The 229,949-nt window shown below is 44.0% G+C and overlaps 2 protein-coding genes across 3 annotated transcripts; one reads left to right on the top strand and one right to left on the bottom strand.

Annotated features, from left to right (window-relative positions):
* Positions 1 to 1,495: 1,495 nt before the first annotated feature.
* Positions 1,496 to 182,456, bottom strand: TSGA10 (testis specific 10). 2 transcript variants are annotated; one of them, XM_077482743.1, is made up of 20 exons: positions 182,250 to 182,456; positions 156,638 to 156,853; positions 153,609 to 153,674; positions 149,838 to 149,988; positions 144,452 to 144,621; positions 143,173 to 143,304; positions 139,230 to 139,403; positions 133,030 to 133,107; positions 129,005 to 129,156; positions 119,365 to 119,480; positions 116,000 to 116,154; positions 111,112 to 111,158; positions 105,706 to 105,874; positions 98,468 to 98,578; positions 94,351 to 94,536; positions 73,744 to 73,953; positions 53,899 to 54,101; positions 26,934 to 27,042; positions 10,043 to 10,164; positions 1,496 to 2,945 (listed from the first exon to the last, which is right to left on the bottom strand). In XM_077482743.1, exons 1-20 carry the CDS (start codon positions 182,301 to 182,303, stop codon positions 2,921 to 2,923), a joined length of 2,646 nt encoding a protein of 881 aa, XP_077338869.1. In that variant the 5' UTR covers positions 182,304 to 182,456; the 3' UTR covers positions 1,496 to 2,920. The 2 variants fall into 2 exon arrangements, with proteins under 2 accessions (XP_077338869.1, XP_077338870.1); XM_077482744.1 differs by lacking the exon at positions 182,250 to 182,456 and adding an exon at positions 181,925 to 182,016.
* A 12,748-nt stretch (positions 182,457 to 195,204) lies between these two features.
* LIPT1 (lipoyltransferase 1) lies at positions 195,205 to 202,852 on the top strand. Its single transcript, XM_077482742.1, has 2 exons — positions 195,205 to 195,277; positions 201,559 to 202,852. The coding sequence occupies exon 2, from the start codon at positions 201,565 to 201,567 to the stop codon at positions 202,684 to 202,686; it is 1,122 nt and encodes a 373-aa protein (XP_077338868.1). The 5' UTR covers positions 195,205 to 195,277; positions 201,559 to 201,564; the 3' UTR covers positions 202,687 to 202,852.
* Positions 202,853 to 229,949: the final 27,097 nt, after the last annotated feature.

Here is a 229,949-nt window from a genome sequence, read left to right as displayed (position 1 = left end):
GATATTTCTTGGACCTACAGGTAAGCCTTAATCTAGGCTTACCTGTAGGTCAAAGTGGTTTGTAAGGGTTTACAACCACTTTAACCTCATATCTACATGTCCTAATGTGTTATTATTTTATTGTAATAATTATCAATGTTCTATTATATGTACAATGATTGTAATCATGGTGTTTTTTTACATTGTATTTATCAGGATGTCTAATAAAATTAGCTCCTAATACTACTACTTATATGTACTAGCATGATTCTACTAACATACATATACTTTGTTTATTAGTGTGTTCCTATATAATACCATCCATTCACTATTTTGTTCGCATCTCATTTAAAGTCCCAACTTTTTCCTTTTCTCTCCTGTGTCACCATCCCACCATGGACCGTGCACTAGAGGCATGAGGACAAATGCATTTAATGCATGTGCTGGAAATGCATGGCTACACATTTTTTGTCCAATCCTAATGTACGCAGCAGTATAATCGGACAATAGATTACTTCATGTGTTCCTCGATGGATGAGAAAATATAACTAAGGCTGGCAGTGGTCATAAATTACTCGATTCCCCCATACCCATACTCGATGTGGATGGGGTAATCCCTTCGGCTGTGCTATTCTGACAGAGGGGAGATTTCCCTGCCATCAGAATACACTAATCATCACTGCTGGCTATAGCCACCAACGCTGATCAAGAGAAAATTTTACAGCAGGCCAGTTGTATACAAGTCAATTGATAGATTAAATTGTGTACAACCAGTCTTTCTATACATGGATTATAATTGGCCAGTCCCTGCTGAACTACCCAAATTTTGATCCATGCAGGGTTGACTTAAAGTGATTGTAAAATAAAAAATTTAACAAACATGTTATACTTACCTTCTCTGCGCAGTGGTTTCGCACAGAGCAGCCCCAATCCTCCTCTTTTCAGCTCCCTCACTGGCGCTCGGGGTCTCTCCTCCTTGTCGAGTGCCCCCCATAGCAAGCATTCGTGCGTGCTCGCTCGCTCCCAAGCCCCCTCTGCATCTGTAAGCCAGAGAATGCAGCTCAGCCCCGTCTCGCTGGCTGTGATTGACAACAGCGGGAGCCAATGGCTCCTGCATATCAGCCGATCAGGAAGGAGAGAGCCTCGGATAGAGATCGGGCTTAGGTAAGTATTAGGGCACTAAGGGGGGTGCTGCACATTGAAGGTTTTTTACCTTCATGCACAGCCTTTACTTAAATTTTTCTGAAAAAAGCTCTGCTGAAGAAGTCTTATTTTACCCTATGGTGGGCAGTCAGAATTTCACAGTCTTTAATCTTTGGTGGCTTAAGCATCCAACACACTTCTGGCCTGGTTCCCTGCACTGTGGTTCCTTCCACTGGCTCCTACTTCACTACAGTAGTATGTGTCCTTTAATAAAATAGGGAGAGACAGTAGCAACCACAGCATGCTGTATGAGAGACAGAAAATATATCCAGAAGAGCCTGAAAATTGCGATTAAAAAAAGGCATGACACAGATTTTATTAAAAACACTTTATTGAATAAAAAAATATATGATCCATACAAAACTTCACCATTTTCAGTAAAATATAACACAAAGCTCAAAGGACTAATATATAAACTGTAGAGGGGTCAAACTGATATTACTCATGAAAAAGAGCGATTTAAAGCAGAACTTTAGCTGCTAGTGGATTGATTTGTTTTGAATAAAGTGAGGAAAAGGTTGAAATCACTTTTGGTTTTCATTGCCTGTTTCCAGTTTCCCTGTTGGGGAGATATCCCTCCTACTTCCCATCCCCATAACAAAAGTTAGAAATAGGTTTTAAATGTAAACCTTTTCTATTCTAGCAATGAAAGTCATTTTACTGTTCTCTGTGCCCCTGTGTTGGAGTGCTGCTCCTCACTTCCTGTCCCAGATAAATTAATGGGAAGTGCTCCTCAGCTGTTCTTTGACTCACCTTTATCTTTGAAATTCCCATAGCCTGTTACCACTCCTTCAAAACCACTCCCTATGCTTTACAGAATGTTTTAACTATAGCATATACTAGAATATGTTATCTAGGTCTGATTCCACAGTTTGTATTTATTTTCGGACAATAAATATTAAGTAAAATACATTGTAGGTAAAACAGTTGTTTTAAAATACATAAAAAAATGTACAAAAATGATTTAATTGGCACATCTAAATAGAATGTCAGTTAAGATTGTATAGATAATAATGTGAAAAAAAATCTAAAACAAAATAAAACACACAACATGTAACACACATTAAAGATATATGCCATAATGGGCAAAATAACCTTGACTAACAAGATACAATTTGTATTTTGAACCCATGGGGACAATTAACATTACAAACCCATGGGCAAACATAAAACCCATAAAAGGTTTCATAGTAGCAGAATTCACCTAAAGTGTATGCAGCGCCCAAGTGGACTTGTGTGTATTATAAGAATGTGTAGAATGAAATAATTTCACTGCAGTCCTATGTGTAAAGATGATGTGCCCTAATGTTAGATCATAGAGCTATATACATACATAGGCACTCTAGAGAAATGCATCTGGTATATGTATGAAAATCCCAACATCGTATTCAGCTTTCACATGGGGGTACCCATAGAGGGGAGACAAGTGAATTAACAAGGACAGTGATTACAGAAATTAAAGTCCAGGTCTATATCAATGGGCTCCAGGTTGAGGCTGATCCTTCACAGAGCAATCATGTATACTGAGAACAGTGTAGTATTCAATAAGCATCATGGATGTAAGCCGTGTGTCCCATCTTGATTCCAGTTTGCACAAAGAGTGTTTGGATGTTTGCACATATGGGAAAGTATTCGTTATGATGCAAACACGTGAAAACATAAAGTGATTGAAAGATAACAGTGTATTTATTATTTAACTGGTGTTTCCATGTTCTTTCCCACGATGACCATGAGTTGCTTAATAATCTCTAAACAAAAGATTCCTGCAAAAAATAATGTAATTAATTAAACAATACAAATACCTAGAGGGAAAAATATGCTGGAAAAACGAAACAGGCCACTTGGGGGGAACCATTTGGAAACTCAATTAAAATTTACAGCCTACATTTTATGTATATTTAATTTTGGCATCTACCAGAAGAGATTTGAAGCAAATGTAATGAAAGACTCTTTTATTCAGAAGAATATCATAAAATGAACACTCTCTCAACCAATCAGATATACAGTATAGTACACATATAAACAGGTGAAACATGGGTTTCCTAATGAGTAGTGAATGAGTGAATGAATGATGTCAGCAGAGAATTCCTGGAGATTTCTCACCCACAATTCCCTGCACAATAAGGACTTGTTTACAGGTGTGTCAATTAGGAATAATGAAGCAATGTTCATTAATGCTTCTATAGCATTTATGACATGTACAGTATTTGTTGAGTTTTTGAAGCATTGAAAGAATGATCAATGCTCATGAAAGTGCTACTTTAGGCTCGGTTCGCATAACATGTGAACCAGACAGACAGGGAGTGGGCCTCTTAAGTATGTACCATATTTTAGATGAATACCTTGCCCGAAGGTACCAACCCTAACCACCAAAGAAGCCTGATCCAGTCAAAACTTGCAGGTGTCAGGGCCCTCTGAATGGTTCAGACTGCAAGAACCTTGAAAACGGATCCTTTTTAGGGGAGATTGTCTGAGGTTTCCAGAATGGGAATGCCAGGCCTAGAATGGACATTTTTTGGACAATGTTTAGCAATGAGTAGCAACATAAAACTCTAGAGGACACTGGGAAGAGAGGTCTTTATTAGGGAAGGTAAGCCTACTGACCTTTAAGGCAAAGGAGTCACTGAACAGAGGGGAAAAGCTGGACGGTACAAAGTACCACAAGTGGTTCAATAGAACCTGAGGAAAAATAACTCTGCTGAGAGGAGGAGTGTAAGTCAATACATGGTACCACTGCCGAAGACAATTATCTACTAGGGTAGGAGCAAAGGCTCCCAGGGTACCAAGAACCCTGACACATCTGGAAAGATACACTGCTAAATATACCTATGCTAGAAAAATGGAGGGCAGTTGAATGAGATGCCAGGTACAAGGGCTTAGCCTGTAAGCTAAAGACCATGACAAGAACACCAAATTCCAGGAAACAAACAACCCCAGGATCCATCCGGATGCACGAAAAGCCCCCACTTGTAGAAGTGGGAGTGCGCCTTCTTACAGAAGGCTTACCAGAGAAGTCAGCTGACCTATGGCTTTGAGCCCTACATATTTAATGGGAGATTTTCCACCCCTCAACAGGCCTCCTGGGTTGCACTCTGTGGTGTTGCTATAGATGATCTCAAGAATAAAGTCTAGTACGCATACGTCTAATGTCGGCGCCATCGGCCGGTTCATTAGAACTCGGCCCACATTTGGGCCGTGTGTACGGCAGCCAGTCTGACAGAAGCCAGTCATTCAGCTGGCTTCTGTCGAAGGGTAATGACCGAAAAAGGTTGGATTGTTAGTACAGCAACTCCGACCTGACCTGTCAGTCTTTTTCCGTTCAACCAAGTGGAAAAAAAGCTAGTAGTAGGTACGAGACTTAAGTCTACAGAGACAACGTCTCTCAAAGGGTAACTAAATCAATCAGAAGCTCCAAGGATGCCATGTCAGCAGAGTGCCCTGTCCTTCTAAAAGTAAGACCCAAATAGCGAATATAGTGGGAAGATCTGTGCAGCTGTAGGAGCTCTAAAAGACCCAAAGTCTGGCACAACAGCAGAAGACTGTGATGACCCAAAAACAATCTGACCACGGATAGACTGTTGGGACACTGAATCTGAATCAAAGCCAGTAACAAAGTCTGCAGGGCCAACATGAGCTAGGGACTCAAAATGCTCAGAGCCAAGCTTTGCAGAAGATGGGGCTGGGGTGGGCTTGGATCGCCTGTGGGCAGAGTGCCCTAGTATCTGAGCACAAGCAAACAGGAAGTCCAAAGTGGCCATGAAGGCACCCAGCAGAGCTGAATTGGACTCCAATGAGGGCGTTACTATGACAAAGGATCTTAGGATTCCCCATTACAGGTGTCGGTTCCTTCTGGGGATAACTATTAGATGTTCCAGAACACCCAGGGGAGTATGGGATGTGTATCTTAGCAAAGGAATGTTGCATCCACACAGCACTCTACTGTAAACATTTTGTTAAAAAAACTCAATTTTGGGGATACTGGCAAACAAAAACAAAAGAAATTCAATAGCAAGCATCTCATTATACAGTATAAGACTAGTTTATAATAAAGTAAATTCAAGTTATTTATCTGCAAATGTATGCAATAAGACATCTTATTGCATTTGTAAACTAATTAGGCAGGCTAAAATGTAAGGCCTCGTTCACACGAGCATCATTAAGTGTAAAGACAGGAAATTTAAAACTAGGTGCTGAGGGGGAGATGTCAGTGGAAACTATAGCCGGCAGTAAGTGAAGGTCAGAGGGAGCTACTAGGAGCTATATTGGTAGTGTAACAGGAGTACCTAAACCCAAGGTGCATAGGTTTTCAGAATTTGTAGAAACTTCCAGAGCTGAAGGGTGGGAGTAAAGGGGGGCTGCCTGGGATATTTATGAGGACCTTGACTAATCCCCATCAAAAAGGAACTGGAAGAGGAAATAGACATGAGCCATCCCAGCAGGGGCAGTCAGGCGGAAGATGGAGATAGAGTGCTGAGGAGGCTGTCGTGGCACTTGAGGGTGCCTCCTAATCTGGGGAGGGGGTGACCTCAGGCCTGGGGCTGGAAAATTCCTAATAAAACACATGGAGGAAACCATTCCTTGAAGCACAATGTTAAGGAGAAAGGACAACAGGAGCAGGTCAGCACGTCAGATCTCCTGAGAGTCAGCTGGGTGGGCTGGTGAGTGTCTGGAGAACAGTGGGGAGAAGTTAGCCTGGAGGGCTAGTGAAAAGGGGCAGCTGCAGCCAGGTGCGTTGCCAGTGCCTGAAGAGTTGGTGCTGGGATCAGTAGCCACAGGAGTGATACAAGCTGGACACTGAAATTCTGCTACACAATTAAGGGGACTTGGGTTCCTGCCTGTAATTGACCAGTGCTTCATCTGAATGAGTGACTGTCTGGTATTCACAGCCAGGTTCTGCAAGCAAGTGTGTGCTAGAGGAAGAAATGGAGCTGTATATAGACACTGTATGTAGAAAGAGCTGTCCGTGAAGTAGTTGTTGAAGTCAAATGGGCATCCCACAACCTCGCAATCATATCCAAGTTATTGCCCTCAATAAAACAAAAACAAAAAAAAAAAAAACACAAAGTCACAGACTGTTCTCTGACTCAAGTGTGCCTGTGATGATTTGGTGTGCCTAGCTGTGCATAGTGGGGGATCCCAGTTTACTTCCGGCTCTTTAAGGGTGCTCTACACGTACATAACTAAAAGGCTTGTTAACAAATGCTAGAAGACTAGCTAATAAAAAGGAAGAACTGGAGATGCTGACACAGGGTTTTCAAATATCAGAAACTTAGTTTGACAGCTCACATGACTGGCCTATGACTGTCCAAGGGTACTCTTTGTATTGAAGGGATAGGGAAGGAAGAAGGGAGGGATGGGTGTGCCTGTATGTCAAGAATGACTTGCTAGTGAACATGAGCAATGACATTGTTTTTTTCTCAATACTTTATTTAACCACTTGCCGTCCAGCTCACGCTGATATACGTAGACAAAGTGGCACAGGTGAGCAAAACAACGTACCCGTACATCACTCCGTCATTGCCAGCTGGCATGTGCCCACCGTGGGAGTGTGCCCGTGTGTCCCCGGTGGCCTGCAATCGTGGAACGGAGAGGCAGAACGGGGAGATTTCTATGTAAATAAGGAATTTCCCTATTTTACCTAGCAACATGACAGGGATCTACTGCTCCCAGTGATCGGGAGCAGTGATCTCTGTCATGTTCTAGTGAGCCCACCCCCCCTACAGTTAGAACACGCTGAGGGAACACACTTAACCCCTTGATTGCCCCTAGTGTTTAACCCCTTCCCTGCTAGTGACATTTACTCAGTAATCAGTGCATTTTTATAGCACTGATCGCTGTATAAATGCAGTGTCCGTTCTGTTCGCCGCAATGTCACAGACACCGCCATTACTGATAAAAATTCCATAAATCTATCCCCTATTTTGTAGACGTGATAACTTTTGTGCAAAACAATCAATATACGGTTATTCCAATTTTTTTTTACCAAAAATATGTAGAAGAATACATATTGGCCTAAACTGAGAAAGAAGTTTATTTTTATTTTTTTGGGGGATATATTTTATAGCAAAAAGTAAAAATTATAGCTTTTTTTTCAATTTGTCGCTCTTTTTTGTTTAAAGCGCAAAAAATAAAAACCGAAGAGGTGATCAAATACCACCAAAAGAAAGCTCTATTTGTGGGGGGAAAAAGGACGTCAATTTTGTTTGGGTACAATGTCGCACAACTGCATAATTGTCAGTTAAAGCAACACAGTGCCGTATCGCAAAACAGGGCTTGGTCAGGAAGGGGGTAAATCTTTCCAGGGCTGAAGTGGTTAAAGAGAGCACATGGTAAATGCAGATACTACATCCATAATATGTAAAACAAGGAACATTTTCATCAGTAATAAGTCTACAGTGCAAAAAAAAAAAAAAAAAAAAAAAGGACATCTCCACATAACAATATGAACTAATAAAATGAGATGAAAACTTTGGGCAACTGGATAAGAAGTCTCTGTACCCCACATGACATTTTTCTCGGTATACACTGGTTAACAAGACCAGAAAAGACCCACCTGGTCTTCCAGCGAGCGAAAAAAAAAGAGAGAAGATGAAAATGAGAAATTGGGGGGAGAAGGGGAAAGGAGAGGGAGAGTAGAAGGGAAAGGAGAAAAAAAAAAGGTTGGGTATGGACAAGGTATCACCATCCAGAAACTCCTTCCAAGCTTGGGGAGCCAGCAGTATAGACCTTCACTGTCGGGAACTTAAGTCACAGGTTCCGCGTATTCCTCAGAGTAGGCAAACTCGTGCAAATAAAACCATTTTTTTTTCATTTCTCACGTGGACCCTTTTCTGTGGCCACCAAGTCCTCCATCGCATTAATTTTGTCAATTTTTTTCAGCCATCCGTCAACTGATGGTGGCTGTGTCTACTTCCAAAACAGCGGGATGCAGATTTTTGCAGCTGTGAGCAAGAGCAGCAGGATTGATTTCCTATATGCCTTGCTCGGAGACTCGTGGTGATGCAGGAGGAACAATGCAGGATCCCTCCGCAACTCTTCTTGGGTGAATTTTTGAACAATGCCGTGAACCTTCGTCCAATAGGACTGCAAAAGGCGGCAGGACCCGAGGACATGAAGAAGAGAGCCAACCTCCTCTCCGCATCTCCAACAAAGATCCGAACATTGGGGGAACACTTTAAACCTAGCCTCCTGATGTCTAGCACAGATAGAGGTTTTGTAAGAGAACCGAAGAATCCTGTCCACTTGTTTCTCTGTAAATTGGATCCCCAACTCCCGTTCCCATCTTGAGATATATGGAAGTTTGTAGTCGTGGACCTAACAACATTTGGTAGGTCTGAGAGACCACATACTGTATTGGAGATTATTTCAGACATAATATTTCAAATGTAGTTAGGCTTCTACGAAAGGGCTCCGAGTGGGAGGATTATGACATTGGTAATGGAGCAAGGGAAGAGGTGAAATTCCTAGGGCTGGAGCTTTTAAGGGGAGAAATAAATGGAAAAATAACCCACTCATCTGTCCAGGGATCCAAATCTGTCATCACCCGAACAGGTTTCTTCACCGGTCTTCGCCAGAATCTTAGCTGTGGGCAGCCGGCTGTGACTCCTTGTGGCTTCACAGATAGCCACTGTGCATGTGTGAGCTGCGCTGCACTTTGTGGATGGTCTTGCAGCCTTTTGGGATCTGAGATGTGTCCCAGAAGTCTGCGGGCAGGGAGGTGGGGAGCGGAACTTCGTCAGATCGCCCAGGCAGTGAGTGGGAGCAGGTAACTGTAAAAACTAGGAACAACTCCCACCCAACCACCACCAAAAAAAAAGTTACAAATGTGGCAGGGGTGGAGGGGAGGTGGAGGAAAAGCAGAATTCCCCCTTTTAGGTGAAGTTGCACTTTAAGTATGGCAGTGTGAACAAAGCCTAAGGCCGCGTACACACGCGGGGACTGTTCGCTCAACTTTGTCCGCTGAACAGTGTTTCAGCGGACAGTCCGCTCGTGTGTGGGCTTCAGCGGACAGTTTCAGCGGACAGTTTGACGAACAAAGTTTTTCGGAAATCCCGAAAAACTGTCCGCTGAAACTTGGTTTGAGCGGACAGTCCCCGCGTGTGTAGGCTTGTTCGTCAAACTAAGTTCCGCGCATGCTCAGAAAGAATTTATACGCCGAAGGTTGCATTGCAGTGTATAGGACGTCGTTTTCTAGTCCCGTCGTACGTGCCGTTCACGTCATCGCGCACGGTTTCAGCGGACTGTTCGTTCGTCGTGTGTGGCCAAGTCCGTCCATGCTAATTTTGAGCGGACTGTCCGCTGAAATTGTTTGACGAACAAAGTTGAGCGAACAGTCCCCGCGTGTGTACGCGGCCTAAGGCATAGTGAAGAGTTCTGCTTTGTTGTGGGGTAAATGGTTTTCAGTTTTTATGCAAGAGAAATACACTTAAATAGCACTAATATTGACCTGCTTTTTATTACCTGAAAAACTGTAGGAATATAAAGCCACAAACTATTTAAGCAGATTAAAACTTATGTTACTTGAGGTTAAAGAAAACCTGTAGTCAGTCCAAGCATAGAAAAATGCCTATTTGATGATATAGCACATTACCTCAGTTATCTTCAAATACAGAAATACAAACTGCATCATAAACATTAGATCCAAACCACTTGCTCACATCTACAGTCACCTGTATATGGGTTTTTTGTCAAATCTCCCCACAGCTTTTGAGGAAATAAATTACAGGTCAACAGTACAATTTATTAATGGTGTATTCTGTATAAACAACTCATTGTAACACAGTGTTTTAGAAAGGGTCAGATACAATCTAAGGCAAGTTAAATCAGCCATTCTCTTTTTTAGCGTAATGAGGCCATTTACCTGTCAAGTGATTTTTCTGGAGACCGGGATCGGCGCTCTGGAGATCGGAATAGCCTGTCAGGTGAAATCCTTGAAGTGTTTGGCGTTTGGAAGTTTTGACGGCGCAGCTCTTTGACAGCAAGCTCCCTATACAAAATAATCATTAACTTTCAATAATTACAAGCATGGCCCTGTCCCAACTTTTATGAGGGCGTGTTGCTGCCATCAGCTTTTAAAATGACCATATTGTTTTCTTAAATAATGAATATAGTAAATAAAAGATGGGTTTATGAGATTTGCAGATCATCCCGTTCTGTTTTTATGTCAATTTTACACAGTGCCCTAATTTTTTTTGAATTGGGGTTGTAATTTTGCAGTCTTTCCAAAGATTTATAGTAAAAAAAGCAAAAAATTTGATTTTTTGACTAAACATTAAATCCTTTTCTTTTGAAAGGGCACAGGAGATATAATTCAGGCACATTGGGTTATGCTGCTGTCTTCAGGAGATTGGACAATGGCAAACAAAGCTGTAACGACAATCCAGCATAGCCCCTCCCACTCCCAGCATACCTTGGTTTCATAGTAAAGCAATAGTAGGAGTGCATCATAAGAAAAGAGGCAAGGGGTCTTTGTCCTTAACCACTTGCTTACTGGGCACTTAAACCCCCCTCAGTCCCAGACCAATTTTCAGCTTTCAGTGCTCTCACATTTTGAATGACAATTACTCAGTCATGCAACACTGTAACCAAATGATTTTTTTGTCCTTTTCTTCATACCAATAGAGCTTTCTTTTGGTGGTATTTGATCACCTCTCGTTTTTTTATTTTCTGCGCTATAGATGAAAAAAGACCGAAAATTTTGAAAAAAAATGAATTTTTCTTCGTTTCTGTGACAAAATTTAGCAAATTAGCAATTTTTCTTCATAAATTTTGGCCACAATTTATACTACTACACATCTTTGGTAAAAATAACCCACATTTTTGCATATTATATGATCTGTGTGAAATTTATAGAGTCTACAAGCTATGGTGCAAATCATAAAGATTTGCAAAAAAAGATCACATCTGATGTACTAAGGCCTATCTCCATTCTTGAGACCCTAACAAGCCAGGAAAGTACAAATGCCCCCCAAATGACCCCTTTTTGGAAAGTAGACATTCCAATGTATTTAGTAAGAGGCATGGTTAGTTATTTTAAGTTGTCATTTTTTCCCACAATTCTTTGCAAAATTACGATTTTTTTTTTTTCCACAAAATGTTCATTGTAATAGCTTATTTCTCCCACACGGAATGTGCATACTACAAATAACACCCCAAAATACATTCTCCTACTCCTCCTGAGTATAACGATACCACATGTGTGAGACTTTCGCACAGCCTGACCACATACAGAGGCCTAATTTTGAAGTAGCACCTTCAGGCATTCTAGGAGCATAAATTACACATTTCATTTCTCAACCACCTATTACAGTTTTGAAGGCCCTGGAACACCAGGGCAATGGAAACGTCCAGAAAATGACCCCATTTTGGAAAGCTAACACCCCAACGTATAATCTATGAGGCATAATGAGTCTTTTCAATGGTTCATTTTTTTCCAGAAGTTTTCGGAAAATGTGGAAAAAAATGAAAACGCATTTTTTTTTACACAAAGTTGTCAGTTTATAAGATATTTCCAACGCATAGCATTTACATAGCAAAAATAACACCCCAAAATACGTTCTACTACTCCTCCTGAGTATAACGATACCACATGTGTGAGACTTTTACACAGCCTGACCACATACAGAGGCCTAATTTTGAAGTAGCACCTTCAGGCATTCTAGGAGCATAAATTACACATTTCATTTCTCAACCACCTATTACAGTTTTGAAGGCCCTGGAACACCAGAGCACTAGAAACGTCCAGAAAATGACCCCATTTTGGAAAGCTAACACCCCAACGTATAATCTATGAGGCATAATGAGTCTTTTCAATGGTTCATTTTTTTCCAGAAGTTTTTGGAAAATGTGGAAAAAAATGAAAACGCATTTTTTTTTTACACAAAGTTGTCCGTTTATAAGATATTTCCAACACATAGCATTTACATAGCAAAAATAACACCCCAAAATACATTCTACTACTCCTCCTGAGTATAACGATACCACATGTGTGAAACGTTTACACAGCCTGGCCACATACAGAGGCGCAACATGCAAGAAACACCGTCGGCGTTCCAGGGACACATAGCCTGCACATACCAAGAATTACGCCCCCAAATACATTATGCTGAGCAAAGGGTAAAGAAAAGATTACCTGTGGTTTTAGAAGCGCAGTTGTCCACAGGAGGATATCACTGGTCCAGGCAGCAGGCAGGGACTTGGTCAGCAACAGCGAACACAGTTTTTTAGGCAGCAGGCAGGGATACTGTCCATATTACAGTCCAGTGTTAGTGCAGAGATGTCAGCAGTGCCAAAAATATTGGTCCTGGTAGTAGGCAGGTCCTTGTGGTGTGGTCAGTGCGGCATGATGGCAGTAAGTCCTACAGGCAGCAGACAGAAGTAGAGCCTCGTTCAGGACAGAATAGGGATAGGGGTAGAGGCTTCTCCCTCCCAAATCTCTTTGAAGCCTCCGAGTCTCCAGACCCTAATCTAGGAATAAGAAAACAAAGAAAATTGTTTTCTTCTTCCAGAAAAACTATACTGGAGCCCCTCACATATGTGAGACCCCGTGTTGAATCCCACTAGTCCAGTTGCAGAATACAAGATCAGTCCAAGAGGCAGGCAAATATCGTGGTCAAACAGTCCAAGGTCAGTTCCAGATCAGGCAGAGATATGTACAGAATCGTTAGACAGAAGCATGGTCGAATAACAGTCCAGGGTCAGTTCCAGATCAGGCAGAGGTATGTACAGAATCGTTAGGCAGAAGCATGGTCGAATAACAGTCCAGGGTCAGTTCCAGATCAGGCAGCGGTATGTACAGAATCGGCAGGCATAAGAGTGGTCAAATAACAAGCCAGGGTCCGTTACAGAGCAGGCAGTGGCATAAGGGGTGTGAAGGTGTATGAAGGCAGGAACTGAGGATTATGTTTACCATACTTCACTAAAAATTTATTGAAGTATGGTAACGCCGAAAACAGTCGCCTATACAGAGGCCTGGTTGGGAAGGACATTGTGCACAATAATAAGATGTGTCTCTTCTGACTCCTGCTTTGGTACACACCTTACATCTTTTTTGGCGTCTTTTGCCTGTTGGTGTGGGGGGGATTTTATCCGGAAAGTGGCGCTCGGAGAGTCGACTAACAACGTCTGATCTGATATTTTCTGGTGGGCCGTTTGGGAAAATAAGGGCTGTGAAAACTTCCTCCTGGTAGCCAAAGAAACGTTTGGGGTTTTGGGTGGCGTTGCGGTAAATTACATATGAATTATAAATGGCCAATTAAAAAAAAAAAAATTGCTACTTTTTTGTACCAATGATATGTCCGTCTTGTGACCAGATATGGTTCCATCATTTGGTCGTTGAAGTCGACTCCTCCCATGAATAAATTATATTCGGAAATGCATTTGGGTTTCTTTACGGGGCCATTCCTTCTGGGGATTTCCACGAAGGTATCATTGTGGATAGAAGATAACATATACACATCCCTTCTGTCCCTCCACTTCACTGCCAGAACCTCCTTGTTTCTTAGACTTGCGGTTTCTCCTTTCCGCAGCTTCTTGTTCACCAGACTTTGAGGAAAGCCCTTCCGATTCTTTTTTACAGTGCCACATGCTGGCGTCTTCTTCCGGTGAAGGTTGTGGAACAGGGGCAGAGATGTGTAGAAGTTATCTACATAGAGGTGGTAGCCTTTATCCAGTAGGGGGTATATGAGGTCCCAAACAATTTTTCCGCTGGATCCCAAGTAGTCCGGACAATTAGGGGGCTGTAGCTGGGTGTCCTTCCCTTCGTACACCTTGAAGGAATATGTGTACCCTGTGGCTCGGTCACATAATTTGTAGACCTTCACCCCATAGCGGGCCCTTTTGCTGGGCATAAATTGCTTCATTCTAAGCCTGCCACTAAATTTAATAAGGGACTCATCCACACATATGTGTTGGTCCGGGGTAAACAATTTGGGGAATATTTCTGAAAAATAATTTAGTATTGGTCGAATTTTGTAAAGGCGGTCAAAATTTGGATTATTTCGTGGAAGGCACTGGGAATTGTCACTGAAACGTAAGAACCTCAGGATCATCTGATATCTGGTTCTGGGCATTACCGCGGAGAAGAGCGGTGAGTGGTGGAGGGGGTGGGTTGACCAGTAGGTACGTAATTGATTTTTTTTGTTGAGTCCCATATTAAATGTGAGGCCTAAAAAAAGCTTGAACTCCTCCACCGTTAGGTCTCTCCATTCGTAGGGACGGGCATAATAGGAGGTCGGATTTTGAAAAATAAATTGTTGTGCATACAGGTTGCACTGGGCCACAATTGACGCCAACATGTCCTCCGTAAAAATTAAATTAAAAAAACCGATAGGGCTAAAATTCTCCGTGTCCACCTGGACTCCTGGCTGGGCGGTGAAAGGGGGAACATTGGCCTCTCCTGAATTAGGAGGAAGCCACAAGGGGTTCTGAAGGGCATAGGGAAGGCCAGCATGGCTCCTAACCCTTTGGGGCTGAGATGACACCCCACTGGTACTTGTCCTTTCTTGCTGGGGCACTGCGGTGCTGGTGGACGGCATTGCGGTGCTGGTGGACGGCACTGCGGTGCTGGTGGACGGCACTGCGGTGCTGGTGGACGGCACTGCCTCACTAGAACGCCTTCGCTTGATGGGCCGGATATCTTCCTCCTCGGATTCATCAGTCAGTGTTTCACTGCTGAGGACTGGCTCATAATTTACGTCGGCTTCAGAATCCGAATCCGAAAAGGAATCTGAAGAGGAGAGCTCCCCGTTGCTCTTGTCGGCCGCGGAAATAATTTGGTACGCCTCCTCAGCGGAAAAGACACGTTTAGCCATGGTAGCACTGATGGGCACTGATGAGGTGGCACAGATGGGCGCTTTTGAGGTGGCACAGATGGGCGCTTTTGAGGTGGCACAAATGGGCACTGATGGGTCGGCACAGATGTGCACTGATTTATTGCACAGATGTGCAGATTTATTGCACGGATGTGCACTGATGAGGCAGCAGATGGTCACTGCTGAGGCGGCAGATGGACACTGCTGAGGCGGCAGATGGGCACTGCTGAGGGGGCACAGATGGGCACTGCTGAGGCGGCACAGATGGGCACTGCTGAGGCGGCAGATGGGCACTGATGGGTCGGCACAGATGTGCACTGATTTATTGCACGGATGTGCACTGATGAGGCGGCAGATGGGCACTGCTGAGGCGGCAGATGGGCACTGCTGAGGCGGCAGATGGGCACTGCTGAGTCGGCACAGATGGGCACTGCTGAGTCGGCACAGATGGGCACTGCTGAGTCGGCAGATGGGCACTGATAGGTCGGCACAGATGTGCACTGATTTATTGCACGGATGTGCACTGATAAGGCAGCAGATGGGCACAGATGGGCACTGCTGAGGCGGCACAGATGGGAACTGCTGAGGCGGCACAGATGGGCACTGCTGAGGTGGCACAGATGGGCACTGCTTAGGCGGCACAGATGGGCACTGCTGAGGCACAGATGGGCACCGATTGGTACAGATGGGCACCGATTGGCACTGGCGGTGCACAGATGGGCACTGGTGGTGCACAGATGGAGCACTGGCGGTGCACAGGTGGGCACAGGTGGCCACAGGTGGGGTAGATCTGGGCACAGGTGGAGTATATCTGGGCACTGGCAGGGTATATCTGGGCACTGGCAGGGTAGATCTGGGCACTGGCAGGGTTTATTAGTATGACTGGCACGTTTTATGTATCACAGAGAACGCTCACTCACTGTTCGCTGTCTCCTCACACGCTATCGCTGTGTGAGGAGACACATTCGGCAATGGGTGATGATCTCATTTGTTTACATTTGAGATCATCACCCATTGGAGGAGGCGATCGCGCTGTAAACGGCCGCTGTGATTGGCCGTTTACAGCGATCTGTGATTGGCTGTGTCCAGCGGACACGGCCAACACAGATTTTCCCCGATGCGCGCTCCCGGGAGCGTGCGGGGAACTCTTAAAGGGGACGACGTCAATAGACGTAGTCCCGGAAATTGAGATCCGCGCTGTAGCCGTCATTTGACTATAGCGCGGATCTCAAGTGGTTAAAGTGATTCTAAAAATTCATTTTTTTTTAATAACAATAATTATGTATGATATATACATAACTTCTCTGTGCAGCGGTTTTGCACAGAGCAGCCCCAATCCTTTTTTTCTCCCCCGCCAGCGCTCCTGGCTCCTCCCCCTTGACCAGTGGCCCCAACAGAAAATTTGCTTCCAAGTCCTGCTCTATGTGTCCATAAGACACTCTTTCCTCATTGGCTCACTGGCTGTGATTGAAAGCAGTGGGAGCCAATGGCTCCCTCTGCTGTGTCTCAGCCAATGAGGAACGAGAGACCAGGGACAGCTGTAGGCCCCCATGCACATCACTGGATCGAGAGGGGGCTCAGGTGAGTATAAGGGAGGGGCTGTGGGAGTAGCTGAACATAGAATGCATGAAGGTAAAAAAACCTTCAGTCTTTACAACCACTTTAATGTACGCCAAGAAAAGGATTTTACAGTAAATCAAAAATCCAATTTATTTAACCATACATTACAAGATACAGGAGAAGTAATTCAGGTTAGGTTCAATGGAACATCCTAAAGCAGTCTAACGCTGATGCTGGGACCAGACCGGATCGGCTGCAGAATAGGTAAGTATAGTGATTTTTTATTTTACAGGGTTAGATAGATTAGGTTTAGAATGTGGCAGAGAGCAGGTTTAGCATTAGTTAGGTGTTGGCTGAACTTCCACTGAAAATGCAGAATTAATCCTCTGCATAGTGCTATACACCTTTATATTTCTATAAAACATGCATAAAATTCTTAGAGAACCCAGGTAGGCTACCTTGGAGAATAGCAGCTGCAGATTGCTTTAGGTCCAGACGTGTAGACTGCTTCAAAAAGGACCAGAGAGGACCCCTTAAGCTTAGGCGTAATAATGGCAGACTGAACCTCCTCATATACCAACTCATCCAGATGGATAAGGTACACTCCTTGTCATCCTCAGCTATATGAGCAGGTGCAACTGTATCTGTGAGAAAATCAGAAACAGACTGTGGAGGAGAGGGTGAAGAAGTGGGATTTCCTACATTCTGAGTCAGATAACGCCAGAGATTTTTTTCCATATTTCTGACATAGTTTCAGAAAATTTCTGGATGGGCCACACCTGAAGAAGCTAACTACTCCACAATTTTGGTGTAGCACGTTGGTGGCCATTGTGTATGAGCAGGCCAGAAGTGGTGTAGATGCCATAGAGGTTTGGGGCACATTAAAATAAAGTGTGAATGACCCACCATTATGCCATGTGACAATTCTTTAAAAGTGACATGGCCATTTCATAAGGACACATGATAGATTAAAAAAGCGATGTGGCTCCCAATAAAGGTGTCTGGCAGCCTATTAATCTGTAAAGTGCTCTAAAGTTGACTCATGCACCAGTGTCTAGGCAAGTGCCTTCAGCAGAGCCCAGTGCTCACAGACATATTACAGGTCACGGGGCAGTGAGGGGGCAGTCTGCACAGACAGGCTCCCTCACTTGCTGATGCTGACTGTCACTGTCAGGTTTTAAATGTAATTGTCGTTTTTTTCTTTTCTATAATGTATCTCTCGGTTCTTAGATCAAAGGAATGAGCTTCTGTCTGTAGATGAGGGCAGTTTAACCACCTAAAGACTAAACCTTTTTCTGACAGTTGTAGGTTACAAGTTAAAATCAGTATTTTTTGCTAGAAAATTATTTAGAACCTTCAAATATTATATATAGTGCTGTAAAAAAGTATTTGCCCCTGTCCTGATTTTAATTTTTTTTTAAATATTTCTCACACTTAAATGGTTCAGAACGTCAAACAAATTTTAATATTACACAGAGATAACCCGAGTAACTCCAAGATGCAGTATTTAAAATTATTATTTCTTTATTAAGAGAAAAAAATCTGTTCAAACCTGCCTGGCACTATGTGAAAAAATGAACTGTGATTAACCACAATATTTTGGAAAGCGGAGTTAAATTTCACTTGCCACACTCAGGCCTGATTACTGCCACACCTGTTGAATCAATAAATCACATACATAGAAGCTGTCTGACAAAGTAAAGCACGCTAACAGATCACAAAAAGCCAAACATCATGCCACAATCTAAAAAAATTCAAGAACAGATTAGAATCAAACATTTATTGGTCTAGGAAGGGTTTCAAAGCCATTTCAAAGGCTTTGGAAGTCCAGTGAACCACAGGGAAAGCCATTATCCACAGATGGAGATAACTTTGAACAGTGGTGAACCGTCCCAGGAGTGGCTGGCCTACAAAAATTACTCCAAAAACATGATGACGACTCAATCAGGAGGTCATAAAAGAACCCAGAACAACATCTAAAGAACTGCAGGCCTCACTTGCCTCAGGTAAGATCAGTGGTTATGATTCAACAATAAGAAAGAGGCTGGGCAAAAATTGCACCCATGGGAGACTTCCAAGGCCAAAACCACTGCTGACCAAAAAAAAAACACAAAGGCTCATCTCACATTTACCAAAAAACATTATTCCCAAGACTTTTAGGCAAATATTCTGTGGACTGATAAGACAAATTAAAATTTTTGGAAGTTGTGTGTCCCATTACATCTAGCATAAAACTAACATAGCATTTCATAACAAGAACATCATACCAACAGTCAGACATGGATGGTCGGGGCTGCTTTGCAGCTTCAGGACCTGGATGACTTAAAATAATGTGGGCCTGAGTGGGCCAAAATTGCTCCACAGCAATGTGAAAGACTCATTGCCAGTTATCGCAAACGCTTGATTGCAGTTGTTGACGCCAAGGGAGCCACAACCAGTTATTAGGTTTAGGGGCAATTATTTTTTCAAACAAAGCCAGGCAGGTTTGGACAGATTTTTGCCTTAATAAATGAAACCATCATTTAAAAACTGAATTTTGTATTTACTCAGGTTATCTTTGTGTAATAATAAAATTTGTTTGGTGATCTGAGTCATTTAAGTATGACAAATATGTAAAAAAAACAAAAAAACAGAAAGGGGGCAAATACTTTTTCACAGCATTGTATATTTTTTTTAGCAGAGACCCTAGAGAATAAAATGGCGGTTGTTGCAATATTTTATGTCACACGGCATTTGCACAGCGGTCTTTCAAACACAATTTTTTGGGAAAAAATACACTTCCATGAATTAAAAAAAACAAAACAATAATGTTAGCTCAATTTTTTGTATATTGTGAAAGAGGATGTTACGCTGCAAGAATCGTGATCTTTATTCTAAACAAAAAAAAAATGTGATTCTCGTTTTATCCAGAATCGTGCAGCTCTAAAAAACAAAAACAAAAATTTGACTCAAGTGGTTAAGTGGATATAAAGAACTGATGTAAAAACTATTTCTTCTTCGAAAAAACATGACTGAACTGATGAAACAGCCTGAAGGCATGTGTGAAAGGGCCTTACACTAGCGGAATCTGGGTACAGTGCTTGTGGGAATTACAAGTGTCAGCAATTCCATAAAAAAAAAAAATCATGATAAAAAGTCCATTCTTCTAGAACACTAGCAAAAACCGAAGCATGTTGGGAGATGGGGTGATTATACTGGGCTGTTTCTTTAGCTTTGGCTGTCAGTGTCCAATTTCCTGAAGGCAGCAGCATAACACAATCTTCCTGAATTAATTCTCCCATGTAAGGTATTCTATGATTTCATCGAAATTAATATTTTGTGACAAGGCTTAGGGATCATTTTAGAGGTCTATGATTTTTTTTTCACTGAAATAATAACTTTATCCTGCAATTGTCAACACTGATTGTAACTGTAAATTCTACATATTTATGACTTTGCTGTCCATGATAAACATATTTCATGCATTTTAAATAATCTTAAGAATTATATAATCAAAATATTTAGCAAAATATCTGCTGTGGCAAAAATTAATGTCATATTCTGTCCAAAGTCAGTGACCACGTGGACCTTCCCCTTCATCATACCAACCTTACTACCCTTAACCAGTTGCCGACCGCCGCACGCCGATGTACGTCGGCAGAATGGCACGGGCAGGCATAAGGGCTTACATGTACGTCCCTTGCCTCCCGCGGGTCGGGGGCCCGATCGGGCCCCCGCCCGGTGCCTGCGGCGGTCGGTTTTCATCCGGGAGCGATCCGGGACGAGGGGGCGGCCATTCATTCATGGCCACCCCCTCGCGATCGCTCCCGACGAATAGAAATCCCCCGTGACATCACTTCCTCTCCTGTAATGTAAACACAGGAGAAGAAGTGATGTATTCTCTCCTCCGTGTCGGTATTTTTCGTTCCGACACGGAGGAGAGCGGATCGGTGAGTTGCACCAACACTCTACACACACAGTAGAACATGCCAGGCACACTCACACCCCCCCTTTACCCCCCGATCACCCCCCCAATTACCCCTGCCCCCCAGTCACAGTGACACCAATGTCATTTTTTTTTTTTTTTTTTTTGCATTGGTGTCATTTGTGACTGTAATAACTGTTAGGGCAGTTAGAGTTAGCCCCCTTTAGTTCTAATGTACCCCCCTAACCCCCCCAATAAAGGTTTAACCCCGTGATCACCCCCCGTCGCCAGTGTCACTAAGGCTGGGTTCACATTGCAGCGGTTTATGAGAACGAATGTGATTCGCACCGCACTGCAGTGCAAATCACATCCGATCTCTGTGCGATTCGAGTTCAGCCATTCGCCGCACCCGCCGCAAATTCGCACGGGACCCTTTTTTTGGCCCGCAGCAGAATCGGATCGCATGGGTGTTCACACCATGCGATCCGAGTTTGCAGATCGCACTGCGATATGCGAACTGATCTGGGGGTGTCAGTAACATTTCACTGACACTCCCAGCAGTTCGCATAGGGCAGTGTGAACTGCCGCCGGGAGGCATGCGATGCGGGAACCCGCCGCGGATTCGCGGCGTTTCCGCATCGCTCCAGTGTGAACCCAGCCTAATAAGCGATAATTTTTCTGATCGCCGTATTAGTGTCACAGGTGACGCTAGTTAGGCAGGTAGGTATTTAGGTTCGCCGCAGCTTTTTATAGCGCCAGGGACCCCCATATACTACCGCATAAAGCCCCCTGATTGCCCCCTAGTTAACCCTTTCACCAGTGATCACCATATAACTGTTACAGGTGACGCTGGTTGGTTAGTTATTTTTTTATAGTTTCAGGGCACCCGCCATTTATTACCTAATAAAGGTTTAACCCCCTGATCACCCGGCGGGTGTCATTTGTGACTAATAACTGTTAGGGCAGTTAGGGTTAGCCCCCTTTAGTTCTAAGGTACCCCCCTAACCCCCCCAATAAAGGTTTAACCCCGTGATCACCCCCGTCGCCAGTGTCACTAAGGCTGGGTTCACATTGCAGCGGTTTATGAGAACGGATGTGATTCGCACCGCACTGCAGTGCAAATCACATCCGATCTCTGTGCGATTCGAGTTCAGCCATTTGCCGCACCCGCCGCAAATTCGCACGGGACCCTTTTTTTGGCCCGCAGCAGAATCGGATCGCATGGGTGTTCACACCATGCGATCCGAGTTTGCAGATCGCACTGCGATATGCGAACTGATCTGGGGGTGTCAGTAACATTTCACTGACACTCCCAGCAGTTCGCATAGGGCAGTGTGAACTGCCGCCGGGAGGCATGCGATGCGGGAACCCGCCGCGCATTCGTGGCGTTCCCGCATCGCTCCAGTGTGAACCCAGCCTAATAAGCGATCGTTTTTCTGATCGCTGTATTAGTGTCACAGGTGACGCTAGTTAGGCAGGTAGGTATTTAGGTTCGCTACAGCTTTTTATAGCGCCAGGGACCCCCATATACTACCGCATAAAGCCCCCTGATTGCCCCCTAGTTAACCCTTTCACCAGTGATCACCATATAACTGTTACAGGTGACGCTGGTTGGTTAGTTATTTTTTTATAGTTTCAGGGCACCCGCCATTTATTACCTAGTCTCACTAGTGTACCCCTAAATTTAGGGGTGTCTACTTTCCAAAATGGGGTCATTTGGGGGGGGGGGGGGTTTGTGCCATCTTGGCATTTTATGGCCTTCAAAACTGTAACGCCCTTAGAAAGCCTGAAGGCGGTGCTTGGTTTTCGGGGCCCCGTACGCGGCTAGGCTCCCAAAAAGTCCCACATATGTGGTATCCCCGTACTCAGGAGAAGCAGCAGAATTTATTTTGGGGTGTCATTTCACATATGCCCATGGCATGCATGAGCAATATATCATTTAGTGACAACTTTGTGAAAAAAAAAAAAAAAAAAAAAGTTTGTAATTTTCCCGCAACTTGTGGCAAAATATAAAATATTCCATGAACTCAACATGCCTCTCAGCAAATAGCTTGGGGTGTCTACTTTCTAAAATGGGGTCATTTGTGGGGGTTTTGTGCCATCTTGGCATTTTATGGCCTTCAAAACTGTAATAGGTAGTGAGAAGTGAACTCAAAAATTTACGCCCTTAGAAAGCCTGAAGGCGGTGCTTGGTTTTCGGGGCCCCGTACGCGGCTAGGCTCCCAAAAAGTCCCACATATGTGGTATCCCCGTACTCAGGAGAAGCAGCAGAATTTATTTTGGGGTGTCATTTCACATATGCCCATAGCATGTGTGAGCAATATATCATTTAGTGACAACTTTGTGTAAAAAAAAAAAAAAATTTTTTTTTTTGTCATTATTCAATCGCTTGAGGCAAAAAAATAAAATATTCAATGGGCTCAACATGCCTCTTATCAATTTCCTTAGGGGGTCTACTTTCCAAAATGGGGTCATTTGGGGGGGTTTTGTACTGCCCTGCCATTTTAGCACCTCAAGAAATGAGATAGGCAGTCGTAAACTAAAAGCTGCGTAAATTCCAGAAAACGTACCTTAATTTGTAGATGTGACAACTTTTGCGCAAACCAATAAATATACAATTATTGACTTTTTTTTTACCAAAGACATGTGGCTGAATACATTTTGGCCTAAATGTATGACTAAAATTGAGTTTATTGGATTTTTCTAATAACAAAAAGTAGAAAATATCATTTTTTTTCAAAATTTGCGGTCTTTTTACGTTTATATCGCAAAAAATAAAAATCGCAGAGGCAATCAAATACCATCAAAAGAAAGCTCTATTTGTGGGAAGAAAAGGACGCAAATTTTGTTTGGGTACAACATTGCATGACCGCGCAATTACCAGTTAAAGCAGCGCAGTGCCAAAGTGTAAAAAGACCTCTGGTCATTTACCAGCAAAATGGTCCGGTCTGAAAGTGGTTAAATGTGTCTAAAAATAAAAGTAAATATTTAAAGAGGAGCTAAACTTGCCTATCCATTAACCCTTTCACTGCCAGGTCATGTGCTCCATTTTGTACCTTCAGGTGGCCAGACAATTTTTGCAATTTTTCCTTTGTTTATTATTTTTCACTTATAGCTTTCAGAATTTGTGACCCCCCCAAACCATATATTTTCTGAAAGCACATAATCAGTAGAATAAAAAGAAGGTGCTACCAATTTTTTTAGACGCTGCGGTATTTGCGCAAATGTTTATCAAACCAATATATTTGCAAAAAATACACTAAAACCATTATTAGCAGATAAAAGAACAGCACATTTTACAAAATTCCTACTAAATATAAAAAGCTTAACCTGTATTAAGTTAATAAATAACAAATATTTGTAACTTTTAAATTGCGCTTTTTGCGAAATGGTGAAAACTGAACAGACGCAAAAGTGTAATTATCCAAATTTCTCAAAAAATCGGAAGGTTTTAATTCTTCCCTTACAGATTTCAGAATTTGCCAAAACCATATATTTTCTGAAAGCATATGACCTCTAGAATAAAAATAAGGTGCTACTTATTTTTTAGACCCCACAGTATTTGCGAAAATGTTTATCAAACCAATATGTTGGCAAAAAATACACTAAAACCATTATTAGCAGATAAAACCACAAATAATTTTACACAATTCCTGCTAAATCCCTACTAAATATAAAAGGAGTTAATAAATAAGAAAAAGTTAAAATTTTTACATTGCGTCTTATTGCAAAATGGTGAAAATTGAACGTACACAAAAATGTAAATATCCAAATCTCTCAAAAAATCTTAAGGTTTTCATTTTTCCCTTACAGCTTTCAGAATTTGTGAAAGACCCCCAAAACCATATATTTTCTGAAAGCATATGACTTCTAGAATAAAAAGAAGGTGCTACAGATTTTTTAGACCCCGTGGTATTTGCGCAGATGTTTATCAAACCAATATTTCTCAAAAAATCTATAGGTTTTCAGTTTTCACGTACAGCTTTCAGAATTTGAAAAGACCCCTCAAACTAGACACTTTCTACAAGCACATGACTTGTAGAATAAACAAAAGTGCTACTGATTTTCTGGGCCCTGCAATAATTGTTCATCATATTGCTATTTTCACAAAAAATACACTAAAATCATTAATATTGCACATAAACACAACGTAACTTACAAAATTCCTGCTAAATTAGTACTAAAGCATTGTTCACATGTGGCATACTAAAGTGTACGCCCATGGGGGGGGGGGGCATGTTTACCCACACAGGAATGCACAGGTGTTCCATGCATCCCTGTAAAGGCAGTCTCATTTATGTCAATTAGGATGCAACGGCTGCACAGGTATAGCTGCTGTTCCCTATCTGACATCCATGTGGGTGTGGGTACATGACTTAGAACACAGACAGTGTGAGCTCAGGGACATGCATGCGGACCTACATGGGTGTAAAATTGTGAGGAGCGGATCTGTTGGTGCAGTTGCTACATCTCAAATTACATCAATGGGACTGCCTGCACAGAGATGAACGGAACACCTGTGCATCCCTGTAAAGGTATGCTGTGTATGCCCCCAGTAAATAAGGCCTTAGGCCCATTTCACACAAGCACACGATTGGGTCTGCCTGTCCGTTTTTCAGGCGGGCCCAACCGGAATAACATTGTTCTCTATGGAGAGACTGATGTAAATGGACATGTGTTATACCCACCTGTATCTGATCCAGCCTGCTAAAAACAGACGGGTGGGGATTCCATTCCCCATCCATCTAGCATATCGGATCGGATGGCGTCCGATGGAAATGGACAGGCGGTCCCTTTTCATCCGACCGTCCCGTAGAGAACAGCGGGCTGTGTCCGCGTCCGGACCTGTCACCCGCCTGCTCAGCAGACAGATCCCCCACTGAGCAGGTGGATCTTCTTGACAGAGTCCGCTCCATGTGAAAGGAGTCTTACCAGGAGTGGCAGGTCCATCAGGGTCGCCGCCCCTCTGCAGGGCACCGGACTCATATGCCTGTATGAGTTTTTTTTTCAAGCCAGATGATTAGACCCTGAGGTGGAGGGGTGAGTGTGGACGGACGCCACCGTGGAGGGGTGAGTGCAGGCGGACCTAGGGGGGTCTTACTATGTTTGTGTTTTTTCTTTACAGTCATTTTATAATATTTTTTTTTACATGAGGGGGGGGGGGGTCTTTGGTGAGATATCAGAGGTCTAAACAGACCCCCATATATCTTTTTTTGAGACAGAGAAAGGGATGAATGCATGGAATCTGTATAGAGATCCCATTCATTCCTAAACTGACAGTCTGATACAGAGTAACACTCGCAGTTACTATTATCAGATGTCAGTGGGCATATAGGAGCAATCATAGTGATCGCTGCATGCGTCCAGAGTGCCACACTTGGGGGGTCGTAAACACAGGTTTACCAAGCCCCCAAGCCCAAACATCACCCGCACCGCTCCCCCTGCCACGATCCCCAGCCTGTCACATTGCCAGAGCAGAAGCTCCAGGAGGAGAAGGAGGGATGCCGCCGGAGCAGGGATGGATCAGGGGTGCGGGGCTGGTATGGTTGGCTATCTGAGTGATGGGAGGGACACATCTGGATCCCCCCAAGCCCCCAGCAGCACCTGAAGCCAGCTAGAGCGGCAGAGGAGGGATGCCTGTATATAATGGTGGCTATGGGGGATCGAATTTGGGGTGGTCAGATCGGGTGGAGGGGGGGGGGTACTCAGTGCTGGGGGGGAGGGTTGAAGGGGATAGGAAAGGAGAGTGGGGGGAGTTGTTTCAGGTGCCATTTAGCTGCGGAGGTAGAGAGGCTGGGGACAGGGAAGCAGCGGCATGGGTGGGGGGAGGTCACATTAGGGGTTAATAACTCAGAGTTAAAGAATTGTTCAGCAGAGTCTGCTGAACAGTTTTCATATAATCTTATGGTCATTGAAGTGACCATAAGCTTATAGGAGAAGGCGAAACGAAGTCCGTACACCGTACTGACTTGGCCACCTGCAGGCACTTCTGTACGTCCATACAGCGTACAGACCTGGCAGTGAAAGGGTTAAAGCCAAAGAAGCTGCCATCTTAGCGTCTGTTTGACTTACAGTTGCCATGGTGCTGTATGCTGTACATGTGATCAGTTATACACCAGCCGTTTCAGTTGAGAACACAAGCAACTGTGACAGCTGTCATTCACGGCATGCCTTACATTTTTATTTTGGGGAAACAGGAAAAGGGGTCCAAATATCAGATTTTGACATTAGCGGAAAGAGAGTATTATTATTTTTATACATAGCGGCAACAGTTTGGGCAGCACTTTACAATGTGATGACAATACAATGTGATGATGTACAATACAATGTGCTATAGCTATATCTTTTTAAACAAGATCTTGAGTGTTTTTTATTCACATGCTCCATTAGAGTTATTATATGTTTGTAGCAGAACTCCCATTTAAGTTAAAGTTATACTAGTTAGAATAAGTGATAAACTGCATGTACACAAACACTTGCCTTTCAAAGCGTTCTGTAGATAGCTGATTTCTGGTTATTTCCAGCTCAGCTTCTTGTTGAGCTATCTTGTTTTTCAGTTGTCCTGCTTCCCGATTATGAGTTCCTCTGAAATTAAATTTCATCATTGTTATTTTAAGGAAAATAGGTACATCTTATGTACATCTTATTTAAGACCATTTCTTAAACAGCAAAAGGCTGCTTTATCTTGCAATTTACAATGTTAGCCCCTGTACACACGGTCGGAGATTTCCACAACTAAATCCGTCGGATTTTGCCCGTCAGATTTTGTCCGTCGGATCTTGTACGAAACTGTTGCATACACACGGTCGGACAAAGTTGGCGAAAAAATCTGATCTTTCAGAACGTGATGGCGTAATTTCGTTACGATGGGACTACATTCAGGCTAATAGCCAATAGCTTTGATGTAGGAATTTGATTTGAGCATGCGTGGCACTTAGTCCGATCAAAATTCTCTACACATGATCGGAGTATGTCCGATCGGCCCAGTTGGTCGGGAAATATTTCCAACATGTTGGAAAATTGGGTCCGACGGATATTCCGACGGAATCAGTCCGATGCATACCACACACAGTGGGATTATCCGACGACACGGTCCGATAGGACACATTCCGACGGATTCTCCGACCGTGTGTACAAGGACTTAGGATAAACATGTTACATCTCATTTTATGGCATCTGGACGTTCTGTCTGACGGTCCATTATGCCAGATGTCACTGCCTCCACTAAATCTAGACGACAAAGGTTTTTACACAGGAAACTGGCTTTATTGTGTGACAGTAAGACATATTGGTGGCATTAGTGCAGTAGTATCCTGACTCTCCTCCCACTCCACTCATTTACATTTATGTGGCATCTTTAACCCCGGGCGGATTACACTGGAAGATGTGCAAATTTATGACAACATATTTGGTAGAAGTGTGTCTTAGAGCCGGTTCACACAGGGGCGACACGACTTCCAATGCGACTTTTGGAGGCAACTTGTCAACACGACTTGGGGCGACTTACAACGTGACTTTAAGTCGCCCCAGGCCAGGCGACTTTTTCCGTGGCCAATCAGAGAATGAGCTCTCACGAGGAACTCCACGCCAAATAAAAAAAAAAAAAAAAATGGCGTGGGTTCCCCCTCCGGGAGCATACCAGGCCCTTAGGTCTGGTATGGATTTTAAGGGGAAGCCCTTACGCTGAAAAAACGGCGTGGGGGTCCCCCCTAGATCCATACCAGACCCTTATCTGAGCACGAAAGAAGAAGGACAGAGGGCGGAGGAGATCGGGCTCCTCTGCTAGTAAAAGAGCTGCAAGAAGACAGCGGATGAGCCCGGGAGAAGAGGCCGGACACTGGGAGAAGAGGCCGAACAGAGCGGAGAAGTCGTCAGAAGACCCCCTGACATCGGAAGAAGACCCCCGGAGCTGCTTAATAAAAGGCGCCCCCTTCCCCTAAAGCACCCACCCCCCCATGTTGAGGGCACGCGGCCTGGTACGGTCCAGGAGGGGGGGGGGGGGGGGCGCTTGCTTGTCCCCATCTCCTTCCTGACCGGCCAGGCTTCGTGCTCGGATAAGGGTCTGGTATGGATCTGGGGGTACCCCCACGCCGTTTTTTCGGCGTAGGGGGTTCACCTTAAAATCCATACCAGAACTAAGGGCCTGGTATGCTCCCGGAGGGGGAACTGATGCAAATTTTTAAAATAAATTTGGCGTGGAGTTCCCTCTCGAGAGCTGATAATTCTGTGAGAGTCGCCTCAGTATAGACGGAGATCCAACTTGGAGGCGACTTCCATTGAAATCAATGGGTACCAGTCACCTACAAGTCGGATACAAGTAGTACAGGAACCTTTTCTGAAGTCGGAGCGACTTCAGTAGTGTGCATTAAGACGGCTCTCATTCACTTACATTGATTTTTACATGTAGCGCGACTTGAGGCAACTAGGGGCGACCTGAAGTCGGATCTGAGTCGCCCCTGTGTGAACCAGCTCTAAAAGTATTGTTTTTTACAGCTGGCAATCTCCTTTCATATAAAGGTGATCAAGCACCTATACAGCTACGTAATCAATATCAGTATTGCCTCAATTTAAGGTGTGTTATAGGGTAGGGGTGGGTACCATCATCCATATATCATAGAAATGGGTGCAGGGGGTCACCTCAGAAGTGCCCCTGCAAAGCGAGAAAAGGATTTGGACTATCTCGGTACCTCAAGGACATAGACAAAAGTATATATAATTTGTATAAAAACAGTTTAATAGTATATAGAATATAAAAACATAGTGGAACAAAACCACATTGACAAAAATACAGTTGATAGTTACAGCCTTACGTGCTGCTTCAAACAATTGTACAAACAATAGGATGACTAGGTGTCCTTTACTAGTTTCGCAAGCTGCTTCTTCAGAAGCAGCCAGTTATAACCATCTAATGAAATAAATTGTAATTACAAATTCAAACCATCCTTAACCTCTTGCCGTCTGGCGCATGTACATATACGTCGACAGAATGACACGGTTGCGCAAATGGGCATACCTGTACGTTCCTTTAAATTTGTTATTGCCACAGTTAGAATCACTCCTTAGGACACACTTAACCCCTACAGCGCTACCTAGTGATTAACCCCTTCACTGCCAGTCACATTTACAAGTAATCAATGGATTTTTAATCGCACTGATCGCTGTATAAATGTGAATGGTCCCAAAATAGCACCAAAAGTGTCCGACCTGTTCGCCATAATGTTGCAGTCACGATAAAAATCGCTAATTGCCGCCATTACTAGTAAAAAAAAAATATTAATAAAAATGCCATAAAACTATCCTCTATTTTGTAGATGCTATAACTTTTGTTTAAGCCAATCAATAAATGCTTATTGCAATTTTTTTTTTTTACCAAAAATGTAGGAGAATGCATATCAGCCTAAACTGAGGAAAAAAAATGTTTCTTTATATATTTTATGGGGATATTTATTATAGCAAAAAGTAAAAAATAATGTCTCTTTTTCAAAATTGTCGCTATTTTTTTGTTTATAGCAATTTTGTTTGGGAGTCACGTTGCACGACCGCGCAATTGTCAATTAGCGACGCAGTGCCGAATCACAAAAAGTGCTCTGGTCTTTTGCCAGACAAATGGTCCAGGGCTTAAGTAGTTAATATTGTTGATACATATTTCAAGACATGAAAGTTATTTTCTTTAACACTTGCTGCCCGCCATATAGCAAAATTATGGCGGCAAAGTGGTTTCAATAACCAGACCGGATATGACGTCGCCAGGATATCAAGCCGCCGCTATGCAAACCCTTTTCTCGCTTTGCAGGGGCACTTCTGAGGTGACCCCATGCACCCATTTCTATACAGCTACTTAATCACATTCACAGGGCTCAGAAGGGCCCCCAGCACTCTCCTGTTCCACCACGGAGCTGAAGGGCTGCTGTAAGTGATCGTGTCAGCTGAACAGCCTATCCCCCATCTCCTTTGTGATGAATGAAGCCAGAATCGACAAGGATTTAGTCACTCCTGGTTTCTGGAATAGGCAGGGAAGCAGCTATCAAACAGATATCTGAATGAAAAAGAAAGAGGATTAAGTGTAAAAAACATTAATTATTAATCAATTAATGTATTTAATTTTAATATTAACCACTTGCCGACCGCCGCACGACGATGTACGTCGACAGAATGGCACGGGCAGGCATATGGGCGTACCTGTACGTCCCTGCCTTCCCGCGGGTGGGGGGCCCGATCGGGCCCCCCCCCCCGGTGCCTGCGGCGGTCTGTATTCGTTCGGGAGCGATCCGGGATGAGGGGGCGGCCATTCATTCATGGCCACCCCCTCGCGATCGCTCCCGACGAATGGAAATCCTTCGTGACATCACTTCCTCTCCTGTAATGTAAACACAGGAGAGGAAGTGATGTAATCTCTCCTCCGTGTCGGTATTTTTCGTTTCCGACACCGAGGAGAGAGGATCGGTGAGTTGCACCAACACGACACTTCACAGTAGAACATGCCAGGCACACTCACACCCCCCCTTTACCCCCCGATCACCCCCCCAATTACCCCTGCCCCCCCAGTCACAGTGACACCAATGCATTTTTTTTTTGTGCATTGGTGTCATTTGTGACTGTAATAACTGTTAGGGCAGTTAGGGTTAGCCCCCTTTAGTTCTAATGTACCCCCCTAACCCCCCCAATAAAGGTTTAACCCCGTGATCACCCCCCATCGCCAGTGTCACTAAGGCTGGGTTCACATTGCAGCGGTTTATGAGAACGGATGTGATTCGCACCGCACTGCAGTGCAAATCACATCCGATCTCTGCGATTCGAGTTCAGCCATTCGCCGCACCCGCCGCAAATTCGCACGGGACCCTTTTTTTGGTCCGCAGCAGAATCGGATAGCATGGGTGTTCACACCATGCGATCCGAGTTTGCAGATCGCACTGCGATATGCGAACTGATCTGGGGGTGTCATTAACATTTCACTGACACTCCCAGCAGTTCGCATAGGGCAGTGTGAACTGCCGCCGGGAGGCATGCGATGCGGGAACCCGCCGCGGATTTGTGGCGTTCCCGCATCGCTCCAGTGTGAACCCAGCCTAATAAGCAATCGTTTTTCTGATCGCTGTATTAGTGTCACAGGTGACGCTAGTTAGGCAGGTAGGTATTTAGGTTCGCCGCAGCTTTTTATAGCGCCAGGGACCCCCATATACTACCGCATAAAGCCCCCTGATTGCCCCCTAGTTAACCCTTTCACCAGTGATCACCATATAACTGTTACAGGTGACGCTGGTTGGTTAGTTATTTTTTATAGTTTCAGGGCACCCGCCATTTATTACCTAATAAAGGTTTAACCCCCTGATCACCCGGCGGGTGTCATTTGTGACTGTAATAACTGTTAGGGCAGTTAGGGTTAGCCCCCTTTAGTTCTAAGGTACCCCCCTAACCCCCCCAATAAAGGTTTAACCCCGTGATCACCCCCCGTCGCCAGTGTCACTAAGGCTGGGTTCACATTGCAGCGGTTTATGAGAACGGATGTGATTCGCACCGCACTGCAGTGCAAATCACATCCGATCTCTGTGCGATTCGAGTTCAGCCATGCAGATAGTATGGCTGAATTCGCGTTGCACCCGCCGCAAACTCGCACGGGACCCTTTTTTTGGTCCGCAGCAGAATCGGATCGCATGGGTGTTCACACCATGCGATCTGAGTTTGCAGATCGCACTATGATATGCGAACTGATCTGGGGGTGTCATTAACATTTCACTGACACTCCCAGCAGTTCGCATAGGGCAGTGTGAACTGCCGCCGGGAGGCATGCGATGCGGGAACCCGCCGCGGATTCGTGGCGTTCCCGCATCGCTCCAGTGTGAACCCAGCCTAATAAGCGATCGTTTTTCTGATCGCTGTATTAGTGTCACAGGTGACGCTAGTTAGGCAGGTAGGTATTTAGGTTTGCTGCAGCTTTTTATAGCGCCAGGGACCCCCATATACTACCGCATAAAGCCCCCTGATTGCCCCCTAGTTAACCCTTTCACCAGTGATCACCATATAACTGTTACAGGTGACGCTGGTTGGTTAGTTATTTTTTTATAGTTTCAGGGCACCCGCCATTTATTACCTAGTCTCACTAGTGTACCCCTAAATTTAGGGGTGTCTACTTTCCAAAATGGGGTCATTTGGGGGGGGGGGGGGTTTGTGCCATCTTGGCATTTTATGGCCTTCAAAACTGTAACGCCCTTAGAAAGCCTGAAGGCGGTGCTTGGTTTTCGGGGCCCCGTACGCGGCTAGGCTCCCAAAAAGTCCCACATATGTGGTATCCCCGTACTCAGGAGAAGCAGCAGAATTTATTTTGAGGTGTCATTTCACATATGCCCATGGCATGCGTGAGCAATATATCATTTAGTGACAACTTTGTGGAAAAAAAAATAAAAAAATAAGTTTGTAATTTTCCCGCAACTTGTGGCAAAATATAAAATATTCCATGGACTCAACATGCCTCTCAGCAAATAGCTTGGGGTGTCTACTTTCTAAAATGGGGTCATTTGTGGGGGTTTTGTGCCATCTTGGCATTTTATGGCCTTCAAAACTGTAATAGGTAGTGAGGAGTGAAGTCAAATATTTACGCCCTTAGAAAACCTGAAGGCGGTTCTTGGCTTTCGGGGCCCCGTACGCGGCTAGGCTCCCAAAAAATCCCACACATGTGGTATCCCCGTACTCAGGAGAAGCAGCAGAATTTATTTTGGGGTGTCATTTCACATATGCCCATGGCATGCGTGAGCAATATATCATTTAGTGACAACTTTGTGAAAAAAAAATTAAAAAAAATTAAAGTTTGTAATTTTCCCGCAACTTGTGGCAAAATATAAAATATTCCATGGACTCAACATGCCTCTCAGCAAATAGCTTGGGGTGTCTACTTTCTAAAATGGGGTCATTTTGTGCCATCTTGGCATTTTATGGCCTTCAAAACTGTAATAGGTAGTGAGAAGTGAAATCAAAAATTTACGCCCTTAGAAAGCCTGAAGGCGGTGCTTGGTTTTCGGGGCCCCGTACGCGGCTAGGCTCCCAAAAAGTCCCACATATGTGGTATCCCCGTACTCAGGAGAAGCAGCAGAATTTATTTTGGGGTGTCATTTCACATATGCCCATAGCATGTGTGAGCAATATATCATTTAGTGACAACTTTGTGTAAAAAAAAAAAAAATAAAAAATTTTTTTGTCATTATTCAATTGCTTGAGGCAAAAAAATGAAATATTCAATGGGTTCAACATGCCACTTATCAATTTCCTTAGGGTGTCTACTTTCCAAAATGGGGTCATTTGGGGGGGTTTTGTACTGCCCTGCCATTTTAGCACCTCAAGAAATGAGATAGGCAGTCGTAAACTAAAAGCTGCGTAAATTCCAGAAAACGTACCTTAGTTTGTAGATGTGACAACTTTTGCGCAAACCAATAAATATACAGTTATTGACTTTTTTTTTTACCAAAGACATGTGGCTGAATACATTTTGGCCTAAATGTATGACTAAAATTGAGTTTATTGGATTTTTCTAATAACAAAAAGTAGAAAATATCATTTTTTTTCAAAATTTGCGGTCTTTTTACGTTTATATCGCAAAAAATAAAAATCGCAGAGTCAGTCAAATACCTTTAAAAGAAAGCTCTATTTGTGGGAAGAAAAGGACGCAAATTTCGTTTGGGTACAACATTGCATGACCGCGCAATTACCAGTTAAAGCAGCGCAGTGCCAAAGTGTAAAAAGACCTCTGGTCATTTACCAGCAAAATGGTCCGGTCTGAAAGTGGTTAAATACAGTTTAAAAAAAGTAAAAGCACCCCCATCACCCTGCGGTGATGCTCAAATGCAAACGTGCACTTAGGTCCAGCACGCATATGTAAACAGTGGTTGCACCACATGTGAGGTATTGGCAAGAATATCAGAGTGAAAGCAATAATTCTAGCTCCAGAGCTCACATTTAACTCTCAAATGATATCCTGTAAAGGCTTTTAAAGCCTATGGATAATTTTAGGTACTGTCATTTGTTGCCATTTCACAGGCATTCGCTATTTTAAACCTTGATGTGTTTAGTACATCTTTTACCAAAGCATTGAGTATTATGTTATGTTTTTGTGCACTAAAAGTGTATTTTTTTCAGAAAATATGCGCTGCCTAAATATTGTGCCACGTAAGAAATTGCAACAATCAACATTTTGTTCTCCAGGGCTTTTGGTTTCAGAAAATATACAGTATAATGTCTAGGGGTTTTAAGTCAAAAAAATTGCAGATTTTAATATGTACCGTATTTATCGGTGTATAACACGCACTTTTTCCCCCTTAAAATCAGGGGGAAAACGTGGGTGCGTGTTATACGCCGACCCCCCGCCGATTGCCAGCTTCTCTGCCATTCTCGGCGGCTTTCAGCTATTTTTGGCTGCACTCGGCGGCTTTCAGAAAGCCGAAAGCCGTCAAGAACGGCTGAAAGCTGCCGAGAACAGCCGAGTGCGGCCGGAAATAGCCGAAAGCCACAGAGAGCTACCGAGCCCCGCCAAGATACACAGGACATGTGCTTTGTATCTCAGAGGCCCCATTTTTAAACGGCAAGCCTGCAAAAGACACTAACAAGGCTGCAAATGACTGACAAGGCTGCAAAGGAAGGCTGCAAATGACTTACAAGGCTGCAAATGACTGACAAGGCTGCAAATGACACTGACAAGATTGCGTTGGGCATTTAAATATAAGTTTTTTTTCCTTAAACTTCCCTCTTAAAAGTTTGTGTTATACGCCGGCACGTGTTATAAGCCGATAAATACGGTATGTTAAAAATTTCAAAACTGCCCTGGACGGCAAGCGGTTAAAGAGAATACTAAACTTAAGCCGCGTACACACGGGCGGACTGTATGGCCTACTTAGTCCGTCATACAATCCATACTTTCGAATGAACGGACTTGACCACACACACCACTTTTTGAGCGGACTAATACAGCGTACTAAGTCCGCCATACTATCCGCCCTACTTTTGAAATGAACGGACTCGCCCACACACACGGAGGAAAGTCTGCTCATTTCGAGCGCGTCTCCAGGTAGGCGGGGCCCGCGAAGGAGACGTCGCTGACCCCGCCGCCTGGTATGGACTTAAAGGGGAACCCCAACGCCAAAAAAAATCGGCGTGGGGGTCCCCCCCAAGTCCACAACAGACCCTTGTCCGAGCACGCTACCCGGCCGGCCAGGAAAGGGGGGGCGAACGAGCGCCCCCCTCCTAAACCGTACCAGGCCGCGTGCCCTCAACATTGGGGGGTGCCTCGGGGAGGGGAGGGGGGCCGCGCGGCCCCCCCACCCCAAAGCACCATTGTCCCCATGTTGATGAGGACAAGGGCCTCTTCCCGACAACCCTGGCCGTTGGTTGTCGGGGTCTGCGGGCGGGGGGCTTATCGGAATCCGGGAGCCCCCTTTAATAAGGGGGCCCCCGGATACCGGCCCCCCGCCCTATGTGAATGAGTATGGGGTACAATGTACCCCTACCTATTCACCTGTAAAATAAAAGTACAAAAAAAACCACAACACACGAGATAAAATACTTTATTGCACAGCTCCGGGGGTCTTCCGTCTTCGGAGGTCTTCTCGCCGGACTCCTCCGCTATCTTCTTGTAGCTCTTTTGCTAGCGGAGGAGTCCGGCTTTCTTCCTCGCCGCCGGCCTCTTCTCCCGACTTCGGGGGTCCTGTCCCCCTCTTCGGTTCTTCTGCCGGGCCACCGCGCCTTCTTATAGCTCTTTTACAGGCTGTGGCCCGGTCTTCTGTCGCGGCCGCCGCCTTCCGTTCTTCTTCTTCTTCTTCTCCAGGAGATGTTGCCTCGACGATCTATCCGGCCGGAATGCCAGTGACGCACTGCGCGGCCACTTATATAGGGACAAGGGGCGGTGTCACATGGCTTTATGTCACATGGGTTGGTCACATGGGTTGATGTCACATGGGGACTATGACATCGTAAGGGGGCGGGGTCACTATGTGACACCAACCCATGTGACATAAAGCCATGTGACACCGCCCCTTGTCCCTATATAAGTGGCCGCGCAGTGCGTCCCTGGAATTCCGGCCGGAGAGATCGTCGAGGCAACATCTCCTGGAGAAGAAGAAGAAGAAGAAGAACGGAAGGCGGCGGCGACAGAAGACCGGGCCACCACCTGTAAAAGAGCTATAAGAAGGAGCGGTGGCCCGGCAGAAGAACCGAAGAGGGGGACAAGACCCCCGAAGTCGGGAGAAGAGGCCGGCGGCGAGGAAGAAAGCCGGACTCCTCCGCTAGCAAAAGAGCTACAAGAAGATAGCGGAGGAGTCCGGCGAGAAGACCCCCGAAGACGGAAGACCCCCGGAGCTGTGCATTAAAGTATTTTATCTCGTGTGTTGTGTTTTTTTTTGTACTTTTATTTTACAGGTGAATGGGTAGGGGTACATTGTACCCCATACTCATTCACATAGGGTGGGGGGCCGGTATCCGGGGGCCCCTTATTAAAGGGGGCTCCCGGATTCCGATAAGCCCCCCGCCCGCAGACCCCGACAACCAACGGCCAGGGTTGTCGGGAAGAGGCCCTTGTCCTCATCAACATGGGGACAAGGTGCTTTGGGGTGGGGGGCCTCGTGGCCCCCCCTTCCCCAAGGCACCCCCCATGTTGAGGGCACGCGGCCTGGTACGGCTCAGGAGGGGGGCGCTCGCTCGCCCCCCTTTCCTGGCCGGCCGGGTAGCGTGCTCGGACAAGGGTCTGTTGTGGACTTGGGGGGGACCCCCACGCCGATTTTTTTCGGCGTTGGGGTTCCCCTTTTAGTCCATACCAGGCGGCGGGGCCAGCGACGTCTCCTTCGCGGGCCCCGCCTACCTGGATACCCGCTCGAAATGAGCGGACTTTTCTCCGGGCGGGAAAAGTCCGCTCATTTCAAAAGTACGGCGGACTGGCATACACACGGGCGGATTGTCCGCCGAAATGCGAGTACGACGGACAGTATTTCGAAAAATCCGAAATACTTAGTACGCCGGACTGCACGCTGAAAAAGTCCGCTGAAGCCCACACACGAGCGGACTGTCCGCTGAAATGTGTTTCGGCGGACTAAGTAGGCCATACAGTCCGCCCGTGTGTACGCGGCTTTAGAGTTATCAGAGAACAGGTAATAGGGAAATCTTGCAACACGGATGCTAGTTCTGGTGACCCTGGTAACAACCAGGTATTCCCAAGCTTTGGAGAAATTTCCTCTCGCTTCCTGTTCTGGCTATGAGCAGGATGTCAAGGGAAATATCCCCAAAGAGACACAGGTGGCAAAAAAAAAAGGGACAGAGGTTATACTCCTTCCTTAGTAAAAAAAAAAAAAAAAAAAAAAGGTTTTGTTTTTAGTTTTACTTTAACTATCTTTGCTATAATTTAAATTAAATTTGCCATAAGCTATGAGAACACCTTCCTAACTAACCTAAGCACCCTATCCCTGTATATAAAGTGGCAAAAGATGTGCTTAAAGCAGATCTTCACAGAGTGAAGTCTGCCTCCGAAGTGATTCCCCCCCCCCCCCCCATTCCTCGGGCGCTACCATTATGGTGCATGCACAGATGTACCCACAGGCTCTGCTTGGCCTTTGAATCCTGGCTATTAGTGGGTACATCTGTGCACATGCGTAGACAGGGATGTTTTCAGACCCCACTGGCTGCAGTATTTGCATGTGCGCAGCAACCCCTGGCATGCACAGATACCAAGACACATGTGGGGGTACCTGAGCTCTATATCACATCTGTGCACACGTAGGGGGCGGGGCAATTCTTGCCTAGGCAAAAATACATTTCATTTGTGGGAGAGGTGGGGGGGAGGAGGCAAGTCAGCCCAACACATTTCATACCCTTCCTGAAGACATGGCTGCTCTGGCTGTGTTCTTCTGACCCTCAGCTGACCCCTACTGCCAAGTCATTAGTCATGTCATGTCAGCAGAAAGGGCTTAGCAGACTGAATGAAGCCAGAAACAGCATATTCCTCAGAAAGTTGATCTCATTTACACATACAGTATGTCTAAAAACATTAAAAAGACTATAGACTTTTTTTTATTACAAATCTAATAGAAACATCAGCAAATAACTGGTTGCTTAAGCTTTATTAACTGATCATAAAGTTTAATCATTGAAAGGTTTTAGAAGCTTCAGCAGTGCTTGAAACTCCTTGAAAGCTTGCTACAGCCCCTGGCAGCTTATGTAATGTGACAGCCAGAGCTCCCATTAAGATATATGTTTAACATCTCCAAATTAAAGCTGAATGTTTTTTTTTTAACCACTTCAGGCCCAGAAGGATTTGCCCCCTTAATGACCAAGCCATTTTTTGCGATACTGTACTGCGTTGCTTTAACTGACAATTGTGCGGTTCTGCGACATTGTACCCAAACAAAATTCAATTCCTTTTTTTCCCCACAAATAGAGCTTTCTTTTAGTGGTATTTGATCACCTCTGCAGTTTTTATTGTTTGCGCTATAGTAAATATCCCCCCCCACGCCCCCCCCCCCCCCAAAAAAAAAGTCTTCATCAGTTTAGGCCAATATGTATTCTTCTACATAATTTTGGTATTAAAAAAAAAATCACAATAATATTTATATTATTATTATTTTTTTTTTTTACAAGTAATGGTGGCCATCTGTGATTTTTATTGGGACTGCGACATTGCGGCGGACAGATTGGACACTTTTGGGACCAGTGACATTTATACAGTGATCACAGCTAAAAAAAAGCCACTGATTACTGTAAAATGTCACTGCCAGGGAAGGGGTTAACACTAGGGGGCGATCGTGTTCCCTCACTGTGTGTTCTAACTGTGGGTGGATAGGACTGACTGGGGGAGGAGACATATGGCTGTTCCTACTTTGTAGGAACACACAATCTGTCTCTACTCCCCTGACAGAACCGAGAATTGTGTGTTTACACACACAGATCCCATACTGGCTCTGTCAGGAGCGATCACAGGTGCCCGGCAGCCATATCGATTTAAAGAGCCGACATACAATGGCGGCGATTCGCCCAGCCGTGCCAACCTGTGGCTGGTCAGCGTGTAGTTAAAGGCAGAGTTTCAAACTTGCGGCCCACAAGCTGCATATGGCCCAATACAAAATCGTAAACCTAAAAAACTTCTTTTTGGGGAGTTTTTTTGTAAAAATGTGTTTACACTTAGTGAACACAGGCGGTCAAAGAACAATTTGACAGTGTCTCTTTACTGGACTATTAGTTTTATCTTCTCAAAGAAAAATATCCCGTTCTTCACACTCAAGCCTTATTCATGGTATCCGTTTTCCTCAGCACTTATATTTGTGAGCGTCAATTTTCAAGGATGAAACACACGAAGGACAAAATATTTGAGGAGCACCTTGAAAATTCATTGAGAATTGCTACTATATCCATCAAACCAGATATGTGTTAGTTTATCAAAAACAGTGTCAAATATCGCACTAGTTTTTGGTTGCCTTCTTTTTTTGTAACAAAAAAATGTAGTTTTATTACTCAGATAGGTACATTACCTATATAAGTGATCATTAACTTGTGACCTGTCTGACTTTTTCTGCTCATGAGCTATCTCTATTGTTAGTGTATTTTGTGTGGCCCAGGACCATTCCTCTTCTTCCAATGTGGCCCAGGAAGGTCAGAAGGTTGGACACCCCTGTTTTTAAGGCTTTGTAAAAGCTTGTTGTACAGACTCTTCTAATACAAGCTAAAGCCTTTGTGTAGAAGGCCTTAAAGCGGTTCTGCACTGACGTTTTTTTTTTTTTTTTGCGGAATGTATAAAAAAGATGTGTTTCAAATAAAAACCTTACTTGTCCTGACTTCGCCCACTATCCATGTCCGTATTTCCGTTAAATAGTTCTTTTTATAAATTAGTTTTGGCCGATGTCATTTTGCTTGTGGGCATTTGAAGCCCACAAGCAATCACTTCCTCCTTCCCTCCCTTCCTTGCTGGTTCCAGCGCACGCTCAGTGGCTACAGCTACGAGCGGCGTAATTAGAAATGTTGCCATGACAACGGGCGGCGTCTTAGTAAGTTACTGCCCCCATTGTGATGTGAAGCTTTGGCTAGGCGCACTGACTCCTGGGATAAATTATACGAAATCCCAGGAGACAGTGCGGAGATCAGCGGAAATGATGCTGATCCTCGCAGAAACCCCGCCCATAGCCGCAGGGAGAGATTAAGAAACAGCAGAGAATGAAAGGTAGGAGGAAAAATAAATAAAAATAAAGGGGCATTGAGCACTAGTTATAGCTCCAAAAAAACAAAGGCACAAAGAAAAAAAATGTGTGCAGAACCGCTTTAAATAAATCTACTTATAGCCAACCTAAAGGTTGAATCTTAACCAGATGCAATGTAACAAAGGCTCATTATTTTCCCTGACACACCAAGTTATTTCAACCTGAATAATTTCTGGCAAGCATAAATAGTATTACCATATTGTTTCCTGAAACTAGCCATGTGATAGTAAAACCTGACTGATAAATCAATTCCATGTAAACCACTGTGTAAATAGTGAAAAGGTTAATTGGCATGAAACGCCTTAATCATCACATTTCCAAATACAGTGTTTTCCACGCCTAGCCATTAAAGAGTTAGTTCACTTTGGCCAAAAAACTTTCTATACAGATAAGGGATGTCTGTACATGAAAATAAACTGGGCAGCTTCAACCAAAATCGAATAATGCCCTTGTTACAGGAGTAGGCCATTTACGCACCTCATGAAGCCTGACTGGAAAACTCCCAGGATGTTGCTAGAACATTGCTAAGCGTGGCCCAGCTATTACTGTTCACCTTCACAATCACAGGAGTGATGACTTTTGGAGGTAGAAGGTGTAACTGATTTAGAAGATACAAAATAACCGAGGTGAAATGTGTCCCAATAATATCTTGCCATGCATCCTGAAGATCACATCAGCTTGCCAAAAATGTTGTGTTAGGGTTAGTCTTTTGGTTTTGGAGTGTATAAGGGTGGTGTAGTAAAGTCCATGGGCTTGAATGAGTTTTCCAATACACCTGGAGATAGTGGAATGAGTTGCAGGTTCCCTCAGAAATGACAAAAAGAGTTGGTTTGTCTAAATTAAGTTGCAGCAGAGAGGTAGACTCGAAAAGTGCACTGGACATCCAGACAGTGAAGGGAGACTTCCTTGGGATGGCAAGGAAAAGGACATAATGAGAACAATGTCCTGGTTGAGGTTATAGGAAGAAACCACATTGGGAAGAAAGGAGACATTTGGCCTTAACACAGTTTTGTTCCTAAGCAGTACAAAAAACCTATACAGGTTAAGGCTCAGGCTGCCAACTCTGATAAAAGGCATGCTGAGGTGATAACTACAAGAAAGACAACCTTGTCAGTTATATTCATAAAGTGAATTTCCCTGACAGGCTCAAAGGGTGGCTTCTAGAGAGTTGAAAGAACCCAGTTAAGATCCGACGACGGTGGCCTGAACATGACTGAATGAGTATGTGCACTTAGACAGCTCCTGGCCTTCTCTCGATTACTCCAGCCTATCTCACTACCATCCCTGTGGCATGCTCTCGAGCAAGAAGAAGGTGAAGGGAAGCACCCAGGCAGCTAGACCCGTGAAAAGTGGTGGGGAAATAGCTCGCTTTTTACCAAACTCGCAAGTGAACTCTCCTGCTCCCAAGATGGCGGAGCCATGCGGCTCATCGCGGGAGGCCTTGGATTTGATTATTCACCCTACCTCTTTGCATTGGACTCGTACTCAGAAACCCCAGCTGCTTTCCAGTCAAGCTCAAGTCCTTCTTCATGACCGCTCACCCTTGGTGTGGACTCTAAACTCCAGGCGCTTCTCCATGCCCTCCCGACCAAGGCATATATTGAATCCCTGATCGGCCAACTAGAGGAACAGCACCGCAAAGACATTCTCAAGATCAGACGAGATGTGCAATCCCTCTCCTCACAGATGACCACTGGGGAATCATCCATAGAGTCCTTACAACAGCGGGTGACCTCCCTGGAATCCATCCAGAAAAATCATATCACTTCAGCGGTGACCCTGCAGATGCATGGAGGATTTGGAGGACAGGAGCAAGCGCAATAATCTGCGGCTCCGGGGTCTGCCAGAGGGGATGGGACCTGAGGATCTAGCAGAGACAACCGCAATCTTCCGCAGGATTTCAGGGAGAACTCCCTCCCAGCAACTCTAGAATTGGACCAGATCCACAGGGCTCTGGGCTCCCCGACCCACCGATCCTAACTGACTGATGGATGTGATCTGCAGGGTCCAGAACTTCACACACAAGGAGACCATCATCCGTAAAGCATGGGAAGCAGGGAATGTTGATTTTGACTGAGCGACGGTGAAGATCCCCCCTGATCTCTCGAGAGCTACCCTCCACAGATGAGCCCTACTCAGACCAATCCTGGATGTGGCTTGCAGGCTCAGTGGGGAAATCCTCTCTCTGTTAACTTCTGGAGAGACCAGCACTCCTTAACCCTCCGCACACCCGGAGACCTGCCGACTTTCTTATGGTTTCTGGACTCGGATACCATGCCTGTCCTGAACAGGTTGGTGTTTCTCCAACAGCCGATGGAATGGGCCGTTTAGGTTCGGCGGCGCCATGGAGGAGCTCTCATCCTCGGCCACAGAGAACCAGACGAAGATCTGGAGTTCAATTCTTGGAGGGCCCACGTGAGTCCTGAGGCAGTGTTGCTGCTCTTTGCAATACATTTCCCTTCCTCTGGTGCTGACTGCCTTCCCCATGCCTAGCGATCCCTTTGTCCCTCCAGAGCTTCCCAGAACTCTGCTATGAACCCTTACTAATATCAGGTAACTGTGCTCGGACAGTACTAGGAGAGCCCTCCCATCAAGGTTTTATAGGGGCTTCCCTCCCCAATGTTTTTTCCTTCCATAGGAAGAACCCATTTAGAATGCCGCATTGGAGATGTCACCTACAAGCCGCTAGCTTGATATGTCTATCCTTGCACTGCCAAACACCCTGGAGGTCTTAGTGCCTTAATGTTTTAGATTGACTCAGTAGATCTACCTCACCACAGCTTATCCCCAGCTATAGTGGTTGTTACAGTTTTTAATCCCTTACTGTTTTGTTATCTCTCCATGCTTTATAGGGGTGATTATTAGTATTGATCTTGTTGATGTGTGCATCCTAACTATGCCTCCCTGTATATATTTAAAGAGGAGCTCCTGATCAGGTAACTCATCCTTCTCCTCGGTTCTTTGGAGGGGAGGGAGGACTACTTCATTATGATTGGAGTGGGGGACAGCCCTGGCCCCTGTGCAGTTAGCGTTTGGGATGGATTCTACCGTCCTCATTCACGACGGCCCTTCTATGTGGCATTCACATGACACACTACCCCTGCTCTCCTATATATAGGGCTGCTTGCTGCCGCAGCTGTTTGAATGGTCACAAGGGGGAATGTCTTATACTGCACTAATGTTCACAGTGATTTTTAAGTAATGCATTACAGTACTACCTGTTTATTCATTATATTTGTTATAACTGCTGTGCCTTTCATCTGCTTGCTTCAATACTTCTTGTCTAATGCTCAATTACACATGGTGGTATATCGGCTGCTTGTTCATATAATATCGGCTTGGAGGGTGTTTAACCTCTTATGAGGACTGCTGTGAACTGGGGATCATATGGTGTCTGTCTCTTGCCCTCAGTGGGCCACCTTCCTCCTTTCCCACTATTGGGGGAGTGGTCTGCTAGGGGAGAGACGAGGACATCAGCGGCCCCTGGTCCATGGTCCTTTACACTATCTAGACAAAAGTGAAGTTGCTGCTCATGCTGTAGGCTTGATTTTCATGCTGTTATTTTGGCTGGGGTGGGTTGGGGATGCTCTTTCGGAGCCTGCTCTGACTACTCCCCAACATAGGCCGACACATGCTTCACCCGACCTAGGTCAGGAGGTGTGTGTTTTTTGTTTGGTTAAGTGGTGCTTGCCAATTTAGTTTTGAGGAGTAGTGAAGGATTATGTCCCCGTCTCTCACTCCCTTCCTTCATCTTCAACCTATTATTCTTTTCTTTCCTTCTCCTTCTGCTCCTCTTTCCCCCACCCCCCTAATTGGCAATGGATAAACTAAAGATTTTCTCTCCAAATGTCTTAACATACCCAAGAAAAGAAGAATGCTATTACAGGATTTGAAATCCTCACACGATGTATCATTCATGCAAGAGACCCACTTCAGGGATGACATTACCTATACTTAAAAACAGATTTTACCTGCTTACCTACCATTCTACTAACAAAACTACTAAGTCCAGGGGAGTTTGTATTCTGTTGTCTAGCAGGCTTGACTTTGGCAACAATTAATGCGCCTAACGATCACCAAGATGTCTTTATCCGTCTCATTTTAATCTAGCTGCTAGATTTTAAAGAAGGTCCATTGATCCTGGGTGGAGACTTCAATATCTCAGACCCCTACGAGAGACACCACTTCGAACTCATCCTCTGTCCCCATTGGCTCTCACAAACGGGTCACATAATCCATTCATAGAGCCCAACTGATTGACGCGTGGCGGCTGCAACATTCGGGGGAACGAGACTACACGTTATATTCTCCCCCCCCCCCCCACAAAGTTTTTTAACAGAAAACTTTTTATTAACAAATCAGCATATTCATTAAACACAGCTCCCGAATTAAAAGGGAAAGAGGGGAACAATAAACTCTGCTACTTACTAAATTCCATATTGCTGAATCCCAGCATAAACATGCCCTTTCTCTGACCCTAGACAACGAACTTATCTCTCTCCGGGGCCAGATTAAAGATTTGCTCTGATATGAAGCCAAGGCAGCACTGTAAAAATGACCCAAAATAAGCTATGAATATGGTGACAAAATGCAGGAAAACTTTAGCTAGGTCAATCAGGGAACATAAACTCTAAACTTATATACTCCATATTACATCATCAGGTGCCCAAAAAAATACCTTGCCCACACAGATTTCACAAGCTTTCGGAGACTTCTACGCTTCCCTCTACAATCTACCCCCTATGTCGAGTTCCCAAACCCTCATAGATGAATATATTCAGGTGTCCCAGATACCCACAGTTTCACCTGAGCTTCATGAAGAGCTAGATGCGCCAATAAGATTGGACGAACTAGAATAAGCTGTCGGCTTGACAAAAAAGGGAAGGCCCAGATGGCTTCACTCTTCAATATTATCGGACCTTACTCCAGATCCTTGGTCCTCACATGGTAGACTTATTCAATGACCTGGGAGCAGACACGGTTTTCCTTAGAAACACTCTGAAGACGCATATTTCTGTCATCCCTAAGGAAGGCAAAGACCCAACCTCGTGTAGCAGTTATAGACCTATTTCCTTATTGAACGTTGACCTCAAACTGTTTACTACGATCCCTGCGACTCGCTTAGCCAAGCAATTACAGGACTTGATCCACTTGGACCAAGTGGGCTTTCCCCACTAGGGAGGCAAGAGATAACCCAACTAAAGTTCTCAATCTGCTCCATGTTGCCAATTCTACCCATACGCCCTGCTTCTTCCTCAGTACAGATGCGGAGAAGGCGTTTGACCGTGTAAATTGGCAATATATGTTCTTGGTCTTTCGTCATCTTGGCCTAGTCATTAATTGGATTGCCAAAATCTACTCAAACCGTACGACTCAGGTTAAAGCCAATGGAGTTCTATCTGACCCTTTCCCCATTACAAATGGAATGAGACAGGGGTATCAACGAACAAGACTGATGGACAACTCAGGCCCCTTTCAACTGTCCTTTTGGTCTGCACTCCAATTACGACACTTCCTCAATACCTTACCTAATCCACAGGGATTTAGCCGCCCACTAATGATATTTGAGGAATACTGTTCCGAAAAGGGCACCCTGACACAGGTTAAGTCTAAAACTTAGTTCCTATTAAATTGTCCAGATGCATAACCACACCTTCCGTTCCTAGACAAATAGGAAAAGGAACTACAACGTACATTTACACCTGCCCAGATACAACATATCATCAGATTTGCATTGAAATCCTCAGTCTTCATGAAAGTCCAAGAGACTAATTCTAAACTTTTAACTAGGTGGTATCTCACCTCTTACACAAATATAACCCAGCCACTATTGACCAGTGCTGGAGATGTCAAGGGGACAGAGAAACGCTGCTCCACATATTTTGGTCGTGTCCTAAATTAACCCACAGTCAGGGACATTACCCAAAAATTCACCAAATGCAAAATTCCTGGTGATAAGGCCTTTTCTTGCTGCATGCCTTCAGCATTTCTGCCAAGCGCAGTAAAAAAATCTATTGTACGACATCTCTTGAACACTGCAAAGTATTGAACCCATTGGAAGAGTCCGCTGCCGCCAACTGTGGCTGACTGGCTTTGTAAGGTGGAAGATATTAATAGAATGGAGGACTTAGTATTTACCGCGCAACAGGAAAAATATTCTAAAACTTGGGGACTCTGGAATCAGTTTGTCCTCTCTGCAGACGGTACTGCCCTTCTCGGAACATGATATTACGCATACACTCAATTAACAGACCACCTTGTTTGTCCCGAGTCAACACGACCCCCCCCCCCCCCCCCCACCCACCTTATTTCCCTTCCCCCTCGTCTCTCCCTCTCTCCCCTCTTGTTTTCTCTCTCTTTTCTCCTCCTAACTTTTGTCTCTTATCTCAATTTCCTCTGTTTGTTGAAAATAGGAAATTTGGTTAGGGGCGACCTCGGGTCTTGCCTCATAGTCCACCTTTTTGTAATTTTTAACAGATGGCTGTTAGCAGAACTGAATAGATTCCTTCTTGACACCTCTATTACGTCCTCCTATGGAAGTTTGTTATGGAATTTATATACTGTTTACACGGATGCCTGTTCTATGTCCGATGTTTTCACTGACTTCATGAAATGGATGTATTGACCTGAAAGCCACCCCATAAAACCCAGCAACCACGAATGAGGATGATAAACCAGCCTTTAGGACAGAAGATTTGGACGATTCAAAAGGGCCCAGAATCTGCCAGAAGCCTGATGAGGTCTGAGTACCACATCCACCTGGGCCAATTTGTTAAAAATAACCCCAATGCCTTCAGTCTCTGTCCAGCAGAGGAGACAAGGAAGGATGAAGGAGGAAATGGATAGATCAAGCTGAACTGATCCCAAAGATTGATTAGGGCCTCCTTTCCAGTTTGTCTTGAAATACCTCTGGGTAAAGAGACCATGTCCTAAAGTTGACAACTGAGGAAGTCCACCTACCATTTTTCCACCACAGTAATATGGACCGCATATAAGGCTGGTACTTGAAGTTTCGCCAAAGTCAGAATCATTCATAAGAAGAAAAAGGGGTTGTTTCTCTCAGTCTGTCTCCTAAGAGACGAACATGTCTGTCTCCTAAGAGACGAACATGTCTGTCTCCTAAGGACACTAGACAAAAAAATAGGATTTTTGTACTCACCGTAAAATCCTTTTCTCTGTAATTCACCGACCGACACAGCTCCTCTTTTAGCCATTGGGTTGTTACGCCCACCTTTAGGAGAATACTAGTCATTACTTGTTATGTAATACACAGAACTTTCCAGTTCCGCCCACAGGGCGGTCCCTTAGGTAACAACCCTCCAGCCTGCCATGCAGTCATCAGTACGCCAACAAGCAGTATAACGTAAAGAGAAAAAAGAGGGGTGGGTGCTGTGTTAGCCAGTGAATTACAGAGAAAAGGATTTTACGGTGAGTACAAAAAATCCTATTTTCTCTTATATTCACCGACCGACACAGCTCCTCTCTTAGCCATTGGGATGTTCCCAAGCAGTGCCAAACAAGGGGTGGGAAAAACAGCATACAAAAACTTCATCCACCATGGCAAGTGGGAACTAGTGAAACTTTACCCACAAAAAACAACAGTGTGTGGAGAATCCACCACTAAACCAGGGTACCCTCAACAGGAGTGACTACCCACAACCGCACTAAAACTGCGGACTGTAATGCAACAGTGCATTAACTTAACGGTACTGTGTTTTTTTAATGAAAAACCAGGAAAAAAAAAAAATATTGCATACTCAATTGCAACTATACAGCCGCCTGCATGACCAGGTCGCCACTTTACACACTTGAGCGACAGATGCCTGGTGTCGGAAGGCCCAAGACGTTCCGAATGCCCCCGTGGAGTGGGCCGTGACCGGAAGGGGGGGCACCTGCTCCTTCAAGGCGCAGTTTTGTACTACAATCTGTCTGATCCACCTGGAAATGGTGGCCGACGAGGCCACCATGACTTTCTTTGGACCAGCCACGGAAACAAACAGCGAATCTGACTTCCGAAAGGGAGCCGTGACAGACAAATACACCTTCAGAGCTGAACCACGTCCAGAGCGTAAAGGGCCACCTCCTTAGGATGTGTCGGCTTAGGACACAGAGATGGTAACACAATGTCCTCATTGATGTGAAACGCTGAAACCACCTTCAGCAGGAATTGCGGATGTAACACCACCTTATCCTTGTGGATAACCAGGTAGGGCGACTTGCAGGACAAGGCCGTCAGTTCCAAAACCCTCCTGGCCGATGTAATGGCCACTAGAAAGACCACTTTCTGGGAAAGAGTCAACAGAGGGATCTCCCTGATATTTTCAAATGGTGGTTTTTGAAGCGCAGATAACACCAGGTTCAGATCCCACGGAGGTAACGGTGGACGCATCGGAGGGACTACGTGTTGCACCCCTTGAACAAAGGTACTCAACAGTGAGCGAGATGCCAGGGGTCGTTGAAAAAAGACAGCCAAGGCTGCTATTTGTCCCTTAACCACTTCCCGACCGGCGTACGCCGATGTACGTCGGCAGAATGACACGGGCAGGCATACTGGCGTACAGGTATGTCCAGTTTTAAACGTCGCCCTGCCTTTGCGAGTGCGCTGATGTCTGGTCGCGGGTCCCGCGGACTCGATCGCCGCGGGCATGCCGCGATCGTCTCATGGGGCGGCTGAACGAGGAGATGCCGTTGTAAACAGCATCTCCCCGTTCTGCCTAGCAACAAGTGATGCAGATCTCTGTTCCATGTGATTGGACCAGAGATCAGTGTTCACTAAAAGAAAGCCCAGCCCCCCACAGTTAGTAACACACCCCTAGGAACACTTAACCCCTACACTGTCACCCACTGGTTAACCCCTTCACTGCCAGTGTCATTTACACAGGAATCACTGCATTTGTATAGCAGTGATCGCTGTATAAATGACAATGGTCCCAAAAATGTGTCAAAAATGTCCGATGTGTCCGCCATAATGTCGCAGTCACAATAAAAATCACTGATCGCCGTCATTACTAGTAAAAAAAAATGCCATAAAACTATCCCTATTTTGTAAACGCTATAACTGTTGCGCAAACCAATCAATAATCACTTATTGCGATTTTTTTTACCAAAATATGTAGAAGAATACGTATCGGCCTAAACTGAGGGAAAAAAATGTTTTTTATATATTTTTGGGGGATATTTATTATAACAAAAAGTAAAAAATAATGCGTTTTTTTCATAATTGTCGCTCTATTTTTGTTTATAGCGCAAAAACTAAAAAACGCAGGGGTGATCAAATACTACCAAAAGAAAGCTCTATTTGTGGGGAAAAAAGGACGTCAATTGTGTTTGGGAGCCACGTCGCACCACCGCGCAATTGTGAGTTAAAGCGACGTAGTGCCGAATCGCAAAAAGTGGTCTGGTCTTAAGCCAGCAAAATGGTCCGGTCTGTAAGTGGTTAATGGTGCTTAACGCCAATTTCTGGTCTACTCCTTGCAGAAGAAACAACAGGATCCTGGATATAGCAAAGGAACGCGGATGCCATCCTTTCTCCTCAAACATGGAGATGTAGGCCTTCCAGGTACGATGATAGATCTTCCTGGAAGAAGATTTCTGTGCCCTCAACATAGTGGGAATCACCAAGTCCAACAGACCCCTGTTATTCAAAACACCTGGCTCTCAATAGCCATGGCGTTAAAGCCAGCGATGTTAAAGCAGGATGGAGAATTGGACCCTGAGACAGAAGGTTCTCTCGTAACGGCAGTCGCCAGAGAGTGTCTGCCACCAGACGCACTAGGTCTGCGTACCAGGGACGCTGGGGCCAATCTGGGGTGAATTACTGGGATCCTTTCGACTTCCACTCTGCGAAGCAGACGTGGGAACAGTTTCAGTGGAGGAAAGGCATAAATCAGCTGATACTGACCCCACGGAGCCACCAGCGCGTCTGCCCAGGGATCTATTGTCCTGGACACAAATCTTGTCGCCTTCCGATTGAGATGGGAGGCCAGCAGATCCACGTCTGGTGTGCCCCACCGCAGACACAGCAACCTGAAAATCTCCGGATGCAACGCCCATTCTCCTGGATCCAGCGTCTGGCGACTCAGTCCGCCTGCCAGTTCTCCACCCCCGGGATGTAAATGGCCGACAGGGCCGGTACATGTCGCTCTGCCCACTGAAGTGTGTGAGCAACCTCCCATGCCATGGCTGAGCTTCTTGTTCCTCCTTGGTAATTGACGTATGCCACTGCAGTGGCATTGTCTGACTGGATCCTGATCGGATGCCCTTGTAGTCTCATTGACCATGTGGAGAGGCATAGCCTGATCGCTCTTAGCTCGAGCAGATTGATCGGCAACTTGGATTCTTCCGTCGACCAGAAGCCCTGAGCCGACTGAACCCCCATCACTCCACCCCAGCCGGATAGGCTGGCATCTGTTGTGATCGCTGTCCATTTCAGAGGTAGGAACGACTTTCCGGACCTCAACCACCAGATCAGGGAATCTCTGACTAACTGGCTCCCCTGGATCTCCCGATCCAGGGAAAACTGAGATTTGTCCCACTTTGTTAAAATCTCCTTCTGCAGAACTCTGGTGTGGAACTGGGCATACAGTACTGCCTCGAAGGAGGCCACCATGAGTCCCAGGACTCGCACGCAGAAGCGAAGCGTCGACCACTTGTGGTTCATCAGCAGTTTTACCGCAGATCTGAGAGTCTGCAGCTTGTCTGAAGGGAGAAAAATTCTCGCTTCCCTGGAGTCCAGCATCAAGCCTAGGTACTCCAAATGCTGAGTCGGTACAACAGCGGTTGAGGTTCAACAGCCACCCAAATTCTTGCATGGCGATTGCCATATCCTCCTCCAATTCTGAGGCGGAAGATGCTCTCAGGAGGAGATCATCTAGGTATCCTACGATCGCGATCCCACGTTGCCGCAGCAACGCCAAGACTGCAGCCAATACCTTGGTAAAGACTCGGGGGGCTGATGCCAGACCAAAAGAGAGAGCCACAAATTGGTATTGGGCTTCCCCGACTGCAAACCGCAGAAACTTTTGATGCCGGAAGCATATGGGTATGTGCAGGTATGCATCCTGGATGTCCAAGGACGCCAGTGAGTCCCCTTGATGGAGTGCAGCGACTACTGAGCAAACTGATTCCATTCTGAACCTCTGCACTTTTACAAAGTGATTGAGGGCTTTTAGGTCCAAGATTGGACGTATCCATTCCTTCTTGGAAACTACAAACAGATTTAAGTAGAATCCCTGGAAACGTTCCGATTCCGGAACCGGTACAACCACCCCATGATTCAGCAGGTCACTTACCGCCCCCAAGAGGGCCTCCCCGGCCAGGGATACGGGTATGCTGGAGGGGAAGAATCTGTTTGGTGGCCAAGAGAGAAACTCGATCTTGTAGCCTGAGGAAATCAGATCGCAGACCCATTGGTCGGATAGCCGAGAGGACCACCGGACTGCAAACTCCCGAAGGCGACCCCCACCAGAGACATGGGTGGGGGCAAACCTTCATGTGGTAGCACTTTTGTTTGCAGTCTTGTTAGGCTTGCGGTTCCAGGGACGCTTCTGTCCTTCCGTGGTCGTCCTGTCGGGCTGGGGGCGTTTGGCCAAAGCTCTGGGCGGACAAAAAAGCCGTTTGTGAGCGGAAAAAGAGGGCCCTTGCCTACGGCGTGGCTCCTTAGCCTTCCTGGCCTGTTGGAGTAACGTACTCTTAGCACCTGTGGCTTTTTTAATAATGTCATCCAAAGAGGCTCCAAAGAGCCGGTCGCCAAGGAAGAGAAGATCCGTGAGGGCTTTTTTAGATGCCTGGTCAGCAGGCCAGCATTTTAACCAAATCAGAGTTCCTAGGTCCTTCTCCTTCACTAGGCAAAATAAAACTGATGACTGAACGGCAGGCTGGAGGGTTGTTACCTAAGGGACTGCCCCCTGGACGGGACTGGAAAGTTGTGTGTGTTACATAACAAGTAATTTCTAGTATTCTCCTAAAGGTGGGCATAACAACCCAATGGCTAAGAGAGGAGCTGTGTCGGTCAGGGGAATATAAGAGAAATTGGGGCTTTCTGGGAGTGGGGGGATGAAGGGGGGGTGGGGTTATGCAGCTTTGCCAGTGTGCAATCTCCTCAAGATTGCCTCATAACCTTATGTTCCCCAACACATTCTGTGTACTGAAAAGTAAAGAAATAGAACTATGCTCCCCATAAAATCATTTTCTCAGTTCCAACTGAAGGACTCACTTAGTGAAACTGAGCAAGTGTGAGGTGGGAGACCTTGTTCATTTCTTCCATAAGCAGCAACATAACCCTAGGTTTGTTTTTCTAAGATGTGTCCCACAATGCAAAAAAGAGAGAACAACCTTCCCAAACATTGACACTTTCCCACACTCTGAATTATCCAAGTCCTAACCATGTGACACAATACACATTGGCTCCTACTGTCCTTTTTCTAATATAATACATGGGTACATAACATATGTATTAACATACAGTTGGCAAATCTTTTTTTCCATATGTTTACAGACATAGATACAAGGTCTTTTTTGAAAAAGATCCATTCTTTGCCTAACAGACACCTCCACTTCAGGACATGTCCAGGGAGTAGATGTGCTATCCTTAATTATTTGACAAAGAGAAATTGGAAATTTGCTGACATTTATACAGTATCTCACATTTTTGTAAATATTTTATTTTATCTTTTCATGTGACAACACTGAAGAAATGACACTATGCCACAATGTAAAGTAGTGGGTGTACAGCTTGTATAACAGTGTAAATGTGCTGTCCCCTCAAAATAACTCAACACACAGCCATTATCGTCTAAACCGCTGGCAACAAAAGTGTAATTTCTTCAGTGTTGTCATATGAAAGATATAATAAAATATTTACAAACATGTGATGGATGTAATCACATTTGTGAGATACTGTAGATCTTTCCGGCACTAGCTTCTCAATGTCCACTGCTACAACCATTTTCTCTTCATAAACTGAGATTGATGAATAACGGTGTGCAAATACTTATTTTTGTTTCAGGCTTGTTGGCTATCATTAGCGCAGTGCACAGAAAATTAATTGCATGGTGCTGCCCATTATGAATCTTTACAAATACACTGGTGAAAATTCATTTAAACTGCAGAAAAGAATATGAACAGAAAATAAAAAGCTGACATAATACCAACTCAATTTTGGGCCAATTCCCTCTTCTACAGTTTTAATTAATGTCTAATTGTGAAAATGGATTGCCTGTTTACTTACAGTTTAGTTTCTGCCAGCATCAACCTATCTCCAAGCAGCTCCAGCTCTGACTCCAGGTTCTGGGCCTGTACTTGAGACTGAAATTCTTTTTCTTGGCTGGAGACCAGAAGAGCCTCCAAGTTCTTAACAGAGATTCTTTCACTGGCAAGTTGCTTTCTTAGGTGTTCTATTTCAGAGAAAGTAGATTCCAATTCATGCTGTAACTAAAGGAAAGTGGGTAAAAAAGATAATTATATCCTTGTACATTTACTCCTTTCACCAACTAAAATATTGGATTTTTCAGCACACTACTTTGTGGTATCCTGCTTAACTATGTAAAATGGCCCCCAACCAAATGGAATATTCAACTAAATACACTGTATTGGCGTTAATTGCCTGAAAATACTACAAAATACTGTGAGAGAAAATGTATGAATATGTATGCATGGAAACCAATCAGCTTCTGTTGTTTCAAAGCTTAATTGAACAAGCTGAAGATAGAAGCTGATTGGTTGCCATGCACAGCTGCTCCAGATTTTGTCTGCTTTAGTTTTCATAAATCCCCCCCGGGCATAAATAATGCAAAGTATTTTATTGAAACTATAATTTAGTTTGGTTTGCTCAAAGAATATGGAATTACATTTTTAGGTAATTATTTATTGTTAGCCCTGTGATGACCTGATTTGACATGGCATGCAGCCATTTGATCTATCAATCATAGGACTCTACTGTAAAGTACTGCTCCAAAGAGGTACATCTTTTATGTTCCATCTTAGACTAGACAGAAACATGCTGATCCCACCCCTGAACTAACATCCTGACAATAATTTAAACTTCTGATGAAAATTATTTCATTGCCTTTCCTACTGAGAATATCTCAGAACAACCCAGCAGAGAGACATATTAAACCACACATCTACTGTTTCAATCCCTGGGGCAAATTACATGCATAAAGAGACAGGTCCCAGTGTGCCTGAAGATGGGCAGATGACTTTCATTCTAGGGGAACTTTCCTGCCCTGCGTCAGGCCAGTCATGTACACACTGCCCATAGTCTGTAATGCATTCTTTAACTGCCTATGTGAATGGTAATACATTACTATTTTTCAGTATACAGCTATACTACTCCCCAGCAGTACTGGATGCAGTTTGCCATAAAGGAATTATTTGCACTACTCCACCCAGTATCCTAAGGTAAGCAATACATTCCCTGGTTTTTGCATTTGCATTGGAAATTATGGCATGTAAATACCTTCTGTACTTAGAAGTACTTTAGAGAAAAGGCTTATCAGTTACCTTTGGTCTGTCTTAACATAAGATATTATAAAAAATAAACTTTAAAGATGGAGGTGCCAATATTATGGGGTGATGTGAGGAAGTTTAGTAATAACTGTTCAAGTAACAAATATGCCCAAAATCGAATGAGAAAGTAACTTTTTCAGAGAAAGCCTGCTGTGCCCACAAGTACGTTTAGAACTGTGTGAGATCAATATAAGCAGCTGTTGCGTTCTTCACATGCGTTTGTTCACTGCTTAGCCAAAATCTTAGTCAATGTTAAGCAATGTACATGCAATTGGGTTGAACGGGCGCACCTCTAAACTTGACACTTTTCTTTTACGCTGGTTCACCTTTATGTATTTTTTTTAAGGAGATTTGCGCACAGGTTATGTTAGCATGTTATGCTGCCAACATGTGACATGCACCTTGTTAAAATTATGTAAAATTACTCTCACTCCTCCTAAAAGGGCATTTAACCTCCCCCTCTAATGCATATGATTTCCTTGGGCTAGCTTTTGCTTTTAAAGGGGAACTCCACGCTCCATTCTCCAATGCTTTTGTCTCCCCCCTCTAACCTCTTGGATTTTCATGGGCTAACTTTTGCTTTTAAAGGGGGACGCCACAGTCCACTCTATTCTCCAAAGGCTGTGAGCTACCTTCACCAATCCAAACCACATCCTTTTTCATAGCTCACAACAGGGCCAGCTAGGTAAGGGGGCGAGAAGCCCCCTTACCTGTATCAAATTAACATTAGCGCGATTGCCCCAACCATACAAGGCCACATGCACTCAACATAGCTGGCTGCCTATGGGGCATGCAGTTTAAAGGGGTTTTCTACATTCTATAAAGGCCCCTGTCTGCAGCCCCCCACAACCCCAGCCTAGAGTTGTGTGGAAGAGGCCCTTGTCCCCCTGAATATGGGAACAAGGTGGTTGACTTTTTCATTTTAAGAATTAACAGACCCAAATGGCCTTGTATGTATTGGGGGGGGGCAAGCTATTTTTTGTTTTGGGTTAAAATCTTGCAGATGCAATGTAGTTTTGTAAGTTTTCTCTAAAGCCAAACATCAAGCAGCATATTGGATACATGCTACAGATGCACCACTTTACAGGCAGAGTAAGTCCCGCCCCAAGTCACTAGCTGTTAAGCAATTTTGCATTTTTAAAGACATTTCTCCTTGTTTCATTTTTGGGTTTTCCAAATTGGTGACATTGATATATGTCTCTCAGGGTGGGACCTGGGCCAACATACCCAATTTAAGGCCAACAACTAGAATATAAGCCAGCCAAGTAGGGACTCGCAAAATTAACAAGTCAGTACCCATAGACTGCAATGGTATTTGTTGTATAACTTTTGCCTATGTTAGGCTCTTTGTTTGCCCCCCTGGACCGGGGGGGGGGGGGTGTGTTTGTCCCATCTGTTATTTTATAGGATGCTGGATGATGTGCTTAATTTTGGACAGGGGGTGGCTTATTTTGTGCTAGCTGCATTTGGGTTGTTCTGGGCATGCTCATGGACTTTGGTTTTTTGCTGTGGCTTTTGGTGTGTGAAATGCATTTGTGTTGGTCTGGGCATGATCAGTGACTTTGTAGATTTTGTGCTTTTTGTGTGTGAACAGCACTTTTTTTGGGCAGGGTCAGAAAGTGTGTTTTAACAGTACCCACTTTGAAGATCTGTCTCTACATTGGGTGAACTTACATTTTGTGTGTTTTCATGGACTGTGCATGTGTTTTCAATTGCCTCATTAGCACACAAACCTATGTTATATAAAGCTGGCAGATAGCATTTTTTACCTTAAAAAATGTGTGGGTGTGTTTGAGGAGGTGTGTGTGGGTGTATTTGAGGAGGGGGGAGGAGGGAGGGATATTTTTCACTGAAATATTTTTGATGTTGTCAATCTGTGCTGTTTGTAGGTTGTTAGTTTCACTTTGATTTCATTGTCTGTGCTGCGTTATTTTGCTAAATCTTCCTCAAGCTGTTGTGACTGCTAAATGTTGAAATCCTTAAGAGACTGTCCATTTGTGGCGGCCGTCCTTTTAACTCCTGTTAATTTCCTCTGCAAAATGGCCAGACCTCAAAACCTTATTCTGTTAGTGTATCAAATTAACATACATGTGTTTTTTGTTTTCCTTGCTCTCTTCCAAGTCCTGTTTTGTTGACCAATAAAATGTTTTGCAATTTTTTATGGTTTATGTGTTTTGTTAATAATTTCTTTTGCAGATGTATGCTTAATCCGAGTAATGCATTTTACACTCCCCCCCCAAACAATTTTCATGCAACAGATTTCCCAACTGCAGCTTAACTAGGCTGATTATCATAATAAAACTAACCAATGCATGATTTGTCTAAAATCTACTTTTCTGGTGCCTTCATGGTAGCATGCATATGCTGCTCCATGGATAGGCATCAGTAAAGGAAAATTAACCACTACAGATCCGCGCTATTGCCAAATGACGGCATTAGCGCGGACCTACATTTCCGGGACTACGTCTATTGACGTGGTCCCGGTTACGAGCGGCCTGCGCGCCCCCTGAGGGGCGCGCGCGGCGCGCTCTGTGATCGGCGAGTCCGTGAGACTCGCCTGATCACCGATCCGTGTAAGGGGTCGATCCCGACCCCTTATCACGTGATCAGCTGTCAGCCAATGACAGCTGATCATGTGATAGAACGGAGCCGGTAATCGGCTATTATTCCTCCTCGCGCTGACAGCGCGAGGAGAGAAAAAAAAAGCCGATCGCCGGCGGCCGTGATCGGGACATCAGTCCCGATCACGGCCATCAATACAAGGGACCACCTGCCTGTGCCCACCTGCCTCCCGCAGTGCCATCCTGAAATAAAATAAAAGCAAAAGTAAGTGCCCCCGTCAGTGCCCATAGTGCCCACAGTGCCACCCACAGTGCCACCCACAGTGCCACCCAATCTGCCTCAAAGGTGCTGCACCCCAGTGCCGCCCATCAGTGCCCAGCAGTGCCGCCCATCTGTGCCCAGCAGTGCCGCCCATCAGTGCCACCTATCAGAGCCACCTATCAGTGCCACCTATCAGTGCCCATCAGTCCCATCTATCTGTGGTACCTATCAGTGCCCATCCGTGCCACCCATCCGTGCCACTTATCCGTGCCACCCATCCGTGCCATCTTATCTGTGCCCATCTTTGCCCATCAGTGCCGCCTTATCTGTGCCCATCGGTGCCGCCTTATCTGTGCCTATTAGTGCCGCCTTAACTATGCCTATCAGTGCCCATCGGTGCAGCCTATCAGTGCCCACCAATGCAGCCCATCAGTGCCCACCAATGCAGCCCATCAGTGCCCACCAATGCAGCCTATCAGTGCCGCCTAATCAGCGCACTTCAATGAAGGAGAAAAATGACCCGTTTGCAAAATTTTATAACAAACTATTAAAACATCTGATTTTTTTTTTTTTTTTTTGCATCTTTTTTTGTTTGTTTAGCAAAAAATAAAACTCCGAGCTGCAACTAAATACCACCAAAAGAAAGCTCTATTTGTGGGAAAAAAATGATAAAAATTTCATTTGGGTACAGTGTTGTATGCCCGCGCAATTGTCATTCAAAGTGCATCAGCGCTGAAAGCTGAAAATTGGTCTGGGACTGAGGGGGGTTTAAGTGCCCAGTAAGCAAGTGGTTAAAGAGAGGTAAGTATTCAATTTTCCATTTTAGTGCAGTGGTTCTCAGCCTCAGTCCTCAAGTATCCCCAATAGGACATGTTTTGGGAATTTATCTTAGCTAAATAACTGTCCAAAATACCTAGGCATTGATTTAAAGCACCTGTGCAAGATGAAGGTAAACCTGCAAACATGGCAAAGGATGGGGTAATATGGCGCTCCCTGGGATTTTGAAAAAAATTAATAAAAAAAACCCAACTACTATATATATATATATATATATATATATATATATATATATATATATATATATATATATATATGTCTTGTATATATAAAAATGAGTTGTATCTATAACGTACGTCCACGCCCCAGTATCAACAATAGAGGGTTCATGAGATATCAAAATTATAAAGGTAGTCCATGGGGAAGGTCCGTGGTTAAACTGTACTCAGGTGGGCTGCCAGTCTTAAAGCAAGAAGTAGCTCTAGGAGACAATAAATAAGGAGAGAGACGGCGCCCTCTAAGTGCAGTAAGAAATTATTACTGTTTTAAAACGGTTTAAAAACACTCACATTGGGTTAGTGGTGTAAAGGCACATCATAAATAAAATGTTTCATCCGTCCATAGGAAAGGAAAACGCTGTGAACCCTGTACTGCAGCCCCACGAGTCGTGCCTATGGACGGATGAAACATTTTATTTATGATGTGCCTTTACACCACTAACCCAATGTGAGTGTTTTTAAACCGTTTTAATAAATTTTAATCATTTCTTACTGCACTTAGAGGGCGCCGTCTCTCTCCTTATTTAAACCTGCAAACATGGCCTGTTGGAGGTATTTGAGGACAGGGTTGAGAACCACTGATTTAGAGCACTGAGCTAAACTATAGCTCAAGACAATCCTATTCTCATGTTGGGCATTTGAGGGAAACCAAGTGAGTGTTAGAAACCCTGCTTGTCTTTTTTTAGGTTGGGCTTTGTGTCCCTTTTCTGAAAATTGGCTTCACTTCCTGTCACATAGCCAAACAGGAAGTCTTTCCTTGGGGACACACAGGTTAGTCTAGCTAGTGTCCCCATAAGGCAAATTGTACTCTAGCACTTTGTTGTATACACCCCAAATTATTAGGTAGTTTGGGGTTTGTTAAAGGCAATTCCACTCTCCAATACAAGTGTACTCGCTGTAAACCTGAGGGGAAGCACTGGTGATTTTATTATCCAATCATGTAGAAGCAAAGATGCTGTTTTTTTATTTTCCTTGCATGTCCCCCTCGGATCTCCAGCAACTGCAATTCCAAGTGCACTTATCGTGCAAAGTGGATTTGCCTTTAGTAAATAAACCCCATAGTCCAAGATCCCTAATAATTTGGGGTGTACACAGCAAAATGCTGTTGGTCCAGTCCTGGAAATCTGCATCTGCTTTACTATTAAAATCACGGGATGTACCCACGGTAATATTGTTAGGAAAATACAAGTGGGTCATGGCACATCTATATTCCAAATTTGGCACTTAAAGCGGAGTTCTGCTAAAAAAAAAACAATTAAAAACAATTAAAAGTCAGCAGCTACAAATACTGCAGCTGCTGACTTTTAATAATTGGACACTTACCTGTCCCAGGGTCCAGCGATGCGGGGGCACGAAGCCTCACTCATCTCCCCCTCCTCTCTGCGACACTGGCATTGTAACTGTGGGTGCCCGGCTGTGGCTTCAAAGCCGGGTAACCACTGTGCATGCGCGAGCCACACCGCGCGACGTGACTGGCCGGGCAATCATCTGGGGCCCGTGACGTGTCCTAGATGATTGCCGGGGGGGGAGAGGTGATCTCCCTTCCAGTGCCGTGGTGCGCCAGGAGGAAGTGGGAGCTGGGATCCTCTAAAGGTGGTCATGCACTATGCAATCTGATTGGCCAATCTCTGTACAACTCGATATTTAGGCAAAATAGGTAATAGGAAGACGCATTTGAACAATGAATTCAAAATATAGGAAATCAAACAGGCTCTTGCACTAAATCTAATTTATTTAAGATCAAACTGATTGCAGTGTATGGTCACCTTTAAAGATCAAGATCTAAAAATATTAGGGCTGTTACTGATTACAATTTTCGTGTTCGATTCATCGATTTTTTAAAATAGATTAATCTACTAATTTTGATTAATTATAACGCACATACAGATCCAACTACTTTTAGCTGATCTCCTTGCATTGCAACTCTGCATTAGTCAGTGGTAAATGTAGTATATACAATCACAGACACTAGTTAGTTTCCACAATCCATGACTTAACTTCACAGTTCACAATTTAAATTCAAACTGTAGCACTGACGTAAGTAATTTTTTTTCTACAGCAAACGTGACAATCCCTCCACCTCCGGTCTAACTAATCACTCTCACTTTATGGCATGGACCCCTGTGCAAACAGGTGGTAATGTAAGCAGGTATCAAAAGGGTTAACACGGACCATAAACTTCTCTCATGTCTCCTTAGATCTCAGCAAGGATGCCAGGTCATGGGTAGAAAGAAAAGATCTAAGTGCTCACCGCTTTAAGTATAAGATTACATTTTTGTGTTCAAACACAAACTACTCACATAAAGATGATAAAAACATAGCATGTAAAGCCGACAATCGTAGTTAGTTCCGTAGGGCAGCAGCGGGTGACATCATGCGTAGCTCCTCCCCCGTATGCTTTACGTTCAATCAGAACTTCAATGTCACTGGACTCCTCCCCCCTTCCCTTCATTAGCAGATGGAAGCACTTGGGCAAGGGGGGAAGAGTCCAATGACGTTGATGTCCGTGATGTCACCGGATCTCCGGCGGAACTCTTTTGATCGTTCAAAAAAATGTATTGAGAAATTTATCTTTAATTTCCACAGCCCTAGAAAATATGAATTTATTGAGTTTAGAAACACTTCTCTGTTCTTTGTAATGTTTGTAAAGATTTGGGTAAAAAAAGCAAAAAACACATTTCAAAGATATATTAGAAGTGATAGGAATGAGATTAGCATCAAAAGGGTTAATTAACTGAGTACACCTACTAATTGCCTAACAAGACAAATCCAATGGGGTGAAATTAACCAACTGTATTGGGCATACGCTATTATCAATGAGAAAACCACAGTTACCCCAGCGCCAGTTGCATTTACATATGTGGGTATTTATTATTGTTATTTGCGCTTCAATGTGCGCTGGTTCGCACATTCAACTAATGACTTTTCCGGTGCACCAATTAATGTATAAACTGGTGCAGTGCCTTCTTTTTAGTAAATCATCCCCAAAGTCTGATAACATAAGAGGCTAGATTACATCTCTGTAACAAGTGAGAACATAATGCTGAAGAAATAACAGTAAGCCCTTGTACACATGGTCAGACATTCCGACAAAATGTCGTAACTTGTAATACGAAACTTGTAATACGAAACTTGTGTTGCATACACACGGTCGGACAAAGTTGTCGGAAAATCCGATCGTACGTAACGTGATGACGTTATTTCGTTACGACGGGACTACGTTCAGGCTAGTAGCCAATAGCTTTGGTCTAGGAATTTGATCTGAGCATGCGTGGCACTTTGTCTGATCGGAATTCTCTACACACAATCGGACAAAGTCCGATCGGATCATGTTGTCGGAAAGTTTTATAGCCCAGCTCTAAAACTTTGTCCGTCGGATATTCCGACGGAAACAGTCTGATGGAGCCCACACATAGTCGGATTATGCGACAACATGTTCCGATCAGACATTTTCCATCGGAATTTCCGACCGTGTGTACAAGGGCTAAGAGCATCTCAGTTAAACATACCATTAGCATATTTTGTAACTTATAATAGCGTGGCCTGCGTATTCAGAAAAAGAACAAAAAAAAAAAAAAAAAAAGAGTATAAGATAATAACAATCAGCTGGGCTCGTCTCTCCTGGGTTCTGAATGTTTGCACTGTACAGGGCAAGGAGAATCTCAGGCGATCAAGGGCGATCTATCCAAAGATACCAACACTCCCATATCTCTGTATGTCGGTCCACCCAATCAACTAAACTTCTAGCATAAAGATCAGATAATGTTGGGGGATTTTCCAGTGAAGGACCACTAAACACCTAGCTGCCGTTAGTATATGTGTAATCCGGGGAGTTTAGGAGAAAGAAGACCCAATAAAAAAAGCCTAGGGGAGAAAGGGATATCCACCTCAAACAGCTGGTGGAGAAGCCCCTGGACTGAGTGCCAATAAGGCTGAAAAGATGGGCAGTTCCAGTAAATGTGGAGTAACGTGCCTCGGTCTTGGAGACATCTCCGGCAGCGATCAGAGGCCGATGAGTATATAGCATGTAGGCGAGATTGTGACATGTACCAAAAGAAAAGCACCTTATAAGTGTTATCTTCATAGAGCGTACATATGGAGCTCTTGGCTGCACAGGACCATATAGTTTTCCATTGTTCATGGGATAATTCCTCTTCAAGATGTTCCTCCCAATTACGCATGTAACTATGTTTCCCCAAAGAACCCATGTCATAAGAGTTTAAAATGTGATATATGTCCAAGGTCAATCCTTTCTGTGAGGGACCAGATAAGATTAAACATTCAAATGGGGTTGGCTTGGAGAATTGAAGGCTAGAGGTGAAGGTAAGTGCGTAATGTAGAATTTGGAGATAACCAAAGAAAACACTACGGAGAAGCTCATGTTCTGCTCATCAAAGGATAATAAAACCCTAGTCACTGGATTCACTGAAGCCCCATACACACTATCAGTTTTTCTGCTGAGTTTTTCCTTCAGATTTACCAAAACCATGTAATATGAGGTCAAACCTTAGGAGTTTCAATGTGTATGCAATCAGCCAGGCCCTTGCACTACATGGTTTTGGTAAACCTGAAGGAAAAACTCAGCAGAAAAACTGATAGTGTGTATGGGGCTTAAGTGTCCATAATGAAAAAGGTTCTTCTGCAACCAAATTGTTCGGGTGGATGGGGGCTAACCACAGTTTGTCAATTTGGGTCCAGCAAATATAGGCCAGAAGGGTAACCCAGGATGCTATAGCTCTCAGTTGGGCAGCATAATAGTAACGAAGGAGGTGTGGGAAAGCCAAGCCCCCTCTTTTGGAGAGGCATAAAGTATTGAGCGGGCTATTCAATGTTGTTTATAATTCCACATGAAATTTAGAAGGTCCATCTGAAGTTTTCTAAGCTGGGATGGGCATTGGGAGAGTCAAAAAGCAGTACAAAATTTTAAGTCCTGAGCTACTAACCAGATTACTCGCCACCAGTTGCCCCACCCAACCTCTACCACGCACCACCCTTAATCCCGTCCCTATACACGCCCTCATAAATTCTCATGAAATTACACTTAAATGTTTTATGCAGAATTAAGTTACACGAATAAATATTAACAACTTTATCACCTGTGCCCATCGATGCAGCCTCACCCGTGCTCATCAACGCAGCGTGACCAGTGTCCACTAACACAGCCTCACCCGTGTCCATCATTGCAGCCTCACCTGTGTCCATCATTGCAGCCTCACCTGTGTTTATCATGTAGCCTCACCAGTGCAACCTCACCAGTGCAGCCTCACCTGTGTCCATCATTGCAGCCTCACCTGTGTCCATCATGCAGCCTCACCAGTGCAGCCTCATCTGTGTCCATCATGCAGTCTCACCTGTGTCCATTATTGCAGCCTCACCCATGTACATCATTGCAGCCTCACCAGTACAGCCTCACCTGTGTTCATCATGCAGCCTCACCTGTGTACATCATGCAGCCTCACCAGTATCCATCATTGCAGCCTCACCTGTGCAGAGGGGGCGGCCGCATCATTATAGCGGTAGAGAGCGTGGAGGAATGCTGCCTGGCATTGGACCAGCATTCTGTCTGTCACAGGTGCGGGGCCAGGAGGGCGGGGTTGTGTGTGACGGCGCATGGATTGCAATTATAATGAAAGCCGTTACACCGTGCAAACCCCGCTCTGTGATCAAGCCGGCTCTCTTCCTCCACTCTTCTGCTATAATGATTCGCCGCCCTCTCTGTTCCTCCACACTCTCTCTGGGAGACTGGCTCCCATTCCCCCGCCCCCCCCCCCTCCCCGACTGCGGTGCCCTTGCTCCCAGGCAGCCCAGCTCCTTGCCAGACCTCATTTTCCACATCTCATTAGGCGAGTGGAAAATTTGAGGGTTGTTTTAGATAATATGGTAATTTTGACCGAGGCAATGCGTCCAAACCAAGAAATTGGATAGTGTCTCCATTTAGACAAAAGAGACTGGATAGATGCAAATAGAGGTCTGAAATTTGCATCATATAGGGATTCGTATCAGGAAGTAAGGTACACTGCCAAATACTTAATGACATGGGATTTCCACGTATAGGTAAAATTTTCAGAGAGACAATACACTTTTAAAGGAAAGCATATTGATTGGAAGGGCTTCCGATTTAGCTGAGTTTACCTTATATCCCGATAAGGACCCAAATTCCTCCAAGAGTTCATGGCAATTAGGAAGGGTCATGCGTGGTTGCGTAGGGTTAGGAGAATTACATCAGCAAATAATGAAACTTTAAACTCACGTCCCCTAAGCATTATACCACTAATGTTGGGGTTCTGTCGGTTCTGGGCCACCAGGGGTTTAATACACAAGGCAAAAAAGCAATGGAGAAAGTGGACATTCTTGTCTAGTCCCATTGAAGATTGGAAAAGAGGGAGATGCTGCAAAAGGTGTTTTGATAGAAGCGCATGGAGTTGCATATAGATGTCTAATGGCCCAGAGGAACGGCCCCCGAAAGCCCAGATATTAGAGGTCGACCGATATGGGTTTTTCTCTGGCCGATGCCGATATTTAGAAATCATGGCGGCCGATAGCCGATATATGATGCCGATTTTTTTGGGCCGATATGTTAGGCCGATTTTATTTTATTTATTTATTTTTAATCCCCCTTGATCTAACACACCTTTCCCACTGGGGCGTTTTTTAAGGCGCTTTTGGGCTAAAAATAGCGCCTGTAAAGTGCCTGCAAAATGGCTCCCCTGCAGTCTGTGTGAAAGACAGAGTGCTTTCACACTGAGGCGATGCGCTGGCAGGATCTTAAAAAAAAAGTCCTGCAAGCAGCACATTTGGAGTGGTGTATACCGCTCCTCCACCACTCCTGCCCATTGATATGAATGGGCACCACTGCCGAAGCGCATGCAATGCGATTTGGCAGCGGTGCTTCATGGGCGCATTTAACCTCTTCCTTGGCCGCTAGCTGGGTTATATGTGCCCCACTAGCAGCCAAATAGCACCGCTAAAATGATGGTAAAGAGACGCTAAAACTTGCGTTTTACCATCAACGCCTGCCCGCTCCAGTGTGAAAGCAGTTTTCATAAGTGATACAGAAAATTTCTTACACTTAAACATTTATTAAACAAAACAAACCTCCAATCAGTTTACTTGTATGTATGATCTAGATAAAAAAAAAAAAAAAAAAAACTATATATTAAATAAAAACGGGTAGTCAAAACTTTTGGACAAAAAAAAAAAAAAATGGGCTAACTTTACTGTTTTTATTTTATTTTTATTTTTTAAATGGTGTATTTTTTTCCCAAAAAAATGCATTTGAAAGACCTCTGTGCAAATGCCGTGTGACATAAAATATTGCAACAACCGCTATTTTATTCCCTAGGATCTCTGCTAAAAAAAATATATATAATTTGTGGGGGGTCTAAGTGATTTTCTGGCAGAAAATACAGGATTTTTACTTGTAAGCAACAAGTGTCAGAAAAGATTTAGTCTTTAAATGGTTAAACTGAGAACTTCTACACACAGAGATGACTTCATTCATTCAAGTGTAAACATTGTATCATTTAGTTCTTTTCTTGTCAGCCTGCCCAGAGAGGAGGAAAGTGTTGCTATGACGACTCAGGCAACTTACGCTGACTTCTTACAGAAGTCATTTCAAAGTCCCGCTGTAGAATCGGCTTTTTAGCAGCACAATCGGCCGATGCCGATTATTTAAAAAACGGCAAATATCGGCCGATATATCGGCCGGCCGATATATCGGTCGACCTCTACCAGATATTCAAGGGTTGAAAACATAAAAGGCCAGCTGAGCCTATCGGAGGCTTTCTCAGCATCTAAACTGAGCAACAGCGCTTCAGTGCTTTGCCTGTTAATGATATCTATTAAATTGAAGACTCTTCTGGTATTATCTCCTGCCTGATGTCCTGGAACAAAACCCACCTGATCTTTATGGATCAAGGAGGGGAGGACATCATTTAAATGGAGGGATAGTAGTTTTGTAAAAATTTTCAAATCTGAATTCAATAAAGCTATAGGTCTATAATTCTCACACAATGTGTGGTTTGTCAGGCTTGGGTATGATGAGCGTTAGATGAGAAGTCTGCATGTCTTGCGGAATTTCATCCCTGCACATGAATCCGTTAAAAAAACAACTCATATGTGGATGTAGGCTGGTTAGAAAAGTCGTGTTATATTCGTAAGGAAGACCGTTGGGGCATTGCTATTTGGCAGGAGCTTCAAAGTCTTGGAAATCTCCTCTGCAGTTATCAGAGAGTTGAGAGACTTTAAAGCTTCCGCTGGTAAGGTGGCCACTCCTCTGCATGTGGGGTAAGCTAGCACATGATCAGTGAAACTTTCTTGGGTTGGTAAGTGAGGTATGGAGGCGTTATTGTAGAGATCCAAAAAGTAATCACGAAATAATTGGGCAATATGGTCGGGGTGAGAATGAAGGGTCCCGATGGGCCAAGGCATGAGTTTGTTCTCAAGGTTTACATGGTAATAGGGTTTGGGCTTTATTGCCCTTATCATAGTATAGCTGACGCAATCTTTGAAGGGCTTTTTCAACCTTGCCTATGTCTATGCTCTTGAGGGCGTATAATTTCTCTTAGGAAACAGATTGAGGATGAAGATGTAAGTCTGGATTCTAAGTCCTTTATATATTTTTTGAGTTCCACTTTAAAGCTAATTGTATTAGCTAAATATATTTGAGGTATATATTTTTTTAAAACATACGGTTTCCAATGTCATAGGCTCAGTTCAAACTACGTATGTGGTGGTTACAAGCAGATTAATGTCAACCCAAGTGAATGCTACTTGAGTTTGTACAATGGAAATTCATTCATTCTGAACGGATATGCACTGCAGCAAACTGCAACACAAAAATATTCAGTGCAGCACTCTGACAGAAAAGGTGCAGGTCTGTTTTCAAGCACTTTGAAGTACACTGCCAGCCCTTAAATTTTCAATGATCTGAAAAAATGCAGCACACGTTAAGACATCAAAAAAAGTGCATTAATGTACATCTGTTGATTCAATGCACCCAGCGGCAAAGTGTGACCTTACCCTTTCAGTTTGTAGCTGCTGCTCAAGGAAATCAAACAGTAATGTCCCGTACACACGATCGGACTTTCCAACAACAAAACCATGGATTTTTGTTCAAAGGATGTTGGCTCCAACTTGTCTTGCATACACACAGTCACACAAAGGTTGGCCAATAAGTATGAAAGCAGTGATGTACAAGACGTACGTGATATCTCCATCACAGACGCTAGTTTTACAAGACCGAGCACTTCCGGCTCGTCCTTGATTCCGAGCATGCGTGAACTTTTATGCGACAGACTTGTGTACACGCGATCGGAAAGTCCGACAACAAAGTTTTGTTGGCGGAAAATTTGAGAACCTGCTAGCCAACATTTGTTGGTGGAAAGTCCGACAACAAATGTTTGATGGAGCATACACATGGTCGGACTTTCAGCCAACATGCTCACATCCAACATTTGTTTTCGGACAATTTGACCTTGTGTACGTGGCATAAGACTTTGCATACCTTTTGTTTTGATACACCTGGAAGGCGTTATATTTGTTAGATATTAGATATATGAGCCAGGGAGACCAACCTATGGCAAAGTCCCATCTAGCTTACTTTTGCTTTCATTTAAAAATGTTTTTACATACCTGGATATGTTTATATCTTTAGATTCTTATAGCCTTATGTAAAGCTGCATTCAGACTTGAATAGGGCAGGGCACCACCCTGCACCAATCAGGGCTCTGTTGTACACTTTCGAGTGTGCCTATCTCCATCATTGTCCAAGCATAGGACAGGGAAAGTGCAGGACCAGAATCTTGGTGTTTAATTGCAATTAAGCAAAATTAAGTCCTATACCTGGATGTCGTATGTGACAGAGTTGTGTAACAAGAATGTTTCCATATGTATTTCAACCACGTATTTAGTTGTATGCCTGGAGTAATGTGTGTCAATTCAACAAAGGAACCTGTAATCAGAGCATTAAGTAGGCTACCACAGCTGACCTGCCCCTCTAAAAACTCTAGGTGTTTGGTATAAATTATGCTATACTGGTCTGAAGGCTTCAATATATTTGAGTCACTGACCTGGAACATGCATGCAGATCAATAGTTTTGACTTTGCTTGTTACATTCTTATTCCAGATCTGGGACTTTTATTGCTTTTATAGCTTTATATATCTGTATATAGATTGTACACAAGGGCATATTTTCTTACTACTAACTGAAAACAATAGACTTTGAAGTAATAATGTAGACTTAGCTGGTTATACACATCTCTAATTTCGGGTGATTCCTGTTTGGGTGGACTTTGAGTGAACAATTGTTGGCCGAACAGTGACTACATACTATCAGATGCTGTCAATTGAAGTGCCCATACAAAATATAAACGTGGATCCTTATTTTGTAGATAACCTTAATTGTTAACATATTACATAATTTTCATAGACCAGTTAATAAAATAAACAATCTTCTCTTAAAAATATGTATGCCCAAGTCCATTTTCTACGCTCCCCAGCGCCAAGGCAGCCTTGCATTCTCAAACATATTACTTGGCAAACCAGCTACGCTCTCTTGCCTCTTGGTATACCCGCCATGCTTACAATCGCTGGACAGAGGTTGAGAAACTACGGCAAACTTTATGTTGTGGAGTAATAATGCCCCTCTTGACCTATATTGCTCCTGCATATGCTTTCGCAGTGTGCCAAGCTGCTCTACCTACTTTCCACCGATATTTCTCTAGAAACTTCCTTTCTGTTTACGCTTAATGTCCCACATAGTTTGACCATGGATGGAAAAGGCCTTGTTTTATTTTGGCCAGTTGGTGGATGTTAGAAGTAGAATATTGCGGACCTTCTAGGATTTACATGATGTTTACACCCTACCCAGGCAGGCCTTCTTTAGTTATCTACAAATACAAAATTATGCTCAATCTTTAACGACCAATCTCCAATTTTCTGATTTGACAGAGTTTGAGAAAAAATGTTTTGAAGGCCAAACCTCTAAGGGCATGATCCTCTGCATTTATACAATTCTCATTACCGACCTTACATCGTCCGTGCCTCTGCATGCCTATATGCAAAAGTGGGAGTAGGCCTTGGGGGAGGGGCTGTCTTCAAAAACGTGGCAACTTATTTGGTCACAAGCATCCAAGAGCTCTGGCTGCACCTTGTACAAGGAAAATCAGTATAAAGTCTCTATCATTGATACCAAACCCCAGACCTGCTCCACTTTATATATCCCTCTGCTGATCGCCATTGCTGGTGATGCAAGCAAGACCCAGGCAACTTGTACCACATCTATTGGTCCTGCCCAATAATTGTCCTTTACTGGCAGATGGTCTGCTCCCCACGCTACTCCATCCTTGAACCCTGGGTCCCTTTCAATCCTAAAGCCTTCCTCCTGGGTTTCTGTGTTGCCATGGCTATAGTCACTTTATTACAATAATATGGAATTCGATTTTAAAGCCATGTATTGTTACAAGCTAAGGCTCTCTCCATTGATATGTAAATGTACAAGTTGGATGGGTAGAGAGGACGTATGCAGCAAAAAGGTGGGGTAGGAGATTAGATTTTGAAGCAAGCATGTGGAGAGACAAAGAAGTGTGTATGGAAGGACGAAGAGGTAAGACATGTGTGTTGGAAGCTCGAGAACTTTGAAGACGTTTTGCATTGGACTCTGGGAAAAGAATGATGGACATTACATCTTGACCCCTAAGTTGAGTAACTTGTCTAGTTTACTTATTGCATGTATATATATATATATATATATATATATATATATATATATATATATATATAGGTATATCTATATATATATTGTACATGCTTATATTTTTCTAGAAAGGATAATTGGCTTGTGTATGTTGTAGGCATATTTTGTCCTGGCTCTCCTTGCCAGGCAGTTTCAGTTGTGCCCTCACTCCTGTAGTAAAGGTATGTGGGCACATTATGGATAATTCATTTGTTTTTATTGTGCACACTGTTGGGCATATTTTAAGGGGCACACTGATAGGTATATTATTAATATGATGGGTATATTTTTAATGTGCACATCAATGGGCATATTTTGTTAAGGGGCACGCTGATGGGCACAACAAAATGTGCCCTACAAAATATGCCCATCGATGTGCACATATAAAATATACCCATCAGCGTGGCCCGCAAAATAAAATTTGTCCATCGGAGTACCCCTTAACATAAAAGGTGCCCATCAGCGTGACCCTTATTTTATGTTAAGGGGCACGCTGATAGGTATATTTTTATTGTGCACACCGATGGGCATATTTTGTTAAGGGGCACCTTAACAAAACATGCCTATCAGTGTGCACATAAAAAATATACCCATGTGCTCCTTACAAAAAAAGCCCAGCATTGTGCATATTAATAATATACCTATCAGCATGCCCCTTAAAATAAAATGTGTCCATCAGAGAGCCTCCTAACATAATAGGCGGCCATCAGTGTGACCCTTATTTCATGTTAAGGGGCACGCTAATGGGCATATTTTATTTTAAGAGCAACACTGATGGGTACATTTTATATTAAAAGGGGCACTCTGATGGGCAAATTTTAAGTTAAGGGGCGCGTTTTGTTGTGTCCATCAGAGTGCCCCTTAATATAAAATGTGCCCATCAGCATGACCCTTATTTTATGTTAAGGGGCACCCTGATGTGCACAGTTTATGTTAAGGGAGACTCTGATGGGGACATCTGATGTAAGGGGACACTCTGACAGGAATGCCTGATGTAAAGGGGCACTGTGATGGGGGCAACTGATGTAAAGGGGCACTGTGATGGGGACACCTGATGTAAAGGGGCACTGTGATGGGGACACCTGATGTAAAGGGGCACTGTGATGGGGACACCTGATGTAAAGGGGCACTGTGATGGGGGCACCTGATGTAAAGGGGCACTGTGATGGGGCACCCGATTTAAAGACGCACTGTGATGGGGGCACCTGATGTAAAGGGGCACTGTGATGGGGACACCTGATGTAAAGGGGCACTGTGATGGGGACACCTGATATAAAGGGGCACTGTAATGGGGACACCTGATGTAAAGGGGCACTGTAATGGGGACACCTGATGTAAAGGGGCACTGTGATGGGGACACCTGATGTAAAGGGGCATTGTGATGGGGACACCTGATGTAAAGGGGCACTGTAATGGGGACACCAGATTTAACTTGACAATAAATATTGTTGAAATGCTAAGGAAATTGTATATTTCTCATGTTTTTGATAGAGATACAGTTACTACAATATTTTCTGAGTCATAGCACAGACTTGAGATTCGGACCTCGGCCCAAAGAAAATTTTGGCGATCGGACCTCCTTGAATTTTAATTCATTACTCCTGTTTTAGAAGCTCTTCCAGTCTGATATATTCCTGGCTGTGTCATAGTGTGCATGGATGGTGGCTTCCGATTTGGGTAGAGCTCTGACACAGGTGGATACTCTACATCACAGGGGTAGGCAATCTCAGCCCTCCAGCTGTGGTGAAACTAAAAATCACATCATGCCTCTGCCTCTAGGAGTCATGCCTGTGATTGTTAGGGTCTTGTACGGTCTCATGGGACTTTCAAAACATCTGGAGGGCCGAGGTTGTCTACCCCTGCTCTACATTAACATCCTCTTCCTTTTTCCTTTCTCCCTCTTGCACTCTTCTATCTTTTCTTTGTGTTTAGTATAGTGCCTTTTGACATCTAGTTGCACACCTTAGCACATACAGGATCTAGTTGAGCTAATGTAATTTTTTTTTCTTCTGCTGGAAGCCAGTTTGTTGCACTTATTATGCCACCACTTTGTTAGGCGATAATATATATATTTTTTATCCTGTTTTGTGGTCCAATTACCCTATCCTTGCTTCTTTATTTTATAATCTGTATACTGCCACTTTTTGTCTTTTGCCAATCTGAATGTTTTGTACCTTCTTTGTTTTATCTTGAAAAATGAATAACAATAACAATTGTCAGTTCTCAAAAACAAAATATGTACACCTATTAACATGTAGAAAAGCATATTTACTTGCGTATGTTCTTATTGTTTTGTTTTTTCATGCGTAATGCATGTTAAAACACAGAAATGCTGCATGTATTATTTTTTTTAAATGTGCTATGTGGTGCTTATATATAAACCAGCCACATAAAAATAATAGGATTTCTACTTGAATTTATAAGCAGCAATCATAGGAATGTAACCTAAAAAAGTCTGAAACCATTGGAACCAAAAAGGCATAGTGGAAAGCAATATTTTTCCAGACATACAGCTGACTTTCTGTCTGAAAACCCCATAGAGGAAACCAACAAAAAGCCATTTTGTTGTCTTCTTTTGTCTACAGTGGATAGCTATCAAGATCAATTGGATGCATTAAAATAGAATGATGAACATATCAAATATCTCCAATTCTGTAGGTTAGAGGACTTTTTATAGACACGTGGCAATGCTGGGAGAATGTATATAATGTATTTTTAGTTTAGGGTGATAATAGGGCTTTTTATTTTATTTTTTCAACTGCATTCAATACTTGTATGTCCATTACTTCCTACTAAAGCCTTTAACTACCACAGATTGCATATGACTTCAAACTATTGAAACAGAGGTTGCTTTCACTAGGACCATTGCTTATATATCCAAAACGTTGGCCTTAACAGGAACCTGTGTCTTGCCCGCACATATTTCAATTTATATTCTACAAGTTAACATACCCTCTCTGCATCTTGGGTTTTGGCATGGAGCTGACGATTTATCAACTCTTTCCCAGAATCTAATTTAACACAAAGCTCCCGTGTAGTGGCCAGGTCACTGAGGGCTGAAGCCTTTTCTGCTTTGACCTGCCGCAGCTCTTCCTCCATCCTTGCTCCTGATTTGGTTATGTTGCTTAACTGAGATTTGTAGGACTGCTCTGAGGTAATATGCTGATGATGAAAAACAAAATATGTATAAATAAATATTTACATGTACATATATACAGTATATATCACACACAAAACAAATAGCGTATTTAGAAATGTCATCTAATTTATCACAGAAGAAATGTGCATGAACTTTGGTGGTAATTGTAGCTGCTTTGTGTACTTTGGTCCACATACTTTCCGCAAAAAGACTTTCCTATTATAGAATTATAGTAGTGAAATCTGCTTCTGAAAGTTTTTTTTTTTAGCACTTGGATCATATTTGTGATAGTCACTTCTGTAAGGAGGGGTCTCAACCACAGTACTTTAGTTGGTGCAGACAAAAGGGAACCTTCTCTACAAATGGTGGGCCTGCCCAGCAACACGGAAATTTTGAGAGGAAGTGTTTCAGATGCACTCTGAACTATTACACTCCTCAAATCTCTTCTTAGCGCAACGTGCTCGCTTAAATCTTAAACCTCTAGGTCTTTCCAAAAAGAAATTCAAACTATTTCTCCACATTCTGACAGCAGATAAGCATACAATCGCTAAGGCCTGGAAATCACCTACCCTCTCCCTGGCTAAACTAAGTCAAGAATTAATTTGGTCTTGTGGCACAAAAAGATTGAAGAAAAATTGACTGGCAAAATGGATAAAATCCTGTGCAACTGGCAGCTCTAGCGCTCTAGGTTTCTTCCCAAGACCAAACCCTTCTAGCACTGTAGGGGGAAATGTGTCTGCTGTAAATATTTATTTCCTATCTATCCTACCTATATCCCTTTTCCTACTAATTTCCCTCCCTTGTTTCTCATTTACCCTAAGAAGTTTTGGTGGGATCATCCACCTCCAAATCATTTCTTTGTCCCAAACCTATAATAAGACCATTCTATGGTATCCTATATTTCTTATTTCTGTTCTCTGTTTTGAAAAGCTGTATAAAATGTGAAACTTATTACATTGTAAATCAAACCAGATTTTACACACAAAAATTAATAAACAATAGTGTAACTGAATTGAGGGTGATTTTTTTTTTTGGCAGCAAATTCCCTGGCAACCAATCTATTTCAAAATAGCACATTCAATAACTGGCAAAAAACAGGATTTTTGACTTAATGTAAATTCCTTGGAGTACATTATAGAGCACAAGATTCAGGTACATTAAAGAGGAGTTACAGACATTTCTGTGTTTATTAACAGTCAGCAGCTACAAAAAATGTATCTGCTGGCTTTTAATAAACACACACTCACCTGTCCCACAGTCCAGCGATATGGCCGCCCGAAGCCTCACTTCTCTCCCTCTCCATGGTGGTGGCATTGCAAGTGTGGGCACCCGGCTGTGACAGCTTGCAGCTTCACAGCTGGGTGTGCACTGTGCATGTCATGCTGTGAGTCCCGAATGGGCGGGCAATATTCTGGGACCTATAATGTGCCCCAGAAGATTGGAGGGAGGGGGAGAGGAGAACTTCTGCTCGTGGCGCCACGCCGCACCGAGCGTAAGTGGAAGCCGGGTACATGCCAAAACTAGCCCCCCCCCCCCCCCCCATGTGGCATGTCAGGGGGTCAGGAGTCCTTAAAGTGGAAGTTCCACTTTTGGGCGGAACTCCGTTTTAAGTCATGCTGCTGCCTTCAGGAGCTAGAACACTGGCAAAACAAAGCTGTAAAGACTTTCCCGCATAACCCCTCCCATTAGGGTTGCCACATCATCACTTTAAACCCGAATGCATATTAATTACACAGGTTCTGTGTCTGATTAAGGTGGTAATTAAACTCACTTGGTGCCTTATCTGCATTGAATTAGCCTCAGAACCTGTGTAATTTAAAGGTGTTCGGGTCTAAAGGGATGAGGTGGCAACATTACCTCCCATTATGGGCAACCCTCATTTTTGTTAGCAAGCAACGACAGGAGTGGATCATAAGAACAGAGGGGAGGGACCTGTGTCAAGTAATGTACTCCAAGAAAATGATTTTACATGCAGTCAAAAATTTTATCTTTAGAGGTGGGCAACTGAGCAAAGAAAGGCTAACAGGCCCACAAAAACAAACAGGTTAACAGAGGTGACCGCAGCAGGCCTGAAAATTTAACGAATGTGTAAACAGAAGATCAAGTGGCAGTCTTGCAAATCCGAGAAACACGTGTTTGTTGCTGAAAAACCCATGCACTAAACAGTCTAGTGGAATGCACTTTAACCAAGAAAGTGGGACCTAGTCTTCTAGGTCATAAGTTTGAATGACGAGCTGTCTAATCAATTTAGCAATACTGGAATACGTAGTAGGCTGTACCCTACATACCTTCCGGAATGACAGAGAGTTGGACTGCCAGAAGCTGCTGTAACTGAGCATGAAATTTAAACACATGCAGACAACTGAGCAAAATATCCTTAGGATGTTTAGGAGCAGGACAGAGAGATTGCAGAAAAAAATGTCCTGGTTAGGGAAAAGGAAGAATCCATGTTGGGAAGAAAAGAAGCCCAGGGTCTCAAAACATCCTTGTCCTTGTTTAGCACGAGTTAAAGTGATATTAAAGTCTTGTTTTTTTTGTTTGTTTAAAAATAACAAACATGTTATACTTGCCTGCTCTGTGCTTATTGGCTCACTGACTTTGACGAACAGCAACGGGAGCCAATGGTGCCCGCTACTGTCTCAGCCAATGAAGGAGAGACAGCCGGCAACATCGATGGATTGAGATGGGGCTCAGTTGATTATTAGAAGGGCAGCTGCACACAGAAGTTTTTTTTTTATCTTAATGCATAGAATGCATTAGGATAGAAAACCTTCTGCCTTTAGAACCACTTTAAGGTTTTACTGAGAGTGTACTTAGGACTCTCCCCCAGCTTGATAGGCTGGAATCCATCGCGAGCACCTTCCAAACCATTGGGAGGACACATTTTCCTAATTCCAGCACCAATCTTGTGATCCTCCACTCCAGGGCAAGCCTAATTCTGCTGGTCAGGTGTATGAGATGATCCAGAGCCCGACACTGCCAGAATGTAGAGTTGAAATGGTCTGGATTGAAATTAGGTACAGTGTCTCACAAAAGTGAGTACACCCCTCACATGTTTGTAAATGTTTTATTATATCTTTTAATGTGACAACACTGAAGAAATTACACTTTGCTACAATGTAAAGTACTGTGTGTACAGCTTGTATAAGACCCCTTTCACAAGGGATGGATCAGTAATGATCCGCTTGCTCAGCGGAGATTGCTCCGTTGTCCCTGCTGAGCCGGCGGCGGACAGGGCGGTCTCTGCACACTGCGCAGGGATCGCCTTGTCAGCTCTCCGCTCTCCTCTATGGGGGATCGGATGAGCACGGACCGTCTGTCCGTTGTACAGGACGCCGTGGCTGGGTCCTGGAAGGACGCTATATTTCCCCTCTGTTTGGGTTGTGGTCTCTTTAAGGGAATAAAAATTGATTAACCTTCCTGTTAAGGAAGTGTCTTTAAAAAACAAGACAGGAAGTGGTAGATGGGTGTGGAGGAGTGGAGAAGACATGGTGGATGGTGTTTATTTTTGGATTGCAGCAACTGAAGTGGACAGCAGTGTCCTGTTTGGAAGGCTCCTGGCAGGGGAAGCTACCTGCCATCAAGACCAAGCTCTGTTTAGATAAAGACAGCTATTCTGGACTTTGCAAGTCGGTGAGACTACAGACCTTTTTCCTTTTGATTTTGGCTGCTGTAAAGCTATTTAAGTTTAATAAACCCTTTGCTGTGTGAAAAGCCTGTGTCCTGCGATCTACCTGATCCCCCGAACATTACAAGTGGTGCTCGAATGTGGGTAGGACAAAGTAACAGGCGGTTTTCTTGCTATTTTTTTTTTTGCATTGGATTTGAACTGACATTTAAAGGGACAGTACAGTGAATTTATGTCCTGGGTTAAAGCTGCACAACTGTTGAAAGCTGAAACAATGGAGGAGCTAATTAAACAGCTGTCCTTGGCTAATATGCAAGCGCAGACTCGCCATGAGGAAGCTAATCAGCGCTTAGCAACCCAGCTGGAGGTACAAAAAACGCACTACAATGAGGCGCTGGCTCTGCAGCAAGAAAATACTCGCCTGTTGGTGGCCCAGTTAGCAGCCCAGCAAGCGACCCAACAAGGGGTGATGCAGGCTCAGATAACTGCCTTAAAAGAAGCAGTACAGCAGCTTTTTCAGGGCCGTGAACAAGTGGCCGTTGCCCCTGGCAACCAGGTGACCATAAGGGCAAGCCATTTCTTGCAGAAGTTGTCCCTGAGTGATGACGTAGAGGCGTTTCTGGCAACATTTGAGAGGACGGCAGAGAGAGAAGGGTGGCCCCAGGACCAGTGGGCCGGCTTAATTGCTCCTTTCCTCACCGGAGATCCTCAAAAAGCCTATTTTGACCTACCACCAGAACATGCTAAAGATTATCAAAAACTAAAGGCAGAAATACTGGCTCGGTTGGGAGTGACTACGGCTGTTCGGGCCCAACGAGTGCACCAATGGAAGTATCGTTCAAACCGGCCACCGCGATCTCAAATGCATGACCTGGTGCAACTTGTAAAAAAATGGCTGCAGCCCGAAGTGCTGTCTGGCCCCCAAATTGTGGAGCGGGTCGTGCTGGACCGATACTTAAGGTCACTGCCAGATGACCTTCAACGGTGGGTCAGCCATGGAGACCCCAAAACCGTGAACCACCTTGTCGAGATGGTGGAACGATATACAGTGGTGGAGGATCTGCTTGGCCCCGCCAAGCGTCAAGGGCCCAGTCTGCCAAGGCCTTTCCGACCAACTGCCGCCCTTCGAAAGGATGTCCCCAGGAGCCCTGGAACCAACACCCCGGAAGGCCAAGAGTCACACCCGTTACCCCCTCAGCGACCTGTTCCTGATCGGAGAGGAGGGGAGGTACAATGTTGGCGATGTCATGCCTGGGGCCATACCCGGGCCCTCTGCCCATTGCAGGAAGAACCCATGGAATGCGGGGTTCTTCGGAGGGGGTCTTTTTATGCCCATAAAGCGTGTACAACACATCTTGACCTTGGAGAGGGGAAGTTTGAGTGTGAAGTCCAAGTGAACAACCACCCTGCACAGGCTTTGCTGGACTCTGGAAGCATGGTAACCCTGGTTCACCCTAGAGTAATTGGGAAGATCGGTCCGGTAAGCAAAATTTTGCGGGTTGTGTGCATTCATGGGGACACTAGAGAGTACCCTCTCATCTCGGTGTCCATCTCCACAGCATGTGGCACTGGTACTCAAGAGGTGGGGGTGGTAAAGAACTTGGTACATGACGTTATCATAGGACGTGACTGTCCGTTATTTGCAAAACTTTGGAGACAAGGAGAACTGTCTGAAAGGTCCAGAGACTGGGAAGAAACTAGTCCCTCTGTTCCTGTTTAGAAATGGGAACAGAGGGGCGCCAGACTGAGTGCAGTATAAATCATATATTTAATAAAAACAAGTAGTAACTCACAGGTTAAATTAGATGAGTTCAGTATGCAGTGAAAATCGCCAGTCCTGGAGTCTCATAAATGTCTTCCCTTTGCAGCCTGGGGCACTGGTGTGATCTTACAGGGATCCAGAAAATGCTGGGAACCAGGAGGCAGGAAACAAGAAGCAGCTGGTCGTGACTTCACAGGAACAGGAAGTGTGATTATTCACAGTGGCAAGGAATGGTAATGCATTTCGAAGCTACAGCTTCTTCATCAGACCATGATTGGCTGGAAAACCTGCCAGTCTTATATTGCAGAGGAAATAGAAACAGAGAGATCTGATGGGCTGGCCAGCCCATCAATCAAATACACAGATTCAAAGAGGTAGATGGCTGGAGACCGAAGAGAATGTAAATATGAGTAAGAAGCTTGCTGATTAATAGTGGAAGATAAGTTTATAACGTTTATGTATACCTATATTCCAGTTGTTATATAATTTTATGTTATCACCATATCTAGCGCCGCTGTTCACCCTCTGTTCCTGTTGTTGGGGGTAATAACCCTGAGATGCCACATATTCATAATATGGACCCAGTTGATAAAAACGCCAAGACTTTGGTTAATAATGATGAAAATAGTGCTGATACTGTTAAGGATGTCAATATGTGGGGTTCTCAGACCTACCTGAACACTGAGGGGGGGGAACCTTCCCCGCTTCAGGTAATGCTGGGGGAAGAGGATGAGGAAATGGCCTCTACCCCTGACTTGCCAGATTTGGGTGTTCCCCAGGGGGCATTTGGTACTGACCAGATGCAGGACCCCACTTTGGCCAGAGCACGGGAACAGGTTGTAGTTATAAATGGGGAGCCCCAAGAGCCAGGTGCTAATGAGCGGTGGCCACATTTTTCAATATGTAATGAATTGCTTTATTGGGTTACTAAAGTGAGAGAAAATGTGGTAGAACAATTATTGGTACCCCAACAGTATAGACGCAAGGTCCTGGACCTAGCCCATGATGATGTTTTAGGGGGACACCTGGGAGTTGAAAAGACGGAGGCACGGATCGCCGACCGGTTTTACTGGCCAGGCTTGAAAGCAGAGGTAAGGAGATACTGTACCTCTTGTCCCACCTGTCAGTTGACCGCTCCGGCGACCCATTTCCGGAGCCCGTTGGTCCCTCTGCCCATAATTGAGGTCCCATTCGAGAGGATAGCCATGGATATAGTGGGTCCCTTGGTAAAGTCGGCTCGAGGTCATTCTTACATACTGGTGATCCTCGACTATGCCACTCGATATCCTGAGGCGCTACCCCTGCGGAATACCTCCTCTAAGGCTATTGCACGGGAGTTATTCCAGTTGTTTACACGGACAGGTTTTCCCAAGGAAATTCTCACAGACCAGGGCACCCCGTTTATGTCGAAGGTTATGGCTGATGTATGCAAACTGTTCCGGATAAAACAGCTGCGCACATCGGTCTACCATCCCCAAACAGATGGATTGGTAGAACGTTTTAATAAGACCCTTAAGTCTATGCTCAAGAGAGTGGTACAAAGGGATGGGAAAGACTGGGACTGCCTGTTACCAGCTCTCCTATTTGCTCCTCCACTGGGTTTTCGCCCTTTGAATTGGTATATGGGCGGAGACCTCGTGGATTACTGGACTTTGTTAAAGAAGAATGGGAAAGTGAACCAATTCAGCATAAAAGTGTTCTTGAATATGTCTCTCAAATGCAGGAGAGGATCCGAACTGTGATGCCGCTAGTTAAGGAACATTTACAAAAAGCCCAGGAGGCTCAACGACGGGTCTATAATAGGGCAGCCAAAATTAGGAACTTCCAAGTGGGGGATCGAGTAGCAGTGTTGATTCCCACTGTGGAAAGTAAGTTCTTGGCCAGATGGCAAGGCCCTTTTGAGGTTGTAGAAAAAGTGGGAGAGGTAAATTATAGAGTCCACCAGCCAGGCAAGAGGAAACCCTTCCAAATATATCATGTAAACTTGTTAAAGCCCTGGACAGACAGGGAACCAGTGACCTCCCTGGCTAGTACAAAACTTGAGCCTCGGGTTGGGGTGGAGAGTGTCCAAGTAGCAAATACCCTGTCTAAAACCCAAAGTCAGCAGGCAAAGGAGTTCTTGCAGAGAAATAAAGAAAAATTTTCAGACTTGCCAGGGCTCACTAGTGTCATAGAGCATGCTATTGTCACAGAACCAGGAGTCAAAGTTTTTGTCCGGCCCTACCGCATCCCAGAGGCTCAAAGGAAGGCCGTTTCAGAGGAAGTTAAAAAGATGTTAGACCTAGGGATTATTGAGGAATCGCAGAGTGAGTGGTCGAGCCCGATTGTGTTGGTACCGAAGCCCAATGGGACTCTGCGATTTTGCAATGATTTCCGGAAACTTAATGAAGTTTCCCGGTTTGATGCCTACCCCATGCCCCGGGTAGATGAGCTTATCGAGAGACTAGGTCCAGCCAGGTATATCACTACGTTAGACCTTACCAAGGGGTATTGGCAAATACCGTTGACTAATGCCGCTAGAGAGAAAACTGCTTTTTCTACCCCAGAGGGGAGTTTTCAGTACAAAAGGATGCCTTTTGGATTGCAAACTGCTCCAGCCACGTTCCAGAGAGCAATGGATAGGATTTTACGACCTCACCGGAAGTATGCCTCAGTGTACTTGGACGATATAGTCATTTTTAGCAAAGACTGGGAATCACATTTGCCCAAAGTGCAGGCAGTGCTGGACTCTCTTTGGAAGGAGGAGTTTACAATAAACCCTGAAAAATGTGCTTTGGGAATGGAGGAGGTGAAATACCTGGGTTATATCGTGGGTAGAGGGGTAGTGAAACCTCAGGTCAACAAGATAGAGGCTATACAGAATTGGCCCCGCCCCCTCACAAAAAAGCAGGTACGTGCATTCCTGGGCATGGTGGGATACTACAGGAGGTTTGTACCCAACTTTGCCACGTTGGCGGCTCCGTTGACCGATCTGACTAAGGGTCGGAAATCGGTCATGGTGGAGTGGAATGCAGACGCTGAGAAGGCTTTTTTGGAGCTCAAGTCGGCGCTGTGCCAACACCCTGTCCTGGTAGCACCCAATTTTTCAAAAGAGTTTGTTGTCCAGACTGATGCTTCCGATGTAGGATTGGGAACGGTGTTGTCACAGGTTATTCATGGCGAGGAACACCCAATAGTCTTCCTCAGCAGGAAGTTAACACCAGCGGAGAAAAACTATGCCATAATTGAACGAGAGTGTCTGGCCATTAAGTGGGCTCTGGAATCCCTCAGATATTACCTTTTGGGGAGGAAGTTTAGGTTGATTTCTGACCATGCCCTTTAACATGGCTGAAGCAGGGAAAAGGGACTAATGCCAGGGTTACCCGGTAGTTCCTGGCACTCCAGGAATTTAAAATTGTAGTGGAGCATAGGCCCGGGAGACTGCATCAAAATGCAGATGCCCTCTCCCGAGTCCATTGTTTGAGCTCCACTGTTGCCTCCACCTCCTTGGCGTTGGGGCACAGGGGGGGGATATGTACAGGACGCCGCGGCTGGGTCCTGGAAGGACGCTATATTTCCCCTCTGTTTGGGTTGTGGTCTCTTTAAGGGAATAAAAATTGATTAACCCACCTGTTAAGGAAGTGTCTTTAAAAAACAAGACAGGAAGTGGTAGATGGGTGTGGAGGAGTGGAGAAGACATGGTGGATGGTGTTTATTTTTGGATTGCAGCAACTGAAGTGGACAGCAGTGTCCTGTTTGGAAGGCTCCTGGCAGGGGAAGCTACCTGCCATCAAGACCAAGCTCTGTTTTGATAAAGACAGCTATTCTGGACTTTGCAAGTCGGTGAGACTACAGACCTTTTTCCTTTTGATTTTGGCTGCTGTAAAGCTATTTAAGTTTAATAAACCCTTTGCTGTGTGAAAAGCCTGTGTCCTGCGATCTACCTGATCCCCCGAACATTACACCGTGTTCATCCAATCCGCTCTGCAGACGGATAGAAAAATAGGATTTTCCTCCGTCTGCAGAATCGGACAATAGCGGAGGCGGACGATAGCGGGTGTCTGCGGATGTTTATCCGCAGACACCCGCTATCCCATAGGAATGCACGTACTGTATGTCCGTATTTCATCCGCAAATGGATGGATGAAATACGGACATACGGTCCGCATGTGTGAAAGGGGCCTAACAGTATAAATTTGCTGTCCCCTCAAAATAACTTGACACACAGCTATTAATGTCTAAACCGCTGGCAATAAAAGTGAGTGTCAATCATTTGTGTGGCCACCATTATTTCCCAGCACTGCCTTAACCCTCTTGGGCAAGGAGTTCACCAGAGCTTCACAGGTTGTCACTGGAGTCCTCTTCCACTCCTCCATGATGACATCACTGAGCTGGTGGATGTTAGAGATCTTGCGCTCCTCCACCTTCCGACTGAGGATGCCCCAAATATGTTCAATAGGGTTTAGATCTGCAGACATGCTTGGCCAGTCCATCATCTTTACCCTCAGCTTTTTTTTTTAGCAAAGCAGTGGTCGTCTTGGAGGTGTGTTTGGGGGTCATTATCATGTTGGAATACTGCCCTGTCTCCGAGGGGAAGGGATCATGCTCTGCTTCAGTTTCTCACAGTACATGTTGGCATTCATGGTTCTCTCAATGAACTATAGCTCCCCAGTGCCGGCAGCACTTATGCAGCTCCAGACCATGACACTCCCACCACCAGGCTTGACTGTAGGCAAGACACATTTGTCTTTGTACTCATCACCTGGTTGCCGCCACACACGTTTGACACCATCTGAACCAAATAAGTTTATCTTGGTCTCATCAGACCACAGAACATGGTTCCAGTAATCCATGTCCTTAGTCTGCTTGTCTTCAGAAAACTGTTTGCAGGCTTTCTTGTTTAGAAGAGGCTTCCTTCTGGGACGACAGCCATGCAGACCAATTTGATGCAGTGTGCGTTGTATGGTCTGAGCACTGACAGGCTGACCCCTTCCACCTCTGCAGCAATACTGGCAGCACTCATTTGTCTATTTCCCTCTGGATATCTTTTCCATGAGGTGCCATGTTGAACTTCCAGTGACCAGTATGAGAGAGTGAGAGCCATAACACCAAATTTAACACACCTGCTCACCATTCAAACCTGAGACCTTGTAAAATCAGTGAGTCACATGACACCAGGGAGGGAAAATGTCTAATTGGGCCCAATTTGGACATTTGCACTTAGGCGTGTACTCACTTTTGTTGCCAGCGGTTTAGACATTAATGGCTGTTTATTGAGTTATTTTGAGGGGACAGCTAATCTACAAGCTGTACACTGACTACTTTACATTGTAGAAAAGTGTAATTTCTTCAGTGTTGTCACATGAAAAGATATAATAAAATATTTACAAAAATATGAGGGGTGTGCTCACTTTTGTGAGATACTGTATACATGAAACTGCCTCAAAGGATGACACCATTAGGTCCAAGACTGTAATGCAAAAATGGAGGGTTTAATGGCTCCTGGAGAGCCTGGATGTGGGAGCAGAGAGACTAGAGTTTGTCCAGGACCTTGGACAGGACTGTGTCTAATGCCGCGTACACATGACCAGTTTTTCCGTCAAAATAAACTCTGATGGTTTTTCCAACGGAGTTTCGCTGAAATGGTCTTGCCTACACACAATCACACCAAAGCCCAATTGTCTAGAAAGCAGTGATGTACAACACATACGACAGGACTAGAAAAAGGAAGTTCAATAGCCAGTAGCCAATAGCTGCCCATGCGTCGTTTTTGGTCTGTCGGAACAGCATACAGATGAACAGTTTTCCCGATAGGAATTGATTCCACCGAAAAGGTTTAAAACATGTTCTATTTCTAGGTCCGTCTGAATTTTTTTTTTTTTTAAGTCAGATGAGGCAAACACACGATTGGAATATCCGATGAAAAGATTCTGTCTGACTTTTTCTTCCGGAAAGTCTGACCATGTGTACACGGCATAAGATTAGGCCCAGATACTCCAAAGGATAACCCACACACAGCAATGATTTCTTGGGATTTAGGATTCACCAAAATCTCTGTAGGGTCTATATATATATATATATATATATATATATATATATATATATATATATATATACACACACACATACAGTACAAGATTGAACAGGCCAGATTTCAGTTGACTATGAGTGACCTGTCTGCGCCAACTCAATTACACATATTAAAGGGGACTTGTTGATCAAAAGGGTATTAAGGTGGTATCTGTTAATCTAATTGCGCATATTAAAGGAAACTTGTTGATGTTAATATGCAAGAAGGCAAATTAGGGCAGTTTATGACTTCAGCTGTTCACAGCTAGGGGTCATCTTCTGTCACTCTGAAAGACACAAGGAGATCAAAGCATTTAATGGAAAGGGCCAATCAAATTGCTCAGCCATTCAGCGTGTTGGGGATATAACATGGCAGCTAGTCTTGTCTGGGTGTGTAATTATGGAGGCAAGGGTCTAGGAGACATGGGACTCTGAAGGCTGTTATTCGTTGTCATAGATACTCTGTTGGATTGTGTCATCTGTTGCAAGACTTTGTTCTGTGTTGGAAATCAATAAAGTGCATCTCTCTGGCAGAATTGGGTTTCTTGTGGAAGATTATAATAACTACTAATTAATTATATACCCACGCTATATACTATATCACTACATCTGGGTCACGGCACCAATGTAGTGATATAGTATATAGCATGAGTATATAATTATATATTCCTTTTCTTTCTATGTCTCGTTGAGAGAGAAGCTGTGCTAGAGCAGCAAGAAGGCCTGCCAGTCTTTGCAGGGATGTTAGCAACATAAAGTGGGGTGAAAGATCAAATTTCCAGTCTGTAGCCCATGGATACGATTTTCTGGATCCAAATGTCTAAAATGTTCTGGGACAAGATGGCTGAAAAGGCCAACAGACATCCACCCAGGAGTGGGTGCCTGCTCATTGTGAGTGTTTCCCAGATAGAGAATTTCCCTTCTATTACTGCTGCAAAAGTAATTTTTTCCTCTGGTGTCTTCCATAAACAAGTTGTACAGGCATTCGTCAATGAAGCATTCCCCATCATAGGTCATACGAAAGAGGCATTTTTTTGCATGGATGCTATGCAGACCAACATTTGAACCAAAGGGCCCTCCACATATGTACCAAAAAGAAGCTCATTATAGAAGTTTGCCATATAATACCCGCTAGCCCTTTAAGACAATAGAGAAGGGCCATGAGTTCCAAAGGGATCGGTTAGAATAGATTTAGGATCTCAGGACATAAATTTGGACTAAATAGCTAATGTATGGCAGAAGAATATAGTCACAATGGCAGTTTCAGGACCTGGAGGGAGAATAAGGCCTGAAAAAAGGCTTTTAGCCTTTTATGTACTGCGTCTTTATATGCAGTGATGTCCTCAACAGGGACAGTCAGAACTTTGTTAAGACATGAAATGAGAGCAAAGTCCTTTTCTAGGTTAGTCCATACAGGACCAGACGCAATAGAAAATGCATGAAAAAATCTTTACAAGTTGAGGGTTCTTCAAAGATCTAGGATAATGGGATTTTTATGTACAGCTTACCTGTAAAATCCTTTTCTTGAGAGTACATCACGGGACACAGGAGCTTCATTACATAGTGGGTTATATAGGCACTTCTGGTGATTGAACACTGGTTAACCCCAATTAAGGAGAATTCCTCCCCTATATAACCCCTCCCATATGGGAGGCACCTCAGTTTTTTAGCAAAGCAATAAGAAACCACGTAAAACCCAAGAGGGGCGGGAGCCCTGTGTCCCGTGATGTACTCTCAAGAAAAGGATTTTACAGGTAAGCTGTATATAAAAATCCCATTTTCTTGATCATACATCATGGGACACAGGAGCTTCATTACATAGTGGGATGTCCCAAAGCATTGCTCAGATTGAGGGGAGGGAGACACAGATCATAATTATAGACCTCCAGGGACCGGAGGACCTAAACTGCAGCCTGCAGTACACTGCGCCGGAAGGCGATATCCTCTTGCCCTCTGACATCCACCTGATAGAATCTAGTGAATGTGTGGACTGATGACCAAGTTGCAGCCTTACAGATCTGAGCCAGGGAGGCCTGGTGATGCACTGCCCAAGAAGCACTTACAGCCCTAGTAGAGTGCGCTTTCACTGGAAAAGGAGGGATTTTCCCTTTAACACTATAGGCCTGAGAAATAATCTGTCTAATCCACCTTGAGAGAGTGGATTTTGATGCCGCCTGGCCCTTCCTAGGGCCTTCCGGCAAAATAAACAAGCAATCAGTTTTCCTTATCCAAGCAGTTGCTTGAAGATATATACTGATTGCCCTAACCACATCCAAAGTGTGCAAAGATTCTTCTTCTGTGGACTGTGGGTCCGGAAAAAAGGATGGTAGGATTACGTCTTGATTCAAATGGAATCCCGAAACCACCTTAGGTAGAAAGGACCTGTTGGGACGCATGACCACCCGGTCCTTATGAATAATTAGATACGGCTCTTTGCTGGAAAGAGCTGCTAGCTCTGATACTCTTCTAGCTGTGGATATGGCTACCAAGAAAACCAATTTTTTTAGTCAGGAGAACTAATGAAGCCAGATGCAAAGGTTCAAATGGTTGCCCCTGCAAAGCCGAGAGAACCAAATTCAGATCCCATGGGCATACCGGAGGTTTGACTGGCGGTCTTATCCGCATGGCCCCCTGGATGAAAGCCCGCACCAGGGAATGCGATGCAAGTGGCTTCTGAAAAAACACTGACAAGGCCGAAATCTGCACCTTGATAGTGCTTATGGCCAAATTCATTTCTAGGCCTGACTGGCGAAAGGCCAAGATCCTGCTAATGACATACTTTCTAGGATGCCATTTCCTGAGTTCACACCAGGAAACATATGCCCTCCAGATTTTGTAATAAATAAGCCTGGAGGCCGGCTTTCTGGCATTGACCAGAGTAGAAAGGACTGGCCCTGAAAGGCCACGGTCTCTCAGAATGTGGGTCTCAGCAGCCAAACCGTCAAATTCAGACTGTGTAAAGCAGGATGGTAAATTGGACCCTGTGAGAGCAGATCTGGCCGGAGAGGGAGGATCCATGGCCTGCCTACTGCCAACTTCATGATCTCTGCGTACCACGGTCGCCTGGGCCAAGCCGGGGCCACTAAAAGGACCGATTTTGTCTCCCTCTTGACTCTTCCCAGGAACCGAGACAGAAGCGGGCTCGGGGGGAAGGCATAGATCAGATTGTACTGATCCCAGGGAACTGTCAGAGCATCTGACCCCTGAGCAAGTGCATCTCTTGTCCTTGACACAAAATTGTCCAGTTTCCTGTTGAACCTGGATGCAAACAGATCTACATCTGGAGTACCCCACCTGTGACATATGTTCCGAAACACGTCGGGGTGCAGAGCCCATTCTCCTGGGCACAACTGCTGGCGGCTCAAAAAATCCACCTGCCAATTTTCCATTCCTGGAATGAAGACTGCAGAAAGACACGGAACATGCTTTTCTGCCCAGACAAGTATGCGATTCACCTCTTTTTGCACAACCAGACTCCTGGTACCGCCCTGGTGATTTATATAGGCCACTGCTGTGGCATTGTCGGACTGAACCCGAACAGGGAGACCTCGTAGTCTGTAAGACCACTTTATGAGAGCCATATAAACTGCCCTGATTTCTCCTAGACATTTATGGGCAATAGCCCCTCGATCGCAGACCATTTCCCCTGCGAGCACGTCTCCTCCAACACTGCTCCCCAGCCTGTCAGGCTGGCATCTGTCGTGATAATCTTCCATGGAAGAGGAGGAAAAGTTTTGCCCTTCAGCAAATTCTTGGTTTGTAACCACCAGACGAGACTCTTGCGTGTCCCTGGGGATAGACGCATAGGAAGATCCAAGGATTGGGGCTTCCTGTTCCAAGCCGCAAGGATGCATCTTTGCAGAGACCTTGAGTGGAACTGGGCAAATGGGACGGCCTCGAAAGAGGTGACCATTTTCCCTAACAGTCTCATGCACAATCAAATGGGGGATGATCTCCTGCCCAGAATTAGGCGCACCAGATCCCCAATGGCCAAGGCTTTTGGCCTTGGAAGAAACACCTTGCCCTGAGCGGTGTCGATGATCATACCCAGGTATTCCAACCTGGTGGCAGGCTGTAGGGATGACTTTTCTAGGTTTATAATCCAACCTAGGCGTTCCAAGTGTTCTAGCGTTTTGGTAACGCTGTGGTTCAGGAACGCTACTGTTTTCTCCATGAGAAGCAAATCGTCTAGATAAGCCATGACGGCTATACCCTGAGCTCTTAGGTTTGCCAAGAGAGGGTCCAGAATCTTTGTGAAGACTCGAGGGGCCATAGCAAGCCCGAACGGCAAGGCCACAAATTGAAAATGGCGCCGCTCTACCACGAACCTTAGAAATCTTTGGTGTGCAGGAAAAATTGGCACATGGAGATATGCATCTTTGATGTCTATTGATGCCATAAACTCTCCCCCTTGCAGGGAGGCGACCACAGTATGGATTGACTGCATTCGGAATGACCGGATGCGTAAAAAACGGTTCAGATCCTTCAGATCTAGGATAGGTCTGACACTTCCATTTGGCTTCAGAACGGTGAAGAGATTCGAGTAAAACCCTGAACCCTGTTCTTTTGGGTCCACTTCTACTATCACCCCCTGGGATAGTAAGTGATCTAAGGCCAGAAATAGCGGTTTTTGCTTTACTGGATCCCTGGGGATCCTTGACCTTAGAAAACGAGAAGGTGGAATCTCCTGAAACTCTAGCCTGTAGCCCAGAGATACCGAAGAGATCACCCACTTGTCCCAGATCTCTTCCTGCCAGGCTCCTGCAAACTGCAGGAGCCTTCCCCCCACTCAGCCGAGCGGGGGTGCCCCTTCACAAGGAAGCTTTTGGGCTCTGCTTGGCAAGCTTTTGCCCCCAAGTCTTTTTCTGCCCCTGGGCTCGGCCCTGAGCCTTTCCTGTAGAGGAGGGTTGAGAAGGCCGTCGCCACTGCTTAGAGCTTGATGCTCCGGGAGAGAGAGCACGCCTGAATGAAGGACGCTTGCTCCTTTTGACTGGAAGGAGAGTAGATTTACCTCCTGAAATTTTTTGGACGAATTTGTCTAATTCTTCTCCAAGCAAACGTTCCCCTTTAAACGGGAACCCAATCAAATGCTTCTTGCATGACAGCTCAGCTGCCCAATTCTTTAGCCATAGGGCCCTTCGCATGTGTACCAACATGAGGGACAAACGTGATGCTTGTTGGACAGAATCCAAAATCGCATCAATCATGAAACACAGAATATGAGGCATTTCTGCATACTTCTCTACTTCCTTGCTGGGAAGGAACCCAAGCATCTGCTTAACCTGTTCCTTGAGGAACTGGCACAACCCCACGGCTGCGACTGTAGGTTGCACTACGGCGCTAGTCATGGAAAAGGAGGCTTTTAATAAGGTTTCCAGCTTATCAGTTGGATCTTTAAATACCTGCGCATTATCCAAGGGAGAAGTCAGGTTTTTATTCACGCAAGAAACAGCCGCATCAACAGATGGGAACCCCCACTTCTTGGAGAAACTCTCCTCCAGAGGATAATGCATAGAAAACCTTTTAGGAGGAGCAAACAGTTTATCGGGATGTCCCCAATCCTCATACAACAATTCATCCATTAAGGGATGAATTGGAAAGGAATAGGCAGTCTGTGGGGCTTTCCTGACTCCCAGGGAAGAAACAGAGGACGTAGCGACTTCAGCAGCAGGCATTCTGAATGTGGTACGCACCAATTCAGTATAATACTGCACCTGTTTTCTGAGCGCCTGGGAGGAGGGGACTCTCTCCTTTTCCTCTGATTCATCCGACTGCTTATGATCCCTGTCCCAAGACAGGGATCTCTCCTCATTGTCAGAAGAATCATCTGAGAGAGGAATTTAAGCAGAGGGAGGGGATCTACCCCTTTTCCTGCTATCTTTCAGGGAAGCAGAAATAAAATTCATTATTCTCCCTTCAAAACCCTCCAATGTAGCCCTAAGGGAGTCCTCAGTGACATAAACCGGGGCTGGGACATTAGGAGAGGCTGCAAAACCTGACAGGGGCACTGACTTGTCCTGAGAGGCTGGCTCCAGTCTTGCGGGGGGGGGAAGGTAACTTACAGGCACTTTTAGAACCCCTGGACCTAGGCGGTGATTTACCAGTGCCTTTGTTACCTCCCCCTGAGACCCTCTTACGAGGAGACATAGTCCTAAGCTACAAAGCAGAGGTACTAGTACAGGTGCAATCACTGTTGTGCTTAAAGTCTCACAATAAATATATATGCTTAAACTGCACAACCTGATGCTGAGTAGGTGTCTAAGGTTTGCCTGGATCCAATCCCCACGGATGCTTACTGCCCACAGCTCCTGTGTCTCCACTTACAGCCCCCTGACGCTCTGGGCTTTTTAAAACTGCCGCCTGGTGCCTGCGCAGTACAGCGCTGTGCACACTGACGTGCACGGCTCACAACCACACTCCCCCCTCCTCCATTAGGCCGGGAACGCGCCCGGCGCGCGTGCACACGCGCGGGATCCAGGAGGGGAAAGGAGAACTCCACCGGAGCTGCGTGGGACCCCCAGACTACGTGGGACCCCTGTGTTACCTTGTTGTGGCAGGGACTGCAGTGGAGACGTGAGACAGCTGGAGAACCAGGCTTCACTGAGCGTGTGTACTGAAAGGCATGTAAGTATGCATCAGGCTGCTCTTACTGCCACTAGTGGTGGAAACCAGGTAAGACATAAAACTACTCAAAATTAAGAAATCCATCATATAATTATATATATATAGGATTAACTTCCCTTACCTGTCCTCGCCGCAGGAATTGCTGAAACAGACAAATTCCAGCCTTCACCCATCACGGCGGGCAGTGTTAGCCAACCTTCAGGTTTATCTGGGGCTCCTTCTCGGAAGAGCCTCCTACCTGGACCATGTAAAAGACTCTGCCAGAAACTTTCGTGCGCTCTGTGTAAACAGTACACCAAGTCTGGTTTCCCAGAGCCCAGTCTTCCAATAGGAGAGGACTTACAGGCCAAACCTTGTTTCTTCGGCTGACGGGGCCCGGGTACCATACCATCTTGGGAGTCAAATATCGGCCCGAGGTATGGATCTGGTTTGTTGTAGCCCTTAGGCCCCCGCAGGGACCTGCACAGAGCTAAAGTTTTACGTGACCAACCACCATAGACACTGGCGAAAAAACTGAGGTGCCTCCCATATGGGAGGGGTTATATAGGGGAGGAATTCGCCTTAATTGGGGTTAACCAGTGTCCAATCACCAGAGGTGCCTATATAACCCACTATGTAATGAAGCTCCTGTGTCCCGTGATGTATGATCAAGAAAAGTCATTTTAGGTGTAACTGACTAATGCCAAACCTAGGCATGTATGGACTGTGTTAATAAGGACTGAGATGGTGTCCTTAGGATGTGCAGAAAAAACTGCAGCCTCATGGAATACAGAGACTCTGGAGGAGAGCACATGGAAACACACTTGCAGACCCTGCATCAGCTATTGTGGCTGCAATTTTGTCCATAAACTCAGACACAGTAGCGGAGAATTCTTCCTTAAACAATACAGAGGGAGGGCTAACCCTTGAAGGGGTTAGGGAAGACTCAGACGTGTGCTGCAACTCAGGCAGAGGTCAGTGATCCAGGTTATCAGAATTAGGTCCTATAAAGAGGATGCTGCAACACCCCCCACGCTGTTAGCAGATGGAAAGCCGGAAAAGCCCCCAGGACTGCTGCCCTTGGGCTTATGATCCTCCATACAATTACAAAATGAGAGACAGCTCACAAGGGTACTCAGAAGTTCGCTGCTGGAGTGCAAAGGGTTAATGCTGTTTATGACCAAGTCACTTGTAAGGCAGAATATCGTAGCACTGATGCAAACTAGAAGAGACAGCAGGAAGACAACGAGGTCTGTGCTCAGAGCCCACATTGTTGTGGAAGACAGCCTACTCAAACTCCAAACCAAGTCAGCACAGCTCTTCCTTCCCATATGGGGGGGTGGGGGGCAGAGCTGCATGCACTAACAGGTGCAGCAAAGGCATTGTGGCAATTCCATCCTCGAGGCGCATTAAGGGTTAGAAAGGCAGGATTCAGGATGCATGCCTCTCCAGCCTACAGGACATGCTGTGGGGAACAGGTCACAGTACTGGAGGGAGCCTACTAGAACGAAGTGTAAAGTATTTATTTACTCCTTAAAGCGGAGCTCCACCTAAAAGGGAAATTTCCACTTTGAAGCCCCCCCTTTTTTGGGAGGGAGGGGAGCAAGTACCTGGTTTTGACAGAACTGATCCAAGCAGAACTTTTCCTCTACCCCTACCTACCCGCAGTCATCTGGGACAAGTTACAGGTCCCAAAGGACTGCGGGACAATTCACAATGCACAGCACGGCTCAAACATGCCCATTGGGCACCAGGCTGTCAATCGACAAGCTTTCACTGCCGGGTGCCCACAGTTCAGATGCCGCCACCAGGGACTGAAGACTGAAGGAAGGGATGGCTCATCGCTGGATCCTGGGACAGGTGAGAGTGTGTTCATTAAAAGTCAGCAGCTACAGTTTTTGTAGCTGCTGAATTTTAATAAACACAAAAATGACTGGAGCTCCTCTTCAATTCTCTGATGAGGTGGAGAGACAGGGCGGTGATGTTACAATCCCTACCTCATCCAATCACAGAGCACTGTGAATTCATTGATAAAATGCAAAGTGCTCTCTGAATGGTGCCCATGCCAAGCAGGTTACCTGTTGTGTCCACAATGCAGCAGGGAGACCTTGGCACAGAACCTGAAAGCCAGGGGCGGTGCCTAATACACCATGGGAATTCAACAGGTATGGCACATATACACTTACATCTTGGTCCAAGATGGGCTAATGTAACTATTTAAAAACTGCCATACCTAAATTTCAGCTTTAAGCTTTAACAAGTGAGCTAGTTGCAAGCAATGCACAATGAGAACTAAACTTCCACCTTAGTGAGACAAAAACAAAACATTTAACAAGTTGCATTGTGAATTACAAAAACAAAATATCATAAGCTTCCTACCTGTTCAACTTCCAATTCTAAAGAATCGACTCTCTCTTTAAACCTCCGTCGCTCAGATTCTGCATTAAGAAGGTCCAATTTGACAGAATTAAATTCCTTTTCAAGCTGGTAGAACTTATTCTCCCATATCTCTGCCTGTGATGAGGATTTACGGTAATTTTCAAGAAGGTCTCTGCTTTCTTTTTCCTGTGCAGATAGATCATTAAGAAATTAGATATGGCTTATAGTTGAAGAGCAACTATTTTACAGTCCAACCTTCTACAAGCAGGGCATAAATACCTAAAAAGTCCCCAGAGGGATCAGTATTATAAGGGTTAATTGTGATTAATAGTAGCAATATCTTTTTTTTCTAAAGCAAAAACCATGTGTTTATGTGACTGTCAATTTTCATGACAGCATACACGTGTGCCCTTTCACACTGATGCCCTCTTGCAGCTCTAGAATGCACCTTTCCAGTGTGACAAAAGCTCATTAGAATTATTCCCCTTCAAATCCTATGTAAGTTTTCACATCATTGAAATGCACTTTCTATTTTAAAATAGATATATACAACTTCTGCGCTACTATGTACAAAATAATATAAACACGTGTAAAAAGTGTAATGAATTGTGAAAATTGTAAATAAGAGAGGTGCTGCTCAACACTAAATGTGTTCCCACATAAAGAAATCATAAAATGCTAAATATTCTGAACTGCTACCTTACCCAGAACCTGCCTAGCTGCGCACCTGCAGATACTCCAAATAATGACTAATATATAAATTACAATCTGTGAAGACCAATATAATATCTTTAAAGCCCCTGCAGGGGTCCTAAAGATATCTCTACATACTAAAAAAACAATATAAGTAATCACAGTGTCCATAAAGTAATAGCAGTTGAAGCAAGTAATAAGCTTGATTTGGCAATTCATCAAATCCATTCAATTAGTGCTCTCATCTATATGCATTGTACAAGTGTCTAGATATCTAATAGTGAAAGTCCAGTGATAATAATAACTGCTATGTGCACCAAAGTGCCCTCCACTGGTCACATTATGCACTCACCTCCCAGGGAGACTCACATAAGGGTCAAGTAACGCCTTCCCCTCAGGGGCGGATCCAGGGGGGGGGGCAACGGGACAATTGCCCCCTCCGAGAATGTGAGTGGGCAGGCAGGTGTCGCCGCGGGTGAGAGAGCCGGCGGGCGGCTCCACGGCTGAGAGCACGGGCGGCTCTGTTGAGTGACAGCAGGTGGCTCGGCTCACTGACAGTGTGTAAGCGGCTGCTGGCCAATCAGGGAGCCAGCAGGCGGGGGAGAAGAGAGATGACATCATCTCTCACCGCCAGGCGCCCGCCCTGCATCCCTGCAGTTCCACCCTCACTGTGCAGTGTGCAGGCAGCCGCGGCAGCAGATTACTTCATCTCTCTGCTGCTTGACTGGTAATCTGCTGCCTGGGACAGAGCAAGAGACAATCTGCATTGTGTGGCATGGGACATGGCAAGTGACAATCCACATCGTGTGGCATGGGACGTGGCAAGTGACAATCCACATCATGTGGCATGGGACGTGGCAAGTGACAACCTGCATCTGGTGAAAGGTGATGTGGCAAGTGACAATCTGCAACGTGTGGCATGGGACGTGGCAAGTGACAATCTGCATCTGGTGACAGGTGAAGTGGCAAGTGACAATCTGCAACGTGTGGCATGGGACGTGGTGAGTGACAATCTGCATCTGGTGACAGGTGACGTGGCAAGTGACAATCTGCAACATGTGGCAAGTGACAATCTGCATCTGGTGACAGGTGACGTGGCAAGTGAAAATCTGCAACGTGTGGCATGGGAGGTGGCAAGTGACAATCTGCATCTCGTAACAGGTGACGTGGCAAGTGACAATCTGCAACGTGTGGGATGGGACATGGTGAGTGACAATCTGCATCTGGTGACAAGTGACGTGGCAAGTGACAATCTACAACATGTGGCATGGGATGTGGCAAGTGACAATCTGCAACGTGTGGCATGGGACGTGGTGAGTGACAATCTGCATCTGGTGACATATCAAGTGACAATCTGCATCTGGTGATGTGACAATCTGCATCTGGTGACAGGCGACGTGGCAAGTGACAATCCTTAACGTGTGGCAGGTGATAGCGGCAGGTGACACGCTCGGGGCTCCCACTGATTCTGCATTATGGTAAGTTGAACCATTTAATTTTTTATAACAATGTAATAATAGTAATGTGCTTCAATCATCCTGACACCATAACAACCATGGCGCCGTGATGATTGAATCGCTAACACCAGCAATTTCCCTGATAAATTTACCCCCAAAAAACATATTTTCTGGCAGTGCCCCTCCCGAGACTAGGCTCTGGATCCACCCCTGCCTTCCCTTAAGGATATCAATCCCCCAATCTGTTGTTCCACTGTTGGTACAAGGGCTCCTGATCCCTTATACGGTATTCCTCTTAGGTAAGTATCATAAGGGTAAGGAAAGAGCGGACATAGTGTTTAACTGTGCACTTTGGTGCGCACAGAAGTTTTTATCATTGGACTTTCACTATTGGATATCTAGACACTTGCATAGTGCATATAGATGAGAGCACAAATTGAATGGATTAGATCACTCACCATATCAAGCTTATTACTTGCTTCAGCTGCTATTATTTTACTTTATGGACACTGATTACCCAGCAAGGCAGGTTCTGGTAGCACTTCACAATATTTTGCATTTTATACCTTCTATTTTAAGTCAATAGAAAAGCACTAAAAATCTATCAAAAATGCACCAAGGGAACGTTTATGGGGTCACATGACAATTTTCTTAAAAAAGATGCTGGTTGTTAAGAAGCATGTACCCGCTGGCGTCCCTAACAACCAGTGACTAATTGGTTGTTAAGGAGTCAGCACTTAACCTTAACAACCACCATTTGATCTGTGTCAGACTGAGAGGTCCCTGGTTCTGGGTGGAAGGCAGCATAGGTCAGGGGTTCTGCTGTATAGGACCCTGCCAGTCTGTGGGCTCTGGGGAAACTGTACCTGCTGAGCGGAAACCTCTTGTAGAATCAACATGGGTTGGCCCCATCTTGGCCTGGAGCTGGTCTGTCCATGCTCCAGACATGTCCCCCTAGTTGGTTGTCAAGGACGCCAGTGAGTGCTCCTTAACAACCAGTTATTCACTCAGCTCCTCACAACCAGTGACCATTCATGAAATGCATGCAAAAAATGCATGTAAACTGCATATGTGGTGTGTTGAATTTTGACGCACGCATATCACGTTTTTAATGCACATCAGTGTGAAAGTGGCCTAAGGCTGAAACCTGCTTCTATAATCCCATGCAAGAAAATTCCCTGCTCTACAAAGGCCAGGTCTTGTTAAACAAAGCAGTAAGAAAGCAAATTCCATCTGTCACTGTTTGGAATGCTTGTTGGCTTCTTCATTGAATTGACTGGATTTCAGGTTCGACAATATGACAGGAATATTCATCCAGGATTCTTCATTGTAGCAGGATGTAATTAGCTTCTTTAGAGTATTTTCACAAAAGAACAACTTTTTCTAAAATAAGCAACATGTACTTTCCATCTCCTTATCTAAAAATACTTCAAAAATGCACCATCAAAAATACTGTTAAGCATAAATGTGTGTTTTAAATATTTTTTTTGCAAATAAACCAAAAAACCTTGTTGCCTATTTTCAATAAGTGCTCAACGTGTATCCACAGGCCAAGTAACAAAGCTGCCACACATGCATACTTTATTACATATGCAGTGGGCTGGGGGGCAGATGCATTTGTTTAGTTTGCCTATGTATGTTTGGATGCCATTGAAAATAAACTGTAACATCACAACGCACATACACAAAAGGGTATGGTGTGTGCAAGATTACACATATAACATGCATTAACAACTGTACTAGAGCACACATAGTACTGTAAATAGGCCCAACACTTTGCTTTGAAGAATTTCTTTACAATGTTCCTGTTCTCAGATAAGGAAATCATGAAAAAAAAATGCCTAGAAATTGAAATGTATCTGTTTATTAGCTGTTTGGCTTATGACTGCAATCACCCAATATCAAAGTGCTTAAAAAGATAACAATATAATATATTTGGCAAAATAAATTAAAAGCAATAAACTTACCTTGGAATTCACTGAACTTTCAAGTCGAGAAATATCTGTCCTAGATCCCTGCAGTTTTAACTTCACGTCCTGAAGTTCATTTTGAGAGTCTTTTAGTTTATGGGTTAATGTCTAGAAAAAATGAAACAATGCAATGAAGTTGCAGTATATCAATCATTGTGGTGTTAACTGGAATTCAAAATGAGTTTACTCAATCAGTACATTGTTCCCCCTCATAGCACACCCAATGTATGTGCTTGGGTGTAACTTAATTTTTAGCATTTTTTAAATTTTTACCTAACTTTTTTTTTCATCACATGGAGACAAAAAGTCCCCTATGTGATGTTTTTTTTTGGTGACAGGTTTTCTTTATTGAGATAAGCAGGGTCTAAAAGACCCTGCATGTCTCCAACTAGTGTGAATTGGATGTGGATTTCCATGCATTCAATTTGCACAGCAGGAGATTGTGACCGACTCTTTATGGAGCCGGTACGCATATCTCCGCAGCGGCTCCGTTGGGATTTATACAGGAGTCCTGTGTGTCTTTTGGTCCATTTCAGGTCCGAATTCAGTCTAAAAATTCAGGCTGAAATCGGAACTGAAACAGTGAACGAGGACGCACCGGACTCCTGCTGTGAGCCGCTGCATGATCATATGTGAACCCAGCCTCAATGATTTGCAATGCAGATCGCATTGCAAAACATTATTTCCCGGCTGAGCTAGCCAGGGACACAGAGAGCTTGACCCAGAAGTGACGTCAGAGATTTCGCTTTCTGGGTCACAAGAAGAAGGGGAGGGGCGTGTCCGCTCTTCTCCTTCCCCTCCAGCCATCGGCACCCGTCATGGAGCTCCCCCGCCTGCAGATCAGCAAACAAAGCCCGGTAAGCAAGGCGGGTGGTGGCCCTGGTATCAGGTGTGTGTGAGAGCAATCGGGCAGCAGTGCCACTGCACGAATGCTCTCACCTGACAGGCAGGAGTCTCCCTGTCAGGTGAGGCAGGAGTCTGCCTGTCAGTTTCACACACAATCTGGGTGGCTGCACCCGATTGTGTGTAATACCCCCCGCTGTCAGGTCCGTCCAATGGCAAAAAGGGTTAAACATATAACTAGTTATATGAGGTTGCATGCAGCTCAGAAACATTAGCAAGCTTGTGTGCATTTCTTCCAATCTGAGTTATACTACATGTGTTCTGTCTATATTCTTGGGCAGATGGGGAACACAAATAATGTAACCATAAGTAAGACAAAGCAAGCTTTTGATGCACAACAGAAATTAAACTTTTCTTAACCACTTTGGCTCTCACACTTTTACCTGCCTATGGACCAGACAATATTTTCACATATGTTCATGAGTCTATAACTTTGTAATTACTTATGATAAAGAATTGATACATATGTTGTTTTTTTGGAGGACAAACAGTGCTTTCTCTTGACTCCAAAGTTCTCTATAAATTACAAAGAATTACCACTCTAAGGTAATGACTTCTCCCAAAACAGCTGTCTCCACAATCCCACAGGGTGCTGGCTCTGTTTGCAACAGGAACTGAAGTAGAAAAGATGTAGCTGGATAGCCGCACTCCGAATTATTCAACTTTATTTCAAAAATGTAACTGAGATCATAGCATCTAGGCTGATGCTATGATTTTAATTACATTTTTGAAATAAAGTTGAACAATTCGGAGTGCGGCTATCCAGCTACATCTTTTCTACTTCAGTTCCTGTTGCAAACAGAGCCAGCACCCTCTTTTCTACTCCTCTATAAATTAATTTGCATTTTAACCACTTGCCGACCGCCGCACGACGATATACGTCGACAGAATGGCACGGGCAGGCATATGGGCGTATATATAAGTCCCTGCCTTCCCGCGGGTGGGGGGCCCGATCGGGCCCCCCCCCCCCCCCGGTGCCTGCGGCGGTCGGTATTCGTTCGGGAGCGATCCGGGATGAGGGGTCGGCCATTCATTCATGGCCACCCCCTCGCGATCGCTCCCGACGAATGGAAATCCTTCGTGACATCACTTCCTCTCCTGTAATGTAAACACAGGCAGAGGAAGTGATGTAATCTCTCCTCATGTCGGTATTTTTCGTTCCGGCACTGAGGAGAGAGGATCGGTGAGTTGCACCAACACGACACTTCACAGTAGAACATGCCAGGCACACTCACACCCCCCCCTTTACCCCCCGATCACCCCCCCAATTACCCCTGCCCCCCCAGTCACAGTGACACAATGCATTTTTTTTTTTTTTTGCATTGGTGTCATTTGTGACTGTAATAACTGTTAGGGCAGTTAGGGTTAGCCCCCTTTAGTTCTAATGTACCCCCCTAACCCCCCCAATAAAGGTTTAACCCCGTGATCACCCCCCGTCGCCAGTGTCACTTAGGCTGGGTTCACATTGCAGCGGTTTATGAGAACGGATGTGATTCGCACCGCACTGCAGCGCAAATCACATCCGATCTCTGCGATTCGAGTTCAGCCATTCGCCGCACCCGCCGCAAATTCGCACGGGACCCTTTTTTTGGTCCGCAGCAGAATCGGATCGCATGGGTGTTCACACCATGCGATCCGAGTTTGCAGATCGCACTGCGATATGCGAACTGATCTGGGGGTGTCATTAACATTTCACTGACACTCCCAGCAGTTCGCATAGGGCAGTGTGAACTGCCGCCGGGAGGCATGCGATGCGGGAACCCGCCGCGGATTCGTGGCGTTCCCGCATCGCTCCAGTGTGAACCCAGCCTAATAAGCGATCGTTTTTCTGATCGCTGTATTAGTGTCACAGGTGACGCTAGTTAGGCAGGTAGGTATTTAGGTTCGCCGCAGCTTTTTATAGCGCCAGGGACCCCCATATACTACCGCATAAAGCCCCCTGATTGCCCCCTAGTTAACCCTTTCACCAGTGATCACCATATAACTGTTACAGGTGACGCTGGTTGGTTAGTTATTTTTTTATAGTTTCAGGGCACCCGCCATTTATTACCTAGTCTCACTAGTGTACCCCTAAATTTAGGGGTGTCTACTTTCCAAAATGGGGTCATTTGGGGGGGGTTTGTGCCATCTTGGCATTTTATGGCCTTCAAAACTGTAACGCCCTTAGAAAGCCTGAAGGCGGTGCTTGGTTTTCGGGGCCCCGTACGCGGCTAGGCTCCTAAAAAGTCCCACATATGTGGTATCCCCATACTCAGGAGAAGCAGCAGAATTTATTTTGGGGTGTCATTTCACATATGCCCATGGCATGCGTGAGCAATATATCATTTAGTGACAACTTTGTGAAAAAATAAAATAAAATAAAAAAGTTTGTAATTTTCCCGCAACTTGTGGCAAAATATAAAATATTCCATGGACTCAACATGCCTCTCAGCAAATAACTTGGGGTGTCTACTTTCTAAAATGGGGTCATTTGTGGGGGTTTTGTGCCATCTTGGCATTTCATGGCCTTCAAAACTGTAATAGGTAGTGGGAAGTGAAATCAAAAATTTACGCCCTTAGAAAGCCTGAAGGCGGTGCTTGGTTTTCGGGGCCCCGTACGCGGCTAGGCTCCCAAAAAGTACCACATATGTGGTATCCCCGTACTCAGGAGAAGCAGCAGAATTTATTTTGGGGTGTCATTTCACATATGCCCATAGCATGTGTGAGCAATATATCATTTAGTGACAACTTTGTGGGGAAAAAAAAGTTTGTAATTTTCCCGCAACTTGTGGCAAAATATAAAATATTCCATGGACTCAACATGCCTCTCAGCAAATAGCTTGGGGTGTCTACTTTCTAAAATGGGGTCATTTGTGGGGGTTTTGTGCCATCTTGGCATTTTATGGCCTTCAAAACTGTAATAGGTAGTGAGAAGTGAAATCAAAAATTTACGCCCTTAGAAAGCCTGAAGGCGGTGCTTGGTTTTCGGGGCCCCGTACGCGGCTAGGCTCCCAAAAAGTACCACATATGTGGTATCCCCGTACTCAGGAGAAGCAGCAGAATTTATTTTGGGGTGTCATTTCACATATGCCCATAGCATGTGTGAGCAATATATCATTTAATGACAACTTTTTGTCATTATTCAATCGCTTGAGGCAAAAAAATAAAATATTCAATGGGCTCAACATGCCACTTATCAATTTCCTTAGGGGGTCTACTTTCCAAAATGGGGTCATTTGGGGGGGGTTTGTACTTCCCTGCCATTTTAGCACCTCAAGAAATGAGATAGGCAGTCGTAAACTAAAAGCTGCGTAAATTCCAGAAAACGTACCTTAGTTTGTAGATGTGACAACTTTTGCGCAAACCAATAAATATACAGTTATTGACTTTTTTTTTACCAAAGACATGTGGCTGAATACATTTTGGCCTAAATGTATGACTAAAATTGAGTTTATTGGATTTTTCTAATAACAAAAAGTAGAAAATATCATTTTTTTTCAAAATTTGCGGTCTTTTTACGTTTATATCGCAAAAAATAAAAATCGCAGAGTCAGTCAAATACCTTTAAAAGAAAGCTCTATTTGTGGGAAGAAAAGGACGCAAATTTCGTTTGGGTACAACATTGCATGACCGCGCAATTACCAGTTAAAGCAGCGCAGTGCCAAAGTGTAAAAAGACCTCTGGTCATTTACCAGCAAAATGGTCCGGTCTGAAAGTGGTTAAGGGGAAAAACAGTAAAAATCTGAAAACAATATATTTTTTCAAGTTTGATCAGTAATATTTTGAACACAAGTACCATTACTGTGGGGAAAACATACATTTTATTCTGCTGCTTGTTCTACTTACTGTAATATTAAAATAAATTTTTTGGTACAAAGCATGTTAAACCAATCTATCCCCAGGAGATTTTATCATGGGCAGAAGGGAATCTAGCCTAAATTACAGCAGTGCACCTGAAGGGGACACAAAACTGTCTGGCAGATTATCTCTTTGCGGGTCTCACCAACAGATGGGGATGTCCGGAAGGGGACCTGTTCGCAGATCAGAACAATTGCAAGACAGAGGACGTGGCAATCCGTGGCCATTTGGCTTCTGCTGCGGTCTCCCCCCGATCAGGCTAATTCCCGAAAGTCCTTCGGAAGATTCTTCTAGAAGATACAGATCTTATCCTAATAGCCCCTTTTTGGCCTAAGAGGCCATGGTTTTCCCTGTTACAGACTCTGGTAACAGAGACTCCACAGAGTGTTCCAAAGAGACTCACAGGTGGTTTCCTTAAACTTGACAGCCTGGTATCAGATACTATGCGTCCAGGGGTTCTCTGAAGTAGTCAAGACCCTGGTAAACTGCAGAAAACTGGTCACTAGAGCCATATATTCCAAGGTCTGGAAGAAATGTAACTCATGGTTATCTGAAAACCAAAGATTAACTCATGATGTTCCTTCAATTTTGGAAGTTTTTCAAGTGGGTGTCGACAAAGGTCTTACAGTTACGGTAGTACTTTAAAAGGTACAGACGGCAGCAATCATTGTTTTTCTCCAATTTTCTTTCTTGGAAAATCCCACTATAGCTAGATTCTTTAAATCAATTTCTAGGTTCAGGCCAGTAGTGGTTAGCAGTTGTCCAACCTGGGACCTATCCCTGGTGCTTCAAACTCTGGTAGAATTACCTTTTAAACCCCTAGAGGATATTTCAGTTAAGTTACTTACCTTAAAAACAATTTTCCTTGTGGCAATTACCTCAGCTCGTAAGGTAAGTGAGTGAGCGTTTCCTCACAATTTTTGAGGATCGGTTTGTTTTGAAAACAGATCCAGGATTTCTGCCTAAAGTGGGCAGTACATTTCACAGATCCCAGGACATTGTACTGCCAACCTTTTGTAGTTCGCCAAAGGGGACCAAGAAAGAAAATTTAGTTTTTTTAGACATTAGAAGAATTCTTCTCATTTACATTGAGGTCACCAAGACCTTTAGAAAAACAGACGCCTTGTTTGTCCTCTTTTCAGGAGCACACAAGGGAAAGAGTGCATCTAAAGCCACATTGGGTAGATAGATAAAGCAAGCTACTGTATTTCTGAAACTTACAAAATTAGGGAAGTTTCTCCACCTTTTGTCACTGTGCACTCAAGAGCCTTGTCTGTGTCTTGGGCTGAAAAGGCTGGAGCCATACCGGAACAAATTTGCAAGGCTGCCACATGGTCCAGTTTTTCAACCTTCATTAAACATTATCGCCTATCTACTCAGGAGCAGGCGTTTAGTCGTAAGGTCGTTCAGGCAGTTTTCCCTCCCTAGACTGATAAGTTCTGGCTCATCATCTCATGGCTGTTCTGGAAGACGCTTAGAGAAAAGCTGAGTTAGACTTACTGGTAGCTCCTTTTCTAAGAGTCTTCCGGGACAGTCGCATTCCCACCAAGTTTTGTCATGAAGTTATGTGTATTATGGATATGTTTTACAGGTACATCCTACGGTTCTCGAGAAATAGTGACATGGGGCCTGGAGGACCACCCTTTTATCTGGTGGGGGTTAACATGTTTCCTGTCCTGGTAGGAGGAGCCATAGGTCTCATGGCTGTCCTGGAAGACTCTTAGAAAAGGAGTTACCGGTAAGTCTAACTCAGCTTTTTTTCCGCTGTTATGTCTGATGTGGCCTATATGGCCCTTTTGTATTTGTTTAGATTCAATAGGAACTAAATCTGATGTCATAGGATCAGAGTGATCACACCAGTGAGGAGCCACCACATTGGGGAAAACATAACATGAAATTAGTCTACTGGATCCAAATAGGAGATGAAACAGAACAAACTATTTCCCAACAAAGGACTCACAGCCTAAACATGAGTAAAGGAGAAACTGAAAATGATGTCCTAGGAAGGGAAGACCAGACTCCCTGGGCTACAGAAGGCTAGTGGTCCTGAAACCAAAATATTTTTTAAATAAATGCATTCCTTGTGTTAAGGTAAAAAATGCTTAGGCATCAGTGCCCTCCTCACCCCTCATTTTATTTACCTGAGCCCACTTTTGATCCAGCGCTGTACCCTGGTCTCACTGGTTTTGCTGAGGCAGGGGGAGCCATTGGCTCCTGTTGCTGTCAATCAAAGCCAGTGAAAAGGGAGTGGGGTCGAGTCCTCCTATCTGTGTCATTAGATGTAGACAGCAAGGCTCGGGAGTGAACCCATGCTAGTGCCCCCACAGAAAGTGGTTAGATTAGAGTACTGTTGCTCTAGAACAACATAGAAGACCTATGATGATTCTGTCAAATTTATTTGAGGCAACAATTATGTGTATAATAATTTGACATGCAATAAATGTAATGTAGTCACACCCTTTTGTAGGAGAATTAAAGCCTAATCTATTTTCTACCTGTATTTCCACTTTGCACTTAGATAGCTGGTCATGTAGACCACAATTTTCTTGAACAACAGCTTCCCTCTCCCTTCCAGTGCGAGACAATTCATCACTAATCTCATCCAGCTGCCGACGCAGGCGGTTGATTTCCTGTTCATGGCTGCTGATAATCTTGGAGGATTGCCTAAATAAAAAAACAGAATTACACAAAGTGGTAGAGAAATATAATTATATTTAAGAGTTACAGCAAAAAAGCATTGTATAGAACAGTCAATCTCAGCCAGGTTTTCGCCAGAGGTTGTTAGGGATTCTTTAAACATTGAGCTAACTGACCTCTCACCTGATGGTGTCTACACAGTTGCAGGCACAGCACCAGTGGAGCCTCTCTTCTTGTCTCTCAGATAAGTAAACACGGACTGTTAACTGGGTGGGTTTAAGAGTCACATTCTTCCCTTAACCACTTGCTGACCAGGCACAGTATATACTGCGGAAGGTCGGCTCTATTGCGCAAAACGAAGTGTCTACGCAGTTCCAGGCACAGAACCAGTGGAGCCTCTCTTCTTGTCTCTCAGATAAGTAAACACGGACTGATAACTAGGTGGGTGTAAGAGTCACATTCTTCCCTTAACCACTTGCCAACCAGGCACAGTACATATACTCCGGCAGGTCGGCTCTATTGCGCAAAACGAAGTAACTGTATGTTGTTTCATGCAATAAATAGTGTGGGCGTGCCTGCGGCACATAGGAAGTGCCGATGTCCGCCGGCCACGCATAATCGCTTTACTAAGAGGCAGAACAGGGATGTAAACAAGGCGGATCCCTGTTCTGACAGGGGACAACATGGAGATCTGCTGCTCCTAGGGATCAGGAACAGCGATATCTGTGTTGTCCCAGTGAGCCCATCCCCCAAACAGTTAGAACACACCCAGGGAGCACAATTAACCCCTTGATCATCCCTAGTGTTAACCCCTTCCCTGCCAGTGTCATTTATACATTGATCAGAGCATTTTTTTTTTTAGCACTGATCACTGTAATAATGTCATTGGTCCCCAAAAAGTGTCACTAAGGTCAGATTTGTCCACTGCAATGCTGCAGTCCTGCTAAAAATTGCAGATTGCCACCATTACCAGTAAAAACAATAAAAAAAATAAAAATAAAAGTCCATAAATCTATTCCCTATTTTGTAGGCACTATAACTTTTGCACAAACCAATCAATATACACTTATTGTGATTTTCTTTTACCAAAAATATGTAGAAGAATACATATTGGCCTGAACTGATGAAGACTTTTTTTTTATATTTGTTTTTTATATGTATTATAGCACAAAGTAAAAAATATTGTTTTTTTTTCAAAATTGTCACTCTTTTTTTGTTTACAGTGCAAAAAATAAAAACCACAGAGGTGATCAAATACCACCAAAATAAAGCTCTATTTGTGGAAAAAAAGGACATCAATTTTGTTTGGGTACAACGTTGCACAATTGTCCGTTAAAGCGCAGTGCCGTGCCGCAAAAAATGGCCTGGTCCTTTCAGGGCTGACCCTCCAATTAACCCACCAATGTAAGGGACAATCTTCAAGGTATTCTCACTGATCCCAATGTAATGGGGGCATTCTTTTCACTGACCATAAATGTTAAAGGTCATGTCTTCCACTGATCATAATTAAGTGGGCACCTTTCATAGTCACTAAAATGTAAAGAACCTAGCTGGGGTTCCCTACGACCTAAAAATTATTTCAAGGGTTCCTTTGTGTAAAAAAGGTTGATAAAGGCTGTTATAGAAATTCTTCCTAAGATAGTCAAGGTTTTAGATCTCTTTTCTGATTAACATTGAGGAGTTGTCAGAGCGACATTACTAGTTCTCAAAGGCAGCATTTGTAGTGGTTCAGAGAAAAAAAATCCTCATAAATGAGAACCAACAAGACAGAAAACTATATGCAGTTAGTTTTGCCAACAGGTTTTTCACACTTACCTAGTTCCGAGCACATACCTCTAAATTGCTACTGTATGTAGATATTTCAGTGTACAGAAAATATTCTAATTATGATTCATTTTACAGGTGGGTGTGTAAGTAACACATAGGCATAGGTTATAGTCAATTACAAGTATTTTAATTAACAGACAGCTATCAGAAATCTGAAATCAGTTTGGCCTGCCAAATCTCTGGTTGACCTTATACAGTACATTGTCAGACAAGCCATGCTAGGACTTGTAGTTCCACAACAGCAGGAGTTTCAGTGTTAGCAATAACCTAGCAAATTGGTCTTAGGTATATAAAAAAGAAAAAACAAAGCTACTAATTTCAGTAAAAACCTGTAGTGAAACCAAAGCAGAATGAATGGTAAAGGAAATGACAGGTTATACTTTGTGCTTTGAAGCTGTTAAACCCCTTTATTATCCCGAATTACACACCCACATACTTCAGGAGCTGCAGTGATCTGGGCACTAACCTGCATTAATAATTCACCTGCCCAGCTATTAGTGCATTTTGGACCAATATCATTGATATTTATCCAACCTCGTAGGCAATATTATCCCTCCAGGTTCCATGATAGCGCTTCTCAACAAACACCCTCCTGATATTACACGTTTAGTACAATTTAATCCTTTACTACATGTCAGTACAATCACAAAACAAATTACTCCCAAGGTCTGTAAAATATCAGGACTTTGTCTTACTGAAACTAAAAATTGAATCATTGTAGATCATAATACTTAAAAAAAAATGAGGCCCTTCTACAAGGCAGGATTCCAAAATAGTCAAAAGCATGGATAGATAAATACCTTCCATCAAGCTCTGTATCTTCTCTTTTACAACCGTGACAACACCTCATATGATAAATTAAAACTATCCACATCAGTACCCAATAGCCATACTGCACCCCTGGCAAACCCCTTCCATCCCTCCCTATCCACCCCCACCAGCACCCTGACTGTCTATCCTACCCCCTACCTTTTTTATACCCTTCTGTTAAAAAGTCTTGCAAATATAAGCAAGTGCGTTACTTTTAGTTTGTAAGCTCTAACGAGCAGGGCCCTCTGATTCCACCTGTATTGAATTGTATTGTAACTGTACTGTCTGCCCTCATGTTATAAAGTGCTGCGCAAACTGATTGTGCAATTTAAATGCTGTATAATAATATTAATAAAAAATATGAATCTGTATATCTCAAACACAGAATACATAACGTTTATAAAAACAGTAACAGTATTCAAATGGTACATTTGTCATTATATACCAGGGGGTCGGCAACCTGTTGATCACAGGCTACCTGTCGACTGCTGGTAGGTGACAGGTCTACGCCACCGACCTCCACCTCCTACTGCTAGCTGCCGGTCTTCGCAATCAGCTTCCTCCACCCATGCCTTTGGTCCTCCTTCCTCCCTCCCCTCTTGCCTCCTCTGCCGCTCCCATCAGTAAACAACGGAGAGTGAGAAGCAGCACAGCACAGGACACAGGGCAGGTGGAGAAGCTGGCCAGGTTGACTTTTCTAGTTAACCAGCAGGCGATTGGTTGCTAGGTCCTAAGCAACTAATCACTAGCATGTTAATATGAGTCACTCAGCCAGCTCCTCTGCCCTCTGTCCAGAACTGTGCTGCTTCTCAGTCTCGTGTGCAATAAAACGTGGCAATGGGAGGGAAGGGAAGAGGATGCTACTGTGTGTGTGTGTGTGTGGGGTGTAATGTAAAAAGGACAGTGGACACTGCTATGGGAGAGAAAGGGGGGGAGGCACTCCTGATCCCTGCATTCTGAGTGCAACGCACTCCTGGTTCCTGAACTCTGAGCGCAACGCACTCCTGATTCCCGAATTCTGAGCGCAACACACTCCTGATCCCTGCATTCTGAGCGCAACGCACTCCTAAACTCTACATTCTTAGCGCAACACACTCCTGATTCCCGAATTCTGAGAGCAACACACTCCTGATCCCTGAATTCTGAGTGCAACGCACTCCTGAGCCCTGAATTCTGAGGGCAACGCACTCCTGATCCCTGCATTCTGAGTGCAGCGCACTCCTGATCCTTGCATTCTGAGCACAATGCACTTCTGATCCCTGCATTCTGAGGGTAACGCACTCCTCATCTCTGCATTCTGAGCGTAACACACTCCTGAACCCTGCATTCTGAGCGTAATGCACTCCTGATCTCTGCATTCTGAGCATAACGCACTCCTGAACCTTGCATTCTGAACTCCCTTGTAAAACTTTTTTTATGTCCACTGCGTTTGCAGTCTACATTTGGGGTTAACAATTTATCATCACCTGCAGTAGATCACAAAGGCAGTGTGTTTTGAACATGGTGCAGGAAACACACATAGAACATGCCTTTCTGGCACTGCGTTCTGGTGTGAACCGGCCCTAACAGGACATTGTACCCGATGATCTTTGACTTCATCCATGTTGTTCAAGTAGCTCTCCATCTCTCTAAGTTTGCCTACCCCTAATGCAATGCTACTTAAGGAAAAATATTAAACAAGGAGTGACCCCTTTCTGATTGTTTCTAGGAGCCTTGAAGTCATCCACTCTGTTCCTAAATATAAACCTTTCAAGTTTCAAAGGCCTCATTCACAAGGGCATACTGATCCATACGCACCTGTGGAAAGAGTCGTCTTCACCTGCGTGGGAAGTATGGGCATTATGTTCATCCACGTACCTGCGCAGCTATCTAATTAGAACCACCAGCTATGTCTATACAGCTGATGCTTCCCAACAGACATGAATGGGACTGCCTGCATTGTGGATGCACTAATCACCTGTGCATTCAGTGTGGTTGAAGACGTCTTTTTGCACAGGTGTACATATCGGTAAGCCCATGTGAATGAGGCCTAAAGTTAATATACCACTTATGTGCCAACTAATCTGTTTTATTATGTTAGATTGTCAGACGTTAGGTGTGTCATAATTATTTAGGCATTATTGTTTCTAGTCTCTAGGGAATAAGCAAAAAAAAAACATTCTACTCTTTATCCACTGTCCTCCAACCTGCACAAAAGAAGTAAATGCTTACAGTGGGGGCTCAATTACAGAGAGCGTTATCATTAAGATGTGTATCCTGCAAGGTAGATTCATTGCATATAACAATCATTACATTGTTTTGCTTTATTTGCATTATTTTCTAATCAAGGATTTGAAGAGGAGATGACATTTTTTTTTAAATACAACATAAAAGACCTTATTATTATGAATAGACACATTTTTATGCTACTTCACGTACAGCCTGTATAGTCCATTATTCACATTTGAATTGTTTTTCTGCAACACATCGAATTGCAGGCTGAGCAATCATTTTATATAAAACCCATAGACTTTTTTTTTTTTTTTTGCTCAGACCTTATACAAATGGTATATTGCAGATTTTATGACAAAAAACATGTCTGAAGCATGCAGCAAAAAAGCAACACAAACATGTAAACTGAACCTTACCGTGTAGAATCTTCCACTTCCCTGAGCATACGTTGTATGGTGCTTTCCTAAGAAATAAATAAAAGAAGATTACTATTGTACAGGGTAAGTAACTACTCCAGGCTGAAGTCAAGTTTAATAGAATTAAGCAATAGGTAACATCCTGACGCATTCCCAAAGCAAAAGAAATCAGTATATAGTAAGTATTGTATGGTTCTTTGATATTTCTACTGTCTGTGTTTTTTTTTTTTGTAGTAGTATTGATCCTATGCTCCGTCTCCAATTTATTGAAATTATGCATCTCAGAAGGAACTATTGATACAACTATATTGGATCAGAAACAACAACCGTTCTGATTCTGTCTGTTCTTGCCTACTACAAATTGTCTGTAGTCATTAAAGGGTACATGGCTGCTTATTAAATGTACCCAAGGCTACTACATATTTAAATAAAGACTAAATAGATATATGGGCAAATTGAAATAGTAATATTTATTAATAGTAGTAATAGCAATATTGCCAAGGTATGCATAGAGGGAAAAAAATACGTAAACTGCCAGTGAGCCCTGAGACAATGAGAGGGTGACTCTTGACAGAACTAGCAAGTAGAAGACTACTACTACTACAGACTACTGTAGTAATGAAAAATAAAAATAATTGTGTAGAGAGAAAAGAGAGAAGAGGTTATAATCCGCTAAGGACACAAGCAAAACTGGTGTCCCACAGAGTGGTGAGGTTATTTGAGGGTGCACTGTGGAGAGCTACCAGCAAAGATTTTGCCATTGTCCAATAACCTGAAGGTAGTAGCATATAAACCATGGTCTATGACTACACATCCAGTGTCCAGTACTGTAGGATTAAAATATCAGGATTTTTATATTCCCAATAAAATCTTTTTTTTAGAGCCATTAAGGGACACTGAAAGTATTTAACTTTCAGGTTATAATCCCACCCACAGGAGGACTGGATACTGGCAAACAAAAAAGTGTAGGTCATGGCCTTAGACCTGATTATAAAAAAAAGAAAGTTTAGTTCAGCCCAAGATACCTCCTTCTACTACCAGCAAACCATTTGTAGCAAAGAAGTGCCAGGAGCATGATTTTCAAGCAAAGAAAATGATTTTACAGTGAAAAATCTTACTTTTTTCTTTGTCATTTGACGGACACAGGAAATCTTTCACCTTCAGGATGTCCAAAAACAGTCCAACTGAGGGGTGGACAACACTGCAAACAAATATTAACAAGCCCAAGAAAACACAATAATGAACCTAGGACTGCCTGCAACTCAAAGAGCTGCCTAAACGACCCAACGCCTAAAGCTGGCATCAGATGAGGCCAAACAATCCACTCTGTGGAACTTAGAGAACATATGACCAGAAGACCAAATGGCAATATTGCAAATCTGGGAGACAATTGTTTGATGCCAAAAAGCACTCAAATATCTAGTTGACCACAGCTTCACAGGGTGCAAAGAGAAAGTATCTGCAGCCGGAGTAGCTTTAAAGATTCGAAAACTAGAGACAGTATTGGTACAAGCAAAAGGCTGATCTTCCTATTTTAGAGAGTGATGTGCACTGCATCAATAAGAGCTAAAATTGGTAAGATTCAGGTAAGGTAAGATTCAAAGTCAAGGACTGGAGTGACTCAGAATTAGACAACGTTTCCAAGACCTGTGGTTTGAAAGCCATGCAGCACAAAGGTTGGGTAAGAGGCGAAGCCTCAGGTACTCACAAAAGTAAGCCTGCTGGGAGCAGGTGAGGGTCACATGTATAGAGGTAACCAAAGTCACTGTAGGCAAGCATCAGGAACAGATCAAAGACAGAAGTTCCATGAGGCTTTTTGCAAGCTTGTGCATATGAGACTCCAGCCAGCAGACGATGCCAGTGTGCAATCCCACAGCATTAACCCAGTCTATGGTAAAATTCTGTGGGAACAAAGAATAAAGTTGCCCAGCAGCCTATGTAAATAAGGTGGCTCTAAGCAGTGGCGTACCAACAGAGGGTGGGGGGGGGTAAACAGAGGCAGCGCCAGACAGGAGCTTGGGGGTGCTGAAGCATCCCCAAAACTTATTTAAGCCCCCCACAACACCTCCAAGATGGACATACCCATTCTTGCATTTGTCACAGTGTTTTTTGTTTTATTTTATTGCACCTGAAAATCCTGTACTGAAGCCAGGAAGCAGGGGACTCTTTTTTTGGAGGGATACAGCGGCTCCAATGATCTTTAGCTAGACCCGGCAGGCTGGAATATATACAATGATATACAGCCTCTCTGCTGCCTTCTCAGCCAATAGGAAAGCGCTGAACCCGCCCCCTTCCCCTGCCTGTCTGATTTCCCTAATGAGTTACAACAGAGGAGATGTAAGCACTCAGCAGCTGGAGAGGAGAGAACAGCACAGCTTGCTACGGGGATGAAATACAAGAGACAGAGAGAGTTTCCAGCCCCTGGCTACAGTGGTGAACGGTAAGTTTGTTTCCCTACACTTGGACGAGAGAGAGAGAGAGAGAGAGAGAGAACTTCTGAAGAGCACATGCTGGTTTCTGCATTGTGACATAATGGATGTTAGCAGCTCCAGAGAACAAGAGCATCCAGGTTGTATTCTGACACCAGTAAAGATTTTGTTAAAACTCCTCCGTATGACAGACAGAGCACCTGCATTCCTTTCTGCCAGCACAAACAATGGCTCTTACAGAGATCCTCATAAGTAGAAAAGAATGCTGGATGTCTGTGCACTCTGTCCATCTATCCATCCAACCATCTGCTTGCCTTATCTTTGACATAAACATTGCTGGTGTCACAATACAAGCTGAATAAATTGAAAAAAAATTTTTTTTATCCTCTAGTGTTATTCTGCTAACACTGCTTCCCACTCTAGAAACAAGGCAGGACTCTTGCGCACCAACTGCCTGAGCCCATACAGTGTAATTGCAGCCCAGATGCAGTGTACAGCCTGTCACTGTATTTATTTGTATTCCTTTATACAGTGGTGCGATCATAAACATGAGTACAGCAGTGTACAATTATTCATGTCAATGACAGGCTGTACAATGCACCTGGACTGCCTGGATGGTGGAACGGCAATCTGACCATTTCATCACAGTCTCTGACCATCTCCTGTATCATGTCTGCAGTCTCTGACCATCTCCTGTATCACGTCTGCAGTCTCTGACTGTCTCTTGTATCATGTCTGCAGTCTCTGACCATATCCAGTATCATGTCTGCAGTCTCTGACCATCTCCTGTACTATGTCTGCAGTCTCTGACCATCTCCTGTATCATGTCTGCAGCCTCTGACTATCTTTTGTATCATGTCTGCAGTCTCTGACTATCTCCTGTATCATGTCTGCAGTCTCTTACCATCTCGTGTATAATGTCTGCAGTCTCTGACCATCTTTTGTGCCATGTCTGCAGTCTCTGACCACCATCTTGTATCATATCCTCAGTCTGACCATCTCCTGTATAATGTCTGCAGTCTCTGACCATCTCCTGTATCATGTCTGCAGTCTCTGACCACCATCTTGTATCATATCCTCAGTCTGACCATCTCCTGTATAATGTCTGCAGTCTCTGACCATCTCCTGTATCATGTCTGCAGTCTCTGACTATTTTTTGTATCATGTCTGCAGTCTCTGGCCATCTCCTGTATCATGTCTGCAGTCTCTGACCATCTCCTGTATTATGTCTGCAGTCTCTGACCATCTTTTGTATCATGTCTGCAGTCTCTGACCACCATCTTGTATCATATCCTCAGTCTGACCATCTCCTTTTTTACTTACATTATAAAGTTGGGAGGGTGCCAGATATAGGATCCCCCTGGGTGCCATATCCTATGCTCTAGGTATGCCCCTGACTCTAAGTGATCAGCCCGACTGGTCTACACACTGGGGGTTGATTTACTAAAGGCAAATCCACTCTGTACTACAAGTGCATTGCAAGTGCACTTGGAAGTGCAGTTGCTGTAGATCTGAGAGGAAGATCTGAAATTAGGGGAATCTTTGCTGATTTTATCATCCAATAATTTGCAAGCAAAAATGCTGTTTTTTATTTTTCTTGCATGTCCCCCACAGATCTACAGCGAATGCACTTTCAAGTGCACAGTGGATTTGCATTTAGTAAATAACCCTCCATGCACTTTGCAAAGTGCAGTTGCTCCAGAGCTTAGTAAATGAAGTAAAGCTTCACTTTGGAAAGAATACCCAATAACGTGCAAGGAAAATAGAAGAAACAGCATTTTTGCTTCTGCTCATTTACTAAGCTCTGGAGCAACTGCTCCTGCAGAGGTCAATTGTACTTTGCAAAGTGCACAGCTTATTTGCCTTTAGTAAATCAAACCAACTGAGTCTTTAGAAATGGGGAAATTTCTAAAACACTGCGAGCAGCTCTGGACCCAGAAGCTAACTTTTACCAGAACAGAGACTAGAACAAGCATGTGAAACTCAGTTCCCAAATTTCACTTATAGGCTAGTCCTGCACTGTCGAGTCTAGTACAGGGGTATGGATACGATATTGCCAAAGCCCAAGCTGAGGACTACTTCATGGAGTTCGCTGCAAATGAAGAGATAAGCTCTAGCAATTAAGTAGAAAGGAGTCTTGATTGAGGAAAAAATTGCAGAGGAAAAAAAGTGCTAGCAAAAAAAGGGTTAGCATGTTAACACAGAAGAGTTGGAGAAAAGCCTAGGATACTAGCAGAAAACTGTAGCATTCTGGTAGTAGGGGGGGGGGGGGGGTTATCCTGGGCTCGCTTACAGTTTTTTGTTTGTCAGTGTCCAATCTCCCTGTAGGAGGCAGTATAACCCTAAAGGTAAAAGATTTCTTATTCCTCACAACGGATGAAAACAAAAGTAAGAATTTAAATAATTACCGTGCATTGCTGAATGATTATCAAAAAAATACAGTACTGATATTCATTTACCTTTAGAGAAATATTATCTTCAAGTGTGGAAATCTTTTCGGTTTTCTGATCTACGCTGCGAACTAAACTGTCCTTCTCTTTTTCCAGCTCAGATACTGTTCTCCGGAGCATTGCTATTTCTTCTTGTTGGATGAGATCTTGGCTCGATTGTTCATCTATACATGATAAAATATATAAAAAGAAGTGTTACCACAACACCACACATATAATGCTTCACTAGCAATATATAAAAAATAAGTGCATAAGGCCTCATGCACACGGACGTTTTTACAGCCACTTTTTTGAGCTTTTTTTGCAGCTTAAAAACGGCTGTCCATGTTAGTCTATGGCTTCATGCCCACCTAGGCGTTTTTGAGCTGCAAATGGCATAGGCGTTTTTAAGCTGTAAAAAAAACCCAGGACCAGTGCGTTCCGTGGCGTGGAGCTAGAGCTGTAAAAACGCGAATCGTGGGAAAACGCGCAAAAACGCGCATAAACGCGCAAACGCGCAACATATTTTCTTTGTTTTCTGAGTGCTATAGCCAAGAGATGTGTTTCTTAAAAAACGCTACTTAACGCTAACGCTAAAAAACGTGCAAAAACGCGCAAAAACGCCAATGCAAAACGCGGTAAAAATCACGTTTTTAACAACAATTTTTCCAGGCATCGGAGCTAGCTTTGCAGCCAGTTTTTTAAAACGTCCGTGTGCATGAGCACTAACAGTGGCCCCTAGTGTGAGTAATACATATGACATTTAACCTTTAAATAAACAAAACAAAGTCCATAAAGTCCAAAACAAAGTCCATAAGATAAGTGCAATCTTCATGTGAACAGATGCAATCCGCAAGTATCTGAACGGTGAGTGCATAGTGTGACTGGTGGAGGGTCCACTTGGTGTTTGTCACTTACTTGCCATTTATTCATTCAGCCATGAATAAATGGCAAGTAAGTGACAAACACCAAGTGGACCCTGCACCAGTCACACTATGCACTCACCTCTCAGAATGGCCCCCAATTAGGCCTAGTAGCACCTTCCCCTCACAATCCAAGATGTATTTTTAAGCTCCTATCAATGGGCTCCTGCTAGTGTGGTCTTCCATAGATGATGACAGCATATGGGTAAAGAAGGAACTAACATAGTGTAGAACTGTAAATGTAATTTATTTAAAAAACATACAACTGTTCCACTCACATTTAAAAATGCACTAGCCCTGCTGCATACAGGTGATGAATTTAGGCATATACAGTTCTGTCCCTGGGGTCACAGAATCATCCACAATTCCTCGGCCCTGCTGCCCCCCTGGGTGATCGTATGCTTCCTAGAACAACGCAATGATTTCACAAGCCCCGTCCCTGAAGCATTTCATCACCGCACATATGACTTTATCACCCTTTGATTAAGTCACATGTACGGCGACAAAACGCATCACTTTCCACAGGTGGTACCTCCAACTAATGCAACACATTTAGGAAAACGAGCTGAACCATAACCACCCTGCAACTGTGTGAAATGCATGGGGTTGCGGTGCAGTGTATCAGCATTTTAAGGGATAAAGCAGGCAGTGAGGAGGCGAGATATTGAGTCCTGAAGTGAGCATACTTATTTTTTTTTTCTTTTTAAAGCAGTGGTATGACCAGGTTAAGAGCAAACTGCCACTTCATGAATATTTCAATTTGGGCTCATAACCTGGTACTATTCGGCTGTTTATGGCCACCAATAGAGTGTGCTTGAAGGCCATCTTAGATATCTATCATATAAAGCAGACTCTATGACTAAGCCTAATCTGGGTGAAATGCTCAGAGTGGCGTGGCCAATGGTCAGGGCCTGGGGCGTGGCCAATGGGCAGGGCCTATGGCTGAAGCCAGTATCTGCACTGTTTGACCAGGTTAACAATAACAGAAGTGTGGCTTGAGTTTGTTTACTTGTGTAGAGGATTGGAGCAGGATGTGCTTCTTACAAGACCAGCACCTGGAGCAAAGGAGAAATTGACAAGACTTTACACAGGAGGCTTATGAACGGTGCTATTCATGCATACTGTCACAATACAGTTGCCTCCTCAGGCCGCCAGCCTGCAGGTAAACTCTCAGAACCCATTCTTACCTCTGCATTTTTCATGTGTTGCAGTTGCTTTTCATAGATGACATAGTGATCACATTATCAGGGACAACTCTAATTGGTCCTTGATCCTCAGTAGTAACCTGAACTGTCAGTGACACAAACACAAAGGAGTGTATCACTGACAGCTCAGGATAAACAAATATTATTAGGCTTTTTCATGTGCATTATAAATGTTTTTCTTTAATTTCTTTAATTTAAAATTAAAAAACACCACTAGATGGTGCTAAGTATAATAGGAAATTCATATGATATTTACCACCATCTAGAGGTCACATGTTGTATTTTCCATTTTAAATCAATGAAAAACACTTATCAAGCATGTGAAATAGCCTAGCCTTATAACATTTTTTTTCAGCCAATTCATGCACTTTCACTTGGCAAACTGTTATGCAAAATATATAAATACATCCACAAAGTGTCTGTTGGTGGCTTTCAAAGGGAAAAATATAGCAATGTATTCCCATGCATATTCCCATGCAAACACCTGTTTTTGTACATACATACAAACATGGTGTGTGACAAAAAGAGGGGATTGTTTTTCAGTTGTATAAATAAAGTGTACATACTTTTTAGTTTTTGGGTACAGTCCAGTGTTTGAGTATAGAATACTTAAAGTGTTACTAAACCCACAACAGTTTGTATATGCAGTAAATCATGCTTGTTGTACTCACTGTGGAACCTAAGGGGTTAATCCTCTGCATTGTGTAAAAAGGCTGTTTGATCCTGTCTCCTCTGATCCTCACCTACTTCCACTGTCCCCAACTCATCTCCAGAAAGTACAGAGGGTAAGGGACAAGCTGCACATGGTCAGTGTGTATTGCTAGATGTTTTTTTTTTTCTTGGGAGGGCATATGTGATCAGCACAGAGCAATTCAGCACTATTTAGACATATAGCCAGGGGTCCTGCACTTTCAAACCACAGTGAGAGCATTATGAAAACTCCTCCTACAAGCTTTAACCAGACAGTCACAAGACTGATCAAACTGCTGATGAGAAAAGGTATTTAGCAGTTTATGTTTACTAAAACTATTGCATTTCAATGTTCTGTGTACTGTGGGAGACCAGATATAGTGAATGTAGGGTCCTGGGTTTAGTAACACTTTAACTACACATTTATTTAGCAATGTGGTTGATAATGAAAATAAGCCATACCAATGGAGGATTGAGTTTTCTGAAACAGTAAAATCTGTTAAAAAAATTGTTTATATGTGTTATTATAAATGATTTAGCATGCATTTCAACTTTGTTTTTTAATCATAGAACATACCATTTTTTCTTTCAAGTCGCACTATTTTGTCTTGGGTATTTTCTAGTTCATTTAGTTTCATTGAAAGTCGTCTTTGAGTCTCTTCTAAGGAGAGCTCTGTTTTGTTATTCAATAATCTGCAAAAGCAAATATATTCATATTTAAATAAAACTATTTATTCACAAAAGATATCTAAAACATCAGGTCCACTAAGTTGCCAATACTAATGCATGCAGAAATGATATAATGTAGGCCCTGAGTATGAAAATTCCACCTTTGTGACTAATTATACTGTCACTTTCATTTGTGAACCCAGGATGTTGCAGGAACAAGGACACTTAACTCTGTCCTCCAAGAGTAAGGATAATGAGTACCGTATATACTCGAGTATAGGCCGACCCGAATATAAGCCGAGGCCCCCAATTTACCCCCAAAAAACTGGAAAAAATTATTGACTCGTGTATAAGCCGAGGGTGAGACATGCCTGTCCATCCCTGTGTGTCCGTCCATCCCTGTGGGTCCATCCATCCCTGTGTGTGTGTCCATGCATCCGTGTGTGTGTGTCCATGCATCCGTGTGTGTGTGTGTGTGTGTGTGTGTGTCCATGCATCCGTGTGTGTGTGTGTGTGTGTGTGTGTGTGTGTGTGTGTGTGTGTCCGTGCAGCCTACCTGTGTCCAGCCTGCCTGTGTCCGTCCAGCCTGTGTCCGTCCAGCCTGCGTCCCGTCCAGCCTGCGTCCCGTCCCGGCCCGGCCCGTCCCGTCCCGGCCCGTCCCGAGCCTCCGTCCTTCAGCTCTTCGTCGGCGGCCATTCTAGGATTCAAAAGCCGCGCCTCCGTCGGTGATAGGCGGAACACTCAATTTCCCACTGACTGCTGTTCCGCCTATCGGATGTCCGTGATAGGCGGAACACTCAATTTCCCAGCAGCCTGTGTTCCGCCTATCACGGGCATCGTCTCATCCTCGTCCGTAGTACGAGGATGAGACGATGCCCGTGATAGGCGGAACACAGGCTGCTGGGAAATTCAGTGTTCCGCCTATCACAGGCGAAGGCGGAGCCGGAGGCGCGGCGTTTGAATGTTAGAATGGCCGCTGTCTGTCTGCTCGATACGCTGATCGAGCAGGCAGACAGCGATGACTCGAGTATAAGCCGAGGGGGGCACTTTCAGCCTCAAAAAAGAGGCTGAAAATCTCGGCTTATACTCGAGTATATACGGTATATCTTTTACTGGTGGTCACCAGCACTGGGTTTTATTATGAGGTCAATCATCTAAACGGGTACAGTAAACCCCTACTTTTCAAGTTTCATTCCACTTATACTACACTTTATAAAGGAAGTAAACCCTCAAAACCCATCCACACTTCTCCATTTTTCATTTGTCGCCGTTGCTTTTGATGAATTTTTCACGTGTTTTGAATGTGGTACTGTGAAGCATTGTGTAAGGAGAATTTTCTGGAAAAATATCAAAGATGCAGCAAGCAGCATTCCTCCTCCCTTCTCCACATCCACCCTATATACTATACTAGAATGAGTTACCCCATACTGCCCCGCCAGGTTGTTACTTAGGTTGTTCAACGCCATTCTAGCTCCAGGTTTGGACAGACCGGTCCCCCCTAAACAACACTCCACTCCTCAGACCTGTCCACGTGGGCGCAGGCAATGGGGGTGGCAGAGGTCTGGAGGTGGAAACACCATACTCCTGCTTTTCCGCCACCTACAAAACGTCCTCCCGTATTGACCTTGCTTTCGCCAATCCGATCCTGATGTCAGATGGGCTAGACGCTACCTACCTACCTAGTGGGTTGTCGGACCACTGCCCCCTCCTTCTTACCATCCGCTCCCCCGCCTTCTGGACCCCTGCCCTCTGGCGCCTGGGAACCCACTGGCTTTCCCATACTGACTTGACTGACACTATCCCGCCTCGCCTTACCAAATACTGGGAACGTAATTCAGGATCCTCCTCCCCACCGATCACCTGGGACGCCTTCAAGGCTTTTACTAGGGGTCAGTATATCTCCTCAATAGCGGAGGTCCGTAGAGAACAAGCTGCCACCACAACTGAGCTACAGAACACAGTGAATACCCAGACCGAGGCATATGCGGCTGACCCCACTGACTCTAGCTTTGATGCCCTTAACGCAGCAAAACGGGAACTACACCTCCATCTAGCAGAACTTACCAGACTTGATCTCTATCGTAACAAACAAAGGTTTTTTGAACAGGGGGACTGAAACGGTCGTCTCCTGGCAATGTTAGCACAGCATGATCTACCTCTGACGGTGATACCCAACATCATATCTCCTTCGGGGCGACTTGGTCTCTTTCCTTCCAGACATATTGGCCGTATTTCGGCAATACTATAGCTCCCTCTACACCTCAAAACTGCCCCCAGACTTTAGGCCGCAAGACCTGGCACTTTGGCTGGACCCTCTGGCTCTCGGCTGGCTCTCAGATGCTGAGAGGGAAACCTTGGTGAGACCCATTACCCCGGAGGAGGTTTTGAGGGCCATCAGATCCTTTCTGATGAGTTCTATAAAACTCACGGAGACCTACTTGCTCCCAAACTGGCCCAGCTATACTCTCGTTGTCTGACGGAGAACACTCTTCCCGACTCCATGAATCATGCACACATAATACTAATCCACAAAGCCCCTAAGGACCCCATATAATGCGCCTCCTATAGACCTATAGCCCTACTTAACATAGACTTCAAAATTCTTACCAAATTGCTCACTATGAGACTACAGCCCCTATTGCCATCTATCATAGAGACTGACCAAACTGGTTTTATGGCTAATAGAGCCACGGATGTCAATCTACGACGCTTATTCACCAACATTCAGGCGCAACACCTCAATGAGGGTTCCCGGGTGATGGCCTCAGAATGCCTTTGACACCATGGAATGGCCTTTTCTGTGGGAGGTTCTCAGCAGAATGGGATTCCCCTTGATATTTATCAGGTGGATACAGACACTCTACAGACACCCCACGTCAGCCATTAAGCTGGGGGGGGGAGTCTGTCACAGCCCTTCCCTCTTTTCAGAGGCACGCGGCAGGGCTTCCCTCTCTCTCCGGCCCTTTTCGCCATTGCCATGGAACCTCTGGAGGAGGCCCTACGCACCTCCCTGCACATTAGGGGCCTGCACGTTGGCTGGCTGGAGGAGAGGGTTGCCCTGTATGCGGACGACCTCCTTCTCTTCCTCAACGATGCGGACTCCTCACTCACAGCGGCCCTGCAGATTCTAAACTCATTCTCCAATGTTACGGCCTTAGAGTTAATTGGCTGAAGTCTCTCTTGTTTCCTATAGACCCTGCAGCACGCACCAACGCCCCTCCCAATATACCTCTACAATGGGTAGATAGCTTCAAATACCTTGGGGTGGTGATCTCAAGGCAGGCTTCAGACTTCTTGTCCCTGAATCTATCCCCAGTAGTTCAAGAGACGCGACTGAGACTGAGGGCATGGGAGTCACTACCCTTATTACTGCTAGGCCGGTGTCCTATCATATAAGGTCCTCCCTCCGATAGTATCCGCTGCGTACTGCGCATACGCAGTACACAGCAACACAGATTCCGAAAATTGCCGAGGATGAACGGCGCCTGCGCCGTGAGTCTAGGTTCTATCCCCACTATCCAAGTGGACATAGAGTAGGAATATAAAAGAGCCGAGCACAGCGAGACTGAGCCCGAAGCGTGGCGAGCGAAGCGTGGCGAGCGAAGCTCGCCCACGAGGGGCCCTCTAATATTCACAACCCTATGTCTGCTTGGATGGTGGGGCTACCACCTCCACTCACGGCGCAGGCGCCGTTCAGCTTCGGAGATTTTCCGAAGCTTCGTCTGCTCCGTACTGCGCATGTGCAGTACGGGGCGGACACTATATGATGGCCGGACACTATATGGCAGGCTAAATCTGATTAAAATGAAAATCCTGCCCAAATTTACCTACTTGCTTCGCCAATCTCCGCAATGGATTCCCAAATCCTTTTTCATTCAGCTACATAGTCTCTTCGCCTCCTTTGTCTGGGGAACCCAGTCCCCCAGATATAGTTGGTCAACACTAGTGCGCCCGACTTCTCAGGGGGGACTGGCGTGCCCTGACCTACACAAATATTTCCTGGCCACCCAACTAGTTACAGCGGTCTGGTGGCTCACTCCAGATACGAGGAACCCCGCCACCTTGGTTGAGGCGGCCTTGGTGAAGTCGTTGGAGGCATTGCAATTTTTACTTACAAAAGCCCCATACCCGTTGACCCCCTCCATGCGTACTACACTTTGTGCATGGGCGGTGGGACTTCAACTTGAAAAATACCCTAAAAATGCATTCTCCCCGGCTACCCCCTTGTGGTTAACCCCCCCCCCCCCTTAGAGCATTTTTACAAATTACCTGAACCCCAGGCTTGGACTAAATTCAGCATAAAAACGGTGGTCCAGGTTATCTCCAATCAGTCGCTGGTCCCATTTCCTAAATTGATCTCTGACTTCAATGCCCCACAGAGCTATTTTTTTAGATACCTTCAACTTTCCCACGCCTTTGGTCGCCAATTCCCCAACCCCCCCATCCAGATCATCCAATCCACCCTCCAATCCACCCTGGAGGACCTCCTCAGGTCCGGATGCACACATAAGCCCTCCTCACAACTCTACTCCCACTTAGTATTGACCTCCCTTCCCACTCTGGAAAAACTCAGGAACAAATGGCTACACGACATCCCTGACTTCCACAATGACGATTGGAATGACGTATGGGACTTCCCTTTTAGATCCCTGGTCTCCCTGAGAGACCGACTAGTACAATTCAAGATGGTCCACCGTGCATATTTCACCCCACATAGGTTACACAAAATGAACTCCGCCTCCCCCCCCCAGCTGCTGGCGATGTGGAGCAATACCGGGTGACTTCACCCACATTTTCTGGACCTTTCCACCCATTGCCGAATACTGGAAAGAGATACTAAATGTCATTACACAGGTCACCACCATATCGATCCAACCCTCCATGGCAATATCGCAAAGCCATAGCCCTTAGCTGGCGTAAGCCCACTCCTCCTCCTCTCTCTTTGTGGAAACAACTAGTCAACAACAGCCTGCCCCTATACAAAGACTGCAATGCTAATAGGGGTTGCCCCCAAAAATATGGTAAGGTCTGGTCCAAATGGCTGGCAGATCCCTCCACGGCCTCTGACTCGCCCCCTTCTTAAACCTGACACCCCTCACTCTATGAATAAGAATTTGCGATTGTAAATGTACTCTTTGTTTGGTGATAGATGTTCTAGCCCCATGGCACCATCTTACCCATGAATGCCATAAGCTGAGACCATTGCGAGGTCTCGAGCTCACTGCTATATTACAAGTAATTGTTTGCCTCATCTCATGTCTCTGTAGGTACCAAAGCCCACTATTGTCATGACCAATGTGTGCTGTTTTTTCTTTTTAGTTTTGGTTTTGTTATCTGTCTTTGTTTTTTGTTGTTAAATGTTTCAAAACTCAATAAACAGATTTAAAAAAAAAATAAAAAAGATGCAGCAAGCAAGATTCTTTAAAAAAGCACCTCACTAAAACTCAAGACATAAACTGTGTCTTATGATTTTCTGTGTTGTTCAGTTTAATCCCAATAATTGGACTTTGACTATTGTACCATTTTAGACAATAGATTCATCTTTTGCTGAATTGCAGTCTCTGTACCACCTCCCACCCTCCATGCAATTCTATTACCTTTAACTTCAACACGCTGTTCTCTCTCAATAAGTTGAGACTGACTAGAATCTTTCCCCAACACCAATTTTTAACTATGTCCAATCAGTCAATTAACATAAAGGGTTTAATTCCCGTTGTTATGACATGCTGCTTATATCTTATCTAATGGGGTATCCTTCCAAAGTGAAGAAGAAATGGGAAACAGATGTAAGCAATTTGGATGATGAACAGTGGGATAAAGCTTGAGGCTAGGTTCACACTTGTGCGATATGGGAACCAGCATGATTAGTGCTGGTTCCCGCATCGCATCTCTCCAGCAGGCAGTTCACACTGCCCTCTTCGAATCTCTGCGGATGTCAATACATTGTTAATGACACTCCCAGTGAGAACAACCATGCGATCTGTTGTGAATTCATTAAGAAAAAAATAATAATAATACATTCATATTTACTGTCAAAGAGGTGAGATTGTTTAGGCCTTAGGAACAGATGATCTACAATGTTGCTATCATTGAACTATTACCCTCTTGAAGAACACAAAATACATGATCACTACATTAACTATTGAAAACTTTTACAAGCATGCATTGGGACAGAAACTCGCTGAAACAATGGTATCTTCTGTCACCAAATAAAAAGCTGTTTACTTATTTTGTTGGTTAGAGTGAGAAGGCCAAACTTGCATAAGTATTTATCACATGGAAATAACCCTTAACTAGAGAACCCCATTGTACGTAAGTAAAAGACTATTTGGACAATATACAACCCTGCAAATAGCTGACGCCTCATCCAAAAACATATTGAAGGGCACAGCTAACCCATTTAATCATTTATTGGAAGCTCAGAGTTCATCCCAAAACATGCTGTAAGATTCATCTACCAGTATCATCTATATTTTTCTAAGCCATTCAATTTATACATAGGTCACAACTGAGATTATAAATTTAGTATCTAATGATCTAAAGAACTTTGTCATAAAGAGATTATATATGAAAGTGTGATCATAAGTAGAAGTGTTTTAGCAACAAATTAGTATTATAAAAAACATATAATCATGATTAGAATTGTATAAGAATTTAACCTATGTTTAGATAAACAAATATTGATTGGATACCCAAATTATACATGGATCCATATAGATAATAATTGTATGTGATATTGTTTGTGATATATCTAACCTGTGTCCTTTCTAAACGGACTAAAGATTAACAGATATACATTGATATACATATATATCAACAATTTATGCAAGTGATTATTGAACTTTATGTTAAGGAGTATTTTATATTATGCCATAATTCGTGAACACTCAAAATATATTCGTTAGAACATATATAAATAACGAGCGCACATTACAGAAATAGAAAAATATTAACTTAAAGAAATAAAACACCAAACACAGGTGAAGACACCTGGTGGTGGAAGGTGCTATTACCTTAAAATCACGAGACTCCCGGGAAAGCCAACCATTAAGTCTGTCGGCCAATGAGGGGGGAACACATACCCTCTGGGCAGAACTTAGTATAATTTTATGATCCTTTTGTTTAAAAGGATATTTAAGAAACTAGAGAGGGGGAGAAGAGGAAGCTCGGAGGAGAGCTGGGGGGAGAGAGTCAGGGGGAAGCTTAGGGACCCCCCCTGAGAAGGGACACTGGAAGACATGCATGAATACACATTTTACATTCATGAAGATCCCTGCTCCTTGGAATGTTGAAGCCATGGCAGCCATCTTAAAATTCCTGGTAACTAATACTCCACACTAATAGCCATATTGGAAATGGGTAAATATATGTTTATCATCTATTTTATGTTCTCTTAAATATTGATGTTTTTGAATATTCTATTATTGAAATACTTCTCCCGAATCAATAACCGCCTTTTAGATTTTTCTCTAAATTAAATTTTTCATACATTTCTTTTTGCATAGATGCCAATTTTATTGACAAACAAATGTCTAATTTATTTCACATTGTTAACCACTTACTTACCTGCAGTATAGTAACGGTTGGATGTGTGAAATACAGACATTCTGTTTAATTGTCAATTATCAAAAGGTTATTGATTCTACCGAGAAATGATAATGGTGATAATTGTGTCCAAGGTACTACTACGCCCAGTTTGAGGGTGTTCCCAGAAATTGTCAAAATGATCAAGTAATGTAATCTGTATTTTAATATTTCATGTACCGTATATACTCGAGTATAGGCCGACCCGAATATAAGCCGAGGCCCCCAATTTACCCCCAAAAAAACTGGCAAACTTATTGACTCGTGTATAAGCCGAGGGTAAGACATGCCTGTCCATCCCTGTGTGTGTGTCCGTCCATCCCTGTGTGTCCGTCCATCCCTGTGTGTCCGTCCATCCCTGTGTGTCCGTCCATCCATCCCTGTGTGTGTGTGTGTCCATCCATCCATCCATCCCTGTGTGTGTGTGTGTCTCCATCCATCCATCCATCCATCCCTGTGTGTGTGTGTCTCCATCCATCCATCCATCCCTGTGTGTGTGTGTATCCATCCGTGTGTGTGTGTGTGTGTGTGTGTGTGTGTGTGTGTGTGTGTGTGTGTGTGTGTGTCCAGCCTACCTGTGTCCCGAGCCTTTGTCCCGAGCCTCCGTCCCGTGCCTTGCCTCCTTGCCTCCGTGCCTCGCCGCCGTGCCTTGCCTCCGTCCCGTCCCGTCCCGTGCCGTGCCGTGCCTTGCCTCCGTCCCGTGCCCTCTTCGTCGGCGCCTCAGCGGCCATTGTAAAATTCAAAAGCTGCGCCGCCGCCTTCGCCTGTGATAGGCGGAACACTGAATTTCCCAGCAGCCTGTGTTCCGCCTATCACGTACATCGTATCATCCTCGTCCGTAGTACGAGGATGATACGATGTCCGTGATAGGCGGAACACAGGCTGCTGGGAAATTCAGTGTTCCGCCTATCACAGGCGAAGGCGGAGCCGGAGGCGCGGCTTTTGAATGATAGAATGGCCGCTGTCTGTCTGCTCGACACGCTGATCGAGCGGGCAGACAGCGATGACTCGAGTATAAGCCGAGGGGGGCACTTTCAGCCTCAAAAAAGAGGCTGAAAATCTCGGCTTATACTCGAGTATATACGGTAAATAGTTGTTTTCTGTCAACCAATAAATGTAGCTATTTTGTATGATCACTCGTCTCCGTGAATAAGTTTCACATATATAGACTGTGTCATATAGACTGATTCTGTATCTTAAAAATATCTTCGTTAAAAATTACTTAGGAAATATTGTGCGGGAAAATTCCTTAAAAAGCACAACAGATCCAATTTCAGTGCGAGGGAAAAAAATGTCCCTACACCTTTTTTGTGCGAATTCAATGTGAGTTCAGCCATAGAACTGTATGGCTGAACTCGCATTGCACAGGCACCGGTTGCGATCGGCCCCGCAGCACGGGTGCAAATCACATGCGATATCTGTTCCCACAAATGTGAAACTAGGCTTAGGGCCTGTGTTAACCTGCTCTTTAAATTTCACCCAGAGGTTGTCACAGCTCTATATTATTCTCCATGTCCATTTTACACCTCTCAAGTTATCCCATATGGGAACTCTGCAGTCCCCTTCATATGCTAAATGCACCACAGCGCAGGGCGATCTCATACATTTATTATGACTTTACCCTAAGCTTCACCGGTACTCAACTCTGTTTTTGTCCTTTATTACTTGTATCATTGTGTATTTACACTGCTTGATTGATATGGTGAAATGCAGATCGTTGTAATTCCTGTCAGCTGGATCACGTCTGTTTTTGGTGTTATGTTTATTGTGTATTCTTGCTTAATAAACTCTTCTTGATTAAAAATTAAAGAAAAATAGACTGCACATATGTGAGCAACTATTAAGAAAAAAAATGTTACCCTACAATTCTATGATATAGAAATGTACTGCAACAATGTTCTACATTTTTATACATATTTATTTCTATAACATAAAAAGGAAAAAAATAATTAAAATGAATCTACCTTAAAGTATCACACTCAGATTTTTGCTGCCTCAATTCATTTTCCAAATCTGCTGCTCTTCTAGTAATTGTTTTCAATTCATTTTCCACAGTGAATAATGCGTCCTTCATCAAAGCCAGCTTAGACTTCTGCTCCACTCGTTCACTTTCCATCTATATTAAAGGACGTTAAGTAAACCACTATTGCCGTATCAAATTTTATCAAGACCATACACCAAGCAAATATATAGGTTTTACTGGCATACATTCACAGTACAAATGAAATAAAAACCTCCTTTTTATTAGTCTGGAAATTAAGAAAACATAGTACTGTGATAACAGAGTCTAATTTCATCAGCAAAAAGGGTGAACAGGTAAGGTAAGTTAAATAAAGCCCTTTGCCAGATCATTTAATTTAACAACAATCATCCTATACTGGGGCAGGAGAGGCAGAAGAGCTAGGTCAGTACAGACAGTAATTAGACAATTCCAGAGGAAGAGAGAGCTATGACATGCAAGGAAAGAGGAGTTGTGAAAAGTAATTGACACTTTATGGAGTGTCAATGTCCTAGTAAGTTCAGAAGCATGTTGCAAGTCAATAAAAAAATGTTTATGGACAGAGTCCCTTTAAGGGGGCTTAATGGGGAGATTAAGTGATAGATTAGGGTTAATGGGTGCAAATTTCTTTAGGGTTAAAGCCTCGTACACACAATCGGGAATTTCAGCCCAGAATTGTGTGATGACACACTGTTTGCCTAAAATCCAACCGTACGTTCCATCAGACAATTTTTGTCCAACTTTCAGCCAACAAATGTTGGACAGCAGGCTAGTAAATTTTCGGCGGATAACGGTCGGTTGTCAGGTTTTCGTATTATATGTACACAAGTCCGTCATACAAAAGTCCAATATATGAACATGCATACTCGGAAGCAAGGACGAGATGGAAGCGGTCGGTCTTGTAAACTAGCGTTCGTAATGGAGAATTAACATTCGTGACATGGCAAATTATGAATTGGCGAAATGCAGCGCACAATTCTCTTCTTCTTTAATGGGATAATAATGAAGCTGCTTTTCTGGTGATACTGATGGAGTTATGGCAAACGTATATGAAAATTCCTTTGTTTTCTAGTGATATCAAGAATAATAGTATTATGCCAAATTGCCACAACACTATTATCCTGTAGTTTTTAATCTCAAAGATACAACTATGTTAGTGTCCCTTGTTAATTTTACATTGTATTTTTGAAAATGTACTGGCCTACTCCCAAACTGTCATTTGAAGTAAAACACATAGCCAAGTATTATTCAACACAATTTTCTTATTGTGTATTAAAAAAAAAAAAAAATAGACACGCTATCTGCCAATAGAACTTAACCAAAAAGTGCATTCTATGCATCCAAAAAAATAGAAAATATGACACATGCATGTGTTCTGCTTCTTAATATAGGCGGTCAACAATGCCAAGAGTTAGTGAAAGCAGGGGTCCGTCATCCAAAGATAATTCCGAAAAATCATCGGGATTATTCTCCTGGAGCTCCCACAGCAAAGGCATATGACATAATTGGTCACGATTAAGAAACCAATTTTTGGTCCAAGAAATCTTCCTCCTCCTGTTCCTGGACTGGACTTGGGTCAAAGCAATAACTCCAAGGCCAATAATAGTATGTTCTCTCTTCCGATTCCACAACATGGCTGGTTGACGAACGGCCGCTCATAAACAAACTGAAAAGCCCGAAATGGAAATCGCGAATCAACACTCATCAAACTTCTACTAACACAAAATTAGCAGAAGGAGCCCAAAGGGTGGTGCCTAACAATTGAACTTCCTCTTTATCAGCTTGTTTGTTGGCCGACAATTGTGTACCATTTGTATGCAAGACAAGTTCCTGGCACACGCCCTTTGGACAAAAGTCTGACGCTCTGTTGGCCAACAATTGGATCGTGTGTACGAGGCTTTAGTGTTCAAGTAGCTGAAGGGTAAATGTTAAGTGGTGCTTAATATAGTGGATAATTAGTGAGATATTAGGAGATACGACATTGTCAAATACATTTATAGCAACCTAACAGAGCTCATTCCTTTACCTGTGGAATTTGAAGTCATTAAGACTTTGTAGTGGCTCACATAACTGATAATACTAAGACCAGTATGGGTTATACAATGTGAGGTACACTGTACACTGTGGAGTGATATGGAATATATAAAATAAAGCATAACACAAAAAGTTAACTGTTTCCCGACCGGCGCACGACGATGTACATCGGCAGAATGGCATGGGTAGGCAAATTGGCATACAGGTACGTCCATATAAAATTGCCCCCGTGCCATCGCATGCCGGTCGGGAGTCCCATTAGTCCGACCACCGGTCCCGCGCACTCGATCGCCATTGAGATACCCGCGATCGTCTCACGGGGAGGGAGAACGGGAAGATGCCGATGTAAACAGCATCTCCCCGTTCTGCCTAGCAACAAGTGACACTGATCTCTGCTCCCTGTGATTGGAGCAGAGATCAGTGTTCTGTAAATCACAGTCATGCCCCCCACAGTTATAAACACGCCTCTAGGACACACTTAACCCCTACACTGCCACCGTCTGGTTAACCCCTTCACTGCCAGTGTCATTTACACAGGAATCAGTGCATTTGTATAGCACTGATTGCTGTATAAATGACAATGGTCCCAAAAATGTGTTAAAAATGTCCGATGTGTCCGCCATAATGTCGCAGTCACAATAAAAATCGCTGATCGCCGCCATTACCAGTAAAAAAAAAAAATATTAATAAAAATGCCATAAAACTATCCCCTATTTTGTAAACGCTATAACTTTTGCGCCAACCAATCAATAATCGCTTATTGCGATTTTTTTTACCAAACATATGTAGAAGAATACGTATCGGCCTAAACTGAGGAAAAAAACGTTTTTTTATATATATTTTTGGGGATATTTATTATAGCAAAAAGTAAAAAATAATAATTTTCAAATTGTTGCTTTTTTTTGTTCATAGCGCAAAAAATAAAAACTGCAGAGGTGATCAAATACCACCAAAAGAAAGCTCTATTTGTGGGAAAAAAAGGACGTCAATTTTGTTTGGGAGCCACGTCGCACGACCACGCAATTGTCAGTTAAAGCGTCGCAGTGCCGAACCGCAAAAAGTCCTCTGGTCTTAAGCCTTAACCCTGGTCTTAAGGCTTTGTACATGTTATACAAAATTCAGCAGAGCATACAGACTACAGCAGTCCAAATTATCCCCCTCCCTCCTCCCCCTGAATGTGTTATGTATTAGTGTTGTAATGTTTAGAAGGGTTGTATATAATCACCTTGTTTCTCTTTAGTTGAATAGTATTGGCAGGTTGCTGTACTTACCACTTTGTGGCAGTGTCTGATCATCTCAGGGGTGGGGTTCATTGGGATAGTTAAGAATGTAATGCCCTATACACACAATTGGACATTCCGACAACAAAATCCATCAGATTTTTTCCAACGGATTTTGGCCCAAACTTGCAATCTTGCATACACACGGTCGCACAAAGCTGTCGGAAAATCCAATCTTTCAGAACGAGGTGACATAGACCACGTACAACGGGACTATAAAGAGGGCAGTAGCCAATAGCTTTCATCTCATAATTTATTCTGAAGATGCGTGGCACTTTTTCCGTTGGAATTGTCTGCACACGATCGGAATTTAAACGATCGGATTTTGTTGTCGGAAAATTTTAGATCCAGCTCTCAAACTTTGTGTCGGAAATTCCGATGGAAAAAGTCAGATGGAGCCCACACGCGATCGGATTTTCCGACAACACGATCCGATCGCTCATTTTCCATCCGAGAGTCCGACCGGGTGTACAGGGCATAAGAGTGTACTCCCCCAAACTCAGTGTGCAAAACATCACATAGAATTCAGTTGAGTAGGTATGGATACAGCACAATTCTTAGATTTCTCGTTTATCAAGAATCTAAAGTAAATCAATTATAAAAAAAAAAAAAAAAGAGTAAAATCAGGGAGTTAAATTGAAAGAGTGATGAACCACAGGAAACATTTTTCACTTACCACTTGAAATGTTGATTCCAATTCCTCTGTTCTTTGTTCTAAGTGGGCTCTTTCATTGATAGCAGTCTCTTGAGAAATCTATAAAAAAAAAAAAGTCACCTGCTGCTGGAGTTCTATCAAAGTTGGTCATTTTTTTTTTTTATCATATTGTTTTTAGTGAACCTGATTTAAACAGGTGACAGTTCTGTGGAAGATCAGGGACTTTGTAATGCCTGCAAGTATGTTCTATAAATGAATCCTTTTTCCCTTTGAGGCCCCTAAAGTAATTGTAAAGGGTTACATTTTTTCCTTAAAATAAAAAAGGAGTTTATACTTACCTGCTCTGTGCAAGGATATTGCACAGTGCTACCTTCACCTCCACTTCTGGGACTCTCCACTTGCGCCCTACACTCTATGTCTCCTTTGCGTTCGAGTGTACTTGAGCCAGGCTGTTTGCATCCATAAACACACACAGTGCAGCTCGATCCCACCTCCTCACTGAACTTGATTGACAGCAGCAGGAGCCAATGTTTCCCACTGCTCTCAATCTGTCCTATGAGGCCAAGAAGAGAAAACACTGCTGCTGCAGACGTACACAGCACTGGATCGAGAAAGGGCTCAGGTAAGTATTTACCCTGTTTCCCTGAAAATAAGACCTAGTGTGATTGTCTGTGATGACTGCAAAAAAAAGCCCTACCCTCCAAATAAGCCCTACCCTGTTTCCCCAAAAATAAGCCCTAACCTGAAAATAAGACCTATAAGGACTTTAACTAGGGCTTATTTGGGGGGTAGGGCTTATATTGCAACCATCATCGACAATCACGCTAGGTCTTATTTTCGGGGGAAACAGGGTAGGGAGGTGGGTGGGGAGAACAGCTAGTGGAAATTTTTTTCTTAACTACTTATAATGTATATGTACATTGGCCGGGTGGGAGCTCTCTACTTCTGAGTGGACGTTCCTGAACATCCATCAGAAATAGGGGGATCGCGCGCGAGCGTGCCCGCGCAGCGGCGCAATCCCGATGCGCCCGTGTCACCCGGACACCACGCATCTCGGATCGGCAGGAGGGCTCTGTGATTGGCCCTCCTGATCACATGACAGCCGTGTCCAATCACGGCCGTCATGTGATGTAAACAAACAGCCGGTTGCTAGGCAATCGGCTCCTCCTCTCCTCACACGGAAGTCATCGCTGAGGAGAGGAGAGCAGATTGCTACAGCCGGCTGATGATCAGTGAGTATGACCTGTTTTTTACAGCTTTTTACTCACTGATCACCAGTCTAGTGTAAAACACACAACACACCACACAGTATAAACACAATGTCCCTCAAAACACACATGTCCCCAAAACATACATGTCCCCAAATAATAAAAACACATGTCCCTAATAATAAAAACATGACCCCCACATATGTCCCACTAAAATCACATGTCCCAATGATTATCTGTACACATATGTTTGTGATCATCTGCACACATATGTACATGATCATTTGCGTACATATGTCCGTGATCACACAAACCAATTATTATACACTTAACCAAAAAAAATTTTTTTTACCAAAGACATGTAGCAGAATACATTTTGGCTTAAATTTATGACAAAATTCGATTTTATTGGATTTCTTTTAAAATAGAAAGAAGAAAATATTGTTTTTTTCCAAATTTCCGCTTTTTTTTCGCTTATATCACAAAAAATAAAAAACGGAGTCGTTAATAAATAACACCAAAATAAAGCTCTATTTTTGCAAACAAAATGATAACAATTTAATCTGGGTACAGCGTAGCATGACCGCGCAATTGTCATTGAAATTGCGAGAACGCTGAAATATGAAAATTGGGCTGAGAAGGAAGGGGGCGAAAATGCCCTCTATTGTAGTGGTTAAAGAGGTAGTAAACCCGCAGCTGCTAGAAACAAAAATATTCCCTGCAAGGCAATGGCATAATGTGGTAGTATGCATCGCACAGTACATTATAAGACTTACCTTAGAACGAAGCTCTCCAGCGCTGTAATGTCACTGCTGAGAGGGATGATATCTCCTCCATCTTCCTTCCGGGTTCACGGCCTCCGGCTATATGAGTGGCTGTGGGCCCGATATTGTCACCCCCGCTCATGCGGCGGGAGCTTCCATTTCTAGTACATGCTCTGAGGGTCCTTCACAGTGAATGCAGCGGTGATGTCACTGGCTGCATGCACTCTGAATATCTCCTAAACTGTGTACGTTTTGGAGATATTCACCGTACCTACAGATAAGCCTTATTATAGGCTTTCCTGTAGGTACAAGTGGTGTAACAGAGGTTACTACCACTTTAATGCAGGCAATGCATTAAGGTAAAAAAAAAAAAACACTTTCACACTGCCAGCGCCGCTATTTTTGGTGGCGCCTTACCGTTGTTTTTGTGGTGCTTTTTGGCCGCTAGCAGGTCGCTTTTAACACCCGCTAGCGGCTGAAAAAGGGTTAAAACCGCCCACAAAGCACCGCTACAGCGGCACATTGCCGGTGGTTCGGCAGCGCTGCCCATTGATTTCAATGGGAAGGGGCGTTTTAGGAGCGAGGAGTGGTGTATTCACCGCTTCTACAGCGCTGCAAAGAAGCTGCTTGCAGGGATTTTTTTTTACATCCTGCCAGCGCAGCTCCCCAGCGTGAAAGCACTCGGGCTTTCACACTGGGATTGCAGCTGAGGCTTTTTTCAGGTGCATTACAGGCGCTATTTTTAAGCGCTAAAGCGCCGGAAAAACGCCTCCAGTGTGAAAGGGGTCTAAAGTGGCTGAAAACCCTTACATACAGTATCTCACAAAAGTGAGTACACCCTCACATTTTTGAAAATATTTTATTATATCTTTTCATGTAACACTGAAGAAATTACACTTTGCTACAATGTAAAGTGGTGAGTGTACAGCTTGTATAACAGTGTAAATTTGCTGTCCCCTCAAAATAACTCACACAGCCATTAATGTCTAAACCGCTGGCAACAAAAGTGAGTACACCCCTACATGAAAATGTCTAAATTGGGCCCAAAATGTTAATATTCTGTGTGGCCACCATTATTTTCCAGCACTGCCTTAACCTCCCTAGCGGTAATCCCGAGTGTGACTCCGGCTGAAAAGCGTTAACCCCGAGCCACACTCGAGATTGCATCGCAGGATCCAGGCAAAGTTACTTACGTTGTCCCCAGGATCCTGTGATGTCTGCCTGCTGTGTGCGCAGGCTGTGTACTCTGCTCGATCTATCACAGTGCCGGACTCCATTCCCTGCTAGCGTTGCAACGCACAGAGACAGAGCGTGTGAAAAACACAGAACACATACAGTACACTGTAATCTTAAAGATTTCATTACGGTATCAAATCATTTCACCTTCCTTTTGTCCCTAGTGCTTTGTCCAGTGCCCTGCATGTACGGTGGTACACAGGCATAATACCACTAGAAAAGTGCCCAATCGAGAATAGGATAGTGCCTCCACCTTTGTACACATTGCTGCTTACCAGAAGTAGATGATCTCCTATTACGGGAGATCAAATGTGCTTATGGCTTTTTCCCCCACCTCGGGTCTTTATACAGTGCGCTACTACTCCCATTGTTATCACCATACAAACAGACTCAAGTGCAGATGTATTCCATAGGTCCTCATAAAAATACAATAAAAGCTAACATAGTGTAAACCCTTGTGTCTGGGCTGAACTAGTCTTACAGCTTCACATCATGGTAATGAACATCATGGTAATGAACGGAGGAATAAGCCATAAGCGCGTTTGATCTCCCGTAATAGGAGATCATCTACTTCTGGTAAGTGGCTGTGTGTAGAAAGATGGAGGCAATATCCTATTCTCTATTGGGCACTTTTCTAGTGGGGTTATGCCTGTATACCACCGTCGATGAATATATTGAAACATCAGTTCCAGTATATGAACTTTCTTGGCTTTTTTTTTTCCATCAAGGACTTCATAGTGTTCTTTTGAACAAATGCACCATTTTGTATTACCTTTTGTTCACAGGATTGTCATTCTTTTGTTGTGTTTGATTTATATGTTATTTTCATTTTGATTATTTCCAACCAGCGCAAATTATTTTTGGAATTGTATGTTGTTGTGTGTGTCTCACAAGAGGTTGCAGAAGTAAGTAAGTTTTAGATTTCATAGGAACTTATCTCATTTATTGTTATACAGCGCAGTAATTTAAATTTTGGGTTAGAAAAATACAATGTAAAATTGACAAGGGACACCAACATAGTTGTATCTTTGATCTTAAAAACTCCAGGATAATGGTGTTGTGGTAACTTGCACCATAAAAACAATAACAAGCATAATAATATTATTCTTGATATCACTAGAAAAAAAAATCCTTTGAAAATTTTTTGCAATTACTCCATCAGTATCACCAGCAAAGCAGCTTCATTAAAGAAGAACAGAATGTGCGCTGCATTTCAAGATTTCATAATTTGCTGCGTCACGAATGTTAATTCTTCATTACCAAGGCTAGTTTACAAGACCGACCTCTTCTGGCTCGTCCTGGCTTGCGAGCATGCGTGCTTGTACTTTGGACTTTTGTCTAATGGACTTGTGTACACAAGCTCAGAAAAACTGACAACAGATGCTTGTCCGTGTAATTTTAAAGCCTGCCATCCAACATTTGTCCGTGGAAACTCCAAAAAAAATTGTCCGATGGAGCATACAAACAGTTGGATTTTCCACCAACAGCCTGTCATCACACAATTTAGGCCTGGTTCACACCTATGCATTTTTTAGTGCGTTTTCAGTTTTGCAGAAACACACAGTCCATTTAACAAGGTTTCCTTTGTATGCAGTTCACATCTGTACATTTTATGGAAAGGGCCAGGGATTTTTTCTGGTTTTTGGATCCATAGACGTTAATGGATCAAAAATGTGTATTGAAAAATGCAAAATGCACCTGGAATATGCAAACTGCAACCTGCGTAGGTGTGAATCAGGTTTTAGTGAATACACTATAGAGGGATATGCTTAATTCATATTTCATGTCTGAGGTTTACAACCACTTTAAATTCTTGTCCCAGGTAGTATGTTATTGCTCACCTTTTATAGAGTGCTATTGTGCCAGCGTTCAAAGATATTGGGGGTTATTTACGAAAGGCAAATCCGGTTTGCACTGCAAGTGCACTGAAATTGCACTTGGAAGTGCAGTCGCTCTAAATCTGAGGGGTAGATCTGAAATGAGGGGAAGCTCTGCTCATGTGCAAGCTAAAATGCTGTTTTTTATTTTCCTTGCATGTCCCCCTCGGATCTACAGCAACTTTACTTCCAAGTGCACTTGCAGTGCAAAGTGGATTTTCCTTTAGTAAATAACCCCCATTGCATTCTATGGGGTTAAAGCGTTTATTGACAGTATTCAGTATATTACTCTTGTTATGTCACATGCATTTTTTTTTTAAAAATCCCACATTTAGGCCTCACAGGGGCGAATACTTTCATGTCCTGTGCAGAACTGTGTTTTGCCAGCACAAGGATGCACAGGTGTTGCGTGCATTCCCATGATGGAAGTCCCACAGATGTCTTTTGGGACATGTGGCTGCACAGACACAGCCACTGTGTACCAATATGACATCCGTGTGGGTGCGGGAGAATGTCACTGAACTCACCCTGGGTGCATTTGGGGCTGTGCACCCACACTTGTATGGATGTCACATTGGGACACAGTGGCTGTGTCCATGGAGTTTGTACCAAGAGACATCTATAGGACCTCTGCCACAGGAATTCATGCAACACCTATGCACCCCCTTGCAGCAAGTATTCCCCCATATAAGCACACCAAGCTGTCCAACAAAAGTTGCAGGGTTTGTAACAAACTATGAAATTATCAGGGGTGTTTGTGCAGCTGTAAAACCAATGGTTTTTTAGGCTTCATTTAGACTTGCGGTTGGGAGGCACCAAAAATGCTTGGTTGAGCCACGTTTTTGATGCCCACCAACCACCCCTCTTAAGCTGCAATAGGCAGCGGACGGGGATGTTTACATGTCATTGGCACAATGCTTCGCACCTGCAGCAAAGTTCATTCGACATGAAGCCATCGGAGGTTGGCAAATTTTTCTAAATCCTGTGATTGTTACTTCCTGAATTTATATGCAGAGGAAATAAAAATATATAAATACAAAATGCATATGCTCAATACTATTGTATTGATTTTTTTTCTGGCATATATATGTAAAGCCAATATAGTGAATAGTCTATATACACATTCCACTGCTTACCTTCAGCCTCTCTCTTAGGCTATCTCGCTCTGTAGTCATTCGGCGCAAATCGGAAATGGCGCTGTCACGTTCAGCCTCCACACGTCGCAGAATAGTTTGAGCAGTTAAGCTGGCTTTGGGTGTCTTTGGAGACCTCATGAGCTCTCTTCGAAGCTGAGTAATTTCTTGTTGAGCCTAACAAATGAAAAGCATATATTATATAATTAAGTACTGATACAGACCCTTGGAAAGTTACCAGCCTTACTATACAAAACTAAACACTAATCCTAGTTACCTCGTTGCCATGGTTTACAATTGTTGTACTTTATACTTTCTTAATAAACAAAAAATATTTGCTCTGCATCTGTTGCTTTTTTCTCTGTATACTTTATTTGTGTATTGGCTTTCATTAGTAAACACAGATGAAATGAACAGGGAGTCACTGGTTTCTCTTAGGACTGGTTCACACCATGAATCACATTGAAACGTGCTGTGCATTCCTGTGTGATTCTCATGCGATCCAGATGCAGTGCAATTTCAGGCCATTTATTTGAATGGGCTAAAATTGTGCCAGACTGCACCAAAAGTAGTGCATGTACTACTTTATAAAATGCACAGGAACTGGATCACATGGTTCTACTGTACCATGCGATCCGGTGAAGGCAAATGCACTGCATTTGCGACCTGCATTTGGGGTGTCAATAAATTAACATCAACACCCACTGCAAATTGAAACCTCAGGGAGTTTTGAATGTGGTGTGAGAAACATGTACGGAACAAGGGCTTCTTGGTCCGTGTTCTGGTGTGAACTGCTTAAGGAGCAAATAGAACTAACTAACAGCCCCAGCACACTCTTTGGAGTAATGAATATTATTGGGGTCTTTCAGCAAGTTCCACTCATTAGCAGTTCACTGGTCTAGTTATGATCATCTTGCATTTATTTTTCTGTAAGGTAATGATGTTTAAAATGTGTAAAGCACCGACTTTATTACCCAGTCTGTACAATTTACAGGATATATAACTTTAAATAATACAAATGCAAGTTAATTATTTTCCAGAGCAGCACCCCTTAACATTTAACTGTTGCCCACATAGTCTAGGGAGCTCTTTACGGGGCAAACTAAAATATTGCAGACTATAATTTTTCATGTTACATAACAGAAGAATGAGAAAGTACATGCTGGTAAAATGACAAGAGCAGGGCCGTCTTTAACGCGGGGCAAAAGGGACAGCTGCCCTGGGCCCTGTCATTGTTGTGGGGCCCAAAGCAGCTGCCCCTTGAGCCTCATGCTGCTCGAAGTTTTCCTGGAGCAGCAGGTACACCTGACCCCCCCCCCTCCCAAGCGGCCACATTATGACAGGAAAGTGGCACAGCTGCTCATCCCACTTCTCCATCTGTCAAAAGCTGCAGGACTGGAGTACAGGGAATGACAGGGAAGGATGCAGAATGGCGCTCCATGTTCCTCTTGACCCCACCCTACCAGCCTGACAGACCTGTGTAGCACACAGCCAAGTGAAGTGTTCTGGTTGTGTGCTACAGGTCAGATAGGCGGAGACTGCATGGTGTTGCACCGCCGTGAAGCTTATGCAAACACGTGAGAAAGAACAGTGGAGAGTGGGGGGGGGGGGTATGGATGGAGAGGGGAATTTGCATGTGCAGAAAATAAGCTGTAATGAAGTTGGAGGTGGTAGGGAAGAGGTTAACTTGTGAAACGAGGCCAGAGTTGTGTAAGGGGCACGTTGTGTAAGCTGGTACAGAGGTTAGTGATGGATGGGGGGTACAGAGGTGAGCTGTGGATGGGGGGATACAGAGGTGGATGGGGGAGTACTGAGGTGAGCTGTGGATGTAGGAGGTACAGAGGTGAGGTGTGCATGGGGGCTACAGGAGTGAGCTGTGGATGGGTGGTACAGAGGTGAGCTATGGATAGGGGGTGCAGAGGTGAATGGGGGGTACTGAGGTGAGCAGTGGATGGGGTATACAGAGGTGAGTGGTGGATGGGAGGGGGTGGTGCAGAGGTGGACGGGGGATACAGAGGTGAACTGTGGATTGGGGGTGCAGAGGTAAGCAAAGATTTGTGCAGAGGTAACCATTAAATGGTTACTTCAGGTGAGGGGGGAGTGAGCGATATGCAAGTACTGCCCCTTGTGCTGATCTTTTCTGTGCCCTGTATGATACAAACACCTCAGTACTGTATACACTCCCAAGCCCTGTGTGTCATCCTGGATCTCCCCCCACCCCCCCCCCCCCCATCATCCCAGACTCATATATATCCCCCTCCCACCATCATCCTGAACTTCTCTTTCTCCCCCATCCTTCTGGACTCCTCTAACCCCCCCTCCCCCATCATCCTGGACTCGCCTATCTCCCCCCACCCAATCATCCTGGACTCCCCTACCCCCCCCCCCATCCCCTCCAATCATCCTGGACTCCCCTATCCCTCCCCTCACCCAATCATCCTGAACTCCCCAATCCCCCCCAATCATCCTGGACTCCTCTATCCCCCCCCCCCCCAATCATCCTGGACTCTCCTATCGCTCTCCTCCCCATCATCCTGGACTCACCTATCTCTTCCCCCAATCATCCTGGACTCCTCTACCTCAACCCCCTCATCATCCTGGACTCCTCTGGATTTATATAGCACCAACAGTTTGTGCAGCCATTAGTATAATAAACAACTGGTATTTCAGGTGCATCCTAAAAACATGTGCACTAACTACCATCATGCTGTAATTTAATTGCATTTTAAATTTCAAGTTAGTTAGGGAAATATATTTCAGCATCATACTTTCAAAGAACCAACCACAACTGTATCATACGTTGAAGAATATTTAAAGCACCTACATCAGGGTGTGGGTGCAATTCTAATTTAACAATTTATTTTGCACTTGAGGGAGTTTGCTCTGAATATAACTGTGTCATAAATGACATTAACAATATCATTAAACCCAGCCTTTCGCTCACAGTTTCAGTTCTGTCACACACTTTTCATCCAGTTACACTTTGCATTGTACTGACAACCTATTATGGAAAAAAGTGGTGGCTGGCAACTATGCTGCTATATAAAGTACTGTGGGTGCATTTATTAATTCTGTTGCTAAGCAGGAGCAGCCAGACAGATTCATTAATATTAAGCAGCTCCATTCATAAATTCTTCCTTCTGCTGCTCTAAAGTGGTATGGCCAAAGAATAAAGCTTGCCCTGACCACTTTTTAATTGTATGTTTTAATTATTGAGTGAAAACATGTCTTATCGCCAGTGCAAATCTGTCTCATTTGTCTGCTAGGATTACAGGCACAGTGTCACAAATACAAATAAGAAATGTCAAAAGACTTTGCTAGACAACCTGATTTGCATCTAAACTTGTTGCTAATTTACGTGATAAATGTTCCTTTGTGTGTCCTACTGGCTAATTATTGCTGCTTGCTGTAATACAAATGTCTGAGGGAATACATAAAGGGTTTCCTAAACACCTTAGAATTCAGCCTGCTGCACCAAAATTTATAGTTTATGTGGCCGATTCATGTACCTGTTACAGACAGGTACATGAATCAATCAGTGGAGTGGCCATAATGGACCTGAATTTAGAGTATAGGGCGGATTTACTAAAACTGGAGAGTGCAAAATTTGATGCAGCTCTATATAGAAAGCAATCAGCTTCCACGTTTTATTGCCAAAGCTCAAATGAACAAACTGAATTTAGAAGCTGAATGGCTACTGTGCACAGCTGCACAAGACTCTGAGTGCTCCGGTTTTAGTGACTCTCCTCCATGTGTCTGTAATGGTATTAAAACTGGTGCCTATGCTTCCCTGAATTGGGTGCAGGTAGTTATAAAGGGGACTACCATTAGGAAGGTGTCATTAGAGCTTTATTGAATTCCCATGATTGTTCCTTCCTTCTGATATTGCAATCACCTGACAAATGAACAATGATCAAATGTCAATAATTCAATTTTAAAAAGTTACCCTCTCATAAAGAGCATTGCTTTTGTCTCGCTCTGATGTCAGTACTTTGACATTAGCCTGGATTTCCGCCATGTGTCGTTCATACTTTGCTAGCATGTCCTGGAGGTCATCTCTTTCCTGAACAACCTTTTGCTGAAAAAGAATATGATAATGGCATTACACAGGTGATCTTAATTTGGAAAATGTTGAAAAAAGTTTTTTTTTTTTTTTTTGCATACCAAATTTACAGTAAATCATGCTGGAAGTGTTTATTTGTCAAAATATATATAGAAGAGTCAGATCATTAATAACAAAATATCTTCAATAATAAGTAAATTTTCCTTCTGCTTATCTGCTTTAATGTATCAATGCATATCAAAAGCCTTTTGCATTTCTCCTCCCTGTTGTGACGTTATGAGAGCTCTGTGGCTAACTGCAACCATTTCAATTATCCACTCTGCCTTATAAAGCTGTCTAAAGACCCCTTTATCAAGCTTAGTTTGATAAAGAAAAGGCTCCATGACATCCTTCTAGATGTGTAAAGTCCAGAAAAACCATTATAAAGATCAGAACATTATTATTACTTTCCCAGGTAAAGAAAAGCTCCATACTATACTGCACACTGCAGTTGGAAAGCTAAATTCTGAGAAGTCCCAATAATTCCAATAAAAAGTTTAGGGGTTGGAAACGAGACCCACACTGGGTTTGACCCAGGCAGACAGCACCGTAACGTTGCTTTATGCTGACTGATCTCACTCCTGCAATATTAACACTGAGCCTGCGTCAAAATGCCAACTATCACCCCACATTTTCTTTTCAGTGTAATATGGACGTTACCTCTAAATTGTCACTGCCATATCTCACTGCACTTTCCAAAGACTAATTTTCTCAGAACTTGAACAATACTTTTGTAAGTAAAACATGCATTAAACCCAATAAAAGAGAATTATGCAAACCACATACAACATATTTGCTTTGAAATGGGAGAGTATGCTGTCCTCTGCTAATGTCATATAATCCACTAGATAACCTACTAATATCCTTGTGCTGATTCTAACTTTGCTGTTTTTCTGCTGGTTTTCACCGTTTCTCATGGGAAGTGAAAGTGCAAAGGTTACCAGGCCTTCACCTAAAGTAGTGCTCAATATTACACTTACGATCCAGAAACTGGAAAAAGTATGGCCACTAAACAAGACTACTTTGAGTGGGGACACATATGAAGAATAAAGCTTGATCAAGTATTCTAATGTGACCAGATAAAAGGATACTTTCTACGTTCATTTAACAGGTTTTTACACACCCGAGAGGGACTGCGTTTGGGACTGCTACTACGACCTCTAAGCATTTTCCTCAACTGCTCCGCTTCCCTCTTGTAGTGATCTCTTTCTTCCTCGAGGCTTTTAACAAATGAGTCCAGTTTGGAGGGAGATGTTGCCTTATTCTTTTCAGTTACAAAAATGTTCTTCTTCTCTATTAAAGTAGGAGAAAAAATGATAATCAAAAGTTATATTAATATAAAAAAATATAAAAAGTTATATAATACACTATTTAGTGTCATAAGCCTGGGTTCACACCATCACCGCATGTGACTCCCAGCAGGGGTCCGTTGCATCCTGGTTCACCATTTCAGCCTGAATTTTTGGCTGAATTCAGACCTGAAACAGACCAAAGGACGCACAGGACTCCTATGCAAATTTGCACAGGAGTTTGCAGCGGAGATATGTGAACAGGCTCCATATAGAGAGCTGGTCAAAATCTCCCGCTGTTGCGAATTGGATGTGGGGAACTCGCATCCAATTTGCAATAGTGTGAACCCAGCCTGAATGTAGGAAAGGGAAACTACAATAATTCAAAGTCAATCGTATTCATTTTGTTTAGACAAATATTCTGTATCTGCTTTACTATGTATATATATATATATATATATATATATATATATATATATATATATATATATATACATAATGTTAAAACCTGGAAAGTGGATCTTTAATTTAGAAACACTTCAGCCGTCAGGCCTAAATATTGATCTAGACCTAATGACTTGATTCCCTTATTTTCTTATTCTACTTTCCCCACTTTTTCCGTTTTCCATGAAATTTAGATATTGTAAAACATTGTGGAACTAGTTACCAACTAGAATGTAAGAATCCCCTAGGTAGGGTCGAAGGTAATACATACTCAAAACAAAAACAAATATAAATAAAAAATATATATTAAAAACATACAGATATCCCTTTGCTTGGGTCTCCTCTGGATCTACCCCTTTCATAAGCTAAGACAGGGCCTGAGATAATAGTAGGAATGTTACTCATATAAAAACCTACTTAGGGCGAATGTAATGTATGTATAAATAGATAGGTAAAAATTCCCCCCATATATTTATTTATTTTTTAACTTATTAAGATATGGTCTTATGAATGCGAAGGGACAATGGGATATAGAATTAACACACGGCCCCTGTTAATTTTAAGTAAAGAATTTTTCTCTTTTTTTAAAGTGATTCTCTTTAAAGTATCCTCCTAACAACACTTTCTTCCCAATTTATTTTTATTTTTAACCAATCCCCTTATTTAAATATATATTTTCAAACGATTGGGTTATAAAAGTATAAAGTATACAACTTGATAATACACACATGGATTCCCCCTTTTTTTTTTCCTTTAATTTTCTATTTTAAAAAAAACATTTTATTGTTCATTTTTATTAAATTTCCATTAATTTTTTATTAATTTTATATATTTTTTCATTTCATTCATTTTTATCTATTCTATTAATTTAATGAGTATTTCGGTATTATTTGTTTATTTTATTTTTTATGTGCATTTTACTTTCACCTACATTAAATGGTGGGGACCTATAAAGTATCTATATTTGCATGTATTTTATGTACATTTTAATGTATGTATACATACTTCCAAGTATATTTGATGATTCATGATTGAATATATCCCTAATGCCAACTTATTGATAGTGTAGTTTGAGTAGGTGATTGATGTTACCGTGCTAATTCATTTATAGTGCAATACCCCCTGCAAGCCAATACAGGATTAGATGCAGATATATATCCATTATGGCTTTTATGGCGTACTGCGGGAACGTACGAGCAGAGTAATCCATTTTCCCTCGACCAAGATAGCGATCTATCGCTCGTGCAGGCGCGGTATGGGCACTACACCCTATATAATGAGAGAGGTGTACCAAAATGGCTGCTCAAGATGACGTCTGATGACGAAACGCGTAGGGCGTGGCCATAGGACACAGACAGACTCTCTCTCAGGGCGGCAGTGAACGAAGGAATTTGTATACGGCGCTTTTAATATAGCATTCTTGTGAGTAATTTTCTTTTTAACTCAATAAACTGGATTGTTTACAATACTACACTATGGATATTTTTCTTTTTCATTCATCATCTAAATAATACATTCCTGTGGGGATAAGCGAAGCACCTGGACAAGCACCACATAGCGACACAGGGGCTCACACTGTGAGGGCGCTTTTACCCCTGCAGGGGCAGGGGAGTTGGTGAGTGCAAATCCATTTTCTGTGCAAAAACCGCACCTGGCTTCCAACCTCAGAATTTAAGAATCACTTGTGCCCCAGTCACTGATTATCATTAAAATTATCACATTTTGTGGTCAGATTTTGTGCATATATCAAAAGTATCTGTTGGTTTTTAGCACTTAATATTTTTATTGGGCACTAGTCACTTACATTATATATATATATTTTTGTCATTACCTCAAAGGGGTTCTAACACTCAACACCTTAAAAGGGTTCTATCACCCTAATTCAGTTTTTTCATTTATAATTATACATATATTCCATTTGCACTTTTATATGGTAGTTTATATAACAATTAGGGCACTTTACTATCTTTATGGTGGGCAGGCGCACACCCACATTTTGTTGCAATTGATTTTTTGAAAAATAATCCTATCCGATTGGTTTTGATAGAACCTCTCCTTTTCTTCACTACACTAGAGTGGAGCGCCATATCTACCTATGTTCTTTTTAACTCCAGGAGAAGAATAAGGACCTATCAGGTTTTTTGGTCTCTGAGTTAGTTAGATTTACCTTCACTTGCCTTCTTGGTGACCACACAAGAAGTGAAAAGGAATCACCCAACCAGGACACAGACAGCATTAAAAAAAAAGACACATTCTAAGTTTTGGTTTGCACTTGCGGTTGGCAGGGATGGGTGAGGGGAGCTGGTAAAAAAAGGAGGTTGAGTTGTGGTTTTTACTGTTACCCCCTTAAGTTGCAAAGGCAACTGGACAGGGGTGTATACATGCCTTAGCTGCAATGCTTTACTTTAAGCTAAACATTCTCTTCCTCGTTTTGTTCGGTGGGCAGCACCATCACCAAATGTGACATGGGGGCACGCCTCTACTGCAAGCCAAATGTATTTCATTCAAACATTCAAAAAGCCTATTTGGACATAAAAAAAGAACAAACAGTATCGCCTCCTGAATCAGTCACACCTGCACCACTCTGTGAATATATATCCATTGCAGATCGCTCTTCAAAGAGCAATGCAGCGGTACACAAGCCCTTACTCTTCCTTATTCACTTTTTTTGCTTACAAGTGACAGTGCTGGTATTATGCAATTGGCTTGAGACTGGCTCAGGGACCAGCACTGTTAAATTGGAGTGAGCAAAAAGTTGTTAGTCTTTTGCAAGCTTTTACTAGATTACCTTTAAATTTACACAGGGCTTCTTATCTCTAATTTCATAGGTGAACAGTAGTATGCGTCACATGATTTATTGATTATTTAGGCCACACCTAGACATGGGAAAGCTGTCCACAAGGTTTAGGAGTGTGTCTATGGGAATGTTTGACGATTCTTCCAGAAGTGCATTTGTGAGGTCAGGCACTGATGTTGGACGAGAAGGCTTGGCTCACAGTCTCAGCTCTAGTTCATCCCAAAGGGGTTCTATCGGGTTGAGGTCAGGACCAGGGCTCAAGTCCTACGGGAGCGCATGGGAACGGAGTTCCTGTACTTTTTCCACAACAGGAACTCAGTTCCTGTTAGCAGCCGTGTCCTGCAAGACTTTGAAGTATGCAAGCTTTGTGGCAGGTGCTACACCAGGAGCCGCCGACACAGCTCGCAATAGTAAGTTCTGTACACCAGGGGGGGACTGACCATTCAGGCATTGCCAGTAGGGGTCCCCATGACAGCTTCCTCTTCGATCTACCTGTCAATCACAGCTAGCTAACGGGTAGATCAGGTCCCTGCTGCTAAGAGATTGTATGTAGTCAGACCTCTCATGATGTGCTCCTACCCGCCGGCCCCTCCTGATTTTCTGTCTCCTCATCTCCCCCCCCCCCCCCAGTCTCCTGCATACTTGCTCGGTGTGTCCCGCTGAATCTCCCCCTCCTCTATCTTCAGTGCCATATGATGAGAGAACCCAGAGGAGGAGCACAGCTATTCTGCTCACAGGACATGCATGGAGAGAGGTGAGCTGAGGGAGGAACTTCAGTTTGGGGTGGTAAGCTGAGCACAATACCTGGCAAAGTTTAATGCCAGGAGGGAAGTTTATGTGGAAATATGTGAAGGGTTGGAATAGCAGCGAGTGTGTTGGAGTCCTGCAGAGTTTGCAGGCTCCCAAGCTAACATACATCTCCTAACCAGGAACACATCACTACCTCCCCAAGCATTCTGTCCAGATAATGTGCAGATAATTTATGACCTTTCCGTTTAACCCTGTGTTATCCAAACTCTGTTCAATTTAAAGTGGAAACTCACCACATAAACACTCTATATAAAAAATAACATTCCCCAATTAAGATCAGAACATGATGTTCACATTTGCATGGAAGCACAATTGAATGAATGCTGATTATTCAGAGAATTACCTATTTATGTTTATTGATTGTTTTTTTTTGTACTAACAGTTAAGCTTCATACACACAATACGAAAATTGGATGAAAAATACCACTTTTGAAGTGTTTGTGCATATGAGCGTATCATTTATTTATTTATTTTGGTGGGGGAGTGGATCTTGGGTGGCAGTTCCCACACTTTTTTTCTCCAGGACTAGACCCATGGTCAGGACTCTGTGCAGGCCAGACAGGTTCCTTCACCCCAAACTCGCTCATCCATGTCTTTATGGACTTTGTTTTGTGCACTGGTTGCAGTCATGTTGGAACAGGAAGGGGCCATCCCCTAACTGTTCCCACAAAGTTGGGAGCATGAAATTGCCCAAAATGTCTTGGTATGCTGATGCCTTAAGAGTTCCATTCATTGGAGGTAAGGGGCCAAGCCCAATAGTTCCAGTGAAGGGAACTCTTAAGGCGTCAGCATACTAATTTCATGCTTCCAACTTTGTGGGAACAGTTTAGGGATGGCCCCTTCCTGTTCGAACTTCACTGCGCACCGGGGGGAGATTAGGGGTGTATATGGTTATGTAGTTCCAAGAGATAACTGGGAACAATACTCACCGATAAGAGTGCAACAAAGATCACAGGAAGTCATTCATCAGTTTACAATACTTTTGGAAGGTCCAACTGATTTTATTTTTTTTGTTTATCATACATAACAAAACGCTTTCAATGGTATATTTGACAGACAAAAAGGTAGCATGTATAAGGGCTTAAATAAAGTATATTGTTAAGGTTTACATACTGTATACAAAGGTGTTTTCATGAATGTAGTGTTTAATAAAGTGACTGAAAAAATACCTGATTTCTCCAGTTTTTCTACTTTTTTGCTTAATCTGCTGTTGTCGTCCTGCAGCTGATCTAATAGGGCATTTACAGCTTTGTTCTCTTGTTTCCTTTCTTCGAGTTCAGCTTCTACTTTTTCTAAATGTTCTTTAGCAATGTTAGCATCCTGATAAAAGCAAAAATACAGCGTGTAATGTCAAATGCTCTATTAACACAAAAATATTAGGCTTCAGAACTGTTATTAAGAGTTTGCTGCATTCACTAAAGGCGGAGCCCCTCCAAAATAAAATTCATCAAGTTCAACAAATAGCACTTTTGCCTTGCAGTACTGGTTCAGTTTAAATGCCACTTTGGACACCTGACCCCTTGCCGTGGGCTTTCTACCAAAATGTTACTCCACACTACATATTACCTGCCAGTCATAAAATGCAACAGAGTGGAGCCTTTAGCATCCCATGGAGTTTTCTCTGTGCAATGCTGTAAATGGAGAAGAGGCTGGTCACATCTTTGATAGGTCATGTGAATTTTTTTTCTGTTTATTAGTTTGCATGGAACTTTGCTTGATTCAGTGTCCCAAAAAATATCCTAAAGTGGTTCTAAAGGTTTAAATGAAAAAATAAATAAAAAATAATAGGGCTGTGGAAATTAAAGATTAATTCCTCGATTAATTGATTGATTTTTTTGATCGATCAAAATTCTTTTGATCGATACTCACCTCTCTGCAGGCTTCCGGGTCTTCAGGGAGTTCAGTTGGAGATCCAGTGACGTTACGGACATCAACGTCACTGGATTTCTCCCCCCTTCCCCAAGTGACTTTATCTGCTAACGAAGGGAAGGGGGGAGTCTGGCGACGTTCTGATTGAAACGTAACACGTACGGAGGGGGAGCTACTCATGATGTCACTCACTGCGGCTCCACGGAACTAACACGATTGTCGGCTTTACATGCCGTGTTTTTATCATCTTCATGTGAGTAGTTTGTGTTTGAACACAAAAATGTAATCTTATACTTAAGCGGTGAGCACTTAGATCTTTTCTTTCTACCCATCCTTGCTGAGATCTAAGGAGACATGAGAGAAGTTTATGGTCCACGTTAACCCTTTTGATACCCGCTTGCATGACCACCTGTTTGCACAGGGGTCCATGCCATAAGGTGAGAGTGATTAGTTAGACTGGAGGTGGAGGGATTGTCACGCTACTGTGGAAAAAAAATTACATATGTCAGTGCTACAGTTTGAAATTAAAATGTATTTGTGTGAACTGTGAAGTTAATTCATGGATTGTGGAAACGAACTAATGTTGGGTGATTGTATATAGTGTATACCACATTTACCACTGACTAATGCAGAGTTGCAATGCAAGGAGATCAACTAAAAGTAGTTGGATCTGTATGTACATTATAATTAATCAGAATTAGTCAATTAAAAACAAAAACGATTAATCGAACACGAAAAATGTAATCAGTAACAGCCCTAAAAAATAACAAACAATTGTTTTGCACAGAGCAGCCTCGATCCTCATCTATTTGGGTCCCCTGCTGGTGGTCCTGGCAACCCCCCCCCCCCCCCCCCCATGCCGAGTGCTCCCAATAGCAAGCATTTCCCATTCACACACGAAGCGTGACTTGCCCCCCCCCCCTCGTGACTCACTGGCTGTGATTGGCTCAATGGCTCCCGCTGCTGTGTGAGCCAATGAGGAGACAGAGACCGGGAGGAACCACTGCTCTCATGCACATCACTGGATTGGGATGGTGCTCAGTTAAGTATAAGGGGGGGGGGGGGAGGGGAGTTGCTCCCAGAAGGAACACTTTAAAAATGTCAATAAAGCACATAACTGTGCTTTATAAATATGTTTTTTTAAAGCAGCTGTATGGTGATGGTAAGACCACATGGCTGCTTTATAAAAAAGGCCCCCTGTCCAAATGTCCAAACCTGGCCTAGACTAAAAACTAGGGAATTTGGCCTGTAAAGCTAACATTACTCACCTAGATTTCTCTTGTTCAGCCATCAATCTGAATGAGAGAAAATGAGAAAAAAAACAATAGATTCATCCATCCACACCAAACAGTGTGAAAGGAAGAATTTGCATTGCCTGCTATTGTATTCAAACACCCAACCAGTGACTGCATATGGTTGCATGGAGACACTGTTCAGCCAACAATCTTTCGCCCAGCTCCTTTACTTTTTCTATTGATCCAGAGCTGTCCTGGCTGCAGGTCTTCTACCTCTACTTCCTAGCTGTCAGTCAAGTCCTAAGAAGAGAGAGTGGAGGGTGTGGCCGCAATGCGCTGTGTATGTATTATAGACACACACAGCTTGGCTCAGATGTACAACGGTACAGGTGTCCCCATTGCGCACGGCCTGCTTGTACCCAAACAAAATTGATGTCCTTTTTTTCCCCACAAATAGAGCTTTCTTTTGGTGATATTTGATCACCTCCGCGGTTTTTATTTTTTGCGTTATAAACAAAAAAAGAGCGAAAATTTTGGGAAAAAAAAGCATTTTTTTTTTTACTTTTTGCTATAATAAATATCCATAAAAAGTATATAAAAAACAAATTTCTTTCTCAGTTTATGCCAATATGTATTCTTCTACATATTTTTTGTAAAAAAAAAAAAAAAAAAAATCGCAATAAGCGTATATTGATTGGCTTGCGCAAAAGTTATAGCGTCTACAACACAGGGGCTAGATTTATGGAATTTTTATTATTATTTTTTTTAGAAGTAATGGTGGCGATTTGGGGTTTTTATCGTGACTGTGACATTGCGGCGGACACATCGGACACTTTTGATACTATTTTGGGACCAGTGACATTTATACAGCGTTCAGTACTATAAAAATGCACAGATTAATGTGTAAATTAAACTGACAGGGAAGGGATTAAATACTAGGGGGCGATCAAGGGGTTGAGTGTGTCCTAGGGAGTGATTCTAACTGTGGGGGGGGGGGCTCACTACAACATGACAGAGAGCACTGCTCCCAATGACAGGGAGCATTAGATCCCTGTCATGTTGCTAGGCAGAACAGGGAAATGCCTTGCTTACATAGGCATCTCTCCATTCTGCCACTCCATGTCATGATCACGGTACTCCAGCGGACGCAGGGTTCGCAGGCACGCTCATGGACTATGCAGCTCACGCGCGCACCCACTAAGCTGCGTCTTAAAGGGGACGTACAGGTACTCCCATTTTCCCAGCCGTGCCATTGTGCCGACGTACATCGTTGTGCGCTGGTCGGCAAGCAGCTTGACACCTTTTGACACCTTTACATGCTGCGTTTAGTTTAGAAGCGTTTAAAAAAAATTACATTTTCTTCCCCAAATAGTCAAAAATGAAAAACTCCTGTAAATGAAACGCAGCTAGTTACCGCGTTTACAATCTGTTACAGGCATTTGACATTCCAAATGCCTCTGAACATCTGTCCTGAATGCATTTTTTTTTATTTCCAAAAAATGCTTCTAAACTCAACTGCCTAGAAACGCGACCCTGTGTATCTGATCAGATAACAGAGGAGAGCTCAGGGGCAGCTGAAAAAAAACAGCCCAACTGCTGCCAAACGTCCGTTTACCAGCAACAGTGTACATGAAGGCTAAAGGAGTTAAGGAATTTCACACACACACAAAAAAAGTGAATAATTACAATTATCCAATCATGTAAAAAGCAAACTATTGTTTCATCAGCACTTGATTGGATAACTGAAGTAAATTTTCACTTTTTTGTGTAAACAATCTCTCTAACTTCTTTACTAAATCAGTTTCACAGATGCAACTAGACAAACATTTTACTCACTGATTTTAGATTTTTGATTGTGAGATCTAAGCTGTCAATTGTCTTTTGTTTTCTTCTAACTTCAATCTGAAAGCACAATAAAATGTTTTAAGCAGTTGGAAAAAAAAAACTTGGTTAAAGAACAGATCTCTTTTCACCATTTAAGTCAGATTTAATATACACTCTTCCTGCATTTAATGAATTTTTAGTGACATAACACAAGACAATTGATTACATAGAAATAAACAGTGAATAAAGTAAAATAAATGTAGAATAATGTTTGACAACACAGGTGAATACTGTAATTATTAGTAGCGGGAACAGTATAGCTTACACACATGTTGGTAAGATATATTATCGATGTGAAATGTGGGTTTCCTGGTCTTAAAATATTCTGTGAAGGGGTACGCATAATAATAATTAGAATAATAATTAGATTGCCATAACGTGTTTAAAAATTGCCATGTTTCTTTTAGGACTGGGTACAATGTAATGGCTGGTTGGCACACCTACTGCAGTAAGTAAATGTTCCAATGTATCCCGTATTGCAATACAATAAGTATGGCTATACTTTTCAATGTTCGTTAATATTAAAAGTACACTTATAACCAGTCCAAGCACTGCAAAAATTGCAAGGCAAGGTACTACATCATTCTCACAGAGCTCCTTGGACTCTCTTGTCTGTATGACATGTTGTGTGTGGCAATCACAGGTGTGCAGTGTCATGTGGAAGGGAGTTATGGTGTGCTGAAGAAGCATAAAACTCAAGAAAATTAGCAAGACTTCAGTATCTGAGCCTACCTATTACCATTTATCTGAAAGCAAAAATAGTAAAGTGATTGTAAACCATTATTTTTTTTCAATAACAAACATGTTTTACGTATATATGCTATGTGTGGTTTTGCACAGAGCAGCCTGATACTCCTCTTCTTGGATCCCCTGCTGGTGCTTCTGGCTCCTCCCACCTGCTGAGTGCCCACCATAGCAAGCCGCTTGCTATGGGGGAATTCATGCTGGTTCGCTCCCGAGATTACTCAGTGTGTCCGTAGACACCTAAAGTGAGGCTCAGTCCCACCCCCACCTCACTGGCTGTGATGCGCAGCAGCGGGAGCCAATGGCTCTCGCTGTTGTCTCTGAGCCAATGAGGAGGAAAAGAGCAGCAGCTACTCTCATGCACATCGCTGAATCTATATTAGGCTCAGATAAGTATAAGGAGGTGCTGGGGGGTGCTGCACTCAGAAGCTTTTTTAGCTTAATGCAGAGAATGCATTAAGTTAAAAAAAAACTGCCTTTAGAACCACTTTAATATAGCATTCATTTCCATCCACAACATCTGCACAGCCACACAAATTTGCATAGCTAGCAACAATCTAGTTTTGGGAAAGAGGCAACATCCACCCCAGATCCCAAGGTGCAATGTTTGGTGCCTAAGCAAACCACTGTATTGTCAGGTCTTGGCACTGTCACATCTGGGACTAGGGAGTTTGTCTCTATCTATGTAAATACGGACTTTATGTTCTGGTGCCACATGGTAGCTGCTTTGATGTTCACATCATTTCAGGTTACGTTATCTGGTCATGGATTCATGTTAAACTACACCTCCTTTTACACTTAAAGTGGTTGTAAACCCTTACATACCACCTTTATCTACAATATATATAATAAGGCTTACCTGTAGGTGCTGAAAATATCTCCTATACCTGCACGGTCTAGGAGATTTTTACCATATACGCTTGAGCTGCCCTCATCGGCACATGTGCACTGAAGAAAGGGCACGATCTATGACCGTGACCATTGACTCCTGTGTCCATGTGCGGGAGTGACGTCACATGACTCCGGCCAGTCACAGAGGCTCGAGGGGAGAAGATGGACCCAGCTGGGACATCGCAGACTTGCGATGCATACTAGCCCATTATGCTTTTACTTTGCAAGGGAATAAAGAGGAACTAAAAAACATCCTCTTTAACACACACTACCAATGTGCCCTTTCAGGGCAAAATGACAGGTTCTCTTGTGAGAAATAAAAATAAAAATGCTCCAAAACAGAGCTTGCACAGTCTGGTCTCAGGGCTGCAACACAGCAGTGGCTTACAAAAAATCCTGACATTGCCCTGGGTAGGCAAGTGACAGGGTGTCTTTAAGAATAATAGAAATGTAGAAAGATATACTTCTGTCACTAATCAGTAAGCGAAATACTTCCATATTTTGGTATATTAGACCTCTTTCACACGGGTGAACCGATTGGGTCCGCCTGTCAGGTTTTTAGGCAGACCCTACCTTGACAGTTTGAGGTGGTAGGTAACATGTGAGATAATGTGTGTATTTCATGTTATATGTTGTGCATCTATGTCCATTACCATGTCACTCCTCTTTCATTGATAGAATACTGTTGAATATAGGCATCTCCTTCCTAATATAAATCCCTGAGGAAGGGTCAGGGAACTGAAACGCATCGGGTGGAAAGAAGATAGCAAACCTTAAACGTTTGTCAACCAACAATCAGATGTCTGTATAATAGTTTTTTACTATGTATATGTTTACGCTGCTTTGTTTTCATTTTTTGGCAATAATTTGAAAACAATTTTAAGATATTGAAATAAACTGATGTATATTTTATCATATATATCTATGGTGTACTGCTTGCCAATATAGTCCCAGTTTGCTATGGGGGATACACATTTTTGTGCTATATATCCGGGATGATGGCAGACAGGACACCTGACTGTGTATTAGTGGAAACATTTGCCTTGCCCTCTATGGAGGGGTGGGTGTTAACGGACATGTGTCTGTTGATACCTATATGCTAAGAACAGATCAGTTCCCCATCTGTCTTGTGAATCGGATGGCTGTCGGGTGTAAACAAAAAGATGTTCATTTACATCTGACTGCCCATAAAGGTCAGTGAGCTGTGTCTGTGTCTGCATAAGCAGAGTGGACACAGATAAGCCATCTGCTTGCTCAGCGGGGATCAGCTGACAGATATGCCCCATGTGAAAAATATTTAATGAAAACAGAGCATTTAAAAGTATATGTATTTTGAAAACACCCACCGTTACTTTCTCCAGTTCTTCCTCTGCAGCTTCTAATGTCTGTTCCTTTTCTTTCTCCAGCTGCTCTGCCATCTTGTCTATCTCTGTGAGTTCTTTACAGAGCTGTTCATTTTTCCTGGTCAGGGTATCTACCTGACTGTTCACAACCACCTTATTTTCTGTTAAGTGCAGAATGTGCTCCTTTAGGCCTCGGTTAGTATTCTGAAGTTCATCAATCTACAAGAAATTAGACATTACATGCATAAACACCACTTGAAGGCAGAACAGGTCTTTCCATGATGCAAGATGAGAAATTTGTGGCATCAATTTAAGGATGATAGAGATGGTTCCTATGAGTCTCCTTTTTTGCGATTCTTTTTTTTCTAACTGATCGTACGTGAACTTTACATTTGTGTTTGTTTTTGTCGTTTTGTATTAAAAAATTATTTGTACCACAAATATAAGTCTATTGCCTTTATAAATGGTACATGGTAAGCAGGGAGAGGGGAGAAGGGCAGCCCAGGGGCACTTTGTTAGGGGAAGAGGTGACAAAAAAAAACATAGAGTGGATCGAGGAGTTCCCAGAGAGTGTTAAAAATGTGCATATTATGTGCAAAAATGAAAAAAATAAAATTGTTATGCAACAAAAGGCTTAAAGAATGCCTGCAAGATGCCTACCAGGAACCAGATATTTAAAGTAGAACTATAGAACCTCTCTTTATTTTGGATAAAGTAAAGAAGGGTTATAACCCCTGTTGGTGCAGTTGATGCCATCTGTGCCCCATTGGAGAGATTTATCTTCTTCTCTTCCTGTCCCATAACCAAAACAGGAAGTTAAAGGAAATCCCTGCAAATTAAGGGGATCCCTTATCAGAACTAGCATCCCCATTGGAAGATTTCCCCTCCATTACTTTTTTGGGCAAAACACAGAATTTGTGATTTTCTTTTACTTTCACTTTTAAACAGGTAACAGTTAAACAGGACAAATAGAGAGGATGAATCTCTCTAACAGGGGTACAAACAGGAATAAAAACTGACAGGGGTTCTAATCCCCCTCCACTCCATCCTAAACTAAAAACAAATGTTTTGTCTTTAGTTACATTTTAAATATACTGTATATAGGTGGCAGTAAATAGCTATGTTTTACAACCCCTCCTCCTACCAGCATGTATTCAGTTTTTCAGCCCTGAGAACCTCCTTTGGAACATCCAGAAGAAGTCCAACCAAGCTTGGGGTGGGCAACACGGCAAACACCTGCTAACAGGCCCAAGAAAAGAACAGAAAACTGGGGACTGCCTGCAGCTCAAAGAGCCACTTGAGTGACCTTATGCCCGAAGCTGGTTTAATATAAGAGGCCACACCAGCTACCTTGTAGAACTTGAATGTGTGAAACGAGGACCAGGTGGAAGCCTTTCAAATCTTGAGAAACAATTTATTGATGACGAAAAGCACAAAAAGAACTTTCAGATTCAGTAGAGTGTGCCTTGATGGTAATGGGTGGAACCTGATTCCTAAAACAATAATCTTGAATGATGGATTGTTTGAGCCACCTAGAGATGGTGGAACGAGAAGCCAGAGCACGGTTATGGGGTACATCTAGGATTGTAAAAAGGGAATTCGTTTTCCTGAGAGAAGCAGTAGTTGAAAGATAGTCTCTTAAAACCAAAACTATGTTCAGACAATGGCGGGAATTATTATTTTTTTTTTTTGGTGAACTGGAGCCAGACAGGGCAGAAGACCAGTGTGCTGGCTGGTGTGAAAGGCAGAAACTACCTTACAGGCTAAGGCCACCATTTCAGACACTGGTGACCACAAGAAACAATTGTCTCTAATGAGTTCAACCAGTGGCTCCTGAAGTTCAGAGAGAACCAGATTCAGTTCCCATGGAGTCACATGGGAATTGATGGGGTTGAGCAACATGGGAGGCTCCCATTAAAAAAAGTCTTAATCAAAGATCTAGAGGGCAACCGTTTCTTAACCACTTGCTTACTGGGCACTTAAACCCCCCTCAGTCCCAGAGCAATTTTCAGCTTTCAGCGCTGATGCACTTTGAATGACAATTGCGCGGTCATACAACACTGTACCCAAATGAAATTTTTATCATTTTTTTCCCACAAATAGAGCTTTCTTTTGGTGGTATTTAGTTACAGCTCGGAGTTTTATTTTTTGCTAAACAAACAAAAAAAGATGCAAAAAAAAAATCATGTTTAAAAGTTTGTTATAAAATTTTGCAAACGGGTCATTTTTCTCCTTCATTGAAGTGCGCTGATGAGGCGGCACTGATAGGCTGCACTGGTGGGCACTGATGGGCTGCATTGGTGGGCACTGATAGGCTGCATTGGTGGGCACTGATAGGCTGCACTGGTGGGCACTGATAGGCATAGTTAAGGCGGCACAAATAGGCACAGATAAGGCAGCACCGATGGGCACAGATAAGGCGGCACTGATGGGCAAAGATGGGCACATAAGATGGCACGGATGGGTGGCACAGATGGGTGGCACGGATAGGTGGCACGGATGGGTGGCACGGATGGGCACTGATAGGTACCACTGATAGATGGGACTGATGGGCACTGATAGGTGGCACTGATAGGTGGCACTGATAGGTGGCTCTGATAGGTGGCACTGCTGGGCACTGATGGGTGGCACTGCTGGGCACTGGTAGATGACACTGATGGGCATGGATATGTGGCACGGGTGCAGCACCTTTGTTAAGGCAGATTGTGGGCACTGCTGGGTGGCACTGTGGGCACTGCTGGGTGGCACTATGGGCACTGCTGGGTGGCACTGACGGGGGGCACTTACTTTTTTTATTGTTGCACTGGCAGGGGGCAGGTGGGCACTGACAGGGTTGCAGGTGGGCACTAGCAGTGCTGGCCATGATCGGGACTGATGTCCCGATCACGGCCGCCGGTGATCGGCTTTTTTTTTTTCTCCTCGCGCTGACAGCGCGAGCAGGAATAATAGCCAATTACCGTTAGATCACATGATCAGCTGTCATTGGCTGACAGCTGATCACGTGATAAGGGGTCGGGATCGACCCCTTGCACGGATCGGTGATCAGGTGAGTCTCGTAGACTCGTCGATCACAGAGCGCGCCCCTCAGGGGGCGCGCAGGCCGCTCGTGCACGGGACTACGTCAATAGACATAGTCCTGGAAAAGGAGATCCGCGCTGTAGCCGTCAATTTACTATAGCGCGGATCTCAAGTGGTTAAAAAGACTAAAAAAAGGTTGAAATCTGACCCTTTATAATTCTGAGAGCCAAACACTGGTCCAGACTTAGCTGCACAATGGTGAAAGCTTGCCTCACAAATAAATTCCTAGGGTGGAATTCCTGATACTCACACCAAGTAAAGTATGCCTTCAATGCCCAATGATAGAATTTGCAAGAAGTAGATTTCCCAGTTTTTAGCATCATAGGAACCACAGACTAAGCCCTTGTACACACGGTCGGAGAATCCGTCGGAATGTGTCCTATCGGGCCGTGTCGTCGGATAATCCCACTGTGTGTGGTATGCATCGGACTGATTCTGTCGAAATATCCGTCGGACCCAATTTTTCAACATGTTGGAAATATTTCCCGACCAATTGGTTCGATCGGACATACTCCGATCATATGTAGAGTATTTTGGTCGGACCAAGTGCCACGCATGCTCAGATCAAATTCCTACATCAAAGCTATTGGCTACTAGCCTGAATGTAGTCCCATCGTAACGAAATTACGTCATCACGTTCTGAATGATCAGATTTTTCGACAACTTAGTCCGACCGTGTGTATGCAACAGTTTCGGACAAGATTCGACGGACAAAATCTGATGGATTTGGTTGTCGAAATCTCCGACCGTGTGTACAGGGGCTAAGAGATGTCCCTTTCCCTCAGAACCTGGGCTTCAACAGCCATGCAATTAAACCAGCGGCTGTGATGCAGGATGGTAAATTGGACCTTGGGACAGACATTCCTAATCATCCAGTAAAGCCCACAGACATTCTGCTAACAATATTAATAGGTCGCTGTACTAGGCCAGTCCAGAACAATAAGGATAACTGGATTGACAGCAGACCAGCAAGTGAATAAAGACTAGTATTTATTAACCCAACGGTGCCAGCAGAACATCCACTGCTTCCACTAGAGGACCCTTGTAACTGGAGACAGATCTATCCAGTTTTCTGTTGAGTCTGGAGGCCACCAGGTCCACATCTGGCACCCCCCACCTGTGAGACAGGTCCTGGCACACCTCACAATGTAGGGACCACTCCCTCAGCTCGAGTCACTGAAAAATAAGGAAGTCTGCCTGCTACTTGTCTACACCTGGAAAGTTACAAGGCTGGAACATGAAGTTCTACCCAGGACAGGAGTTCTAGGATGTTGATTGTAGGGGTGTGCATCTTCACTGGCCTCATGATTCGATTACGATTATCCTTCCACGATTCGATTACGATTATCCTGTCCACGATTTGATTACGATTATCCTGTCCACGATTCGATTAGATTTGATTCCACGATGCATCACGATTACTGCGCACAGTTTTCATCCAAAAAATTCAAACAGTCAGAAGAACTCAATTTTTTTATTATCTTTTAATATTATCTGCTCTTTAAAAAAAAAAAAACTCTCTGCATGTAGCAAAGTGTAAACACAGCAGACAACTTAAAGAGGATCTCCAGACTGCACTCAAAATACTACAAGAGAGGATCAGAGACTACAGACATGATACAAGAGAGGATCAGACACTGCAGACATGATACCAGAGAGGATCAGAGACTGGATTCATGATACCAGAGAGTATCAGAGACTGCAGACATGATACTAGAGAGGATCAGAGACTGCGGACATCATACTAGAGAGGATCAGAGACTGCGGACATGATACAAGTGAGGATCACAGACTGCGGACATGATACGAGAGTATCACAGACTGCGGACAAGATACTAGAGAGGATCAGAGACTGCAGACATGATGCTAGAGAGGATCAGAGCCTGCAGACATGATACAAGAGAAGATCAGAGACTGCAGACATGATACTAGAGAGGATCAGAGACTTCAAACATGATACAAGAGGATCAGAGACTGCAGACATGATACTAGAGAGGATCAGAGACTGAAGACATGATACTAGAGAGGATCAGAGACTGCGGAAATGATATTAGAGATGGACAGAGACTGCGGACAATGTCCCCATAACGTCCCCCAAACGACAATGTATGCCATTTCATAAATTATGGTTTATGTATGTCTTATTGTCTTAGTGATTGATTCACATCACAACCTCAATGATACCTTTTTTTTGCTGCATGAGTTATGGTTTTGCCCATTATGTGGGGCAGTGATGAGCAAAATCAAAAATCATAAAAAAAAGGGTATCGATTTCAAATCAATGAAGCTGTGATGTGAATCAATCACTAAGACAATAAGACATATATAAACCATAATTAATGTTGAAATGGCATGGCCAGGCTCATTGGTCACTTTAATGTTTTCATAATTTGGCAAATTTGCAGTCCACATAACGGTGCATCAGATATATGATATATAATATGTTATATTATTACTTGTAGTCAGTGGTGGCTGGTGCTCAAAATTTTTGGGGGGGCGCAAACAAACTGAAAAAAAAACCATCAATTGCAGCCACTGTGCCCATCAAACACAGCCACTTAGCCAAACGCAACCACTGTGCCCATCAAATGCCACCTCTGTGCCCATCAAATGCTGCCACTTTGCCCAAACGCCACCACTGTGCCCATCAAATGCCACCACTGTGCCCATCAAATGCAGCAACCACTGTGCAATTGCTGCCACTGTGCCCATCAAATGCCACCATGCCCAGCAATCGCTGCCAGTGTGCCCATCAAATGCCGCCACTGTGCCCATCAAACGGCGCCACTGTGACCATAAATTGCCACCATTGTGGCATCAAACGCAGTTACTGTACCCATCAATTGCTGACACGTGCCCATCTATTGCTGGCAGTGTGCCCATCAATTGCCACTACTCTGCCCATCTATTGCTGACAGTGTACCCATCATTTGCCGCTCCTGTGCATCCCCCAAGCAAGTACCTGATGATGATGAAGATGATGACTGTGAGTGGAACTGGAGGACAGATGATAACCACGGGCGTCTCGGGTCTCCCACAGCAGCCTGTAGTAAGGAGGACGGAGGTAGCCTATGTGTGTACACTGCACACAGTGTGAGGTGAGCCAAGGAGGAAGGCTCTGCGGAGTTGACTCGGGACCGGGTCACGAGTCATGACTCGATGGGGCAGCTGATACAGGTTGGAATGATGCAGCCCTAAGATACACTCGCTCCACATGTATCGCACGTCGACGCTGGGCAGTGGGGGGGAGGAAAGAGGCACGGCTAATGCCCATGGCTGATTCAGCTGCTTTCAGTTCATCGGGGGTGGGAAAAGAGGAGTCACTAACGCCGACGGCTCCTTCGGCTGCTTTCAGTTCATCGGCAGGGCATATAGCAGCGTGCGGGTGACGTCATCATATAATCGATTTATGTAAGTCGCAGCATCGGTGACGCATCGTGGGTGGTCAAATCTAGATGCATCAATGCTACGATTAATTTAACACCCCTAGTTGCTTGTGGGACTAGACTCCTCCAATGACCAAGACCCCTAAACAGGGTTCTCAGGAATACACCCCAACCTAACAGGATGGCATTTGTCCAGAGGATCTGCTAAAAGACAGAAAGAAAAGACTTCATATCAGGATAACTGAGCCACCAGGCCAGGGACAACCTGGTTCTCAGTGTCAAACGAATCAGTTTATCACATAGCAGGTGCTGCAGGCCAATGGAGAGAGGGCTTCCCTTGCAGTTAAGTTCTGGACTCCCCTGAAGGTCAGACAGGAGGAGTCGGGCACACAGTAGCACAGGTTGCCTGTGAACCAGTTTCTGAGGTTGCAATGGGGACAGTCTCTTGAGTAACAGGCCCTGAGCTAGGTGGAGTGCCATCAGCAAGGTGTATGTCCAGTCTTTTTTTTCTTTAAAAGGAGAGTAATATGTAAGTCTTTTGCAAGGTTAATATCTAAGAAGCAACTGCATGCTCCTGAGTCAACGATTGCCCATAATTTGACCTCCTTTCCAGCCATCTGCAAAGAGATAGGACAGATTATGTGAGAAGACACAGTCCCTGATAGCTGGAGGTATGAGGATATAGGTGCCTGGACCTACATGGCCGAATGGGACAGTTACGTAGGAAGTGGCCTGCAGCTCCACAATAGTTGCATAGGTTTTTTAGGCACCTATGTTCCCTTTCTTCCAGGCTCAAAGAGAGTCGGAGTAGACCTATCTGCATAGGCTTTAAATCAGATGTATTGGAGGTTGGAGGAATGGAGCCAGGGACAGCTGGGGCCGGGACTTTGGGTAGTGTCCAAGTTGGCCTAAATTTCTGGGATTGCTTAGAGCGTCGCTCCTGCAGGTGCCTGTCACAGAAACTTGAATGAGAGCCTCAAGTGTAGCGGGAGGCTCAGGCCTGGCTAATTCATCCTTGAGAGTTTCGGACAGGCCTAGGCAGAATTGGAATCTTAGGGCTGCATCATTCCAACCTGTATCAGCTGCCCACCTACAGAACTCTCCGACGTAGTCTTCCACTGCTCGTCTGCCTTGCACAAGGGAATGAATAGCTGATTTGGCAGTGGCGGTTTTCTGCGGGTCGTCATATAACACCGCCATGGCTTCAAAGAATGTGGTCACTGAGTTTACCACCTTATCCCTCTTTTTCAAGCAGGTTATGAGCCCAGGATTGAGGTTCATCAGATAGGAGAGAGATGATGAACCCCACTCGGACAGTCTCAAGTGCAAAAGTACTAGGTTGCAGTGCAAAGTAAAGTTCGCAGGCATTCTTGAAGGCCCTGAACCTTCGTCTGTCCCTGGAGAAACGTTCTGGAATGGGGACTCTGGGTTCAAGGGTGAGGCCGTAACACAGCAGTTGGAGCAGCAGCAGCTGAACTGGAGGGTGCTGTTGCAGAGGCGAAGCTTGTGTGTCAGGTTTGGCTGGAGCCATTGAAGTAGTGAGGGTATGGAGACATCCCTCGAGCTGGAAGTAACCATCTTACGGGTTTTTCGATGGCGTGTGTTAGGGCTATCATCTGTTGACACAGTGCTTCCAGCACAGAAGCAACTATATCGGCCTCAGACATAATGGCTGACTGATACTATCACGTATCAGGTGCTGGAAGCCAGTGGAGAGAGGGCTTTCCTTGCAGCTAAGTTCCAGACTTCCCTGAAGGTGAGACAGGAGGAGTTGTGCACAAAGTTGGACAGGTCGTCTGTGAAGTTCCTTGCAGAAAGTCCAGGAATGCTGCTGATGAGATGAACAGTGTCTGCAGGCAGGTGGTGCCTGTGAGGTGAGACAGGTCTGTAAAGTCACTGAGATAATAGAGTAGTCAACACAAGCCAAGATCGGAATCAGGTTTAAAGCATAGCAGACGTAGTCAGGTGGAAGCCGAGTCAAACACAAGAAGCAGGCAGAGGGTATCCGTGAGACAAGCCAGGGTCAGGAACTGGTGACAGGCAGACAGGTCGGGAACAAGCCGGGTCAGAAACTAGGAACACAGGAGCAAGGAATCACAGGAACAAGCTGAGATCAGTCAGCAACTTCAAGCACTGATACACTTCCTTATAAAGGCCCATGTGATGTGCTGCTGGGGATGCTAGTTTCTAGAGCCCTTCACCTGTTGTTAGTGCCTTGACAGATGCTGGGTCCTAAAGACCTGACACAGTTAGTCCAGAGACCAGATTGAATTGTCCTACGATAACAGAATGTTGTGTTGTAGACGTCTGGAGTAAAACTGGGCAAATGAGACTGCCTCAAACGAGGTTACCATCACACCTAGGACTCTAATGTAACAGCAGTGAGTCTAACAGTTCCTGGGCTGGAAAGTCTGACTCTGAGAATGGAGTATCTGATGTTTCTCCTGTAGAAGAAATGCTTTGCCTTTAGCTGTGTCCAGGATTTGACCCAGATACCCTAAATGATAAGTTGTTTTCAGCAATGGCTTCTGAAGATTTAGGATCCATCTGAATATTAATTTAGCCTGCTTGTTACAAATACACTGTCCCTCTCTATGCGTCTCACATGCACGGTCCAGCCGGCCACGAGTGACGTCATTCACAGCCGGCTGGTCCGTGCACGTGAGACGCATAGAGAGGGACAGTGTATTTGTAACAAGCAGGCCAAATGAATGCCTGCTCAGCCCCGCTGCAAGCCATTATAGGGAGCTGGAAAATCGGGAGAAGAGGCAGCCGTGGAGGCTCTTGATCCTAATGCCATAACAACATTGGCTATTTGTGAGTGTGATACTTGGCTTTTAATTGATTGAATTTAATAAACGTTAATGCACTAGGGCTGGTGTGCACTCTCTCTTGCTCTGTACTTCATAGATCTGTCTGCCACCCAGTGGATTTCTGAAAGAGCTGCAACGCCCGGAGTGGATTAAATATTTTTACTACAAGATGCACCCTAGTTGAACTGTATAGGTGGGGACAGCGCCGACTTTGATTTTGATATACATATTAGGATCCATTTGAATGACTGTAACTTTTGGAGATCAAGTTCATGTTGTCAGAAAGAACCCATGTTCTCTGAACAAGAGGTCATCTAAGTACTTCACAATGGGACAAAACCACAAACTGGTATTGCAGGTCCACAACACAAGGACTGGGGTATTCACAGAAGGTGGGGGTCAGATGGCTGGAGGTGACCAAAGTCACTGTAAGCAAGCAGCAGGAGAGAATCAAAGACTAAAGTTCATTGTGGCCATTTTCAAGCAAGAGCAACAGTGGGATGTAACCCTTTTCTCAGTAAAGATACATTACAGGTGTAATTGAAATGCTTTCATGCAGTTTGGCCGCACATCAGGAGAAGGTGGCAGTATAATGCAGCAGTCCTTAGGTACCTGATTAACCAGATATGGAATAACACAACATAAACATAACACATAAAGTATAGCCTTGTCTATATTTTCTCCAGATATGTACAGAAATTACCTAAAGCTTCTGTATCTATGATATTCCATGTGAAAACTACACCTGGATTTCTTGTCATCGCATAAAGTTACAAATATCCTACACAAGCCCATGTGCAATTTTGAATATGAGCATTAGGACTTATGCATTCAAATCTGAAAGCACTAAAATTGTGGTAGTATTCACTGGAGAAAATAAGGCCTTGTTCACACTTGTTCAAAATATTGACGCTTAACAAACACACCAATAGAGATACCGCCAGTTCTACGTTGAGTTTGTGTCGCGTTTAAGTCATGAAAATGCTCCCCGAAAGCCCTATAAGTTTTTGACATGAGTTTGACAAGCTTTAAAAACACATCCCAAATGCCTAGGTTTTTTCTTGGCTGCTGTTAACAAACTCCCTGCAAACTCTCCGCAAACATTTGCCAGTCGGTTTATGGTGAGTTGCTATAGACTTGAATAAAAGGGGTTGAGGTGCTTCGAGAGACGCAAACTCTTCATGTTTTGATAATGTGGCCATAGTATTAATTGCAGACTGCTTTACTAGTAGTTTGGGAGAGTTAAAAACATGCCTCAAACTCCTGCTTTTAATGCCATTGTGAACAAGGCCTAAGTGGAACCTTGTTGAAATAAATGGATTAGTAGTTTTATGGAATCTTGCAATTATTCCATTTATTGCAAATATATTAACCACTTGCCGATCACTGTCAGCACATACCAGTATATGTCAGCAGAATGGCACAGCTGGGCAAAGTAATGTACCTGTATGTTACTTTGAATGTCCCGCCATGCACACGCGCGCCGCCGTGCCTGCCACAAGCTCCGTGACCGTGGACTTGATCGCCGCTGGGATACCTGCGATCATGTCACGGAGCTGAAGAATGGGGAGATGCCGATGTAAACAGCATCTCCCCCTGTTCTTCTTTTTTTTTTATAAAATTCTTTTTATTGGGGTTTACATTGTAAACAAAAACAAAAACAGAAAAAAATAAAAATAAAAAAGAAACCACAAAAGAAGGACCGCGCAGGGTCCAGTCATTCCTGACTAACATTGATAACTCCTAACTACCACCCAGAAGACCCCTCCCCCCACCCCACCCTCCCCAAACCCCCTCCCATATTGTCACAGCTCACAGTGGATCACAGAGACCCAAGTCAATAACAGAATGTCCCCATTAAGTACCTTCTTATATTGCCATTCACAGATATGTCTTCAGCCGTTATAGGGCTTACCCCTCACATAATTATAACACAAATTCTCCCCCTTCCATACACCATACCATGTCCAGTTGTATCATAGGGGTCATTGTACATACCATAAAACAGTATCATCATCCCCAGGAGATCAACACCCCACAGTGTCGTCAGCTTCATACCACACCCTCCACACTCTATCAAATTTCTTAAAACACCCCCTGGCTATATATGTAGCCTTGTAATATGGCAGCATACCATTAACCAAGCCTTTCCAAAAGTTAAGATCAGGAGCACTAGCATTCTTCCATTTAAGTAATATTGCCTTTTTCCCATAATACAAAAGGATAGTAAGTAGGGTTCGCAAGGCCCTCGTGGGTACTACCTCCTCTACCAACCCCAGCAGGCAAACCTTCACAGTCAGTGGAATGTGCACCATCAAGAGACCTGAAATACATATCGTTACCTCCTTCCAAAAATCTTGTATGTGTGAGCATAGCCAAAAAATGTGCCCGGCATCAGCAGGGGCGACTGAACATCTCCAGCATTCTGCCCGAGCATGGCCATAAATCTTCGCCAGTCTTGCTGGCGTGTAATAGCTCCTGTGGAGAAATTTAAATTGGATTAGCCTATCCCTGGCAGATATCAGGTGTTTAAAGGGTTGGGACCACAAATCATTCCAATCATCCCCTTGGATGTCCAGCACCTCCAATTCCCACTTAGCTCTACAGTTCAGGACAGCCTTCGGCGTTAACTTAAAGAATTCCTTGTATGACACCGAGAGAACCTTTTCAAGGTCCTCTCGGGACAACACGGACTCAAGACATGATGGGAGGGACTCTATCCTTAAATCCCCAAACTGTTTCTGGAAAGCATGCCTGATCTGAAAAAAGCGAAAAAGATATGTGTTAGGTAGATCATGTCGCGTCTGGAGTTGGGGGAACGTCAGCAAGTCACCAAAAGAGGTAATATCCTTAAGCGTTTTTACTCCCCTCACCGCCCAAATCATCGGATCCGGCAAATTGTAGAAGTGGGGTAGTAAGTGGTTCATCCACAGCGGAGTGGATCGGGAAAGTCCTCTATAACTAGGGGCCGCCAGTCTCACCGCCTGACCCCAGGCTCTAATAGTGGCCCTCATTGTTTGTGTCAGAGGCAGGTCCGACCTGCCCCCTCGGAACAGAGCAAAACGCAGACTCTCGTATGAACCCAGCGAGGCAGCCTCCAAAACGGTAGCCGCATCACCGTCATCCGACACGAGCCATCTGCGAGCAAACACCATCTGACCAGCCAAATAGTACTTGTGCCAATCTGGTAAGGCTAAGCCCCCTCTCTCACTGGGTTCCTGTAGTATCCTAGTAGTAGTATCCTAGTATCCCTATCCTTGGGGGCCCAGACAAAGGAGCTCACAACTCCCTCAATCTGCCTAAAAAATTTTTTGGGTATCCATAGTGGCGCATGGCGCAGGAAATATAGTATAATTGGAAGGATCTTCATCTTAATCAGACTAATTCTACCTATTAAAGAAAGCGGTAGTTTGGACCACACCTGCGTCTTGTGTCGGAGGAGGGTCAATAGGGGAGTCAGGTTCAGAGGTATATAGTCTCTCACATTGGCAGTGATTTTAACCCCCAGATAGGTGAGCGACGTCACCCAGCGCAGAGGCAGGTCCAAGTCCGCCCCCTCCCTGGCCCTGGCATCAATTGGCAAGATAGATGACTTGCCCCAGTTCACCGTCAACCCAGAGAACCTGGAGAACTCATCAAAGATATTCAGCACAGCCCGCAGTGATTTCCCAGGGTCGGCCAAGAACAGTAACATGTCATCAGCATAGAGGGCCAATGACTCCCGGATAGAACCCACTTCTATTGCCCTCACCTCCCCGGAGGATCTCAGTGCAGCAGCCAGGGGCTCCATGACCAGGGCAAATAAAAATGGGGATAATGGGCATCCCTGCCTAGTGCCCCTGCCCACATTAAAAAAATTTGATCTAGTTGACCCCATTTTAATGGCCATCCTGGGATTCTTGTACAGCATAGCAATCCACCTCCGAAACCGCGGGCCAAACCCCATCCTCTCTAGCACCTTAAACATATACAACCAATCGACAGAGACAAATGCTTTCGCGATGTCAATTGACACCACGACTCTAGAGGAAGAGTCAGTTGGGGGTAGCTGCAAATGTGTGAACAGTCGTCTCAGGTTTGTGTCAGTCGATTTTCCGGGTATAAAGCCTGTCTGATCTATATTGACTATCGTTTGAATTACCCTAGCTAGTCTTGTTGCCAAGATTTTCGTTAAAATTTTTAAATCGGCATTCAACAACGCAATGGGGCGATACGACGCACAGTCCGCCGGGTCCTTCCCTGGCTTTGGCAGAAGCACCATATAAGCCTCCAACATGGAGTCTGGCAGGGAGGCGCTCTCAAAGCATTGTTCAAATACCCAGTGTAGTCTCGTCTCCAGTCGGTCTAAGTGTTGTTTGTAAAAATCCGCCGGAAGTCCATCAGGCCCCGGCGCCTTGTTAGGGGGGAAGGCCAAAACCGCCTCCCGAACTTCCTGCAGTGTGAGACCCGCGTCTAGCATGGCACAGTCCTCCTCCGCCAAACTAGGAAGAGGAAGCCCTGCCAGCAGCTGCTCTAATGCTACCGAGTCGTATTGCGCAATAGGGGAGTATAGAGTGGTAAAAAATTCTGTGAATTCCCGTAGTACGAGGGACGGGTCCGTAACCATCCCGCCCGCCGCGTCCCTTATAGCAGGAACCAGCACCGCAGGGTGGCTGTCCGCCGCCATCATAGCCAACAGCCTGCCATTTTTGTCCCCCTCAGCAAAGAGTAAGTGTGAGTTTCTATTCAAATCAGCCTTGGTCATACTAGTACTGTGTAGGGAAAGGGCCCTGCGAGCCGCCAAAAGGGCCTCGCAAGACTCCTTCGTAGGGCGTAATGCCTGTTCTTCCGCACAGTCCCTCTCCCTGCGTTTTAAGGCAGTAAATTCTTCATTATCATTTACCCTTGCCGTCTTAATGGCTGATATACACTCCCCCCTAGTGACAGCTTTGAAAGCATCCCACACTATCGCTGGCTCGGAAGTGTGAGCATTGACATCCCAGTAGGTCCCAACAGAATCCGCCAGCTGTTTTGCTACCTGTTCATGTTGCAGCCATGCAGACGCCAGCCGCCAACCACCCCCAGCTAAGTTATGTGGAAAGGATAACAATATAGACAGGGGGTTATGGTCAGAAAGACCCCCTGCCAGATAGTCAGAGTCCACTACATACTTCAGGCCACAAGTATTACTAAAGGCAAGATCAATCCTGGCAGAGGACCCATGTGTCAATGAAATATGCGAGTAGCCCCTGACATTCGGGTGTTTCCACCGCCATATTTCTACCAACCCTGCCGTGGAGGCCCATCCAACCAAATCCTGCGAACTCGCTCTGCCTGGGTTGGAAGAGTCCAAGGCTGCATCCAGTATTGCATTGAAGTCTCCCAATAGAAGCAGTGGTAGGTGCAGGAATTGTGTCAACCGGATTAATATGTCATATAAAAGCTGAACTCTGAATGGAGGGGGTACATATATATTCACCATGAGCATTTGGGTATGGTAAACCTCTATGAGCACCGCCACATACCTGCCCTCCGGGTCAGATATGACCTGATGAATCATACAAGGCAGTGATCTGCTAATAAGTATGGAAACACCTCTAGCAAATGTAGAATATGTGGCGTGTAACGTCCTTTGTAGCCAAGACTTACGTAAGGAACGTATTCCCCCTCCATCCAGATGCGTTTCCTGTAAAAAGATAAGCTGAGGTTTATACTGTTTCAAGTATTGGAACACCGAGGTCCGTTTAAATTTATTATTAAGGCCTCTGACGTTCCAAGACACGACCTTCAATTTATCCGCCATCAATATAAAATAGGTAATAGAAAATCTCGCCACCCACTAGGAGCCCAGGTATGCCGCTCGTAATAATGGCAACTGCAACCAGTATCAATAGCAACCAAGATCTCCGATCAAACATACCCATGTGAGCTGTGACAAAAAAACTAAAAAACCCACCCTCCCCTGCTATTATGCCAGAAACTAATTCCCCAACCTGAGAAAAAACAAAAACAAAAACCAAACCAGTCCGGCAAGTAGCTTTTACCCTAAAAAATAACTCAAACATCCCGTTAGAAGGTTCCAGCCGTTGCAACTAAGAGTTCGGCAGACAAAAGTTGTAATGGTCCCGTCCACTACTCGCTCCGATATCAAAATAGTGGAGAGAAAAAAAAAAAGCAAATGAAAAAAAAATAAAATAAATTTTGAATAAAAAGAAATATAGTATATTGGGGGGGAGAACGCCACCAAAAGAAGGGAACAAAGCGATGCATTAAGTATCCACAGTGCAGCCCAGGACAAATCAAAAGTCTGGGTCCCAAATTCCCATCACACCTAAAAATAGTCTTACTCACGGTCCAACTCGCGAGGCAGGAAGTTCCAGCAGTGTACATGGGCTTGAGGAAAAACAATGTAACGGCTGCTTATGGCAAAAAGTGAAGATAGAAGAAAGAGAATTAAAAAAAATTAATAAAAATAAAAATCAACCAATGAGGGGGAAAACAGACTTCCTCAGGAAACCATGAGAGAAATAAGGCTGCTCACATCTTGACTTAAAGCATGAAGGAGACTGTCCGCCTGCTGTAAATTAGGAAGGAGATACCACTTGTTGAAAAAATCTTCGTCACCTAGTGACCACGCTTCAGGGTAAAACATCCATCATCCCCGAGTTCTCCTGATAACCAAATAGTTGAGCTCCCAGCCCCAGATAACTCGCCAGCAAACAAGAAATGTAAACGCCACTCCGCGCCCGGAAGATCCATCATGAGAGCTCCTTATCCAGCCATTCACATGCTTCGGCGGGGTTATCAAAAAATTTAACCCCTCCCTTGTATTGCACTCTGAGTCTACTGGGGTACAGCATGCTATATTGCACCTCTTTCTCGCGAAGCCTTCTGCGCACATCATTGAAAGATCGGCGTTGCTGTTGTGTGGCCGCCGAGAAGTCCGGAAAGAGCATCACGCGCGCATTTTCATGCTTTAACTCTTTGATCTTCCTGGACTTGGCAAGGATCATATCTCTGTCCCTGTAATTCAGGAATCTCACCAGAAAGGGCCGAGGGTGTGCTCCAGGAGGTCTTCTACCTGTGGGAACCCTGTGAGCCCTTTATACCACGTATGTAGGGGGTAAATCCTCCAGTGATAAAAGGGTTTTAAAGAAAGATTCAGCAAACATGACAGGTTTATCCCCCTCCGCTCCCTCTGGCAGGCCCACCACCCGAACATTATTTCTCCTTTGGCGGTCTTCGGCGTCATCCGCTCTGCGCTGTAAGGAGCTCACTAGATCCCGCAGTTCACGTAGACTAGTCCCGTGGGCATGGCTAACATCTTCCACTTCAGAGACCCTGTCTTCCACCGTGGTGAGTCTGCCCCTTATCTTATCCAGATCGTGACGAATTAATGTACATTCCGAGGACAACAGATCTATGCGCCCCATGAGTTCCGATTTACTCACATTGATCGCCTCCAGGATCGGTCGTGTGATTGCCGCTGTATCCACCGCCAGCACTTGCTCCTCCGGGCTATCCATGTCTGGCCCAGCTTCCATCTTGTCTCCCTGCTGTGTCGCCAGCTTCACTTTCGCGCCCTCCCGCTGATCCAAGTCCAGCGCAGGCAAGATGGCGTGGGCGGAGTCCCGCTCCCGCACGGAGCGCGAGGACCGCGAGTCTTTCGGCGGCTTCTGGTGCTTCTTGGATGCTGAAAAGGGCATCGTTCCACTCCTCTCTCCTTCCCCCAAACAGCGGTGAACAATAGGAGGGAGTCAGTACACTCCAACAGCGCGGATAAGGTCAGGATTCACGGAGCTATGCAGAGACGCGTGCTGCCTCAATCACATCCGGCCACGCCCCCTCCCCCCCCCCTGTTCTTCTTAGTGACAGGACTCTGATGCTCCCTGTCACCGAGAGCAACGATCAGTGTCATGTCACTGCTAGCCTATCCCCCAGACAGTTAGAATCACTGCCCAGGACACACTTAACCCCTCCCCGCCACCTAGTGGTTAACCCTTTCACTACCAGTGACATTTTTACAGTAATCAATGGAATTTTATAGCATTGATCGCTGTATTAATGCCAATGGTCCCAAAAATGTGTCAAAATCGTCTGATGTGTCCGCCATAATGTCGTCATCATGATAAAAATCGCTGATCGCCGCCATTACTAATAAAAAAAAATTTATAAAAATGACACAAAACTACCCCTTATTTTGTAAATGCTATAACTTTTGTGCAAACCAATCAATAAACGCTTATTGCAAATTTTTTTTACCAAAAATATGTAGAAGAATACATATCAGCCTAAACCGAGAAAAAAAAATGTTTTATATATATTTTTTGGGTGGATATTTATTATAGCAAAAAGTAAAAAAGAATGCGTTTTTTTCAAAATTGGCGCTTTTTTTGTTTATAGCTCAAAAGATAAAAACCGCAAAGGTGATCAAATACCACCAAAAGAAAGCTCTATTTGTGTGAAAAAAAGGACATCAATTTTGTTTGGGAGCCAAGTTGCTAACCACGCAACTGTCAGTTAAAGCGTCGTAGTGCCGAATCACAAAAAATGCTCTGGCCAGCCAAATGGTCCGGGGCTTAAGTGGTTAAACAGGGCCCTTTCCATCCAAAAGTGAGAAATTTGCGAGGTCAAGTTGTCAGGGACATTGAATGTGAACAGAAATGACGTTGCAAATGAGGCAGTAGAGATAAGAGGGTATAATAATGTGGCGCGCCGCCAAAGAGTGCACAAAAGCGACATAGGTTCCAACAGTCGTAGGCACTGTCAGATGTTTTTTCACCTTAATGCATAGAATGCATTAAGGTGAAAAAATATTTACCTTTACAACTCCTTTAAAGTGATTGTAAAGTCTTGATTCTTTGTTTTGTTTTTTTAAATAACAAACATGTTATACTTACCTGCTCTATTGCAGTTGATTTGCACTGAGCAGCCCAGATCCTCCTCTTCTCGGGTCCCTCTTCTGTGCTCCTGGCCCCTCCCTCCTGTTCAGTGCTCCCACAGCAAGCAGCTTGCTATGGGGGCACCTGAGCTGAGCTGCAGCTCTGTGTGTCCATTCAGACACAGAGCTGCTGTTCGTCTCCGACCCCTCTCTCTCGTGACTAGCTAACTGACTTGATTGCCAGCCAAGGGAGCCTATGGCAAACCTACTGTGTCTCAGCCAATCAGGAGAGAGAGTCTGGGATGGCTGACACAGTCATGGACATCGCCGGACAGAGATGGGGCTCAGGTAAGTATTAGGAGGGCTGAGGGGGGCAGCTACACACAGAAGGCTTTTTATCTTAATGCGCAGAATGTATTAAGATAAAAAACCTTCTGACATTACAGCTCCTTTAACCACTTACAGACCGAACCATTTTGCTGGTCAAAGACCAGACCACTTTTTGCGATTCGGCACTGCGTCGATTTAACTGACAATTGCGCGGTCGTGCGATGTGGCTCCCAAACAAAATTGACGTCCTTTTTTTTCCCACAAATAGAGCTTTCTTTTGGTGGTATTTGATCACCTCTGCAGTTTTTATTTTTTGCGCTATAAACAAAAATAGAGCGACAATTTTGAAAAAAACGCATTATTTTTTACTTTTTGTTATAATAAATATCCCCCAAAATTAATATATATAAAAAAAAAATTTTCCCTCAGTTTAGGCCGATACGTATTCTTCTACATATTTTTGGTAAAAAAAATCGCAATAAGCGATTATTGATTGGTTTGCGCAAAAGTTATAGCGTTTACAAAATAGGGATAGTTTTATAGCATTTTTATTAATAATTTTTTATTATTTTTTTTTTTACTAGTAATGGCGGCGATCAGCGATTTTTATTGTGACTGCGACATTGTGGGGGACCCATCGGACATTTTTGGGACCATTGTCATTTATACAGTAATCACTGCTATATAAATGCAGTGATTCCTGTGTAAATGACACTGGCAGTGAAGGGGTTAACCAGTGGGTGGCAGTGTTGGGGTTAAGTGTTCCTAGGGGTGTGTTACTAACTGTGGGGGGGTTGGGCTTTCATTTAGTGAACACTGATCTCTGCTCCAATCACATGGAGCAGAGATCAGCGTCACTAGTTGCTAGGCAGAATGGAGAAATGCTGTTTACACGGCATTTCCTCCATTCAGCTGTCCCGTGAGACGATCGCGGGGATGCCCGCGGCGATCGAGTCCGCGGGTCCCGCGACCGGACTCACGGGGCCCCGACCAGCGCGGGAGCGCGCCGCCGGCGGCGCGCTCCCGATGGCAGGGCGGCATTGAATATTGGACGTACCTGTACGCCAATATGCCTGCCCGTGTCATTCTGTCGTCGTACATCGTCATGCGCTGGTCAGGAACCGGTTAAGGTGTAGAGACGGAATGGGGATAGGCAGTGTCTCAAAGAGATAGAGAAATTTGGGTAAGAGTGCGATCTTAATGGTCGCCATGCGACCGCAAAGAGCATGCTGTGGGATGCTTTTCTTCAGCAGGGACAGGGAAGCTGGTGATAGTTGATGGTAAGATGGATGGAGCCTAATACATGGCAATCTTAGAAGAAAACCTGTTAGAGTCTGCAAAAGACTTGAGACTAAGGTGGAGGTTCACCTTCCAGCAGGACAATGACCCTAAACATACAGCCAGAGCTACAATGGAATGGTTTAGATCAAATCATGTGTTAGAATGGCCCAGTCAAAGTCCAGACCTAAATCCAATTGAGAATCTGTGGCAAGACTTGAAAATTTCTGTTCACTGATGCTCTCCATCCAATCTGGTAGAGCTTGAGCTATTTTGCAAAGAAGAATGGAAAATATTTAACTCTCTATTCTTCAATAGGTGAAGAATACACTCTGAAACATACTCAAAAATAAAATGATGAAAATATTGATTCAATACTCTCCAAAACACTCTGTCATGTTGGAAAGCACAGTCCACCTTTTGCAAAAATGTAATAAATGTACCCATGTTAACAAAATAAAAAAATATGCATTTATTATTATTTTGTATTGAAGCCTGCAGAGCACTGCAACCTTGATCAGTACAACATGGCTGCAATGCAGACTCCTGTCTTGATTCCTAACCCCAGGACAATACGGAGGTACCAGACCTTCAGTTCTGTGCTGCAGGAAATAAATGTTACACTACAACTATGGTGATTTGTTTTAACCACAATTGAACTCTATTGATATCTGTGAGCTCCTCTTTCCAGGGGAGTATCTACCGCTAGGCAAACAAGGTGTTTGTCTACGGCGGAATTTATAAGGGGTGGCACTGCCCCCCCCCCCCAGGCAGAAGGGACACTAGGGAGGACTGCAAATGCCCCAAAAAAGGCCACCATAGACAGTGCCGCTTTACTAACTGGCAGTATTAATCCTGGCCAGTCAAGACCTGTAGCTTGCTCCACCTCCACCACTAAATAAATCTACTGCTCACTGGTTGCTAGGGCCTCAGGGCCTGGCATCTAGCAACCAGTGACGTCACGTCCCCGCTCTAATGCAGAGTGAGGCCGAGGCCGCAGCATTCAAACTGTAGGTTTTAGCATCCTCCTCTGTTCCTAGAGCTTTAGCTCCACCCACCTCCTCCATCTTCTCTGGTGGCACAGCATGCTTAGAGGAAGGGAGGGGAACGGGAACTTCTAGGACTCACTCAGTCGAGAACAACTCTCAAAACTCTGAGATGAGGCTGGTCACCATGGATGGCTTTGAATTGTTTGTGTCATGAGGGAGCCAGGCACTGCAGAGACCCATACAAAGAGGAGGGGTTCATGCTGGGACTTGTAGTCCTTCACTTTTAGTGGATGCGACCCCACCATAATAGTGAAGGACTACAGGTCCCAGCATAAACCCCTCTGAGCTGAGCATGTGACACCCCCTGCCTGCCCACTCCCAAACCAGTGAAGGACTACAAGTCCCAGCATGAACCCGTGAGATCTAGTCCTTCAATTTTGGGGGCAGTCAGATCCTTAGATCTAAGGAATTATTGTTGGGACTTGTAGTCCTTCAATTTTTTTGGGGGGGAGGGTCACATACTTCAATCTCAGAGGTTCAATTTGGGGGGGGGTCACATCCTTAGAACTCAAAAGTGAAGGATGTCACTTGTTATCCACTTTCAATGGACATAGAGGAAGAGGTGTGCTCTAATAGGAGGATATGGACCCTAAAGAGGAAGAGAACACAGTGATTATTGCTAGAGGCTATAGTTGCTGGCATTAATAGCATCCTAAATATCTGACGTGCTGGTTGTACCCAAGTAGATTGATGGATTACAGTTAGCGGGCTCATAAATGGTTTAAATTGTCTATGGCCAGCTTAAAGAGGAGCTCCAGTTTCCCCCCAGAAAAATTCAAAGTCAGCAGCTACAAATACCTTAGCTGCTGACTATTAACCTCCCTGGCGGTACGATTATTTCGGATTTTAGGTGCTAAAAGCGGTACCATTATTTTGCATGAAAATTTGGCGTTTTATATTGTAGTCCTGCAATTCTTAGGAATAACTCTCTTAAATCTGTCCAAACCAGAGTCTAGCAGACATCCCGGGTATGATAAAGTTTGAAAAATTAAATCATAAATTATAATATAATAAATAATTATAAATAATTGTACCAAATAATAATATAACAATAATAAAAATTATTCAATAATGTAATCAAATCAAAAACACAGAAATTTGCTCAGTTGCAGAATTGTCACTGTCATTACTTTTCAGTATTTGATGATGGATCTCCCCACAAATCGCTATCGCTCAATTCTGCGAGTGATTCTAATTTATTATCGCTGTTTTCTAGCTGGTCTAAAATCATTTTTGATGTACAGTGACAGTTTTGGTTGCTATGGGCAATCTCCAGTTTCCAGGCATAAAGAACAGTTTTTATTATATAAAACTGCATGCAGGACACTGGGCAGACCACTAGGGACAACGGGGATGTGAAATTATTACATACAGCAATGTAATCTGTAAGATTACATTATACTGTATGTTTACTGTTTGTTTCACTTTTTGAATTTGGCGCCGATCTCCGTGCCCGTGCGTCGCAACGCTCGCAGGGCACGGAGATCGGCGATGTAATGCATCGAGCGAGACACGGCTCGCTCGTACAGCGGGGAGACAACCCTGGATCCGAGGGAGAAGGTAAGTAAACCTCCTCCTGGATCCAGCGATGCAGTCCCGAGTCTGACTCGGGGATACCGCTTTTGGTATGAAAAATCCACCCCGAGTCAGACTCGGGAATACCGTCAGGGGGGTTAATAAAAGTACACTTACCTGTCCAGGGATCCAGCGATGTGCTCACCCTAGCCGATTCTTCAATCAGCTTTGGGTCCAGGCACCAGCATCTTAGGTAAGGGAAACCTTGCGCCTTCACAGCCGGTTCCAACTGCTCATGCGCAAGCCACGCTGTGCTTTGTGAATGGTTGGTTCCACAGTCTTCTGGGACCTGTGATGTGTCCCAGAAGACTGTGGAGGACAGAGGGGGGACAAACTTTCACTCGCTTGCTGTGGCAATCTGACTGGAAGTGGGAACAGCTACTGTACCTGTCAAAACCAGGTACCCCCCAGAAACTTCCAATAAGTTATGTTTGCTGCCCCTCTCCAAAGTGATCTGCGGTGAATTGCTTTTCAGGGGCAATTGACAAGCAGCTCAGAAGTTATGCCACTTCCTCAAAGCCCATGTTAACCTTTGAAAGGCCACAGCACTGTGCCATAACTGCTTGGTTTACAGATGATTGTAGCACAGTCCCGACTTTGGAGATAGTAGTGCCCACCAAATTCAACCAACGGTATAATTTTTTTCCCAGGCCACATAGTGGCAGAATGTACTAAAATGGGTGGTGGCCATGTTAACTTTCAGTTGGGTGTTTTCTCGGGGTACAGTAGCACAGTGGCTCAACTGCCTATAGTTACCATCCCCCTATGTAATAGGGCCTAAATATATGGTGTAAAATGAAATATAATCAGAAAAGTGAGATAAGGCTTAACCTAAATTCTTTTATTTATGGACGGTTCATGCTATCTGCATGGTAAAACACAGCATTTACATGCAGAAGTCGCTGGTTCAGTGGTGTTCCTCTGAAAAGTGAACCATTCCTGGATTGCTTTTCAGAGGCATTTGACAGGCGGCAAGGTGGCAATGTTGCCTTCTCAATGCCTAATTTAACTCTTTAAATGCTGCACTACTATACCACAGTTGGTGGCTCCATAGACCTGCATTACACCCCCTTTACACTTAAGCGAGTTGTCACATGACTTTGGACATCAAAGTTGCATGGCAAGTTGTTCCCCATGTTTTCCAAGGACAACCATTCATATACATGCTTCCTGACTCCTGCACGACAATATACATCAGCAGAATGGCACGGGTGGGCAAAAGGGCGTACAGGTATGTCCCTTTTAAGAAGCGGGACTGCCCGCCACATTCAATGTGACTGTGGGTCCTGCAGACCTGATGTCCGCTGGGTGCCCGCGACTGTGTCATGGAGAGGTAGAATGGGGAGATGCCTTTGTAAACAAAGCATTTCCCCGTTCTGCCTAGTGATATGATAGAGATCACTGCTCCCTGTCATCGGGAGCAGTGATCACTGTCATGTGAGTGGAAGCTCACCCCCCCCCCCCCCACAGTAAGACCCCTTTCACACTGTGCCGCCCATAGCGCCAGCGGCTAAACGCCACTATTTTTCATCTGATTTGCGGCGTATTTCCGCCGCTATCGGGGCGCTTTTAACCCCTGCTAGTGCCTGAGAAAGGGTTAAAACCGTCTGCAATAGCGGAATTTTGCAGGCGGTATAGCCGCGCTGCCCCATTGATTTCAATGGGGAGCAGCGGTGGAGGAGCGGTAAACGCACCGCTCCTTCACCGCTCCAAAGAATCTGCTGGCAGGACTTTTCCTGAAGCCCTGCCAGCGCACCACTCCAGTGTAAAAGCTTCTCACACTGGAGACAATGGAGCAGCTGTTTGAGCTATAGCGCCTGCAAAATGCCCTCAGTGTGAAAGGGGTGTTAGAATCACTCCCTAGGACACACTTAACCCCTTCATCGTCCCCCTAGTGGTTAACCCCTTCACTGCCAGTGTCATTTGCACAGTAATCATTGCATTTTTATAGCACTGATCGCTGTATAAATGGCAATGGTCCCAAAACAGTGTCAAAAGTGTCCGCCATGTCGCAGTCACGATATAAATCGCAGATCGCTGCCATTACTAATAAAAACAAATGAATAATAAAAATGCCATAAAACTATCCCCTATTTTGTAAAAGATATACATTTTGTGCACACCAATATACACTTATTGTGATTTTTGTTACCAAAAATATGTAGAAGAATATATATCAGCCTAAACCGAGGGAAAAAAATGTTTTTTTATATATTTTTGGGGGATATTTATTATAGCAAAAAGTAAAAAATATAGCGTTTTTTTTCCACAATTGTCACTCTTTTTTTGTTTATAGCGCAAAAAATAAAAAACACAGAGATGATCAAATATCACCAAAAGAAAGCTCTACTTGTGGGGAAAAAAATTACATCAATTTTGTTTGAGTGCAACCTCGCACGACAGCACAATTGTCAGTTAAAGCGATGTAATGCCAAATCGCAAAAAGTGCTCTGGTCAGGGAGGGGGTAAAATCTCCTGGGGCTGAAGCGGTTAAAGTCGCAGCGATTTCAAAGTAGTTCATGCACTACTTTGGTCCAACTTTCATGCAACTTGAGGGTCATAGACTTCAATGTTAACCCTCAGAAGTTGCATGAAAGTCATACATGAATGTTTTATATGCGACAGTGGATCCGACTTTGTAGAGGGACAAGATCCAAGTTGCGCCCACCCAAAGTCGCATGAAAGTTGCATCAAAGTCGCTGTAAAAGTGGGAATGAGCCTTAGTTTCTTATGCTGTTTCAGTTTTACCGCGAACTGCGGCAGTGCGTTCGCAGAATTTGTACAGCTCAATGGTGTACTGTGTTTAAGGGTGAACCAGGCACATAGGTAACAATTGTTTTTTTGTTTTTTTTGTACCTTGACATAAATTGGCATTTTATAATAAAAAAAGGAATTGTGTTTTCCAGTGAAATCAGACTTACCTGCTATATGGGGCACACAGGACTTTCCAGGGGCCCGAAGTCGGTTTAGTTATGTAGACAGTGCTGCCCCAGCCAAGCTTGTATCCATGGTAACCGAAGCCTCCTGCCTTTCACTACACACGGCCAGGGAAGTCCTGTGCCCACTACGAATGGCATACCTCACTGCACATTGTAATAAACCATGCACATTTCTCATGAGACTCTTCATACACCTTCCCAAACTTACCTCACAAATCAAATCCACCAGGGCATGCAAATAAGACAAACAGCGCAATAAAAGCAGAAAAGGTTTTCAGATGAAATGAATGGAGAGTGAAATGAATACCTTGGTCTGCAGCTCTGAGATTTTCCTGTGATCGGCGTGATGTTTAGCAGCCATGATGTGATGAGGCGCTATGTATCATACAAGGTGCTATGTATCATACAAGATAATATGTATCATACAGAGCTCTGCCTGCCTGTGTATTAGGAATCAGAGAGTTGTGTCCTGCTCTCCTCAGCACTGTCCCGCCTCCCGAGCACCGGCTGCCCCACTCCCGCACTTTTCCTTCCCTTCCCTCCTCACTGCTACTATGCTGTCACTGTGAATGGCTACAGAAAACATATGTGTCCCTGCCATCCCTCCCACAACTATTCCTAGGCACACCTGGATACCTGCCACTGCTGCCTAGCACCCCGTGTGCCAGTCTAGGCTTTACACCTGTGGGTTTAGGTAGCAAGGTAGTGCAAAGGATGAGAAAGATGACAAAATGGCAGCCATTATCAGTTACCCCAGAATGTGTCCTCACCTCCATAACCACAATTGCAAAAACTTTAGGAGCTCATTCACACCAGAAAGTGTGCGTTTACTGTGCATTTTTTCATGCGTAGTGAAGTGTATTTGACAAATTTTTACAGGCATTCGCTTGTATATCTGAGGTCGCTTTCCTCTTCTTTCTTTGGGCTTTTATGTGCACGGCGTCACAGTGCATTTGCGCACCTTTCTGTGCATGCGTAGCAAGGTAGTGCAAAGGATGAGAAAGATGACAAAATGGCAGCCGTTATCAGTTACCTCAGAATGTATCCTCACCTCCATAACCATAATTGCAAAAACTTTAGGAGCTCATTCACACCAGAAAGTGTGCGTTTACTGTGCATTTTTGCATGCGTAGTAAAGTGTATTTGACACATTTTTTAAGGCATTAGCTTGTATATCTGAGGTCACTTCCCTCTTCTTTCTTTGGGCTTTTATGTGCACTGCGTCACAGTGCATTTGCGCACTTTTCTGTGCATGCGTAGTGCAGAACATACTACAAACACGCTTCAAACGCACTGCGCCTCTTTCATGCAGTTGGATGCATTTTGAACCGCACTCCAACTACACAGACAGCCCAAAATCAAGGTAATCCCATGGGCATAGTTCACATCATTGCAGTGCAGTTTAAAGCAGTTAAAAAAAGTAGAGCAAGCTGCATTATTCTGCACCACAAATGCAGGGAACTTGCTATAAACGCACTTCAAATGCACTGCGCCCTTTTAAGTCAAGAAAGCCAAGCCCAAAAAAAGTATAGAAAAATGTACTGCAAACGCAGCACAAAATGCACTCAAGTGTATGTTAAGCACATGTCAAGCGTGCTTCAAACATGTTTCAAATGCATGTAAACATGCAGGCAAAAACAGTTATGTGGAGTTTCTGGTGTGAATGGGCCCTTAAGCCAAGAAAGCCAAGCCCACAAATGTATAGAAAAATGTGCTTCAAATGCAGTGCTAAACACAGCACAAAACGCATCAAAGGCATGTAAACATGTAGTCACATGGCACAGTTATGTGCAGTTTCTGATATGAATGGGCCCTTTTACACTGACCGCAGTTGGATGCAGTTGGCTGCAATACAAATGCGCTTCAAATGCACTGCGCCCCTTTAAGCCCAGACCAAAAATATGTGGAAAAATGCACTCCAAACGCAGTGAAAAACACATTCAATCGTGCCTCAAACACGCTTTAAATGCATGTAAACATGCAGTCAAAAACACGCAGCTATGTGCAGTTTCTGGTGTAAACTGCACATTTTTTCATGCATATTTACATGCATTTGAGTTTTTAAATGCGTTTACATGCAGTGGCACATGTTTTTCCATCCCTGCTTGTCCTGTAAGATCACTCACTTCCTTTTTCTTTCTTTGGGCTTTTATGTGTTCTGCAATGCATTGTGGTGCTTTTGCGCATGTTTAGATGTGTCTGTGTGCGTTTGTGTGGGGTCAGTTTAATTGCGATATTTTCAAAGGAGTCTGGTGCAATTTCATTTACCAGTTCAGGTGATCTTCAGGTGCGAATTTTTAAAGTGATGACACTTGAATTCGCACCTGAATTGGACTGAAGAGCGTACAAATTATGTGAACCGGCAATTAGGGCCCATTCACATCAGATGCAGTGGGATGCATTTTTGACTGCACTCCAACTGCATAGGCAGTCCAAAATCCAAGTTATCTTATGGGCATAGTTCACAACATTAGGCTCAGTTCATATATATGCGAATTGGATGCGTTTTGAACTGCATTCAATTCGCATGACGTGTGAACCAAAGTTCACATAACTTATACGATCTTCAGTCCAGTCCAGGTGCGAATTCATGTGTCATACACTTTAAAAATTCGCACATGAATTGCACCTGAACTGGTAAATAAAAATGCACTGGACTCCTTCGAAAAATCGCAATGAAACCCACCCCACACAAATGCACGCAGACACATCTAAACATGCGCAAAGGCAACACAATGCATTGCAGTACACATAAAAGCCCAAAGAAAGAAGAAGGAACAAACCAGGACAAACACGAATGGAAAAACATGTGCCACTGCATGTAAACACACTTAAAAACTCGCATCAAATGCATTTAAATGTGCATGAAGAAAATGTGCAGTAGACGGGCAGGTTCTGGTGTGACTGTGCCCTTAAGAGTTTGCATCGACGGGCGTTTTAGTCAACACTGCAATTTCCATTTTAACACATTACGCTGTGTTTGAATAGAAAACACAGCATTTGACAACCACTTTGCCTGCAGTTCAAACGTTGCATCTGACCTGTTTCAGAAATGCAGCAAAAAGCAGGTAAGACGCAGCCTCTGACCTGGCATGTGTGTTCCTTAATTAGGGCACATGCCCACATCTGAAGAGGAGCGCAGAATCCAGAGCCTGCGTAAACATTTTCCTTGGACCAGCAGGTGCTGTGTACAGCCCCTCCATTGTCATCAATTAGAAGATGCGGTTGTACATGCGTATGCATCAAGGATTGATGAGGTATGCCCCAAATGCAGACAATATGCGATCAGAGTGTAATGTCTGTGCAAGTGCTTTATGCAACCTCTGACGTATGCCCACATACAGGTATTTATGGGCAGCAGGTCCTGGGATTGTGTTTACACAGAATCTTGGCACTGAACAGCCTCTTTATGAATGAAATGTTACTGTGACTATTCATTCATGTAAAAAAAAAATGATAATAATAAAGGTAAATTGTAAAAAGGCATGCACGGGAAAGCGTTTGGTTATGCGTTTGGTTAGGTGGTTATGACTAAGGCCTTATAGGCTGAAACGCGTCAACCTTTCTTATTTGCGTTTGGTCACTGTGGCTTGTTAACCACTTGCCGACCGCCGCACGACGATATACGTCGGCAGAATGGCACGGGCAGGCATATGGGCGTATATATAAGTCCCTGCCTGCCCGCGGGTGGGGGGCCCGATCGGGCCCCCCCCCCGGTGCCTGCGGCGGTCGGCATTCCGTCGAGAGCGATCCGGGATGAGGGGGCGGCCATTCATTCATGGCCACCCCCTCGCGATCGCTCTCGACGAATGGAAATCCCCGGTGACATCACTTCCTCTCCTGTAATGTAAACACAGGAGAGGAAGTGATGTATTCTCTCCTCCGTGTCGGTAGTTTTCGTTCCGACACGGAGGAGAGCGGATCGGTGAGTTGCACCAACACTCTACACACACAGTAGAACATGCCAGGCACACTCACACCCCCCCTTTACCCCCCGATCACCCCCCCAATTACCCCTGCCCCCCAGTCACAGTGACACCAATGTCATTTTTTTTTTTTTTTTTTTTTTTTTTTTGCATTGGTGTCATTTGTGACTGTAATAACTGTTAGGGCAGTTAGAGTTAGCCCCCTTTAGTTCTAATGTGCCCCCCTAACCCCCCCCAATAAAGGTTTAACCCCGTGATCACCCCCCGTCGCCAGTGTCACTAAGGCTGGGTTCACATTGCAGCGGTTTATGAGAACGAATGTGATTCGCACCGCACTGCAGTGCAAATCACATCCGATCTCTGTGCGATTCGAGTTCAGCCATTCGCCGCACCCGCCGCACCCGCCACACCCGCCGCAAATTCGCACGGGACCCTTTTTTTGGCCCGCAGCAGAATCGGATCGCATGGGTGTTCACACCATGCGATCCGAGTTTGCAGATCGCACTGCGATATGCGAACTGATCTGGGGGTGTCAGTAACATTTCACTGACACTCCCAGCAGTTTGCATAGGGCAGTGTGAACTGCCGCCGGGAGGCATGCGATGCGGGAACCCGCCGCGGATTCGCGGCGTTTCCGCATCGCTCCAGTGTGAACCCAGCCTAATAAGCGATCATTTTTCTGATCGCCGTATTAGTGTCACAGGTGACGCTAGTTAGGCAGGTAGGTATTTAGGTTCGCCGCAGCTTTTTATAGCGCCAGGGACCCCCATATACTACCGCATAAAGCCCCCTGATTGCCCCCTAGTTAACCCTTTCACCAGTGATCACCATATAACTGTTACAGGTGACGCTGGTTGGTTAGTTATTTTTTTATAGTTTCAGGGCACCCGCCATTTATTACCTAATAAAGGTTTAACCCCCTGATCACCCGGCGGGTGTCATTTGTGACTAATAACTGTTAGGGCAGTTAGGGTTAGCCCCCTTTAGTTCTAAGGTACCCCCCTAACCCCCCCAATAAAGGTTTAACCCCGTGATCACCCCCCGTCGCCAGTGTCACTAAGGCTGGGTTCACATTGCAGCGGTTTGAGAACGGATGTGATTCGCACCGCACTGCAGTGCAAATCACATCCGATCTCTGTGCGATTCGAGTTCAGCCATTCGCCGCACCCGCCGCACCCGCCGCAAATTCGCACGGGACCCTTTTTTTGGCCCGCAGCAGAATCGGATCGCATGGGTGTTCACACCATGCGATCCGAGTTTGCAGATCGCACTGCGATATGCGAACTGATCTGGGGGTGTCAGTAACATTTCACTGACACTCCCAGCAGTTCGCATAGGGCAGTGTGAACTGCCGCCGGGAGGCATGCGATGCGGGAACCCGCCGCGCATTCGTGGCGTTCCCGCATCGCTCCAGTGTGAACCCAGCCTAATAAGCGATCGTTTTTCTGATCGCTGTATTAGTGTCACAGGTGACGCTAGTTAGGCAGGTAGGTATTTAGGTTCGCCGCAGCTTTTTATAGCGCCAGGGACCCCCATATACTACCGCATAAAGCCCCCTGATTGCCCCCTAGTTAACCCTTTCACCAGTGATCACCATATAACTGTTACAGGTGACGCTGGTTGGTTAGTTATTTTTTTATAGTTTCAGGGCACCCGCCATTTATTACCTAGTCTCACTAGTGTACCCCTAAATTTAGGGGTGTCTACTTTCCAAAATGGGGTCATTTGGGGGGGGTTTGTGCCATCTTGGCATTTTATGGCCTTCAAAACTGTAACGCCCTTAGAAAGCCTGAAGGCGGTGCTTGGTTTTCGGGGCCCCGTACGCGGCTAGGCTCCCAAAAAGTCCCACATATGTGGTATCCCCGTACTCAGGAGAAGCAGCAGAATTTATTTTGGGGTGTCATTTCACATATGCCCATGGCATGCGTGAGCAATATATCATTTAGTGACAACTTTGTGAAAAAAAAAAAAAAAAAAAAAAAGTTTGTAATTTTCCCGCAACTTGTGGCAAAATATAAAATATTCCATGGACTCAACATGCCTCTCAGCAAATAGCTTGGGGTGTCTACTTTCTAAAATGGGGTCATTTGTGGGGGTTTTGTGCCATCTTGGCATTTTATGGCCTTCAAAACTGTAATAGGTAGTGAGAAGTGAACTCAAAAATTTACGCCCTTAGAAAGCCTGAAGGCGGTGCTTGGTTTTCGGGGCCCCGTACGCGGCTAGGCTCCCAAAAAGTCCCACATATGTGGTATCCCCGTACTCAGGAGAAGCAGCAGAATTTATTTTGGGGTGTCATTTCACATATGCCCATGGCATGTGTGAGCAATATATCATTTAGTGACAACTTTGTGAAAAAAAAAAAAAAAAAAAAAAAGTTTGTAATTTTCCCGCAACTTGTGGCAAAATATAAAATATTCCATGAACTCAACATGCCTCTCAGCAAATAGCTTGGGGTGTCTACTTTCTAAAATGGGGTCATTTGTGGGGGTTTTGTGCCATCTTGGCATTTTATGGCCTTCAAAACTGTGATAGGTAGTGAGAAGTGAACTCAAAAATTTACGCCCTTAGAAAGCCTGAAGGCGGTGCTTGGTTTTCGGGGCCCCGTACGCGGCTAGGCTCCCAAAAAGTCCCACATATGTGGTATCCCCGTACTCAGGAGAAGCAGCAGAATTTATTTTGGGGTGTCATTTCACATACGCCCATAGCATGTGTGAGCAATATATCATTTAGTGACAACTTTGTGTAAAAAAAAAAAAAAAAATCATTTGGGGGGGTTTTGTACTGCCCTGCCATTTTAGCACCTCAAGAAATGAGATAGGCAGTCGTAAACTAAAAGCTGCGTAAATTCCAGAAAACGTACCTTAGTTTGTAGATGTGACAACTTTTGCGCAAACCAATAAATATACAATTATTGACTTTTTTTTTACCAAAGACATGTGGCTGAATACATTTTGGCCTAAATGTATGACTAAAATTGAGTTTATTGGATTTTTCTAATAACAAAAAGTAGAAAATATCATTTTTTTTCAAAATTTGCGGTCTTTTTACGTTTATATCGCAAAAAATAAAAATCGCAGAGGCAATCAAATACCATCAAAAGAAAGCTCTATTTGTGGGAAGAAAAGGACGCAAATTTTGTTTGGGTACAACATTGCATGACCGCGCAATTACCAGTTAAAGCAGCGCAGTGCCAAAGTGTAAAAAGACCTCTGGTCATTTACCAGCAAAATGGTCCGGTCTGAAAGTGGTTAATAAATACTACATGTTTTAAGAGCAATCAGCGGAGCGCGAATCATCTTTTCCTCATTTCCCTACTCAGCCAACGACTGTGGATCGAGCACCTGGGAGCTCTGCTATCTATGTGATGTATGGGTAGTAGCGCTGACTTTTTTGTTTATATCATGCACAGGAAAGCGGCTCATTATCTTGTGCAGACTAGTGTGAACAACCCCTAAAGTTTATAGGATTTCACTGACCTGCGTTTGATGTGCATTCTAAAAAAAAAACATGTCAAATGCAGGAAAACAAAAACCGTTCACAAGTGTCCCTAGGGCCCATTCACAGCAGCAGTATGCCTTATACCGCAGACACTGGTGTGCACTGTGAAAGCAGAACTAAACCCTCCTATCGTTTACACTCACAGCCATCAAGGCTGCAATCATATCCTCTGTTTGATCTGTAGTTGCCATGGTGCTGCACATGTGATCAGTTACGATACTAACCACTAGATGGCTTGACAGTTCAGTTGAAAGCTCAAGCAACTGTGACAGTTATCATTTACAGCATTCCTTGAATGTAACTATTGTGGAAAACAGTTACATTGATGGGTTTGGTTGAAGTAGCGATTTGTTATAATGGCGTAACGCATGGTTTAATTTTTTTCTGTTGTAACTTTATGGAAATGTCACAGAATGACATATCATTCATATCAGCGCATTGAGATGCAAAAAATACAGCATGTCTTACTCTTCAGTGCACACCACCATGGCACAGTTTTTAGAATTGCCTTTTTTAACCATTCTGATTCTTTATAGTACAAAAATATAATCACTACTGTAAATATTACTTTCACTGTTCTACAGTAAAAAAATGAACCCCTTCCAGTAGTGATTATCTGCTTTTTTGTACTATAAAGGGCTAATTTTAGTCTTTTTAACCCCATTATGTTACTAAACATCTTAGGCCTGGTTCACATCTATATGTTTATTGGTGCTTTTTGCAGAAACGCACTACAGTTCATTTACATGGTTTCCTATGGGACACGTTCATATCTGGGCTTTTTTCAGCCGCTGCATATTTGGAAAGGGTTGGGGACTTTTAACGCAAAGCGGTGCTTTTTTGGTTCAATATACTTCAATGTAGAAGCTGCAGAAAAGAATGTAATGTGTTTTTGCAGCAATTTGTGTTTTTTAATCTGCCGGAAAAAAAAAAGCAAAAACGCAAATTGCAGTAAAATTACGTGCGCAAAAACCAAAACGCACAGGAAAAAGCATGGCAGAAACCGATCAAAAGCAAAAACTGCATAGGTGTGTAACGAGCCTTATGCTGGCCGCACGGATCAATTTTCAGGTGAGAATATTCAGATGAAAAATCTATTGTACATTCGCTGAATGAAAGAATGTTGTTTGAAATTTTCACTTAATTTCTGAGCAAAAAACACATACACTGTCTGAAAATTCCTTTGACCAAGAAGTTTTCTATTATTTCCAAAATGTTCCCTTCACTGTGGTTGAAAATGAACTTCAACGTTTATTTTTTAAGGTTATTAACCGATTAATCGAAACAATAATCGGCCAACTAATCGATTATGAAAATAATCGTTAGTTGCAGCCCTAATATATATATATTATTGGACTGTTCATTTTTTCAGCATGTGTTTCTTGCACAATAATATTGGATTTATTTACATTTTTTATTTGAGGATCACTTTTTTTTTTTTTCTTCCTACAGTGTAATTTGAAGTACATTCTACATAAGAAGATTTTTTGTTTCAATAAACTTATTATATATTTACTATTATTATTATTATAGAAGTTTTATATAGCGCCAGCAGTTTGCGCAGCGCTTAACAAAATAAAGGCAGACATTACAGTTACATTGCAATTTGATACAATTTGGTACTATTTAATTGTATATTTATTTAGCATATGCGTTTATTGCATATTATTGGATTTATGTATTATTTGTCAGATTGCAGAAGCGCTATCACATATTTTAGATATTAACTGGGATTTTGCTGCGATTTAGAGTCAGAGGCAGAATGGGAGAGATTCTGCCAGAGATTCCAAATCGCCAAGTGTGACCTACTGTATAGGCAATATTAAAAATCCCAAATATAATGAAATCTGACACTGGCATTAACCCCCACAACATAACTATATTATCTGGTGATCCAACCAGTGTGTCTTGTTTCTCAACTTCCTCCAACAGACCAAGCTGTGTGACAAAAGTGTAAGTTGGAGGGTTGGGAAAAAACATTTAACATTGACAGGGGTGCATACAATGGCCAGATTTTATTTACCATATTTATCGGCGTATAACACACACTTTTTTCCCCTTAAAATCAGGGGAAAATAATGGTTGCGTGTTATACGCCGATTGCGAGCTCTTCTGCCTTTTCTGCTGGTCTCGGCAGCTTTCGGCTATTTCCGGCCGCTCTTGGCTATTTTCAGCCGAAAGCCGCCGAGAACAGCCGAAAGCCGCAGAGAATGGCCGAGTGCGGCCGAAAATAGCCAAGAACGGCCGAGAGCTACCGAGCTCCGCCGAGATACACAGGACATCCGCTCTGTATCTCGGTGGTGCCATTTTTAAATGGAAAGCCTGCAAAAGAAACTGATAAGGCTGCATTGATGGGCATTTAAATATAAGTTTTTTTCCTTAAACTTTCCTCCTAAAAGTTTTTTCTTTAAAATTCCCTCCTAAACTTAGGGTGCGTGTTATACGCCTGCGCGTGTTATACGCCGATAAATACAGTATTTATGTACAGCCTTTAACCCTAAATGAAAAACACAAAAGAATACTGTTGCTGTAACTGCCAGGGCGCTACAAATCCCAGGCGCCAGGCCGCCATGCCTGCATTGGAAGGCTGCTAATGACATGTAAGGCTGCAAATGACTGACAAGGCTGCAAATGACACTGATAAGGCTGCATTGATGGGCATTTAAATGTAATTTTTTTTCCTTAAACTTTCCTCCTAAAAGTTTTTTTCTTTAAAATTCCCTCCTAAGCTTAGGGTGCGTGTTATACGCCGGCGCATGTTATACGCCGATAAATACAGTATTTATGTACAGCCTTTAACCCTAAATGAAAAACACAAAAGAATACTGTTGCTCTAACTGTCAGGCGCTACAAATCCCAGGCGCCAGGCCGCCATGCCGACTAGAATTTGGGTTCTGGGCTTTTGTCAGCCCATGACTGTGTAAGTTAGGACCGGAGGAGGAAGCAATGAGGGAGGCGATGTGGATGGGGGAGCTGAGAACATGAATGGGGGGAGGGTGCTGAGGACATTAATGGAGGGGGTCTATGGACATTAATGGGGAGACCTGAAGACTTTAATGGGGAGGAGGGGGCTGAGAACAATAATGGAGGACTCATTCACAAAAGAACACGGTCTGGGAAACCTGTGTTTTATGTGGGTGTCAATACAGTGCAAAAAAAGTTTGAGACATATATTGCAAAACTTTGCACCACATTCAATAATAATTGAGCAAAAACAAGAAAAAGAAAAAACAGGAAAAAGGACTTTGAAGGTTGCCACTGTGATTTAAATAAATTATATATTTTTACTATAACACAAGACCATTCTTCTTTCCTATTTGTGATCATAATGGCAACCTTCAAAGTCCTTTTTGCTCTTTTTTCTTTTTCTTGTCAATATATTCCTAATTTCAAAAGCAGATCACAAATGTGTTTTCCTGCACCAGATCACATGATATGGAAGTACCATGCAATTTGGTGTGTTGCATTTTTGAAAAGTAGTGCACTACTGTTGGTGTCATACAGTGTGATTTAAGCCCATTGAAATTACTGGGCTGAAAATCACATTGCATTGAGTCACATGGGAATGCAGACTGTGTTTCTGTGTGATTCAATTATGAACCAGGGCCTGAATCCACATCAGCCTCCACCCACCTAACTTTAAACCTTTTCTGTGACAAGTGGGAGCTCAGTTGCACTGAAGAAAGAGTGGTTATATGGACACTCTGGTCTTATCTTAGGCTTGCACATGCGCATGCATGTTTGCAATTGCACGTCAAGGGTACCCGCAAAAAAAACCTGCGGAAAGAAGTTCCCAACCCACATGGTGTTGTGGCACTATGCAACTTCGCGTGCATGAAAATGTGTGAGTTTTGCTGATGCGTGGGTGTGTCAATAGGAAATAATGGAACCCCTGCTAAAGAGTAACTTGTTTTGCCTGCGGGTTGACGTGCACGATTACGCACACATTCCTGATATGCCAATATGTGAACCAGGGCTGCACCGATACGGTGTCGATATCGAGCATTTTCACATGTACTTGTACTCGTGCAAATGCTCCGATGCTTGATCCAATAGCTTGGCAGTTGGGGATAATCGGTGCGGTGGTGGGGGGGTGATTTTCAAGCACCGATCTCCCTATATAGATTTCAATAAAGCAGCTGACAGCCGCTTCTCCTCCTCCTCCCCACCCCCCCCCCCATGGCTTTCAGCTGCTTTATTGATATGCAGGGAGATTGGTGCTTGAAAATCTACCCCCACGATCACCCCTGACTGTCCCCCGTGTCCCCCTCTGTGCCCTCCTCTGGCCCCCCTCTGTCCTCCTCTGGTCCCCGAATGTCCTGGATCTGTCGGGATGGAGAGCAGAGGAAGGAGCAGGTAAACATGTAATTTACCGGCTCCTTCCTTTTCTGAATGCACAGAGTTAGTGATCACTGACTGTCCATTTATAACTGAACATAGTAAACTGTGTTTACTCTAGTTCCGTTCATGAATGGAGAGGAGCCTCTGTCTCCTGTCCATTTATGTCCAGTGCAGCTGAGGCTGCAAAGAAAGGGACTGTTTTCTGTCCCTTTCCCTGTCTCAAAGGGGAGATGTCAGGGGTCTGTTTAGACCTCTGATATCTCAGCAAAGCCCCCCCAACAGGGCTGATAAAAAAATAATAATAAAAAAAGAAAGAATTGTAATAAATATTTAAAAGTTAACTTGTAAAGAAAATAAAAAACACTGGCACCATCCAAAAATAAAGCATTGTAAAAAGAAAATAACAAAAAACAATACACATTGTAAAAAAAAAAAAAAAAATGAATTGTAAAAAACTAAAAAACGACTGACACTGTTCACACCTCACCAGCATATTAGTACCACTGCCAATGACATTAAATAAAAAGTATCGGTAATCGGCGTTCGGCGAGTACTTGAAAATAAGTATCTGTACTTATACACAATCTATAAAAAGTGTTATCGGTGCACCACTGACGTGAACCTAGGCTTAGTACCCCTGAACATGGGGTCCGTGCCTCACTTTCATGTACCTGTGTACAGTCCGTACATTAATTTATCAGCTGCACCAATATTTGTAGTGTGAAAGCACCTTGTAATTTTAGACGTGTTTTATTAATTCCCCTGATTATTTTTTTTAAAACGTATTTAACAAGTCCTAATTGGAAAAAGATCAGTGATCTGACAAGAGAAGTACAAGAATGCTGAGGAGCACGGTTTTAAGAACTACACACAGGTGGGGCTGTCAATCAAAGCAGTGACATCACACAAGGGAGGGACCCACTGGACACAGGGGTGGGGTCTACATGACACACGGAGGAGGAAAGATCGGTGCTCGCTTTCAGACAGCAGGCGGAGGGAGAACGGTCTTATGTGTATCGGACAGGTGAGAGTCTCTACTTCCGTATTGGACGCCCCGGAGATCTTAGTTCTCTATAGGAGACCTTCGGGCCGGGGAAACACGCATGCGCATTGTGACTGTGTCGCATGTAGATGACGATGTGTGATGTGCCTGTGTGGAGTCACATGGTGGTTTACTGTGGGAATAGTGCTGTGTGTGCCCTAAGTGAGCTGACATTGGTCGTGTATGGGGTATATAGCTAGAAAAGCTGGACTCCTTCCTGCAATACATTTTATAGTAGACCATCGTGTATTTTTGCATATTCTACCTCATTTATAAATGGAAAGACATTGTTCACTTTCTGCAAAAATGTAATCATTGCACACACATTTATAAAATAAAGTGCATTGTATGAATGTTTGCATTAAAATCACTGTAAAGTTGACTTTTTAATAAATAACAAACGTTATATTTCCCTGCTCTATGTAATGTTTTTTTTTTTTCATAGAGCAATCAGGTCCTGTTCTGTGGTCCCCTGCAGGTGCTTTGGTCTCCTCCTGTTCTGTCAGATTAGCGAACCCAACAGATTAGGTAATAGAAGTGATGTTCTGTCAGCTGCGCATGCGTTCCACCGCTACCAGGTTTGCTAATCTGAAAGAACGCCGCCATAGGAGCTGCTTCCAATGATGCAAGGCTGGATCCTGAGCTGTGCTCTGAGTGTCCATTGACACACACCGTGTGGCTCAGCCCGACCCCCCCCCCCAGATCCCTCACTCAATTAGATTGACCCACTGCTTTTACTGAACCCCATGAGGAGAGAGAGAGAGAGCAGCGTCAGATCAGGTTCGGGTAAGTATTTGGAGGAGAGTCAATAATAAGTTGACCTTTGTATCATGCTACATGTTGCACCCATGTTCAGAATGTAACATCCTATAGCAGTGATCCCTACACACATCTCTTCACCCTATTGACACCTCTACACTGCTTTACATATTACTCACCTCTACACTGCCCTACATCCTACTGTCTTCTGATCTCTGCCCTACCTACTATTGACCCCTGTACACTGCCCTAACTACTACCCATCTCTGTACACTGCCCTACCTACTCCCCATCTCTGTACACTGCCCTACATACTACTCACCTCTGTGCACTGCCCTACATACTACTGACCTCTGTACTATGCCTTACCTACTACTTACCTCTGTATGATGCCTTACCTAGTACTGACCTCTGTACACTGCCCTACATACTGCTGACCTCTGTACTCTGCCCTACACCCTACTGGCCTCTGTACACTGCCCTGCATACTACTGGCCTCTGTACACTGCCCTGCATACTACTGGCCTCTGTACACTGCCCTGCATACTACTGGCCTCTGTACACTACCCTAAATATTTCTTTCCTCTGTACTTTGCCCTAAATATTATTGACCTTTGTACTCTGCACTAAATATTACTGACCTCTGTACTGTGTCCTACATACTACTGACCACTTTACGATGCCCTTCCTACTACTGACCTCTGCACACTGCTCTATGTCTTACTGATCTCTGTACACTGCACTTCCTACTACTGATCTCTGTACACTCCCTACAGACTACTGATCTCTGTACACTCCCTACAGACTACTGACCTCTGTACACTGCCCTACAGACTACTGGCCTCTGTACACTGCCCTACAGACTACTGGCCTCTGTACACTGCCCTACAGACTACTGGCCTCTGTACACTGCCCTACAGACTACTGGCCTCTGTACACTGCCCTACAGACTACTGGCCTCTGTACACTGCCCTACAGACTACTGACCTCTGTACACTGCCCTACAGACTACTGGCCTCTGTACACTGCCATACAGACTACTGGCCTCTGTACACTGCCCTACAGACTAATGACCTCTGTACACTGCCCTACAGACTACTGACCTCTGTACTCTGCCCTACATACTACTGACCTCTGTACTCTGCCCTACATACTACTGACCTATGTACTCTGCCCTACAGACTACTGACCTCTGTACTCTGCCCTACAGACTACTGACCTCTGTACTCTGCCCTACAGACTACTGACCTCTGTACTCTGCCCTACAGACTACTGACCTCTGTACTCTGCCCTACAGACTGCTGACCTCTGTACTCTGCCCTACAGACTGCTGACCTCTGTACTCTGCCCTACAGACTGCTGACCTCTGTACTCTGCCCTACAGACTGCTGACCTCTGTACTCTGCCCTACAGACTGCTGGCCTCTGTACTCTGCCCTACAGACTGCTGGCCTCTGTACTCTGCCCTACAGATTGCTGGCCTCTGTACTCTGCCCTACAGATTGCTGGCCTCTGTACTCTGCCCTACAGATTGCTGGCCTCTGTACTCTGCCCTACAGATTGCTGGCCTCTGTACTCTGCCCTACAGATTGCTGGCCTCTGTACTCTGCCCTACAGATTGCTGGCCTCTGTACTCTGCCCTACAGATTGCTGGCCTCTGTACTCTGCCCCACAGATTGCTGGCCTCTGTACTCTGCCCTACAGATTGCTGGCCTCTGTACTCTGCCCTACAGATTGCTGGCCTCTGTACTCTGCCCTACAGATTGCTGGCCTCTGTACTCTGCCCTACAGATTGCTGGCCTCTGTACTCTGCCCTACAGATTGCTGGCCTCTGTACTCTGCCCTACAGATTGCTGGCCTCTGTACTCTGCCCTACAGATTGCTGGCCTCTGTACTCTGCCCTACAGATTGCTGGCCTCTGTACTCTGCCCTACAGATTGCTGGCCTCTGTACTCTGCCCTACAGATTGCTGGCCTCTGTACTCTGCCCTACAGATTGCTGGCCTCTGTACTCTGCCCTACAGATTGCTGGCCTCTGTACTCTGCCCTACAGATTGCTGGCCTCTGTACTCTGCCCTACAGATTGCTGGCCTCTGTACTCTGCCCTACAGATTGCTGGCCTCTGTACTCTGCCCTACAGATTGCTGGCCTCTGTACTCTGCCCTACACATTACTGGCCTCTGTACTCTGCCCTACACATTACTGACTACTGAGCTCTGTACTCTGCCCTACAGACTACTGAGCTCTGTACTCTGCCCTACAGACTACTGAGCTCTGTACTCTGCCCTACAGACTACTGAGCTCTGTACTCTGCCCTACAGACTACTGAGCTCTGTACTCTGCCCTACAGACTACTGACCTCTGTACTTTACCCTACAGACTACTGACCTCTGTACTTTGCCCTACAGACTACTGAGCTCCGTACTCTGCCCTACAGACTACTGAGTTCCGTACTCTGCCCTACAGACTACTGAGCTCCGTACTCTGCCCTACAGACTACTGAGCTCCGTACTCTGCCCTACAGACTACTGAGCTCCGTACTCTGCCCTACAGACTACTGAGCTCCGTACTCTGCCCTACAGACTACTGAGCTCCGTACTCTGCCCTACAGACTACTGAGCTCCGTACTCTGCCCTACAGACTACTGAGCTCCGTACTCTGCCCTACAGACTACTGAGCTCCGTACTCTGCCCTACAGACTACTGAGCTCCGTACTCTGCCCTACAGACTACTGAGCTCCGTACTCTGCCCTACAGACTACTGAGCTCCGTACTCTGCCCTACAGACTACTGAGCTCCGTACTCTGCCCTACAGACTACTGAGCTCCGTACTCTGCCCTACAGACTACTGAGCTCTGTACTTTACCCTACATACTACTGACCTCTGTACTTTGCCCTACATACTGCTGTACTCTGCCCTACATACTACTGACCTCTCTACACTGCCCCACATATTACTGACCTCTGTACTATTACCTACCTACTACTGACCTCTGCACACTGCTCTATATCTTACTGGTCTCTGTACTAGAGCTGGGTGATTTTCGAAAAAAACAAAATCTGCGTTTAAAAAAAAAAAAAAACTTGATTCACGATTCGAATCAAGTTGTTTTTTTTTTGTTTTTTTTTCTGATGGACACCGCGCCGGTCCTGAGGAGCTGTGGGCAGGTGTTTTTAGGCGAGGACTAGGTCGAAGCCACGGCCTCGCCTGAAAACTCCTGCCCGCAGCACCTCTGGACCGGCGCGGTGCCACTGCTGGTAAAAAAAAAAAAAAAAAATGATTTGCTAAAATTTTGAATCAATTTGACCTCTCAATTCTATTCAAGATTTATATCAATTTTTTTCCCCAGCGCTGCTATGTACACTGCCCTACCTAATACTGACCTCTGTACTCTTCCCCACATCCTACTGACCTCTGTATGCTGCTCTGCATACTACTTACCCCTGTAAATTGCTGTGCATATTTATGAACCCTGTACACTGTCCTACATACTACTTACACTGGCCAGAAATCAGGGCAGATAAGTAGGCCTCGAACAAAGTAATCGCAGTACCAGATGTTATACTTTCATGATGAACTCTGGCATCAGCCTTTGGGGGTAACCAATTACTCCCCAGACATGAAAAAATTGTGAAATGAAAATGAATGTTGTTTCTCCCTGAAGCTAACTTTTAAGGTATAACACAAAGTGCACAAACACGGCCCAACAGTGCCGCTCAGCGCCAAGGACAAACACCCCTTCAAGGCAACAAATGTCAAAACTATAGCTTATAAACTAAAACCATTTGTGTTAGCAGCTACTATAAAATAAATCATACATAAAACCAATGCCAATTAAAAAAGTCCAAAATGTCATGCGACTTCAAACTGCCATAGCAGCGCTCATGTTAATCCGTCAACATATGACACGCTCTTATATTATTCCTCATATAAGCGAAAAAAGTCCAATGGAGTGGTTTATGTGAGTCAAATTCCTTATAGGTGATAAAAGTTCTTATATTCGTGGGCCACACACACAGGCTTGTCACCGCATGAGAAGAAACTCGACCCTTTGGGGTTAAAGCGGAGGTCCACCCTAAAATGGACCTTCCGCTCATCGGAATCCTCCCCCCCTCCGGCGCCACAATTGGCACCTTTCAGGGGGGAGGGGGGTGCAGTTACCTGGATAATCCAGGTAACTGCACCCACTTCCAGGCTAGCTCTCTGCGGAAAGGGGCGTAGATTACGCCCCTTTCCGCAAGTGCCCGCCCCCTTCCGCAAGTGCCCCGCTGCCTGCTGGGAAACACACAGATCCCAGAGGCAGCGGGGACCGTCCTCATTGCGCAGCGCGGCTCACGCATGCGCAGTAGGGAACCGGGAAATGAAGCCGAAAGGCTCCATTTCCTGATTCCCATACCCAAGATGGCGGCGGCAGCACTCGAGTGACGATCTAGAGATCGGCTTCGGGTGCTGACATCGCGGGCGCGCTGGACAGGTAAGTGTCACTATTTTAAAAGTCAGCAGCTGCAGTATTTGTAGCTGCTGACTTTAAAAAAAAAAAAAAACGCGGAGTCCCGGCAGACTCCCGCTTTAAGCTCGCCAGGAATCTGAAAAAATCAACATCACAAACACATCTTATGTTGCTACTTCTCAGAAATATGCACTGGCTCTGCTAATATTCTTATTAGGTATGGAAGGCTCCAGTAAACCAGGGTCCTCTCCATGTGTTCTGCTTAAGAGATCTATTTCTACAGTGATATTCATTTTAGAAGATTTTTATAATTTTTTTTCATGCTTACTTTACTTTTTATTGGGATCTTGCTAGTTAATTTCTTTAAAAAAAAAAGCCGCACCCTGGTGATCTCTTCCATAATGTCCAGTTAGATCTCTACCTCTCAAATGTTGCCTACCCCTCCTGTTGCTCTGATCATAAAATCTAAACACAGCTCCCCTCTTAAAGAACCTGTTAAATACTTACCTTTCTGGTGTATGGGGAGTCAAATCTATGTGACACTTTTGTGGGTGTTTGATAGTGTGTTTTACACTGTATGCCATGGTTCCTCCCACTGGGCAATATGTGACTACTGTATCCTGTAGCTGTGATGAGGTCAGGATTGTTCAGACATGAGTCTGGACCCACCTGAGCTTTCCCACAGCAAAGCTGTCAAAGCCAACAGCCAATAACAGGCGGTGGAGGCACACTCCACACAACAGCTGCATGTATGCCTACCACTTGCCTCCTCAACCTATGATTTTGCTTTCTGCTTTCACAATTTCCTGGCAGGATAGCGCAGACGTGATTGGACACGGTCCAAACATGCCTAAGCTCATCCCTGTCCTGTAGTGATGTAGCAGCTGGTGGGAAAAAACACTAATTTAAAGAGGAACGTCACCACCCCATAGTAGTATTTTTTAAATCCTCTCTTACCTTTTTTACTGGGTTATCCCAAAAATGCATACTTGCATGTACAGTGTATCTAGCTGTGATCTGTCGTTGCACGCCACCATCTTCTTTACTTGCATCATCAGGGAGGCAAAAGTCTGTTCCAGGATTTTGCCGCTGGCTCCTGTATGAGGGAATGCACTGCCTCATCTAGGTGCCAACTCTAAGAACCAAGAAGAGAAAGCCAAATTCTTGACGAAAAGCACCATAATTCAGATAACAGGCTTTAAAAAATTATGGTTGTCCCATTAATAAAGGACCATGCCGGCAGTGTATTTGATAAGCGCAGAGTAAGGGTGAATGTTCCAATATGGCCTCCATGCCTCAAAGAGTGCAGCCTGAGGCGACCACCTCAGTTGGCTTCATTGGCAACACGACCCTCATAAATGGTTTCTCGAATCTCAGCTGGAGCTGCTTCTGCATTATAGATTGGTGGCTTAAGTTGTGAAAATGTATAAATGTCAAAGTCCAAGGGGGTACATATTTATGGAAAGCTGTATACAATATTTGGACAAGTAATGGTGTGCAAAACATTTTTGTTTTGTTTCCATTTCACTTCATGTCTGTTCATGTTCGAATAAAATGTACATGAAATTTCAATTGTCTAACATTTTTGTTTTTTTCCGTTAGTGAAAAATGATGTTGATCCAGTCAACTTTAAGAAGAATCAGACTACCAGTTTCTTTTCATACATCAGTTGTTAGGTTTGGAAGTTCAGTAAGACAAGGTCTCATTTTGCAGTCTGTTTCCAGCAATGTTTATGAGAACCTGGCTGTAGAAGATTGGATTCATGATCACATGAACCTAGAAGAGAAGAACGTTCTGTTTCTATGGAGGAATTCGCCAACAGTGGTAATTGGCCGTCACCAAAATCCATGGAAAGAATGTAACCTCCATTTGATGAGAGGAAAAGGAATTGGCCTGGCAAGGAGAAGAAGTGGCGGTGGGACAGTGTATCATGACCTGGGCAATGTTAACCTAACTTTTTTTACCTCAAAGAAAAAGTATGATCGAATGGAAAACTTAAATTTGGTTATTAGAGCTCTTAAAGAATTGGAACCACTTTTGAATGTCCAAGCAACGCAAAGATATGACCTGCTCTTAGATGGCGAATACAAAATTTCAGGGACTGCATCTAAGCTTGGAAGAACTGTTGCCTATCACCACTGTACCTTGCTGTGTGATGCAGACAGCTCTGTCCTACCACTAGTGTTGCAAAGTCCATGCACAGGCATACAGAGTAATGCCACACCTAGTGTTCCCTCACCGGTACGAAATCTGTCCCAAGCTCATTCGTCTTTGACATGTGAAACTGTCATGGATGCAGTGGCCAAAGAATACAGTTTTGAGTATGATAACAAGCCACATATTCAGGTGGTTGACCCAACTGATGAAACCATCTTTCCTGGCATATCTCAAAAGAAGCATGATTTGTGCACCTGGGAGTGGATTTATGGAAAAACACCAAAGTTTGACATTGTGACTTCCTTTCAGATTCTTCATGAGGATTCAGTTATAGATGTGAAATTGACAATGGCTATAAAAAATGGTTGTATAGAAAGCTGTTCTATTATACTGCCATACCAGTGGCTTCCTAAAGAACAGTGCGATGAGCTGCAAAATATTTTGGTGGGAAGCAAATTTTGCACAAGCGAAACTGTGCTTTTAGTGAGCACCTTGATCAGATCTTCTCCACAAGACTATGAAATTCAAACAAAGTGGAATATTTTATGTGAGAAGCTGATTTCAGTAATGTGATGTAGGCATAAGTCTGATGGTAATAGTTTTTTTAAAAATACAAGATTGGACATATTTTGCTAAGGCAATATATATTTATTAATAGTTTTTAATGACAATACACTGTATATAAAACATGTAATAAATATAAAAAAGAATAAAAGAAAAGAAAATGACAACTGTACAAGAGCTCTAAAACTGATGTTTTTTTAATTTAATTTTTTTTGCAAAACCCTTTTAACACGCATCCACCTATTATTACATAGGTGGAGTATTTACCATCGACCAGTACCATTCATTTCTTTTCTGCCTATTTGAGGGTTCTAAGTCCACATAAAACGTTAGGTGTGAGCCCTATTTTGTGAAAGAACAGTAACATTGATAAAATCAAACATTCAGATTCTAAAAGTTAGCTTCAAAATAAGAATTACTCGCTGTGCCTGAGAGCAGAGGCTCTCATCGCTCTCTCCCTCCTCACAAGGCAGATTGCTCCTGCTGCTGTCAATCAAATCCTGTGACAAGTGAGCTGGAGGCGGAGATGCAGGCAGTGCAGCTTGCGATCAAGCCTGCATGAATGCCCCCATAAGAAGTGGCTTTCTATGGGGCTACTTGGCGTGGGGGGGGGGGGAAGACGAGGAGCGCTGGCAGGGGACACCAGAAATGGAGGATTGATGCTGCGCTGTGCAAAACCATTGCACAGAGTAGGAGAGTATAACATGTTTATTTAAAAAAAAAAAAAAAAAAGGTTTAGAATCACTTTAAAGAAGTAATGCAGCTAAATAGCTTGGAAGAGCAAAAAAAAATTTTTTTTTGCATCATGACAATGATTAATATACAGTGCCTTGCGAAAGTATTCGGCCCCCTTGAACTTTTCAACCTTTTGCCACATTTCAGGCTTCAAACATATAGATATAAAATTTTAATTTTTTGTGAAGAATCACCAACAAGTGGGACACAATTGTGAAGTGGAACCAAATCTATTGGATATTTTAAACTTTTTTAGCAAATAAAAAACTGAAAAGTGGTGCGTGCAAAATTATTCGGCCCCTTTACTTTCAGTGCAGCAAACTCACTCCAGAAGTTCAGCGAGGATCTCTGAATGATCCAATGTTGTCCTAAATGACTGATGGTGATAAAAAGAATCCACCTGTGTGTAATCAAATCTCTGTATAAATGCACCTGCTCTGTGATAGTCTCAGGGTTCTGTTGAAAGCGCAGAGAGCATCATGAAGACCAAGGAACACACCAGGCAGGTCCGTAATACTGTTGTGGAGAAGTTTAAAGCCGGGTTTGGATACAAAAAGATTTCCCAAGCTTTAAACATCCCAAGGAGCACTGTGCAAGCGATCATTTTGAAATGGAAGGAATATCAGACCACTGCAAATCTACCAAGACCTGGCCGTCTTTCTAAACTTTCAGCTCAGACAAGGAGAAGACTGATCAGAGATGCAGCCAAGAGGCCCATGATCACTCTGGATGAACTGCAGAGAACTACAGCTGAGGTGGGAGAGTCTGTGCATAGGACAACAATCAGTCGTACACTGCACAAATCTGGCCTTTATGGAAGAGTGGCAAGAAGAAAGCCATTTCTCAAAGGTATCCATAAAAAGTCTTGTCTAAAGTTTGCCACAAGCCACCTGGGAGACACCAAACATGTGGAAGAAGGTGCTCTGGTCAGATGAAACCAAAATCGAACTTTTTGCCCACAATGCAAAACGATATGTTTGGCGTAAAAGCAACACAGCTCATCACCCTCAACACACCATCCCCACTGTCAAACATGGTGGTGGCAGCATCATGGTTTGGGCCTGCTTTTCTTCAGCAGGGACAGGGAAGGTGGTTAAAATTGAGGGGAAGATGGATGTAGCCAAATACAGGACCATTCTGGATGAAAACCTGTTGGAGTCTGCAAAAGACCTGAAACTGGGACGGAGATTTATCTTCCAACAAGACAATGATCCCAAACATACAGCAAAATCTACAAAGGAATGGTTCACAAATAAACGTATCCAGGTGTTAGAATGGCCAAGTCAAAGTCCAGACCTGAATCCAATCGAGAATCTGTGAAAAGAGCTGAAAACTGCTGTTCACAAATGCTCTCCATCCAACCTCACTGAGCTCGAGCTGTTTTGCAAGGAAGAATGGGCAAGAATTTCAGTCTCTCGATGTGCAAAACTGATAGAGACATACCCCAAGCGACTTGCAGCTGTAATCGCAGCAAAAGGTGGCTCTACAAAGTATTAACGCAACGGGGCCGAATAATTTTGCACGCCCCACTTTTCATTTTTTTATTAGTTAAAAACAGATTTCGTTCCACTTCACAATTGTGTCCCACTTGTTGGTGATTCTTCACAAAAAATAAAAATGTTATATCTTTATGTTTGAAGCCTGAAATGTGGCAAAAGGTTGAAAAGTTCAAGGGGGCCGAATACTTTCACAAGGCACTGTATGTAAAGATATAACTCACTTGATAATTTTAAAAAGAATTCTGCAGTCCATTTTCACCACAAAAACAAAGTTATAAAAGTGTATGCTGATGGTTGTCATTTTGCCTGTGGGCATGTGAAGCCCACAGGCATCCTCTTCCGGGACACTGTGCGTCTAATGGTCCAGCATGCACCACCCATATCCCTGATCTCGCGCATGCGCAGTAATTGAAGCGCTGTTCGTCGCTCATCTTCGGATACTTTTGCAAACTGCTTATCATCCGTACTGCACATGCACTATCCGATGGGACAGTATTCGACAGGACACCAGCTCACAGCGGCGGCACGGCTCTATTGAAATCCCACGAGATCTCACGGCAGGCATCTGCAATGACTCCTGGGAATAATGACAGGAGCTCCCAGAAGTCATTGCAGGTAAAAAGGAAATGACAAAATAGCCGCAGTTTACCCACCCATATCCGCAGATAAGAGAGACAGGAAGCAAAGAAGGACATTACAAAAAAAAGTACAAAAAAAAATAATATCCATTTAGTTAAAAACACATTCATGGCATTTGATTGAGCAAAACATTGAAAATAGGATGGAGCTCCGCTATAAGGCCCAACTCAGGGAAGCTTGAAAGTCCTTCTTTGCAGTGGGGTTGCACCTGCAATGGAAGGGATAACTGCTCATTTAGGTCTAGGGGGCATAGAAAAGAAGACTTACTTACCCAATCCTCCACTTCTTTGTGCTGCTAGGCCAGCCCCCTCAGTGTCTTCTCTCCAATTCTCCAGTGTTCTAAGGTCCTGGCATCAAGACTGATGCAAGATCTATATCCATGCATTGGATGTGATGAAACTGAGGGGCAATCTACTGCGGGAGCATATGGGATCGCTGTCTGCTGGGGGAGCAGGGAATTGGCTAAGTACAAGTATTTTCACTCTACCCTAGAATAAAAGTGCAGTTAACCCTAGCTGAGCGGACACAGCCCCACCTCAAAGAATGATTTGCAGATTTCCTGGAGTTAGGCATTAAGGGACTTTAAGGCTGTTGCTTAGCTGGCTCTGCCTGAGCAATAGTCCCCAGACCCCTTCAGCTGAGATTTCATAACAGGCATGTGATCAGCCGCTATGGAAATATTAAAAAACCCTTTATGCAAGATGGGTATTATGGGACTGTTTCTAATAATATATAGTTTTAAGAGGGGATGGCGACCTGATCAGAAGCTCCATGTAAATTTATGGGTAGACAGATGTAAACAGGTATTTACATCCAATTACCTCCAAGTGTGTTCAGATCTGGGAAGAAAAGATGAAATGCAAAAGGTCTGCACTCTTTTCTGTCTGTTTACATCTGACCACACATACTGTAGATCTAATATACTGTAAGTCCAGAAAGCTCAGGCAGCAAAATGCTGAACAGATGTGCATGTCACTTTTGTTTCGTTCTGCTCTGATTGAGAGAAGATCTGTACACAGATTCCTTGCTGATCGGACTGGACACAGCTGTGTAAAAGGGGCCTAGAATGGAAATAGAACAAATGCTAGTATGAAGCATTGTGCTTTGCACTTGGACTTCCAGGCAACCTCTATACCACAGTTATGTATTAAAGCTGAACTTTGAGCAAACAGTTAAATACACAGATGAAATGTATAAAACTGAGATTTTTTTTACCACCAAAAAGTTTTGTATTTTATTTTCCATCCAGTTACACAGTTCTGTCAGTTCTTGCACTGCAGCACAGCTGATTGGCTCCTTGTGCTGCATTTTTCTTCCCCAGTCTGCTGAAATGTGATTGCAACAGGCTAATACCAAGTCAGGTACTGGCATTGAAAAACATACACTTAAAATGTGTGTACAGGCAATACATTTTTGAAGTTCTAGGTAAGGAATAGAGGACTGGAACCCCTATCAAAGTCTTTACTGTGGCCTGTGCTCCCCTAGGGTGATCTACCCTGGCTATTGTTCCTGATGACCATGGTCACCAAGACAGAAAATAAGGGGAATACAACATTTTAGGTTGTCACTAAAACAGGAATAGAGGGGAAATTACAACGAGGACACCTGTTTAGTGTGACAGTTGCCTAAACAAGGAATTCCTTCCACTTATAGAGGTTTTCTCTCACTTGCAGTGAAATGGCTCTATCCAAAACCCACAATGGTCATGCTTCCTTTCTTGTGTGAATAAGACTGATGGTGAGTGAGCTCTGGATACAGCCATTGTGGGTTTTGGATGGAGTGGGAGATGATTTAAATTCCTGTTTGGTGATGTGTTGTCCCTGGATTAACGCATAGTGGCATTCAACAGGCCCCAGAATGACGTCAGGTGTGACGAAATGCGTAGAAAGGGGTGATGTGCTGACGTCACTGCATTCACGCAGGTACCAGAGTGACAGGCTGCTATTGAGAGCCAGCTGGCTTGTTTATACTGCAATCTCTTATTGTTTTAACTGTCTGTGCAATACTTTCTTATTTTAATAAAGTAACATAGGATTTTACACTATGGCAGCTTTTATGTCTTTTTGGGGATCAATGGGCAACACGTGCCCCTGAAAGATTACATTCTGTGGAGACACTGGGATCACCGTTCCATCTCTCAACAGGCCCGTGCTGGGTATTAAGCCACAAGCGAGTATGATCTCCTGTAATTGGAGATCATTTGGAGTTGTAGGCAGCAGAGGTGGAGATCTTTATCTCTTTTAACCATAACTCTTGGGTGTATTGTGTGTTTAATTTCACGTTTGAAAATCACCTTAAAGGAGTGTTGCTTGCAGTGTCACTGTAATTGTTTGTATCTCTGTAGACATTTTTATGATGCCACTGCAGAATGGAATGAGTCTTTGCAATTGTGTTACAGCATAACTGATTTTATCTCTGGAGATGTGCTTTTGGTGGTGTCGGTTTGGTTTGATTGTGTCTGTATGCAGCTGCTGGCACAGAAGGCATCCGCAGCATTTTTCCTGTAATGACGATGATTATATAAGCCCTGTATTGTCAGAGATGCTGATTATTCTAAGAATTGTCTGCATGGGGAAATCTTTGGGTATTGGAATGTTTATATGGTGTAGTGAGTCTTTTTTAATCCACATATCTTATTTAAATCACCCACACTTTTTTACAGCTGTGTATGAGTTAAGTAGCACTGGTACACAGAACAGACGATAAATATTGCTTTTAGATAGAAGTTGATTCTTTAAATCAAAAATTTACAATGCTCAGCTTGCAATCTTCAATTTGACCACTAGGTGCCAGACTTGTGTCATTCTCATATGGCTGTATATGAATAAGTTTGCTACAATTAGTGTGTTTGGTATGAATGTACTATGCATTAGCTAAGCAAGAGAATTTGGTTGGGCAGCCAGGGGGCACAAAATGCTTTTTTTTTTTTTTTTGTATGTCAATGAAAAGCAATATCTGCAAAGCCATGTACTAAACAATAAGCTTATGTTTTGTTGATTTGAAGTGAGGCTGGGTAGGCATACCAGTCGAGTAGCTACCAAAAAAATTGGACTCTTTATTTGTGGCAAGCACAAACACTTGGTACTTATGTGATAGAGTAAAGGGATGGAACCCACTTTATTATTTTTTTTATAATTGTATTTTTATTACATTTTTCAAGTTTTACAAAGAAACATCAGTAATCGTTGACAATAAAATTGAGAGAACCCACAATTTAATATTAACCACTTCAATACTGGGCACTTCCTGCCCAGGACAATTTTCAGCTTTCAGTCCTGTCGAACTTTGAATGAATAAGATAAAGAAATGGTCGCGCTCTGACACTCCAAAATATGCTTGCTGTTACCTTTATTGTCACAAATTCATCAAACGCGGGAAAAGCAGTTGACATGTTTAACAAGCGATAGCTTACTTAGTTCACAACAATAGCACTGACCAGGCAGGCTGTTTAAGGAATTAGCCCAAATCAGGCTACACCCAAAACAACCAGCCTCAGGTGGTGCTACATGCAAAAAACATTTCAACTGACATGCTTACATATATATTATCTATATATATATATATATATATATATATATATATATATATATATATATACATATATACAAACACCCACAGACCTCAAAATAAAAAAATAAAAATAAAACCAAAATGTATATAATTAATCATTTTGACCATGAGCAGGACATTTTGAATGATAATTGCGATGCCATGCAACACTGTACCCAAACAACATTTCTATAATTTTCTTCCCACAAATAGAGCTTTCTTTTGGTGGTATTTGATCACCACTGTTTTTTTTTTTGCTAAACAAACTAAAAAAGACCCACATTTAAAAAAAAATAAAAAGTTTTTTTCTTTGTTTCTGTTAAAAAAAGTTTTCTCCTTCAATGACAGGCACTGATGAGGCTGCACTGATGGGCACTGATAAGGCACTAATATGTAGAATTGATGGGCACCAATAGGCGGCACTGATATGCAGCACTGATGGGCTCTGATAGTAAGCACTGTTGGGCACTAATAGAGGGCACTGATAGGCAGCACTGATAAGGAGGTACTGACCATCATTACTGATGGGCACTGACTGGCATTTGGCACTTCCTGGTTACTGCTGTAATCAGCTGTGATTGGTCATGTGGTAAAGTAATCTCCATGATCGGAGATGCAGTGTGTCAGAGTGACTGAGGCACACAAGCAGCTTATCCTGCTGGATGTCATATGACACCCAGTCAAGATAACAGAGCCACATTGCAGGCGTCAATCTGCAATGGGCTGGGTGGGAAGTGGTTAAACTGTATACATTGGTCTTCACCAAGTTACATATTACTTACAGGCATACCAATCAACCTAAACTGTGCTTCATTCCATTCCCTCTCTTGCTTGCATTGATTCTTTTGGGATTGTAGAACAATGTTCTTTCATGCACCAGCCGTATCAGCTCCTATGGCTCATCAGCATGGTCTGGCCTACGCTCTCCATTTTGTCTGCAGCTTGGTTTGAGCAGATGTTGCTGGGAGGCTCATTTTGTTATGCATAAATACAGGCTAAAATGCATGTTCACACGTTTTCATTGGGTTTACATTGAAGTTTACAGGGCTAAATGAACCAAAAAAAGGCACTTATTCAAAAGTTACAATGCAGAGTGTCGCATAAGTGTTAATGGGCACCATAGAGCCTAATGCGATTTCTATTGTTGTGCATTGTAACGCAAAGGCAGAAGCACCACAAATCGTACTACTGTAAATGGGACTTTGAGTGCATTACTATTGCTTTCTAAACATTTAGACCAGATGCACACTGGACATTTAGTCCCAGTGCATGAGGCTCCAGCATTTAGGTGCAGGCCAAGGGCTCAGGTGCACTGTCCAGTCCAGCTGCTGACATCCTGTCAAACTGTAAGAGAGGTTGGTAGCTGCTGTGGCCAGATGGGGCTGGATAGTGCACATAGCAATACTTGTGTTTTTAGAGCCGTATGCGCCCAGGGATGAATACGCAGAACGCAAGCAGTTGTAAGTACCACTAGGTGCATCATCCAGCTGCAGCAGCTGTCAGCCTCCAGCCGAGTTTAACAGACTGCTGGCAGCCGAGCTGGATGGTGCACCCTGTGCTTTACGCTTGCACCTAAATGCCCAGTGTGCATGGAGCCTAGGGAAGAATTTTGCCCCTTGACAGTGAGCACTTCCTTGTCCTTACATTTTTTAGGAAACTGTTAAGGTGTGTCATCCCAACAAGGAGGGAGGTGCAACTACCATACATCTGTTTAGAATTGTTCTTGGAAACAGGTTTCATAGGTTGTCTTTGTTGATCAGTACAGCTAAGCTCAGGGGAATGTTATATTCATCTAATCACCCTTCCCAATGAGCACCTCCCATTGCTTGAACGACTGCATTCTTCAATGTTCTTTTTTGCTTTTCAAATGTTCCATGGAGAATTCACTTTTCTTCACATAAAATTGTTTGAGATACAATGGTTAGGGAAAATATGTGCACAAATCCCTGGATAAACAGCCTTGTCTGCATGCCTAAGGGCCTATTCACACTAGAAACTGCACGTGAATTGTACAGGAATGATAAAGTTGCACTGCACTAAATGTAGTGCAACCGCATTGCATGGTACCTTTGTACCATTTGATCCTGTGCAGGCAAACGCAATGCACCTTAGGGTGTCATTACCTTGAACTAACCCCCCGAGCAGCTCGCAAGGACATTGCAATCAGAATGCAGTGCAAAAAAAGTGATTGTAAAGGTATAAGGTTTTTTTTTTTATATCTTAATGCATTTTATGCATTAAGATGAAAAATCCTTCAGTGTGCAACAGCCCCCCTAATACTTACCTGAGCCCCATCTCGATCCAGCGATGTTGCTCAAGAGCTTCAGTTGTTGTGATTGGCTGAGACATACCAGCGGGCACCATTGGCTCCTGCTGTTGCCAATCAAGGTCAGTGAGCCAATAAGGATAGAAATGGGGTGGGGCTGAGCTACGGCTCTGTGCCTGAATGGACACGCAGAGCAGAAGCTCGACTCGAGTGGCCCAATAGCAAGCTGTTTGCTATGGGGGCACTTGGCAGGAGGAAGGAGGAGGAAGGAGCCCAGGGGAAAAGAGGCGTATCTGGGTTGCTTTGTGCAAAACCACTGCACAGAGCAGGTAAATATAACATGATTGACAAACCAAAAAAACCTTTAATATCACTTTAAGGTCATAAAAAGCTTACAGGTGATAGTGTTCAGACACAGAAGTGTTCTATCAGTCAATCTGACACCACGCAGATCAAATTTTGACTCTGTCTACACCACACTGTGCAGATACAGTCACTCACAGCCATGGATGCCAACTGTCAGAATACATTAGTCAGCACTGAAGATTCCTCAATCCATGTTGTTTACTGTGGGTGGGGGAATCAAGTGATTTAAAGAAATCTTGACATGTAGGGACAGTTTAACTCTACTGTGGTAAACCTCTTGGCTGAGCTCCAACACTGCTTTTAATTTTCTTTTAATGGAAGCCATCTCTTTATTCCTGGGTTTCTCAATGCTCTCCTAATTCCTGAGTTTCTCAATGTTATCTATGACATAATATCAGAGACAAGGGTGCGTTTTTGTGCCTCAAACAAAGGAACTCAATCTCATGCCTTGACACATGCACAATGATCTAATCAGATAATAGAAAAGTAAGCTAACCATCCACATGATGGCCATCCTATATTCATCAATATACTGTACAATGAGTTCTTCTATATCTTGAGATGTACATGGATTGTATTACATTGCCAAAATCACTTAAACCAGTAGTGTCCAAACTTTTGACCTTCCTTGGCCACACTGAAAGAAAAGGACTTGTCTTGGGCCACACATAAATTACACTAATGCCGTGTACACATGACCGAATTTTTCAACAGCAAAGATCTGACGGAATGAATCCGTCGGACAATTCGATCGTGTGTGGGCTCCATCGGACCTTTGCTGTCCAAAAATCTGATGGACTTCAGAAATAGAACATGTTTCAAATTTTTTGGCCAGTACTCCGCCGGACCCAGTTCCTGTGGAGAAATCCGTTCGTGTATATGCTAGTCCGAAGGACAAAGACCGATGCTAGGGCAGCTATTGGCTACTGGCTATGAACTTTCTTATTCTAGTCCGTCCGTACGTCATCATGTTCGAAACTGTCAGACTTTGGTGTGATTGTGGGTGGCCAAGTCCGTTCATTTGGAAAGTCCGTCAGAACTCTGCCGAAAGTCCGTTGGGAAGACTGTCGGACCTAGACCGTCGAAAAGTCTGGTTGTGTGTATGCAGCATAACAATAAGGATAGTTGATGAGCATAAAAAGTCTGTCAGATCACAAGTTAATAATTACTGTTATAGATAAAGTACCTCTCTGAGTAATAAAACTTCATTTTTTTTTTATTATAAGTGGGCAACATAAAACTAGTGCGATATAGTGGGCAACATAAAGCTAGTGTGATATTTGACACTTTTTTTTGATAAACTAACACATTATTATCTGGTTCGATGGATGTAGTAGCAAATCTCAAGGTGCTCATTGGATATTTTGTTCTTTATGTGTGCTTCATCCTTGAAAATAGTTGTTCAAAAAAAAAAAAAAAGTCCAGTTAAGAGACACTGTCAGTTTGTGTTCGCCAAGTGTAAGGGCATTTTTACAAAAAAATAATAAAGTAAACATTTTTAAGTAACTTTGTGTCATGCCACATTTATAACCATCTTGGGCTGTATGTTGGATACCCCTGACTTAAGCCTTGAACACATGATCAGATTGTTGGCCACTAAAGAGTCACACTTTTGCCCGAAGGGCATGGTCTGATGAAGAAGCTGTAGCTTCGAAATGCATTACCATTCCTTGCCACTGTGAATAATCACACTTCCTGTTCCTGTGAAGTCACGACCAGCTGCTTCTTGTTTCCTGCCTCCTGGTTCCCAGCATTTTCTGGATCCCTGTAAGATCACACCAGTGCCCCAGGCTGCAAAGGGAAGACATTTATGAGACTCCAGGACTGGCGATTTTCACTGCATACTGAACTCATCTAATTTAACCTGTGAGTTACTACTTGTTTTTATTAAATATATGATTTATACTGCACTCAGTCTGGCGCCCCTCTGTTCCCATTTCTACACAGAGCTCATCGCTTCACTCTAAGGGAGCTGCCTCCAGGTGCTAATCATACAAGATCTCGGATCATTTATGGACATTATGTTTTAAACAAATGTTTTAATATCATGTGTGCTTATTCACACACATTTTATGTATACCTATATTCCAGTTGTTATATAATTTTATGTTATCACCATATCTAGCGCCGCTGTTCACCCTTGCCCGAAGGGCGTGTGCCTGGATTTTGTCTTGCATACAAATGGTACACAATTGTAGTGACGTACTAAGAGGAATTTCAGCTCTTGAGCACCACTCTTTGGGCACCTTCTGCTAATGTCGTGTTTGGTGAGCATTGATTCTGAGCATGCGTGTTTGTACTTTCAACTTTTGTTTGACAGACTTGTGTACAGACGATTGGAAAATCTGACAACAGACCCTTGTCCGCCGAAAATTTACTAACATGTCCTCCAACATTTGTTGGCGGAAAGTTGGGCAACAGTTGTCTGATGGAGCGTACTAAAGGTCGAAAATCTGATTATGTGTACGAGGCTTTAGGCAATTAGGGTACATGCACACGTTTAGGCACTTCAAGCTCTTGGGCATTTATTAATTTAATTGGCCAAATTATTAATTTATTCTGATCATTGAAATGAAAAAAGATCATTGCTACCTTTCACTCCTATAAGACCCAGATACAAGCAACTGAAATAATGGTGATCTATTAATGAGTAATAACTGAAAGAAATATAGGGACAGTACATATAACATACTGTAGCAGCAATCAGTTTAAACATTTTCACCCACACTTTGTAATCATCATGCTAAAACTGTCACAGCTGAATTAGACGCATTTCTGCTTAATCTGGAGCCAGACAGTCTAGAGCAAAAGTCAGCAATCTATTTTAAAGAGCAGGAATGTGATGTTGCACTAGAAAAGTAAAAAATTAGATGCCAACTGTATTGATTATGCAAATTACCTGCTTCAGGGGTTCATCCAGCCAAGTAAAGGACAATGATTTCACTGTCCTGGTGAATATGGCCAGCCATAGATTTGTGGTCTTTGATATTATTTACCATTGCCTTCCCTAACAAAATGTCTTCATAATACAGGGCCTAGTTATAACATCTAGAGAAAAGAGATGGGCACACAATGAAGGTTTGGCCATAATAACCAATCTGTCATTCTTTGGGAAAATGAATCAAGTAATCTCATTGCCATGTGATGAAATCTGTTTATGTTGCTTCTCTTTTTATATAAAAAGCTCAAGTATAGCCTTTTCTTGGTAAAAGATAGAGCCTTTTTAAGGTAATGTTGTTGCATATGTAGCACCCTGGTGTTTAGGCAGGGCTGATCCTAAATTTACCTGCCAGGTATAGCTACCTTAGCTTATTGTTGAGGATCAATTGAGTTCACCCTATGTATGGAATTGCTGCACTTCTCTCTTTTGCCACTGGGTGGCCGGGTACCTGGTGGCATTAGATAAGACAAGGACAAAGCAAGGACAGATTAGGAGTATATGGGGTATCTCAGCCAATGGGCAGGGGTTTTCTTAAATCCCTTGGCCTGCTGGGAGAACCTATATATTTGGGTGGAGTTAGGTGATCGTGGTTCTGTGTCACCTGGACTGCTGTCTGGGTGGGAGTGTGTTGCATTGCCCGGGCTGCTAGGCTGGAGTTTGGGTCTATCCTGGGCACATCTGGCTGCTAGGCTGTCTGATGGCCCATCCAGAAGCAAGAGAGCAGCGTAGGGTTGGGGTTGATTGTGGCTTGCAGTCCAACCAGAAGTGACGGTTCTGCTGGCCGGAGAATCTGTCCTGGTCAGAGGTAGAGGGGAAGCTGTTGGTACTAAGGGACCATCCACCTTATTATCAGGGACTACAGTGAGTAGCTGAAGCAAGTACCGGAGCAGAATTCTCACCAACCGGGGATGGTGAAGAATCAGGAAACTTCAGCGAGTATCAAGCCAGGGAACCAGCCAGTGGAGGCGACGCTTGCATAGCAGCCTTGTGTGTCAAGCCAGGGACCGAGCAGGCCAGTGGGGTGAAGCTTGAAAAGTATCTTGAGTGCCAAGCTAGAGACCCAGCAGAGAAGCACAGGTGACATTTGAGGAAGATACTACAGTGAAGATTGGAAAAACTCAAGGCATTCAGTGCCAGTGAATCATCTAGTCTAGTGAGAGAGAGAGAGAGACTGTGAGCTCCATGGGCTGAAGAACTACAAGAAGTGATTGTAGTGGAAGTGAAGGAAATGTTACACTTCTGTTAGAAACTGTTAAAGACTGTTGCCATAGGAGACAGCACTCCTACACATGCAGATGTGTCGTCTTGCTGGATGCTTTTCCCTGCATGGCTGTCTTCCTGTCGAAGTCTCGTAGGTCTGCCAATTAACATTGCAACTACCTAAGGGTGCCCTCTCTCCCAAAGTTCTGTTTAAAAGAAATAAACTTACTATGCATTCAAGAAGTGTCTGGCGCCCATGAATCTAACTTGCATTACACCCACTATGCCTTGCAACCCACCATATACAGAAGGATGTCGGCTATCTCTGGCACTGGAGGTTCTCTTTAGACTGAAGGAGGCCAGGGAAATTGCTACACATATTTTGACATGTCAAGAATGTATTCATGTAGACTTCAAACAAAAGGTTTCTGAAAGATCTATATATAGCTTATCAATTAGAAAATCTATTGTAATAAGCTTCTTTTATTACTTGGAATTCTCACTGATATCATGGCTCTTTTATTTATCACTGCTGACAGCCAGTTGATTGGTGACATTCACGTGCCTTTGAGGGTTAGCAACATATGGTTTACGTGTTGTGTAAAAATGTACATTGCACCTTATCACAGAACAGCTGAAGCTACTTGGACTTAGTGACAAAGAAAATGACTGAGCCAGAAATAACCTGACATTTTGATGCTTTTGTGCGACCTGTACTTACAAATCCATAACAGAGCCGTAGAAAACAACCCCAATAGATTGGAATGTTACTACTCCACAGCATTTATAAAAATCCAACCCTTACATATTTTATTACAGCTGCAAGCAATATAAAAAAAAATATATATAAAGTAGCTTACTGCAAAAGGTGTTTAAATTATATTTATCAAGCTGTGGGTTTGACTATACATGTGGCACGTGTGGCTTTTCTAAGGCCGCGTACACACGCGCGGACTGTTCGCCCAACTTTGTCCGTCCAACAGTTTCGGCAAACAGTCCGCTCAAAATTAGCATGGACGGACATGCCCACACACGACGAACGAACAGTTTGCTGAAACCGTGCGCGATGACGTGAACGGCACGTACGACGGGACGAAAAATACGACGTCCTATACACTGCATTATAGCTTTCGGCGTGAAAATCCTTTCTGAGCATGCGCGCAACTTTGTTTGACGAACAAGCCTACACACGGGCGGACTGTTCGCTCAAACAAGGTTTCAGCGGACAGTTTTTCGGAATTTCCGAAAAACCTTTTCCGTCCAACTGTCCGCTAAAACTGTCCGCTGAAAGCCCACACACGAGCGGACTGTCCGCCCAAACACTGTTCAGCGGACAAAGTTGGGCGAACAGTCCGCGCGTGTGTACGCGGCTTAAGGTTCATTGTCTGACAATCTGCTTCTTCTTAAAGTGGGATTCCGCTCTCTTTTTTTTTTTTCTTACCTGTCTCACAGGTGGGCGAGTGCTACCTTCGATTGGCATCCACGTCCGGCGTTTATTTGACCCCCGGCGCAACAAATCTTTTCCTCAGGATGACTTATAAAAACCTGCTCTGGCGTTTTCCATTTTAACTGTGGGCGTCTGAAGCCCACAGGCATTTACTTCCTGGTATATGATGACGTCTGGCTCCCAGCATGCTCCGCTCCATCTTGCACATGCTCAGTGAGAGCAGTGTAATGGCAGATACAGCTGCCTGCCCACTTTAAAAATGGCAAATTCGTACACGTCCTCGTCACGTGACTGGCGTCCTAACGAAATCTCGCGAGATTTCGCAATTTCATTGTCCCCCATGGATTCTTGGGAAATAGCTTACAAATTTCCCAGGGACCATTGCGAGGACGATAGCCACGCCTACTCCCACGGGAGGACAACCCGGAAGTCAGCTGAAACATCAGAAATAAAAGGTAAGTAAATAATATTTTTTTTTTTCAGGGTTCGTTTAGGTAAGTATGCTATCTGTTGATTTTAATAACATGTACTTTCATTTTTAGGTACCAAACCACTTTAACCACTTGCAGACCGGACCAATTTGCTGGTCAAAGACCAGACCCCTTTTTGCGATTTGGCACTGCGTCGCTTTAACTGACAATTGCGCGGTCGTGCGACGTGGCTCCCAAACAAAATTGACGTCCTTTTTTTCCCACAAATAGAGCTTTCTTTTGGTGGTATTTGATCACCCCTGCGGTTTTTATTTTTTGCGCTATAACCAAAAATAGAGCGACAATTTTGAAAAAAACGCATTATTTTTTACTTTTTGTTATAATAAATATCCCCCAAAAATATATTAAAAAAACATTTTTTTCCCTCAGTTTAGGCCGATACGTATTCTTCTACATATTTTTGGTAAAAAAAAAAAAAAAAATCGCAATAAGCGATTATTGATTGGTTTGCGCAAAAGTTATAGCGTTTACAAAACAGGGATAGTTTTATAGCATTTTTATTAATAATTTTTTATTATTTTTTTTTTTACTAGTAATGGCGGCGATCAGCGATTTTTATTGTGACTGCGACATTGTGGGGGACCCATCGGACATTTTTGACACATTTTTGGGACCATGCTATATAATGCAGTGATTCCTGTGTAAATGACACTGGCAGTGAAAGGGATAACCAGTGGGTGGCAGTGTAGGGGTTAAGTGTTCCTAGGGGTGTGTTACTAACTGTGGGGGGGTTGGGCTTTCATTTAGTGAACACTGATCTCTGCTCCAATCACATGGAGCAGAGATCAGCGTCACTAGTTGCTAGGCAGAATGGAGAAATGTTGTTTACACAGCATTTCCTCCATTCGGCCGCTCCGTGAGACGATCGTGGGGATGCCCGTGGCGATCGAGTCCGCGGGTCCCGCGACCGGACTCACGGGGGTCCCGACCAGCGCGGGAGCGCGCCGCCGGCGGCGCGCTCCCGATGGCAGGGCGGCATTGAATATTGGACGTACCTGTACGCCAATATGCCTGCCCGTGCCATTCTGTCGACGTACATCGTCGTGCGCTGGTCGGGAAGTGGTTAATAATGTCTGCTACTAAAATGCAGAACAGTCACTGCAGTAGATATTTAGAGTGTGTTAGACAAACCTTGGATTTTTTTTTAGATAAACATTATATTGGTGCTGGGTCCACATGCGTTAAATCCATTTTGTCCAGATATCCACATATACAGTGTTAGACCAACCCATGGGACTGTAAAATTTGAGGGATGGCACGCTGATCCTTGTATGGTTAACTAATCTCAATTGTTGTAAGGATTAAGCAATAAAAAAGCATTTCTGATTTTCTAAAAGCATCTTGAAATGGAATTTACACTTTATCTATACAGCCTATGAGCTTAAAGAGGAGGGCCGTTTAAAAAAATAAAAATAAATTAAAAGTCAGCATCTGCAAACACTGCAGCTGCTGACTTAATAAGCCGACTTACCTGTCCAGGGCGCCCGCGATGTCGGCCGCCCGAGGCCGACCTGTCCCTCGGCTCTCGGGTCCCGGCGCCGCCATTCCTTCTAAGGGAAACAGGCAGTGGAGCCTTGTGGCTTCACTGCCCGTTTCCTACTGCGCATGCGCGAGTCGCGCAGCGCTTTGTGAATGGGACGCGCTGTGTTCTGGGACACACAGTTCCCAGAACACAGCGCAACCCATTACCCAGAAGACAACGCGACGAGGAGAGAAGAAAGAAGATCTCCGTGGAGGAGGAAGAGGAAGATTAGGATTATGTGCCTAGCATCAGGCATTTCTGGTAAGTAAAAAAAAAAAAAATGTTGATCTATTTTAGCCAGGCATTGATTAGGGCATCAGCTCATCCTGTAGGCAGGGGCTAGTACCCCTTTATGAGAGACCCTGCCTCCTGGGTATGTAATGAGGGTTGGGCCAACCATTTCTCCTATGAATGTTAGGGCTGTGGAAGATAGCTGAGGTTGATAGGAAGTGGTAACCTGCCTGAACTATTATGTGAGCTACAAGACCATACTTCCCAACTTTTTGAGATGAGAATGAGGGACACCTATCAGCAAAAGTATGCAGGCATAGGACACACGCCCCTTGCCAAGCCCCTTTAAAGGTGAATTGTGCAAAAAAACAAGATTGGTTTAACCCATAAGTGCTTTTTTTACCACTACTATTCCTTTATATTGGCTTTTGGAATTTACAAATGCAGCAATTTAGAAATCAGATGAAAGGTTTAGTACTGGGAAACACTTTTTGATAGATAAAAAGTGCATTTTATATACAACTATATAGATCAGACCAAAATGAGGGACAAATGAGGTGGAAGAGGGACAGAGGGACATTGCTTCAAATCAGGGAAAGTCCCTCGAAATCAGGGACAGTTGCGAGCTATGACAAGACTTTGTGAAAGAATACCACTCTGGGGTATGTCTGGAGTATGGATTGGAGGAGGACCCATGTCAACCTCATAAAGCAGGAAAGGTGGAAGAGCTGGTTGGCAACCTTTGTTGGTTTTAAATAAGAATTAAAAGTGATTTTGTTAATTAATGAGGAGAAGATAGTTGTGTATAATCCGACTGAAGAATAAATTGTACCCTTTTCATACTAGCAGTAAAGCATTCTATAAGGTTGATTGCATGGACAATCATTTATTTAGAGCCATAGGAAGGGCACTGGTGGAGAGTGAGCCATAGGCTACTTGAGTAGCCAAGATGGTGGCGTTCCTCCACATTACAGGTGTTTGGAACCACATCTTGCTCTTGTCTCGGGAAGACAAACAACGATGCCCTGAACCAGCATGACCATTATGTCTGTAATTGGTGATCTGAAAAGAGAAAGCTTGGTATATCAAGATACCAGTACTATGAAGTTCCTTACAGCTGTCAATCAGGTTCAATCCCACTATGAAAAATTGTATCTGAGTGATTGGAGATAGATAAAGCAGAAAAGCAGAGGTGAAACTACAAAGCACAGATTCAGGAATCAGACTTATTTGCCCAACATGTGAGATTCATGAAATTTGGATTCAGAGGTTTACAAGGACTTTAGATTAAGGTAAACCGAGTAGAAATTTCCTTTCATCTGCTTAAATACTTTAATATTTTTATTGTAAAGACAAGTAAACATATATAGACATAACTGTTTTATATAAAAAAAACAAAAACATTTTTTTTTAATTAAAGTGGATCTCAGCTACTGATTTGAAAAATGTCCAAAAGCAAGAATTTCAAAAGTAGGTGGTGTTATACTTCCCAGTTCTGCTTCCCATTCTTCTGATCTTTGCAAAGAAACAGTCTCTTCACATGCCACAATCATCAGGGTATGATGGATACCTGGTCCTCCCGTGTGTTCTGTGGTTCTTTCTGCTGGCCCCTATGTCACTATAGGACATGTAGCCGAGAGTGGGCTACAGGTATCTGACACTGCAGACTTGCCCTTTACAGGCATGCCCCACTTTTAAGTAAACAATGGGGTTTATTTGCTAAAGCTGGAAAGTGCAATATCAGGCTCACTTCTGCATAGAAACCTTCCAGGCTTTTAATACCAAAGCTTAATTTAACAAGCTGGGGTTAGAAGCTCATGGTTTCTATGCAGAAGTGAGCCTGATTTTGCGCTTTCCAGCTTTAGTAAATAAACCCCATTGTGTACTTAAAAGTGGGGTATGCCTGTATCGTCCTACACTGTCTGTATTCCCCTAGTGCTGGGATAACATGCATCAATACTCCTGAGCCAAGAAGAGAGCATTGTGGGAACTGTAGTCTCCTGAATAGACATCCCTGAACTGCAGAACTATTCATGAACTACACTTCCCAGCAAGCCATGTGCTCCAGGGAGCGAATTATGGGAGAGGCTATAAAGGGATCAGCGGACCAGCCCAAACTCTCTTGCTTCCCAGGTCCCATCAAGTAAGCACCCGTTAGCTGATGTGTGAAAGGATTGCGGCCTACCATGTGGTATACAGCTCTTACAGCTCCAACCCAAGTGGGTCAGATGCCATCCGCTACTCGAGCGGCACCACAGCAGCATCCTTGGATGCAGCAGAATCGGTTGACTCACTGTTTCAGCGGACAAATTGCCATCTCAGCCCGCCAGCAGTAAGAAGAATCGATGTCAGGACCTGGACTTGAACCTGTGTCTGGCAATGAATCTTCTCACTGAGCTATCTGAGATGCTGGACAGTGCCTTGTCAGATCCTTTAGACAACCCTGCCTTGTACCTTGATTTCAGCTGAACCTTGAACTCTTTGCTCCCAACCTGCAACAACTCGTTACCGACCTTTTGGATTGTTTACTGACAACACTTCTGTCACGATCAGGGGTCAGGCTCGAAGACCAATTGCTATAGCAGTTGCAGGACTACCACTAACCAGCAGGATAGGTACACAGGCAGTCACCCTGGCAGATGACACAGGCTCATCTGAGGTACGGAGTCTAAGTACTAACCGATGTTCACCAGAGCTCCTAATGGTGGAGATGGATTTAGCTGCGTGTTAGTACCAGGTTGTGGTCCTCAGGAGCTTTGATTCTTTTTGAAGCCTGTAATCACACATATCACAGCAGGTGGGCCTGAGCCAATCTATTGTTTTTCTGATTACAAAGCTTTCATGTGTTTCATTTCAACTGAGGCTAAGTGGCTGTCTCAACCAGGAAGTGAAATACCAGAAGTATTATATGAAACCATATTTCTATCCAACACCTATATTACTTCATCTCTCATTAGCATTAAAGGTTTAATAGGCCTGCCCCCTTTAGCAGTAGTATTATAGTCAGCAACCAATAGCCTTCTAAGAAATCTATTCACTTATTGTCTATTACTGTGTACATTGATATTATGTATCTGTCTTTTATAATTGTTATTTAATTGCTTATGGGGACTATTTCAACTGAGTCTTGGTTGTTTATCTAGAACTTGGCTAACTAATACCCTACTAATACCCTACTTAAGACTTTTCTCTTGATTAAGTAAATCTGAGAGAGCTAAAATAATCTGCATTGTGTCAGTGTGTTATTTAAAGGTATACATAACGTGTCTGAACCTAGAGTGTCAGGAGGGCTCGAAAGTTCACAGGGTCAAGGCTACGCAGAAGAACATGCAATTCTAAGCAACCCTCAAGGGGGCAGTGCTGCAGGCACAATGGTGATAAGGGGTTCACAGTGTTTGGCAGGGAATACAGGCAGCTGTCACTTCTGGTAGTTTGTTTAATGGTCTTTGAATTGCTTCAGTTTTTCATCAATAAATTTCCCATGCATTGAACATTTCTGTTAGCAGTTCCAATTTTCAAATGTAGTGCACCCCCTGAGGAGCCGCAGGTGAAATGGGATTCCCCACACTGCACAGCCAGGCACACCAAATTTTCAAAGTCTCCCAGAGTCAGAAAACAGTCCAGCTGTCACAGATCAACTGTGGAGCTGATCTGTGTCTTACTGGTTGCATACATTTTTTTACCTTCTGCTGCTGTAGGTCTGCTGGCACCTGTGGTTCCACAAGCTTGTGCTCTATTCTTGCTGCACTGACTTGCAGCTATGGGTGTTGCCAGCTTCACCTGATGGTTAATATACCTTCCTTCCTGCTACTTCCTGTCCAGCCTCCCATGTGTCTCCCTATTTAAATTCCACTCTGACCTGTTTCTGGTTGCTTGAGCAACACTTGTTCCTGAGCCCCTTCTGTGCAACCTTTCCTAACCTGACTTCACGTGGACTGATCTCTTGTGTACCGACTCGGCTAGTTCTCCTGATTATATTTGTCTGCTGCCCGTCCTGACCTTGGCTCGTTGCCTGACTCTCCTTTTGCTCCATCCATCCACCTGTGCCTGCACTGTATCTTCGGGTACTTTCTTCGTGAGCAGGGTGAACCTGGGGGTCATGACCTGGGATCAGCACGCAGCTAAGTACAAACTCCTATGAGTGGGTCCCTGGCAGAATACTGTCTGGCCCTTAGTTTACATGCCCTGGGGGATGCCGAGTCACCTGCCAATGGCATTGTGACAGTTTGCTCAAGCCTTGAGCTCCTCGGCGAGTTTGCCACCGGCCGAAGACCAAATGCAACACCTATCTCAGAGACTTAACTCCCAGCAAGCAAATCAAGAGCAAAAAATGCTGTTTCAGGATCTTACCTCCCGCCTGGATCGTCTGCAAGCTGCTGTAACCTCGACTTCTTCAGTCTCTGCTTCTGCCTCATCGGCTCCCGTGTTACCTGCTACACCTGGCAATCCCTGTCTGCGTTTGCCACCACCACCTCATTTTTCTGGCGACCCTAAGGCTTGTCATGGCTTCATTAACCAGTGTGCCATCCACTTTGAACTTTACAGACACCATTTTCCAACAGATCGCTCCAAAGTGGCATATATTATTATTATTATTATTATTATTATTATTATTATTATTATACAGGATTTATATAGCGCCTACAGTTTATGCAGCACTTTACAACATTAGGACAGACACTACAATTATAATACAATTCAATACAGGGGAAATCAGAGAGCCCTACTCGTTAGCGCTTACAATCTAGAAGGGAGGGTCAAGTTATACAAAAGGGTAATAGCTGTGGGGAATGAGCTAATGGAGAAAATAGTGCAGTTGTTAGATGGAGGCAGGATAGGCTTCTCTGAAGAGGAAAGTTTTCAGGGATCCCCTAAAAATGGATACGTTTGGAGACAGTCTGACAGAATTCCAGAGGATGGGCAAGACTCAGGAGAAGTCCTGGAGGTGGATATGGGAGGAGGTGATGAGGGAGCTAGAGAGCAGGAGGTCTTGGGAGGAATGAAGACGGCGATTAGTTGGTATTTTGAGACTAGGCTAGTGATGTACCTGGGGGAAGAGTTGTGGATGGCTTTGTAACTTATTGTTAGTATTTTGAATTTAATTTTTTGGGCAAGTGGCAGTCAATGGAGGGATTGGCAAAGAGGGGTAGCAGACATTGTGTGGTTTGTAAGGTGGATGAGTCAGGCAGCAGCATTCATGATGGACTGAAGAGGGATAGTCTATTTAAAGGTAAGCCAATATGGAGGGAGTTGCAGTAGTCAAGGTGAGAGATAACCAGAGAGTGAATCAGTAGCTTTGTGGTTTCATTGGTTAGAAAGGGACGTCGTTTAGAGATGTTGCGGAGGTTGAGGCGGCAAGCTTTGGCAAGTGATTGGATGTGGGGCCGAAAGGAGAGTTCAGAGTCCAGGACAACAGGATTGCTCTTGACAGATAAGTCACGGGAAGAGGCACGTGGGGGAGGAAATATTATAAGTTCGGTTTTAGACAAGTTGAGTTTGAGGAAGTAGTGTGACATCCATACAGATATGTCTGTTAGTAAGTTAGTGATGCGTGAGGAGACTGCTGGAGTGAGTTATGGGGTGGAGCGATTTGTGTGTTGTCAGCGTAATAATGATATTGAAAGCCGTGAGAGGCTATCAGCGGACCTAGGGAAGAGGTGTAGATTGAAAATAAAAGAGGACCAAGAACAGAACCTTGGGGTACCCCGATGGAGATGGGAAGAGGAGTGGAGGAAGTAGAATTTTAAGTGACACTGAAGGTGCGTTGGGATAGGTAGGATGAGAGCCACTGAAGAGCACAGTCATGGAGTCCAAGGAAGTAAAGTTTTTTGAGGAGGAGGGGGTGGTCAACCATGTAAAAGGCAGCACAAAGGTCCAGAAGTAAGAGTACAGAATAGTGTCCGTTGGTTTTTGCAGTTAGTAGGTCATTTTGTGAGTTTTTAAAGAGCAGTTTCTGTGGAGTGTTGAGGGCGAAATCCAGATTCAAGGGGATTAAGAAGGTTATTCTTTTTTTTTTTTCAAATATATAATTTTATTCAATTCCAGAGGGGTCGAAGCTCCCCAGTACACATAGTAAAACATACACACATGGCTATGGTTACAAGAGAAGCAGTACAAAAACCAGGTCATGAGACAAGAGATAAACAAATAGTATTCCAATGTACTTGCAACGAAAAGGAAGAGGAAGAATATTTAATAGTAGCCCTTGTCAAAGCTCAGTCGGATAGCACCGGAGCAGGAGTCGACCCCTACGTCCCCCCCTGCAAATGAGAGGGGGGGGACGTCCCGAGCTCCTGGAGAAAAGGAGCGCGGGACGAAAAGGGAACAGCAGCCAAAGACAAATAGGAGCGAAATAGAGGGGTCAGAAAAAGGAAGTGGGGGGGGGGGATAAGAAAGGCAGAGATAAAGTGTAAGAAAGATTAAAAGGGCATAAATAGACATGGACATGACGGTGGCCCCAGCTATCCTCCCATTCTAGATGGTGAAGAAGGATCAGGACGCCAATAGGCGTTGACCCTCGGCTGAAAATATGAACATGCACCAGATGTCCCAAGTCTTTTTAAAGACTTCTTGTTTATGTTGCGCCGTGAGAATCACGTCCTCCAGCCTCCGCACGTCCTCTACCTTCCTCAACCAATGTGCCACAGTTGGGGGGGGGGGAGTTTTGCTTCCAGTGTAGAGGGATGCACGCTTTAGCTGCATTGAGAAGGTGGCAGACCAGGGATCTCCTATATTTCCGGATGGGAGTCGGGGAGTGGTGAAGCGGGAAGAAGGCCGCCTCATTCGGAACCTCATATTCCGTGAATTGCTGAGTAATGCGGCGGACCTCATCCCAAAACCCCCTTAGTCTAGAGCATGTCCAGAAAACATGGAGCAGAGTACCCTCCTCCTCATTGCAGCGCCAGCACCGGTCTGAGGAGGAGGGGAAGCATTTACTCAGACGGGAGGGGGTCAAATACCAACGGTTAAGGACCTTAAAGTTAGTTTCCTGAATTTTGGTGCAGGGGGAGGACTTAAGAGCTAGAGTGACAATGCGCTGCGCCTGCGCGGTCGAGAAAGTACATTGAAGGTCTCTTTCCCATTTGGTTAGGCAGGGTAGGCGGGACGAGTCCCGTGGTGTGGATAACAAAGCGTAAGTCTGAGAAAGAACGTGGGTCAATGGTTCCGTGCCTGAGCACAAGATCTCAAAAGGGGTTAATTGTTGCTCAAAGTCCCGCAGTCGTGGTAACGAATGAAGGAAATGATGCAACTGTAGGGCCTTCCAGAAAGGGAGTCGATATGTCCCCGTCGCTGTCGAAAGTTCTGAGATTGAAGGCCAGCGTCCATCGGCCAGGAATTTGGCCGCAGGATCATGACCTGAACCTCTATGAGATGTGTAGTCAGCCTGGTTGAGACTCGGTTCAAACTTCGGGTGACCCAGGATGGGAAGTAAGAGGAATACAGATGACAAGAGGGACTTTTGAGTGACGGCCCGATGACTCTGCTTCAATGTCGTCCCTATTAGGGGGTGCGTCTTCAAGGCTATCGGAAGGTCCTTATAGCACCACAGTGCTCCGGGCAGGGGTATACGGGTTTGGGATTGTTCTACAAGGATCCAAAGTTTAGAGGCCCTATTTCGTCGCCAGTCAAGAATCCGTCCGAGATGAGATGCTAGATAATAGCAGCGAATGTCGGGAAGTGCCAGGCCTCCCCATTGCTTGGGAAGAGTCATTTGAGAATAACGTAGTCTAGGTTTCTTAGCAGCCCAGACAAATTTGGTAAAGAGAGCCTGTGCCTGTTTAAAAAAGGAGGGAGGGATATGTATAGGCAATGCTTGGATGAGATAGATACATTTGGGTAAGATGGTCATTTTGAGAAGATTGCACCTCCCGAACCAGGAGTGGAGACCTCCGGTCCATGTCTCAAGAAGCAAACGGGTGGTTGTCAGTAGGGGTGGGAAGTTAAGATCGAACGTCCGGGAAATGTCTGCCAGGATTTTCGTGCCTAGATATGTGAGGGCTGTGTCGGTCCATTTAAGACTAAAACTGGCCTGTAGGTCTGATAAGGTTCGGGTGGGAACTGCCAATCCCATGGCCTCCGATTTTGGTAAAATTAATTTTTAGATGAGAAATCTTCCCAAATTTCCCAAACTCCTTAAGTAGGTTCGGCAAAGAGATGTGGGGGTTCGTCAGGGAGAATAGGAGGTCGTCTGCGTATGCGGAGATTTTATAGTGTGAATTACCGATTTGGAGCCCAGAAACGTCTGGATTATGTCGAATGGTACATATAAACGGTTCTAGTGAGAGAGCAAAGAGTAGCGGGGACAGAGGGCAGCCCTGTCTCGTCCCATTCCTAATAGGAAAGGGGGTCGACAGGACTCCGTTGGCTTTGACTTGAGCCGAGGGGACCGAGTAAATGCTGGTGATCCACTTCATCATCCTCTCCCCTAGCCCTATATGTCTGAGAACAGAAAACGTGTATTGCCAGTTGACCCTGTCAAATGCCTTCTCGGCATCAGTATTGACCAAAAGGCATGGGATTTTATGGGTATTGGCTACCTGGAGCAAGTTCAAAACCTTTATAGTATTGTCTCTTGCTTCTCTGTTGGGTATGAACACCACCTGGTCCAGATGTACGAGGGATTGGAGATGGTACGCTAATCTAGAGGCAATTATTTTAGAAAACAGTTTCAAATCTAGATTTAGCAGTGAGATTGGTCTATAGTTGCCGCATTGGTTGGGATCTTTCCCCTCTTTAGGGATCAGCGATATATGGGCTCTCAATGTGTCTCTGGGGAAGCCAGTACCCGCACTTAAAGCATTAAAGAAAGACACCAGGTAGGGTACTAAAATTGGGAGTAGGGCCTTATAATATTGGGTAAAGCCATCTGGGCCCGGAGCTTTATCTGCCTTCATGGCATTCACAGCTACCTGCAGTTCCTCAATAGTGATCGGCGCTTCCAATACGGCCTGGGCCTCTGGAGATAGCGAAGGGAGTCAAGAGTCTGCAATATAACTGTCTATTTGTGCTTGTGTGCAAGTAGAACTTGGTAGATTATAAAGACCCGAGTAAAATTCACCAAAGGCCGTGGCAATCTGCTGCGGAGTGGAGGCTCGTTGGCCTTGCGCATCTATCACCTGGGGGATGTAGGATGCTGATTTAATCGCTTTGACCGACTTGGCCAACGTCTTCCCGCATTTGTCTCCCGTTTCGTATGACAACCGACGTGTAAACTGCACTGCCGCTTTAGCCTTGTATCGGAGGGCTTCCGTGATTTGTGTGCGAAGTGATGACAATTCTACTTCTAAGGGTTGTGTGGGGGAATGTTTATGGGAAGACTCCACAGAGGCCAGCCGGGAAAGTAAATGAGCTATGTGGGCATTTCTTTTCTTTTTCAGGGTGGCTCCATGTTTGATAAGAACGCCCCGGATAACCGGTTTATGAGCTTCCCAGAGAATCCTGGGGTCGCAATCTTGAGTGGCGTTTTCCTGGAAATATAGGTTAAGTTCTTTGGAAACATCTGAAAGAACCTCAGGGACCTGCAGGAGACATTCGTTTAACCGCCAAAATAGGGACCTGGGCGAGGGGTGATCGCTAAGAGTGTAAATTAAAGAGATGGGAGCATGGTCGGACCACGTGATCTGACCCAGGGCGGTAGAACTGACTAAGTGTAGCTGATCGTGTGGAATCAAGAAGAGATCTATCCTGGAGTAGACTTTATGGGGAGAGGAGTAAAAGGTATAGTCCCTCTCTCCGGGTTGTTGGAGTCGCCAGACGTCTATTAGTTGGGTGTCATGTAAGGTCTGCGTTACACGTTTCCTGCAGATTGGTGGTGTAGAGGAAAACCCGGAGGTTGTGTCGGACGCCGGGAACAAAGGCACATTAAAATCACCTCCTAGAATTAACTGACCTGTCTTGACCTCCATCAGCTTGGAAAGGGTGTGTCTGAGGAAGGTGTCTTGGTGGTCGTTAGGGGTATAGAGCGTGGCAAGCGTGAATTGCGTGTCCCCAATTTGTCCCACCAAAAAAAGGAATCGCCCTGCCGGGTCACTTGTAATCTTTTGGCACTGCCAGGGTAGTTTGCTAGAGACCAAGATAGACACTCCCTTGGATTTAGAAAGGGGGTTAGTGGAGTGATATACTTTGGAATAGTGTCTGTTCTGAAGCAGGGGGAGTTTTTCATTTCTAAAGTGGGTCTCTTGAATAAATGTCCGCGTGAGAATTCCTTAGGTCATGGAGGAGCATACATCTCTTTTCCGGGGTGTTTAAACCCTTAGCATTCAAGGAGACCACCTTGATGGAGGCCAACGCCATGTCTCAAGAGTGGGGCAAAAGAGAACAGAAAGGGAACCCCAAGGGGGTAAGGTAAAAGACAAGTGTGGGGGAGAAGAGAGGGTAAGGAAGGAG

Source organism: Lithobates pipiens, unplaced genomic scaffold, assembly GCF_037356315.1.
Source record: "Lithobates pipiens isolate NorthernLeopardFrog02 unplaced genomic scaffold, aLitPip1_a1.2 Scaffold_16, whole genome shotgun sequence".
NCBI classification, from domain to species: Eukaryota; Metazoa; Chordata; class Amphibia; order Anura; family Ranidae; genus Lithobates; species Lithobates pipiens.
This window is presented reverse-complemented; position numbering and strand designations above follow the sequence as displayed.

Bases quoted from the DNA above. Each gene is read 5' to 3' on its own strand.
- TSGA10 (XM_077482743.1), bottom strand. From the start codon at position 182,303: ATGGCTGCTAAACATCACGCCGATCACAGGAAAATCTCAGAGCTGCAG. The intron at 156,854-182,249 runs GTATTCATTTCA...AATTTCTTGTAG, and splicing joins TCTCAGAGCTGCAGACCAAG to ATTGATGAACTTCAGAATAC. The intron at 133,108-139,229 runs GTAAGCAGTGGA...TTTTTTTTATAG, and splicing joins GCCTAAGAGAGAGGCTGAAG to ATTTCTCAAGAGACTGCTAT.
- LIPT1 (XM_077482742.1), top strand. From the start codon at position 201,565: ATGATGTTGATCCAGTCAACTTTAAGAAGAATCAGACTACCAGTTTCT.